Source organism: Lynx canadensis, chromosome C1 (genome assembly GCF_007474595.2).
Source record: "Lynx canadensis isolate LIC74 chromosome C1, mLynCan4.pri.v2, whole genome shotgun sequence".
Classification (NCBI taxonomy): Eukaryota; Metazoa; Chordata; class Mammalia; order Carnivora; family Felidae; genus Lynx; species Lynx canadensis.
In genome coordinates, this window is record NC_044310.1 from 7,090,380 (window position 1) to 7,338,129 (window position 247,750).

Genomic DNA, 247,750 nt, shown 5'->3' on the forward strand with positions numbered 1-247,750 from the left:
AAAAGGGGGTGCAGGAAACGTGGATGTGTCTGCTTGTAAAAACACACACAGACAAACACACCTACACGCGCACAGAAACACGAGACTTTTTGTATGACTGCTCCCGACTTAACATACTTGAATTCTTGAATTTCCTTTGGGGTAAAAAAAAGGATCTGAAACCATAAAGTGTTTTGAAGAAATTAAGCTACGGAAACATACTTTCTTTTTCTTTTCCTTTTTCCCCCCTCCCTCTCCCCCCCCCCCCACAGACCATGTCCTCTGTTCAATTCCTAACGCAAACTACAATAAATGGTGATACACATTCAGAAGGAACCTTCTTGGAGTCTCTTCTTTTTGTGCAAAGCAAAGGGGTGGGTGAGGAACGAGAGCCAAATGAGTCTGCATGTGGCGAAGTCTCTCGTCTGCCACCCGTTCGGAGTTGCTACTTTGAAAACAAAACCTTGGGCGTTCTGCGTCCGTCCCGAGGCTCCGTCCGGTCCTCGCTCGGTTCACCGTGCAGGTGTGCGTGGGGGTTGAGACTTCTCATGTGCAGTCTCCGCCATCCAGCCTCAAGTTTTTCCCCATCTCAAGTGCCTTTCCCTTGACTCTCACGGTCCTTACTCAAGGCCAACCCGTTTCACCGAGCTGTTCTCTGGCGCCACGGTTTCACATAACCCCGTCAGCCAGCGCGTATAATGATCAAAGCGAGCACTTAACATGGTACTTGCTGTGTGCCCGGCGCCGTGCAAGCACTTTCATATCTACGGCTTCGGCTTTTTTAAACAGGTCAGGGGGTGGGGTGAGGAGAGGCTAGGAAACTCGCCCAAGGTCACCTTGTCTCCCAAGGTCTCCCAAGCCCATGCCCCTAACCACCATGCCTACTGCTTCTCCTGAGCAAATCTGGACGGAATCACTTCCCTCCCCCAAAGTAGAATGCATTCATTGTAATAAAAATGTCATGGGGTGCTTGGGTGGCTCAGTCGGTTAAGCGTCCAACTTCGGCTCAGGTCATGATCTTGCAGTTCATGAGTTCGAGCCCCACATCGGGCTCTGTGCTGACGGCTCAGAGCCCGGCACCTGCTTCGGACTCCGTGTCTCCCTCTCGGCCCCTGCCTTGCTGATGCTCTGTCTCTCTCTGTCTCTCAAAAAATGAATAAATGTCAAGAAATTTTTTTCTTTGATTTCACACAATGTAGACAGATTTTTAAAGAGAAAATCACCCATAATCCCACAATGCAGATAATTCTGTTAATGTAGTTCACTTTTTACTAAGCTTAATATGCCCATAAAATTATGTTTTGGGGCTTCTATGCCTAATTGTTCATCCAGCTCATGAATATGTATTATTATCTCCTCTCCAACAGATTCTATTCTTCGCAGGCGCAGATTCTGTCATCGTCTGTATGACCCCCCGAATGTAGTAGGATGCTGCCTTATCCCTCCGTATGCTCTCAGCATTTTGAATATTCAGAATTCAGAGGTTTCAAGGATCTTCTGTTTGGTAGGACACGTCTTCTATCTGTACTGTCTCTAGGAGCAAGATAGTTGGTGTTTCTGTTCATGTTTTCAGGGTTATTGTTTTATAGAAACTTGGGTTTGCCTTCAGTCTGTTAATTATGGATGTTGAGATAAATTCCAGAATGTTTTTAATGTAGGTCTTGGCCACAAGAAAGCTGGTCAAATAAAAGAAGGATCGGAGTATCTGATGAACGAAGAGAAATAATCCTTGACAGAGATGATGAAAATAACTTCGTGCTCGTTTTGTGACTCACTATTGTGTGGGTTTTTTAAAGGAGTTGGTAAAATATCTTTCGAAAAGAGAGCTTGAGCACATTATTTTGTGCACATTTTGCAACCTTTGGATTTGATACAAAAAAATAGTGGATTCTATGGTGTTTGGGTTGGAGTGGGAAGAAGACGTAAATAGACCCGCTCTGACTAGGTAAGTTTTTTTTTTTTTTTTTTAAGTTTATTTACTTTGAGAGAGAGAATGAGAGAGAGAATCCCAAGCAGGCTCCACACTGTTGGCACAGAGCCGGATGTGGGGCTCAAACCCACGAACCGTGAGATCATGACCTGAGCTGAAATCAAGAGTCCGACGCTTAACCGACTAATCCACACAGGTCCCCCTGACTAGGTAAGTTTTTCATTGCAAGAAACCTCCCCGGTGTTGCACCGAAGGAAACCACCCTGAAGATACCTTGTACTTTACGAGCATATTCTACGTGTAAGCCGCTCTTGCATGCAATAATTCGCTTAATCCTCAACAACTGTCTGAAGGAGATCGTGTGGTGAACCAGGCATGCGAAGCTAAGCCATACGGGCGTCAGAGTCTGATCCCTCCAGCGCTCCTGTTGTATGGCAGAATTCCAGAATGGGCCAAGTCCAGAATGCCCAAAGACCTATGGAGAGGCGGCCTACCATTCTGGAAGGGGCTTTGGCCTCGGGGTCAGCTCCAGAACCAGCTCTCATGGGAGATGGTGAGATACTTGAACCTCAGGGCTTTACTTGCTGGCCACTCACTGTCAAGCCCCAGGTTTGTGTTCCGGCCCGGGCCCCTCTCCTGCCCGGCAGACACTCGTCCTCGCCGATGTCCGAGAGGCCCTCAGAGTTGACGTGTCCAAATTAAGTTGCTTCCGCTTCACCCCCAACCCGTTCCTCTTGGTCTCCCCATCACAGTAAATGGCGCCGACATCCTTCCAGGTCGCTCGGGCCAAGAACTTGGGAGTCATTCTCGACCTCTCTCTTGTGGGCTGCTTGCCAGTCTGTCCACAAATTTCTCAGCTCTACCTGTAAGATGTACCCAGCATCCAACCGCTTTCCCCAGGTCCACTGGCGTTACTGGCCCGAGTCATCAGCAGTGAGCTGGCTTATTGCAGTAGCCGCCTGACCGCTCTCCCTGTTTCTCCCTTGTTCTTTCTCGAAACGGCAGCTGAAGCGGCCTTGTTAAAACTTGCCTAAGTTCGGAGGACGCCCGGCTGGCTCGTCGGTAGAGCATGTGACTCTTGATCTCAGGGTCACAAGTTCGAGCCCCACATCGGGCATGAAGAGTACTAAAAACAAAACCAGAAAAACCTTCTTGGCTAAGATCACATTGCTTCCATGCTCCAAACCTTCCCCGGCTTCCCAATGCCCTAGGAGTAAAAAAGATTTTACAGGAGCCTAGAAGCAATGCACTCCCTCTCCACAATCTGTCTGAACTCACACCCTACAGCTCCCCTTCCCCCAAGCACCAGGCCACCCTGGCCTCCTCCTCCTGCAGGCATGCTCCCCCCCTGCTAGGGCCTTTTCCTGCTGCCCTGTCGGCAAGGAATCCCTTCCCACGGACATCCGCAGGGAGCCCAACTTGGTGAGTCCTTCCTTGTCCTCTCCATTTAAAATCACACTCATTCACCCACTATCTGCTGTCCTTTGTGATTCCCTTTCTTTGCGTGTTTCTCTTTAGCACGTATCATCATCTAACTTACTATATTATTTACTTATTTAAGAAGTCTATTTCCCCCCTAGAATGTGTCCCCCAGGAGGGCGGGGTTTTGGTCTGTTGTGTATCCCCTAGCACCTGGAAAGGTGCCTGGTGCAGGGGAAATGCTCAGTACAGTGGTGGCATGAATTATCTCTTCATATATTTGTCTGTCATTCCAGCTGTCTCATTTATCCATTGCTGCATAACCAGACCACCCCCAAAATTGAGTGGCTAGATACAATAACAGTTACTCTATCCCCCCACGGTTCTGGAGGTTCCAAGAGCAAGCATCCAAGAGGACCAGGCAGAAGCTCTATCACCTTTTAGGGGCGCCTGGGGGCTCAGTCAGTTAAGTGTCCAACTTCGGCTCAGGTCACGATGTCGAGGTTCGTGAGTTTGAGCCCTGCGTCGGGCCAAAACTTAAAGAAATACTGTAAAAAAAAAAAAAAAGAAAGGAAAGAAAGAAAAGATGTATCGCCTTTTTACCATCTAGGCTTGAAGTCCCATAGTGTCACTTCTGCCTTAGTCATAAGCCCACCTGGGTTTAAGGGGAAGGAGTGCAGAAGCCACTTTTCACGATGGGAAGGATGTTAGCATCGCACTGTAAGAGCAGCATCTGAGACGGCAGGTCCCGGTGATCCTGCAAAACAAGACCTGCCACACTCCCCCTTACAATCTCCCTACCTGCAAAATACATCCGTCTCTTCCCCCGAAGTCTCCCAAATTTCATCCCATTATGGCATCAGCTTGAAGCCCAAGGTCCCATCAGCCACGTCAGGTCTAGGTCCAGGTGGGCCTCCTCCGACGTGATTCTTTTAGGTACGATCCCTTGAGTGCCATTCCTCTTGATTTAAAGATCTGTGAACTAAAGACATGAGTTATCTACACACACACACACACACACACACCCCAGCACAGAGCCTGATGCGGGACTGGAACTCACGAACCACGAGATCGCGACCTGAGCCGAAACCGAGAGTCAGATGCTTAACAGACTGAGCCACCCGCGTGCCCCTTCCTTTTCCGTAACCAGACTGAACTGCCCTGAAGTACGCTTCTCCGTTTGCTTCCTGCTCCTAAAAAGAGGTGGGGTTCAGAAGTCTCTTTTCATGTTGTACTTTCTTGGTCCCTTTTCCTCGAAGCTGGAGGTACTTTCTTCGGAACAGTTCCCTTAACATTTTGTGGGTTGTCTGTGAATCGTCTCGGGCTTTACTCGATCAGACAAAAACTGCAGCCACAAATCTCTTCAGGATAAACTCCTATTTATTTTGGATTTCCTGTGCAATCCTTAAGTCTTTCTGAGAGCTTAAAGGGGTTTGTAGTCATGTTCTTTTTTTCTTTCTTTATTTTTGAGAGAGAGAGAGAGAGAAAGGAAGAAAGAAAGCAAGCAAGCACAAGCAGGAGAGGGGCAGAAAGAGAGAGGGAGAGAGAGAAGCCCAAGCAGGCTCCTTACCAGCAGCACAGAGTCCAACATGGGGCTCGATCCCATGAACCACGAGATCATGACCTGAGTCGAAATCAAGAGTCAGACGCTACGCCAGCTGAGCCACCGGGCACCCCTGTAGTCACATTCTTGGCCTCACATTTAGAAAGTTTTCTAAAGATCTAAATGGCTTCCGTGGGCGGCGAGAAGAAGCCAAGCGACCCTTTCACTGTTTTGCGTTGGAATCTCTTGACTTTGATCATGGAGTTCACTGGGTGCGTCTCCTGTCCTCCACACTTACTCTTCCTCTAACACAGATGACAGCATGGCCAAAACTTCCCCCATCCCATGACAAGGGTCCTCTTTCCTCCAGCTTCCAGTCACTTCTACACAGGTTCCTTTAAAGCTTCTTCCGCGCCCTCTACCCCTCTACGCTCACTAACAGTGTCCTCAAGGCATCACTGGGTTCCGCCCAAGTTTCAGTGCGAAAGCCAATGCCACGCGTTTTAGGTTTTGTTACAACCACGCCCACTTCCGGGACCTAAACCTTGCTGCTAGGATCACCCAAATTTAATGGCCTGAAACAGCAGCTATTTATTTATTTATTTATTTTAATTTTTGTTTTAATGTTTATTTATTTTTGAGACAGGGAGAGACAGAGCATGAACAGGGGAGGGTCAGAGAGAGAGGGAGACACAGAATCTGAAACAGGCTCCAGGCTCTGAGCTGTCAGCACAGAGCACGACGTGGGGCTCGAACTCACGGACAACGAGATCGAGACCTGAGCCGAAGTCGGACGCTCGACCGACTGAGCCACCCAGGCGCCCCACAGCAGCTATTTAAAAAAAAAAAAAAAAAAATTTTTTTTTTTGATGCTTATTTATTTTTGAGAGAGAAATAGAGCACAAGCAGGGGAGGCGTGGGGAGAGAGGGAGACCCAGAATCCGAAGCGGGCTCCGGGCTCCGAGCTGTCGGCCGGAGCCCGACGCGGGGCTGGAACCCAAGAACCGTGAGATCATGACCTAGGCCGAAGTCAGACGCTTAACACACTGAGCCCCCCAGGCGCCCAGCAGCTGTTATCTTATCATCTGTCATGGTCCTGGGGTGAACTGAGCTCAGCAAGCCAGGCAAGCCCATTCTCACTCCAGGACTCTGTACAGCTGCGATCGTATGCCAGCCGAGGATGAAGTCACCTTCAAGGTTTCCTTCCATCTGGCTGTTGGCTGGGACCTCCGCTGGGACTGTTGGCTGGGACACCTACATGTGGCCTCTCTGGGGCTTTTTGGCCTCCACACAGAGCGTGGCGACCAGCTTCTGAGAGCCAGCACTCCGGGAGGGCCGGGCAGAAACTGCTCTGTCCGACCTAAGAGCCTCGGGGGCCATCTAGCACCTCTTCTGCCGCAGGCCTGCCCGGGTTCAAGGGGAGGGAACGTAGACCCCGCCTCTCAGAGGGAGGAATGTCAGAGTCACATTTCAAGAATAGCCTGTGGATGAGGAGCCTGTCACAGCGAATCTTGGAAAATGTCACCAGCCGCACAGTTTCTCCTTTCTGTAAATTGCCACTTGTTACCTGTGTGTTTTCCTGCCCCTTTCCTTGCTGTTTGGCTGGTATTCTTGTGTATTTCTAGAACCTACCCCCCCCCGCCCCCAGTCCGTGTTAGATGTCGGGAACATCCTCTCCAAAGCTGGTATCTCTCTGATAGCTTTGTTGTGACCCCTTTTTTTGGGGAATAGAAATTCTGAGTTTTGGTACTGTTATATGTACATTTCAATTTATGCATTTCTTGAGGTAAAACTCATATAACATATAATTAACCATTTTAATTCCATTTCAGGGTACAATTCAGTGGTAATAGTCGATGTATTCACGGTGCTGCTCGGTGACCAGCTCTTGCTCGTTTCAAAACTATAGATGTGCTGTCAGGGCTTCAATTTTTTTTATTTAATATTTTTATAGGAAATACGTACACATGGTCCAAAACGCAAAAAAAAAAAAAAAAAAAAAGCCCGAGGAACATTGAGGAAAAAGACCGCCTCCTCTCTTCCCCCCTTGCCCTCCGGCCTCCGGCGACCCTTGCACCGTTACTGGTTTTCTATTTCAGCAAAAACGGCGGTCCTATGCCATGCTGCACCTTGCTTTGTTCTCATAAAATATACCTTGGAATCCATTCTTCCGGCAGCACGTAATGTTCTATTATTACCAAGTCGTCTATTGATAGCACGTTAGCTGACTGCAGTCTGGACTCCCTCAAACGCTCTGCAGTGAGCAACCTTACAAACACGTCATTTTGTACGTGTGCAAACATCATGTTAAGATAAACTCCTAGCGGTGGAATTGGACGATCAAAGAGTATATACGGTTTGCATTTTGCTCGATGTTGCCAAATTGCCCTCTGCTGGGTTGTACCATTTATTTTCTTACCAGCAATGTGCGAGAAGGTCTCTTGGGAGGAAGGCGGGAATGGTGTCTCTGAAAAAGTGTCCTTTAAACGGGGAGAAAGTCAGGATGAGAGCCTGCAAAGGCCTGTGGGAAGAGCGGTCCACAGACACGGGGAACAGCAAATGCAGGTGCTCCCGCAGGCGGTCTCCTGGTATGTTTAAGGAACAGCAAGGAGGGGCACCTGGGGACTCGGTTGGTTGAATGTTCAACTCTTGATTTCGGCTCAGGTCACGATCTCACACTTTGTGGGTTCGAGCCCTGCATCGGGCTCTGTGCGGACAGCATGGCACCTGCTTGGGATTCTCTTTCTCTCTCCCTCTCTCTCTGCCCCTCCCCTGCTTGTGCTCGCTCTCTCTCTCAAAATAAATGAATAAAACCTAAAAAAAAAAAAAAAAAAAAAAAGGAACAGCAAAAAGGCCAGTGTGCGGGAAGGAAGGGAGCAAGGCTGTCGATAGGCAGGGACGGGGATGGGGAAGGGACAGGGGTAGAGACAGGGTGGCTGCACGAGGCAGGTCGTCGTAAAGACCGTGATCTACCTGGAGTGAGAGCCATTGTCGTGGGAAGGTGGGGGCAGAGGAAGTGACGTGACCCGCCCCAGTCACCTAATGTTACCACACCGGTTGCCACGGAGGACAGATTGAGAGAGAGCAGGCGGGAGTGGAAGCACAGAAATGGGGAGACAGCCCAGAAGGCTAGCATGACAATTCAGGAAAGATCCACGGGAGCTCAGACCAGGGCAGTGGGAACGGCAGACGTGGTGAAGTGCACAGATTCTGGAAGTACGATGGACGTAGAGTCGGAAGGATTTGCCGATGGGCCGCACACGGAGGATGAGGGAAAGAAAGGGACTACGTTTGGTTCGAAGAGTTTTGGCTTGAACAACTTGGGGGGGTGGAATTGCCTTTAGCTGACATGAGGAAGACTGAGAGAAGAGTGATTCGGGGGAAGGGGAGTTCAGTGCTTCGCTTAGTTTATTCCGTACGGAAGGTGACTTTCATCGTCCAAGTGACCATGTCAAATAGGCAATGGCATGTTTGAGTCTGGAGTTTATGGCAGAGGTCCAGATTAGAGAGATTAACTCGGGGATTATCCCTGTACTTCACGGGTGCTAAATTGTCTCTTTATTTATTTATGTTGAGAGAAAGAGAAAGAGAGAGATTGAGCACGAGTAGGGGAGGGGCAGAGGGAGAGGGAGAATCTCAAGCAGGCTCTGCACTGTCATCGAAGAGCCCTGACTTGGGGCTCGATCCCATGGACTGGAACATCATGACCTGAGCTGAAATCGAGAATCGGATGTTCAACTGACTGAGCCACCCAGGCGCCCCGTGTCTTTTTTTTCCCCCCAAAATAAATCTTTTTTATTTTTTAAGTAAACTCTATGCCCAACGTGGAGCTCGAAATCATGACCCGAGATCAAGAGTCATATCCTCTTCCACCTGAGCAGCAGGCGTCCCCACTTGTATTTTATTTTTAATATTTAATAATACTTTCTATTATACATTCTACGTGGATATTATTGGTGTAGAAATTTGAAGGGTTTTTTCTTTTCCTTTTTTTATTATTATCCCTTACCCATTATCCCATCCCCCCTCCCACAACCCCTCCCGTAACCCTCAGTTTGTTCTCCATATTTATGAGTCTCTTCTGTTTGGTCCCCTCCCTGTTTTTATATTATTTTGTTTCCCTTCCCTTATGTTCATCTGTTCTGTCTCTTAAAGTCCTCATATGGGTGAAGTCATAGATATTGTCTACTCTGACTGACTCATTTCACTTAGCGTAATACCTTCCAGTTCCGTCCATGTAGTGGCAAATGGCAAGATGTCATTCTTTTTGATTGCCGAGTGATACTCCATTGTGTGTGTGTGTGTGTGTGTGTGTGTGTGTGTGTGTATTTCTTTCTCCCTTCATCCATCGATGGACATTTGGGCTCTTTCCATACTTTGGCTATTGTTGATAGTGTTGCTATAAACGTTGGGGTGCATGTGTCCCTTCGAAACAGCACAGCTGTATCCCGTGGATAAATGCCTAGTAGTGCAATTGCTGGGTCGTAGGGTAGTTCTGTTTTTAGTTTTTTGAGGAACCTCTGTACTGTTTTCCAGAGTGGCCGCACCAGCTTGTGTGGCCATGAAGGTTTTTTTTTTTTCAAGTGTATCTTGTACCCAGTCATCTTAGAAATCTTTCTTAAAGATTGTTTTAAATGTTGATTTATTTTTGAGAGGGGGAGGGGCAGAGCGAGAGGGGGACAGACGATCCAAAGTGGGCCCTGCACTGACAGCAGAGATCCTGACGTGGGACTCAAATTCACGAACCACAAGATCATGACCTGAGCTGAAGTCAGATGCTCAACTGACTGAGCCACCCAGGTGCCCCCTAGAAATATTATTATTTCTGTTAACCATGGGATTCTGGTGGGTTTCTATGTAGATAAATGGATCCTGTGCAAAAAAAAAAGACAGTTTTGCCACTTCCTTTCCAATTTTTGTAGCACTCCTCCTTCTCTGATGACACTAGCAAGGGTTTTCAGTACCCTCCTGAACAGAAAAGTCATTGTAGGTAGCCTTGCCTGGTTCCAGAACTCAATGGGAATGCATAGAAAGGTTTTCTAAGGCATGTTCCACTTGTAGGTTTGGGGGAGAGTCTTTATCAAGTCATGCCATTCCCTTCTATTTTTGATTTCAAGAACATTTCTATGTTAAATAGATATTGATAAGTACCAAGGGTTTTCTTTGACACATGTGATTTCACCCTTAGACTGTTGTTGCCAAGAATTACACCCAAACTTTTTTTTTATCTGAAACCACGTTCGCGTCCCTGCATTTGTTTCAGCTAATATTTTATTTCGATTTGTACTCTCGTGAGCAGAGGTAACGTGAACCCATGCTTTCCTTTTCTACATTTCACTCTCATCCAGTTTTGGAATTAAGGTTTTCCTAGCTTCAGGGGCGCCTGGCTGGCTCAGTCCATGGAGCGTATGACTCTTGATCTCAAGGTTGTGAGTTCAAGCCCCACGTTGGGTGTAGAGAGTACTTAAAAATAAAGAAACTTAAAAAGAAGAGATACTCCGTAAGTCAGTCAGAGAAAGACAGACACCATACGTTTTCACACATATGTGAAATTTGAGAAACTTAACAGAAGACCATGGAGGAAGGGAAGGGGAAAAATAGTTTCAAACAGAGAGGGAGGCAAACCATAAGAGACTTAAAAAATTTTTTAATGTTTATTTATTTTTGAAAGAGTATGAGAGGGGGGACACAGAGAGAGAAGAGGACAGAGGATCCGAAGCAGGCTCTGCACTGACACCACAGATCCTGATGTGGGGCTCGAACTCACAAACTGAGAGATCATAACCTGAACCAAAGTTGGATGCTCAGCCAACTGAGCCACCCAGGGGCCCATAAGAAACTCTTAAATACAGAGAACAAACTGAGGGCTGACGGGGAGGGGAGAAGTGGGGGGAAATGGGTAAATGGGCATTGAGGAGGGCACTTGGGATGAGCACCGTGAGTTGTACGTAAGCAATGCATCAAGGGAATCTACTCTCGAAACCAAGAGCACACTGTACACACTGTATGTTAGCTAACTTGACAATAAAGTATATTTAGAAAAAGAAATAAATAAAAAAAGAAAAAGATACTCCTCCCTAAAAAAAAAGATGTTAGAGGCACCTGGCTGGCTCAGTGGGTACAGCACGCAACTCTTGGTCTCAACGTTGTGAGTCAAGCCCCACATTGGGTGTACAGATTACTTAAAATAAAGTCTTAGGGGTGCCTGGGTGGCTCAGTCGATTAAGCATCTGACTTCGGCTCAGGTCGTGATCTCGCGGCATGTGAGTTCGAGCCCCGTGTTGGGCTCTGTGCTGACAGCTCAGAGCCCGGAGCCTGCTTTGGATTCTGTGTCTCCCTCTCTCTCTGCCCCGACCCGCTTGCACTCTGTCTCTCTGTCTCTCTCAAAATAAATAAACATTAAAAAAAAAAATCTTAGGGACACCTGGGTGGCTCAACTGGTTGAGCGTGCAACTTCAGCCCAGCTCATGGTCTCGCAGTTCGTAAGTTCGAGCCCCCCATCAGGCTCTGTGCTGAGTGCCTGAGTCTCCCTCTCTGACTGCCCCTCCCCGCTCACGCTCTGTCTCTCTCTCTCTTTCAAAAATAAATAAGAGTATTTTTAAAAATATTTTTTAAATTCTTAAAAGCAAAAAAGACTTTACTAGCTTCATAAAATCAGTTGAGGATATTTGATTCATTGAATAAATATTCAAAAGATATTAACGGAGAACCAGTACGTGCCAGCTACTGTTCCAAGTGCCGGAATACAAAAGTCCTGTCGCCATGGGATCCATATCCTAGCGAGAGAAGACAGAATAGACAAGATAAATAAGTAAAATATACAGTATGATGGGTGGTGGTAAATGCTAAGGGGAAAAATAAACAGGAAGAACCTGAGCAGGGTTCAGCTTTGTTTAGGGTGGACAGCCAACACCCGTGGGAAGACGTTTGGTCTTTCCACTTTTTTTTGGTTTTCTGGCACCAGGCGTAAATGATAGGGATCGTGTATATTTTGAAAGATTGATGCAACGCTCATAAAACAATCTCAACCTGGGGTTTTTTTTATTGTGGGATAGCTAGGGGCAGTAGGGAGGGGCATTTCTTTTTTTTTTTTTTTTAAGCTTATTTCTTTATTTTGAGAGATAGAGCACTATCAGGAAAGGAGCAGAGAGAGACAGAGAGAGAGAGAATCCCAAGCAGGCTCACTAACCCTGAGATCATGACCTGAGCCGAAATCAGGAGTCAGACTGAGGCACCCAGGCGCCCCTGGGTTTATTTTGTTCCGTTTCCTAGCCTCTTGAGTTGAACACATGTGTTTTCTGTCTTATTTTCTGGTAAATGTAACTTTCCCTGTAGTACTATTCTATGTTCCACCAATTTGACATGTGGGGTCTGTCTTACTGTTACTCACCTGTGTGCCTTTTGTAATCCACCTTACGGTTTTTTTACTAGTATTTATAAACTTCTATACACACATCCACATTTATATTGAAGTCAACTTGAAATGTATTTGTCCTTTTATTACGCTGTGCTCTGATGTGTTCCATCAAAATGGAACCCGTTAAGGTCTCCTTGTGACCTTGTACATGATTAAGTTTTGTGACCGTTCCCTGTATCTCAATGTGTAGTCTCTGTGTATCAGGTGCAAAATTTTAATTCCAGCTTCTTGATTGCATTATAATCCCGTTTTTGCTTACTTTTTTGTCTGGCTTCTGGTTGATCTATTTATTCCAAGACTATATGATAAATTCTCTATTCCAATTGTTGACTTATCTCTTTCTCTCTGTGGTTTTATCAGTAATTGCTGTATATCTTTTGAGCTTATGCTATAAGGGAGATATACACATAATTATATTTTCTTGATTATCTTTCTTTTTGCCATCTCTCTGTTATGAAGTCTTTCGTGTTAATTTCTATCTTATTTAGTATTAAATTTGCTACTCTGGTGTTGCTTTGGTTGATATTTGCCCTAGCGTATATTTCTTTTTCCTGGTTTCCCCCCGACCTGTTTGTTAGGAAATATTACGCCTATTTGGAAAAATGCAAAAAACATAGACATACAACTTAATGACTTATTATAAAGCTTATATACTGGTGTAACGACCACTCAGGCAAAGAAACAGAACATTTCCGGTATCCCAGAGGCTCAGCTACTTCTGTTCCCAGTCCCAACCCCATCCACAGGTAAGCGTTATCCTGATTTTTATGGTAATCATTTCCTTACCAGAAGTAAGGTTTTGTCACTTAGGTATATATTCCTAAACACCACAATTTAAGTTTGCCTTTTTTGAAATGTTATATTAATATGTCTAAAGGTGGGGCACCTGGCTGGCTCAGTTGGGAGCCTATGACTCTTGATCTTGGAGGCGTGAGTTTGAGCGCCACATCGGAGAGATGACTTAAATAAATAAAAACAATAAATATATATATGTATTTAAAAGTAATATTTTTAAATCTGACGTCTCTTGTTTTTTAAGGTTGATTTTTATTTTATTTTTTAATTAAACATTTTTTAAGTGTATTTTTATTTATTTTAGTTTTTTTGACGTTTATTTATTTTTGAGAGAGACAGAGTGCAAATGGGGGAGGGGCAGAGAGAGAGAGAGGGAGAGAGAGAGAATCCCAAGCAGGTTCCACACTGTCAGTGCAGAGCCCGATTGGGGGTTTGAACCCATGAACTGTGAGATCATGACCTGAGCCAAAGTCAGACGCTTGATGGACTGAGCGACCCAGGAGCCCCAGGTCTTCGATTCTTGATCTCAGGTCAGGACTTGATGTCAGGGTCCCGAGTTCAAGCCCCACATTCGGCTCCATGCTGGGTGTGGAGCCTACTAAAAAAAAAAAAAAAAAGAAAAAAGTGAGTATAGTCAGAATTGCTGTATTACCTGTGATTCATTTATTTTCATTGCTATATATATTTCATTGTTTTAAAAAAATTTTTTTAACATTTATTTATTTTTGAGACAGAGAGAGACAGAGCATGAATGGGGGAGGGTCAGAGAGAGGGAGACACAGAATCTGAAACAGGCTCCAGGCTCTGAGCTGTCAGCACAGAGCCCGATGAGGGGCTCGAACTCACGGACCGCAAGATCACGACCTGAGCCGAAGTCGGCCGCCCAACCGACTGAGCCACCCAGGCGCCCCTATATTTCATTGTTTAAGTATACCAAAAGATTTTTTTATCCCTTTAACTGCTGAGGGACACTTGGATTGTTACCAGTTTGGGACTATTAAAGATAATGTGGCCGTAAACATTCTTGAATATGTTTCAGAGTCCATTTGATGTTGGATTTGGGATTTTTGTCAAATGCATTTTCTGCATCTATTGAAGTGCTAATACAGTTAAAGAAATTTTTAGGCTAGGGGCACCTGGTGGCTCAGTTGTTTAGCATCTGACTTTGGCTCAGGTCATGATCTCGTGGTTTGTGAGTTTGAGCCCCACATCAGGCTCTGTGCAGTCAGTGCAGAACCCGCTTTCGATCCCCTTTCTCTGCCCCTCTCCCCACCTCAAAATACATAAACATTAAAAAAATAAAATCAAAAAATTTTAGGCTAATATGGTGAATTTATACCAATAAATTTTTTAAATAAGTGTATTTATTTTGAGAGACACAGAGACAGCACGAGTAGGGGAGGGACAGAGAGAGAGGGGAGACAAAATCCCAAGCAGCCTCCGTACTACCAGCTTGGAGCCCGACGCGGGGCTCAATCTCACGGAACCAGGAGATCATGACCTGAGCCGACACCAAGAGTTGGTCACTTAACTGACAGAGCCCTGATACCAATGTATTTTTAAAAGTTAAACAAACCTTGGCATCCTGGGAGAAATCCCACTAGGATATCATGTGTTTTTTCTTTTATATATTGTTTGATTCAATTTGCTAAAATTTTGTTAAGAATGTTTGCATCTATCTATATCTACCATTTGTGTCATAAGAGATATTGGTTTATAGTTGTCTTTTCTTGTAGTGTCTTTTTCTGGTTTTAGTAGCTTCCCCACCCACTTTTTCTCTGCATCAGAGATGCCAATTTTCAAATCACTACATTGCATAACGCAATGATTCAGCATTATAACCTAGGATGCCATTTCTACATCTGTATCGTTTCCCTTTTTGATGTCTTCTGGTGGAGTTTCTCAATCTGATTTTCTAATTCCTTCTTTGTATGCATTTCCTATTGAACCCTCTATCTCCAATTCGTTTTTGGTAGTTTTTTTTTTTTTTTTAATTTTTTTTTCAACGTTTTTTATTTATTTTTGGGACAGAGAGAGACAGAGCATGAACGGGGGGGGGGCAGAGAGAGAGGGAGACACAGCATCGGAAACAGGCTCCAGGCTCCGAGCCATCAGCCCAGAGCCTGACGCGGGGCTCGAACTCACGGAGCGCGAGATCGTGACCTGGCTGAAGTCGGACGCTTAACCGACTGCGCCACCGTGGGAACACCTTGTGGCTCAGTCTGTGGAGCATCTGACCCTTGATCTCAAATCTTGATCTCAAGGTCATGAGTTCAAGCCTTCCATTGGGTGTGGAGCCTACTTTAATAATAATAATAATAATAATAATAACTGCTTATTTCAGTACCTGTTACCAATAGCCTATCTCTTTGAAGATATTTATTATGCTTATTAGAAGTTTCTGTTGGATCTACTCCATTAACTCTGCTTCCTCAGATATAAGCTTTTCAGCTTATTGTCTCTGATTTGTAGTATGGCTGTTTTGCTCCTTAGATGTGTAGTTATTTTCTCATGAGCTCAGATTCCCCTGGGGGTCATAATGTGTAGTGAGCAAGACTAGAGGTCCGGCCCCAGTTTGAGCCCTCCTGATGAAGCATGTGTGTGTGTGTGTGTGTGTGTGTGTGCGCGCGCGCGCATGTTGGGGAGGCTGTCAGAGTTTAGAGTTGGTGGCATTAAATTATAGGCCTCGTAAGCCCCCATTGGCTTTCCCTACATGTCACTGTGCCTTTCAGGAAACCTTCTGGTACCTCATTTTTTTATGCTTATTTATTTTATTTGAGAGAGAGAGAAGAGGAGAGAGACTGTGCATGCACCCATGAGTTGGGGAGGGGCAGAGAGAAGATGAGAGGATCCCAAGCAGGCTCCACACTCAGGACAGAGCTAGACTTGGGGCTCGATCCCATGACCGTGAGATCATGACCTGAGCTGATATCAGGAGTCGGAAGCTTAACTGACTGAGCCCCCCAGGCGCCCCTTCTTGTACCTCTTTTGAACAGTTTGTTGTTGTTGTTGTTGTTGTTGTTAAGTAGGCTCCAAGCCCTGCAGGGGGCTTGAACTCATGACCGAGAGATTAAGAGTCTCATGCTTTGCCAACTGAGCCAGCCAGGTGCCCCGGTGAGCAGTTCTTTTCTAGGGGCCTCTTCACGTGGATGCAGTCGCCCGTTCCTTAGGGAATGGAGGAGGAGCAGGGAACAGTTGGGATGTGGCCGTCCTCCAACATGAGCTGTCTGCTCCTCCCCACAGTTAGGCATTTATATCTCCCCAAACTGCTCCTGCACCCCAAGGAGAGCCAGCAGAGACGACATGGGGAGGGGGAGGACTACAACAGCCCTTCCCAGATTCCCCTCTACTCAGACTGGCACCCCGATCTGCTCCGTGCTGCCATTACCTCCCCTCCTAGAGCCCAATCACCTTCTGTCGCCTCTTGGATTTCTCCGTTTTTATAGTTTCTCAGGCTCATCTGCCTCCCTCTCTACTCTGGCCTCTCCATGGCGGGGTTCAGTGGTGTACCTGTGAAGAACCCTTGTGGTGGATACTCTTATTCATGTCTTTCTCCAGATTGGAATGGAAACTCAGATGGGTTACATTATTTGCCGGGAACTACGTGACTGCTAAGTGGACATCTGAGGCTCATCGGTTTCTGTGTGCCCGCAAAGGCTATAACACACTCTTTGGAGTAGTGTGTCCCCAAAGATGAAGAAATATGGGCAAGAGCTTTGCTTCAGCCGTTTCCAAACCCCGTGGGATCCTGGGATGGATAAAGGAACAAACGGGGGTGGTGGTGCCGATTTCCAGGAGACCGTCCCCTTTAAATCGCCCGTCCTTTCGTCTCATGTATCACTTTTTATGGAGGTTTAAATTATTTATACTGTTCTGTTGAAAGCTAAGCACGTTGGAGGAATTGCCACGCGTTGGAAGGCAGAAAGTGGGCAGCCAGACTGGATGGGGATTTCAAAACAGAGCAAAACATGGTGTCTCCCACCCTGGTGCCTTGATGCCTTGAAGTTCTCTTGGTGCAGGCTCTGTGTGTGCGTGTGGTGTGTGTGTGGTGTGTGTGTGTGTGTTAGAGAGAGAAAGTGAGAGCGAGAGAGGAGAGACACGGCTGATTGTCATAACTGGGTTTGTAGCCTTTGGAGATTTATTTCTATACCTTTGAGTTTCTTTGTGAAATGAGTGTGTTAACCTGTCAACATGACATTGTTGGAAGGAAATTGCTGATGTAATGAATTTTTTTTTCCAAAGAGCAAAAAAAAAAAAAAAAATTGAACTCTTATAAAGAAAAGCACATTTATAAATAAATTTAATTTCTACCGAAAACCACAGAGTCAGCTGTTTATATAAATATTATAGATCTAAATGCTTAGCTTCCGCAGAGGCTCCTCGTCCTAGAAGGCTGTGCTTTATTGTCCTTTCAAACCACAACGTACTGGGGCCATCAGTGATGTGAAAACAGTTTTCTTTTCCAGTTGATTTCCTCAGGATGATTGAAAAATACTCTGGCAGCCAAGGGGGCCCCAACCTCAGTTCTCTCCATGCTCCTACTTTGTGCCCATAGAGGAGAACATTGAATTTAGAGCATTGCAGACCATCCTATGATGACCATGCATCTTAAAACTTTGTGCATATTCATTTAAATGTCCAAAGGTGCGGCGGGGGTGGATAAAATGAATAAAGTTGGTGGACTGAGGGACTATCAGTCATGCACTGATTGATGAGTATTACAGGCTCAGAGTATAAACTAGAAGGTTTAGAGAGTAGTAGGATTCTGAACTGAAGGTCCTGTTCCTACAGAGGAAAAAAATGCGGGCTCATTTGTAGATTAGGATTAAATTCAACCCCCAAATCCCAAATCTCCCATTCGTTGATTTGCTTGGGAACTCAAAGAGTCAGGAAAGTAGCAAGTGAGGGGAATAAAAATCAAGGTCTTAGTTCTTACTCACTTTCCTTTTGAGAAAATTGAAGACCGACTCCCAATTGAAGGGGAAGAGAAGGAAACAAACCTTTTAAAAAGATAAGTGGCTTCTGTTTCTCTGATTGCCCAGCGTGGACTGAGCCTGAAGTTACTGCCAAGTAACCTCTTCAGCCGTAAACTAAATGTATCTATCCTCTTTTCTCTTTTCACAGAGTGTATCTTCCCGCTGAAGTGCACACATTCTTGGCTGTGGTGCAGGTATGACCTAATTTCGATGTCAAGCGTGTGGGAGAGTAAACTTTCACAGCAGTGCTTCTAAAGCAGAGATGTTTGCAGCATGGAGAACTGAACTTGGTTGGATCCAACACTTAGATGACTACCTTGCTACGGACAGAATCCCAGTTCTTTGTCTTCCGCTTTCTTAGTTAACACTTAGTCCATTTCTGTTTGTGTGTGCGTGTGCGTGCGTGTGCGTGTGTGTGTCAAAGGGGCGTGCTGTGCTGAACGGCATGGGGTGTGGAGCCAGACGTTGACGGATTTGCATCCTGACTCCACCACCTTGAATAAATGAGTTGGTGTGAGTTTCCTGTGGCTTCAGTAACAGTCAACCAGGTGATTTACAGCGACAGAGTTTATTCTCTCACATTTCTAGAGGCCAGAAGTCCAGAATCAGTATCATGGGCTGAAAAATCTAAGGGTTGACCAGGCTGTGCTCCTTCCAGAGGCTCTAAGGGAAAATTTGTTCCTTGCTTCTTCTAGCTTCTGGAGGCTGCTGGTGTCCCTCGCTGGGCTTGTGGGTGTATCCCCTCCAGGCTCTGCCTCACGATCACACTGCTGTCGGCACGTCTGTGTGTGCAGTCGTATCTCTCTCTGCCTTCCTCTTATAAAGATACATATGATTGCCTTTAGGGTCCCGCTTGATAATTCAGGATAATCTCTGCATCTTAAAATCCTTAACACATCACAAAGACCCTGTTTCCTTACAAGGTAACGTTGACAGGTTCCAGGGATTAGGACCCAGCATTGTTGGGTGAACAATATGAACAGTATGTGAACGACAGGAGTGGTTTATTTCATAGGGCTGTTTCGAAGATTAGGTGAGACGATGAATATGGAATGTTTTGTGTAGTCCTTGGTTAGAGACCATGCTCAATAAATATCGGCTGCTGTCATCACTATCCCTACCAACATCAGCACCATCATCTGTTTAAATTCTTCCTCTTTCTTGGAGAGGATGAAAAAAAAATCCATGCTAAGATAGTTGAACCTAGACTTACTTTAGAATTCATCTGCTCTAATCGATCAAAAACCAAAGTCTAGAGGCATTGACTTGCCCATGATCCCACAGCCAGAATGAAGCAGATTTATTTCACTATAGCGTTTTAGCTGCTATGACTCTGTAATGTGTAGACAGGAGCCAAAGCAAAGGCATGATGGGGGATCATTCAGGGAGAGAGAGGAGAGAGAGAATAAAGATTCAATGAGGTCATTTCTTGACTTGATGAGACCATGGCTTCATTATCATTGTTGTTGTTAATCAAATTATTTAAAAAAATTTATTTTAAGTTTATTCATTTATTTGAGAGAGAGAACGAGAGAGAGGGCAAGCAAGTTGGGGAGGGGCAGAGAGAGAGGGAGAGAGCGAGAATCCCAGGCAGGCTCCGCATTGTCATTGCAGAGCCCCATGGGGGGCTCAAACTCAGGAACCATGAGATCATGACCTGAGCTGAAGTCAGATGCTTAGGTGACTGAGCCAGCCACACCCCCCTAAAGTCAGTATATTAGTAACATGATGGCGCCCCAGGCATCGTGCTTTACACTTACATCTCCTCTGGTTCTCACATCGTGAAGAGCGAATAAGGCATTATCTTCATTCCCATTTTAGAGATGAGAAAACCAAGGGTTATGTGCTCAAGGGCACAGAGCAAGTGACAGAATTAGAATCCAAACAGCCGGACTGAAAAGACCATGTGCCCTCAACCCCTCTCTACTCCCTCTTCCCAGGAGATGCGTTTTCAGCATGAATTAGATATTCATCTCAGGTGGTTATGCTATATGCGAGGGTAAGAAAATGCAATTTCCTAGAGACACTGTCCGAGAGCTGGAGCCTTGGGGAGGGCTATGTCTTGAGGGGAGTCTCCTTGGACTGGGGATTCAGGAAAGGTGGAGACGGTGGGGTCATTTGAGATATCCTACCTCTGCTGAGCACTGTTGAGCTGTGGGCATTGTGCTCCCAGCTCTCCATTTTGCCCAGACCGTCCCTAGTGTCGTGTCCCAGGCATCCCTCCTGTGGGCTGTACTCCCAGGAGCCGCAGGAAGCCCATTTCAAGCACCGTCTTCTGCCCATGTGCCGGGGCCATCTGTCACTGGCACAGCAACGCCCAGAAACGACGATTTGGTTTCTTTAATCATGGCTTTAAGACCAAAGTTAATTGATACAAGGTTGTCCCTAATTAGTAAAAAATGCCTGTTACAGAAGCACGATGCGTACATAAGCTGCAATTCAGAGGAGGGGAATCTATGCAGAGTATTCTTATCTGGCTGAAGTGATAGATTGCCCAGTCATGACCGGGGCAAACAGCCAGACATGCTGATTACAGCTGACTGTGTTCGCAAAGAGCCAGCAGCTGATTAAAACAAAACCTTGCACTAATCGTGGGGAAGTAAGGGAACACACCAAATTAAAATTTCCCATTCTCTTAGTCTTTGCAAAAATATCAGTGTTTGGTTCTTGATTCATTACTTCCGCATGGATTGTTTGGTATTTACTATGGGGTCCTCAGGGCCGGGGTGATCTTGGCAATTGTGGTAACTTACACTATGATGTAAACATTCCTTGTAAACGGACTCATTTCATTATAATTGAACAGTGGAGGAAAAGGAAAAAAAAAAAAAATGACCCCAATGGATTTTTCTCTTGCCTTTAGGAACTTCAGAAAACGTGCTCCCCAGGCAAAGACTTTTTTTTCCCTCTTTCTTCTTGTCTAGAAGACTAGGAACTGATTTTCAAAGGTGTAAGCTTTGTCCTACTCAATGTATTTTTGAAAGTACGTTTCTAGAATTGTGTTTGCATCCTGCAGCATGATTTTGACTATTCCAGGCAGTATCAGAGTTCACTTTTTTGCATTCACTTGGCTTTTAGAGATAGGCAAAATCCTTTGAATCCAAATGTTGTCAGGTAGCTACGTCTTCTGAGATCTTACACGTGACTTTTACATTAAAAAAAAATTTTTTTTTAAATCTTTATTTATTTTTGAGAGAGCGACAGAGCATGAGCTGGGGAGGGGCAGAGAGAGAGGGAGACACAGAATCGGAAACGGGCTCCAGGCTCTCAGCTGTCAGCACAGAGCCCGATGCGGGGCTCGAACTCGTAGACTGCGAGATCGTGACCTGAGCCAAAGTCAGACGCTTAACCGACTGAGCCACCCAGGCGCCCCTGTATTGTTGTTATTTCATACAGGGTTTAATACATCTGTACACCCATACTTATGCCAAATAGATGTTCATTAATATTTACAAGGACTTTGTATTAAAAACACAGATATTTTCTAGCTTCAACACAGTAGCCTCCTAAGTCTAAACATATAAGCAGTTCTATTTTTAAATGTGCAACATGATCCAAGACTTAAGTACATGTGTTACCTGACCTTGGTTAAAATAAACGGAAGATAATTCTCTTCATGGGCTTGGGTCGTCCTACAGAGGACTGCGGTCTTAATTCTCCCAGAGGTAAAAGCGGGCTCTTCCTGCATTTTCATCAGTGCAAGTGGCTGCATGTGGCAGTTTTGAACAAATATGGACTCTGAGTCAGGAAGGCCAACTGTTTGGCCAAGACGCAGTGACCTTTCACAGTACAGGCTGTTCGACCACGCGTCTTAAAACCAGGTCAGAGAGAGGATTATGGCTTATGGCCTCCCGCCCACTCGGCCCCTCTTGCTCGCCCAGCTGCCGCGGGGGAGTCCTGGCCCCTCGGATCCAGGTGCTGACCCAGCCCGCAGAGGATTACTGGTGGGGTCGCAGTTGGGATGCCTTTGGGCAAACGCCATTTTTAAACGCTGGAATAGTTTCTTTTCTTTTTTGAAGTTTATTTATTTATATTGACGGGGGGAGGGGCAGTGAGAGAAGGAGAGAGACAGAGAATCCCAAGCAGGCTCCGCACTGTCAGCATGGAGCCGGATGCAGGGCTTGAACTCACGAACCATGAGATCGTGACCTGAGCCGGAGTCAGATGTTTAACCAACTGAGCCACCCAGGTACCCCGATGATGAAATATCTTCTTTTTAAAAATAATTTTTTTAAATGTTTACCTATTTTTGAGAGAGACAGAGACAGGGTACGAGCAGGGGAGGGGCAGAGAGAGAGGGAGACACAGAATCCGAAGCAGGCCTCAGGCTCTGAGCTGTCAGCACAGAGCCCGATGCGGGGCCCGAACTCACAGACTGTGAGATCATGACCTGAGCCCAAGTCAGACGCTTAACCGACTGAGCCACCCAGGCGCCCCACCAATTCCTCTATTAAACCTCCTGCGTTTGGGGCGCCTGGGTGGCTCAGACGGTTGGGCGTGTGACTGTTGGCTTCAGCTCAGGTCATGATCTTGCAGTTCGTGGGTTCAAGCCCTGCTGTCAGTGTAGAGCCTGCTTGGGATTCTCTCTCCCTCTCCCTCTGCCCCTCTCGTTCTCTCTCCTCCCCTCTCTCAAAATAAATAAATAAACTAAAAAAAAAAAATCTCCTGTGTTTGTCACGGCTACCATGGTTTATATTTTCTAACTGGGCCGTGACTGCTGCAGATGCGTGGTTCAATGTAGGTCCGGACCATTGACTTTAGTTGCCGCATAGCATTCCATCATATGACTATATCACAATTTATTCATCCATCCTCTTGTTGATGGGCGTTTCGATTTTTCCCTATGGCAAACAACATTGCAAAGTCCACATCCTTGGACCTGTTTCCTTACCTACCTGTGCGAGACTTTCCCTAAAGTATCTACTGGGAAAAGAATTGGTGGGTTACGGGACTGTGCTCATCTACTGTTTGCCTGGCTGCTAACAGATTTTCCAAAATAGCCGTCCCGTTGCCTTCCCTTCCATTACTTGGTATTGTTACATTTTCCATGTCTGGCAATTTGCTGGATTTGGCGTGGTGTCTCATTTCCATGATTTAAGCGTCTTTCCATTCTTCTGTGAATTGCCTACTCATGTCCCTTTGCACGTTGTTTTTGTTAGGTTGTTTCTATTTTTCATATTGGTTTATATTATTGTAAATCGATTGGATTTCTTTTATATTCTGACCGCTTTGCAGGTTATGGTTGGTGAAAACATATTTGTCCAATCTATGGTTTGTTGTTTCCTTTGTTTTATGGTATCTTTTGTTGTATATAAGTGTTTTGTTTTTTAAAATTATAGCCAAATTAATCTGTCTTTTTTGTTTAGTGTTTTTCGTGTTTAAAATATTTTTCCTTATTGGGGGCGTCTGGGTGGCTCAGCTGGTGGAGCGTGTAACTCTTGATCTCAGGGTCATGAGTTTGAGCCCTACATTGGGTGTAGAGTTTATTTCAGATAAATAAGTAAAGATTCTTTTTTAATTAAAAATTTTTTTCCGTGTTTATTTACTTTTGAGAGATAGAGAGAGAACAAGCAGGGGAGGGGCATGGAGAGAGAGACACACACAGAATCCGAAGCAGGCTCCAGGCTCTGAGCTGTCAGCACAGAGCCTGACACAGGCCTGAAACTCATGAGCCATGAGATCATGACCCGAGACAAAGTCGGACGCTTAACCAACGGAGCCACCCAGGTACCCCTAAAGTTTTTATTTTTCTTTTTGTTTTGTTTTTAAGTAGGCGCCACACCCAACGTGCGACTTGAATTCATGACCCTGAGATTACAAGTCGCATGCTTTACAGACTGAGCCAGCCAGGCGCCCTATAAATAAAACAGATTTTTTAAAAAAAGGAATATTCTTTTTTTAAAATGTTTATTTATTTGTTTATTTTGCGTGCGAGAGAGTACACATGAACAGGGGTGGGGCGAAGAGAGAAAGAAGGAGAGAGAATCCCAAGCAGGCTTCATGCTGACAGCATGGAGCTGGACGCAGGGCTTGGTCTCACAAACCATGAGATCATGACCTGAGCTGAAATTAAGAGTCCTACGCTTAACCGACTAGCATGGACTCTTGATTTTGGTTCAGGTCATGATCTCACAGTTCGTGATTTGAGCCCCGCATTGGGCTCTGCGCTGACAGCTTAGAGCCCGGAGCCTGCTTCGGATTCTGTGTCTCCCTCTCTGTCTGCCCCTCCCCTCCCTCACTCTGTCTTTCTAGCTCTCTCAAAAATAAATAAACATTAAAAAAATTTTTTTTTCTTCATTCATCCATAAAATATTTTATTTCCTACTGAAATATTTAAAGCTTTGTTTTTCTGATTCAGGCTTGCATTCCACCTGAAATTTATTTTTTATATGGTGTGATATAAGCATCACATTTTTCACTGTATAGGTAAATGATTATTCCAGCATCATTTATTATCATGTATAGTTTACCATTCTCCCACTGATTTGTAATGCCAATGCTGTCACATGTTGTATTGCCATATGCATGTGGTCTGGACTTTATTCTGTTCCATTTCCGGACTTGTATATTCTTGTGCCAGTGCAACAGAATTCTAATTACGATGATGCTACAGAAAATCTTGCTAACTTATGGGCAAGTCCCCACATCTCGTTCTTAAAAATTGCCGTGGATAATCTTGTCTTCGTTCTAGCATATGAATTTTTTAAATGGACACGAAATAGATTTATTATTTGAATTTTATCATCACCTTGTCAAATTCCATGAAAAATCCTGTTGGAGCATTCACTGAAATTACATTAATTAAGTTTACAGATTAAACTTGGAGAGGATTGACAATCTGATAATATTTTTTCCTGTCCAAATGTAGGACTATCTCCCTCTATTTTTAGTGACTGGATGAATTTTTATTTTTTATTTTGATGTATTTAATTTTATTTTAATTCCAGTATCATAAACGTACCCTGTTACATTTCACTTCTGGTATACGGTGTAGGGATTCAGCGATCCTATATATCGCTCAGTTCTCATCACAAGAAGTGTACTCTTAATCCCATTCAACATTTCACCCATCTCCCACTCACCTCACCTCTGCTGGTCATCAGTTTGTTCTCTGTAGTTAAGACTTCCTCCCTTCCTTCCTTCCTTCCTTCTTCCTTCCTTCTTATTTATTTGAGAGAGAGAGAGAGAGAGAGAGAGAGAGAGCAAGGGTCAGAGAGAGAGGGAGAGAGAAAGAATCCCAAGCAGGCTCTGCACTGTCTGTATGGAGCCTGACTTGGGGCTCGAACCTACGAACCATGAGATCATGACCTGAGCTGAAATCAAGAGTCAGATGCTGAGCCAACCCTGCCCTCTTTCTTTTTTTAAAAAAAGTAAACTCTACCCCTAACATAGGGCTTGAACCCATGACTCTGAGATCAAGAGTTGCATAGTATACCACCTGAGCCATCCAGGTGCCCCTGTTTGTTTTGTTTCTTAAATTCTACATATGAGTAAAATTGTATTTGTCTTTCTCTGACTGACTTATTTCACTTAGCATTATACTCTCTAGATGCATCCATATTGTTGTAAATGGCTAGATTTCATTCTTTTTTATGGCTGAGTAATATTCCATCGTGTGTGTGTGTGTGTGGTGTTGTGTGTGTGTGTGTATGTACATACATTTTATTTATTCATTCATCAGCTGATGAACACTTGGGCTGCTGTTTTAGATTTGGCTGTTATAAATAGCACTGTAATAAACAAAGGGGTATATGTATCCTTTTGAATTAGTGTTTTTATATTCTTTGAGTAAATACCCAGCAGTGGATTTACTGGATCATATGGTAATTCTATTTTTAATTTTTGGGGAAACTCCATACTGTCTTCCACGGTGGCTGCACCAGTTTGCATTCCTACCAACAGTGCATGGGGATTCCTTTTTCTCTACATCCTCGCCAACACTTTTTGCTTCTTGTGTTTTTGATTTTAGCCATTCTGACAGGTGTGAGGTAATATCTAATTGTGGTGTTGATTTGTATTTCCCTGATGATGAATGATGTTGAGCATCTTTTCATGTGTCTGTTGGCTATCTTTATGTCTTTTTTTTTAAAGATTTTACTTTTTTATTAAAAATTTTTTTAGGGGCGCCTGGGTGGCTCAGTCAGTTAAGCGGCCGACTTTGGCTCGGGTCATGATCTCACAGTCTGTGAGTTCAAGCCCCGCGTCAGGCTCTGTGCTGACAGCTCAGAGCCTGGAGCCTGTTTCAGATTCTGTGTCTCCCTCTCTCTGACCCTCCCCCATTCATGCTCTGTCTCTCTCTGTCTCAAAAATAAATAAACGTTAAAAAAAATTAAAAAAAATTTATTTTTGAGAGAGACAGAGTATGAATGGGGAGGGGCAGAGAGAGAGGGAGACACAGAAGCCAAAGCAGGTTCTAGGCTCTGAACTATCAGCACAAAGCCCGACATAGGGCTTGAACCTGCCAACTGCAAGATCATGGCCTAAGCCGAAGTCAGACACTTAACCAACTAAGCCACCCAGGTGCCCCCCAAGAGATTTTATTTTTAAGCAATCTCTACACCCAAGGTGGGGCTTGAACTCACAAACCCCAGATCAAGAGTTGCAAGTTCCATCAACTGAGCCAGCTGGTGCCCGTGTATGTCCTTTGGAGAAATGTCTGTTCATGTGTTTTGCCCACTTTTTAATTGGATTATTTGGCTCTTTGGTATTGAGTTGTATAAAATCTTTATATATTTTGGATACTGACCCTTTATCAGATATGCCATTTGCAAATATCTTTCCCATTCAATAGGCTGTCTTTTAGTTTTGTTGATTGTTTGCTTTGCTGTGCAGAAGTTTTTTATTTTGATGTAGTTCCGATAGTTTATTTTTACTTTTGTTTCCCTTGCCTTATAAGACAGTTCCAGAAAAATGTTGCCATGATACTTAGGTATCCTTTAATGTGTTTCACCAATACATCTGTATAATTTTTTTTCCATATGGGTCTTGCTTATCTTTTGTCAACTTAACTTTATATATTTAATAGTTTTACTGTTATGTTTAATGGGATCTTTTGAAATCACATTTTCTAATTGGCTATTCCTAATGAAACAGAACACTTTGGCTTTTTGTATGTTTTTAATTTTTTTTATTTTTTAATGTTTATTTATTTCTGAGACAGAGAGAGACATGGCATGAACGGGGGAGGGTCAGAGAGAGGGAGACACAGAATCTGAAACAGGCTCCGGGCTCTGAGCTGTCAGCACAGAGCCCGACGCAGGGCTTGAATCCCTGGACCGTGAGATGATGACCTGAGCTGAAGTCGGACGCCTAACCGACTGAGCCACCCAGGCGTCCCTGTATGTTGATCTTGTTGATCCAGAAACCTTATTTATAGTTGTAGTAGTGGGGTATATGCATCACATTAATGTTTTTAAAGTTTAATTAATTAAATAATTAAACAAATTAATTAAATACATTTTTTTGAGTGAGAGAGAGCATGAGCAGGGGAGGGGCAGAGAGAGAGAGAGAGAGAGAGAGAATCCCAAGCAGCCTCCACACTGTCAGCCTGGAGTCCGATGTGGGGCCTGAACCTGTGAAACATGAGATCACGACTGGAGTAGAAATCAAGAATCAGATGCTGGGGGTGCCTGGGTGGCTCAGTCGGTTAAGTGGCCGACCTTGGCTCAGGTCGTGATCTCGCGGTCCGTGAGTTCGAGCCCCACATCGGGCTCTGTGCTGACAGCTCAGAGCCTGGAGCCTGTTTCAGATTCTGTGTCTTCCTCTCTCTGACCTTTCCCCTGTTCATGCTCTGTCTCTCTCTGTCTCAAAAATAAATAAACGTTAAAAAAAAAAAAGAATCAGATGCTGAACCAACTGAGTCATCCAGTACTCAGGCTTCCTTCCTTCCTTTTTCTCTTTCTTTCTTTCATTCATTCTTTTCTTCTTTCTTTTCTTTCTTCTTCCTTCCTTCCCTTCCTTCCTTCCTTCCTTCCTTCCTCCCTTCCTTCCTTCCTTTTCCTTCTCTTTTCTTTTCTTTTTTTAAGGCAAACTCTAGCCCTAACCCAGGGCTTGAACTCATAACCCCAAAATCAAGAGTTGCATACTCTACTGACTGAGCCACCCAGGCGCCCCATTAATAGATCTTTTGATGTTGTTCTTTTTACATTCTAGGGATAAACCCAATGGGGCCATGGCTAAATTCAATTTCTAGAACTTGACAGTTTATAAAAGGTACTTTGTACAAAATCTGTAATCTGAGAATTGAATGGCTCTGCAGAGTGACTTTCATCTATCAAAGGAGAAAAAGGCTGATGCAGCGCCCGGCTGTTTTGGCCTTGAAACCTAGAACAGCCTTACCTGCCTCTATTGACCCTTCTCAGTGTGTTTGCTTAATTTCAGTGCTGATGGCCACCACATTCCCTTCACCAGGTTTTAGATTCTTTTTAGATTGAGCTCCATTGAGAGCTCAGACAAGATTAACTACCGTCCAGGTATTTGTAACTCTCCATGGTACTTATCATAGTACTTACACAAAGAGCTCCAACAAGGAAAAAGTTGCTGTCTGCTGATGAACTGATGAACTTCTGTTCATTAGCCCATTGGAATTTCATTTTTCTTCTGGGCTTTCAGGAAGCTAAGAGCTGAGTTTTGTGCTCAGCAGTGGCACATTCCCTGACTCTTGCTTTTTAATATTACTTTTCTTTCTATGCACCCGGCTTATTCATACAGGCTTTTGTTGTTGTTGTTGTTTTTTTAAATTATTGACTTTACTCCTATGTTAATGTTATAAAGATTTATTTGCTTTTATACTTCCAGGGAAGTTATGTCAAATCCTTTTGCAGGTAGGTGGAGCTGAAATTCTAAATAAAATGAGAAACGTTCAATAAATGTTGACTGGATAGAGAGTATGAGGACTTTAGTGGGATGGGGATTTTCCAAAATCATTAGTGTAGGAAATTAATTCGGTGTTTAGTGTCTGCTTATAAGTAAGGCTTTGTACATCCAAAACGTGATTGAATTCAGGGTGAAATCGTATTTACTTCATTGTCTGTTAGTAAATAGGAAAGCATTTCACAACCTATAAAATAATAGTGCTTGGCATGATAATTGCACATATATGCTGTTGACTATTGTATTTCATTAAGTACTGAATTGGACCGCTCACGAACAGTTGTGGGCTTTGCCTTTTGAGCTGAATCTAAATCTGATTTTTTAAAAAAATCGCTACTAGACTGTTTGTGTTGTCCGGGTTGCTGAATTCCAACAACCCCCCTCTTCAAGGGCATCTCCCAGAGGGGAGTTCGGGTCATTAGCTCAGAGACGATACAAAGCATTTTGTTCCTTTACTCACGGCCCTTACGCGGTCTCCCAAGGAGACGAGTGGAATGCCCACTAAGTCCATGCTTTTCCATTACTCATTCCGGCCTTTCTCCCAAGGTGGCGTGTGGGAGGTGTTGTGATCGGGTTCGATAAGAATAGGCCCGAAAGCTTGCTGCGGGATAATACACTCATCCCTTTGCGTGTTTTCAATTCCGACTGCGCCGTGCTCGGCGGGCTTCAACGTGTGAGAAGCTGTTACCAAACGGACAATGACTGCACACTCGGCTGCCTCCCATATGCATCTCAGCCCCTCCGAAGGGCGTCAGGTCCCCACAGTCCCGCCCCGCCCCACTTGGCCAAGCTTTGTTCAAGGGGTGGATCATCAGGTGGGCCGGGCGCGACTGCTGGCCGACTAACGTCCTTCGCGGGTCAACCGGGAAGGGACTCTGGGCGCCGGCCTCCCCAACCCCGCAAGCCCAGTAGCCCCGCACCCCCCGCCGGCTCCTGGGCCACCAGGAGGCGCCCCGGCATCTCCGCAGCTCCTCGCCCCAATCTCTCTCCGGCTCACCCTGCGATTGGCCGGCAGCCTCGAGCTCTAAGCTCCGATTGGCTGTTCCCCGCGTCAATCGCGGACGTCGGGGCGGGCCGAGGTGACGAGCGGTGGCCGGGCTCGGGGCGGTGTCCGGCGCGGGCGGCCGCGGGCGGAGCTTCGCGAGGACCGACGCGGGTCAGTCAGACGGCGGCAGCCCTGGGAGGCGCCAGCGCGAGTCCGAGCCGCTCCCCGTCCGCTGCAGCCGCCACCGCCGGCTCCGTCGCCGCCGCGCCCCGGCGTCCCGTGTCCTCGCCCTCCCCGCGCCGCGGCCCTCGATGCGGCGCCGGGCCGCTGCGTGATGGGGCTGCGGAGCGGTGCCCTGCGGCTCGCGGCGGCCGCTGCTCGCGCTGAGGCGCTTCGGTGCCGGGCCCCCCGCGCCCCCGCGCGCCGTGTCGCCTGCTGACCCGGCCCGCCCGTCCGCCCGTCGGTCCGTAGCGCGGCTGAGGTAAGGCGGGGGGCGGGCAGCGGCCGGCTCGCCGCCGCCGGCTGGGGAGGGGCCGCCCGGGGGGGGCAGGCCGGGCCGGGACCGGGCGGGGTCTGAGCGGAGGAAGGGCCGGGCGGGGCGGGAGCCGCGCCGCCCCAGCGGGGCGCGGACTGGGGTGGGGTGGGGTGGGGTGTGGGCTGGGGACCCTCCCTGGGCCGGCGAGCCCCCGGGCTCGGGTCCAGCGGCCTGCTGGGTCCCCCGCAGTGACCCGCACCTTCCCTCCGCTTCCCCTGAGCTGCCGGGCCCCGGCTGTGCCCAGCGGTCAGCCTGCCCGCCGCCGTGGGTCTGTTTGCCTGCGCTCTCTGCGCACACTGCAGCTCCGCGGAGCGGGCGCTGCTCGGCCTGGAAGCCCCTCCGGTCTCGTTTCCCCCATCCCCTCTCCCCTCGCCCCCGTTGGGGTTGGCATCGGGGCTGACACTGGGACTGTGGTTGTGCCCCTTTGCCAGATGGAGGTAGGAAGGGGCTCGGCGAGGCGGAGGGTGGCGGGGGGTGGGGGCGCCGAGGGCGCGAGGACTGGAGAGGAGCGCGGTGGAAGGGAGGGGGCGTGCGGGATGCTGGCCAGGCCGCGACGAAGGCTGGTGTGGTCTCGGCGTCGAGCAGCAGCTCGGGATTACTCTGGCAGCCATATTGGGAGGATGATCTGACAAATCCTTCAGTAGCCAAGTCCGGTTGCTGGAAGGCACCGAGTGACAGCCCTGGCAGCTCTCAGGGTGACTGGCCGCACCAGAAGCCGAGCCGTGGGGGTTGGGAGCCTGCTCGAGCAAGCTAGTCATTGTTCGTGCAACACAGCGCGTTCCGGCCCTAAAACCGGACCTGAACTCCCCAGATCACTTTTTCTCCTTGGTGAATTGCTACATGAGCTTCTATGGTAAAGTGCCTTCAAGATGCCCTTCTTGTTTGGATGAAATACGGTGTCTGTGTATTCATCTTGTATGGCCCGTGCTGTGGCCATGGAGGCCTGATGATGATCCCTTACATGCCACGGGCACATCGGAGGATCGCTGAGGCCAGTTTTCCCGTCTGGAGGCTTCCAGATAGTGTTAATTGCATTGCAGGGATGGATTTCTCAGAGTAGCTCACCACGCAGAGGTTTAGTAAGCCGGAATATTCTCATAGTGAGAGAGGCGGCAGCAGTATTTCTGACGATGCACGTGTCACCTTTGTGGAATCTGGAGGTAGCTGAAATTAGATTGTCAACAGATCCCTTGCTCGCATATCTCTTACTGTTCTAGGCAGCTGTTGTGCGACACTATGTTGCTTTGTGTCCTAGATGGGTCTGTCTGAGGCCTAGGGAAGTATGGTGATTGGATTTGAATAGCTCTTAAGTGATATCATGGTGGATATTTTTATTTAAAGGCTGGCATTTTGTCGGCTTAGCTTAGTCATAATAAATCTGAGCTTGTGTTCTCGTAAGTGAGGTGGTGCTTCTAATTAACTTGGTGTGGCTGTTGGATTGTGAGCCAAGCGGAGTTAACTTGCTGTGTGAGGATAGAGTATAAGGATTGTACACACCTTGGGATTGTGAAACAGATCCGGAAATGATCAGTGATGGAACTTAGTGTGAGACTGTCAATCTGTCTTCTCCTACATGCTCAGTGTGGACAGGACTGGAGAGTGCCATGCCGGTCTTCTTTGTGCCCTTCGCTTTCAACTCTATTTCTTGTGGAACAAATTCCTGTAAACTTCTTAAGTTGAACTCTCTAAAATTTCAGATAGGGTTTTCTAAGAAAAGTCTTAATACTTTATTTTTCTGTTTTTTACTGTTAAGCTTTTCTTTTAGAACTTAGTTGAAATCAAAAATGGCGTCAATAGAAGCTAGTGCTTTTTGTATTACTTTAACTTGAGAGAAATACAGAATGTTTGTTTTAAAATTCCATGCCCCATTAAGAAACTGTTTCTAAGTTAAAAAATTTTTACAGTTTACAAAAGATCTGAAGAATTGTGGTTCAATATAATTCAGCATTTAATAAAATCAGACCTGATTGTGAATCTGATTTGGAGGCAGAATTTTATGAATCTGTGCAGCTCTGCTCTGATGAATGTTTTTTCCAAAATTTATCCAATTAAGTACAGCTTCGAAGGCTTTAAACAGACCACTTTTCTTTTCAAGACCAGATATGAATGCAGTTTTCCTTTTTTCTCTTTGCACTTTGATTTGTGCAGGGAATAAACTCTCAAGAAGAGTGCCACAGAGTCTCTCCAAGACCAGGGCTTTCTAGCCCAGTTCCCTGCTAAGGGCTTGTTCTGGGTACAAAGTAAAGGATGACAATAGGCCCCTGCTTCCTAGTTTGTAAACTCCTTCCCGGTGCTAATCACAGCAGGTCTTTTCCAGGAGTTAAGCATATCCTTTTGATCTTGTAAACTGATATGATATAATTTTACAAGGCTCTGAAGTGAAACTATAGCCTGTCTATTTCATGTAGTTTTCTCTTTGAAAGATGGCCTTGTTGAAACAGAAACTGGTGAATCTCTGGAGTTCATAAAAGTATGGATAAATACATACTTCCAGAACTTTTCTTTGTGCAGCTCCTTGGAATAGAAGATGAACGAAAGCAGATGTGACAGTGGCAGGAAAACCTTGCAAAAGAGTCCTTGGGCTTCTCTGAGGTGGACTTTTGGTTAATGGCCCATTGATTCATTTATGCTCACTTTTATGACATTCGTTACCAGTTATTGACAGTGCATGTAGAGATTTAGGTCTTTACCCTCAAGGAACTTCTGTTTGTATACAGGCATGGTAGGATAAAGTTAACTCCCAACTCTTTTAAACGTTTAGTACAATTTAATGTACCACTGCTCATACCATGATGGCTTCCATGGTTTTTATAGTCAGAGCCTTTTCCCTTTTGTATTGTCATATACTACTTTCTAGTACTCAATTGGTACTTTTATGATTGCTTTGTGTTTGTATATGTGTTTGAAGTCAAAAGATCGTAAACGAGGTATTAAAAAAATTTTTTTGATATTTAATACCACATTGTCTATGCCAAAGCATATCATTCAACTGTACCACCCTCTACCATTGCTCTGTTTGATATCATTGATACTTGGATTAGTTCTCCCTTCCATCCGAATTTCTGACATCATCCTGGCAGATTGTCAATGACTGTATAAACAGTAACAACAACAATGATTGACAAAATAGCTTACTCTCATTGAGCTCTTTCTAATGTGCCAGGCTCTTTTCCAAGCACTTTGCATTATTCACTAATCCTTGTTTTAAAAAAAATTTTTTTTGAGTTTATTTATTTTGAAAGAGACAGAGACAGCGTCAGTGGGGAGGGGCAGAGAGAGAGAGAAATCCCCAGCAGCTCCACATTGTCAGCACAGAGCCAGATTTGGGGCTGAAACTCACAAAAACCGTGAGATCATGAGCTTAACCCACTGAGCCGCTCAGACGCCCCTCTATTTTAATCCTTGTAACAACCATACGAAATAGATACTATGACTCCCATTTACAGATGAAGAAACAGGCTAAGTGGCTCCCCCACCCCGAGTCATTAGAAATACCCTAACAGCTATACTGAACTTCTGTAACTAACTACCTTTAACTGTAAATTCCTTGACTTCAGCTCAAGCAAACGTTGGCTTCATGCTCCCATGTTCCCGTAACTCACTGTTGTGGCCAACATCTTCTTCACTTATCGTAGCCTTCAGGTTTGCCTTCAGATCTCAGATTGGCCTGCAGCTCTGAATGAAGTTCTGATCACTTATAGCTCTCACTTCTATCGTCTTTTTCTGTGTGCTCTTGTACCTCAAGTCTCCTGGTGCAGCAGCCTCTTCCAGCTTTTCCTTCCGTGTGACTTGTGGGGTGCATTGCTCTAGCTATTTTCTGACTGGCACTTGCAGTTTTTAATTCATTATTCTGCAAGACCCATTATGCACATGCCAGCCTTGCATCATTCTTACCATCCATACCTTCTGTTTTTAGTCTGCCAGGGAGAAATCTCACAGTGCTAGGGGGTAGTGCCACATATAATGTGTAATCTTATGTCTCCTCCGAACACGTCTTTGGTGGGTCCGGAAGTAATTTCTGGCCAGTTTCCCTCCCCTGTCTTCTGCAGTGACTTTCTAACATTTTGACTGCTTTACTCAAGCCTCCACCACTGCCCCATGTTTGGCATAAAACCTTACCTACCCCTCATAGGGAAAGAAGGCATGAACTCCCCCACCCTTCTTCCCTTTCCTCTACTTACAGAATTTCTCTGCCTTCTTTCTTACCGTCTTCCTCAGTGTAGTGGAGGTTCTCTCCTGACTTAGCTAATCCCTCAGCCTGTATTCTGGATATCAAGCACTGCCTTGTATCTTAGGGACTTGCCGTATTGGTTACTCCTTTCCCCTTTTGCAGTTTCTCCACAGTCCAACCTTAGGGCCTTTGCTCTGACCTAGAATACTCTTCCTGAACGCTGCTTGGCTAACTCCTTCACCTCCTTCAAGTCTTTGCTTACACCTCATCGCCTCAACAGGCCCAACCTGACCTCATTTATGCACCTGCACAGCGTTCCTCCCCACCACACACCTGCCTCTGCTGTACTTTTCCCTCCCTGGTAATGCCTATGATCATGTAGCATTCTGTATAAATATTATTTTAGTGTCCACGCTTCCCCTCCTAGGGATGTAAGCTCCTCCATGGCAAGGATGTTTATCTGTTTCATTCATTGATTTATCCCAGACTCCTAGAAATGCCTGTCACAGGCACCTAGGCACCTAGTAAATAGCTGTTGAATAAAGTATAGAAACATGCAGATCTCTCCTAATAAAACAGGAAGCAGGGGAGAACAAATCCTTCCTTCATTCGTGTTTCCTCCTAGCTGTTACTCTCCTGTCGGAGTTCTGGAAGCAAGGAGGATACTTGTATCCACTTTCTGTCCTCCTAATTACTCCCCAGCCCACACAGACTGGCTTCAGTGGCCCTCGCTTTGCTGACACCTGCTCTTGCTCTGACTTCCAGCCTTTTACCGCCAAAACCGGGGGACACACTTCATGCCTTCACAGCACTGGAAGTTCGCACTCCCTCCTTAATTGAGCTTTTGTCTGCTTCTATTTGGTGGATCTGGTTTCAGATCTTGGCCTGCTTTTCTCGCCACTCAACACTGTTTTCAAAATTCATTCAACACAAATTTTTGTATAATTTTTAAAGGCTTCTGTTTTTAGGAACTAGAATATGACATAACATATTTCTGATGTAAATAGCAGAATAGGTTTATTGCCGGAATGTTTTATTTTGTTTACAGTTTGTACCACTTACCGCTTCTAAAAAGGATTTGAGCAGCCTACCACAAGTACCATAAATACAGAGGGGCTGTTAAAGTGTAGATAAAAAACAAAACTTTGTGTAACAGGAGGAAAAACTAAATAAACACATTACAGCAATTTATGTAATGTGGTTATTTAGTTTAGTTTTGAAACTTTTAGAAGTCAAGGTAAAAAAGGGAAAGGTAAATTATACACACATATAATGTCTATATATAATGGTTCATAAAGAGAACTTTTTTTCAATAAATTTGAATATTATTGTAAGAGGAAATGTGTTATAGACATACTGATATATATATATATATATGTTATATACATACACGAAGAGGTTTTTTTTTTTTAATTTTTTAATGTTATTTATTTTTGAAGGAGAGAGAGACAGAGTGTGAGTGGGGGGGTGCAGAGAGAGAGGGAGACACGAATCTGAAGCAGGCTCCAGGCTCTGAGCTGTCAGCACAGAGCCTGATGCGGGGGCTCGAACCCACAAACCACGAGATCATGACCTGAGCCAAAGTCGGACGCTCAACTGACTGAGCCACCCAGGCACCCCATTTTTATAATTTTTTAAAGTTTATGTTTTTATTTTGAGAGAGACAAAGACAGTGTGAGCAGGGGAAGGGCAGAGAGAGAGAGGGAGAGAGAGGGATCCCAAGTAGGCTCTGCACGGTCAGCACAGAGCCTGACACGCGGCTCAAACCCACGAAACTATGAGATCATGACCTGAGCTGAAACCGGGAGTCAGACGCTTAACTAACTGAGCCACCCAGACACCCCCACATCGGTGTTTTTTAACAGGTCTTTAAATAAAGGAAAAGATGTTTTTCAAGGACCTTTTTAAAAAAAGTAATCCAACTTGCTTTTCAAACTGCGAATACATCAAAATATAACCAGTCTTTTTTTATGAAGGCTATGACTAATATGGTTCAGAATATAACTTTATATAAAGATAAACTCAGAGCAGAAAAATCATTATTTAACCCTTGTGAGAGTTTGGAATACTTGTATCTGTGTTGTCATCTAAATGAAAACATATCTATTAACTTTCGGTGCTGGTTTATCAAGATTGGCATATTATCAAACATGGAAAAGTCTGACCTGCATTCTTGCACAGGTAGTAAGCTACCTCCCGGGCAGGTAGCTGCGAGGTTGTGGTCAGGGCAGATTTCAGAAGGAGGGAACCATGACTCCTACCAAATTTGAATTAACCTTGATTGAAACTTCCATTCTATACTATGACCGAGCTGAGTGACTTTAGCCTGGACATTGCCAGGAGGAGGTGTTGTCTGTCATTCACTTGACAATAGAAGAGCTTCAGTGGAATGTTGAAATTAAGTGGCAGAATTCCCAGCAGACTCTGCCAAATAAAATTATGAGATGTACGCTTCAGGTATTAGAACGAACTGACTTACTAGAGTTAATATTAACTGTCCTTTTAAGAAAAAAGAAAAACCTCACTGTCATTGGAATACTTTATTTTAAGCACAAGAGCTGTTGTCTGTTATTATTTTCTATTATTTATGAGAGTGCACATGTATGTGCAGAGTGGGGAGGGGCAGAGGAGAGAGAGAGAATTTAAGCAGGCTCTACGCCCCAATACAGAGCCCTAAAGGGGGCTCTATCTCACTACTGTGAGATCATGACCTGAGCCAAAATCAACAGTCAGACACTTAGCCAACTGAGCCACCCAGCCACTCCTATTTATTTTTATTTTTAGTAAGCTCTACTGCCAACCATGGGGCTCAAACTCCTGACCCCAAGATCAAGGTACATGCTCTACCGACTGAGCCAGCGCCTAGGAACTGTTGTCCTCTTGATGCACCTCTTGGTTTATGAATAAATCATGTTACGAGTGAAGGACACCTGGGTGGCTCAGTTGTTAGATGTCTGACTTTGGCTCAGGTCATGATCTCACGGTTTATGGGTTTGAGCCCCACGTTGGGCTCTGTGCTGACAGCTCAGAGCTGGAGCCTGCTTCAGATTCTATGTCTCCTGTCTCTCTCTGTCCCTCCCCTGCTCATGCTCTGTCTCTCTCTGTCCCTCAAAAATAAATGAAAACATTTTTAAAAAATCATGTTACGAGTGGAAAGGAGGATCCTAGATTTCTTAATTGCAGTGACAAATAATGAGTTTTCTGCTCAGATTTCTCTTTATATAAAGTTATATATCTGAACCATATTAGTCATATCCTTCATAAAAAAAGGACTGGTATATTTTAATGTTGTATTCTCAGTTTGAAAAGCGGGTTGGATTACTTTTTTTAAAAAATGTCCTTGAAAAAACATCTTTCCTTTTATTTAAAACTGCAGTGGACAGTTTTAAAACTGTATTTTAAAACTTACTTTAGATAGCGGTTAAAAGAAAACAGTTGGGGAGCCTGGGTGCGCTGGTTTAACCCCATTTGAGATTGAAAATCTGATCTGTCAGGAGACTTTCTGTGCAGTCTGATTCTTGGCACTGGGTTAGAGTGCAGAAAGCAGCTTTTCCAACATGTGATTCGTTTTGAGTTTTCACAGCTTGGCTCATGGCTGCTTTTTGTTTATAGAGTCAAAGACCAAGAATAGACAGGTAACTCATACACATACAAAAATTCTTACCTTTTGGTGGGCCATTTTATCAGTATAGCCATGATCAGGGACACAGAGTATTGGATCCTAAAATCTGTTTGGTTCTCATGGAAAGTATTGGATTGAGAGATGTGAAACTTATAATAATGAAGTTTTCATAGAGTCTCAAAATGGTCTCATTAGCTGCTGATGCTTACTTTTGGGTACCCACTCATTCTTCAAGTTTTAATTCGTTCTTGAAACCGTAATTCAGTGGAAAAGATGACTCTTTGAAAGAGTCCTTATTGCTGTTGTAAATCTGCTGCTATATAGCAAACTGTGTGAATATTGAATTTGAAAAACTAAATTTCTTATTTAAATGCTATTTTCAGTTTGTGACATATATGTATTGAATAACTGTGTCTGTGTAGGAGAGTTAGTGAACTACTGATTGCAACATCGGGCAGAATGGAATAAGTAGAAAAATGGAAGAATCAACACAACATTTCTAAGGGGCAAAGAGAAAGAAGGTATCACTTTTGGCTCAGAAAGGGGCACGTTAAGGAATATATGACTTAATGCTTTTTGGCTTATGGTGACATTTGACCTTCTCCTGGAAAGACGTGGATGTAACAGGTTGAGAAGGGGGGTTGGGCTTCCAGGAATTGCGTGTTTGGTGTAGTAAGAGGGTGCTTGGTGGGGAAGAAGGCTTGAAGCTGGGCAGTGAAAATGGTGACTGGGGAAGCAGGTGGATTGCGGAGGCCCTTGGATTTTTAGGGTGTGTTCTGAGGCCACGGAAACCAGTGGAAGGTTTTTAAAGAGAGGAAATGACATGAACTGACTTATATGTTGGGGATATGATCTTCGCTGTCTTCTATAGAAAAGGGATACTACAAAAACAGACCAACCAAACGCTAGTTGTATTTTGTTCCTGTTTACTCACTTTGCTGAATGGTTAGTTTGAAAATTAGTCTTCTTAGGCTCTTAATACTCCAGGGAACCTCTGAGGGCAAGTTCAGTTTGCACAAGATCAAAGTTAAGCAATTGGGCAAAATTCAGAAAAATTCAAATAACTTAGACCTAACTGTTTTATTTTCCCTTTATTGTTAGTGAATGCTTCTGGAATTTTTGCTCCATTCCGCTTTCCTGATGCTTCTAATTGTGTGTCATAGGAAGGAAAACAGGTCAGAGGCACAGTCTAGAGCTGAGGCTGTGTAAGTGATTTAGAGTATGTGATGGTCTTTCCTGTCTTTCTTCCTTTGGCTGTTCAAAGCTTGGAAATGTATTTTTATGCTAAATTAAGAAGTATTGTTTTCTTGTAACCTCCTAAAAGTATTCTGTAATAATTGTTTCTCATTGGAATTTAAACCTGATTTCAGATTTATGTAATTGGTAATATTTCTTTAACAGCCTGGGAATTTTGAAGCTGTGATTCTTTGATGTAATTCTACTATAAAAGAGATACTGTTTATAGTAGTAGGGAAGTAACAAAGTAACACTTTCTATAGTCCATTTAACTATAGTTTCCTATTATTATGTAAAATTTTGACTGCTTGTGAAGATGGTTGCAGTTTTACCTCAAGACAACTAAATCAGAAACAAAATACATATTTAGGTTCAAATTGTTTGGGAAAAGTAATTTTGTTATTTGTTTTTTTTTTTTTGAGAGCGAGGGCACAAGTGAGCGAGGGGCAGAGAGAGAGAGAGAATCCAGGAGGGGCAGAGAGACAGAGGGAGAGAGAAGCAGGGCTCACCCAACAGAGACTCAAACTCACGAACCCTGAGATCATGGCTTGAGCCAAAGTCAGATGCTTAATGATTGAGCCACCCAGGCACCCAGAGGGAAAAGCAATTTTAAAATGTACTTATCACTTCCAAAAAAGAATGACTTAACACTTCAATTAGGAAAGAATTTGAAATTAATTTATCCTTTTTCCTTCTGATCAATACCTGTTTCTATTTTGGAACAACTTATAGTTTTTATTAATGCCCTTCAAGCGTCAGTCCATTGATACAATAAGTAGGAATTCAACCAAATATTTTAACTACTGTATTCAAGCCCCTGTAGCTAGGGGATTAGAAACATGACTAAAATTCTGTTCTTGTCCACAACGAGCTTAAAATTTACAGTAGAGATAAGAAAAGTAAATAACTTACTTGCCCTAGGTAAGGCCAGTGACTTGAGTAGTATTAAATGGAGAAGCATTAGCATTTGGTTTGGGAGGTAGGGAGATTCTATGAAGGCTTTAGAGATAGGTGGCATAGAAGAAGATCCTAGAAGAATAAATTGGATTGGTAGAGGAAGAAGGTCACAGTGGGTAGAAGGAACGTTGGAGCAAAGGCACTGGCACAGAAAAACATGAGATACTTTCAGGAAGCCCTCTGGTGAGTGGTTGTTAAGGAATGTGGATGGAAGGCAGTGTTTTGTGGGTTTGTAAAAGTAGGTGGTTTATGTCGCAGAACACATTGAATGCAGTGTGGGAAGTTCAGCCATTGTTTGGTAGACAGTAGGGACACTTTGAGGATTTTTAAGTGGACACTGATATGAACAGACCTGTGCTTCAGGAAGGCCAGTTTGGCGGTGTTGCCTGGTTATGGATGGAGTAGATGAAAGTGACAGTATTGTGTAGTCGAATGGGGTGGAAGGAAGAAAGAGAGAAAGTGGTTAAAGTTAACCATCTTGGGTGAGAAATATTGAAAATCTAAAAGGGATGGTAGTGGTGGAAATGGAGAGATTTTCTAGGTAAAAGCTATGTGATTTGGCAGTTGATTCGATGGATGGAAGAAATAAGCAGATATTAGAGACGTTAGTATTTCGGTTCCTAGTGACAAATCCATAGCTCTTTATATCTCAATCCGCACAAGGAGATTCATTCTTTGTTGTCTGTAAATCAGTCGGCAGCATTCAGTACTTGGTAGGCTTTGGGTTAGAATACAAAAGAAGGAAGTTTTGTTTTTTTAATTGAAACATCGACAGTGTTCAGTAATGGTGGACATTTGGCAAACCTGTTTCTTGTATCTTCCCCTAATAAATTTCTTAATATCATCAGATACTGAGTCTATGTTCAGGCTATTATGGTTGTCTAAAAAATTTGTTTTTGCAGATTTTCTTGATTAAAAAATCATCGCACTTATCTTATAACTAACACAAGTTCCTTTTATTACTCTGCATGTTATTTATCTGAAGATACTGGGTGACTTGACGTGTAGATTTTTCTATGTTCTGTTTTCGCTGATTGTATCTTTTAGGTGTCATTTACATTTTTTATTTGCTCTCCTAGGTGGTTAGAACTGAGGCTTCATCTCTTGTTTTTTTTTTTTTTTTTTTTTGTTTTGTTTTGTTTTGTTTTTTTTAAAGGGGGTGGGATAAGAATACTTACTAGGTGGTGCTGTGTATAGCATGCATGGAAGCATAGACCACCCAGGTGTCCCCCCTTTAGTGACACTAGGACTGATTATTTGGTTCAGATATCGTCAGCCTAATCCAAGCAATACAGCGTGTCCACATTGGGGCGCCTGCAGGGCTCAGTTGGTTAAGCATCTGACTCTTGATTTTGGCTCAGGTCATGATCTCAGGGTTCGTGAGATTGAACCCCGTGTTGGGCTCTGCACTGATGGCACAGAGCCTGCTTGGGATTCTCTCTCTTCCTTCTCTCTCTCTCTCTCTTTTCCTCTCTCTTTCTTTCCCTCTCTCTCCCTCCCTCTCCCTCTGTCTGCCTCTCCCCTCTGCACACTCATGCTCTCTCCTTTAAAATAAATAAAAGAAAAATGTTCCCACATCAACCAACCTTTTTTCATCTATGGCTTTTTGCTTTTTTTTTTTTTTTTTTGTGGCTAGTGACTGTTGTTGCAGAGAGCTTTTATATCAGCAGGGTTGGAAACATGGTGACATTCCAATTCTGTCACCTCTTCTGCGTTTATTAGCTGGACTTTTTTGTGTGTGTGTGAGAAGAGCTAGCCCTCACCAACCATTTGGCTGTCGTGGACTATAGTTTATACAGGATATACAGGCTAGGTGTATGCTCAATTATTTTATTTGCCAGTTTTAAGAATGAGGTTTTTTTTTCTTTTTTAAGTATCATTATGAATTCATGAATTTGTTTATTTTTAAATGTTTTATTTTATTTTTGAGAGAGAGACAGAGACAGAGCATGAACGGAGACCCAGAATCCGAAGCAGGCTCCAGGCTGGGTGGTCAGCTCTGGGCTGTGAGATCATGACCTGAGCTGAAGCTGGACGCTTAACTGACTGACCGAGCCACCCAAGTGCCCCTCAACTCGTGAATTTATATATTTGATGTTTTTCAGTCCACTTGTGGTTTTCATGAATGCATTTTAATGCTTTAAGTATTCCATCTTGGGGAGTGCCTTTGAGTTGGCACTGGTGTGCTTTTGCCTTGACTCTGTTCATCTTTGGTAGGCTTCCTGCTTGTGATCACACCAAAATGTCCCAGGATCATCTTGAAATTTCTTGACCAGACTTGGAATTAGCCATTTTTTCAAGAAGCCCAAGTTCAAAGAATTTTTTTGAAGCAATAGGAGTTTCACTTTGGGAATCTATTAAAGAACAATACAAGATAGAATGCAGTCACATAGAATGATAGCAGGGTTCTCATAATGTGTTTGGGGCTGTAAGTGCTGTTGGAAATACCAGTGATTCCTGCAATGTTTGGATAGTCATTTTGGAAGAAGTAAGACAGGAGCTGGGCATCAAATAGGAGAAAAATTAAAATTGTAGGGGAGAAATTGTTCACAAGTGTGAAAGAGCATGTGTGTGGGATAGTAACGGAGCTTGACTAGAACACAGAGTACCTTGACTTTGGTCGTGATATTGTAAGCACTGGGAATAAGAGAAGATTCTTGAGTTTGGAAGTGAAATTGACAGTCATGCTTTAGAAAGGTTAATATTGCAGCAAGGTTAAGCAGTTGCGTACTGCAGGGTTCTCAGCTGGAGATTTGCAACATAATCTTTGAAAAATGAAAACAAAAACTCCGTACCTGGGGCCTTTTTCAAGACTGTTGAATACCAGGCTCATTTGTTTTTCAAAAGACCCCTGTGTGATTCAGTTTTGTGCAACGCTGTGGAAGGACTATTGGATTAAAATGAAAAGGTCTAAGATTAGTTCCACTATTACCGGTATGGAAGGCATGAGGTAGTGAGGACTAGGGTTAGGCAGTGGCAGTGGGTTAGGGGTGATGGCAATGAGAACGAGAGGAAGGAAGTGATAGAAAATTTATGTGTTTTTTTTTTTTTAATGTTTATTTTTGAGAGAGAGAGAGAGAGACAGAGCACAAGCAGAGGAGGGGCAGAGAGAGGGGGAGACACAGAATCAGAAGCAGGCTCCAGCCTCTGAGCTGTCAGCACAGAGCCCAACGCAGGGCTTGAACTCACGAACTGCGAGATAATGACCTGAACCAAAGTCGGACGCTTAGCCAACTGAGCCACACAGGTACCCTGCAAATTTATGTTTCAAAAGTTCATAGGGGCGCCTGGGTGGCACAGTCAGTTAGGTATCTGACTCTTGATCTCGGCTCAGGTCACGATCTCATGGTTGGTGAGTTCGAGCCCCACGTTGGGCTTCACACTGCCAGCACAGAGCCTGCTTGGGAGTCTCTCTCCCTCCTTCTCTCTCTGCCCTTCTTCCCCCTCAAAATAAATAAATAAACTTAAAAATTTTTATATAGCATATCATTAATAATTTTAATACTAATAAAAGGATTCAAAGAGAAAGAAACAAAGATGACTCCAAGATTTATGATATGGAGTCAGATAGAAACGGGAAGATGGGCAGAGATTGCGAGTTTGGGGGAGAAGATAATGGAGCATGTTGAGTGTTCAGACGATGGCTGTATATCACTGTGAACTCTTGTGTGGGGGTTAAAGTGTGTTCCATGTCTTTCTTTTTCTGAATGCTTCATTAACTCTCTTTTGGCAAAGTCCTCAGCTAGTGACTATAGGTGATGCTATATTGACTGGGAGGGCAAATAACTTTTAAGTTTTTATTTGATGTGATTACAATAAATGTTTGATATATTAAACAAGAACCATCTGTTGAATGTTAAATAAAATAGGAAACAGACTGGAAAAACATTCCAGCAAATATGAAAAAGATTAATATCAATAAATATTATAATTATGTGAAACAAAACCAGGCAGAGGACTTGAACAGATAATTCTCAGTTAACCCTTGAACAATGTGGGGGTTAGCAGTGCCCTCCCCCCACACGTAGTGGAAAATCCACACAGAACTTTTGACTCCCCCAAATTTAACTGCTAACAGCCCACTGTCAACCAGAAGCCTTACTGATAACATAAAGTCGATTAACACGTATATTGTATGTTACATGTGTTATATACTATATTCTTACAATAAAGAGAAAAAATGTTAAGAAAATTATGAGAAAAAATACATTAAACATTTTTTTAATGTTTATTTATTTATTTTGAGAGAGAGACAGAGAGAGAGACCAAGGGAGCACGAGCAGGGGAGGGCAGAGAGGGGGAGAGAGAGGATCCCAAGCAGGCTCTTTGCTGTCAGTGCTGAGCCTGATGCGGGACTCAAACTCAAAAACCATAGATGAGTTTGAGACCCACATTGGGCTTTGCACTGTGAGCATGGAGCCTGCTTGGGATTCTCTGTCTCACTCTTCCCCTCTGCTCACTCTGTCTCCCTCTCAAAAATAAATAAATAAACTTTAAAAAACTTAAAAAAAAAAAGCTCACAAACCGTGAGATCATGACCTGAGCCAAAATCAAGAGTCAGACACTTAACTGACTAAGCCACCCAGGTGCCCCATGAGAAAATATATTTACAATGCTCTACTGTATTTATGGAAAAAAATTCATGTGCAAGTGGGCCTGCACATTTCAAACCCATTTGTTCAAGGGTCAACTGCAATTCATTAATTCACTCCTTCAACAAACATTTACCGAGCTCTTTTATCAGGCAGTGGTCTAAGTGGTAGCAAATGAGATCTCTGAGCATTTGGACAGAGTTGAGAGAGACGGACAATAAGCATGTTTCAAAGCACAGGAATTTCACATAGTGCTGCTAAGAAAAGAAGATAGGGTAATGCTAGGGTAGAGAGTGGCTTTTTGGTTTTATTTTGTTTTGTTTTGATTAATTGATTTTTGCCTTTTCTTATTGGAAAGCCTTAGCAGTTGTAAAGCTGTAGTTTAGGATTCCTAATCTCTACTTAATTATGTGGGAAAAATTAGATTGAAGGCTTATTGGGGTTCCCCGATAATTGGACTTAAATGTGTTTTTCTTTATTTTAGTTTTTTCTTTTGTTTGGTTCTTCTCAAGGACATTTATATAATGGATAGAGTACAGATTGAGATCTGTTGTCTCTTGTGGAAATTACTTACGTGGGTTCTTTTCACAGAATAGTGTTTGTTTTGTTCTGTTGGGAGGGAAACTATGCCTCTGAAAAATGTCCACATTTTTTCCTATGGCTTCATTCAGTAGTGAAATGTAGTGATTTGATTTTACCATGAGTCACTAGCATATTAGAGGGTAGAACCTGGGTCTCTTGGAAACGTCTCTGCTTATTGTACAGGATGGTTGTAAGGGTCAAATGAGATACACGTGAAAATTAAAGGAATCCCGAGATACTTAGAAGTTGAAAGAGCTGGTCAGAGCTTATCGTTATCCTTTGCTGTTTAATTATATATCATGTAACTGAATGTTTCACAGTGTAATTAGTGTATAGGAAGTTCAGAGCGTTTCTTTAAAGGAAGATAATAAGTGGTTTTGCAGATGGGAAGTTACTTGTGTAAGGAACTCTCTTTAACAGATAAACATTTGTGTTTTTCATACATTACTGAAGATCCAGAAAAACAGAGAGCAAGAAAGAGGCCTGTTATTTTGTAGTTATGTATTTTTTATTATTAAGTTTAGGGACTTTTTAGGTATGAGAAAGAGGTAGTTGAATAGGAAAATAAACTTAGGTGTTTAATTTTCTATTTTGGAAAATTTTGAGCATATAAGATCTACAGGATGAAAAGGGATGAGGTTTTTAGAAAGGGAAATAGAAATAGTACAAAGATTGGGGCGCCTGGGTGACCCAGTCAGTTGAGCTTCCGACTTTGGCTCAGGCCATGATCTCACGGTCCATGAGTTTGAGCCCCACCTCAGGCTCTGTGCTAACAGCTCAGAGCCTGGAGCCTGCTTTGGGTTCTGTGACTCCCTCTCTCTGCCGCTCCCCACCTCAAATGTAAATAAACATAAATTAAAAAAAAAAAGTAGTACAAAGATGTACAAGAGTAGCCCTTAGGCTCACGTTAGCCCATGCTTCCTTTGATTCTGACTACCTGTGTGGAATTGTTTTCTTTTTGAAGGAAACTTGCACATAACTTCAAAAGAAGATTTGATACTTTATTTCTGGACTGCATATATATAACAAGACCATCAGAATGTCGGGAGCCTCAGTGAAGGTGGCTGTGCGGGTTCGGCCCTTCAATTCTCGAGAGACCAGCAAAGAGTCCAAGTGCATCATTCAGATGCAAGGCAACTCGACCAGTGAGTACATGTTGTGTTCTATCAATTATATCTCACCTTCCTATCCTTTCTCTTTTCCCTTCTTAATGTGAACAGAATAAATGAACATTTGGGTATTAACACTTTGGACTTTGCTATTCTGAATGATCCACTAAGTGCTTCGCCCTGTGATTTTTGCTTTCGTATATTTAAATATGGACTATTTCTTTTGTTCTTTACAATTGAGAAATCCCTGGAAAATGCAACTAATTTAGCTAGAGTTATTAAGTTAAAATATTTTTTTAATCTTTTTTTTGAGAGAGAGAGAGAGAGAGAGAGCGCAAGCAGGGGAGGGACAGAGAGAGAGGAAGACACAGAATTGGAAGCAGGCTCCAGGCTCCAAGCTGTCAGCACAGAGTCTGACATGGGGCTCGAACCCATGAACCATGAGATCGTGACCTGAGCTGAAGTCAATCGCTCAACCAACTGAGCCACTCAGGCGCCCATTAAGTTGAAATCTTAATGATAATAAAGGTGTTTGCAGTGATTTATACTTAACCATGATGTGAAATGTATCTATTGAGGCTCTAAGATTATTTTTCTTTCTTCATTTTAAATGGCACTTGACCTTGCCAAGATGGTCTTAAAACTTACTCTCCTTCCTTACAGTGATTCTTTGAGTTGAACAACAGATATAGCTACAGTTGGTAATAAACTCACAAATTTATTACTAAAATTTTCAGTAATCATTTGTTTATAATTTTTTTACAAATAAAATTATCTATTATTGAAATTGAAGTCATTACTTTTGAACTTCTTTATATATAATTGCTTAGGTGAAAAATGACTTAAGCTGGTTTATTTTGTACTTGGATTAATAATTAATTGATATGGATCTGTAGGCAAATTATTACTCAAAATACTGGTAGGTTCTACTGTCTTGAAACCTACAACTTTGTGATAAAGCAGAATCATAGGTCTTCCGGACACACAAGTTAATGCCTAGTTGTTGGGGAAACCATTCTGATCTCCTCTATGTGTGGGCCATTTGCCAGTGTTCTCTGTAGAGAATTCTACCAGTGGGGAATAAAATTATATATTTAAGGTGTACAACGTGATGTTTTGATATATGCATACATTGCAAAATGATTACCACAGTCCAAAGTAATTAATGTATCTATCACCTTTCATAATTACCTTTGTGTGTGTGTGTGGTGAAAACACTTGAGATCTATTTCTCAGCAAATTTTAAGTATACAGTACATTATTATGAACTATAGTCACTATGCTGCACATTAAGTCTCTAGAACTTATTCATTTCATGACTAAAAGTGTGTATTTTTTAATGAATATCTCACCTTTGACCCCATCCCTAGCCTCTGTTCTCTGTTACTATGAGTTTGCCTTTTTATTAGATATTTTTAAAAGATGCTAGAGTATGAATTATATCCTATGAGTAATTGTAAAAGAAAAAGATGCAAAATTTACTACTGAATTGTACACTTTAAATGGGTGAACTTTGTAGGGTATGTAAATTATATTTCAAGTTTTTTAAAAAAGGTCAATATTGATGATTTGCTCCTTTCTTAAAATTTGAGCTAGATTTATAACTGAACTAGAGAACAAGTGTTTGTGTTCTAAATGCCATTCATTTAAGCTATAGTATTATTCATGCTTCATTTTAAGAATTAAGTTCTACACAATATATAGGGGCACCTGGGTGGCTCAGTCGGTTAAGCGTCTGACTTCAGCTCAGGTCATGATCTTGCAGTCTGTGAGTTTGAGCCCCGCATCAGGCTCTGTGCTGACAGCTCAGAGCCTGGAGCCTGCTTCAGATTCTGTGTCTCCCTCTCTGTCTGCCCCTCCCCTGCTCATGCTCTGGGTCTCTCTGGCTCTCAAAAATAAATAAACATTGAAAAAAAAATTAAAAAAAAAGAATTAAGTTCTACACAATATATAAATCTTTGCACAGAGGCCATACTAATTTGTATCAGTTTAGTTTTAGTATATGTGCTGCTGAAGTGAACATACTGAATCCTGATTATTGAGCTCTTGTTTCTCCCTGAAAAATGTATTTAATTGTAACTTAGTTTAGAGGCATTTTTGGCTGTTGGTGTTGCCTCTGAAAATGCTGGTATAATCATTTAGTTCTTTTAGAAGGTGGGCTTTAGGAAGTCCTGGGTCAGGAGCCAGAATTGATCCTAAAAAGAACTACTTTTCTCTGTGATATGTTTTACATACTGAACTGTCCAGGAGAAATCCCCAGTGTCCCCAGTGTCTGTTGCTACTTTCTTTCTTTTTTTTTTTTTTAAAGAGTGTTAAATTTTTTTATTATTAACCATTTTTTTTTTTTACATTTATTTATTCTGAGAGAAAGTGTATGAGCAAAGGAATGGCAGAGAGAGAGAGGGAGAGAGAGAATCCCAAGCAGGCTTTGCACTGTTAGTGCAGAGCCCAAGGTGGGGCCCATCCCACCAACTATGAGATCACGTCCTGAGCTGAAATCAAGAGTCGGATGCTTAACTGACTGAGCCACCCAGGCACCCTAAAAATCTTACTACAAACTTTTAAGTAGAAAATTAGTATTGGGGACAGCTAGGTGGCTCAGTCAATTAAGCATCCAACTCTTGATTTCGGCTCAGGTCCTGCTCTCATGGTTCAAGAGAAAAAGGTCCTCCTTGGGCTCTGTGGTGATAGCTTGGAGCCTGCTTGGGAGTCTCTCTGCCCCTCCCCCTCTTGTGCACATGCTCAGTCTCTCTCCCTCCCCAAATAAATAAATAATAAACTTAAAAAAAAAGAAAGAACATGAGTATTAGAAGGCCATATTCATGAAATACAAAAATCAATTAATTATATAACAAAAATAAATGAAAATGTTTTCTTAGTATAAAGAATGATACTCGTGTTTTTTTTTTTCTTGATGACAACTCATTTTATAGATTGGTTGTAAGTTTATACAAAGTCAAATAGCATTGTATTAATTTCTCCTGAGTTTTTTCTTTTTGTGACTCCATAAAACATTCATTCACATGGTATAAAATTCACAAGGTACAAAGAATATACAAGTATAAACACTTCCTCTGACCCATCATGTAGTCAACCAGTTCCCCTCCCTAGAAGCAACTTGTGTTTCCTTTCCTTCCGGAGAGAGTGCAAACAGCATCTTTTTCTAAGATAGCTTTTTACCCTTTTAATTAGTGATAAGGTATAATAGTAGCTTATATTTCAGTCTTCACTGACTAGTGTTTTGTTTATTTTCTCACCCCTTCCCCCAGCAGTGTATGTTTTAAATACCTGAATAATATAGCTCATTTGTAAGAGTTGTTTCCTTTGAGATTTAAACATGAAAAAATGTCTGTATAAGTTAATAAAGTTTTATGTATTAGTAGGTATCTACTATATGTATAATGGGAATGCTGAGTACTAAATAGAATATCAAAAAAGTGCTCAATTGACTATCTAGGAGAATAAAACTATTAAGAGTATGTTGTAAAATGAAAAGGATTTTCTGTAGTTCTGGATAGTTTGAGAAGTAGATCTGGGTCTGCTAGATTTTTCAGACTTTGTTATTTTTTTGATCATAAGGATTAAAAGCTCACTAAGAAATTATTAACGGGTAATAAAATATGAGTGTTCGAGCTCATTGTTTCTAAGATATATAACTCTCTTTTTGACCTTTTTATTTTGATTGTGTAGAAAATACTGTCAGTTTAGGGGGAAAAATAAAATTGTCCGAATATGATATTCACTCTGGCTGGAGAATGTACCATGTTTTCACTTGTAGTAGGTAGCAAACTGAGGAGAAAATAAGATCTCTGGTGGTGCACCTTTTGAGGATAGGACCGTAAATTTTATAGTTTGTGAGGATCTAAGTTCTATTCACTCATTCTTGCTTATCTCCCACAAAAATCTCTCCAGAATTATTGAATATATTGAGGTATCTTTTGACAAAATAGTAATGAAGAAATGGTTCTTATTAAAAGTAATAATTTGGTTATGATAGGCCTGGGTACCTTGTACCAGTCACATGACAACCAGCCTATGGACCATGTTAAGCACAGTGCTGAACTACCAAAGGGTTTTCCATCATACTTGGTTCAAAACCGTTGTACACAGCAAACTGAGTGGCTCTGCTCTGCCTTACCCTTTCTTTTCCTTTCTCTTTTGAGAGTTTGCTGTAAGGTGAGTCTGCAGGAAGCAGAGTTGTATGTACCATACGTAGGATCTTGTCCCTAAAGAGTCTACAAAAGTTTGCGGTGGAAGACACAGACATACCGAAAGAAGCTCAGTACAAAGTCAAAGTGATCAAAGTGATAATTGCCACAAGTAGGGGTTTTAAAACGTGCAGATGTGAGTTTGGCAAAGGGCACGCGTAAGGTACGTAGATGATGGGGCGTTTCAACTGGACCTTGTGGAGTAAGTGAGATTTAAACTAAACACCCAGCATGTTCAGGGAAAATTTCAAACTTGCAGGGTATCAGAATTTAATAGTGTTATAACCACGTATGGTATTCCTGACCCTCTTCCGGCGATGACCCGTGCCTCTCTGCACACAGCAGGAGAAGTTTGTGACTTTGAAGTTAACATTAGTCTACCGAGGCAGAAATCCTCATTTGATGAATCAGCCTTGGTTTTCTAGCTAAATACTTACTTTGCTGTGGCTTAGCAGTTTTGGGGTGATTTTGGTTCCTTTGAAAGGTGTTTGTTCTTGGAAGACTAATTAATTGAGTGAGACTTTTCCTCCAGGATTTTTGGTGGTTTCAGTTTTCTGCCATTGTTTGATATTTCTGTTTTCAGTTTTCTATGGCAGTTTCTTAGCAGTTTGGCTAAAATGTGATCCACGTAATTTTTATGTGAGAGATTTTAAGCAAACTACTTGCTCCATTAGAAAGCATTAGTGGCTTATTTAAAAAAAAAAAGTTGGGCTTAAGAATGGGAGAAAGCTTGCATTTTGTTGAAAAAAATGAAATGAATTTGCTATAGCCGCATGTGTTAGCTGCATTAAAAGACTGCTGTGCTGGCAAGCTGGCCTGGACTGTTGCTCACAGGGATTATAGCTGATTGCACACGGAATGCAGTGGAACGTTCCTGCCATAAGGTCTCTTATGACAAAGTAGAAGAGGCTGAAGAGTACTTTAGGGAATGTGCCAGATCTGAAAGCTGAGCAGTAGCAGCTTTATTTAAGCACTTTCTGGTCTCAGAGGGAATATTTTCCATGGCACAGATAAATGTTACTGCCTTGACATTTTGGAGACCAAGTGCATACAAATGGCTTTGTTTAATAATATCCTGTTAAATTCCAAGTTTTCCCACTTTGGAAGCTGTGTGTGTGTGTGTGTGTGTGTGTGTGTATGTGTGTGTGTCTGTCTGTCTAATTGCTCCTAAAAAGGAAAGTGGGGGAAAATTAATAGTTGAACTGCTCACATTTATGGTAAATCTGAAGACTTTGAAACTGCATTAATTCCCTGCTGAAAAACAGGAGGGTAGGTAAAGCTGGTTCTCACATGGTCCTTTAGGTATTAAATTATAATACTTTTGCCTTGCTTTTAACCACAGGAATCTGTCTGTAGCTAGCCCTTTGGTCAGTCTCCTTTATGTATTTATCAGTCTTCGTTGCTTGGGGTCTTCTTTGTTTTTCAGTACCCAAATCTTAGTGGGTAGAAGGGACCCTGTCTCCCCCCGCCCCCCCCCGCGCCCCCCGCCATTAATTACTAACATGGTACATTTTTAAAGGCTTTTTCATTCACACATGTACATTTCAAAATGGAATACTGTACATCACAACTGGTACGAAGAATGACTTCATGTCCATTAATGGAAATTTGGGATGGAGCAGGGGACAAAGCGGAGGTTTAGAAAGGAAGACTTTTGAAAGGAATTCTTTTAAATCTGAATGTATTTTGTAACCTACAATCAGAGTGAATTCTCCTGAAGTCTTTTCTGGGATAAGTCATAAGCTCTGTAACACAGCATCCGGAGTGCTTCATAGTGTGGCTGGAGATGTAGGATGAGACCAGCTCTTCAGCAGCACTTCTCCTCCACACCATGTGCTCTAACCTTAGAGAGGGAATGCTCGATATTTTTAAACACACCCTTTGTCAGCATGCATTCTGTGAACTCCGTGGCTCACTCATGCCCAGTCCTGTATCTCTGTGGCCTGCTGCCAGTGTAGTGCATTTCATCGAGTCACTGAAACTGCTTTGAAGATTGGGGCATTTAAACTCTTAATGGCACTAGTTTTTCTTAGAGAAAAAAAACTGGAAACAACCCAATATCCATCAACAGGGGGATGGGTAAATAAATCATGGTACACTTACAGAAAATAGAACACAACAGAGAATTACTGTGCACACACACACAAATTATAAGCAAATGGTAGCTATACAAGCAAGTCGCGAAAGAAATGGGTGTATTTATGTAAATCTCAAAAACATACAAAGCTGTTCTCTATATTCTTTATGCCCTACAAACACATGGGTAAAACTGTGAAGAAAAGTAAGGCAATGGTGATAAAATTCAGCATGCCTCAGAGATGAGGTGGTGGGCAGAGAGATCTGGGAGGACACAGTGGCACTGCAGGGGTGAGAATCATGTTCTAGAGCTGTCTGGTGGCTACCTGGGGTTTTGTTCTGTTGTTGCAGCTTGTACCTTTGATACATTTATATATTTAATGACTCTCTCTACTATATGTATACTAAGTAATTGGAAGAGCATACAAACAAAGGGAGAAAACAGTCTTCACCTTGCACATAGAGCTACTGTATACCCATGCCTCTCAATATCAGTGACCAGGGTGTATCGTATGATGGGCACAAGCCCATGAAATTTGTCTCCCGCCCCCTCTTTCTGAAGTCCTCTAGACATTTGTCACTCTGTTCTTCCAAGGAGAGGAATGTTTCCTTTTTAAGTTACATGTCCATAGCTCGTTTAGTTACTGGACTGCGAGAAGGTCAGCAAGAAGATGAGACTTATGTGGTGCTGGAAGCAGAGTTCAGTAAAATATATTGAAATCAACTTGGGTGCCAGTGGCATGGAAACTTTTTTAAAGTTTTGAAATGAAACACTTTTCCTCTAGTTGGGAGTTGGAGCTACAGCTGGAGGGGGGTGCGGGTGTGTGTGTGTGTGTGTGTGTGTGTGTGTGTGTGTGTTGGGGCTGGGGGAGTAGGAGTGCCCGGAAGTAATACTATATTTACTCAGCTGCAGTTGGTGGAAACTGAGTGTGTCCTTTAGAACGACTTTTAGATGAATTTTGAGGCTAGCCTTCTAAATCTAGCTCTGTCTGCTGGCCCCTGACTTTGCTGTGCACCTGACCCCTCTTCTGCCCCCTTGTAGTTTTGAAGGCAGCTTTTGCTTTCCTTTCCCTCAGGCCCAAAACGTACTTTGTCTTTTCTTCTACATCTGACACAGTGACTTCCCATGTGGCAACTTACTAAACTGACATTCTGGAATGTATCCCTGGAATGTACCCTCTTTTAGATGAGTTGAGTGAATCTATCATGAATTTATTGAGCACATTCTTTTAAGTATTCTTCAAGAACATGATTGTAATGGCTGTTCAGTATTCTGGTATATTAGCTAATCCCCTGTTATCACACACTTGAGCTTTAAAACTGCTTCTTAGGCCTGCTGTAAGAAAAGTGTCAGCCCCACACAGGTGGGGAAGGACTTGTTTCTGAAGGCAGCGTATGCAGCCGTTTACCTGGCATCTCTCCTGCCTGATAAGCATTTCAAACTTGACGCGTCCAAAACTGAACTCCGAGTGTGTTCTCTTCAGTCCTGCTTCCCTGCACTCTCCTCCTTCCACTCAGTGGAAATTGTCTTTGTTGTTTGCTCAGGGCAAAAATCACGCAGCCATCCTTGATTTCTCTCCTGCACTGTCTCCATCAGAAAGGCCTGTGGGCTCTGTCTCAGAAGGTACCCAGACCACTCTTACCTCTAGAGCCGCTGCCGCGGTAACCTCCTGGCAAGTCTTGAGGCTTTAACCTCTGTCTTCTAGCCCTCTTTTCTCAATAGAGCAGCAAGTGCAATCCTTTTAGAATCGAAGTTGGATTTTTTTTTTTCCGTCAAAACTGTAAGGTATTTCCCATTTCATTCAGAATAAAAGCTAAAGTCTGTTCATTGACCTCCCTTCTCCCTTTGTCAAGCATCTGGTCTTTTACTTAGTAGCATATTGGGTACATTTCCCCACGTATTCTGCAAGAATGTGATCTTAGTGGCTACACGGATTTGATTGTGTTTGTAAATTGTACATTATTTAGCTCCTTCTCTGTGATCAGACACTTGAGCCTAAAGTTTTTCATTTAGTCGGTGGAAATGTTGCAAGTGCACCTAATATCCCAGGGTTGTTGGTGAGGATCCAGTGGAATCTGGTATGCTGCATAGGATCGTGTTTGAAAAGTTATTTCTTAAAAAAATTTTTTTGTAATTAGTTTTGGTACCTAAATTGTTATTTTCAACGGGAATATAAATTTAAAGGCGGAAACAATTGCACCTATCTCCAGGTTGGAGGAGGCCTTTGGTATTGTGTATTTGTGACTGCTTTTTATTACGTTTTACGATTTAAACATCTTCAATTACCTAAAAAATCTACCATCTGGATTCCAAACAGGGCAGAGAAGACCAGCTGAAGTCTTGTAGGAAATTTAGTCCTCATTCTTGGCTGCTTTGCATCTGATTGTTCTGGACTTTTGAGGTTGCCTTAATTAAATCTAAACTATTTCATGTGGCCCTTATAGATGCATTTGATGTTTTTTTCCAAAAGGGAGAGCAACCATGCCCAGGCTTTTCTCTTCTTTTATTTTCCTTTCTTTCCTTTTTAAACGCCTTCTTTGCAATTCTCCAGAGATGTTTTGGAGTTCATTTTTCAAAGTCCATGCTGATAACATGGTGCTGATTGCTTTTGGTGGTTGCCCAGTGAAGCGTGAAGTGCTGCGATGGGAGCTAGCAAAGTCTGGAGAGCTGTTAGCGAGACCGGGGAAGGGCCTGCCACCTCCGTCTGCTTGTATGGTAGGCAAGGTAGGTACTTAGATTTAATTTTTGGTAGTATGTTAACAGTTGCTTATCTTATCAAAATCATTTCCAGTAGGCCAAAGACAGTTCTTAGTTGTATTGCTTAGGGATGAATGCTCTGGACATCCCGGTGGTAGGAGTAGGAAACACGAAATTAGGTTTTTGAGAGCAACTATAGGAAATTAAGTTTTTGTTATTCAGCAGGCATAGGCTGGGAGGCCACCAGGCCACCAGGCTCTCAGAGCCTTAGAGATAAATATCACAGTACCCTGACGACTCTTATGAAAGCATCGAGAGACATGTGAATAATTGAGGAGTAGGGCCTGGAGAGGTAGGGAATGTCTGGGAAGCCTTTTTGTTTCGGCAGAACAGAAAACTATATGGCCAGAGTTAGCAGAAGCTATGTGAGTGGTTGAGCTCCATTTGCTGTTTCCTTGTGACGTTCTCCTGGTCTGATACCAAGAGTTCATTTTATAACTGTGGATAAACTTGAGGAGGCAAAATGGGTGAAGGGAAGAACAAAAGCAGCTTTTTAAATGCTTTTTATTGGGGAAAAAAACCAAACCATGATTAGTAATTAACAACAACAAAAGCAGTAATAAACACTTCAGCTGTGCCAGCCACAATCAGGCACTTACAGATTTTTACCTCATGCAGTGCTCACAATAATCCTAGGGGAGAGATTCCTATTTTCCCCGTTTCACAGATGACTTATCTGGGGTCGCACATCCAGAACTTGGGAGAACTAGGGAATGAAATTGAGTTGTTTGATTCCAGAACCTCATTCTTAACCTCTCTGCAGCACATACTGCCTCTCAAAATCCTCAGTTTTATTATTCTGTGTAGAAGTTCGGTTTATGTGTAATTTGACCTTAACTGTTACATGAAAGTTTATTTTGATGCCGTTCTTGCTGCAAGGTAGTTGTGAATAACAGGGCATTATAATTACTTCCGCCATCTTTGTGCCGTTTGGACTGAGGGAGAGCTAGGCCTTCCAGAGCATCTCCTTTCCCAGTCATTGAGCATTTGCTTAGAAGGGCAGAAGAGATGTCAGTCGGGGGCTTGTTTAATGTTTATTACTTGGGTGCCTGGCTGGCTCAGTCTTGGGAGCATGCAAGTCTTGATCTCGGGTTTGTGAGTTCGAGCCCCACTTTGGGTATAGAGAAATTACTTTAAAAAACATAAAATCTTAAAAAATGTTTATTATAGCTAGCATATTTATTTTATATCCAGTTGAGGATGGCACTGTGACATTACAGAGTTGGTAGAGTTTTTTTTTTCCCGTTTTATATTTATTTTTACTACTCTGGGATTGAATAGTGAACACATATAGTAAGTATGTTTATATTGTTTATAGGATTTGGAATCTAAGTTTGTTCTTTTAAATGATTAAGGAACTTTGTGATTATAGATCTTCTCAATTCTACTTTCTGGCAATATGCTTTTATACCATTTTAATATATTTTGGAAATATGTTATTCTGAGTAGAGGAGGGAGCTGCTTATGGGTTGTGGTTTTATGGTTTGGGAATATAAATGTTGTACCAAATGGCTTTATTTTGTGCAGTATTCCTCATATTTTGGGTATATTTTGGAAGAGGAAGTTTGTACTGAAGATGTCACTGGGATTTTTTTTTTTTTTTAACGTTTATTTATTTTTGAGACAGAGACAGAGCATGAACAGGGGAGGGGCAGAGAGAGAGGGAGACACAGAATCTGAAACAGGCTCCAGGCTCTGAGCAGTCAGCACAGAGCCCGACGCAGGGCTCGAACTCACGGACCGTGAAATGACCTGAGTCGAAGTCGGACGCTTAACCGACCGAGCCACCCAGGCGCCCCGTCACTGGGATTTTTAACAAGCCCGAAACATTGCTGTGTTCGAAAAGTTAATATAAAGTTACAGTGTTGCCACAATGATAAGTTAATTGTAGTTGCAGGCAAGATCTTTAATAGTTTGCCAACAACAGTATAATTGCTACATAGAGACTTTGAAATATTAGATAAACAAATTTATTCTGGAGAATATAAAGGCTTTTAAGTACCAATCTTGTTTTGACTGCCTTGTTTTCTAGGGCTTAGTAATTAAAACATTGTTCCTGTTTCTTAATGCTGCAGTAACAAAGTTGGGAAGAAAGCAAAGGAAAAAAGGGGTCAAGTTGGAGGACTTAACAGAAGACTTTGTGAGGCCAATTTCGACTGGAAGGGTCTCTAAGAAAGAGAAGATGGTCTTATGGTCCATCAACAAACTAAAACCTATAGGACATTTTGTGGTAATCATTTTAAAGGCATTTCCATGTATCTTGGATAAGGGTCATCAGGTAAGCCTTCCCATGAAAGAGGCTGTCCTGTTTCTCACTCTTCTCCGGCTCTCCGAAGGTAGCTGGGCTACAGCATGAGGAATAAAAAGTGTGAGGACAAAGGGGAAAGGCGTGCAAGGCCTAGGGAGAGAGAAATGCAAGATCCTGGGGGCGGGATCCACTCAGACTTTAGTGCTGAAGCTGCCTTTCTAACCTGTGAAGGGGACTTACAGAAGACAGCCTTGAAACCAGCTGAGATCTGGATGAAGGGGGCTCAGGCACAGAGGTGAGGGTGAGCAGAACGAGTTATTCGGGAGGTCAGGAGATCACCCGAACGGGGACTCATTCCTCCTGTGGGGCCAGAAATGGTTGTGGTAATAAAAGCATGGTAATAATGAATGGTGACGTAGCTTGACTTCCTCCTTGGATCATTTCTGTCTTGTCTCTTGGTCCCCAGGTTCTCTCTATTGCCTTCCTCCCTCACAGGCCATTCTGCCTTCTTCCTCACTTCCTGTGTTCAAAGCGCACCAGGATTCTGTCTCTTTTCTTTGATCTCTCCTCTGTCTCCAGAGAAGACGGACCCCTAAGTGATTTCATTCATTCAGGGTCAAGGCTTTAAGTTTTATGAGGTGATGATGACTCCCCAATTCATTTCTGCAGTCTGGACTGACCTCTGTGTAGATCTCTGGACTTGTCCACTCAGCTGCCAACCTAACCCTACTTGAAAGCCTAAGAAGTCTTAAACTTACCATGTCCTCAGCAGAACTGGTGTTTTCTCTTCCCTGTGCACCTCAAGTGGCTCTTTCTCACCTATTCTTTTCAGTTTGTCAGACCAAATGTCGGCGTCGCTCTGGCCCCCTCTCTCTTTCTTACAGACCACCTGCGGTCCGTCAGTAAGGCCTGTCTCTTCTGCCTTCACATCGTGTCCTGAACCCTGTTCTTCTGTAGTGAGAGCCAGTACTGCAGTAGCTTCTTGGTTCCATACAGTAGCCAGAGTCCTGTTTGGAAATGTAAATCAGAGCACGTCACCTCTGTGCTTCAGATCCTTCATTGGCTTCCTGTCACTTCTGGAATGTAATTAAACATCTTCGCCTTGGCCACAGGGCCACAGCATTTGGCCTCTGGCTGGCTATCTGATTTGGCGTCTCATTATTACTTCCTTTTTTCTGGCTACTCTGGTGGTCTTGCTTTTCCTTAAATGTCACTACAGTCCCTGCTCAAATATTACCTTCTCAGAGGTGGCAGTCTGCCCACTTTTACTGAAAGAGCCACCCCTGCCACCTCCACCGTCACCTTATATCTCCTCTCTTTTGTTTTACCCAGGTCATACTGTCTCTTTTAGTTTATTATCTGACTTCTGAATTAAAATGTAAGCTACTTGAAGATAAGGGACTGGTTTTCACTAGATGCTTCACGTCTGGGCATAGTAGGTACTCAAGTATTTGTTAAATGAAGGAGTATTTTGAACATTTGCTTTGTGTTAGAATTTTCAACATGGGCTAGTCATTAATCTTCACAACAGTTCTATAAAATAGGAAATATTGTACCCATTTACAGGTAAGAAAATTGAGGCATAAATAATTTGTTATATGCCCAAGTTATAGATGGATAATAATGGATACATAGAGGGGTATGTTAAAGCCTCTATACTATTCCATTTCCTTCATTGCTAAAATCCTTGAAAACGTCTTCTTTTTTTTTTTATTTTTATTTAAAAAAAAAATTTTTTTTTTTCAACGTTTTTTGGGACAGAGAGAGACAGAGCATGGACGGGGGAGGGGCAGAGAGAGAGGGAGACACAGAATCGGAAACAGGCTCCAGGCTCCGAGCCATCAGCCCAGAGCCTGACGCGGGGCTCGAACTCACGGACCGCGAGATCGTGACCTGGCTGAAGTCGGACGCTTAACCGACTGCGCCACCCAGGCGCCCCGAAAACATCTTCTAAAAATATTTTCTAGGTCAGCTTGTGTTTTGATCATTGACTGTTGGGTTATATGTATATACGTATATGTATATATATATGTATATGTATATACGTATATGTATATATGTATATATATGTATATATTTGTGTGTATATATATATATATGCACATATATTTAAGTTTATTCATTTTGAGAGAATGAGGGAGTGTGAGTGAGGGGAGGGGCAGAGAGAAAGAGAGAGAGAGAATCCCAAGTAGGCTGCTCGCTGTCAGCACAGAGCCTGATGTGGGGCTCAGTCTCATGAACTGTGAGAGTATGACCTGAGCCGAAACCAAGAGTCAGATCCTTAACCAACTGAGCCACCCAGGCACCCCAAACATTGGGTCATATTGTAAGATAAAATTCAGTTTTGGATCAAGAGACGTAATGTTTTTGATCTCAGAATGGACCCTTCTGTCTCCCTGCCCCCACAAATGCTACATCGTGGAACTTAGGGATTTCTGATGCCAAATGCAGTTCTCATGGGAGTTGTTATGTAAATGGCAAAATTTCCCAAACATCCTGCAGTGGTGGTTGTGTTCTGTGTAATTGGTCTCCATACTTCCACTCATGCCTTCCTCCAGTCCACTCTCCATGCTGTAGTCAAGTCAGTCCAGTGGCTTCTGATTGCTCAGGGGTTCACCAGCTCCTTGAGGTCCATCTGTGATTTGATTCTGAGATTTCAGTGCTTCTAACCCTTTGTTGTTCACTACACTTGAGCCATACCAGCCAAACTGGAATCCGGATGCCACATGTTTCTTTTTGTCCCAGGGTTTCCTTTTTTTTTTTTTTTTTTTTTTTTTTAATTTTTTTTTTTAACATTTATTTATTTTTGAGACAGAGACAGAGCATGAACAGGGGAGGGGCAGAGAGAGAGGGAGACACAGAATCTGAAACAGGCTCCAGGCTCTGAGCTGTCAGCACAGAGCCCGACGCGGGGCTCAAACTCACGGACCGTGAGATCATGACCTGAGCCGAAGTCGGACGCTTAACCGACCGAGCCACCCAGGCGCCCCTGTCCCAGGGTTTCCTAATGCAGTTCTCTCTGACTTGGGATGCATGTTGCCCAGTGGTTTGGAGCCTTGGAGCCAGATGTTCCAAACTTTAGTCTAGGCCCTGACCTGGGACAAGCGCCTTCTTCTCTGGTGCTCCAAATATAAAATGGAGATGATAATAGTATCTACTTCGTAAGGTTATCATGAGGATTAAATGAGTGAATACATGTAATGCTTTATTTAGCCCAGTGTTTGGAACATAGTAAGCATTTAGTAAGTGTTAGCTGTTGTTATCTCTGCACTTTCCTTAGTCATCTCCTTTATCCTTCAGCCCAGCCTTCTCTGTTTTATCACATCAGAGTTTACCTGTTTATGTGTTCTTATAGGACCCCATGCTTGTCTGGCGTGGCTCTTATTATAATTTGAGAGCATTTATTTTATGTGATTGTATGTCTTTCTTCTCCATTGGCTATTAGCCCTAGAAGGGCAGAAATAACTTGTTTGTTTGCCATTTTATCCCCAGCACAGTGCCTGGCACATAGTTTGTGCTTAATAAATGTTTTGTGCTCAGTAAATATGCCCAATGAATGAAAGTGCTGTTTAAGTTTTCTTTTCTTAAGGTAGGGTCTTGGGATCTTTTGCAATAATGCTTCTTTGGGGAAAGATTAACGTTAGCATGGAAACTAGCGTCATTTCTAGCCAACCTGGGAGATTTGGAAAGCTGAGCACAATGAGTAAAAGTGTAGAAGGCAAAGGGGCAGGGACTGTTCAAAGACAGGCAGAAAGATCAGGAAAATGAACTTGTTCAGGTGGATGCCATCTAACAGTGTTTTGTTGAAGATCTTTGATGCACCTAGATGTAGTTATGATCTATTCACCAGTGACTCAGCCAGTGTACCTCACCCTTCTGATGGAATGTATGTTTCAGAGGAAGTGCTTGGGAAGATGAGTACTGAGAATATTAGCATTTATTTATGTCTGTTGGTGTTTATCATATGGCACTGCCTCTTGGGTGTGTGTCTTGTGTGTGAGGTCAAGAATCTGTTTCACACCCACATAAGAATCCTTAGGCTGGGCAAGCCTTTTATATGTAGGACACTGGAGAAAATTTTACAGCAATAAAGTTGAATGGTAAGGTACCCTCTGTCTGATATGAAAGTCCATATTTCCTGTGACATGTATACTGTAAGACACAATTCTCAAGACCTGGAGAAGGAGAGGGATTTCCAACACCTACCCCACTCTTCCTGCCTCCGTTATATTTTCCTTTATCCTTGACCTTCCTGGTGACCTCCATCAACATATCTTCCTGTTTAAAACCTCGTCATCTTTTCTCCTGTCCCCTGTTTACCTATTACTGCTGTTTCCTGAAAGTTGTATTTCTACTCCTGAGATTGGAATTTAGATTCCTCCTCTCCCAGAGATTAATGTTTCTTGCCAGAAGGTGAGTAAGTTGGCTGCTCAGGAAGAAAAGACTCAGGAAGCAAGTTGTGTAGAGAGAGCTATGTACCAGTCCACATACAAGCATCAGCTACTTAGGAAGTCAGCACAGTGAGTGATACAGAAAGAGGAGTCATGGTTTCCAGCTACGAAGGAGTGACAATCTGTAAGGAAAGATAAAACTAACATAGTCATTGGGTCTTTGGGTATATATTGAGAATCTACTATGTGGCAGGTGCTCTCGGAACTGGAATATAGCGGTGGATGAAACAGAAGTTCTGGTGTCATGGAACCTGCATGCCAGTGACTCGTAATAAGTCAGGTAGTCAGGAGTGCAGTGAAGACAAGTAAGGCAGGGAAAGCAGATGGAGAGTGAAGGCACGCCCAGAAAAGGGCCATCTGATATGCCATGTGAGCAGAGACCTGTACGAAGTTAGGGGGTGGGCTGTTCACACACCTGGGTGAGTGGCACTCCTGGTAGAGCCAAAGTTCAGAGGCCCTGAAGTGAGGGTATATCTTCAGTAAGAAGGGCAGTGGGGCTGGAGTAGGGGGTGAATCACTCCAGTAGCTGGACAGGAGCTCAGAGGGAGAGTCGAGTTTTGTTCAGTGTATGCTGGGACCCCACCGGAATGCTCACCAGAGGCATGTCGTGGATGTGATCTGGGTTCGTCTGAGAAAAGGACCACCGTTTGCACTGTGGGGATAAGACTCTCCAGGGGCTCGGGGGGGAGGGGGAGGGGAAGCCGGGAGCCTTGTTAGGAATTACTGCTGTCTTCTGGTGAAGGAGGCAGTAGTTTGGACCAGGGTGGTAACGGCGGTGCTGGAGAAGCCATGGGATTCTGGATTCATTTTGAAAGTAGAGCTGACAGGATAGATCAGATGTAGGGTGTTAAGAGAAGAAAGTTGGAGATGATTCTTTTTTTTTTTTTTTTAAATGTTTCTTTATTTTTGAGAGAGTGACAGAGACAGAGCCTGAGTGGGGGAGGAGCAGAGAGAGGGAGACACAGAATCTGAAGCAGGCTCCAGGTTCTGAGCTGTCAGCACAGAGCCTGATGCAGGGCTGGAACCCATGAATAGCGAGATCATGACCTGAGCTGAAGTTGGATGCTCAACCGACTGAGCCACCCAGGCGCCCAGAGATGCTTCTTGAGGTCATCTGTGAAAAGTTGCTTGTGGAGGTAGGTCCAGGTCTGGAGTATACTGTGTGTCCGCAGAAGTCTTCATAGGAGGGGAGGCCTGAGGTGTGGAAGTTGCTTAAAAGGGGCCTTGAAAAGTGCCATGAAAGGTGATTTTATAGAAAATAAAACAATATGAGGTGTACAGCATTTAAAAGAGTTACGTTCTGACTCTAGCCCTCACAATATTCCTGGGATCCATTTCTTGTAAAAAAAAAAAAAAAAAAAAAAAAGATGATTTATCCTAAACAAAGCCTGCACACTGTTGACATGTGACCCTGGCAGGCATGCTGCGTTTGTAGCAGCGTTTACATTGGTGAAGATAGTTTATTTTTATTTACTTATTTATTTATTTTATTTATACACTAGACATTTGTTCATACATTACAGTTTTATTTTTGTGTACAAAGTTGTTTAACAATCACTGAATTTCTAGGCCAGGTTCAGGTAACTGAAGAGCCTTTATAACTAACTTATATCGTCTAGATCCAAGGTATGCGGCAAACATGGTCTGGAGCAAAATGGGAAATAACATCTTTCTCAAGACGAGCTTAGAAATTCTAGTCCAGGGGCGCCTGGGTGGCTCAGTCGGTCAAGGGTCCGACTTCGGCTCAGGTCACGATCTCGTGGTCCGGGAGTTCGAGCCCCGCGTCGGGCTCTGGGCTGATGGCTCGGAGCCTGGAGCCTGTTTCCGATTCTGTGTCTCCCTCTTTCTCTGCCCCTCCCCCGTCCATGCTCTGTCTCTCTCTGTCCCCAAAATAAATAAACGTTGAAAAAAAAAAAATTAAAAAAAAAAAAAAAAAAGAAATTCTAGTCCAGTAAGTTGTTTCCTTTTTCTGGTAGCAGGGCTGACTCATACCTGGCTGCTAGGCCACGATTCACGGGTATAGCCAAGAAAACAGGGCACAGACCACCAGAAACAAGACCAACCAGTCCACCCCGTGTTATGGTACAGGTTTCACAATTCAAATCACCTGTATTCAAAGGTAGATTTGCAGAACCTTTGTAAGACGCATGCGCAGTCAAAAATGGGATCACTGCCATCGGTAAGCCAGCAGCTGTACGAGCCTGTGTCACGTTGAAGGTGCGTCGAAAAAGACTATTTGCTATTAGACCACAGAGAGCAGCGTTAAGTCCGATATAAACTGATCCATGTTCAGATAGATTCCTTTCTGCTTCTGGGAGGTGGTTAATTTTTCTGGTTATGATACTGAAAATTAGATCTGCCTTGACAGTTATCATCTGGTCCACGATTTTTCATCTTGGGCCTTATGCTCTGCTCACAACCCTCCTCTGCATGCTGGGGTTCACTCCAGCCTTTGCTCAACTAGCCTGAACGCAGCCATCTTTGGCTGACCCGTGACTCGGGTCAGCAGTGAAAATAATTTATATGTTGAAGATATTATGAATTACTATTGGTAGCATTAATTAATTATTAATTATTCTTATTCCATTCTTACACTGTGTTAAATAGTGCCTAATCTCTTGGTAATACAATTCTGTGTTTTTTCTGTGAAAGTTGATAAAATGAACTGATAACTTTATGTGTAATCTGCACAGGTGTGTACTGTTCTTCTTTTTATGCTTCTAAAAATGGTATGGGATTTAATGAAATTAAAATTATACATGACAAATGGAGGGACTTTGGTGCAGAGGATCCACAAGACGCAGTCCATGTATTGAAGGGGATTTATAATGTGGTAGGAACACCTGAGGTTTGGTGGCACAGGTAAAGAACCCCAGCGTAGTTTTGATTCTTGGCGAGAAATAGAATTCTTATGTTCTGCTTTAGCTTATTTTATCAATTAGTGAATGAACTTTCCTAACTTTGGTGTAAGGACTATGGACTGTATCCACTAAAACACCAAGTGAAAAACATGATAAAATACCTATTTTTCAAAATTAGCATTTGCATATTGCTTTACTCATTTAATCCTGTGAACTAGGTATGATCTCAGTTTTAGGGAGGACTCAAAAGTGCAGCAATACCCAAGGTGACAAAAAATTCTAAATATTAAGGGTCTGTCATGTATTTAGAATATTAACATATTCTAAACCGTCTTTTGATCCAAATCCCATTCCCTTTCCATTATATGTACTGTGTTATCCCTCCCCCCTTTTATTAATGTTGAAACATCCTGTTTCTTAATTGGGCTAAAGGAAGTAAGTTAGATCTCAACTGTTACTAATTCAGAAAGAAAAAAACCTTTGGCACATTGAGAACATATTATTAGTTCATTGTGAAAGTAATGGTGGAGTTCATGAACCTCTGATGAGGTCAAGTGCTGTCATTGATACTTTATCTTTTTTTAAAAAAAACTTAAAAAATGTTTTTTAAGTTTATTTTGAGAGATAGAGAGCATGAGAGAGCGTGAGTGGGGGAGGTGTGGAGAGAGAGGGAGAGAGAATCCCAAGTAGGCTCCCTGCTGTCAGCACAGAGTTCAGCTCGGGGCTCAGTCTTCTTATGAGCTGTGAGATCATGACCTGAATGGAAATCAAGAGTCCAGTGCTTAAGTGACTGAGCCACCCAGGTACCCAAGTAGTTTCTTTTTTTAAATAATTTTTGAAGTCTGTTTTTTTTTTTTTTAATGTTTATTTATTTTTGAGAGGAGGGGAGGGACAGAGGTGGGGGACAGAGGGTCTGAAGCGGGCTCTGTGCTGACAGCAGAGAAGAGAGCCTGACGTTGGGCTCAAACTCACGAACTGTGAGATCATGACCTGAGCTGAAGTTGGATGTTTGACTGAGCCACCCATATGCCCCCCGATATTTTATCTTTTTTTTTTTAATGTTTATTTTTGAGAAAGACAGACAGAGCATGAGTGGCGGGGGTGGGGGACACACCAGAAAGAGAGGGAGACACAGAATCTGAAGCAGGCTCCAGGCTCTGAGCTGTCAGCACAGAGCCTGACGTGGAGCTTGAACTCACCAACTGCAAGATCATGACCTGAGCTGAAGTCGGATGCTCAACCAACTGAGCTACCCAGGTGCCCTCTGATATTTTATCTTTATAACAGTTTTTTCTTTTCATTTGTAGAGTTGGGAGCTCCAAAATTTTTTATTAGGAACACTTCCTATATTCAAGACGGTACAAAGCATATATAAATATAAGAATAATATAAAACACCCAATGTTTATAGCAGCACTCTCAACAATAGCCAAATTATGGAAAGAGCCTAAATGTCCATCAACTGATGAATGGATAAAGAAATTGTGGTTTAGGGGCGCCTGGGTGGCGCAGTCGGTTAAGCGTCCGACTTCAGCCAGGTCACGATCTCGCGGTCCGTGAGTTCGAGCCCCGCGTCAGGCTCTGGGCTGATGGCTCAGAGCCTGGAGCTTGCTTCCGATTCTGTGTCTCCCTCTCTCTCTGCCCCTCCCCCGTTCATGCTCTGTCTCTCTCTGTCCCAAAAATGGATAAACGTTGAAAAAAAAAATTAAAAAAAAAAAAAAAAAAAAAGAAATTGTGGTTTATATACACAATGGAGTACTACATGGCAACGAGAAAGAACGAAATATGGCCCTTTGTAGCAACGTGGATGGAACTGGAGAGTGTGATGCTAAGTGAAATAAGCCATACAGAGAAAGACAGATACCATATGGTTTCACTCTTATGTGGATCCTGAGAAACTTAACGGGAACCCATGGGGGAGGGGAAGGAGAAAAAAAAAAAAAAAAGAGGTTAGAGTGGGAGAGAGCCAAAGCATAAGAGACTCTTAAAAACTGAGAACAGGGGCGCCTGAGTGGCGCAGTCGGTTAAGCGTCCGACTTCAGCCAGGTCACGATCTCGCGGTCCATGAGTTCGAGCCCCGTGTCAGGCTCTGGGCTGATGGCTCAGAGCCTGGAGCCTGTTTCCGATTCTGTGTCTCCCTCTCTCTCTGCCCCTCCCCCGTTCATGCTCTGTCTCTCTCTGTCCCAAAAAGAAATAAACGTTGAAAAAAAAAATTAAAAAAAACAACAACTGAGAACAAACTGAGGGTTGATGGGGGGTGGGAGGGAGGGGAGGGTGTGTGATGGGTATTGAGGAGGGCACCTTTTGGGATGAGCACTGGGTGTTGTATGGAAACCAATTTGACAATAAATTTCATATATTGAAAAATAGAAAAAAATGCATTTTCTAAAAAAGAATAATATAAAACAAACTATCCTTTAACTACTACCCAGTTAACATAGAAATTATCCATGCCTTCTGGGGCTCTCTGCTTACACTACCCTCTCAAACAGGTAACAACAGCATTGAGTTTTACGTTGTTCTGAAGTGTCTTCTGTAAATATCTTTCATTTAGGAATTAAATATTTTAAAAAATATTGTGGATAATTTCATCTTGCTTAACATAACTGTAATGCAAATAGCCCTTTAAAATTATATTTTGATTTACTTATTTATGTTAAAAAGGGTTTTGTCTGCATACAAGCAGTTACTTAAAAGGCAGCATGGTTTCAAATCTGTAAGTTAGGAAACTTTATTAGTTTCAGGAGTTTCAAAGATCCGGAAGAAGGTAATCTTAAGGAAGAGGAAAAGGATTTCAAGTGAATCAAGGAAGTTACTCACTGGTGTACTGTTTCTTTTTCTTTACTAGGAAAAAGAGAACAAAGAGGTAGGATTGAAAACCAGCCCTTAAGTGTTCTTGGCAGAATCAGTACCACCAATGAGTAGCTAAAAGACTGAAGTATGGCTTAAAAGTTTTTATGACAGGGGTGCCTGGGTGGCTCAGTCAGTTAAGCGTCTGACTTCAGCTCAGGTCGTGATCTCATGGTTGGTGAGTTCAGGCCCCGCATCGGGCTCTGTGCTGACAGCTCGGAGCCTGGAACCTGCTTCGGATTTTGTGTTGCCCTCTCTCTCTCTCTCTCTCTGCCCCTCCGCCACTTGCTTTTGGTCTCTCTCTCTCTCAAATAAACATTAAAAAAAATATTTTTTTTAATGAAGTTTTATGACAGCACATTTCCTATAGGTTACAAAGTGTTTATTTTAACCATGTTTTTGAGTGGTGAAGACTGCTTCAGAGGTCATATCCTGTGTCTCGTCATTGTCTTTATTGCTGAGCCCCTGAAACCTGAATCTGGTTCACATGACACTGATTTCCGTTTTCTTGGTAGAGTTTGTGTGTAGTCTTTCATCTTTTAGGAACTGTAATCCTCATAATTCCTAGTTTTAAATGGGTAAGGAGAGTTTTGAGCAATGTCTGTGATGTAATTTGGGGGGGGTGATTATGTGCATACGCATACACGCACACATGAAGTATGCGTACGCATAAAAATGCCTGTGTCTACCTTGACAGTTGATACATGTAGGGAATAGCCTTTAGATGACGGGTGCTTGGCTAAGAGTGTGGGCTCTGGAGTTAAACTCTCCAAGTCCACATCCTGGATTGCCACTAGCTAGCTCTATATATAGCCTTGGGTAAGTTATTTAACCTCTTTGTGATAGTGTCTCTATCTATATGGTGGCAGTGATGAAACCTCTATGTGCTTTAGTGGCTGGGAGGATGAAATAGGTTAGTACACAGAAAGGTCTTAGAGCTTAGAGTAAGTGCTCCATGAGTGTTGGCTATTATTTAAATCTTGTCCCTAGTGCCTTTTGGTTAGAAGCACACTTCTTTGCTTAGGTTGCCATTTGTGTGTGGGGAGATGTTCTTTCTAGAACTATGTCTGCTTGTCACATGATTATGTGCAGTGTGAGCCTTATTAATACTCTGTCAGCATTTGAGGTTTGAACATAAGTTGTGTGGCCATACCCAGTGGAATCCAGCGCGAGAGAGAACTAAGCACCGTAGCAACTGTTGCTATTTATGTCCTGAGCAGCAGCTGCCCTGGACAGATTTATTTTTAATCCTGATCTCACTGATAGCCTGGGATGTGGCCATGCCTTCCAGAGAAGCAGATTGGTTGAGATGTCTGGTCTTTGAGGAGATTTCGTGACCACATGTTATAAAGATTCTATTCCATGTGAAATATGAGACGCTGAAGCTTTGTATGTAAGAGAAAGGAAGAGAGGCGAAACTTCAGCATTCAGTCAGTCCCCAAAGTAGAGTGTGACTGGATTAATCACTCGAGAAATATTTTCACTGTCGGCGGTAAGGCTTCGTGCTTTGCAGTCAAGAAGTAATTTTGCTTTCTGTAACGTTCTACAGAAGATTTGTGGTGTGTGGTTCTACTGTATACATACGTAATACACACATGTACACGTATACTTGGTTATCAACTGTGGATTTCAGCAAAAAGACTGTCTTTCATTATCAAATGCTTTTCTAAAGTAATAATAAGATCTTTAAAAAGAGTTTATTTCAGGTAGTAGTTGGATCGATTCAGTAATTTTCTAATTTTTATTTCTGATGTATTGACATATTTTAAGCTTTATGAAGTACCTTGAAATAGTAATGTGGCCCATTTCCAAATTGTGAATATTTCCTGAGCACCTACTGTATGCCAGGCTGTGCTCTAAATCCTGGTGGCACCCGGTGAATGTTGTTGGTCTGATTCTTTTAAGTTCTGTGGACAGATCCTACCTATTAAAGATGTGATTTTTTTAAAAATTTTTACATTTCCGTGTTCGGATTCAGTAGTATGAATTTCCTGATTTGGGTGTTTTGAATTTACAGCATAACATCATGTTGAACTAAAGAAAATGTAACTGAGTGACTTATCAAATCAAATCATTTTCATTCTCTAGGTATTATTAACCCAAAGAACCCAAAGGAAGCTCCAAAGTCCTTCAGTTTCGACTACTCCTACTGGTCGCACACCTCGGTGCGTATACTCGGGGTGCGGCGCAATAGAGCGGGGCAGGCCGGGAGCAGTTGTGAAAGCGCTCGAAGGTCCACAGGGAAAGCAAAGATGCCCAACACCCAGGAAACGGAGAGAGCGGGGCCCTTTGCAGTGCCCTTACTTGGTAAAGGACCCCCAGTCTTGCAGGCTCCTGGGGATTGTTCCTCAACTAGAGCTTGCTTCTGCAACTCTTCATTACATGTTTTTCCTGGTTTTTTTGGTTTTCCTCTTCTGTTTTGTGTTGGAGTAGGAAAGGTTTCAAACTCCTGACAAAGCCTGCTGGCCAAGGGAAGGGGCCTGTGAAGGGGGGTCGACGCTTGTCACTGGGAGCTGGGTTTATTGAGAAATAGCCACACCACCTGGAGTGAGTGCAGAGGAGTATTTCTATATATGGACTTGACCTTTGATCTTTCAGTCCCATTTTCCACTTAAGAAAATGTTCTTGCAGCTTCTATGAATGGAAGCGTAATACTTTTAAGATTATGGAAAGTGAAATGTCATCAAGTGAGGTAATTTCATGTAGGTATTTTTACGTGTGGCTGTGACCTGGATGACTGTGGTTGTGTGTGTGTTTAATAAGAGAAAAATAAACTGTGTGTTGGAGGAACTAAGAAATTTTATAATACATTTTAGGTGACCGTTGAGATTCCAGACACTTTTGATTTATTATAGACGTAATCAAATAAACATAGGAAAGTACACAAATAAAATGCCATTGATTTCTCCTTTTAATCTTTCCAGCCTGAAGATCCCTGTTTTGCATCTCAAAACCGCGTGTACAATGACATTGGAAAGGAAATGCTCTTACATGCCTTTGAGGGCTATAACGTCTGTATTTTTGCCTACGGGCAGACTGGTGCTGGGAAATCTTATACAATGATGGGTAAACAAGAAGAAAGCCAGGCTGGCATCATTCCACAGGTAAAGAAGCAAAAAATGACAAAAGACCTCTGTTTATTATTACTCTTAGTCTTCAGTTGCTATAATAGTTATTTTTACGTAGCAGATACTTATTCAGGGACTATTGTATGTGAGGCACAAAAATAAATCACTGGTCCCTTCTCTCAAAGTAACTAACAGTCTGGTGGAAAAGGACTGATGTGTATACATGTCCGTCTTTAAAGGCGGGGAGGTTGACGTTCTGTAAAGATTTTGCTGTACCCCCACGTCTGGTTATTGTACCTCCTGACCCGTGTTACCAGCTTCTTAAAAAAAAGTGGTAGTATGTGCCATGCTCTGTTCTGAGTCCTGGGGACACCAGTGTTGTTGCTGGTCTGATTCCCCCGCCCCCAAGTCCCATATATAGATCACCTCGTAAGCATGAGATTATTTTTGTTTTTTGATTGCCTTCTCAGAGATATTTTCCTTTTATCTTATTAATTTAATGCTAACACTTTAAGCTTGAACGGTCTGGGAATTCTTAAGAGCAGTGTCTTTGGCCTTGTATTGTTCGGAATGGAGAAGAGTTGTAACCCAGGTATTTAGAAGGAACTTCTTTTGGTAATAAGAAAAATATGGTTGGTTTGCATTTATTGGTGATATTTGGAATTAATTTTAAAGTGTTTTTTAAAATACAGGCCTAGTGTGACTCATCTCTGTATTCTGAGAACAAAATATCATAAGAGAGCAGTAGCTACTTTTTCTAATGGATTATTGGAGCATAATTTTAAATTCAGCTGTATAATTGAAATACTTCACTATCAGTAAACGTCAAGAATTTTTCAGAAAAAATTGAACATACTAGCATATTTTTTTCTGTGAAAAATACATGTCAATATGAAGACATACTTGGGAATTGTCCTTCTTTATATATAGGAATAGCAATTACAGTACTAATTGGAGAAGACATTAGGTAGCACTCATCATGTGCCAAGTACTGGTCCAAGTGTTTCACAGACATTAGCTTATCTAATCCTCCTCATTTGACCCTAAGAGGTAGATGATGTTGTTTCTTTTTTCATTTTTCTCTTCTCTTTCCTCCTTTCCTTTCCTTTCCTTTCCTTTCCTTTCCTTTCCTTTCCTTTCCTTTCCTTTCCTCTTCTCCTCTTCTTTCATTTAATTTCATTTCCCTAATTGCATTTTTCTTTCTTTTTTTTTTTTTTTTTTGAGAGAGAGGGGATGCAAGTGAGCGAGAGACTGAGAGAGAGAGAGAGAGAGAGAGAAAATCCAACAAGGGGCGGGTGGGGGAAGAGAGAAAGAGAAGGGGAGGGGACAAGCTCATGTTCACCCAATGTGGGGCTCAAGCACACCTGAAGTAGGGCTTGTGCTCACCCGAAGCGGGGCTGGAACACAACGATGCTGGGCTCGAACTCACAAACTGTGAGATCACGACCTGAGCGGAAGTCAAATGCTTAACCAACTGAACCACCCAGGTGCCCTTATTTTATTTTATTTTATTTTATTTTATTTTATTTTCCTCATTTTGTTTTATTTTTCTCATTTTATTTTATTTTTTTGTGATTTAACTTTATTTTTTATTTTTTAAAATTTACATCCAAATTAGTTAGTATATAGTGAAGCAATGATTTCAGTAGATTCCTTAATGCCCCTGACCCATTTAGCCCATCCCCCCTCCCACAACCCCTCCGGCAACCCTCCGTTTGTTCTCCATATTTATGAGTCTCTTTTGTTTTGTCCCCCTCCCTGTTTCTATATTATTTTTGTTTCCCTTCCCTTATGTTCATCTGTTTTGTCTCTTAAAGTCCTCATGTGAGTGAAGTCATATGATTTTTGTCTTCCTCTGAGTTTTTTTCCTCATTTTAAAGGCAAGGAAACTGAGGCATAGGGAGGTCACATCACTTGCCCAGGGAAGTGGCAGAGCCAGAATTCAAAAGCAGGCTTTGCTTTTTCTACAATGTGATACTTCTTTAGCAATAAAATATCTTTTTGTAGATTATAGCAAGTTACAGTAGACAGTCCTGTTTATCCCATCATCACACTTAGTTTCTCCTTCCCTCTCCTTTAACCTTAATTTGTTTGCTATTGGAATTTTTGTATAATTACATATATATCCCTTTTTTGGCAGAATTTTGGAATATTTTATTTTAACGAAAAGCATTAATTTTTTAAAACAGGATTATCGTTTAGAAACTGCCATTTTTATTTTATTTTATTTTTTTTTTAAATTTTTTTCAACGTTTATTTTTGGGACAGAGAGAGACAGAGCATGAACGGGGGAGGGGCAGAGAGAGAGGGAGACACAGAATCGGAAGCAGGCTCCAGGCTCCGAGCCATCAGCCCAGAGCCTGACGCGGGGCTCGAACCCACGGACCGCGAGATCGTGACCTGGCTGAAGTCGGACGCTTAACCGACTGCGCCACCCAGGCGCCCCAGAAACTGCCATTTTTAATACATTTTATTATTATTTTTTTTAATATTCATTTTGACAGGGAAAGTGTGCTCTCACTCGCGTGCGTTACACACTTGCAGAGAGGGAAAGAGAATCCCAAGCAGGCTCCACACTTAGCACAGAGCTGGATGTGGGGCTCAGTCTTACAACCATGAGATTGTGACCCTAGCTGAAATCAAGAGTCAGGTGCTTAACTGAGCCACCCAGACACCCCTGTAATAAATGTAATTCTTAAAAAAATTTTTTTAATGTTTAGTTTTGAGAGAGAGAGAGAGCATGTGTGTGGGGCAGGGAGGGGCAGGAAGACAGGGAGACAGAGGATCCAAAGCAGTCTCCCGGCTGACAGTGCAGAGCCCGATTTGGGGCCCGAACTCATACCCCATGAGATTTTTTTTTTTCCCATGAGATTATGATCTGAGCCGTAGTCAGATGCTTAACCAACTGAGCCACACAGGTGCCTCCCACAGTAAATTTTAAGTTGTATTTAGACTTCTAGAGAGTCACAAACATATAGTTCATTTTCCAAATGTATATTGATTGCCTTGACATTAAATGTATAGCAAATGGGGCTCCTGGGTGGCTCAGTTGGTTGAGTCTCTGACTCTCGATTTCATCTTGGGTCATGATCTCAGGGTCCTGAGATTGAGCCCCGCATGGGGCTCCTTGCTGAGTGTGGAGCCTCTTTAAGATTCTCTCTCTCTCTCTCTCTCTCTCTCTCTCTCTCTCTCTCCTCTCCCCCTCCCTCCCTCCCTGTCTACCCCACCCTTACTACCCCATGTGTGTGCCCTCTCTCTCTCAAAAATAGTAATCATTTAAAAAAATGTATAGCAAATGAAAATTCAATAAAATTTTATTAAGTACTCCTATTAAAGTATCACATATTTTGAGTAAATTCAAAGGATGGGGAGAGTGAAATTTTATGATTTTCCTGATCTAGAAAAATTAATGTTTTCTATTAGAAATGTCACCATGTAGTGGAGTGTCTTCTCATAAAGGGTTTGGAATCTTAAGACAGAGGTAAAGGGGAAATTTTTATACAGTTAAAATTATTCTTTTTTTAAAAGATTTTATTTTTAAGTACTCTGCATTGAATGTGGGGCTCGAACTTAACAACCCTGAGATTAGGAGTCACACACTCCACCAACTGAGCCAGCCAGGCACCCCTATACAGTCAAAATTATTCTTAAATACCTTCATTGACTCCGTCTAAATAGCATGCATTCTCTTCTTATACATACATATGTATGAACTTATAACGTATATGGTAACTGACAATGTGTAATGTATACAGCATGATAAATAAAATGCATGCAAAGTATAGTTTAATAGCAGTGACTGCTATGTAATAATGCTAATAGCAGAGTCACAGGTACTCGAGGATAGTGTGAAGAATTGAATTCACATAAACTAAATGTGCCAGGGACCTAACGCTGGAGAGCTCCTCCTCTTCCCTAAATGTGGCTTTCTTTCTAGGGAAACATTTTTGAGATGCTGTCATTGAGGGAGAATAGAGATGAGATTGGAGGAGACCATACTCCGAACTCTCCTTTTATTCCATTCAAAGCATTCACCTTTGATATTGTTGCTATTCATACTTTAAGAGAAAAGGGATCTCGCTAATTCGTTTAGCACTCATGAGTAACTTTATACCTCTCTCATCTATGTTGTTCCCGCCTCTCCTGCTTCTTCTGTAGTTGTGTGAAGAACTGTTCGAGAAAATCAACGACAACTGTAATGAAGAAATGTCTTACTCTGTAGAGGTGAGTACAACTGTGGGTTAAAGCAAGAGGCCTCCGGACTCCATTCCCTCCAGTGTTACTTTGCAAAGGCCCCATATTATGACTGAGCTAGATCACTTAACGATTCCCCCAGTTTTGTACTCGTAGGCTATTTCTAAGTTTGGGTCATAATGAATAGTGTCGCAATTAAATCCTTGTTCGTACGTCGTAAGCTTGTTCATAAGCTTTATTTTTAGCTATTTCCTTTATGTAGCCGCTTGTCAGACAATACGTTTGAACTGCCAAGTGGCTTTTTAGAAGGAAATGCTGTACCAATTTCCAGTCCTATCAGGAGGGTGTAAGCACCCATTGTGTCCTTGCCAACATTTAGTGTTTTCGTTTTTTACGCTGCCAATTTGAAAAGGGCACAATTTCTTGCTTACTTAAAGTAGAATTCTTTTGATTATTAGTGTAGTTGAACATCTGGTAAATTATGCACATGCCTGTTTACATTTTGGATTGCAGTGTTTATCTTGATATTCATTTGTGTGAATTCTTTCCCCCTTTAATATTATCAATAATGATTTCTGATAGGCATTGGTTTTTAAAATATTTATAATCAGATCTCTTCGCCCCTCCCTTCTTCATAATTGCTTATAAGCTTAGAAAGTTACTCTCCATCCAGTGAATACTCCAGCTCTTTGAAGAACAGGTCTATAGAATTGCATTCTATACATTAATTTATTTGATGAACATTTCCACTCATTTATACGTGCTTTATGAAGCTCTCGTTACCCCCATTTTTGGTACTCAGTTTCATAGAAACAAATGATTAAAGTCTTCCATTAACATGAGCCTGTTCTGAGACATGAAGCCGTTTTTAAGCAAACTACTTTCTTTTATCTGTGTGTTGTGATTTTCTATAGGACTTACACAATTCCTAGTTGACCCACTTAGCTGGCTTGGGTTTCTTCTTTACAGCGTTGCATTAATTTATAAGTTTTAAAGAATTCTGCTTTGTGAATATCCTATGCCAAAAGGGGAATGTGCTGCTCTGAAAAAATTTTTTGTAAAAATGAATTCTCTAAATAGCTTGTCTCATCCTATAACTGTTATTTTTTTGAATACTAAATGTATGACAAATGAAAATTCAGTAGATTTTTATTCTTACTAAAATAATCACATAGTTTACATTATTCAAAGGATAGAGGGTGTGACAGAATGTGACAGACTTTTTTGAGCTTATAGATAGATAATAAAAGAAGATGCCATTTCCTTTCGTATTGGAGTTCACAGGCTTACTTGGGGTGTGGTGTAGATCCCTAGTTGATACTCTGGTTCCTTATGTTTGTGGGACCTCTGCCTCTTCTCCTTTCTCTCTTGTATTTGCTCTGCTCTGGCCACACTGGCTTTTTTTTTTTTTTTTTTTTTTTTTTGCTGTTTCTGGAATACACAGGAACTTTCCTACCTCAGGGCTTTTTACTTTTTTTTTTCTTTTTTTTAGCCTGAAATTTTCTTCTCTTGGATATCTTTTTGTCTAAGCGTTGTAACTCCTTCGGGTCTTTTTTCAAATCTTATCCTCTCAACAAAGCTTACTTTGACCACCTTGTTTAGCACTGCAGCTTGCCCTCCACCCCTGCACTCCTGATCTCTCTTGCCCTGGTTGTTTCTTCCCCTCATAATACTCATCATATTCTAACCTACTTATAATCCTGTCTCTCTATTTATCTGCCTTTTGTTTATTTTCATTTAGAGTCATAAGTTCACCGGGACAGGAATTCTTGTCTGTTTCATTTACTGATATTTGCCAAGTGCCTTAGAAAGCGCCTGGAAGATAATGCTCCTCAGTGAATTGAATTTGCCAAGTGGGGTCTGTAATGGTTAGCTCAAAGAGAAAAGAAATAGTGATGACTTTAGGTGGATTTGCATATTAGAGAGTAAGTAACGGAGCATGACAGCTTTCACTTCGGTTACTTGGGTCCTCTTAGTCCCATACCTGTGTGGAAAGAGACAAGTTTTCTAAGAAGATATAATAGCTACCTGGGATTCTGGAGTGTATGGACAAGTTTAAGTACACGAGAATGATTACCATTTCACTTTCTAAGATGAGCTGCTTTTAAGAAGGAGTGTTTGGGGGCGCCTGGGTGGCGCAGTCGGTTAAGCGTCCGACTTCAGCCAGGTCACGATCTCGCGATCTTGCGGGATCTCGCGATCTTGCGGGATCTCGCGATCTCGCGGGATCTCGCGATCTCGCGGTCTGTGAGTTCGAGCCCCGCGTCGGGCTCTGGGCTGACGGCTCGGAGCCTGGAGCCTGTTTCCGGTTCTGTGTCTCCCTGTCTCTCTGCCCCTCCCCCGTTCATGCTCTGTCTCTCTGTCCCAAAAATAAATAAACGTTGAAAAAAAAAATTAAAAAAAAAAAAAAAAGAAGGAGTGTTTGTCGTCCTGTTGTTTTACTGTCAGAGTGGATCAGTTACTTCGAGGGTTCTCAATATTTAAAAAATTGATTCTAGATTATCGTATAAATATACAGTCAGCTCTGAGATGGAATGAAAGAGAAAAGCAATAGAAATGGAGATAAGCTTCTATTTCAGATTCTCTGAAAATGTGCCTATAGAATATTTAAAGTTGAAAAATGTTGAAGTTTGATGGTATGCTTGAGTAGCTTAGTGCTGCACAAGCTTCTCATTCCTCGGGAAGATTGTAGTGAGGCTTACTTACTGTGGTGAATTTACCCCAGTCCAGAGCCTACATTATTTGTTTACAAGTCTGATCTTATATAGAGATCAGGAGCAGAGGCATCCTTTAAAGCCAGACTCTTGAATGAAGCTCATTTAGCTTGTGTTACAAAACCACCATTTTTGTTTGTTACTTTCCCATGAGGAAAAACTCTTACTTAGACCAGAACACCCACATTAGCAAGACTGGCGTATTATCTTCTTGTGGACACGCTTCTGTTGGAACCCTTTAGGTTCTTTAGTGACCGTGGAATTCGAGAGGGAGGAGTTGACTAGACGACTCCTACGTTGAGTTGCCTCAGGTGGAGAAAGGCTAGTCTGCTACGTCCACCTCCAGGATGAGAACGGTCCCGCTGGTACGACAAGAGTTCCAGCAGTGTGTTAGCTGACGCTTCCTCTTCCCTCGTGAGTCTTGGGCAGGTCCTGCCATGCAGCCAGGCTCTATGCTGACCCGTCCTCACTCCTTGTGGTAGGTGGATTGCTTGTCCGTAATCAGTCACCGTGTGGTCAGTCTTACAGTAGTAGAGTTGCTGGTCTCTTTTGGTCTTCCCTGCTCTGGAATATTGTTTCTTGGTTTTAACACTAATAGAGTTTTTATTTCCAAGCTTTTAGAATAACCTCACTGTAATCCTCAATTATTGACAACAGGATACATTTTAAAAAGTGTATTAGTTACTGGTAAGTTGTTACTAAAAATAATATTTTTTTTCTGCTTTAGACAAGTAGCAGCTACTGACTGCTGAGATAATGTTTACCTCCTTTTCTTTCCTGAGACTGTGGGAAGGCTGGTTCTAAGTTAGTGATGTCTGTGCATACCATTAGTAGAATCAAAGGGACTGGACCTACAGTATTTTTCTTTGTAAAGATTGCTGATCTCTCATCGCACGACTTTTTTTTTTTTTAAGTAATCTCTATACCCAACATGGGACTTGAACTCATGACACGAGATCAAGAGTCACGCACTCTACTAACTGAGTCAGCCAGATGCCCCTAATTGTAGACCTTTTAATCAATGTTATACAACATTTAAAAAACATTTTAGGGGCGCCTGGGTGGCTCAGTCGGTTGAGCATCTGACTTCGGCTCAGGTCATGATCTCATGGCCTGTGAGTTGGAGCTCCACGTTGGGCTCTGTTCTGACAGCTCAGAGCCTTGAGCCTGCTTCGGATTCTGTGTCTCCCTCTCTCTCTGCCCCTCTGCTGCTCATGCTCTGTCTCTCCCTCTCTCAAAAATAGATAAACATTAAAAAAAAATTTTTTTTTAAATAAAAGTAGAAACATTTTAAGTCAGGGGAGGGGCAGAGAAAGAGGGAGAGAGAGAATCCCAAGCAGGCTCCATGCTGCCAGCACGGAGCCTGACGCGGGGCTAGAAACCACGAACCGTGAGATCATGACCTGAGCCAAAACCAAGAGTCAGATGGTCAACTGACTGAGACACCCAGGCGCCCCTATAAAACGTTTTTTTGTTTTTTTTTTTTTAATTTTTTTTTTTCAACGTTTATTTATTTTTGGGACAGAGAGAGACAGAGCATGAACGGGGGAGGGGCAGAGAGAGAGGGAGACACAGAATCGGAAACAGGCTCCAGGCTCCGAGCCATCAGCCCAGAGCCCGACGCGGGGCTCGAACTCACGGACCGCGAGATCGTGACCTGGCTGAAGTCGGACGCTTAACCGACTGTGCCACCCAGGCGCCCCTAAAACGTTTTTTTAATGTATAGAATTTCTTTTTCCAAGTCCTCCAGTTCAAATTAATAGTTTGTTTCTAGGTGAGCTACATGGAAATTTACTGTGAAAGAGTACGAGACCTGCTGAATCCAAAAAACAAGGGTCATTTGCGTGTGCGTGAACATCCGCTTCTTGGCCCATATGTGGAGGATCTGTCCAAGCTGGCAGTCACTTCCTACACAGACATTGCTGACCTCATGGATGCTGGGAACAAAGCCAGGTATGGTAGAAATAGACTCATGACTGAGGGTTTGGTACATTTTCGGGTCCTTTGCTCCCAGTTAAGGGTTTGAGATCACATAGCCATGAAAGTTGCTTTAATTGTGGATCCTCTGATCCTTTGGCCGTGCTGGAGAAAGAAGTGAGGGCTTCAGCGTATTGGGCATCTTTCTTCTCACCAAAACAGTGCGGTGCTGGAGTGCATCAGAACTTTGATTAAATTTTAGTATCTCGATTTTGATGAAGTCGTGGTAAAATGTTGGCTATCATGTGCCTATGGTAGTGATCGATTGTGGAATAAAGAATAAAAACAAATGCCTTGGTGGTTCCTAAAGGGACAACTGAAGTATGAGAAATGATTCTGATGTGGTACCTTTGGAGTTGGGGGTGGGTTGATAGGCTCACAAATAAGGTGCATTGAGAACAGTTTGTGTAAGTGACAATCTCACGATCTGTGAAGAGGTTTAAAGCTGTTGCTGTTTGTGCTTATGATGTGGAGCCTGCTGTCCGTTTTAACTTTCATCTAAGAATTCTACTGTCATGTGTCACCATTATGTTTATTTAGGACAGTGGCAGCTACCAACATGAATGAAACAAGTAGCCGTTCCCATGCTGTGTTTACCATTGTTTTCACCCAGAAGAAACATGATACTGAGACCAACCTTTCCACTGAGAAGGTAGGACAACTTCAGTGTCTAGGCTTGAGTTGTGTAGGACGGGAAACTTCAGGAGTCCTTGCTACCCTCTGCATCTTATGGAGGGCAGAAAGTTGCTGTTTTACTCAACGGAGAATATTTTATATCTTCTACTTGTCATTTCTATTCCTACTCTGAACCAATTTTGAGCATGGGTTTTGAATGAAATCGCAAGATAGAAAGTAGGGTTAAGAAAAAACAATTCAAGACTTTGGGTCTCAAAAACTACTTTGTGCAAGAGAGTTCAGCAGTTCTGTGGGGAGAAAATCCTTCCCTTTTTTCTTGACTAGAACCTCTTTATTACTTTATTAGCTTGTTTGGTATGTGTATTTTTTTTTTCTTTTTGAGCTCTGATAATGTGGTGTGGGATTAAATATTTAAGCAAACAGTTAAGCAGACAAGGTGTGTTTTTCCTTGGAAAATAAATAACTGCACAGCATTCCTGAGGTTTTTCAAATACCTTGCTTGTTAATGTCTTGTTTTCTACACCGTTCAATAGAGTAGACTCTGGAATTAAACGGCTTGCCTTAGATCCTGCCTCTACTACTTTGCAGCACTGTTACCTTGGGCAAGTTACTTAACCTCTTTGTACCTTAGTTTCCCAAACCTCATAGGTTTGTTAAGATGATTACATATTGGCACAGGTTAGTGCACATAGAGCCTGGATCAGAGCCCGGTGTATTCACTCAATAAATGTGGATTTTATTGTTATTATTGTTAGTAGTAGATTTATGTTAAATTCTTCTCTGCCTACATACCTAAGTAGCATGTGGCTGGCTTTTTAAACCTGAAGTTAGATTTAAAAAGACATTTTTTTATATATGTTTTCTAGTGTTTATTTTTGAGGGAGAGACAGAGTGCAAGCTGGGGAGGGGCAGAGAGAGAGAGAGAGAGGGAGACACAGAATCTGAGGCAGACTCCAGGCTCTGAGCTGTCAGCACAGAGCCTGACACGGGGCTCGAACTCACAGGACTGCAAGATCATGACCTGAGCTGACATCGGACACTTAACCGACTGAGCCACTCAGGCGCCCCTTAATGTTTATTTTTGAGAGAGAGAGAGAGCGAGCATGCGCATGCACTAGTGGGGAGAAGCAGAAAGAGAGGGAGACACAGAATCCGAAGCAGGCTCCAGGCTCTGAGCTGTCAGCACAGAGCCCAATACGGGGCTCGAACCCACGAATCAAGGGATAATGACCTAAACTGAAGTCAGACACTTAATTGACTGAGCCAGCCAGGTGCCGCTGAAGTGACATTTTATTATACTGGCAACAAAAAAAGATCCTTTGCCTTATTAACTGAGTACTTTATGCTAATTGGTATCACTAAAAACTAGAATCACTTTTTACTTGGTGACTTGTCTGTTTTTAGCTGAAAATTATTTTAGAAAACATGGTCTTCACATAGGTGGTCAAATAACTTGACACGGCTTAGCTAGTTATAGTATTAATGCGATTTAGTACATCCAGTGTGAAAGTAGTTTTTCCATGATGTCACATCTACAAAAATAATGATGTTAACATAACCAAAGCTTCTTTGATCATCCATTTTGGATACTTTTGTCTAACTTTCCTGAATGTTTTGTTTTTGTTTTTTTTTTACAACTTTACTGAGGTATTGTTGAAGTACAATGAACCACACCTATTTAAAGAGTAAAATTGGATTGCTGTATATGCACCTGTAAAACCAGTGTCATAATCCAAGTAACCACTTCTTTTACCCTGGAAAGTTGCCTCATGCTGCTTTATAATCTTACTGTACCACTCCTTCCGCCCTGATACTCGGGCAATTCTGATCTGCCTTTTGTCACGACAGATTAACTGACAGTTTCCAGAATTTTATATAAGTGGAGTTTTATAGTATGTACTGTTCTCTGGCCTCGCTTCTTTCACTCAGCATAATTTTGAAATTCATTTGTGTTGTTGTTACATCAGTAGTTCACTCCTTTTCATTGCTGGCTAGTATTCTGTTATAAAGATCTGTCACAGTTTGTGCATTAACTCATCTGTTGGTGGGCATTGAAATTGTGTCTAGTTTTTGATTGTTTGAATGAAGATGCTGTAACCATGTGCGTGTCACAGTTTGTGCATTAACTCATCTGTTGGTGGGCATTGAAATTGTGTCTAGTTTTTGATTGTTTGAATGAAGATGCTGTAACCATGTGCGTACAAGCCTTCGTGTAGATATTTGCTTTTGTTTCTCTTGGTAAATACCTAGGAGTGGGATGGTTGAGTCTTATGCTAAACTGTCTTCCAAAGTGATTATATCATTTTACATCCCACCAGCAGTGTGTGAGAGTTCTAGTTGCCGGAGGCTTCATATTTAATATGCCGTTTAATGGATTAACGGGTTTTATATATTTTTATGCCATGCCATTGTAAAATACGTGTATCCTAAAATTACTTGTTTTGAACCAAGATAATTGCTGCGAACTTTTGTGCATGCTCTGTGTCTTGGGCCATCTGTAAAAAAGCCCTAATATTTGTAGTCTTCATGCCTCATTTTTAATTTCCTGCCTCTTAATGTTTTCTGGTTCTACCTTGCTTATTTCTTCTGAATTGCCCCAATGTCTTGTTCTTTACCAGGTCAGTAAAATCAGCTTGGTGGATCTAGCAGGAAGTGAACGAGCTGATTCCACTGGTGCCAAAGGGACTCGATTAAAGGTATTTATTTTACCAAACAATTGTACCAGTCAATAAATGTTCTATAACATAGGTTAGCAAACTATGACCAGTAGGTCACATTTGGCCCACTGTCCGTTTTTGTAAATGAAATTTTATGGGGGCACAGCTGCGTCTCTTTGTTTATGTGTTGTCTACAATGGTAAGGTTGAAAAGTTGTGAAAGAGACCGCATGGCCCTCAAAACCTTTTGCTGATGTCTGATCTGTAATCCAATGAAAGATAAGTTACATAATGTAATAGTTAAGGAGGACTTGATGGTCAAGGTGAGAGCTGGAGTGTGTTTTGAGGAACAAACTAGATGTAAGCCACACTAATAGGACAGGGACACAGAAGATCCAAGTGTGAGAACAAACATGGGCCTCTCCAGAGAGATGCTTCATTAGCAAGAGCGGAAATTGCATGTTGGTGAGTTGGGGGAAGACGGCTGCATCTGTAAGCTTTTGGGGCAGGATATCCCGCAGCTACGTAGGCCTGTGAGTTAGGCATGTGGTCCTGACGTGGCATTAAGTGGAGAGGATTACAAGAGGTTTTTAGAACTTGTGGTCATAAATACACAATGCTAGCATTAAGACCTAATTGTGTCTTATGTATTATATATGATGTGGCAGTCGTAGAAATTCTGCATCATAATTCTTCACGTTTGGTATTGATTTCAGGAAGGAGCAAATATTAATAAGTCTCTTACAACTCTGGGCAAAGTCATTTCAGCCTTGGCAGAGGTGGTGAGTATTACATACCCGATTGTATGGGAAAATTTGTCTGTTCAGCAAAGGTACTTGATGATATTTTATGTGTTTATAAAGACTGACCTTTTTTGGCCCTTTTACGTAATCTTGCCTTCCTCCTTTTAGAACTTTTCAGATAAGATACTAGGCATAGTACATTTTAACTTTCTACTGAGAGTAAAAGAGATTAACGAGAATGAAAGTAAATACGTCTGTAAAGGCTAGGCTGAAACTGGTTCTTTACAAAGACCTAAGGTCTGACTACTTTTTTTGAGCCTTACTTCAGTCTCTCATCGAAACTAAGGTTTTTGTTTGTTTGTTTGTTTGTTTTGTGGGTTTGTTTGTTTGTTTGCATACCCTTTTCCTATAAAGTCTTTTCTAAGTAGGATGTAGTACCTCTTGGAGTATTTTGAGCATTTGCCTTGGTGAATGCTATTGATTTGGGGGCCAATAATACATTTTTAAAAGTTGTGTTACTCTTTCCTATTCTTAAACAGTAGGACACTAAATCTGAAACAGTTTGTATAAGGGGCTTCATGTTTTAGGTTAAAAGCCGAGGAAGTACCAGTTAGTCACTGTGTACTCTAGTTTAGTACGTCATTTGAATCCGTAAAAAGAATCCGCTGCTTTCTTGCTTGTTTCTGAAAAGTCATACTCAATTTATGACTTTAAAGTACTTTCTGTTTGAAGGCTTATCCTGTGTTTTCATTCTTTCTTTTAAATGCTTCGTCTGTAGGATAACTGCACCAGCAAGGTATGGTGGGATTTGCTAGAAATGAACTAGCTGTAGAATCAATTGTGATGATTTTAAATCCTCAGCAGGATGTATGGAGACATAAGACGGAATGGAACCTTGAAAAAAACCTTTTTGTTACTCACTTTCTGACTCTGGAATTCAGAGTTGCTGTTTAGAGTGACCATGAATCATAAGACTTCACACCACAATTCATTTGGGGAACATGCTGTGCTTTGGACAAGGAATTCAGAATAAAGGAACAAGAAAGGAATTGAGGAAGTGTCTACATTGTGTTATCTTATGATGCTTTTCCTAGTGATCTGTAGGACTGTCATTTGAAGAAGTCACCTATAAACCTCTTGAAAGGGCAATAAAAATATTTTTTACAGGTACCATTCTGAAACATAGCTACCTTTGTGAAGTTATTAGGACATGTTCCTTAGATTTCTTTGTGTAATCTTATTTCCTATCATGAGAAGTCATGGATTATTTAAATTGTTAGAAAAATTTTTTCTACTCTTTGGTTATATATAAAGTGAAGGCTGTAGAATCAAGTTAAACACTATAATTGTATCTAGAAAACATACTCTTTGCATCCTTTTAATCGAAATACAATAGACTTTTCCTTATATTCCTATACAAATACTCTAAAATTTCTCAGTACTATTTTGTATAAATAATGGAGCACTTAACAGTTTGTTCTGAATCACATGAGTAACATTGGAGATAGCAGGCAGTATCTGCCATGAAATATTTCATTCTATGTTTTAAGCATATGGGTTTGTTTATTTTCTACTTACACAAAAATCACTTCATAACAAGTAATGCTTTTTTTTTTTTTTTCTGTTTCTTTCTGCTTGTTGTAAAAAGCTGCCTTAAATTTAAAAATCTGTTATTTGATATGATGCATGTGTAGATACTCTTCAGATATCTAGTCTGGGTCCCAGAACCATGAAAGCTGTTAGAATTTAGTGGCTTTTCCAACTTGGCCTGTCCGTTTGCTCATTGTTAACATTCATATCAACCAAAGGAAAAGTTTACGAAGTATTTATCTGCATATTTCTCTCGCTTCTCTGTGCCACAATTAATTTGCAAATGAATTTTTTAGAATGATTTTGTCAAAACCCAGTTTAGTACTTGGCATCTATGCCATTACTAACAGATCAGAAGTAAGTTTTAGTTTGTCTGTAACAAGCATCATTTAGGGTGAATTAAAATGTACTGTTACTTCCACTGGGGAGAGAAACAGGATTATTATCACCCATACTTGATAGTTTTTCTTTTTAGAAAGGTTACTGATATAAATAAACATAAACCCTTTTAGGTAATTACTGAGGAACTTCTTTGTGAGAACAGATGAGATTAATTTGTAAGACAGCAACTAGAAAAGAAGTGGCTAAAATTCTGAGGTATTTTCAAATGGAAAAGATGGAAGTTCTCCTTATGCTTCTTTATTTAGCTACTCCTTCTTAATTTAGTCTAATTGACCGAAATGAAAATAGAACATTTTTGGCAAAGAGATACTGCTTATTTTTATAGTACTGTTTGGAGTCCTTATAACTGACGTACTTGAAATCTTGCAGCATTTTCAGTACGAACCAACGTCAGGCAAAGCGGAGTGGTTAGGTGTGGTGTGGGGCTAGCGAAAATAGACTGAGGTCGCAGGCCTCCAGAATTTTGTGGTGGGATGACAGTCCCACTAAACTATGAATGCCTGACGGGTTAATTCTCCCTAGAGGTCTGTGCTATAAGAGATGGAATTAAAGTGCTACTTGCCAATTCCCTTTCCTCCTTAACAGACTAGAGGTCAGCTACTTAGTACTCCTTTTCTGAATGCCCGTGCCTTTGCAAGAACTAGAGCATCCTTGGGGCACCTGGGTGGCTCAGTCGGTGAAGTGTCTGACTTCGGCTCCGGTCACGATCTCGCGGCTTGTGAGTTCTAGCCCTGCGACGGGCTCTGTGCTGACAGCTTGAAGCCTGGAACCTGCTTCAGATTCTGTGCCTCCCTCTCTGCCCCTCCCCCACTCGCACTCTGTGTGTGTCTCTCTCTCTCTCTCTCTCTCTCTCTCTCTCTCTCAAAAATGAATAGATACACTTTAAAAACTAGATCATCCTTAGTTTAACCTCAGATTGTACCAGGAATAGGGGGAGGTGTTTTTCAGTGAACACTGGCTTCCCCTTAGTGGCTTCTTAAATTGTCCTTACATAGTCGTCAGCTAGGAGGATGCTGCAGTAACTATTGTCTGTCTGCCAAGTGTTCACGTTAATTTTTACTTTCAAGGATATAATTTTCTCATTTTAGCACTGGCTTTGTGTTGGTGGCTTTTGCTCTATCCTGTGATAGTGAGAAAGGTCACAGCAGTATAAGTAAATGCTTGATACGTATATACAGAACATTCATCTTGCAGTCTTTGTAAGTCTTCAGAGTCAAGATCACATCACTGTCTTAGACCTTTTCACTTTGAGTCCTAACTCTGTCAGTTGGATTTTTGGGGGGCGTAATTTCCTTCCAAAGAAACCAAATGTCCATTACTTTATAAAAGTTATTAGAGATGGAACAGTCCACTTGTTGAATTGGTGTTTGGCCAAATAAATTCATTAACTAAATGACTTGCTCCTACACATCCAACCTGGAATGCCTAGGATTCATATTTGCCCTTCTGCAAAAGTAAAAAATAATTGCTTGAGGATTAGATATCAGTGATGTTGAGGAGTTACTATTAATTTTGTTAATGTGTGATAATGGTTTTTATAGTTACCTTTTTGATTTTGATTAAAAAAAATTTTTTTTAATGTTTTATTTATTTTTGAGACAGAGAGAGACAGAGCATGAGCAAGGGAGGGACAGAGAGAGAGGGAGACGCCCAGTCTGAAGCAGGCTTCAGGCTCTGAGCTGTCAGCACAGAGCCTGACGCGGGGCTCGAACTCACAAACCGTGAGATCACCTGAGCCAAAGTCGGACGCTTAACCGACTGAGCCACCCAGGCACCTCACCTTTTTTATTTTTAAAACATTTTTTTAATCTTTTTTTATTTTTGAGAGAGAGACAGTGTGTGAGTAGGGGAGGAGCAGAGAGAGAGGGAGATACAGAATCTGAAGCAGGCTCCAGGCTCTGAGCTGTCAGGACAGAGACTGACGTGGGGCTTGAACTCACAAAGCGTGAGATCATGACTTGAGCCAGTTGGATGCTCAACCGACTGAGCCACCCAGGCGCCCCTCTAGTTACCTTTTCTTAAAAAAAGTACTTCTCTGTTGGAGATACATACCTGAAATATTTATAGGTGAAATGTTGGATTTGCTTTAAAACACTAGCAGCTATGAAAGATATGATATGGACAGTATATTAGATAATGGTATTGTATGGATGTTAAATTTCCTAAATTTGGTCATTGGACTGTGACTGTGTAAGAGAATGGCCTTATCTGCTTAAGTATTTAGGGATGAAAGGGCATGGTATCTGCAGTTCATTCCAAAATGGTTCAGGAAGATAAAGCATTAAGTGTTTGAGGGATTGGCGAAATACTGATAAGGTGGATGATCGATACACGGTAGCTCATTATACTACTCTCTAAACTTGTGTATGTTGTAAATTTTTCAAAATAAAATATTAAAGAAAAAATTACTTCATTGCATGAACTTTGGGTATGGTGAAAAATTGAAGCCATGAGTGTTAAATTTCAGCAGTGATGGGGTTCTATGGTACTTTGCTTGGGAATTTTAGACTGGTTTGCCTTCCATGTGAATTTTTCCTCCCTAGCAATGCTAAGACCATTTCTTTCTGTTTAATAGAGTAAGAAGAAAAAGAAAACTGATTTTATTCCCTACAGGGATTCTGTACTTACTTGGCTCCTTCGGGAAAATCTAGGTACGTTGAACACTAGTGTGTGGTTATCTTTTTAAAGCTATTTACTGATTATCTTTTGTGGTTAATTGTCTTGTATATTTGTTTTGGAAAAGAATAATCTCTAGATACCCATGTTACTAACCTGACTCCTCCCTCCTTCTTTTCCTTTTTGCTCTTGAATTAAGCTGGTTGGATTTGCTCACCTTTAAATCAGAGTTTTCTCCCCTATCTTGTTGACCTTGGAACATGAACTGTGGTGTGGTTGTCTTCCTAACCACACCTACTTCAAACTTTTGCTCCTTCTTCAGACCTCTTTGAAAACTCCTTATTACCTTTTTGCTGATGTTTTTGGACCTTCAGGTCATTGCTCTTTATTCTCTGTTCTGTTAGCCTCCTTCCTGATGGAAAGAAGGGAATGATCAGTTGTGTCAAATGTTGGTGATGGATGGAAGAGGCTGAGAATAGCCTGTTGGACTGTCCACGTCACTGTGACTTTTCACTCACTAACAGCACTTTGGTGGAGCGGCTGAGGTCTTAGCTGGAGCGGGAGAGGGAAACTGGTCACAGTAGATTCAAACACCAAGATTAAGAGTATAACAGTGCCTGGCATAGGAACTTGAGACATTTGTCGACTCTTGGTTAAATCTTAGGATCTGAGATTGTGCTGTCTAAATTGACACATTTAATAAAGTTCTTCTTTCTAAAGTGAATATGATTTGAGATAACCATGATTCATCTTCTTAGGTGGTAATTCTCGGACTGCAATGGTTGCTGCTCTGAGCCCAGCAGATATCAACTATGATGAAACTTTGAGCACTTTGAGGTACTCCAATATGATCTCGGTAGCAAAATAGAACACTGTGCCACCATAAATCATTTTGTTATGCCATGGATTTTCTTATGATATATGGGTAATTTTTTGTGTAAGTAATGATCCAGCCCTCTCATAACAGGGAAAACATGTGTTGGGGGAGACTTCTATTGTAATAGAATTTACTTGTTAATGGCAAAGACAGGAACTTTTATATAGGAAAGATACTAAAATTGCTCAAATGAGATGTGAATAACTTTTAGATAATAGTGAAAGTTTCTTACCATTTTCATCCCTGTAAAAAGAAGTGTCCCCTTCTTGTGGTGTTTGTCATTATAGAGATGCTCAAGTCTTAACAAGTAATGCAATTGTATGTGTCGTGTTAAAAAAAATTACAGAATGTTCACTAATAGGACACGAGTGGCCCTTGAACAGCTCAGTGGTCATGGGTGCCTTCCCTCTGCACAGTCAAAAATCTGCATATAACTTGACTCCCCCAAAACTCGACTACTAATAGCATACTCTTGACCAGAAGCCTTAACACAAATAGTTGATTAACTCATATTTTTATGTTACATGTATTTTATACTGTATTCTTACAATAAAGTTAGTTGTAGGAAAGAAAATGTTATTAAGAAAATCATGAGAGAAAATACATATACAGTACTGGACTGTATTTATCAGAAAAAATCAGGGGCGCCTGGGTGGCTCAGTCGGTTAAGCGTCCAACTTCGGCTCAGGTCACGATCTTGCGGTCCGTGAGTTCGAGCCTCGCGTCGGGCTCTGTGTTGACTGCTCAGAGCCTGGAGCCTGTTTCAGATTCTGTGTCTCCCTCTCTCTCTGACCCTCCCCTGTTCATGCTCTGTCTCTCTCTGTCTCAAAAATAAATAAACGTTAAAAAAAAATTAAAAAAAAATTTTCTCTAAAAAAAAAAAAAAAAAAAAGAAAAGAAAAAATCAGATTGTAGGTCGACCTGCACAGTTCTGACCCATGTTGTCCTAGCATCAGCTGTATATCTGTATGTGCAGTAGATTTTATTACTTTAATCTGGAGCTTTCTACTCTTCTTCCGTTGAAGACACTTTTAATATAATGGAAAGAACACTATATAGTCTGACAGATTCGTTTTGAGTCCTCTTCTGGTATTTATTTCTTTTATGATTTTGGGTAAAGCATTAAATTCATCTGAGCCTTTTTCTTCATCTTTATAAGATACTGTAAAACATCCTATGCATGTGTTATTATTAAGGCTTATAAAATGTGTAAACACTCAAGCTGTTTGATTTAGAGATAGAAATAATGATATGTTATTTATGAGAAGTAGAGTATCTGAGGAATGGCAAAAATGAATGTTCCTTTTTTTGATATAGATATGCAGATCGTGCAAAGCAAATTAAATGCAATGCTGTTATCAACGAGGACCCCAATGCCAAACTGGTTCGTGAATTGAAGGAGGAGGTGACGCGGCTGAAGGACCTTCTTCGTGCTCAGGGACTGGGAGATATTATTGATAGTAAGTGAATTAAGGTCAACGCAAACTCTAATCTTTCCCTCTTCAGGGTTCTTAGATTTAAACTTAGATTAAAAGAGCTTATGAAGTTAGATAGTAGGAAAAAAAGGTGTTTTTTTTTTTTGTTTTTGCTTTTTCTTAAGTTTTAAAAAAATCCAATGAAAACGATCTCAGAATTTCTTTATGTAGTATGTACCAGGCTATCCAGTCGTGAAAGTTTTTAAAGTTTTTATTGAAGTCCTTAAATTAGTTTTTAAAATGTAAATATGTCACTGCTTATATTTTTTTAAATATATACTTTTAAGTTTATTTATCTTAAGAGAGAGAGAGAAAGTGTGCACGTGCACGAGACGGGGAGGGGCAGAGAGAGGGAGAGAGAGAATCCCAAGCAGGTTCTACACTGTCAGCACAGAGCCCAACGCAGGGCTCGATCTCATGAACTGTGAGATCATGACCTGAGCTGAAATCAAGAGTCGGATACTTAACTAAGACACCCAGGCACCCCTCATTGCTTGTATTTTTATTAGGTTTTCATTTTAGATCAGCAGTGAAGTTTATTTGGAATGAGCTTATTCTTACTGAGAAATTAATCACTTCATAAAAATGTTACTTGAAATTTTTGTTTTTGTATTTTGTGTTTCTCTGGATTAATGTAGTAGCAATAATATATGTGTAACAAACACACTATTTCAGTCCCCTTTCAGATAAGATTTACCTTTGAGTGGTATCTTTCCCTTCCTGCAAAATGACTGAGGAACACTCCCCACCTTGCTCCCTATGAACACACAAAGGGGAAATTATCCATTTCCTATCAAGTTTAAGAATGAGACTTCCAGAGAATATTATTTCACAGTATTGTCTTAAAATAAGTCTTTTTGGGGGGCACCTGGGTGACTCCATCGGTTAAGTATCCGACTCGATTTAGGCTCAGGTCATGATCTCGTGGTTTGTGAGATCAGGCCCCACGTTGGGCTCCACGCTGACAGTGCGGAGCCTGCTTGGGATTCTCCTTCTCTCTCTGCCCCTCCCCACTCACACTCACTTGCTCTCCCAAAATAAATAAACTCAAGAAAAATATATATTTTTTTAACCTCAGTATTCTGCCTGACTAATGTCTAATCAGAAGTTGAGTTAACTGGATGATTTGGGTAGAATATTATATGGGTTTATTTGATAAAGCATGTTTTTAGTTTTTAAGTAAAAAATTAATATTCTATTGTTTGGAATTCTAGTAAGATGTTAAAAGCCTCTGAGTTTAGTTCTTCTTACTGATTAGCACCTGAGTTTGAGTGAATACAGTGTGCAAAGTGATCATATATTCCGAGTGTTAATTTTTTCACCTTCCCAAATGCCAAATGCTGCTCTGTTCCCTCTCTGTGTCACTGCTGAACCTGAACTTTGACCCTTCTTGTATTTTCCCTCCTGCTTACCTTCAGTTGATCCATTGATCGATGATTACTCTGGAAGTGGAGGCAAATGTGTGTATTTCATGTATTGGTTATTTCCAGTACTCTGATTTGCTAATCTGCCTCTGCTGGATCAGCCTTAAAATGAGCTTTGCATGCCAGCAATCCTAACAGGGAAATCCCAGACAGAGCATATTATAGGTTCAGAAATGATCCTGGTTTAGCCCTTCTCCATTTGGCAAACACACTGCTGAATTTCAGTTTGTGGATTAAATAGTTAATAGGCTTGAGAATCTCTTCCTACTTCTACTCTTCAGTTTTTCCACTTCTGTGATTAAACTGAATCCAAAGTCATAGCGGATGATGGTGGTGACACCAGCAACTCACATATCCTGAGTGTTTATAAAGTGCTGGGCCCCATTCTAGGGACCTTGAATGTATTATCTCATTTAATCCTGTCACTGATTCTGGAAAAAGTCCCGTTATGCCCACTTTTACCCATGAGGACACCGCTTACCTGAGGTGGTTAATTTGCTACTGAGATCTCATGGTTTCTGTGTGATTGGATTGGATAGCGTAACTCAGCTCCAGCTTTTAATCATTAGTACGCCTTTTTGGCCTCTTGAGCTCGTTCAGGGTCTGATTAATAGAAAGATCCTTTTAAATTAGCTATATAACTCTGAAACGTAGTGTACGTATAATTAAAAACAACTGCTTGCGGTTGGCCAAACGATCCATGACTGAGTAGCTCTGTGAATGTTGGGTTAGCACTCACCTGTGCTTATGCTAAGTTAGTTTCCTCCATATCTTGGGCCTCAGCTTACATGGTGATTAGGAAAACTTTTTTGTTTTCCTTTTCTGGAATTACAAATTAAATTTAAAATGTGTGCTTGAAATGAGGATATTTTATGAAGGATCATAATACCTAGACACCTCATTGTCCTCTCCATGTATATCATTAAGTTGGTGAGGACGTGGTTTCTTACCCTTTCCATGAGGGGATCTTTATCTTAGAAGAAATGAAGAATCTTGACTTCTTGGTTAAGTTTAGATTTTAATTGATTTGCTTGTTCATTTAATGAGGCATATAATAGGGCTTGACTAGGAGGACACACACAGGAGAAAGCAAACGCAGCCCTGGCTGCTGTGATGAGGCTAGGCCTTGCGGACACAGTAAGACTCCAATACCCAGTGGCTCTTGGACCAGAACAGCTCTGTCTGAGATTTCCGAAGCTGACCGATACTGATGTGAGAAAGACGCCATCTCGCTCCTGCTTTTGTGCCCCAGGTGGTGCTGCTATCAGCTTGTTGCGTCACTCTTTTCTGAGCAGTGTGGCATCTCCCAAAAAGCTATGCATGACTAAGTTTTAATTTTGTATCCCTGCAGGAAAGCAGCCCTGACTACTTACGAATTTCCATTTCGGTCTACTACTCTTAATGTCTTTTAGGGCTTGCATGTGTCCATTGGACCTTCTAAACTCCATCCATCCTATTCTTTCCGACCTTGCCGCCGTCACCTGATGGCTGATTTTTTGCTCCAGTTCCCATCCCCCTTTTAAAACTTGCTTGTTTTCCTATGTTCTCTATTTGCAGATGGTGGTTTTCAAACTGTCTTGAAGCAACCACTGGTTTTAAGGGGTTTCAAGAACTGGCTTTGATTAAATAGAGATGAGTAGACCCAGAGAGAGCAAATAATACTGCTTTCTGACTCTTTGACTCATATCATTTAAGGAAAACTTAACTTAGTTTTGATACAAGTTTTAAGTAATGCCGACTTTCTCAAATTTAAATATGAGCTAATTTTAAAATAGAAACCCATCAGTACCCATGGGTTTTCTCTGGTGTCTGCGACAAGGATGACAAATGAATGAAAGTACGTAGAGCAAATTAATTTTGTTGTTTGTGGCTCTTTTTATCAAAACTAAATTTAAAAACAAAACTTAGAGTTCTGTTAAAGACTTTTTAGTAAGTGAAAGTATGTCCCTGAAACTTGCATTTCATACTGGCAACTCGGCCTACCAGTGACTCCTGGTAGTCCTGTTAGGCAAAGTAAGAGCTGTACTTTGCAATAGTTAGCAAATAATCAGCCTTGATTTGCTTGATCTAATAGATGAATGAAAAGCATACCAACTTCATCAATTTGCTGATTGTTCTTCCCTGTTGAGGCAATTGGCCCTGAGTTCTTAATCAGAACTTACACAAAATTCTTGTGATTTCTGCAGTTACCTCTCCTTTTTAAAAGCATATTTTAAAGGCCCTTTTTAGCATGTTGAAATGCTGCTATACGAAGGATACTACGGAGTGCTCAGATTTTTGTTTTAACTGTAGCATCTTCTTGGGAATTTTTGCTGAATGCCATAAAATACTGGGCCAGGTTAATATTATTGATAAATATGTGATCATCTTTTTTTTCCTTTACCATGATAAATTACTGAGATTTAAGAGTAGTGTAAATTTAAAACATTGTAGATTCGGAGCCGTAGAAGGAATAGAAGGAATGTAGCATGTTTTATTTACAGAGGGTGCCTGAACATTATCCTTTGAGGCTCTGGTTACCCTCTACCAAATACAATATTAACCCACACTGGAGTTTCTTAGTTTCTAAATTCAGAAGTGGTTCTTCACCTCTACGATACCAGTATTAAAGACAGACATGTTTTAGAACTGCCATCTAGAACAATTATAACTTGTCTTTGTATCATAACGTGTCTGTCTTGGCGCTTTAATGCTCTCCTTTCTTACGCTGGTGTTCCTTCCTGTCTTTTTTTTCCCTCTGCTCCTTTCCCCCCTCTCCACTTTTTCTGCCTTCCCTTCTTTCTGTCTCCCAGATCTGAAAGATTTTCAGAACAATAAGCATAGGTACTTGCTAGCCTCTGAGAATCAACGCCCTGGCAATTTTTCCACAGCGTCCATGGGGTCTCTTACTTCATCTCCATCTTCCTGCTCACTCAGTAGTCAGGTGGGCTTAACATCTGTGACCAGTATTCAGGAGAGGATCATGTCTACACCTGGAGGAGAGGAAGCCATTGAACGCCTAAAGGTAAGTAATACCTCAGACTGAATGAAAGGTGTTCTGTATAGTTCCATAAGGCAGAGTTAGGACTTAAAAACCACTGAGATTTTTGTTGAGGATATGGAAGAACTTTCTAACCCCTAGAGGTGTCCTGAAAATGGAATTTGCTGCTTCATGATATCATCAGTTGCTTTTCACCAGAATGCTTGAGTCTGACATGGCCAGACAGAGATGAGAGAGATGCATGGGGAGAGCAGAGGTTGGCCATGCAAGTAACTGATAAGTAGATATGTCCTTTAATTCTGAGGTAGTTTATAAGCCATAGGGAAATTGTTTAGTTAGAAATTTAGTGGGAAACTAATTTGTTAGAAGCACTTGGTTTCATTTGAAGATTGAATTCTGTATAGAGCCGTGTGTATGTTAGTAAAGTACGCAGTCAAAAGTTTGGACATGTGAGTAGCTGTACCAGGTTTATTCAGAACATGTGAAATGATAACTTCTGGAAGTTCATAGGAAGTCTTGGGCCCTACTCATACGGCTGTGGAAGGGCTGCCCGCCTCCTGGGCTGGTGCTCGTGGGGTCATGGGCCTCAGCGCCATGCTGTGCACCTGCATTGTGTGCTCACAGGTCCACCTGCAATGGCGCCCAGCTTTGCTTCCCCAGGCTGTGGTTGGCTCTGTTGGGTACTTTCTTGTCTTTCTCCATGAGTATAAAAGTGAGCAGTAGTGGTGCCTGCTGACTCCTGGCTCCCGGGTCCTTCCTGCCCCTCAGTGACTGCAGTGAGAACAGACCGTGCCATCTATCAGGTCACTGTGACAGCATCACAAATGCTTTTTCTTTACCTGCCCATTACCTCCAGGGTGATCGTTTGATCCACCACGCCTTTGGGACTTTGTATTCCCAAGTATGGGGGGGGGGGCGGGGATGGAGGTGTCGGGGGAGGAACAAGGAGGGCAGAGAAAGTTTTTCAGGGAGCTGGGAAGTTGCAGTTATGTTTGCAGCCAACAGGCTCTTTGCACTCGGTATTGTCCACAACTGCTGCTTGTTCAAGGACTGTTGGGGACAGTGACACACTTTGATAAATTAATGATGGGAAAGGTTTGCTGAGCCTTTTCACCGCTAAAAGGGGAGGAAGCTTGATAAGTTGAAGATGGCAGATGTTTTCATTTTCATTTTCAGGTGAGGCCAAAAAAGATCTTATTATTTTTTTTTTAATGTTTATTTGTTTATTGAGAGAGGGAGAGAGGGCGGGGAAAGAGAGAATCCCAAGTAGGCTTCATGCCCTCAGCACAGAGCCCAACATAGGGCTTGATCTCACAAACGAGGAAATCATGACTTGAGCCAAAATCAAGAGTCAGATGCTTAATTGACTGAGCCACCCAGGCGCCCCCAGAAAAAGATTTTATACGAAGAATAGGCTACTGTTTCTTAGTCTGCCTTTTCCCTTGGCATTTTACTCACTTCCAAGCTTAGGTGCTTCGGAAACCAGAGTGTTGATCTTGTCTCTTACTTCAGAGCATGTTAGCAGAAAGTGGATGAAGTCCTGAAATACCTAGCAAAGGGAAAAGGGTGAGAGATCTTTTCATCAATTGCTGTAACTTGAAGGGTGATTTCTGCTATTTTAAAATTGCCTTTGAAATTTTAATAGAGACATCAGCGGAGTCCGTGCAAGAACGCTTCCTGTGTGTGTTTTTTTCATGAATAGACATCAGTGACAGAGTTGCTGTGTGGGGTTCTTTCTGTTCAGGCCAGGGGTGGGGGGGGGTGCAGGGGTTCCATGGGAGGGAGGTGAGATCTCCCACTTACTATTTAATATGAAATGTTCTTTGTCTTTGAGGATTTTGAATCTCACCGTATGCCTGTTAAAGCCTTGGTGTACAAATGAGATTATACTTTCTGTTAACTTGCATCTTGGCTTAAAAGAAAAAAATTGTCCTAACTGCCAGGTGGGACCAACTGAAAAATATCATTGGATGTTAGGAGTCAAGGCATTAACCAGACTCTTTAGGAATTAGGTCACTCCATGTCTTCCAAATAGTTTCTTGGGAATAACACTGCCATTATTCAGGGAACCCTCCCCCCAATCTTTCTACTTCCCACCAAAACCAAAGCAAAATTGTTATTACTTTCATCAGAAAAGAAATTTTTCCGTTTTAATTTTCCTTTAAGCCAAAATAAGTGCGATCTTCCATTTTCCCTAGCTTTAGAAAATTGCTTCTTAATGGTTTTGCGTTGGATCTTGAGTGTTTAATGCAGCCCTGCAGTCTCTTGGGGCCTCAGCGCCTTAGCTCTGCTCCTGTTTTGTGAATGGTGAGAATTCCGTCCCAGCAGACCTGCATTTTAATGACTCAGGCGGAGAACATCTTGCGTGCACAGTGCAAAGCAGTGGTTATACAATAGAGATGCTTGAGAAGTTCTCATTTTGGGACCATTTCGTTATTGAATGTTTAGGAACTGTGTTCCTTAGACATGATACTGCAGAACAAAAATACTGTAATGGAAAACAGTAATAAAGGAGAGGAGGTTGATTCATTTTCCTAACACTTTCTTTTCCTTTGCTTCTCTGTATTTTTGACTTGAAAAATGTGATCAGTTGGTAGAAGACTTTTGCACAATGTGTTGCTACTGTTTCTTTTTTTTTGAATAGCTTCTTTCCGTATGGAAGAGACCCGTGTTAACCCCATCAATAAAGATTTTGATCCCTCCACAAACGTCTCTGGCAAAAGAGAGTGAAATGTAATTGCTCTCAGTTTTTAATCACAACTCAAACTGAGTTGGAATGAACATACCCCTGATTTGGATTCTTATTCAGTAAGGTTTTAAATATGTAACCATAGCTACCATGTGGTGGCTCTGGTGTTTATTAGTCTGGCGTCAAAGTCAGTACTAGGAGTGCCATTGCCGAGGCTTGGATTATAAATATCCACAAATATCCATTACAGAAGCATGCAAGGGCAGATGCTGGGGTAGGCGGCCCGAGGGCCCCACACTTGGAACTTACTTTATGGAGCATATGCTGTGTTCAGTACAGTAAAACCTTGGCTATCCGATGGCTTCAAGGAATGTTCCATGTAGTAAGCATTTAACCTTTTAAATATCACAATTTAACTGTCGTTTTTTTTTTCATGGAAATATTTCTGACTTGTTCTGTGGATTTTTCTGCCACTTTAACCGAATCATGACAAAGAAATTAAATCGTGTTTAGCTGTGTGAACACAATTACTAACCAGCGTTATACAGATAGTTAGACCTGCAGAATGTGAGGCCAAAGTTGAATGGCGCCTGAACCCAATGTTCCTTGGAGCTTAAAAAAAAAAGGTTGCTGATGTCATCGCTCTTTGGAATTTTTTGTGTTTGGGTACTACGTGCACGAAGGAAGGACCCTTAAAGATTGTCTCGACTCCTTATTTTTGAAGCATGAATCCCAGTTTCAGCGTAATCTGGAGTTGGGCTCCTAGGGTTATGGGCAGCACTGGGCACCGGTGTGCCAGTCCTGCCTGCAGAGCAGGTTGACAACTCAGAGACCGCAGTTGTCTCCTGTTGGCAGCTCAGTTTTATTTATGCTCAGTTTGCTATTCAGGCTTCAAGAAAGAATGTCCTTCACTCTTTCTTAATTGATGGCGAGCTGTTTTGTCAAATATTTTCTTGAAATCCCATTGATTCTGCCTTAATTGAAGAAAGAATGTCAAGAGTCAGGAATCTCAGCCCTAGGGTTTAGTGGCTCAGGAAGTAGTGTGTCCTCAGGTTAGTCCGTAGGTTCTCTGGCCCCCAGTCTCTTTCTTTCTAGAATGGTTCTGGAATAAATGGCTTTTTCTAGCACTGAAGTTTTGCTCAATATCATTTTCTCTGAGCTTTCTTCAGATTTTTAAAAAATAGCTTCTGAGACAACATAAAAATTGCAACTTGAAGCTGTAATGAAAAATAAAACTAGTATCATCCTCAGCTAACTCATTAAATCTTCTCCTTATAAAGAGATTGTGTCCTGATTTACCCTCCAGGTGGAAAGTAGAATTAGAGAGTTCGCATTAGAATTGGCAGCAAAAGACAAGAGGGTCCCTCCACAGCGATTTTGCTAGATGGGCTGAGTTTACAGTTGCCCCCGAATGGAATAGCTTTCATATAGCCAGATAAACCTCTTATCAGACACAGTCTGCTCCTGAAAATAACCAACCCGGGGGGAAGAAAAAATTTAAGTAGCTCCTGGGTCAGTTTGTATTCCGTATCCAACATCAGTGGCTTGTGGGCCACACTCTGCATAATGAGCACCAGTCTAGATGCTCCGGTTTGGGCAACCTCTTGTGCTTATCCTTTGTTTTCAGAGTTACCATTTCGAGACTGTCAAGGTTTCTCCCCAGCCGTCTTTAATCAGCCTTACTGTCACAGAGGATATGGTGCCCGCTTGTCTTGTATTTGCCCTTTCACAGTATATGCAAAAGCACTTAATGCTACTCTGCTAGAACTGTTGTGTGAAGAACTTCTGTGGTGCTTGCTGGCCACTTGGTTCCTGGTACGCTTCCTGTCCTGGCCATCTCACTCCTTGCCAAAATTGTATGGGTGTTTTGGTTGCTGGCCCTCTGGCACGGCATATGGGCTCCTCCCTGAACTTGGGAGTGGCAGGTGCACTGCATGCGAAGTCAGTCCTGGGAGGCATGTGCAGCGATGCCGTTCAGGTAGCCGTGGGGTCTGTTCACAGGGCTAATGTGGCCAGCTTGAGTGGTGTTGTCTCTTTGGCTCCACCCTCCCCGCTCCCGCTGCAGACTTGCTCTCACATCCCCCAGGTTGTGAGTGACCCTTCCCAAACGAGTACCTTGTCAGTGGCCCCCTTTGTGTGGACCGTACTGGTGCCCATGTGGTTTCTGACTTTTCTAACTCGGTTACCGGTTTTGCTCTTTGTCCCTCTTCACTAGCTGTTGCCGTCCTTCACCGTCATCATCGTTGTCATGCTGTCCCGTTTGTTTCTCCTGACGCTTGTACTCCTCTGCTTTTGCGCCCCCTCCCCCGCCCCGCCCCTGCTGCCTGGAATTTTCACTCGTGGCTTTTTTTACGTGCTCTCGTGTGTCATTCCAGAAAACGAAATCGCAGGTGTCTTAGGGTTGATCGTATTACGTGTTCACTGTTTCTTTCTGTGTAGAGAATTATGTTTTCAGATCCCAGCGGCTTCTTACAATAGCCTATTAAGTGAATCAGACAGTGAAATATTTTGCAAACTGTGCAGGGTTTTCGTCCCTAGTCATAACCACTGCTGTCCTCAGAGCTGTCATCCCATCATCGCTAGTCTCCTCATCCTCACCCTTTGACTTTCGGATTTCGTCTCCGTGACTAGATTTCTCCTGCTTTCTGCATGTGCTCGTCTCCCTTTCAGGTTTTCCTCCTCCTCCCTCCATTTTCCACCGAGTTGGTTCCCACTTGTCCTTCATTCATCAGTGTGAGCATCCTTCTCGTGCTCACCCATTCTCCTGCCACCTGTGAATGCTTCGCTTCTAGCACTTGGCCAACCGCTCCGTGGTCTTCTCCTGCCCTACCCGCGCATAGTCCGCAAGCACGCTGCCCTGGCCACACTGTTGTTCCTGGAAAATGCCAGCCATTTCTTCCCTCTTCCCTCACGTGTTTGTGTGGTGGCCCCTGCTCCTTGTCTCTGCTCACGCAGAACCTCGGCAGTGAGCCCTGTCCTGACAGCCCCACCCCAAACTGCTCCCGCACTTACCCCTTTCCCTTTCTTGCTTTTTTTCCAAGGTACTTACTGCTCTCTGACATACCGTATATTTGAATTATTGATTAAAATCGATTACTTCAGGCTCTTTACCAGAATGGAAGTCTTACGAAGACAGAGATTTTGTTCCTTGCCACATCTCTGGTTGCCTGAAACAGGGCTTGGCATGTAAGGAGGTGATGTAGAATTACTGAGTGAACGAGTCACCGGTTATTTCTCTCTCCCTAGTATATGGTAAATTCCTTGAGATCAAGAAATCTTATATTTCTGGCATTGATAAACACTGAGTGGGAGACGAGGAAACTGTCACTTCAGTGGCTACGTACCTTCAGATGAGATTAATACTAAACCTTTGTATGGCAGGTATTGGGTTGTGTTCAGGAGGGTATTGTGTTACAGGGGAGTTAAAATATCATTTATTTACCCTTCGGGTTCTTGGCTGGGGCTTCTACAACAAAAGATTAACAAGAGAAAAGCACACGAATTGATTTCATGTAAGTTTTATGTGACATGGGAGCCTTCATAAGAAAATAAAAGACCCAAAGAGGTGTTAAACCTGAGCATTTTTGTGCTAGGTTTGATGACGAGGGAAGAGTCATGGGAAATTGTGATAGGATGGGGCGGGGGAGGGGGGACGGGTGGGTACCTATTAAGGCCTATTTGTTCAGATTCCTCCTGGTGTTCCCCCATCTTTGGGGGTGAGGATGTGCCTTTTCTCCAGTTGGGGGTGGGGATCTTAAAGCTTGCTTGAGGAGATCAGAGTCCTTCCTGCAGATACCATTTCTCCGATTGCTTCAGCTGAAAATAGTCAGTATGCCAAGATGCCATATTGTAGGCAAATGTGTTCTGAGCCCCATCAGTGTTATGGTGAAATTACAGTATGGAACAAAAGCAATGAATACCTTTGGTGGCTTTATTCTTTTGTAGAAGTGGCTGTTGGGAATAATGTCTTGCATTTTTGGATGTTCGTGTTACTCTTCCTTCTGTAAACACACATATACACACTCGCTACTAGGGCATTTTTATTAGGACTTAGGAGGATTATATATCTAGGGCTGATTTAATGCCAGATCTAGTCTTTGTGATTTTTATTGTACGTAATATTAAGAAAGGCAAAAAATCTCACTGTACTAGATTCTGCCTCATACCCACAAAGGGCATCTTGCTGTCCTTCCCAGACCTAGCCTGTCACATCATAAGTGTCTTCACTTGAACTGTGGACTTCCTCCCTTAGGAATCGGAGAAGATCATTGCTGAGCTGAATGAAACCTGGGAAGAGAAGCTGCGTAAAACAGAGGCCATCAGAATGGAGAGGTCAGGATATTATTAAGCTCGGGGAGTGTCTGCACATTCTCAGGGGAGCTGGGATTCCTTTTATAGAAGGAGAAGATGAGCTGGAAGTAAAAGCGAAGCCCCCCCCCCGCCCCCGGCGTCCACTTCACCGACCACAGAACAGAACAGAGCCCAGCCTGCTCTGGGCCTTCCACCAGTGAGGCTTACATAGTCCCCCGTTCTCTGCGGGAGTCCTGTGTTCCTTACCGGACCGAGTGGTGCTCAGGGCCCATATAAAATGGAAGATGTTGAGGGATAGAGTTTTTACTCTGCAAAACAACTGCCTTTGATAAAGGCCCAAATAATAAAGCCCTTCGGATGATTGTCTTTGAGTTATGTTTTCTAGAACCTCTTAGGTTAAGCGGTGAAGTAGTTTGATTTGCAGACTTTTAAAATCCCTCTTCTACCTTAACCTATCAGTTCTCTACCCTGAAGGTGAATGTAACCTGAAATAATACTTTTCCTTTTGGGATGAATACACATTTAAAAAAGTTCACACCTGTCTTCCTCCTCCACGGAAGATGAGGAAGAAGTGAGTGTTGCTGTATGGATGCAGTGGGTGTATCAAACACTCAGAAGTTTCTTCTTACAAGGATTTTAAGCTAGAATTGTTGAGTCCATATGATGGTGGGCATGGGAGCATAACATTTGAGAAAATCACACTTCTAGACAATCTTAACATATCAAAGTTCCTTTCTGATCGCTTTCTTAGATTTTTTGTCAAAAGGGCTCTGTCAGGGTTTGTTTTTTTTTTTTTAATGTTTCTTATTAATTTTTGAGAGGGAGAGAGAGTGGGGGAGGAGCAAAGAGAGAGGGATGCCCAGAATCTGAAGCAGGCTCCAGGCTCCGAGCTGGCAGCACAGAGCCAGACGCGGGGCTCGAACCCACGAACTACGAGGTCAGCTGAAGTCGGATGCTTAACCGACTGAGCCACCCAGGTGTCTCGCTTTCTTAGATTTTGAAGAAACGGTTCTTTGAGTTAGATGTCTGGCCTTAAGGACTATCCCTTTCTTCCTTTTTTAAATATTAGTAGACATATTATTTATGAATTACTGTCTGCCTCTAAAGTCAGATGAGACAAAGTCCTTACTTGGGTGAATATAACTTTACCTAACATGGGAACAGAATTTATTTTGAATGTGCTGTTTTTCTTAAAAATAATTTCTCATTAATGACAGGATAGACAGGTTTTTCACATTTGTGTTACTAACAGGGACAGTAGTTTTTGCTTTGCATGCTTTATTTTCTAGTTCATATGAGACTGATTTAATTGACGTTTGGTGTTGGTATTCTGGTGTGCTTGTTGTTCTTCTAGAGAGGCCTTATTGGCGGAGATGGGAGTTGCCATTCGAGAAGACGGAGGAACCCTGGGAGTTTTCTCACCAAAGAAGGTAGGACACAGTGTTGTGAAACTCCACCCAAGAAAAGACAAACTTCCTGTCTGTCTGGGTCACTGAGGCACTTGCGGCCTTTTAGGGCTGTCCCCTCCTCCTTTCATTTCGTCTTGGGATTCGGCTTAATTTCAGAATTTCTAATTTCATCTTACAGTACAAAGGCAGCCTGTTTCTAAAATGCCTGTCATGTTTGCTGTTTAAAAAACAAAACGCAAGGCCATAAATCTAACTTTCGGTCGCGATTCCATACGTTTACTCATGTGCGTTGTTGCTTTCTTTTCAATTCCCAGCCTCTCATCTAGCATACCTTGCTTCAGTTTGGCTACTCTTTCTATGTAGATTTTCCCACAGATGCCCGCAGCCCTGATTTATAACTCTATGGAAGCAATTTCAGCCATTCAGGTTTGTTTAGAAAAATACCACTCAAGTTTGCTTCTTTAGTTTGTGTTACAGACGGTCATTGTACTGAGTAAAGCAGTTCCTGTCCTCACCCTTGTAGCCTCCTCTGCTTCCTTCTTAGTTTAAAAAAATAAATAAATGAAACTCCAGTAGTTACCATCCTACTTATGTTATCATAGTTGTTAGGTAGTAGATACCTTGTAGCTAATTACAATAGCGTGAGGTAGGTTTTGTTTTGGGTTTTGTTGTTGTTGTTTTGTTCTTTTACTGAGTTGCTTCCTAGTTATTGTTAGGTATTGGGAAACTATTATCAAATGATTATTTTTGTGTGCTTCTCATTTGACTGTAGTAATTAAACATAAATTGATTTATAAAGTAAATATATTCATGCCAGTAATAAGTGGTCCTTCATTTCAAATAACCCCAAATTGGCTATGAGAGATTCAAACATGTTCCGCAAGGCTCCGATGGTGATCTCTTTAGGTTGGCATTAGAGTGAGTGGGGACTTTTCCATTTTTGTTTTTAATATGATATGAAATATTCCTTGTTTTTGCCGGGATTCTTTTGGTTTGGTTTTTCTGTCAAGGTCACGTAATTTTTTAGAACTGGAACAATAATAACAGTATTTTGTCTGTCTGTATTGCCAGAGATCCCTGGTTTTCACAGTTTAGTAGTGTTTGCTTCGGTAAGACATTATTTATCAAGATATGACTTATGATTGTAGAGGTGTTATCAGTTCTACGTTTGATAGAATTTGTGCCTTTGTGTATCTTGAAAGATTTTACAACATCTTTCAGTGTAAAGAACTATATGGAAAAATTTGGTAACAACTTGTAAAAATATGGCATTTAACACAAGTTATAAATAACTTGAATTAGTGTTGTGATATAAACAGCCCAGAATTCCAACTGAGATCTCTGTTTCCAAAGCTTTTTCTTGCTTTAATTTTATTCATCTTGTTTTAACTTTCTAGACTTCCTCAGGAAAGGAAGGGATACACCACTGGCCACATCCAGATTCGGTTTTAGAACCTGTTTCTGATATGTTAACTTGATTGTGGTAATCATTGCACAATGTGTATGTGTATTAAATTGACACATTGGACACCTTTAAAAAAACACATTGTCCGACCTAAACATATACGATTTTGTCAGTCAGTCCTCAGTCCAATGGGGGATGGGGTGGGAGAATACTTTTAAGGCAAGGGAAAATGAAACCTATTTCTAGGATGCCCTTTTTCTGAGGCCAGTGTCACGATAGACTTTAAAGAACAGTACCCACAGAGGACTTTGACTCTCTCAAACCAGCAGAGCTCTTAACTCCAGAGGCAGATGCTAATGTAGAGCTTTTCCTAATTTCTTTTTAATCATCTTTCTCATTTCCTGTTCTTAACTCACTCATCTGACTCTTCTTTCATTTTTCCACGTTTGCTGGCACTGTCTTGAGTAGATTTTGACCCCAAGACCATGTGACTTATTTTTGGATTCCAATGGGGTATTTTCACCAAAGAAGGTTGGTTTTTCAAAGATTTTAGAAATATTAGAGTTAGATGAAGAGGACTTTTACAAGATGTGTATATTGTTGAATGCTGACAATTTTAATTTTTTCTTTAAAGTAGAGACTAATGAACTAAACAGAGTAATGGGGACCATGGAAGAAGTGATAAAAATTATAGAGGGAAGTGACAGGGGGTGTGGGGACATGTTTATAAAGTAAATGAAAAAATTAAGTATTTCTTGAGATTGTAGAAAGGGAAAATTGTTTTCCCTCCACCCTTCTGAATTCTTAGCTGAGAGCCCTGTAATAAGAGATTAATAAGAAAAAAACAAAAATAAGTTTATTAACATGTCTGCTTCATATGTGTGTGGGAGCTGCCCAGGGGGAAAGTGAGTGACTCCCCAAGAGGGCTTAGAGTTCAGACTTAAATGCCATGTTAGTAGGGAAAGGGGAGCAGGGACATAGGCCTCTCAGGAGGGAATGAATGATTTTTCAGGAAAGGTGAAGGGGCCCTTGGGAGAATAGATGGGAAGTGTGATCGTTTGCGACAAAGTCTGTCTGGTGTCGATTTCTGGTCTCCTCTCTTGGGACAAGAGTCTATCCTCCCTGGTTGATGGACTCCCGGAGGGGACACAACAGCTGAAGTCCTTTAGGAGGACCTGTCTTGGGGTGGAGGCCGAGGTGGGGGAGTGGGTGGGGGGGGTGGGGAGGGGGTTCGTTCAAAGGAAGCCTCTCCCTGTGGTTGCTGTTTTTGAAGTGCCTTTAGCTCAAAATAATCAATATGTCAAAGTGGCCTGTTTGGTTCCCTTCAAGAATTTCATCCAGATAGTTACAAAAATTGTGGTTAGCCCATCCAGAGAATCAACCTGTCTTTATTTTTCTTTTGTATTCTTTATGCTTTGACCTCAAGAATTGGATCTTGTTCTTTATCCCAGAACTCATGATTTTTGAATAGAATGTATTGGTGTAATTTGAGAAGGTTTAAAGAGAATGTTTTGTGTTTATAATGGAATTGCTACTAGGAATAAAAGATGTCCCTCACCTAGGGACTGTAGATAATCCAGGAAGCCATCAGCTTCCTGTAGGTCATTGTTCTTGTCACAGCCCATGCAGCGGTACTTGCTCCGGATTGATCATCTGTACCCTCTTTCAGACCCCACATCTGGTTAACCTCAATGAAGACCCACTCATGTCCGAGTGCCTGCTTTATTACATCAAAGATGGAATTACCAGGTATATTTGTGTCTTACAGCTACTTAATGTTTTCTGGTCTTTTCAATGATTGAATAACTAAAAGGAAGTTGTGTTTTGAAAAATTTGTTGTAATGATTTGCTTTTTCCTGTCTGAAATAGTTACAAACTATCTTGTCTTCCCAAATTATATACGTACTTTAGTCATCTGAACCAGTTAACATGTAGTTTTCCCTAAACACCCTAAGTAAAATTTTCTTCTAACTTCTTGTATGAATTCATTAGGGAGGTTAGTTCACTCGTGTCTTTTTATAAAGCTGAGTGAGTTACGTTGATGTATCCTTGCTCCTTGGTTTCTTATTCTCACGTGGGGAGCTTGATGATATGTGAAAATAAAATTTGCAGTTGAAAGACTCCGATAAAAAGAAGCGATACCTTTTTTGTACATACCAAAGACTAGTCTCTGGGAGAAAGAGGTTCATTGTTTCCAGTGCTTTTTGTGTCTGAATTTCCCTGGGAAACACTTTCCCTTGTGTTCAGGGTTGGCCAAGCAGATGCTGAGCGGCGCCAGGACATCGTGCTGAGTGGGGCTCACATTAAAGAAGAACATTGTATCTTCCGGAGCGAGAGAAACAACAGTGGGGACGGTGAGAGTTCCTGGCTTAGCTTTTCCAGCAGTCTTTTCATTCTAGGTTATTAGAAATCCCCAAGGCTTGGCATTCCCTGTCTCTTTCAGTGATATTTTCTCGTACGATCTAATATTTGGAAAATGGAGAAACCTGTGCTGCTTACAAATGCTGGGACGGACATAGCTATTTTACATGAAAATAGGCTGGACAAAAGGAGCCCTTTTGGGACTGCCAAGAACTGAGCAGGACAGAGGCAATTAGGCTTGGTCTTGAATGTTAATTAGTTAATAGACAAGTAAGAAAGGAACAAATATCCTGGGTAGTGGGAGATTTGAAGGACCTCTGATTTTGACCCAGTGGAACTTACTTTATCTAAAAGGGAAGAAAAAGTCAGTCTTGATTTTTGCCCAGGTTATTAACAAAACAATATTCTAATGGTATTTTTGTGCTATGTGATTCATTCCTTTAATCAGAATATTAGCTTTTGATCTTAAGTTTCTGGATAGTACCTGTATCTTAAGATTTCTGATAGTTTTCAGTTTTATGGACTGAACTCTCAGGTATTACCAAAACGAACATTTCCTGTCTTCTTCTGAAGCTTGTCAAATTCATTTAAATGTTTCTCTTAGCCGTATCCCTGGTTTGGGTCCCCCAGTGAGAGCTCCTGTGTAGATTCTCAGCCACTTGGTTACAGGAATCGATTCTGGTTACCCTGGAAGTCATCTGCTTTCCATTGTCTTACTCCAGTGGTTTGTGATGCTAATACTAGTTTGTGTTCTTCTTAGTTATCGTGACCCTAGAGCCCTGTGAACGCTCAGAGACCTATGTAAATGGCAAGAGGGTGGCCCAGCCCGTTCAGCTGCGCTCAGGTGAGACCAGGAAAGGTTTGAAGTCTTCAGTAAACAACATGTGGCTTGTGTGAGCAACTCTTTAATGTGTGACTCTTTGTTTGAAGAAGTGATAGCATTAGGATTTCTGGTCTTGTAAAACTCCAAAAGCTGTTTTTTTGCACTAGGGAAAGGGAGGGAGAGTGAGGTTACTAACCTAGGTAAGTACCCTTTTAAAAAATGGCTTCTTAACTCTGTTTCTGTTTTGTTCTAGGAAACCGTATCATCATGGGTAAAAATCATGTGTTTCGTTTCAACCACCCGGAGCAAGCACGGGCAGAGCGAGAGAAGACTCCTTCTGCGGAGACCCCCTCTGAGCCTGTGGACTGGACGTTTGCCCAGAGAGAACTTCTGGAAAAACAAGGGATTGATATGAAGCAGGAGATGGAGAAAAGGTGATGCACAAATATGACGTGGCCCACATGACCATCACTTCTTTTAAACCTACAGTATGTAGCACGCATGAAACAGTCCAGTGATTTCACAATTTATTTTTTCCTCTCTTGTTTTTCTTTTCCTTGTAGGCTACAGGAGATGGAGATCCTGTACAAAAAGGAGAAAGAAGAAGCAGATCTTCTTTTGGAGCAGCAGAGACTGGTAGGAGGCCATCCTCAATCCTCTGTTAGGAAATGGGCGGCTTGCTCTGGTCCCTCCCATCCACAGATGAGCACTCGCCCAAATGGCTTGTCCAGCTCTCACTGACACCATCTGCTATTCTCTCATTTCCTTAATGGAGAATGAACTTACATCTCCTCGTAGCCTTAGCCTGAGAAAGTGTCTATAAAGGTACGATGTTGTGCCTTTTATGTCTTAAAGTCAAATCGTTAGTTCTATCAAAACCAAGTGCTTTTTGAAGAACTATGGGAGCTTTTCTGGTAGCCTTTGCCTCCTGATAGTGGTTTTTGAGTATGCATCAGTGGTGGATCTTTTAATAATAATTATATTGAATATGGTGGGTGTTTGCCTTGGTTTTGTTTCTGATCACCTGATAGTACTAATTCTCTGCTCTTGGGCTGACTTGGGGATTGTTCTTATGCTGGGCAGACATTTTTTTTTTCTTTTTTTCTTTTTCTTTTTTTAGTTAAACTGTGTCTAAAAGTGTTGCTGCACAGTTGCATGTGTTAATCCTTTTCTGTTCCCCTGCATGGAGTCTGAATTCTCAATAAGGGTCTCCGTGGCATGTGGGATGACAGTGGAAGCAGGGGCTCACAACCAACTCAAATAGTAGAAGGAAGCCTGGTTCCTCCAGGTTGAGAAAGGGTTCGGGTGAGCAGTCGAAAAGTTGGTTTAAGGTTGCAGCTTATACTGCTAATAATGGCTTTAGCGTTTTATGATGTGAATTGATTCTCCAGGTTTGATAGAAACTGAATCGTATGGATAAATAAGTTGATCTAGTAGTTAGATTTTTGTTTTTAAGGTCATCCAGCTTTGGTTAACAAAGCCGTGATCATAAGAAGCTTCTTGGCATTCATTTGATATGTAAGGCAAAGGTATAATAAACCTTTGGGTACAGTGGATACAGTGTAGAATTTTTAAGATTCATGGACTTCTTTTAAAATAAGGGGAGATTAGGGAGAAAGCTGAGATACTGGTTTCTTCCCTTAGCGTAAAACACAGCATCTAAAATGCTGTGTGTAAACTGCAGCCTTATGGTGATGCTCTGCTTTGGAGAAGAGAGGCTGGTCGTTGTTGCTAACTGGGCCAGAAAAGCCAAGGGCTTGAGCTAAAGCGGCCTTTCCCAGGGCAACTCATTTCTTAGGCCTGGCAGTGGGTTAAATCAGTTAGTTTGTTATCTTGGAAACTGTAGTGAAGTCCAAGAAAGAATGGATTGTAGGAATAAATCACATGTTTGGGGCAAGATAATAGCAGTGTTTGAGTCCCTTCACGAAGCCTAGTCAACATTTAGTTTTTAATGAAAACAGAAGGAATTTGGCTACTGTATGATTAGGGGTTTGAAAGGTTTGTGACACATGAGGAGCCTTTTATCTTCATAATGTATGATTTAGTAACATGCCTCTGATGGTCTGTTACAGATCGCATGAGGACAGGTATCATTAAGCTGTGTGTGTTATTAACAGTAGTGCCTTGTATTTCTATAGTGCTTTGTAATTTACAGAGAGTTTTAACATCCATCAGTTTTTTTTGTTTTGTTTTGTTTTTTTGATTTCTGGAATAGCCCTCCCTGGTAGGCGTGTGTGTAAATAAAGTGAGTAATATTACTTCCCATTTATAGTTGAGTAAACCAAGGCTAAAAAAAGTCTGTCTTGCCCATTCTTAAACACCTGTTAAGTCACGGGTCTGACGCTTCACCTTGGGTCTTCTGAATTGCTTCCGTGTTCTGTTTTGTTTAGAAAGAGCAGTGCCTCTTCCCCAGCTGGGAGTCTTGTTGAAATGCAGATGCTGATTCAATAAGTCTGGGGTGGGACCTGAGGGTCTTCATTTCTAACAAGCTCCCAGGTGATGCCAGTGCTGCTGGGCCGGAGACCAGCCTTTGAGTAAAGCAGGTGAGAGAGATGATGATGGCTGGCGTTCTCCATAACCAAGAGCTGATAGTCCTTCTTTGCTCTGAAATAAAGATGCTGACCACTAAGTAAAGAGAAAGTAAATGTGTCTAAGACCTATTTCGTTTCCAGGGGACATACTTAGTCTGCAAGTAGTCAGGTCCTGGTTGTCATCTGTTCTGTGTATCTCAGAGCAGGTTAGGATCTCAAGAGCAGCTACTCAGAGCAGGGAGGCTGCTTTCCTCCCTTAAGTCCAGCTGTCTGTTCCACTCATGTTTCTTGTCCTCAAGAGGAACTGATTTCTAATGCCTTAGCCTAAAGAATATCTAGCAGTAACAATACTGAATGGAAAGTGTATTTTTATGACCCCATATTGGTCAACAAACAGATATATTTTGAATGCACCCTATGAATAAACATTGAGAGGATATAAAGGAATTCTTATGCAGTAAAATTGTATTTAATATTGTAATGTAATCATTTTGAATAATGACAGCCTTAAAAAATGGAGTTCAGGCTCATAAGTATCGTATTATGATAGTTCCCCAAATGCGTCACATTGTCACATTGCTGAACATTCTCTTATAGTTAGTGCTCTGTTACATACCTGGTCCTTTTTGTGCTTGCTTTTTTACACATGTGCTTTAGGTATCTTCTCTCTTAATTTGCATAGGCTTCTTGCAGAGTCTCTTACGGAGGCCTTTGCATTTGGGATTTAATGAAGGCAGAAGCAGCATTTAGTGACGTGAATTTGCCAGACCCGAGTAGTTTTTCCAACCCTGCAATAAGTCAATCTCAATATCTTTAAATCTTTTTTGACATGAGATAGGGTTTATACCTTGGCACATAAACTTTGCATACAGAATATTTAGTGTCATGGTCAGTACATGATAGGGGGGCTTTAAGAACATATCCTACAAGGTCAATACGACAGTATTTTAAGAAGAAGGAAAATTATGGCCACTTAGTTTAATTTGAGTTGTTTTGGATTTATGTAGACTTTCTTGTTTATTTGTTTTATTTATGATTTTTTATAACATGAATATATTTTATTTTTATTAGAGTTAACAGACCTAATCGTTGTCTCTCAAGCATGATACAAACGCAGATTAGAATATTTGTTATTTCATAGAGAGGTAGTATTCATTTTATCCTTAAGCAGTCTTAAAAGGAAAAGAGAAGAAGCCAGGGTGGGGGTGGAGTGATAGTTGTCAATTATGTGGGAACAATCAGAGTTGATGTTCTGTAAAATATAGTTTATACATATTGATAAGAAAACCTTTTTAAGAGTCAGACATACTTTATTCTCTAATGTTTGTTAATGTTCTCTTTTATCACTTAAGATTAGCCATTCTGAGGTTTACACTAAAAATGAAAAAAATAGCATAGAGTCTATAAATTTAGCTCTGCTTTTTTTTCTTTTTTAATGTTTTCAATGTTTATTCATTTTTGAGAGACAGAGAGAGCACATGGGGGGAGGTGCAGAGAGAGAGGGAGAGAGGGAGACACAGAATCCGAAGCAGGCTCTAGGCTCTGAGCTGTCCACACAGAGCCCGACATGGGCTCACGAACTGTGAGATCATGACCTGAGCCGAAGTCGGACGCTTAACCGACTGAGCCACCCGGGCGCCCCTGTGTTTTCTCTTGTTAAATTTTCAACCAGGTAGGATTTATAGATGGGTTTAGTACCCATTTATTGACCAACAGAAATAATAGATCACCAGCTCCAAATTCAGGGGCCAAATTGTTATCATTATTGTTAAAAGTTATTTTTTAGAAATAACTGTGCATATAAAGTAACTGCATAGAAGTCTTTGGCCTAGAAAGCAAGATACTATTTGCTAGAGATAATTGTGGTAATCACAGCCAAGTAAAAGAGAATGCTGAGATTCTTTTTTTTAACTAGACCATCCTGAACTACTCTTCTAAGTGAAAAGTTTCTTTTCCAAGGAATAGAAAGAATTCCCGAATAGAAATTCTTCCATAATCCTGTCCATCGTAGGGAATTCTAAATCCAACATTGCTTTCACTTGGATCCGTGTTATCAGGATGTGCTCTTGTTAGTTAAGAACAGTTGGTTAGTATCCAGATAGCCGTTGAAGACTAGTTAGTTGTTTTAGGCCCAAGTCCAAACAGCAGCCCGACTACCCAACTAAAGTTTTGGAAGAGGTAAAGTGCAAGCTAAGTATGAAAGAGTTAGAGACAGCATTTTAAAGTGGATCCATTTTTACATGAGCAGAATATAATCTTTCTGTGTCATGTCTTGATAGGAAGAGTTGTCATTTAAAGTGATATTCCTCAAATAGCTAGAAATGCCATGGGTTTTCCTAAGGAGAAAACATCTTTAGGTTGTAGTAAAATATTACTTGGGGAATTTTAAATGATGTGTAATGAAAAGTATATTTGCCTAGCTTAATTTATGTTCTGGAAATTTATTTCTTAAAAATTTGGAGGTGAAGTGTTTGTTGGTTTAAGTGTGTGAAAACAAAAAAAGCAGACCCACCATAAGGATCCTTTTCTTCTGCTTCCTGTTCTCTGGGTAACGAGTGTCACTTGCACAGACGTAGTGCATCAGTTTGGCATGACAAGAAAATAGCGACTCCAGGACGTGCTTGTGGAAGGACTCCTATCAAAACCCTCTTGTCTTCTAGAAAAACAGTTTGGTTGATAAGAACCTCACATGGTCTGCCAGTAGGGATTCATTTTTAACATCATCCCTGTTTGACTGCTTCTTTTTCTACCTTCTCATCTTCTAACTTTTTTCTAGGGCTGCTCTTTTTAGTAAAGCTAAACAAAACGTGGCATCCTACAGCCTTACTAACCTTTGTTAATCCGCCTGCTCGTCACATCTTGTATGGCATCTGTGCTCACTCGTGGGGGAGAGAGTTTCTGGAAGAAGCAACAGCAATAACCAAGGCAAATGTGGGGAAGTGGCTGCATGGGCGTTAGCATGTATGGGGCATAGGTTTTACTTCATTTTCCCAAGATGGTGGAGATGTCATTTCACGGCATTTTGTTAAATAAAAACTTCACATGACCTTAGAGGGAAAGGTCACTGTGTCAGTCCTCCTAAGAAATTGGATTGCAGATTTCATCACTTAAGCTAGAAAGTGGGAATTTGCATTAGTGTTACTAAACAGGCAAATCTTTATATTAATGATCTTTATATACATATGTCTTAATAAACGTACACACCATTTAGGGGTTTTTTTGTGTTTTTTTGTTTTTGTTTTTTTAGTTTTACTTATTTATTTTTGGTTTTGGTTTTAAATTTGGTTAAGGCTTTTTGGCTAGTTTTTTCTTCAATTTGATTTTCCTTTTTTACATTTTAATTTTGGTTATTTTGGGGCCATTTTTTGATTTTGTTTTTCCAAAGGACGCGGATTCTGATAGCGGGGACGATTCTGACAAGAGGTCCTGCGAAGAGAGCTGGAAACTGATTACTTCTCTGAGAGAAAAGCTACCTCCCAGCAAGCTGCAAACCATTGTTAAAAAATGTGGCCTCCCTAGCAGTGGGAAGAAACGAGAGCCAATTAAAATGTATCAGATCCCCCAGAGAAGGCGCCTGAGTAAAGATTCCAAGTGGGTCACCATCTCAGATCTTAAGATTCAGGCTGTAAAAGAGATATGCTATGAGGTTGCGCTCAACGATTTTAGGCACAGTCGGCAGGAGATTGAAGCCTTGGCCATTGTGAAGATGAAAGAGCTTTGTGCCATGTACGGGAAGAAGGATCCCAACGAGCGGGACTCCTGGAGGGCAGTGGCCAGGGATGTCTGGGACACTGTTGGTGTAGGGGATGAGAAGATCGAAGACATGATGGCCAGTGGTAAAGGTGGAACTGATGTAGATGACCTCAAGGTTCATATTGACAAACTGGAAGATATTTTGCAGGAAGTGAAAAAGCAAAACAACATGAAAGACGAGGAAATAAAAGTCTTAAGAAACAAAATGCTCAAAATGGAGAAAGTCTTGCCACTGATTGGATCTCAGGAACAGAAAAGCCAAGGAAACCACAGAGCAAAGGAACCCGTCGGCGCTGGTGTCAGTAGCAAGTCTGAGAATGACGGAAGCAGAGGGGACAGTGGAGAACTTGAGAAAGAGGAGCGTGTCTCCCAGCTGATGAACGGGGATCCGGCTTTTAGACGTGGACGTCTGCGCTGGATGAGGCAAGAACAAATCCGCTTTAAGAATCTGCAACAGCAGGAGATAGCAAAGCAGCTCCGTAGGCAGAACGTACCTCATAGGTTCATCCCTCCTGAGAACCGGAAGCCCCGGTTCCCCTTTAAGAGCAACCCTAAGCACAGAAACTCTTGGAGCCCTGGGACCCATATCATCATAACAGAAGATGAGGTAATAGAGCTGAGAATCCCAAAAGATGAAGACGGAAGGAGAGGAAATAAAGAGGAGAGCCAAGAAAAGGGGAGTAGAGCAGCTCCTAAGGATCCCCAGTTACCATGGGGCTCTCAGGGCACGCGAAGTCAAGATCACATCCAAGTCAGCAAGCAGCACATTAATGCCCAACAACAGCCACCTCAGTTACGCTGGAGAAGCAACTCTCTCAATAACGGCCAACCGAAAAGTACACGCTGCCAGGCATCTGCCTCCTCAGAATCGTTGAATTCCCACAGTGGTCACCCCACTGCCGATCTGCAGACTTTCCAGGCAAAGCGCCATATTCATCAGCACCGTCAGTCTTACTGTAATTATAACACTGGAGGTCAGTTAGAGGGCAGTGCAGCCAGTTCCGTTCAGAAGCAGACTGACAAACCCAACCACTGTAACCAGTTTGTGACACCTCCGAGGATGAGGCGCCAGTTTTCAGCACCCAATCTCAAAGCTGGTCGAGAAACCACAGTGTAAATTACTGGACAAACTTGAAATCTTGGTGGAGGAAACAGGCAATGTTGTTAGCTCACGATTTGAGTTGGTTCTAGCCTTGGCCTTGAGTTCCTGCTATTTACATGATGGTTTTAATGTTGCGTCCCTACAAATCTTAACTGATTTTAATATTGTTAAAACTTAAAACACTGGTAAACGTTTCGGCACCTCCCTTTTGTTTGCATGCCACATAAATGGGCAGTTTCTGGAATTTTGGACAAAACACTGAGACCTCCCTTATTTTTCCGAGACTTTCCTCCTTTCTTGGTGCCTAGATAATACACTTACTTACCCAGGCTGGTCTGGTTTTGGTGTAAGTTTGTTATGTTTTTATAATGCCTACAAACTGATCTGATATCCAGAAAGACCTGCCTCTCTGGGTTAATGCAGACATTCTAAAGGGGAACTTAACATACAGAATTCAATGTCTTTTATTTCCCCGTAGATGTTAGTTGTTAGTTTAATAACATGCTGGACACAGCTTTGGGTTTCCCATCCACGTCTGTTCCTGTCTTTAAATACAATTGGAATTTCATAAGCCAAAACTAAATGTCTTCGGACATGTTTTATAGTACACAGCTTTGCATCCTTCTGCAGAACTTCCCCCATCTTCTTCTTCTTCTACAGTATTTTACACAGAATTGCTTCAGTAGGTTTGTTTCGCTTTGGTTGTTTTTTCTTTTCTTTTCTTTTCTTTTTTTTTTTTTTGAAGTATCTCAGTATGTGTATGAAATTTATCGTAATACTGAAATCTTTAAATTGGCACCGTTTCTGGATTTGTTTGTAGTTTGCTTTTTGAAGTTTAACACATCATTTCTTACACGCACCCACACACACACACACACACACACACTCACACTCTGAACTGTTCACCAAAATCAGGCCAACAAAATACTTGTATGCGCTTTGAGCAGTATGTATAAGTTCACAGGGAGGTTATTTGGTGGAGAGAGAGAAGAAGTTGGACATGGGGAGAAGGCCACACAACATGTGACTCTGTGCCACTTATTTTCAGTAGATGATGATATCATGAAATAAGTTAACTTTGGTTGGATTGAGAATAAAGGAGATGATGTGTAATAAACTATTCTTTGCTTAACAGTAGTAATGCTCACAGATGCTCAAGCAAGGGAAGAGAAGTCCTCATGAACATTTATTGTATCAATACCTCATTTTACTGTGTTGTGGTCTCAGTTTGCCTCACTGGAGAATCCACTAAAAACGATGGATTTTAATGGGAAGAAAAGAATAGTTTTCTACATCCTTCCTCATCTCTTGAACTTATCGGCAACTTTTTTAAAGGCGGTGCAAAGAGCCAGAGATGTCTGTGATAACTGCCTGACTTCGCGCGCTGATGACTCCTAAGTCACGGGGGTCACCTGCCCAACACTCGTCTTCCAGATGGTGTGGAATTGCAGCCAACATAGCGATTAGCATTCATGGAAGCCTTTGAGATTGTGATTAGATGGTTTTCTTTTCCTTTGCGTGTGGGCACAATGCCTTATTAGAACACATTATTTTTAACCATAGTATTTTATTTTATTTTATTTTTTTGCTTCTAAGAAAATGCTTTCTTAATGCACAGAAAGTTGCTTCTGATTAACGTTGGGGACGTTTTTGCTTTCGTAGCTAGAACAGTTCTAGTCTTCAACTGAGGTTTGATGGCATATTAGACAGATTCAGGTGAATGATGTTTGTAACGGGTGGACTCCTTTGAGATGCCAATGTCCTGTGCCACGTGGCTTGAATGAACTCAGTAGGCTACTTCAAATCAGTCACTTCAGCGCATCTTGTGTAAGCCCTGCTTGTTATTCTTTATTATTCTTAGATACATTCTTAGATATATTAATTATTCCTTTCCCTTCTTGCAAAAAATTCATTTTCTACTACAGGTTCCTCCTGCTATCCGAAAGTAGAGTGTTTCTGTGAAACTTTTCCTAAGCTGAAATGGTGTAAAGTGAAGAAGCCATTACCATTGATTTATATGGGAAAAATTCTGAGGGTTCCCAGGCTCAAAAAAACAACCTCTCTCAGGCTTTTCTGATACTTACGACACATCTTGCTAACGGATGCACGGGATAGATCAAGATACAGCACAGGTGCTCACAGACACAGTTCAGAGTCTGGCAGCTTGACACCAAGCTTCTGTGTGTGTTTCCCCGGGAAGGAGCTCGGCGGGGCCGCTAGCTGCTTGGGATGTGGGTGCCACCTCTGATGGCTGGCTGCAAAACAAACGTACTGAATGTGGGTTTTCATAAAAGCGAAAATCCTCTTTGGATTTCTTTCAGTTAGCAAAAACAGGTATTAACATAGGTCTTCATAAAAGCAAGTGGCATAACACAGACTTTCGAAATGCGGGGGAAACCTGTGTTAATCACAGTAATAATTGACCGAGCTTTCATCCCTGTAGCAAAAGTGGGCTCTCATTTCCCTAACTCGAAATAGGATAGGATAGGCCCATATATTTTTTCACTTTTATGGTGGCCTTTTAATCTCGTTATGAGCAGTTGCCTCCCTTTCCCACTAAGTAACAGGAGTGACTTTCTACTGGTGATCAGGTGACACTATAGAATGAGAAGTAATACGGCATTTTCATTTACAAATGTGGGTTGTGGTAAGCACTGTACCCACACCAATATTCCAAAGAATTAGGTTTGTGTTTGTGCTTCATCTGCTGACCTAGAGGCCCTTGTATTGCTAAAATGTTTAGATACCTAAAGGAGCCCTTGATTTCAGATGACCAGAAAGAAATGAACCGAGGTTTGACTGATTGCCACACATGTCCCCTCCTGCGTTTCAGAGCAGATGTTTGTCTTAGAAAACAACTTTGGGCGAATAAAGCTATCTCCTTGACTTTTTAAATAAGCTATTGGTGTCATGCTTTTGTGAGCAATTGGCATAGCCCGTATTGTTTTGTTTTTAAATTTGGCAGTATCTCTGCCTAAGCTTAAATAGTACGTGAGCAAAGAGAAATGGTCATCATTAAACCATTATTGTATTACTGAAGTATTCATAGCTATTTTCATAGAAAAATGGGCGGAAATGTGCTACTGAAATTACATAATGGTCTGACAATTACGGGAATGTAAAGGAGTGCTAATTAGTATAATTTTACACACCACAATGATATTCCCTGGAGAGTTAAAGACATTCTGTTCATCTAATAAGTCTAAACCAAAGGGCTTTTCCTCTATTTTTGCCTCTTAATTCTTTCTAGCACTTCAAATTGTTTCTCCACTCACTGGAGACGCAGTGATTGGGGATCGTTTTTTCCATCGAAGTGACTTGAAGTGACCTCTCGTGCTTTAGGTGCAGGTTGATGCTGAAAAGAAACACAACACAGCAGAGTCTGCCACACTGATGTCTGCCTTAAAGGCTCTCAGACTACAGGAAGTTACATAGATTTCCTCTGGTCAGCTGCTGTAACCCCGTGCCTGACTGGTCCTTAATAGGCTTGCCTTAATGATTTGCGCACAGGACTGGGAGGAGGGGAAGACGCTGCGTCCTTGTGTGCCGTAGTGAAGACGCCTTGTTAGGTGCAGCGCAGAGCCAGCATCTGTCCTGTACTGGTAGAGCCAGAGTCTGCGTTACGAGCAGTTTTCATACTTGTCCAGTTTATGTCATCTTTCCAAGGTTTCAAAATCTGCTCTAGGATACTTAGTTTGAACCACTCTAGGTTGTGAAATGTATTGGTTTCCTGCCATCGTTACTGTAAAAAGAAGTTGTGAATCTTCTTGTTAATGAACTATGGATTTCTCCCCCAATTTCTAAAATAAAATGCTTGAAGGTTGTCTGTGAGTGTAAGACCTACCTTTTCAGAAAGGGAGAGTTTAGTTTGTAATGTTAAAAAAATAAAGTCCTCGTTCAATAAAAGCTGAAACCATCTTTTAAGAGTGTGATTCCTCTCTGATGTGGGAAGAAAGAAAAGTGAAACAGGGTGGTGCTAATTAAGTCTGGTCTTGACTTTTATTTATTCCAATTTCATACGAAGATGGTGGCAAACCACATCTTTTTAAAATATATTTCTGTACAAGCTTGATTCATCTAAAGCTTTTGCTTCTGTGGCCCTTTCCTGTTTATCTGAATTCTATCTTACATGGGATCTTTAACCCCTATTCTATGCCATATTTTATTTAAATAAAAACTTGTGTAGTGTAAGTCGAGTTTAACTGTAACAATGGTTTCAATCTTTTTGTCATATAAGCTGAAAGTCTTAAAAATGAAATAGTATAGTTCCTTTCACATGGGTAGACACTAAATTTCTGAAAAGCTTTCAATAGCTCCGTTTCGCTTTTCTTTCTCCCCTTAATCGCTGCTCTTCTCCACCCAGAGTATTTAGTAGTGTGCTAGAAAGGACACAGGACGAAGCGGAACAGTTTTCTGGAGTGGGCTGTCTTAATGATCGTGTGGACGTGATACTATTTTTTTATATTGAAGAATAGCACAATCGTGTATTATTATGGAGTAGAATACAAAACCCACACGAGGCTCTTTCTCCCCCGTAAGTTTTTAATATGAAGTTTGGAACTTGAGAAAAATACTATACTTGGATTGGTCTGCTTCTGGCCTCATACTCTGCCCCTTAAAGTACTTTGTATTTCTCTGCTCTTGGACAAACTGGTGGAAAAGTGGCCAAGACCTGATCATTTCTAGGGCGACACACCCGATCCCAGTGCAGTATGATGTGCTTAGTGATAGTCGTGTGCGCAAGGGTAGAGTGGGGAAAGGTGTTTGAAGGAGGCGGCCCTGAGTCCAGAGCAGCGTCCCAAAGCACAACTGGGAATTTCTCCCAAGTGAACAATGGCAGGGTGAGCGAGGAAGCCTGTCAGGTCCAGGGGAACTGCGAGCAGCTTGAGGCGGTCAGAAGAGCAGCTGTGCGTCAGGGAGGGGTAAGAGAGGAAGGGGGTTGGGGAGGGGGAAGGGCCAGGTCGTGGCATGCTCAGAGGTGGGCATTTTATCTTGAGTGTGATAGAAAGCTACCAAATGATTTTATACAGGGAGACTGCGTGAGTAGATCCGCCTTTTAGAAATGATTCAAGTTTGTGTTGGAAGGAGGCAAATTCAGAGCCCAGTGCTCCAGTTCGGAAGTTGCTGCACGGACTAAATGAGAAACGAAGCTTTCCAAACAAAGGCAGGGACGGTGGAGAGAGGGAAAGACTCTGATAGACTACTGGAGGTAGAATCAGCAAACAGATCAGTCTGTGGATGGGATAAACCTGCGTATACAACCTGAAAGGTGATGAATGCTCTCACTTGGATCGTGGTTGGAAAGTAAACGAGACCAAGAGGATACTGGGGGACTGGGAGAAAGTAGGAGCCACTCAGGCCTAAGAGTAGGTGTCGTGGGATCCCTGGAGGGGGAGGTCTGGGGCTGCGTCCTCATGGTGCTGCAGGTGGTGAGCAAATTTAGGGGTTGACACGGGATGTGGATCTCTCCCTTCCGGCTAGTGCTTGCTAATTATAATCTGCTATCAGAAGAGGAAGGTAATATTAGCAAAAGGAGCCGAGTCTGTAGTGTCAAAGACAGACCTAACCAGAACCCCCGGAATGGTGACCTTGTTTGCACCCTAAATGCTACCTCCTCAGAGATGCTCCAGTGTGGCACCGTCCTCTCTTCCTGGGAGTGCTGCAGCGGCCTCCTAACTTGTCTCTCTGCTTCCGTCCTGGACTCCCTAAGCCACCATCCACACAGCAACCAGCATCATCTTGTAGAAACAAACATCAGATCGTATCAGTAGTCTCTGGTGGCTTCCCCTTGTGCTTTAAAATCTGAACTTCTTACCATAGCCCACAAAGCTTTCCATGTTCTGGCCGCTTGCCTGCCTCTCTGACTTCATCTTGTAACATTCCCACACCACAAGCACTTTGGACCGTTTGTCCCCTGAACGTGCCGAGTTTGTTCCCCCCTTGGGCTCTTGTACTTCTTCAAGACTGAAATCCTTCCTCAACATGTTTAGCTCCTCTTCCAGATCTGCGCTCACATGTCCTTTCCCTGCCCCAGACCCTCCCCACCCCAGGCCGGCTCTCACAGTTTTGATAATGATGACCTATAGTCCTTTGTGCCTGTTTGGTTCTCGCGTGGGAGTATAAACTCACCTGGAATAAGTTCCTTATCTGTCTTGTGGGCTCCACCTTTCATCTGTACACCTCGTCCAGAAGAGCCATTCGGAAATGAGAGTGTGCATCAGAACTCCCTGGGGGCTTGGAAGAGCACAGATTCCTGGGCCCCACCTCCAGAGTTTCCAATTCAGGAGGTCTGGGGTGGGACCTGATAATCTGCATTTCTGATAAGTTCCCAGGCGGTGGTGATGCTGACGAGGCTGGACCGGCACCCACGTCTGAGAACCACTGATCTAGAACAGGGGTTGGCAGACTTACTGTGTAAAGGACCAGATAGTGAATATTTTAGGCTTTGTGGGCCCAACGGTCTCTGTTGCAACCACTCATCTCTACTGTTGTAGATGAATAGCAGCAAAGGAATGGACGTGGCTATGTTCCAGTAAAACTCTATGTACAAAACATAGGCAGTGGACCGGATTTGTCCCCTAGGCTGTAGTTTGCCAACCCTGATCTAGAAGATGGTCGTCTTGGGGGAACTTCCACTGGAAGCTTAGTGCGTGAGTCCGTAACTGATCTAGAAGACAGGTATATGCCAGATGCTGGTGATCCCACGGTCAATGACAGATTCCCCGCTCTCAGGAAGTTCACAGTTGTGGATGAGACAGCCGTTAGACGAACAGTCACACCAGTAGTTATACGGCACTCTCGTGACAAATGCTAGGAGGGAAAAATGTAAGATGCTCTGGAAGTTTACCACCAGGAGACTCTGGGAAGGAGAGGCAGCCTTTCCTTTGCTCTCGTCTGATGACCTCTGTGTTGCTACCCTAAGAAAAAGAAGTGATCTTAAGAAAACCTGCTTTTCTACCCACTTCTAGTTCTGCATGCATCCGTCGTGCATCCTTCCCTCCTGTTGGTGGATGAACTGGCCTGGCTCCTCCCCGAGCCCCGCCCATTTTCCCTGCACTCCATCTTCCGTCACCTTCTCAAGAACTAACTCCCTGTACGTTCAGCCCTTCTCTTGTACATCTTCATTCGAGCGTGGCTTCATTTCACCACTTTCAAAACACTCCATGTTGCCCGAGAGCCTCCACTCCATTTCTCTGCTGCCTGTTGTAGAAATGTGCCTGCAAAGAGTGCTCTGTAATGTCCCACTCGTCCACCCCTCCCCCCCGTTATTTCCTTTTATTGTTTCTTCTCCCCATTCTTGCTTGAACTCGCTCTGTAGTCAGACTCTTGTCCCATGTCACCCCACTGAAGCCACTCGTCTCAGGGCCACCAAAGATCTCCACAGTGATGGTGATAAATCCAGTGGTGTTCTCTCAGTCCTCTGCCCTGACCTGAAGATGCCACACACAGCTATGACCTGACGACCTCATAGCTGACTGGCATCTGACGGTTAACCTATCTAAACTGGAGCAGGCAGCTCAGGCCAAATCCCAAGCGCCGTCCTCAGTTTCTCCTTTTGTTCTCACACCCCGTGACCACATCATCAGTAGGTCATACTTCCTCTACCCGTGAAGCAGCCCCGTTCTCTGATAACCACCTTTACTGCTGACCCCCTGGACCTCCTACCACCATCTCCCTCAACATTGCCGGGACAGCGTCATGACTGCCGTCCCAGGCTGTTCTCCACAGAGAGTGACGTTAAAACATACGCTAGACCCCTGTTACTTCCCAGCTTCCAAACTGCCCAGTGGCTTCCCTCAGAATGAAATCCACAGTCCTTACCATGTCCTGTTAGGCCGTCCGTCCATCACCCAGTCCCTGTCTGCCTCCTTCACAATTGCTTTCTCACTCCTCCACTCCACCCACCCAGGTTTCCTTGTTTCTCCTTAAAACAAGAAAAGGTCCTCCTTCCCTTCTAGGACCATCGTACTTGCTGTTAGTTCTACTTTGATTGGAATCCACCCCCCCCCCCCCCACCACTCCCCTCAGAGATCTCAGCCTGCCTGCTTAGATCTCTGACTAAAGGTGGTCCCTACAGAGAGACGTCCCCTGACCACCTAATCTAAAAGTCTTCCTCCTGCCCTTCTCTCCTCCCTATCTGCCAGCCTTTATTTTCCTTCATAGTACTCTCCACCAAAACCAGGGTGTATCTTGTGTCTGTTTACTATTGATTGTCTGTCTCTCCCTCCCCAGGGAGACTTTTGTCTCATTGACCACTATATTCCTAGCACCTGCATGTAGCAGGAGAGGGTAGTGGCGAAAGGACCGTGCCCTGGAGTCCCGTTGCTTGAGTTCAAATCCCATATCCGTGCTTGCCGTCTCCGATCTTTATAAAATTACTTAACTTTTTTATGCCTTTTTCTTCTTTAACATGAGGGTGACAGTAGTACCATTCTCAGGGTTATTAGGAAGATTCAGATAATTTATGCAAAAACATTAAGAACAGTTGCTGGCACAAAGTAAGCTTAAAAAGAAGGACGGGCAGGAGAGGGGCGCCTGGGTGGCTCAGTCGGTTGAGCGGCCGACTTCGGCTCAGGTCATGATCTCACGGTCCGTGAGTTCGAGCCCCGCGTCGGGCTCTGTGCTGACAGCTCAGAGCCTGGAGCCTGTTTCGGATTCTGTGTCTCCCTCTCTCTCTGCCCCTCCCCTGTTCATGCTCTGTCTCTCTCTGTCTCAAAAATAAATAAACGTTAAAAAATTAAAAAAAAAAAAAAAAAAGAAGGACGGGCAGGAGAGAGAGAACATTCTCGTAGAGGGAATAGCCAGTGTGTAGTGCCTTGGATACATTTACATATACTGGGTATATTTAACCAGTTAGGAATTCTTACAAACACAAAAGGCTACTGCTAAAAGATATTATTTGGTGGGCTTTCCATAATTATCCTAGTTTTCACCCTGAAGTCAACAGAACAATAGCATCCCAATCTCTCTCTCCATTTGTTGGAGGAAAATCCAATACTTAGAGTTTTTCTGATGACTTGCGAACTGTCCTTGTTGGAAGCTCATATACAGCCTGGTTTGGGGAAGAGGAGGGCCAGTTCAGGAAATAGTACCGATACTTGGCCTATCTGCTGCTGATAGAGATTTTCCCGAGTCAAAATGCAATCAGAGTTCTAGGCCCATAGTGTTACAGGAGACCTTTTTATGTCCGCTTTACTGCCACTAGAGCCTTCAGGGGAGGTCTCCCTCATACCTTAACTGTCAGACTCTAAGGATTTTGTTTTTATCGGCAGTTTGGCCAGCTTGTAAACTGATTTTTGAAGGAAATCTCAAAAACAAGCCAGTCACTAACAGCCAGAATTGTGTGATTCCACAAGAAGGAACTATCTACATGGGATACTTGAAGTAGTTAAAATCATAGAAAGTGGAATGATCGCTGCCAGGGGAGGGGGACAGGGAGAGTGGGGAGTTAGTGTTTAGTGGGTGTGGAGTTTCAGTTGTGCGAGGTGGAAGGAGTTCTGGAGACGGATGGTGGTGGTAACACAACAGTGTGAATGTATTCCCTCCACAACACTGAACTGTTTGCTTAAAAATGGTTCAGATGGCAAATTTTATGTTCTGTGCATTTTACTATAATAAAAAGTTGCAGGGGGGAATGAAAAACAAGAAAAAAAGTCCGCAAGATAAAATAGTAACATGTTTTCCACCTGAGGATTTTTAGGTAAACTGGCCATCTTCCTCTTTTCACTGAAAGGGTCTTCACAGAACAGAGAGGTTTCCTAAGGGGGAAGAAAGTAGCCTTTTATTTTGAAATATTTCAAACATACCAAAAGGAAAGCTAGTGCAATGAATCTTCGTATACCCGTATTTGTGTATTCTCTTTTCTGAATCATTTGAAAATAAGTTGCAGGCACCATGGAGTTTACCCCCCAGATACTGCCACGTGTATCTCCTAAAATCAAGGACATTCTCTTGACACCATTAACCTAGCCAAGAAATTTAATACTGATTCACTACTGTGTAGTAGACTGCCCGGTTTCAGGTTTTCCTAATTGTCTCAAAAATATAAGTGTTGGAAGTATGTGTGTGTTTTAATCCCAGATCCAAGCGAAGCTTGTATATTACCTTTGGTTATGATATTTCTCTTCTCTTTCATTACATTGGTATTTTTCAGTAGTCTCGGCTACGTGTGGCGTTGTCTGATTATTTCCTCAAGATTAGATTTAAGTTAAGCATTTTTGATAAGAATGCTGTCAAGGTGACACTGTGTACTTCCCTCACATCGTATCGGTAGACAGAATGTCAAATTGTTCTATTATCAGTAATGTTAAAGTTTAATCAATTTAATGTGACATTTCCCAGCTCTTTCTCTTCCTTATTAACACATATGTATCTAGGGTAGTCCTTGGGATTCTGTGACGATTCTGTTCTCCATCCACCTTTCACTCCATTGTGTTAGCATTTCTTAATGATTCTTGCCTTGACTCAGTTACTACATCTGAGGTTGCGATGTAGTGATTTTCTAATTGTCGATCCCTTTGCATTTATTTATTAACTGGCTTTTTTCCCCCAAAAAAGGAGCTCCTTTCCCCCCTCCCCCTTTCAGTATCACTGTGGACTCATGGATTTCTTTTATATTCAGTGTGCTATATTGTGTTTCTGTTACTATTATTTACCTGCCAGTGGGATTCTGTGTCCTTTAGAAATGGCCCCATCAGTCTTTGAGTACTTCCATCCTTTCTCGCACAAGACACTCTGGGCTCACCTGTACGTTCCTTCAAACCTGGAATCTGTTGTTTTCCCAAGGAGCCCTGGTTCCTTTTAGTGGGGACTGGTATTTAGAACCAAGATCTGCGTACTAGATATACTTAGAAAATAAATTTTTTAAAGCATTACCTGTCATTTTGATTGTGTGTGTTATCAATTAAGAGGACTTTCACATTTGGTTTTAAATGGTTCATCATTTGGTCCTTCCTTCAGTCCTGTGTGGGAGGCAGATCATTTTACAAATGACAAAATGAGGTGTAGAGAGGATTTAGCTTGCCCAGAATTTTAAGACTAGTAAGAGCAGGTGCCAGGAGCCACACTTTTACCTGCAAGCTTAATTTTTTTTTTGCCACAGTATATAGGCTGCTAAAAAGTGTGCTTTGATATCTGTGATGCTGTGTCGCTGGCTCCTGCTCACTGCCAGCTCCACTAAAGAGACAACGCTTCCTTTGTGACTCTAGGTGATAAGTGATGAGCCTTGAGAATATTTACATCCTCCTTAGCATCGCCATTGGAAGCTCCTTTTGTAATAGACTTTGCTAGGAGGCTTTCAGTGGTCCTTCATACTGAATAGAATATTTGACTTGTGACTTGGAGAGCTCTGTTTGACAACAGTACATGGTCATACCTAAACCCTCTGTCTCATGACAGCCTGTAATTGGGTCACTCCAAGAAAGCAGGAAATCCAAGTAGTAGATCTTAAAATGCTATGCTTATGCTACGATACGGTATTTTATTATGTGAAGGTCTCTGCTTTTTCAAACAACACAAGCTTTTTAAATTTGTTTTTTGGTTGTTGTTTTTGGGTTTTTTTTTTTAGTTTATTTTTTGAGAGAGAGAGAACAGGGGAGGGGCAGAGAGAGAGAGAGAGTGAGAGAGAATCCCAAGCAAGCTCCACACTGTCAGCACAGAGCCCAGTGGGGCCTGAACCCACGAACCACGAGACCATGACCTGAGCCGAAATCAAGAATTGGACACTTAACTGACTGAGCCACCCAGGTGCCCCTGCAACACAAACTTTTTAAAGTTAACGCTCCAAGGAACCTTTTTAGACACTTTTTCCTTAATCTCTCCCCACCATGAAATTTTAATCTCAGATACCTAAGTACATCTGTTTACATGCCGTGTATACATTTGTGCTTTATATATAAAAAGTAAGATTTTTTTTGTATCCTTCAGAAGCCATTCTTTGCCCTCTTCAGGGTGATACCGCCCTCACCGAGAACGCATGGAGTAGATGGAGAAGTGAAGGATAAATCTGATGTGTATTACAATAATATGTTTTGTATCATAATAGTATATTTTAGAATATCTTTCTTGAATAAATACAATCTATAGATTATTTTGGTTCTAATAGCACTGTGATCCTTTGGTTACCTGAAGGCCACATCGTACAGCTGCAAAGACAATAATATTTCATCCACAGAGAGCTTCAGAGTCCATAGTTCCCATCCAAACAGCTAGATAATCAGAATTGTTGGTGATACTGGTGAATTTTCCAGTATTGTTTTTCCCTGGGATTCCTTGATGTGTGAAGGTACTACTTAAGTACTACTGTTGAATAAATTTAAGGGGCACCTGCGTTTCTCCCCCTCGAAATCCCCCCCATCTGGACCTGAGCCCCGCATAAAGAACTCTTGTGTCTGAGGGAATAGAGAGACTGCCATTAGCTTTCCTCAGCACTTACCCTTTACACACCATCTTGTGTGTTTTGTGGGTTTTTCCCATGTATTTCTGTGTCTGTCTTTTTATTGTCACTTCCTGCCTCTGTCTTCTTTTATCTTCTGCTCTCTCTGCTTTCACCAATACTGCGCTCATCTCTCCTGCCCTCCCTCCACTTCCCCCCTCTCCTACATGTCCTCTCCTCTGTTTTCATCCAGGACTATGAGAGTAAGTTGCAGGCCTTGCAGAAGCAAGTTGAGACCCGCTCCCTCGCTGCCGAGACGACGGAAGAGGAGGAAGAGGAGGAAGAAGGTGAAATCTAGAGATGGAAACTTCCTACTGTAGATCTTTTGGATCTGTACTATCAGATTAACCCTTTTTTGGGGTCAAAGCTGGATTTGATCATAGGTGACCCTACCGTTTATTGATATTTTGCCGAGCCGGTTTAAAGGTGATTCAAGAGACTCTCCATTCTACAGACTGTGCTCTCTGACGTGGGAGCGGGGCTGGCAGTGTTCCCCGGGGCACAAGATTTCTCAGCTTGGTCTTCACAAAAATCTCTTGGGCAGTTTACGTATATGTTTCGTATTACTGTATATATGAAGTTCATGTATATGTTGCAGATAAATTAACTTTGAAGGAACTCTATATACTAAATTCATTTTTTAATAGTGAAGTAAAATTTTGACCTTTTTGCTTCCTGTACTAGCAAGAAAAATAGATACACATGAAGTTTCACGGTATACTGGAGGACTTTTCTTTATTATAAGCCCTATAATAGATACGTGTATTTTTTTTAAAGGAAGTGTATTTCTTTTCTTTTTTAAAATTTTTTTTATTTTTTGTTTTTTATTTTTTTGAAGTATATTTCTTTAATACATTGCTTTATTTACTTTTTTGATGTTTGTTTATTTATTTTAAAAGAGTGCGGGCCTGAGCAGGGGAGGGGCAGAGAGAGAGAATCCCAAGCAGGCTCCACGCTCAGCACAGAGCCCGACGCGGGGCTCGATCTCACGGATTGTGAGATCATGACCTGAGCCGAAATCAAAAGAGTAGACGCTTAGCTGACTGGGCCACCCAGGCGCCCCTGTACTGTTTTAAATAGCAGGATTTTTTTAAGTTTTCTGAAATGTATATGCTACCTTCACAATATCAGCAGAATTTAGTAAGCGTTACTGACAAGAAGAAGACAAAAGCAAGTGAATGGAGAAAAACTGGACAATACTTTAACTTGAAAAGAGAGATGAGGTAGAGGAGAGATGTAATTGCTACATAGTTAGGAGATCACCATTAATCACGCTTCGTTTGCCCTTTCAGTCCCTTGGACACAACATGAATTTGAGCTGGCCCAGTGGGCCTTCCGGAAATGGAAGTCTCACCAGTTTACTTCATTAAGGGACTTACTCTGGGGCAATGCTGTTTACCTGAAGGAGGCCAACGCCATCAGTGTGGAACTGAAGAAGAAGGTACGGAGGGCGGGAGAACATGGGTTGTCTGGAGACACAGCTGAGTCCGAGGGGGTTCGTGGCTCCCAGTCTTGAGCTGACCTTTCCCTTGGGTGAACTCAGCTGCTTTTTGCTCTGAAACAGGTTTATATGTGCCTTTCTTTTACATATGTGCCTGGAACGTAGTAGATACTAATTAAATATTTCTTACATGACATTTTTAAAAGAACATGTTTTCTAGCTTGTTTACAGAGGAGACTATATTCCGACAAGAGCTAGGGAAACATGTTAGTAGGAGAAAGCTACTCTTGTGCTTCTGAAATTCTCAATTTGCTTTTAGTTCTCTGCCATTACATTTACAGCTGCAAGTCCTAAGTGCCCCTCCTCCTCTAGGGTGTGAGAGGCAGCTTTGTGCAGTGGACAAGCGCTCTGCCCTCAGCCGGCTGGATTCCAATTCCAGCTCTCCTGGTTGCGTTGACTCTGACGGCCCTTTGCCTCCATTTCCTCATCCATAAAATGGGCTTGGCAGCAGCCCCTGCCGTCTAGGGTTTTGTGAGGGATGAAACAGTGAGGACATGTAAAGAGCTGGAATAGCTCTTGGACGTGGTAAAAGACGATAAATGTTCCCGATCTTCCTCATTACCGAACCGTCACACCGCATCTCCGATTCACGTGCTGAATCCCACTGTACCTGCCACCGCCGAACGGCCTGGGGGCCTCAAGGTGATGGGGGGTGGGCAGTGTCACATGGTAGGAGAGAGCACAGACTGCCCGGCTTTGGGGAGATTCAGTCTCTTCCCCGAGGGCTATCGTCTAGTTCTGTAAAATAGGGATAAGATGTCTTCTTCATTCACAATCTCAGCAACCCATTTCATTTTGTAATTATTTATCTCCTCTCTTCAAGTAGACAAAAGGCACAGACTGTGTCTTAGATGTCATTAATATTTGTAGGCGAAAACGCGGGGCAGTAGCGAGAAATAAATGACATGGTGCTTGAAAAGCACTTACGTACAGTGAACACTTTTAAGAGTAGCGCTTGTGACCCTGGAATTTGAAACGGAAAGCCAGCTGTGACGCTTCCACCCCCTCTCTGTGAGGCGCTCGAGACAGACTCGCAGGTCCCCCCCCTTTGTTCTCTTGTGTACGTTCTCAAGAGTCTTCACTCAGTCGACAAAGGTACGTGCACTGAGGTTTTAGTTTGTGTGAACACACTGGGCCAGGGCAGGAAAACAGAGTCTGGAAATAGCTTCATTTGACATTAGGATGGTTCTCTACGACTAATGTACAAGCGGCCATATTTTCCCCCGTTAATCACAGGCTGTTTGTTGAGCACCTACTACTCATTTGACCTCTTCCCTGTGGGGCGTGATTCTGTCGCCTTGTTTCTGAAGCTGACTTGCTGAAAACACGGAGGCCACTTGCATGGTTTATTCCGTTCACGTAGGTGCAGTTCCAGTTCGTTCTGCTGACCGACACCTTGTACTCCCCTCTGCCTCCGGAGTTACTTCCCACTGAGGTGGAAAAAACTCACGACGACAGGCCTTTCCCGCGGACGGTGGTGGCGGTAGAAGTGCAGGATCTGAAGAATGGAGCGACACATTATTGGTCTTTGGAGAAACTCAAGTATGGAAACATTCCTCATGAAGGAAGTGTTGTTTTATTTAGGGAATAATAGTGATGTGCTCAGATGGGCTCCCTCAGACTCTCCGTTCTGTGAGGAGGTCACTGTTGCATCCTTTTCTGTGGTTCTGGATGGTTTGGAAGTATCTTCCATGCAAGATTTAAAATGTCATTGTGACATTTACTGTCCATCCATTTTCTTCTAAGTAAGTGGATCCCACTCTGACACCTTTGTCATTTGTAGATATGACCTAAATTGTCCCTCCGTAGACCCTCTTACATTTTTTCTTTTTTTTTTTATTGTTTAATGTTTATTTATTCTTAGAGAGAGAGAGAGCATGAGTAGGAGAGGGGCAAAGCTAGAGAGGAGCACAGAATCCGAAGCAGGCTCCAGGCTTTGAGCTGTCAGCACAAGAGTCTGACGTGGGGCTCGAACTCACAAGCCGTGAGATCATGACCTGAGCTGAAGTCAGACACTCAGCCGACTGAGCCACCCAGGTGCCCCTCTTACGTTTTCAATGCTCCAGTCTCATACCTATTTCTATCTTGGATGTAATAACTAGTCATCTTTTCTGTTCTGGAGGATGATGAGTAAAAAACAGGAAAGTTATAATGTAGTTTTCCTTTGCATTTAAGTTGATGACATATTTTCTACTGTTGTGTATATTGGAGGTGTCATCTACCATTGAACTATATTTCTCCTATAATTCAGCAGAGGTTAGGTAGCCATTTTTTTGCTTTTGGTGGCTTGTGTCTAGACTCAGACACTTTGGATACTGAGTGTTTGAGTTTCTGTACTTCTGGCCTTCATTCTTTTTTAATATCATTAAATGGTGGAAGCAGCTTTTGTTTTGTTTTGTTTTTAAATCTTGAATGGAAGATGCTTCCAAAGTGAAATTGTAATACAATCTCATGATATTAACCCGGTGCACTTTATGTTTGTGTGTATGCAGGCAGAGGCTGGATTTGATGCGAGAGATGTATGACAGAGCAGGTGAGGTGGCCTCTGGTGCCCAGGATGAAAGCGAAGCCACCGTGACTGGCAGCGATCCATTTTATGATCGATTCCATTGGTTCAAATTGGTAGGAAGGTACGTGATGATTTCATTGGTGTCTTCTTTTTAAATAGTGAATGGTTTTGTTTCAACCTCAGCAGATATTACAGAAAGTTAAAAGAAAGTGTATAAAAATGCTCTGTGTAAAAAAATTTAAAAATGTTCCATGTATAATCTTATCCATTCATACACAACCACTGTATTATTTGGTATATTTCCCTTCATTTTATTCAGCGTGCGGATTTAAGTCTCAACTTTCGGCTAGAGTAATTCACGATCTTCCTTGCCTCTTACAGTTGAACAAGATAGATTTATTTTTTAAAGTTTATATATTTTTTTTTAATTTTTTTTTTTCAACGTTTATTTATTTTGGGGACAGAGAGAGACAGAGCATGAACGGGGGAGGGGCAGAGAGAGAGGGAGACACAGAATCGGAAACAGGCTCCAGGCTCCGAGCCATCAGCCCAGAGCCCGACGCGGGGCTCGAACTCACGGAGCGCGAGATCGTGACCTGGCTGAAGTCGGACGCTTAACCGACTGAGCCACCCAGGCGCCCCTAAAGTTTATATATTTTTGAGAGGGAGGGAGGAAGGGAGAGAGAGAGAGAGAGAAAACGTGAGTGGGGGGGGCAGAGAGAGAGAGAGAGAGAGAGAGAGAGAACATGAGTGGGGGAGGGGCAAGGGTAGAGGGGGAGAGAGAATTCCAAGCAGGCTCCACACTGCCAGCCCAGAGCCCGACATGGGGCTTGAACCCATGCACCAACTGTGAGACCATGACCCGAGACAAAGTCAAGTGTCGGACTCCCAGTGAACCATTCAGGCACCCCTGAACGAGACAGATTTAAAAGAAGACCTGTGTCTGTATCCTGCCCAGTTTAAAATCAGTATGACTTACAGCTTACCAGCTTGCGACTTCTCCATGATCCGATATGTCCTCGCTTTTTTTTTTTTTAATTTTTTTTTTTTTCAACGTTTATTTATTTTTGGGACAGAGAGAGACAGAGCATGAACGGGGGAGGGGCAGAGAGAGAGGGAGACACAGAATCGGAAACAGGCTCCAGGCTCTGAGCCATCAGCCCAGAGCCCGACGCGGGGCTCGAACTCCCGGACCGCGAGATCGTGACCTGGCTGAAGTCGGACGCTTAACCGACTGCGCCACCCAGGCGCCCCCTCGCTTTTTTTTTTTTTTTTAAAGCAGTTTATCTCACGATAGTCTTTGTAAGGGTGAGCCAACCACATACCTTGGTCATCCTCTTGAGCCTCTTTTGTGTGTACATAAATTTCAACATGTAGTGAAAACAAATAATGTCTCTGTGAATCCATACTGAGTCTAAGTTCTTAGATGTTTAGAATTTTAAAAGCAGAGAGATGTTAAGTTTTAGCTTAATGATTTCAGAATTTCAATTGTTTTTTAATTGCAAAAATTTTCTGACAGTTTTAAAGGAACTGGGTATAAAGGAGGAGCAAAGTCATAGTATTTTGTAGAAATGAAGTTTAATTCCTTTCCGTTCTACTCCTCCAATAGTGGAGCGTTTTTCAAGAGTTGAGTTGGCCAAACACCTCTCACCCAAGCAAGGCACGAAACTTGCTTTGCTGTACGCCATTCCATCCATCTTGTTTTCTGCTCGGAGATGATGTGGGAATCGGGGTAAAGATCTAAACCATATTTTTGCACCAAATGTTGAGTAGCTCCTTTGAGGCCTGGCCGCCGATCTTTTGTGTGACCTGGAAAGTAGAAACATTTTTACAGCACACTATTCACCTGAGATCTTCTACCCGTGTGTTTCCTTTGCTTTTCTTATTCTAAGGATCAGTCCTTGTTGCCTTTCACCTGAACCAGAGGATTTATGCTGATTTTACCCTTTGCTTTTCCACTCGCTTGTACCGTGTTGGCTCCCCAGTGGGTTCTGTCCTTTTGGCACCTGTAGCTTCCTGTTTAACCAGCTGTTCCTCTCTCCTTGGCTGTGTCCGTCGGCGTCTTCCCTGGTGCCTAGCTCCCCCATTTTCCACGGCTGTGTGAACGAGCGCCTTGCGGACCGCACACCCTCCCCCACTTTTTCCACGGCCGACTCCGACGTCACTGAGCTGGCTGACGAGCAGCAAGACGACATGGAGGATTTTGAGGATGAGGCGCTCGTGGACGACACCGGCTCTGACGCAGGGACGGAGGAGGGATCAGAGCTCTTCAGTGACGGGCATGACCCGTTTTACGACCGATCCCCATGGTTCATTTTAGTGGGAAGGTTGGTGAGGTTATCGTCAGAAGGGCGAAAAGGGACCAGCTCTTGCGTTAACGAGGCTCCTTGTGCAATTTTGGATGGTCTCTCCTCAGCAGATCAGCCTGTGACAAGCAATTCTGGCGAGAGACGGGCCCTCAGGCAGTGTTTGTGAGGTGCGCAGCCTGCTTGGCAAAGCACACGGCGGTGTGTGAGGGCTCTAAGTGGAGGACCCCTGGTCTTCGAGTGCCCAGTAATTTCCTTCCAAAGGACGAAACCCCAGAGGAGAAAGGAACGAAAGCTAAGAGTCACAGGTTACAGGGTCGAAGAGTGTTGCTGTGTTCTGATGCTTCCGTTTTGTAGGAAGGGGAGTGAGGAAGCATGTGGGGGTGACTTGAGAGCAGAGCAAGTCCATGGTTAGGCACACCAGCCAGAATCAAGAGGACGAGAGTGGAATCGGGAGGAGTGTTAGTTTCTCTGAGTGCAAACAAGAATCAGGAACACGAAGTTTGCTTTTGTCTGAGATGGATGCCTTTCTTTGGCCAGTTTCACCGAGCCTCTTAGGTGTTTGGCTTCTGCTAAAACTTCACCTACAGGCTTTATGATGAATCTCATGAAGTGATCTGTTGACACCATCAACAATGGATATTTGTTCAGCACTGCATGAAACTGCTTTGTGTTTAGTTTGATTTTCCAAACTGAGGCCTTGTCTCTGACTCCATCTGTCAGTGATGCAGAGCTCTCACGCACACCCTCTTAATACTGGAGTCTTTGTCTGAACCCAGTCTTCATGCTCAAGTAAGTTTCATTACTAATTCCACAGTGCAGCACTCACTGGATTAATACAAAAGTCTGCCTAGGTTTTAAAGTATGAAATTTAATTTTAACGCTTCATTAGAGCCACACATTTTGAAAATAGGGAATTATGTCAGTGTTAAATGGGTAAGCGCCAGTTATCTAAAAATTGAAGGGCAGTGAGTGTCCTGACCCAGTGGGGATTTTAGGTTCTGAAACTGAGCTCCTCGTGTGGTGTCGGCATGTCCTTACCTGGCAAGGGCTACATAACTACTGAAGCAAATGATCGCTGTTTAGGGAAAGAGGGGAAAGAAGAGGTTTCTTGTAGACATGAAAGTCTCAAATATGACCGTGGGTCGTAATTTAATATTAGACAGTCTTGGGGTCTTATGACAGGGGAGGGGCATTTATTCAGTGTTCCCTTGAATAAACATGAAGGGATTATGCAGCCATGGCTGTTGTGTTTTATTAGTGTATTGCCAGGAATAGATGCTTAGTATTTTGGAGAAGATGATTTATATTAAATCTGAGAAAAGTAGTTCTACGTACAAATAATGGGACCACGCGCTCTTTGTATTTTATGGCTGTGTGCGTTCTAAAAAGGTCGGAAGTTAGAACCAAGTCTCTGTTCAAAAACGGCTTGGTCCCCGTGCCAGTTGCGCAGCTTCTAACGCCACCTGTTTGTGTCGTACTCTGTCAACACAGTGAGGAGTGTGGAGCTTCGCATCACGTGGCACTTTGGGAAGAGCACTGGCCCTACCTGTCTGAAGTCTGAGTCCTAGCTTAGGCTTAACTTAAAACGAGGCCTCTTGGGTTCTCAAGTGCACAATGATGAGTTAGGTGGGAAAACGAAGAGCCTTAAAGATCCTTTATATCTTTGAGATTCTGTCATCCACACTAGCGAAACGAGTATCTTGGTGAAGAGTTCTACTCCAAGGCATTTGTATTTTGAGTCACTTGTATGGAGAACTGAAGTCAGAATCCCACTTAATGTGGACATTCACTGGCTTTTTCTAAAATATGTGCGTTATTTTCTCTACGGTTTTATTCATTGTGATCATATCTGATACAAGTTAGGTAAACGCAATCAACTCTGCTCTGATTTTCAGTTGAAGTGTCTGGTTGACACTTTAAAGACACACTAAAGAGTCTTTCAGGAATTGATTTTTCCATGTGTTTGGTTTCCCCGGGTTCTAAGACTAACTACCTTGCAAGGAAGAGGTTGGGGGAGGAGGTGAGATCATGGCGATCAGAAGAGTGAAAGATAGCTCTTTACTTTTGCCCTCGACTACATTTCGCATCCACAACCAAAACTGATACCTGTCCAACATCACCCAGTTATGTAGTGGTCAACATCTGGGTAAGAGAAGTGACCTCTTTCCTGTTTTTGTGATTCACAAGATTGGATTTCCCCTATTGGCACGTTAATTGCAAATACAATTCCCTCATAAAATTTTCCAGTTTCTTGTGAAATTCCATTTGTAGGTTTTGTTTCTTGGCCTTGGCTGCCTCTGGTGAATTTTTATGTGAATGTTAAAAGAGCTTGTCCCTTTAGCTGTTCTCTTATGGCATGCTGGGATGTTATGAACCATCCATCATAATTTGGGATGAAATGTAAAATATTTAAGCTAGTCTCTGGGTTAAAAGGGAGTAAAGATGGTTATTCTAATACCTAAGTCTGAACTGACATTTTTTTTTTCTGTAACTAGAACCATAATTATACTGATTTGTCTTATCTTTATGTTGACAAAATTTGTTTCCCTTCTTGATGTAACTTCACAGAATTTATGCTAATATATCCTTTACATCTTACCCTGTCTCATCCCTGTTCTCCTTCAGTCTGCTAGCTCAAAGTAGAAGGACTCTCAAGAATGCAGAGTATTTATTAAAATTCCAGTTTAAAAAACTTCAGAGGAGAACTTAATACAGCATTGACTTTGGGCTGAGGACTCTGTTCTGATAATAGGACAGGGAGCTGTCTGGCGACTGTGCCCTTGTGTGGCCACAGTGCCCCTGCCACTGCCATAGGATTACAGAATTCTCTTCTAAAAAGGGAAATTTACAAGAATACTTTCTGTTTGTTCACCTTTGCAATAGCCATTGCCATGGGCAGAAAGGAGATTCTTGTCTTTAATGTGTGCTCAGACAGTGCTTTGTTGTAATGTGTGTGTGAACATGATATGTGGTGCCTTCAAGTGGTAAGCTTTTTGAAAATTAGAAACAGGGGTTCCTGTTCTAAGTATACAACCAGCTATGCAAATCAAGACAAGCGAGGAACCTAAACTTGTTCTATATAGTTAATGTCCATCTTGAGTATAGCTTAGAAAAATCAACCTGGTATGTAAGGTTGGATGGCTTTGCTTCTCTACCTCTGGTGTAACCCATTTTTCTGGGAAATGTTCCATTTCTACTTAAAGATAGAGAGCACATCATTTTTTCTTCACTTACGTACCTAGACGTTAAGTCGTACACCAGATATTTATTGAGTATGTTTACTCAGATATGCCAGACCCTCTGTAGGCAGGGGCAAGCAAAACCAGACATGATTTCTGCTCTCACAGGTTCACAGTCTGGTGGGCGAGACAGACAGATAATCACATAAATAAACAGAAATCATAGCAATGATGGAATCGTGTTCCCGAGATCATTTAACACCAGAGGCGGTGGGGCGGGGGGGGGGGGGGGGGGGGGAAGCGGGGGCTGTCGTGAGAACGGTGTTCAGACTAAGACCTGAAGGAGTGAAATCAGTGGTGTGAGGTGGGTCACAGCGTTCAGGGAGGACTCCAGGCAGGGGACAAGAATGTGCAGTGGCTCGGTGATGGCCAGGCGTCGAATGCCAGCAGGTGTGGCCGGAATGCCATGGAGAGACAGAGGTGGTCTGTGTGGTGCCGCCTTGGAAGTGAAACGATCCATTTGGTACCTTAAGCCAGATTCTCAGTCTTTAAACTCTGTCACAGCACTTTGATGTTTGAGAGTCTCGTTCGTAACCCTTTTTAGAAGACTTTTCGTTTTTTAATTTTTATACAACAAAGTCTTAATCCTCTGTTTCTTAGCATTTCCCTCCCCGCCTTTGGAGCAGACTGAAAGGGAAATAGACTTCATTTGATCTGATTCAGTGTTTTATTTACAGTTAGTTATTTTTGTTATACTTTTCATTCACATTTCATTTATGCTCTTAGAGTTTTATTAACATTTGTTTTTCTGTGGTGTATTTTGTCTATTTTCTGTGTGTGGTTTTTTTTGTCATTACATTGAGTTGAAACCCCACAGATCCCCTCCATCTTCTTTTCTCTTTGTTTTAAAGTAGATACAGAGCAGGAAAAGAAGCAGAAAGCCACATGTGTCACGTTCAGTTATGTTTGATTCCTTGGTGCAAATGTTTGCTCTTTGTTTTGCCTTGTGTTCAAAGATCAGCATATACCAAGTCGGAAGACAGGAGTAACAGTGGGAACTAGATTCTATATCCCATCCACTGATTGACATGAACACTCCTAAGCTTTGTGATCGCATTTTTATCATTTAAAAAAAACCCCTCAGTAGCTACAAAATAACGGAAGAAGTAAAAGAGTGCAAATGTGCCATAGGACTGCTAGTTTGTTTGAAATCGACCATGTGAGGTCTGTAACCTCCCTTCTGTGTTTGCATTTCTGAGTTAAGTTTTGGATCCAGGAGCAAAAGCAGCCCTTTAGAGATCAGCTGTCTTCTCCCTCAACATTTGTCTCAGTGCCCTGCCAGGGTCTCCTATATGCTTGCTACGCAGAAACTTCTAGCTACAGAGCCTCTCTGTTCACGTGTGTCAGTCAGTCACTGCCTGAAGATAACAGTCATTTCCTAGGGGAAAAATAAAGACCCATAATGCTGTGAATTGAAATCTGTTTTAGAGTAATTAACTATGTTTCATCACATTTCCCTGCCTTTTTTGTCTCCTGATTTCTGTTTTATCTGTTGGGAGAAACAAAACAAAACACCTTTATAATTGCTGATGTTGAAAGGTGAGGCTCTTCGGTGGGCTCCCTTTTCTCCACCCTTAGCAGCATCCATAGGGCAGTACCTCGAAAGTCTGCTTCCAATTGTTACTCTTCGACCTCCAACTAGTCTTTTTTTTTTTTTTTTTTAACTCATCATTTTTATAGGAAGTAATTTGGTATAAGTTGGTCTTTGTCAAGTGCTTTACCAAGCATTTGCATTTCTTTCTGTATCATCTGTGCTGAAAATGCAATGGGGGCGGGGGCGGGAGGGGGCAGTCTGGGAGTACAGAACAGAAAGGTGACCTTAAGACAGGGCCCAGAAGCCAGCTCACAGTTTCTTGAAGATATTCTCGGTAACTCTGAAAGCCAGCCTCTCTGTCTGTGGGATGCTCAGATGTTTGTCTGCCGGTTTCTGTCTCCAGGGCATTTGTTTACCTGAGCAACCTGCTGTATCCTGTGCCCCTGATTCACAGGGTGGCCATTGTCAGTGAGAAGGGTGAAGTGCGGGGATTTCTGCGTGTGGCTGTGCAGGCCATTGCAGGTAGGTGACCCTCTCCCGGACTGGGAGCTGGGGAGTCTTTGCCCAGAGACAGAGCAGTCCCATTGTGTGGGGGCCACGCTTCGGTTACGTGATTGACGGGCTGCCTTGGAGAAAGCCTTTACTGGTTCCTTTTAGTTATTATTCCCGAGTATCATAAACGGGTTCTATTTAATCTGGGCTACAGCTATTTTGGAGTAACGGATGAAGGGATCTCCTTTAACATGAAGAACAGCTCTCGGATTGACTTTATAAAAGACATTGGTAAAACTGCTTCAGAAGTAACAGATTTCCACGACTCTGTCTTGCTTAATTTTCTTGCAGGGTACTTCAGGTAGACAGCTCTGTCCTTTGCCTCTCTTTTGTTGGGCATGGATCAAGATTCCGATATTTTATACTTTTCCGTGATCCAGCCTACATTCTGAGGGAAGAATGTGGCCATTTCCTGTAGTTTTTGTCTTTTAATTTCCAAGTGCCACGTTGTGTTGAGCGACCTTTCAGCTTCTCCCCATGGAAATCTGTGGCATAGTCGCCAGGGTGGAGTTTATGAAAACCTCTGCAAATATTCCTTCTTCAAATATTTGTTGGGTGGTATTGAACATCATCTTGCCAAGCGAAGGATCGGTATTTCTAGGTATGACATTTGAACAATATCAAGGATAAAACTGGTTCTTTATTAACTAGCCTCATTTGAGCTAAGCAGGTTGGTAAATTTACCTGAGTAGAGCTGGAAGCAGCCCTTTGTGACTTTCCTGCTTCCAGCTTTTCTTCCTTTCTTATGCATAAGCCTTATTCTTTAATATGTCTTATTAAAGTTCTCGAACCGGAGGGCCCCACTACTTTCCTATTTATGATCCAACAGGAGCCATTCCCCCCTGCCCCATATGTAGTCTCACTTGATCCTTTTTTTTTCCCCCTACTTAGCGGATGAGGAAGCTCCTGATTATGGCTCCGGAATTCGACAATCAGGAACAGCTAAAATATCTTTTGATAACGAGTACTTTAATCAGGTGAGAAGCCTTCTGGAAGGAGAAAAACCTCATAAAAGGAGAAAGTGGAAGACGGGTTTATAAGGAGGGTGTTCACTGGAGAACCGTTCTTCTGACTAGAATCACAAAAGATGGGTAACCCCGGGGTTGTTCGTAGATCATGGGACACATCTAACGCTTACAGAGGTAAAGGGGTATTTATATTTTATTGTATCGCCTTTTCTCAGCTCTCAATGCACATAGCTTTCCAGTCACCGTTACTTGTTGGGCAAATAGACACAAGTAAGGAGATTGGGGAAAACACACTGCCGTGCAGCTTGATCATCCACCTGCTCCTGCCTGTTTTCAGAATGACTTTTCTTCCGTGGCAATGACTCGTTCTGGTCTGTCTCTGGAGGAACTGAGGATTGTGGAAGGGCAGGGTCAGAGTTCTGAGGTCATCACTCCTCCAGAAGAAATCAATCGAATGAATGACTTGGGTACGTAGACAGAGTTTACTATGACTGGGGACATTTTCAAAGAGGGGAAAATATTGAGCGCTGTCAAGGGGGACAGTTCTTTCATCCACTGGGAGTGGAAATGCTCTGCTCTCTCCTCTTTGAAAGGTGGTGTGCATTATTTGGATCACCTGTGTGCTAATTTGACCCTCTTTAGATTTGAAGTCAGGCACTTTGCTGGATGGTAAGATGGTCATGGAAGGGTTTTCTGAAGAGATCGGCAACCACCTGAAACTGGGCAGCGCCTTCACTTTCCGCGTGACAGTGCTACAGGCCAGTGGGATCCTTCCGGAGTACGCAGACATCTTCTGTCAGTTCAAGTAAGCCGCCCCCGGTTCCGCCATCCTGGCTGTTGACCCAGTCCTCTGTGAACCACAGGGTGCACCACATATGTGACGTAGTACCGCTCTCATCAGGTACACAACCAGCAGTTTCTGAAATAAAGGCTTTCTTCACCCCAGATGGGACTGCTACCAGGCACGTAAAATGGTATGAAAGAGAGTTGGCCGTGGGGAGGAGTGTGACCGTGCATCTGCCACAGGGTTCCGCTGTGGCCTGTCCCCTCTGCTGGCAGTACAGGATCTGATCTAGATAAGCCTGGTTATTAGTCATTCTAATGCTCTTCATGGAGCAGTATCTTACCAATAAACAAGCCTGAAGGCAGCGAATTGTCCATCCACCAATTATGCCTGTCGAATACTGACTTAAATAATATAAAGGAGAGTAAAATTCCACGTCAACTGAAAAATAGCTAGTATGTGGAGAAGATGTGACGGGTTTGGCTCCTCCTCTGCTACAAGCTCTCTCCAGCCTATAACCCTCTTGAGCCCTGGAATTCTTTTTAAGACCTCCCTCGGAAAACACTTTTTTTGTCAGTCTTCAGTTTTAATGCCTCCAGACATCAGTATATCTTTTCAGTACTTGTGAAGGGCCACAGAGAGTGACATCTGACCCGCCCTGTTCCATCAGTTGGCCCCTGGTGCCATCACGAGGCTGCTCTAGAAAGTTCTGCTGTCCCTCTCCCTCAGAATGTGCCTCGGCCTTCCCAGGCATCCTAATGCAGTTGACAAAGCACCGCCTTTCTAGAGATTTTAGCCAAGTCCTGAAGCAAATGTGATTACTGCATAGTAGACCACTAATGTCATTTGCTCTAACTCCTAGTTGTTGTTGAAGTATTGATTTTGCCCATTCAGTGTGTTTTCACTGGCAACCCTAAGTTAACATGGGTGGGGGGGGGGGGGGTGCAATGGAGTTTGCTAGATGAACCAGTTGCTTTGAGCTTTCATCGTTATTCTTGTGGGGCAACTGGAATGTTTTAGGAAACAGACCTCCTTGGTTAACTGGCACCTGAAATGTCAGTAATGTTAGGTTGATCTTTTGTCCTAACATCTCCAAAGAGAGAGCAGCATCTCTACCTGGGGTCAGCTCTGGAGAAGACGGCATGTTGACTCATGTTGAAAGAAGATTCAGATTCTTCTTGAGCTATTACGGACTCTTATCTGGCTTGTGTAGAGAAGACACAGCTGTCAAGCAGTATGGACGGTTTCATGCATCTATGAAACCCATGGATATTTGTACCCATGTGGAACCCCAGGATATTTGTACCTGCTGTAATAAGCAGAACATGGAGGAGTATAGATTGCAAATCAAGTAATGCCCCTGGAGCCTCTGGCATGTATGGGTGTATGGTCTGGATAGGAAGAAATTGGAAGGAAGAAAAGGAGTAAGATGTACAAGTAGGAGAGAAAGAGAGGGCTAAGGAGAAGAGTGAGAAGAAAACCAATAAGGTGCATGTAGTGCGGAACGCTTCAGTGCCGGCAGCAGGTGGCATCTGGGATGAGGAATGTGGGGCAAAAGTACACTGCTGCCCTCGGACTCCGTGAGCTGATTTGGAAGACAGGGAGTTCATAATCCTGGTTTCGGCACCCTATTCAAAGTATTCATTCCTTTCCCCGCCTTGTTTTCTTGTGGGATGTCCTTCCGATGGATATTTCTGTCTGGGAGTAAGTCTTTGTATTGAGTTTGCTTTAATTCTCTACCTCTTTTCATTTCAGGCTAATAGGGAGGAAGAGAGAACAATAAAAACTCACAGTCTGTGAGAATAAGCATAGTCTATCGCTTCACAAATATTTCAGGAGTATCTTCTGTATCTGGAGCACTGTAGGAGATACTCGCTGTCTCTCGGGGAGACAGGCATGTAAATACATTATTTTAAAGAGTGAAATTGCTGTCGAGGAGAAAATGGGTCCCTAGTGCTGTGGGAAGACAGAACTGTTTGGGTGAGCCAGGGAAGACTTCCTGGAGGAGCTGACGTTTAAATCTAATCTTTGCAGGTCTTTAGGGAGACTCCTAGGCAAGAATGCCAAACACAGGCTTTAGCACTACCTTATAGAAGCCTGAATATGCCACATCTTTTCTACACAGAATGATTTTATAATTTTTTTTTCTCAGTAAAATATGTTCCTACAAAGAAACAGTAATTCCCTGAATTCACTCTTGCTCTGCTATCTGAGGTCTTGCATATGCGTTCAGGTGGCTAAGTGGTCAGGGTCAGTTAATCTTTCGGTCATTTTTGAAATAAAATCTAAAATGCTATCTGAGTGATCATGGAAAACGTGCATTACAAGGAACTACAAATTACTTGGCTCAGTGAAAGCCTCTGCTGAAGTAGGCTGCTCCTTTCCATACGATCCAAGTCAGGTTCCTACGACATCGATGTTGATGAAACTGTTTAATGTGAAATTCATGTGTCTTATTTTTTTATTAAGCTTTTTGCATCGCCATGATGAAGCGTTCTCCACCGAACCCCTCAAAAACAACGGCAGAGGAAGTCCTCTGGGCTTTTATCACGTGCAGAATGTAAGTGGTTTTTGCCAAAGGCCTTGCAGGTTTGGGGGCCCCCATAGCGGCTGGTGTTAGGCCCTCGTCCTGTGTGGGCAGCCTCTGGCTTTCTCAGCCCAGGAGGAAGGATCGTCCAAACTGCTGTGCCTGGGGTTGGGGGGGGGGGGGGGGGGGGGGGTGGAGCTTCCTGGTGAGAATAGACAATGGAGGGAGTGGCTAGAGCGGTGAGGTCATCCTCAGCGGACCGTGCAGCCAGCCTTCCCTGTGTAACAATGTGGGGGTTGGTCTGCCAATAAAATCTTCCATCAGTTTGAATGTAGTGAGTTGTTTTTAGCGTTTCCTTCCTAGAAAAATACGCACATTTAGTACGAGTTTTGTTAAAGTTAACGTATTATTCTTTAAACTAGAAGATACTTAGACGTTGCTCAGTTGCAAATAAGGTTAAAAAAAAACACTACGTTACCTTTTGTAGCTAAATTAAGATTCAGTCTGTTTTCCTTGCAGCTGATACTATGATTAATCCGTTAGTGCCCCTTACAGCTCTCTCAGACGTGGAGTAAGACAACAGAGCTTCTGTCTCTTCCAGGAAGGGTCACCCAAACTCTATTCAGAAGTCATCATCCTCACAATAGCTAACATTCTTTGAGAGCTTATTTTGTGTCAGTCACTGTTCTGAGACACTTGTGTGTCTTAATTCGTTTAATCCTCACCTTTCTACCGCAGACCCTCATGACCCCCAAATGACAGCTGAGATAACTGAGGCGCAGAACAGTTAAAGTCACTCACCAAAGTTACAGAGCTCACAAGAGGCAGAGATGGGGTTTAAGCCCAGAGCAATGCGGCTGTGGTGTCTAGGATATTCACTACGACCTGAACCGCACTCCTTCTCTTGTTAACCGTATTCACTCTCTAAAGTCCGAGCGGAAAGGACAGCTCTGAAGACGGAACAGCAAACACGAAACCCACTTTCTTTATGTTTAATTGCATGAGTATGAGCATGCGTGTATCTGAGAAATACTCATGAGGATAGTGTGCACAAGGACTGTGCTGACGCCACCAGGGAAGAGTGATGAATCACAGAGGGTTGTGTCCCCGAAGAGCTTAGGATGATAGAGAAATAAAACGCGTATTGAAACAGTAGTATCACATGGCCTAGAGACCTTACTTATTAGCAAGGTATTTGTTAAATGCAAAGGAAGTAGAAAGAAGGGAAAGTTATTTCCATTAACAGAAAGATACTTTAGGTTACTTTTTCTGTGGGGGCAGGGGGCGGGCTTGGTAGTTGGGTGGGGAAAGGAGGTGGGAACTTTCTGAAGGATGTAGCGTGATAAGAAAAGGTGGGTCAGACTTGGTTATGTACCTGGTGCCTTGTCAACAGGCATGGTTTTCTCACTGTCGTTACTATTCAAGCCAGGCCTGGAAGTCTGCGAATGACTCACAGGCACAGAGACAGGAGCAGGCCTTACAGGCAGGGGAATAGCCTGCGCAGGTCCTCAGGCTCAACAGGGGAGAGAGGAGCGGCGGGTGAGTTTATGCCAAAACAGTAAGTGTGTAAAGGGCAGCAGGTGCAGACGACGGAGGGTCTTGAAGGCCTAAAGTTTATTACCAAAGTTGCTTTAGAATGAAAACCAGTGCGGAGCCCCTGTCTTGGTGTGGGAGACCCGCAGAGTCAAATCCCCAGCACACCCTGGCTACTCAGAAGTGCTAAAATTCTGACTGCAGCAAAAATGTGGGTTTGTTAGAGTAAATCATTCCCTAATCTAGCTTGGCTTTATTCCTCATTAGATTGCAGTGGAGGTCACTGAATCATTCGTGGACTATATCAAAACCAAGCCGATAGTATTTGAAGTCTTTGGGCATTATCAGCAGCACCCGCTTCATCTGCAAGGACAGGACCTTAACAGGTTTGGACCAGAGAAGCAAAGATTCTTGTTGCTGATATTATCGTTGGCTTGTTCTTACTGTCATTGCCACTTGACGGGAAGGAAAAAATCTGTTGCGGGACTAAGAGAACTGAAGAACAGTTTTCTGTGGTCCCTGAAAATTTCCTCTTTAGAAACGTCACCACCTTTTTTCTAAGCCACCGAACCACTAATTGTAGGTAGAGCGCATTGAATTTTGCCCAGCTGACCTGGGGTGCTATCTCTTTTGTAGGAAGAGACTTTGAATAGGATAGAGAGTTGAGGTGATGCGACATGAGAATTCTGTGTAATTGTTCCTAACTAGCCCAGAACTATATGAAGCATAAGCTGTAAGTAGAGACGTTGAAAGTGGTGAGGAGAGCAGCAATGGGGCCTTTTGGGAGATGGCAGAGTATCCGTGTTAACAGAAGACTTCTCCTGTTTATTAACTGGGACACCCAAGGGCACTGTTGTTAAAATGTCTTAGCCTCAGTTTCACTGTGTGGGGTTATATCTGGTATCTGATATTAGGCCTCATTTGCAAGTGCCAGGGATCCGTTTCTAGAGGGGATTTGAACACGCCATTGATGGGACCCTTTCTCAGTCTTGAACTTTGTCCCCTTCCTTTGCAGCCCGCCTCAGCCATCTCGACGCTTCTTCCCTCCGCCCATGCCGCTCTCCAAGCCAGGTGAGCCCTCCTTGGGGTGACACGGCTCTGATTCCGATGGCTTTTCAGATAGAAACCATTTGCACATTCCCGCTCCACTTGGTGCGTGCTTACATATTCCTGTGTCTAGCAGGAGCTAGGATTCTTGGTTCCTGATTTAAATGGGAAGTCAGAAACGATAGGGCTCTCTCTCCCTGCCAACTTTCTGGTCTTCTTATTACAGATTTTGATAAGCATCCTGTTCCTAAATCTCTCTGCTTTTTGTATGTAACTCCTCATAACTGATTGGCGACCGCGCGTTTCTTTGCATATCGAATGTATTCTGCATGTTCATTCATCTGTTTTGCTTTCTCTTCATTCTCATCCTCTCTCCTTGTTGCCCACTTGCCACCTTCCCACCCCGCCCACACTTGCTCTCCACCTCCGTACTGCTGCTCTCCATCCTGCCTTCAGACCATGAGAGAAAGATTGAACTGATTCGGTTTCTCGTAGCTGACTATGTGAATGTGCATGTGTTGGACGCGGTTTCTGAGCACGCCAACGCGCTTGCTTCCTCCGCTGTTGCCACCTTCCGGGATGGGGCAGACACATCGCCCCCTTTCCTCCCTCTGCCAGTTCCCAGCTGCCAGAGTGAGAGGGCACCTAAAAGAGATGGTTAGTAGCCGATTTAGCTCTGCCTTAGATGTAGAACCGTCCTCCGGGCTCATCCTAAAGCCTGGCTCTCTGCGTACGAAACGCTGGGGTTTCTCCTTGCTGCTTGACCCGAACGTAGAGTCTAGCATGTTGTCAGGACCACGTTTCCTTTGGAGATGTGTGAGGACACACCTTCTCTCCTTGTGCCTCTTTCACATCGCCACAGAAGGTGAGGGCCTCATTGTGTGCTCGTTTGGATTCTTTGTAATGGTATCTTTAGTTTTCAAGATTTTTATTAGCGAGTGGGTTTTGTTTTTGTTTTTTTAATGCTTCTGATTTCACTTTCTGACCATCAGGTGATCACCAGAATCAGTGACACTATTTTTTTCTCGACTAGCATCACCAACTAGTGTGGAATTCAGCTGGAGTGAATAGTGCAGACAGGCTAACATTTGACTGGTGCTGTATGTATTGGGCCCCTGTAGATACTTCCTGGGTATCTAAATACCCAGGTATCTATGAGTGGGTCCTCACGATACGTTTTCAAGATAGCAGGCTAAATATTAACGATCTACGTTTTGTAGATGAGGAGACAGACTCCCAGAGATTAAGCAACTCAACCCAAGTCACATAGATAGTTAGTGATTGAACGGTATTAGATCCCAAGCCACCGGACTCTCACTCCAGTGCTCCCAGGTTCTGAGCAGAGAGCGCTCTTTGTATTGCCAGATTTTAGAATTTCCGTGTAGTGTTTCAAAATACCCACCACGTAGAATTTGGAATTCTTGGAAATACTGTGTTTTCGGCTAACTTATTTCACCAGTACAGTTAATAATATGGAATTTAAATGTGAAGAAAATGTGTAACATAAGATCATTTATAGAATCCTGTATTTGCATCTTGGACCAGTGGTTCCTAAACTTACCCACACATTAGAGTCCCTAGACGGGGTTCGGTCTTCTTGGCGGACTGGGTCCCACCCCTGGAAATTATGATTTACTTGCCTGGGCTTTGCTTTAAGATCCCTGGGTGACTCCAATGCGCAGGGAGGTTTGGGCACCACTGGGTGGGAGCACGGGTTCTCCTTCACGCACTCCAGCTTTGAAGAGAGCCTGTGACGTACGAGGCTCTGTCCACACTGTCTCTCCCACAGTGTTACCATGCTACACATGCCAGAACATACGACAGTCTAAGGAAGGTTTTTGAATAGTTTTGTGAGCACGTTCACTCTGCACGAAACCCATTTTCTTGTCAGTGGATACTGTTTGTTGAGAGGCAGAAAGAAGCCGACTCTCCATCTTCCCAGTTCTCTGAATTTAGAGTCACTAATGCAGTAGATGGTGACATTTTTCCGAGTCTTCTGCATTGAAATGGAGCCCTGACTTTCGTTGCCTTTTTCCCAAGTGTGTCCTTGAAGAGAAGTTTATACTTTTACTAAGTAGACTTGGACCAGATTTTGACATTTTCTAAAAACTTTTGAAAGTTCCAGCTACCAAGTTAAACACCATGAGCAAAACCAGCCTTGGCCAGAGCATGAGCAAGTACGATCTTCTGGTTTGGTTTGAGATCAGTGAACTGGAGCCTACAGGAGAGTAAGTCTAACTTTCTAAATTTTTAAACAAGGGCAAAGTTTTTCAAAATTAAAAAATGCAATTTTGAGCCTCTCTGCTCATATTCAGGTTAATGAATCATCGTCACTGTTGACTTCCAGTTTTGAAGTGAATTTTTGGTGGTGTTATTCTTTTGAATTAGATGTTTGTCAAAGAAGGGACTGTCCAGAATACTAATTTGCCTTCTTGTTAGCAACAGCAAGAACGTGGAGACTGGCACCTTGTATGAGGGAAGAAAACTTACACAGTGGGTATTTTAATAGCAGCAGAGCAAAGGGAATCAGAAGCATTTTGTGCATAATATAGTCACAACTTATCTTAATAATCTCAGTGAGAGGATTTGGGGGCAGAATGTTTCTTTAGACCAGGGTTTCTCAGCCTTAGCACTGTTTTGGGCCAGATAAGTCTCCGTCATGGGGGGCGGTCCTGTGTATCGTAGGATATGTAGTTGCATCCCTGGCTTCTTCTCACAAGGGGCCAGTAGCACCTGCCTTCAGTGTGACAACCAAAAATGTCCTCAGACGTTACAAATCACCCCCGGTTGAGGTCTGTTGTCCTAGATGAAAAGAGTCAACATCAGCTTACTCTCTGTGAGCTGTGTTAGAGCGAGTGGTGAATATAATTCTTGTTCACAGTTGTCTCTAATTGCATTTGGAAAAACACAAATAAAGATCCCATTCCTGAAACAGAGGCAAGGGGCTTTATTGGTTAATGTAAAGGGTAAGGAAAAAATGTTATCCTAATGATCCTCTGTTTATAATGCTGAGTACCACCCTCACGATCATCTCCATGAAACATTTTTTGTGTTCCTACTGATAGGAGAGTCTGGCTGTATCAGTCCCATATTTCGTTGCCAGTAGTGACACGGCTTTAAGAAGCTGTACTTTCCGTACACAGATCTGTAATGTGATTATAACTTGCATCATGAGGGAGACATAGTCATAGTAGTAGTTTCTACTGAGTTAATTGCTTTCTGATCCTTAAAAACTACCTGAAATCTGAAATGACCCCTTTCCTACCTCCTGACACTTGCTGTTGCAGTTGTACATTATTTATGGAATATCTGTTATGCAGGAGGCTGGGAGGGAGCCAAAAATGTTCCTGTGCTTCGAGCACTTGGGTCTAGTAAGGGGGATGTGGCACGGATACGTGAGAAGGTTTATTAAATGCAAGTGACCGTGTGACTCACTGAATGCCCAAATGGTGAGGAAGACCAGGGAAACCGAGACCACTGGGGGATGTCGCAGCAGAGAAGACCTTGCGGGCGGAGCCCTCCGCGCAGGCGTCCCGTCTGACTGCTTTCTCTGCGTTTCTGTTCTTCTAGGTACATCCCAGCCGTGGTTGACCACACAGCAGGCTTGCCCTGCCAGGGGACATTTTTGCTTCACCAGGTACTAATGAGGGAGCCAGAGAGGGCCTAGGAGAGAACCAAAACAGAGCTCTTTCTGTGTCTCTGTTTTCCCTCTCCACTTTAAGCAGATTTGGGGATCAGGAGACATTGTACTTTTTTTTTCTTTTTTTTTATGTTTTTTAATGTTTCTTCCTCAGACCTTGGCTTGTATTATACGCTTGCTCATACGTAGAAATATATTTTGAGAGACCTATTTTGAAAAAGACTTTTATTCAACTACTATAATTTGTGCAGCTCGCATGTCATTTTATGCAATTTTATTTTCTTGTATATAGTTTCCATGTTTGGAGACCGTACGTTTATAGTTAAAAGTTCTTAATGGGGATAGAGGATGAAAGTTGCAATGGACTAAAATCTGGCCAGGAAATACAGGTGTCCTCCTTTGGTAAATCAAAAGTGGATTCGGTCAGTGCTCCAACATGCTTATGCCCGGGGCGCCTGGCTGGCTCCGTCAGCGGAGCCCGTGACTCTTGATCTCGGGGTTGTGAGTTTAAGCCCCACATTGGGTGTAGAGATTACTTAAAAGTAAAATCTTTAAGAAAAATGCTTATCACCCAGGTGGGCATAGGAGCTGAGGGTCTCATATTCTGGGTCTACCATCTAGTCACTTGTTCTTAAAGCCATACCAGAACCTGGCTCTTCCTCAGTCCCTGACCTATATCCCTTTGTTTAGAGTAACCGTGGAGGGGCGCCAAGGCGGCTCAGTCAGTAGAACGTGTGACTGATCTCAGGGTGTTGTGAGTTCAAGCCCCACATTGGGTGTGGAGCCTACTTTAAAAAAAAAAAAAAAGAGAGAGAGAGTGGGGACAGCATTTCCCCCTCTCCGTTCCTCTCGTCTTGCCCACCCCCACACCATGCAGTCCAGAAAACAGCACACAAGAGGAAATCCTCGATTGTCCCAGCTAAATTACAACCCTGCTCCGTTACCTAGGGCATCCAGCGAAGGATCACGGTGACCATTATCCATGAGAAGGGGAGTGAGCTCCATTGGAAGGATGTTCGTGAGCTGGTGGTAGGTGAGTACATTCCCTCAGCTGAGGACAGAGCCAGGCTTTTTAGAGGAACACAGGGAATGTGCAGAAAGAGTACTGGAGAATATGTGGCCTAGAGTTTGAAACTACTCTGTTTCTCAACTCCCATCATTAGGGATATGTTATTCAAGCAGCCATTAGTTTTTTAATGCTTATTTATTTATTTTTGAGAGAGGGAGAACAAGAGAGAGCGAGATTGGGGGAGGGGCAGAGCGGGAGGGGGAGAGAGAGAGAGAGGGAGAGAGGGAGAGAGGGAGAATCCCAAGCTGGCTCTGTGCTGTCAGCACAGAGCCCGACACAGGGCTCAATGTCATGAACCGTGAGATCATGACCTGAGCTGAAATCAGGAGTTGGATGCTTAACCGACTGAGCCACCCAGGTGCCCCGCAACCAACCGTTATTTTACTCAGCTACCATGGGAATGGCTCTGTTTTAAAGCTTCTGAGAGGGCATAAGAGAGGTGTCTGCTCATTGTAAGCCTGCGGTTTTGTTGAGGAGACAACATATGTATGTGCAGAGCAGTGAGGGGGTGCCTGGCTGGCTTAGTCAGTAGAGCATTCGACTCTTGATCTCAGAGTCATGAGTTCAAGCCCCATGTAGAGTGTAGAGATTACTTAAATTAATAAGTAAACTTAAAAAATAATAAATAAATAGAGCAGTTTGATGAGTAAGTGCCAAAATGAGGGCAAGTGAGAAAGACCCCGGGCTGAGAATTAACAATAGAAAGGATCCAGGAGGATCTTCACAGATGTGGGAAAAATTAGAAGGTTCTCATTTGTCTTGTTTTCCATACACAGAAACATCTTGAAAAGAGAGTCAGGAACATGTCTAACATGCAGATGGCTAGAAACCCCTGGCCAAGGTCTCCTGATGAGAAGAAAAAACTGGATAAACCGTATAAGCTTTAGAGTCCAAGGCAGGGTTCTGGATCCTGTGTTGCCATGGACCCCTTTGGCAGTGGGATAGCCTCAGAATTAATGTTTTTAAATGTAGAAAATAAAGTACGGTTGACCCCTGAACAGAGTAAGGGTTAGAAGTGCAGTTGGATAGGGGCATCTCGGTGGCTCAGTTGGTGAGGTATCCGACTTCGGCTCAGGTCATGATCTCACGGTTCGTGGGTTTGAGCCCCTTGTTGGGCTCTGTGCTGACAGCTCAGAGCCTGGAGCCTGCTTCAGATTCTGTGTCTCCCTCTCTCTCTGCCCCTCCCTCCCTCCCTCCCTCCTTCTCTCTTTCTATCTCTCAAAAATAAACATTAAAAAAAATTGTTTTGAAGTGCAGTTGAATATTTGCATATAATTTTGACTCCCCACAATTTAACTGCTAACAGCCTCTTGTTGACCAGAGCCTTCCTGATAACGTGAACAGTTGATTAACATGTATTTTGTATGTTTTATGTATTATATACTATATTCTTAAAGTAAGCTAGAGAAAAAAACGTTATTAAGAAAATTATAAGGGTGGGAGGGTGCTCCTGAGTGGCTCAGTTAGTCAAGCGTCCGACTCTTGATCTCAGCTCCGGTCTTGATCTCAGTGTCATGAGTTTAAGCCTTGCTTTGGGCTTCACACTGGGCATGAAGCCTACTTTAAAAAAAAAAAAAACAAAAAAAAACCATGGGGGAAGAAAATCATAAGAGAAAATATATTTACAATATTATCCTGTATTTACTGAAAAAACAACTGTGTGTAAGTGGACCCAGGCAGTTCAAACCCGTGTTGTTCAAGGGTCAGCTGTACATAGGGTTACAAAGGGAACTAGTGATACTGAGATTGCTCAACTAAATAAATTCATAGTATAAGCTTTTCTCCATATTAATGCATTAAATGCATCAAAGAAGCAGCAGGTCTAATTTCTATCACTCAGAGCAGTGATGAATGTTGAGATATTCTACCTTAGTATGACATGAAAACATCTGATTTCTACAGGGATAGAGTCACAGCTTCTGCTGATTTTCCTGTGGATTGTCTCCTCCCTTCATAATTGAAGGAAATGCCAAATTTTAGTCAGAGGCTCATGAAAATAAAGTTGTAATTTTTTTTCTCATTCAAGCTCATGGACCTCCTGAATTTTATACATAGACCCCTTGAGTATCTGTGGACCACATTAAGAACCCCTAGAAGGGAGATTGTACTCTCTTCTGTCTAGGGCAGTGGTTTTTCAAGCTTTTTTTTTTTATTATTGTTTTTTTATTTTAACAAACTCTTGTGTAGTCCTTACTCTATACCAGATACTTTTCTGAGTGCTCTAAAAATATTATTTAACATAACAAATATATAACATGGTTTTAACAATCATGTAAGGGAAGAATTGCTAATCACACTTCATAGAAGAGGAAACAAAGACTCAATATGCCTAAGCTTCACAGCCAGAAAGTGTTAAAGCTGAGATTTGAATCCAGACCGTCTAGCTCCAGAGGCTGTGCTCTTAGCCTCTCTGCAGTACGTCCCCTAGTGTTCACTGGAAAACAGAGTTGTAGGATTTTGAACAGGAAAGTGGTGGGGCGCCTCCATGGCTCAGTCGGTTAAGCATTCGATTTCAGCTCAGGTCAGGATCTTCTGTAAGTTCGAGCCCCATGTCGGGCATCTATGTTGATGGCTCAGAGCCTGGCACCTGCTTTGGATTCTGTGTCCTCTCTCTCTGTTCCTCCCCCACTCACGCTCTGTCTCTCTCAAAAATAAATAAACATTAAAAAAAATTTTTTTAAGTGGTATAATGAAGGCAGTGGCTTCAGAAGTCTCTGTAAGGTGAGTGTAGGGTGGATTGGAGAGGGGGATGAGGTGAGCAGCCAGGAGATCAGTGAAATGGCCATCGCAGTGTTCCAGACGGGAAGGGGGTGACCTTTGTGAACAGGAGGTGGTATGAGAACTAGAAGTTGAGATGAGTATGAGAAACTCCAAACAAAGAGTCAGTAAGGTTTCACAGTTGACCAAATGTGGGGAGGAAAGGGAAGACAACAGGGGGAAGAGTGGAGGACCCTTTGGTGGTTGGCTAAGTGACCCTTCCGGCACCCGAAGGTACACAGGTTTAAAAGTCTCTCTTTGGCTTAATGAGTTTCTGTTGTGTTGTTAAGTGTACCCCTGTCCTAGTTTCTTTATTCTTCCTCGTAGGCCGGATCAGGAACAAGGCTGAAGTGGATGAGGCTGCAGTCGATGCTATCCTCTCCCTAAATATTATCTCTGCCAAGTACCTGAAGTCCTCCCACAACTCCAGCAGGTAGGGCCCCTGAGCAGCGTGATGAGTCAGCCCCGTGCAGGTTGACGCCACACCGTTAGATTCCCCATTCACTGGTGACTCCTGTCCAGGGGCAGAAACGAATTCCTCTTTCACTTCAGACATCCCTTTCCTCCCTGCCACTCTGCTCTCCAAAAGTAAGTAATTGTGGAGCTACACGTATGTGGATCCGTTACCAACACTGAGTGAAAATACTCTCTCCGGGATAGAGTTTGAGTAGATGAAACACAGTCTTAGAGACGAGAACAGAAAAAGAAAATTCAGCATTCTTCCCAAGGGTTTAAAAGTACAAATTAATTATTGCTGAGACTAGGTGCTCTCCTATGAAGTGGTTGCTGTGGGAAAGGTCTGTCTGTCCTAAGTGTCATGGAAACGTGCCCTCCTGGGCTCAGCAAACCCTCCTGTATTTATCCTTTGCTGCTGCCAGCAGAGGCTCCAGGATTCTTAGTATTTGCTTTTCATTTTCGTTCACTCATAAAGGAGATAAATTCATATGTATAAACTCTTCTGACCAAGGTTATCTGCTGTAAATAATGAATTTTATTTTATTTTTAATTTTAAACTGGCTTCCCTTAAAATTCCATTTTATAATCAAGTGATGACAGACAATGCATAAAGTACATAGCCAGTCTACTTTCCCATGTCAGACTGGAGATAAATCTTCTGGGCCCCTCACGTCCCCAGGAAAGGAGTTCTGTCACTGTGCACAGAGACTCCATTCCTGTATGTAGCAATGGCTGGGAAACGGGTGGTTGTGTGTGCAGATGTGGGCTCAGAACACTGCCTTTGCATTACAGGAGGACTTCTGGATACTTCTGTGTATTCCTGAAAAACTTGCTCACATCTATGCTGGGAAGAGGCAGAGGAAAAATGAGACAAAAGGCAGAAATGGGATTAAACGTTTGGGCCAGAGTTAATTTTTTCCCACCGTTTCCTTGTGTTACAGTTTTGCATAGGAAAGAGGAAAAAAAGCAAATATCTGTTCGCTTTTTGCCTGTAGGAGGAGCTGCAGGCGCTGTGAGGGAGAGGGACTGAGTATGAGGGTGTACCTGTATGGGGGGCCGGGGCGGACAGAGGGACAGAAGCGTGCTCTGGTCCTCCCTGGTCCGTTCCTGGGCAGAATCGTGAGCAGTACCATTTCTCTGAAGTCCTCACTAACCCTGCATGGTATCCTCGCCTGCCGAGGCAGCCGGCACGCACCATGTTTTCTTTGCAGCTATGAGAAATAGATCCTAAATATTCCTAGGCTACTTAGCAAAACTCACAGGGGAGGATGATGTTTGGTTGAAACGCTGGTTGAGCTAAATGGCCTGTGTTAGAGTGACCTTCGGAAGTCCCGGGATTCATACCTGGCCGCGGGTCAGATGCAGCAGGAAATGAATTTGGCTTTTGTCAAAAGCAGCTTATCTTCCACAATAGAGGTGTAGAGTTAATTAATCAAAAAAGTCGGCCAAAGTCAAGGAAAATAGAAAGATATGCACTTTGAACGTTTTAATTTAAGCTCCATAAATGTACATTATCTTGTCAAGCTCTTGCTATAGGGCCAAGGCCTTGTCTTTAATTGTAGCCTTAGTTATTGGACTTGGGATGCTCTTTCTTGCAAAAGCACACCCATAATTCATCATCTGTGATTTTTAATTTTGTGGAGCAAGAAGTAGAAACCTCTGAAGAAAATCGAATGGCAAAATCCTGTCAGCTTTCTATCATCTGTCATTACAATTTTAATATTTCCCTTTTTTATATTGATCGCACCCAAACTTAGTTTGACAGCTGTTTTTTGACAGCTGAGTTGTTTGACAACTCAGCATTATCAAACCGTTTAAAAATATTCAACTCAGTTTTGTTTCACCCTGAACAAAAATTATTTTTGCCCTCACGTTACATTGTTTTGCCTAATACTTGATTAATTTAGATAATCATGGTAAGTACAACTGCATAAACAAGACCAGGTACTATTGACACTTGATAAGCACACCACTCAGTTCTGGGGAGCAGACTGTCTGGGTGGATGAGACACCCATCTAGTTTAGGATGTTCAGTGCGTGATGGACATCCATCTTTTCATTTTAGGAATACGGAGAGCCTAAGCTAATTTGGCAAGTTGCTAAATGGAATTTGGTTAAGAGCTTTTGTTCTTTTCGCCTAAGGTTTAATGTTTAAAGGTGAACTTGAACTCCATTGTGAGTGTGTTGTGCACGTGTGTCTAGGAGAGAGCACCTCTGGGTATTGATGGTGGCGTGTGACCAACAGGGGCCACTGCAGCTTTTCTTTCCAGTCCCACATCTGTGTTACCGAATCGCTTTGGTTTTCCCTTAACTCTGCAGCAACTTCCTACCCCTTCCAGTACTGAGTCATCTGCAGAGAGGGGGTGTTAATAGAGGTGGTCTCCACAGTCCCTTCTGTGCCCAGCATTTTCCTTAATTAAATGTTTCGGGAGAGAGGGACCCATGTCACTGTAAGCTGTCTATCAAATTGTGCCCCATGGAGTTCTGTGTCAATTGTCCACTTGAATTTACTTTGCTTAACAGCAAATGTGTCTTATGTATTTTTTTTTTCGCTTTTGCTTTCCTCTCCTCTTTCCTTTTTTGTTCCACTGCTGCACTAACAAAAGCCTTTTCTGTGTTTTTGCAGGCTCTTTCTTGATAAGGACATTCCTAGGTATTTTCTGTTTGCTTTTTTGCACATAAAGATTCTAGTCTATCAGAATGCTTTATGTCTTACATTGCTTGGACTACTATTTTAATTTAGTAGTTTTTCCCCGTGCAGACCTAGGATAGAGCAACACCTTCTCCGGCACCCTTTGTTCCCTGGGTTTTCCTGATGTGTATAGTTTCACACACAGCTTCTTAAATGATTGGCAGAGTTCGTATTCTCTCATTCCATTTACTAGACCTGTCCATTTAATTCTTGTGCGCCTTCGGGTTTTCCTCTGCTGCATTACCGATTAGAGCGTTACTCCCCTCCTTTCGTGGAATCTCAGGCTGGGTTTTCTGTTCTTTGTCTGTCCTGTCTCTGTCAGCAGCTTGAAAGGTTTGTTGCTCTGTAGCTTTGCATAATTACTCACTGTTTTCTTTGTTTTGTCCTGTGCCGTAGAAGAGACCAGTTTAGCTATTTGGGCAGCTGAGTCTGTGAAAAATAGGCTGTTTATTTTTAAACATTTCTCTTTCTCTGTCAGGACTGCTTGTCTTATCTATTTTCTTCTTTTGCAGTAGAAAAAAGTCCTGGTTCAATAGTGAAGGAAGTCTTTGCCATCTCTCTTCATCTGATTTAGGGAAGAAAAATGAAGGAAGTGATACATGACAACATAGCCTAAAATGTCTGTTTGGTTTTTAAAGATACACACACACACACACACACACACACACACATACACACACACACACTGCCATTGTTCAGAACATCTCGAGAAATCCATTTGGGATTATTTCTTAACCACCATAGGAGCCATACAGGGAAACATGTCTCAGGACTCAGCCCTGTTTCTAATTCTAAATTCTCTTGCTAGCTTGATTCAGTTGACATTTCTCACCAGTCTTGTTTCTTAACAACCATCTCTGAAGGATTGCCATCTTCAGTGGGTATTCCAAAAGAATGTGCTGCAGCACCCCCAAGTACCAAACGAAACAAAAAAGTCCCCTCCCCTGCAAATGCAGGAAGATTTTACTGGAGTCAAAAATTCCTTTTTGTTAGCCAAGGTTCTACCACTGAAATTTCCTCCTTAGGTTAAGTGAAAACCCAACCTGAAAACAGAAATGAAGAGGCTTTTCTTTGACAAATTCAAAACATTTGCCTCTGTTGAAAGAGAGCCGTGAACCCTAAATATTGGCACTGGGAGGTGCTAAGTCACGGTGTGAAAATTTAACGGGTCAGAGATATAGGCAGGAGGGACAGGGACTTCTGTCCGGCTTCTCCAGAGTAATAGATGCCCTCGCTCTAAGAAGGGGGTTCATTCCACTTCAGCACAGGTGTGTCCAGATCTTGTGGTGTGACAGGTAGGCCCCATTCCAGGTACCTCGACACACACAGGGACACAATAAAAGCAGAGTCTCAGGTGACAGAGCTCTCAGGGAGCTTCTGCCCAAGTAGTGCTTATCACCACCCAGGATTAGAATGTGTTTTAAACCAAAATGAACTATTTGATTGAAACAGGGCGCTGTGGATGCATGAAGTGTTCTCTGCTGAGCCCAGGAAGACTTCCGCCATCCTTTGTGGTTGCTTTTTGAGACCCTTGGTTGCTTTACCTGTCTCTGTCTTGTTAAATGTTTCTTTGTTCCTTTGGTGTCTTTGTATTTTCTTGACCCATCCACACTGCATCAAAAGCTAGGCGTTTGAGAGAGTGGCAGGTACTTGCGGAAGACTTCGATGTGGAAGCAGCTACAAAATGAACTGGTCAGGCTTCTAGAAGAGCTCCCTAGTCTGACACGTGGAGGATGAGGTGTGGCTAGGGAGTTCTTTTAGAAGTGAATTGTTTTCTCTCGACAGTTTCATGAGAAGGAAGCACGGGCATGTGTTTAGAGAGAAAATACGCCAGTTATTTGTCACAGGAAATCTAGAAAAGACAGCAATAGCAAGGTTACCATTTGGGAAGGAGTTAGGAGGAGTGTATTGGGCAGGAAGCACAGTGTGCACAAACGCTTGCCAGCTGAGTCGGGCGAGAGCCAGTAGTGATGGAACATGCGCTGTCGGAGGTAGACACCTGTTATGGAGCCTGCGGGGGGACTGCAGGCAGTCGGGGGCTGGTCTGTAACTCAGCACAGTGCTTCAGATGAGACTGCAGAATGGACAGAACCGATGTCAGGCCAGGTCAGCCCTGTGGGGTTTTACAAAGAAGATACGAGAACAACTTTAAAAAGTTTATAGGTACTCATTAAATCAAGCTTCTAGTTGTTATTTAAATGTAAGATTTGTTTTCGTGTGGATTTTTTTTTTTTGAAAAGTAACAAATAGTAGTTAGCCAGCTCTACTTTAAAATTATTCTTTTTCTGAAACATCAGCTAAGGATAACCACTTGTTTTTTTTATTTAAAATAAGACTCCCAGTACTTAAATTATCCTGCCTGTTTCCTCCATCAATCTTCTCAGGTATGTTTGTGACATTTCTGAGGCTCCAGAACCAGACTGTGATGTGAAGACAGGCTTACAAGCTACTGAGGATTTGTTTCCTGCTCTCTTTGTTGATTGATGGAGGAGCTCCTTTTGGCTTTCTTCCTTTAGTTTCTGTCTGTACCCACTTATCCTTTTCATCCTAATCTCTTTGATTGCTCTATTTTTATGTTTATAGGCAGAAAAGCAGGCTTGTGGGGGGGGGGGGGCATAGCTGAGTGCTCCTGGGTAGTGGGTGGGGTGAGAGACAGGGTACCTACCTCTTCCTCTGAGGGGATAAAGCCTCCACTGTGTTGTTAGATTTCGATATATTGCAGGTGTTTGTGGGTGTCGGTAGTGTTACTGACAGTGACAGTACCTCGACTAAGGTGACTTCACTTCTTTGGGTAATTGCCTCTCGCCTTTCTGACCTTAGGACCTTCTACCGTTTCGAGGCCGTGTGGGACAGCTCCCTCCATAACTCTCTCCTTCTGAACCGAGTGACACCCTATGGGGAAAAGATCTACATGACCTTGTCAGCATACCTAGAGGTGAGGAGACTCTGAACTTGAATGGCCACAAATGGCCAGCCCTGAGCAGTGGGCAGATGACCGTGGGAGATGAAGAGGAATGATTTGACAGATTTTTGTCAACCGTTTGCTGCCATTCTGGTTGTAGGAGATTCTGTTCCTAGTCTCTGTTTAATCGAAAAGTTACATGACGGGGTGTTCGGCTGGCTCAGAAGAGGTTGCGACTCCCGATCTTGGGGTCGGTCGTGAGTTCGAGCCCCATTTTGGGTGTTAGAGATGACTCAAAAAAATAGTAATAAACTTTAAAATAAAAAAGCCTTATGATTTCTACTATAGCTTCAGTTTTAGTGGCCTAATCACCATTCTTCAAAGAATGTATGAGTTTAAGAAAACTTTGCCTCGTGTTTTTGCAGTTGTGGGCAGAGCCCGGTCGTAGTTAACAGCACAGACCCTGGAACCAGCCCAACTGAGCGCAGGTCCCTGTGCTGCCGCTTACTGCCAGCATGTCCTTACACAGGGACTTCGTCTCTCTCTGCCTCAGTTCCCTCGTTTCTTAAACAAGGGTAAACATAATGGCATTTACCCAGAAAGGTGTTGAGAGATCACATATAAGCATTTAGGACAGTGATTGGCACATAAGAAGCAATAAATAGTAACCGTTATTACAGAAAAAGCTTTTAAAAATAGTTCAGAAAAGCAAAGCAGCTGTGAGGACCACCGCCTACTCTTGCACGTATCGTCTGCCGAGTTGCCGTTGAAGCGACTGGCAGAGCTGAAATCTCCCCGCCCCCCATCTGGGACCAGCTCTCCAACTGTGGTGGCGCACAGACTCCTGCCACAGTGCTCCGTCTGGGTTTCATCGGGGCCCACCCCTCTCTGCTTTCAGCTGGATCATTGCATCCAGCCGGCGGTCATCACCAAAGATGTGTGCATGGTCTTCTACTCCCGGGACGCCAAGATCTCGCCGCCACGCTCTCTGCGCAGCCTCTTTGGCAGCGGCTACTCGAAGTCACCGGACTCGTAAGTTTGAGACAAGTTTAGTTTCCATCTGGTCTGCCCGCTGCAGGGTCAGCAGAGCCCGCAGTGTGCCTGGCTTGCTGCTGCGGGCTTAGCTTACAACCGGATGCCTGAAGGGCAGTAACTTTTAAATGTTGGCATTTAAGGGAATACTGATGGATAGACGAGCGTATGAAGGAAGGAAGACTATTACATCGTGAACACTCAGCAGTTTTTCAGGGACTAAATGTTCTTTCAGATGTCATTATTTCTAACTGATTACCATTGGGACGTTCTTCTTCTAAAGACTTATTCATATTTAAGATCTGTAGAAATCCGCCAAGACTAATACAGGGAATGTTTGTGTGTCACCACTCAGCTTAAAAAATACATGTTACCGGGGCGCCTGGGTGGTTCAGTCGGTTAAGCGTCTGACTCTTGATTTCGGCTCAGGTCGTGATTTCACGGTTTGAAAGATCAAGCCCTGTGTCAGGCTCTGCTGACAGCGTGTGGAGCCTGCGTGGGATTCTTCTCTCTGCTCCTCCTCCACGCATGTGTGCACACACGTTCTCTCTCAAAATAAATATGCGTTACTAACACAGTGGAGGGTTCAGTAACCTTCCTCATGACATGCCCCCAAAGTCGATGTTTATCATTTCATTCTGGTCAGACCTTCCTCTGCCCCTGTCTTGTCTCTCGTGGTAAGGAAACACAGATTTTTGGGATGCCTGGGTGGTTCGGTCGGTTAAGCGTCCAACTTCGGCTCAGGTCACGATCTTGCAGTTTGTGAGTTCGAGCCCCGCATCGGGCTCTGCGCTGACAGTTCAGAGCCTGGAACCTGTTTTGGATTCTGTCTCCCTCTCTCTCTGCTCCTCCCCTGCTCACGCTCTGTCTCTGTCTCAAAAATAAATAAACATTAAACAAAATTTAAAAAAAAGAAAACACAGATTTTTAACTTTTATCTTTGTATTATAAACTTTTGGGCTCATCATTCATTTTTACTCATCCTTTGAAGTAATTCAAAAGATTGCATGAAAACAAACTCCTCCTAGGAAAAAGTATACTTCTTAAGTTCAGAATTAAAAAAGAAGTGAGAAATGTCTGTAATTATATTTAAGGGTGGGCTGCAGTCCCTCCAGAGGAGACAGTGTTTTAAGTAGAGAGAATTGAGATTTTCCTGTTTTTGTGCCATGAGAAGTTAAACAAGTGTTTGTTTTAATTCAAATAGCAATCGTGTCACTGGAATTTATGAACTCAGTCTATGCAAAATGGCAGACACGGGCAGTCCAGGTAAGCCCTTGTGGGTCAGGGAGGTGATGGTTATCTTTGCCTGTGTTTGGAGTATTTTATGTCAAAAATCTAACCTACACGAGTAGGAAAATTTTGTAGAAACCAAGTATATTTTATAAGCCAGTTTTTTGGTGGTGGTGGGAGTTACCTTTTTCTGAGTAACAACACTGTTTGGTTTATGACCTGCAGAACAGTTACAAAAACTGTACTGAACAAAATGTTAGGAGGTTGTTGCATATTATAAAAACTTTGAGTGTGTGAGAATGAATTTAGCTTTCCAGACCTCATAACCGTTTCCCTCTCCACGTTAGCCCCAAAGGTAACTTGGCATTGTGACCTTACAGGTGTTGTCAAGCTAGAATTTGAACTTCCTGTGCCCTAGGAAGACAAATTTTTAAGTTGAACTTGTTCGGTGCCCTTTCGGATGTCTCTCTGGGCTGCCATTACTTCTCTCTCTGGCTTGGTGGCCTTAAGCAGCCCTTTGCATTTCTAGATTTATAAACCGGAACATGGACAAAAATCAGTGGTTTTAAAAAACATTTGAGGGCGCCTGATGGCTCAGTCGGTTAAGCATCTGACTCTTGATTTCGGCTCAGGTCATGATCTCTCAGTCTCGTGAGTTCGAGCCCCACATCGGGCTCTGCGTTGGCAGCACGGAGCCTGCTTGGGATTCTCTTTCTCTCTCCCTCCCTGTCTGTCTGCCCCTCCCACACTCACACTGTCTCTGTCTCAAAATAAATAAGTAAACTTAAAAATGAACAAATAAATAACATTTGATTAAGGTGAGCTTGAATCATTTTAGAGAACATATACGGGAAAAGGTCAGGGCCCACAGTTAAGATGTAGATTAAAAAAAGACTTTGAGCGTGAATCCAAGTCCCAATAGTAGCTATTGACGGTGTCCAGATATTTCCTTGAGAAATTTTTTTAAGTAACGTAAGTTTGTATCTTCGATATGTAAAAACAGTATATTTTTAGAAATTAATGGGAAATGATGGGGCTCAAGCCATCTGCCATCTGCCATCCTAACTGAGCTCCTGTATGTGGGGTGTGTGGGGGGAGTACGGGGATGGTCCTTTCCTACTTTCTTCGTATGGATGTATTTGGAACCATAGGGTACAATTTGATCTTTCTATATTTTCATGTAACATAACAACTTGGGCATTTTCTCAGGTTGTATTACAGTCGCCCTAATTATTGAAGAATATAAAACTCAGTTTTAAAAGAGGTTCAGAGAATTGCTTTGGGGAAAAGGGGTGAATTATTATTAATAAAATCCCAGGTATCTTGACTAAGTGTCTTAGTTTGCCATGTATATGAGTTATTAGTGTGTTTTGAGCTAAAAATGGAATCAGATTTTTCTCTGAATAAAAGACTTTGTCCTCTTGCCCCAGGCATGCAGAGAAGGAGAAGAAAAATCTTGGACACGTCAGTGGCCTATGTGCGGGGAGAAGAGAACTTAGCAGGCTGGCGGCCCCGCGGGGACAGCCTCATCCTTGAGCACCAGTGGGAGTTGGAGAAGCTGGAGCTCCTTCACGAGGTATCCGAGGGCAGGAGCTGCTCAGATGAACTCTTGGGCACAACTCCCAAAGTGTGGGTCACATGCTCACCTTCTCTACGTGATCCTGGCTTTTCAGCTTTCGATCGTGGTAGAGGCACAATATTTCGCTTATGAAGATCTTAATGAGCTTTGCGTTCGCTGAGGCCATTGTGTTGATCTTCTTAGGTGGAGAAAACTCGCCACTTCCTGCTGCTGCGCGAGAGACTTGGTGACAGCATCCCCAAATCCCTGAGTGACTCACTGTCCCCCAGCCTCAGCAGTGGGACCCTCAGCACCTCCACCAGCATCTCCTCTCAGATCTCTACCACCACCTTTGAAAGTGCCATCACCCCCAGCGAGAGCAGCGGCTACGACTCCACGGACATCGAAAGCCTGGTGGATCGAGAGAAGGAGCTGGCTACCAAGGTGTGACTCCCTTTCTCTTTGCTGAGCATTTTCCCCCGTGAGCCAGCTGGAGTTTTCATTTTCCACCACCTTTGAGGGCCTCTGTTTCGAGGCCTGTGCTAGCTGGGAAGGTAGAATAAGACTCAGTTTCTACCCGTACTGAGCTCCCAGGGAACTGGGTGACAAGTATGTGATAGAGGTGTGTGTCTGGAACCTGGGGGAGCCAGAGGAGGGGCCTCCGCGGGCTGGCGCCCGTGCGCTGACCTTGAAAGTCTGAGCCAGAGGGAGCCTCGTATGCTGTACCGTCAGCGCTGGGGAATCATGCGGGCGATGTGGGCAGAGGCAGGAGATGGAGTCGGAGACATGGGACAGGACCAGACCTGGCAGGGTCTGTGGACTGGAATAGAGTTTAGAGGGTCCTGGGGTGATGCGGAAATATTTTAAGCAGGTATTCATGTTTTAGGAAGACTCCCGTGGCAGCAATAAAGAAGGTGGGTTTGGGGCGCCTGGGTGGCGCAGTCGGTTAAGCGTCCGATTTCAGCCAGGTCACGATCTCGCGGTCCGTGAGTTCGAGCCCCGCGTCAGGCTCCGGGCTGATGGCTCGGAGCCTGGAGCCTGTTTCCGATTCTGTGTCTCCCTCTCTCTCTGCCCCTCCCCCGTTCATGCTCTGTCTCTCTCTGTCCCAAAAATAAATAAACATTGAAAGAAGGTGGGTTTGTGGTGACAAGAGACTAGAGGCACAAAGAGCTCGTTAGCACGGTGATCCAGATAGAGACGGTGCAGGTCTCAGCTGAGGCCAGAGGCCGCAGGGTGAGGAGGAAGAGCAGTCACGGAAGAGACACCGGGGAGGTGGAATCAGCCCCCCTTGTCGCCTGGGTGGGGTGGGAGAGGGCAGAGGGGTCGTCGAGGATGACTCCCAGGCATATGGAGCCTGGGCAACTGGCCAACAGTGGAATGGAGAAATGGTGGGGGCCAGGGTGGGGGGTGTCTTGTTTCAATAACCGAATGGCCTTCTAGTTGGCTTAAGAAAATACTTCCATCCAGAGGTCTCCATGCCTTCTAGTACGGGGACAAGTCGGAAGGGGAGCTGTTGCTCTAAACTGTGGTGGTGGCAGCCATTCATTTTTGTGGTCCTGAGAATGGCTTTTTTAATCCACTGAATTTATCTTTGTTAGACGTATGCCAGGCTTCCCTTGCTGTATTCGTATTTAATTTCTGGAGCTGTTTGGTCAGCACCTGAGCCCCACTGTGTGTCTTAGGCCTGTTATTTTCTCTTCCTGCCTTGCATCCAGGGCTTCATTTAACCACTGAAACTTACACGTGCCTTTCTGTCCCCAGTGCCTGCAACTTCTCACGCACACTTTCAACCGGGAATTCAGCCAGCTGCATGGCAGCATCAGTGACTGTAAGGTGAGCTCAGATCTCCTCTCCGGGTCTCCCTGCTTTTAGGTGCCTTCAGATGGGGGTAGCATCGTGTTTGAGGATGTAGGACATATCTTCATTTTTTTAGAGTCAGAACACTGACTTTTGAAGATACGAGTACTCCCCGGTGTCTCTTAGGGTGTTAATCAGATGGGAAACGTTTTGGCTTTTCCCCAAATCCCTCAGGGAAGATCCTATAGGGGCTGGTACGTCACTGCAAGACAGGACACTAGAGGTCCTGAGGTTCTTGGCGGCATAATGTTGTTGCTTTTGACAAAGAGTGCGGTGAACACTTTAAAGAGCCTCTCCAGCATCCACTCTGTTCTAGTTACTTTGACCTTTTTTGCTGTTCCTTAGACATGCCAGCTTCATTCCTGCCTATAGCAGATCTTTACACCCTCGCTGTCCCTTCCCTTGGAATAGTCTTCTTCCAGATGTTCCCATGATAGGCTCCCTTATCTTTTTCATCTTTCTGCTCAGGTATCGACTCCTTAACCACCCTATGTAAAGCCAACAGCTCCCGAAACTTTCTGACCTCTTTCCTTGGTTTATTTTTTGCTGTAGCACTTACCGCTATCTGACATTTTCTTTATTGAAGTATAATTGACATACGGTGTTATATTAGCTTCAGGTGTACAACTTAGTGATTGAATAATTCTGTACATCACTCAGTGCTCACCATGATTATAATAAGTATAGTCCCCATCTGTCACTATAGGATATCATTACGGCATCATTGACTGTATTCTCTGTGCTGTACTTGTCATCTCTGTGACTTATTTATTTTACTTCTTAAAAAAATTTTTTTGGGGGACGCCTGGGTGGCTCAGTCGGTTAAGCATCCCACTTCAGCTCAGGTCATGATCTCACAGGCCGTGAGTTCGAGCCCCACGTCGGGCTCTGTGCTGACAGCTCAGAGCCTAGAGCCTGCTTCAGATTCTGTGTCTCCCTCTCTCTGCCCCTCCCCTGCTCATGCTCTGTCTCTGTCTCAAAAATAAATAAAAACATTAAAAAATAAAAATTAAAAAAAATTTTTTAATCTCTATTTTTTAAGAGAGAGGCAGAGTGCAAGCAGGGGAGGGGACACAGAGAGGGAAACACAGAATCCAAAGCAGCCTCCAGGCTCTGAGCCATCAGCACAGAGCCCAACGCAGGGCTCGAATCCATGAACCCTGACATCATGACCTGAGCTGAAGTTGCATGCTTAACCAACTAAGCCACCCAGGCGCCCCTGTTTATTTATTTTTTTAATGTTTATTTATTTTTGAGAGAGAGACAGAGAGTGTGCGCCCTGGGGAGGGGCAGAGAGAGAGGGAGACAAAAAATCCGAAGCAGGTTCCAGGCTCTGAGCTGTCAGCACAGAGCCCGATGTGGGGTCCCAACCTGTGAACCGCAGGATCATGACCCGAGCTGAAGTTGGATGCTCAACCGACTGAGCCACCCAGGCGCCCTTATTTATTTTATAACTGGAAGCCTGTACCTCTTAATCCCCGTCATCTGTTTCACCCATCCCCTCACCCACCTTCCCCCATTTTGTTCTCTGTATTTAAGAGTCCGTTTGTGGGGCGCCTGGGTGGCGCAGTCGGTTAAGCGTCCGACTTCAGCCAGGTCACGATCTCGCGGTCCGTGAGTTCGAGCCCCGCGTCGGGCTCTGGGCTGATGGCTCAGAGCTTGGAGCCTGTTTCCGATTCTGTGTCTCCCTCTCTCTCTGCCCCTCCCCTGTTCATGCTCTGTCTCTCCCTGTCCCAAAAATAAATAAACGTTGAATAAGAGTCCGTTTGTTTTGTTTTTTGTTTTTTAGGTCCACGTATAAGTCAAATTACATGGTATTTGTCTTTCTCTGTCGTATTTCCCTTAGCATAGTACCCTCCAGGTCCATCCTTCTTGTCACAAATGGCAAGATGTCATTCATTTTTATGGACTGCATTGTGTATATACTGCATTGTGTATACGTACAATGTCTTCTTTACCCATTCATCTACTGACAGACACTTGAGTTGCTTCCATATCTTGGCTAGTGTAGGTAATGCTACAGTGAGCAGAGGCGTGCATACATCTTTTTGAATTAGTGTTTTCTTTTTTTTTTTTTTTTTTTATATATATGAAATTTATTGACAAATTGGTTTCCATACAACACCCAGTGCTCATCCCAAAAGGTGCCCTCCTCAATACCCATCACCCACCCTCCCCTCCCTCCCACCCCCCATCAACCCTCAGTTTGTTCTCAGTTTTTAACAGTCTCTTATGCTTTGGCTCTCTCCCACTCTAACCTCTTTTTTTTTTTTTTTTTCCTTCCCCTCCCCCATGGGTTCCTGTTTAGTTTCTCAGGATCCACATAAGAGTGAAACCATGTGGTATCTGTCTTTCTCTGTATGGCTTATTTCACTTAGCATTAGTGTTTTCATTTTCTTTGGGCAAATAGTCAGTAGAAGAACCACTGGATCCTGGGACTACCTGACACTTCTCAGAGTGTTCGTGGGTTTGTTCTGCCTTCTCCACTTAGAATGGAAGCGCCAGCAGGGCGGGGCCTCTGCCATATTCTTAGAATAGTGCCTGTTGTTCTAAGTGCTGGGCTCCTAGAGACAGGGTCATTTACTGAATGCAGGAGGACAGTCACAAAATAAAAAGCCAGCCTTGCCTCTTTTGTAAATGATTCCTGTTATGACACTCAGGCCATACCGTATTTGTAAGTCTTAAAAAAGAATACGTACATATATATACATCTGTATCACAGCTCCTCGCTCCAGGGGCGTTCTGTTTTCCCAGCGGAATCTCACTCGCTGTCTTGTGTTTGCCTCCAGCTGTCTGATATCTCTCCTATCGGACGGGATCCGTCCGTGTCCAGCTTCAGCAGCGCCACCCTCACTCCCTCCTCCACCTGCCCGTCTCTGGTAGAAGCTCGGAGCAACTCTCAGGAGCAGAAGTAAGTACCCTCGTTTGCTTTTAAAAAAATAAATAAGGGGTTCCTGGGTGGCTCGGTTGATTAAGTATCTGACTTGGGCTCAGGTCATGATCTCACAGCTCATGAGTTCGAGCCCCGCATGGGGCTCTGTGCTGACAGCTCAGAGCCTAGAGCCTGCTTCAGATTCTGTGTCTCCCTCTCTCTCTGGCCCTACCCCATTCACACTCTGTCTCTCTCTCTCTCCCACTCTCTCCTCTCTCAAAAATAAATAAACATTAAAAAAAATTTTTTTAGGGGCGCCTGGGTGGCTCAGTCAGTTGCATATCCGACTTCGGCTCAGGTCATGATCTCGCAGTTCATGGGTTCGCGGCCCGCATCAGGCTCTGTGCTGACAACTCAGAGCCTGGAGCCTGTTTCAGATTCTGTGTCTCCTCCTCTCTCTGCCCCTGCAGAGAGAATAATTAAACATTTAGAAAATAAGTATATAAACGTTTAAAAAAATTTTTTTTGATAAAAAAAATGGAAGGGGTGCCTGGCTGGCTCAGTTGGTGGAGGATATAACTCTTGATCTTGGGGTCGTGAGTTTGAGCCCCACATTGGTAGTAGAGACTACTAAAAATAAATAAATATAAACCTAAAAAATAAATAAATAAAAAGCAAGCATCCAGACTTCACTGAGAGAAGCTAATTTAAGGACCAGGGGAAGTTCCAGCCTTCCTAGAGCTCAGTGGTGCTCAGCTGAGGGCAGGACCATCCCTCTCGGCAGTACTCAGAAAGATGTGGGAGCCTTTTCTGGATATCCCAGTCCTGGGGAGACACTCCTGCTCCTTCTCACATCATGCCCTGGCAGCTTTCTGCACAAAAACCTTTGGTTCCTCTTCTGAATCCCTCTCTGCTCATTTTGGCCTTCCATGCCCACCCTTGCCAGGCTCCCGAATCTTATCAGACAGAGGAAGCCTCATCATGGGGAAAAGCAGTTTGAAACTACTTTGGAAAAAGTATTTTGATGACACAGTGAAACGTGTTGATAACAACAATAGAGACAAATGTAGTCTAGATTCTGTGAATCATCACTGTAATCACTTGTTTACAACTCACCATAAAACTCCTATGCCCGTCTCCGTTCACTGTGCTCACCTGTCAGAGAGCCCTCCTGGTACCGTCCAGCTGCCTGTCCTGTCACACCAGCACTGCCACAGTTGACCATGGCAGAGAAAGTAACACAACCAGCCAATTTAATTAAATTGAGGATGTCATCAACTATAACACATTATTTCACGTGCCACTGAGAGAGAAAAAGCACTGCTACCTAAAATGTGACCCGTCGTCAGCTGTAAGGTGCATCCCGACTCGAGAAGTGGTGAAGTGTTCAGAAATTTTAGAATTGGTGGAATTCACGTCATTAGGCTAGGCTGCTCTGCGATGACAAGTCACAGTGCCGAGCACAGGAAGTCCTCCCGTAACTGTCCTGGACCGGGCCGGCTCGGCGCTGCAGCTCTGCTCTGCCGGGTCTTTCTTCCCGCTTGCGTGCTCTCTGCCAGCCCCTTAGAGCAGCGGTTCGCAGATGTTAGTGCACGTCAGCATCACTGGGGAAGCTTGTTAAAGTGCAGGTGGCTGAACTCCAACCCAGCATTTCTGATTCTGTACATCTGGCTCGGAACCCCGAGACAGAATTTCTACCAAGTTCCCAGGTGAGGTTGATGCCGCCTGTCAGGGACTGCACTTTGAGGACCACTGCCCTAGTTGTGACCTTGGGACTAAATAGAAACATGTAAGGGAATGGAGTTCATGCCCAAGAGGCTTCTGTTCAGAGGGCTTCAGAGTAGGAAGAGGGACTGTGTGATTTGGTGGTGGCTTTCGTAGCTTCTGAAGGATGACCCCAGTTGAATTTGGAATTAACTTCCTAACAGCAGCTTGTCTTCTCAGCCGAGCTCTCTGGAACCGATGTTTGCAAGGCCCCTGCTGTTGAGGGAGGTCTTGTTCCTCCTGGTGAGGGGGTTGTGCACATCATGGATTGACCTTGCTGAAGTTCCTTGTTACCCCTAACCCCTCTCTCTTTTAAAGGACCCCAGAAGCCAATTCCCGGGCCTCTAGTCCCTGCCCAGAATTTGAACAGTTTCAGATTGTCCCAACTGTGGAAACACCCTATTTGGCCCGTGCAGGAAAAAATGAATTTCTCAATCTTGTTCCAGATATTGAAGAAATTAGACCAGGGTGAGTACTGTATTGCCCAGGGTTGCCAGGTATAAGAAATCAATCAGCAGTAATTTACTCTCTGCTCTTGTACGTGAGGTGAATGTTACCGTCTAATGCCAATGGAATCTGGGAGGAGAGAGCTGGGCTGGGATCCTGCTCACCTGTGTCTTGCAAGGCATCTGCTATGGTGCTGCTTCGTGCTGTTTTGCAGTATTACTTCAGCCGAGAAGATTCTAGGCCAAAGCGATCTTTTGCCTATTTTGTTCATTATAGGGACTAGGTCCAGGTGAGATGTATTTTCATGGTCCTCAGGCCATGATTCCTTTCTTTTTGTGAGAAACTAACCTCTCTCGTACTGTCCTTTTTAGCTCAGTGGTCTCTAAGAAAGGATACCTGCATTTCAAGGAACCGCTTTATAGCAACTGGGCTAAACATTTCGTCGTGGTCCGTCGCCCTTATGTCTTCATCTATAACAGCGACAAAGACCCAGTGGAGCGTGGCATCATTAACCTGTCCACAGCACAGGTGGAATACAGTGAGGACCAGCAGGCCATGGTGAAGGTCAGTCCTGCTGTCTTGGCTTTTTATTGCCACCGTCTGCCCTTCCCTGCTGAGTTCCGAACTCTCTGTTGTGTGCTGTGGCATCTCTCCTATGTGTCCGGTCTCTCTGAACCCTCAATACGAAGTGCTGGGCACCTGTGAATATGGCAGGGTGGTCCCCATTGTCAGCAGCCATCGTAACTTTTCCACTTACCCATGTCTCTTTCAGACACCTAACATCTTTGCTGTATGCACGAAGCATCGTGGGGTCCTTCTACAGGCTCTCAATGACAAAGACATGAACGACTGGTTGTATGCCTTTAACCCACTGCTTGCTGGCACGATACGGTAAGAAGTCCTCATGTTTCCTTCTTCTCCTGGCTTTTGGCCCCAGTGACATCAATGTAAACTGAGAAGGAAGTCTTGTTCCCCAAAAGTAGGTTGAAAATAGAGGAAGGAGGGCAACGTTGAGTGTAGTTATAAGATGGTGGTGCCGGGGCGCCTGGGTGGCGCAGTCGGTTAAGCGTCCGACTTCAGCCAGGTCACGATCTCGCGGTCCGTGAGTTCGAGCCCCGCGTCAGGCTCTGGGCTGATGGCTCGGAGCCTGGAGCCTGTTTCCGATTCTGTGTCTCCCTCTCTCTCTGCCCCTCCCCTGTTCATGCTCTGTCTCTCTCTGTCCCAAAAATAAATAAACGTTGAAAAAAAAAAAAATTAAAAAAAAAAAAAAAAAAAAAGATGGTGGTGCCTCCTGGTGTCCTGAATGGCCAAGAGGACCTGGTCACATCTGTACCCAGTTAATGCCCTGCTTTGACTTTTTTTTTTAAGATTTATTTTTTTTTAATAATCTCTACACCTAGCGTGGGGCTTGAACTCACAGCACCGAGGTCAAGAGTTCCATGCTGCACCCACTGAGCCAGCCAGGCGCCCCTTGACTTTTCATTCTTAAGGGGTCTGCAGCTGGGGTCCATGGGACTGAGTCAAGGGAAGGTGGTGAGAACCTTCAAGGTGTCCCAGAATTCCGCCCTGTGATCAAGCCTCTGAGCTTGTGAGGGGCGTGTGTCCGGGGGCCCCAGAATGGGGAAGACCACAGCTTAGCCTGCTTATTTGGGGAGTCTGGAGACGTGGGTCTTGGCTGCCGGAGGGGAGGGCAGAAGCTCAAGGAGGGAACCGCAGAGGAAAGAGACCTGTACTCGAGTAGAAGGTCGTCTGCATCCAGCTTTCTAACCTCCTTTCCCTCTGTCACCTGTAGGTCGAAACTGTCCCGCAGGTGCCCAAGCGAACCGAAGTACTAAGTGACTCTGCCGAGCGCCCTCACTCGCCTTCGAGAGATAAAGTCAGTGTTGCCCCTCACTTCTCTCTGTGATTCTTGATGGTCCCTCTCGTGTGTAAGCCTGTGGCGTAACTGCTTTCCCTCCTGTCAACACTCTTTCTCGCTCTTCTGGTCCCCGTCTCCGTTGCTCTGTATCCTTCTTTTTTCCTGTGCTGAGAATCGTGGTAATAGCACGTGGCCTAACAAAAGGGAGAAAAACAAACGAACAAACACAAACGACCCAGAGGGGCTCCGGTGAATCTCCAAATTATTTTTTCGTGACTTTTGGCTTCCTTTTGTATGATGGGTCCCCATATGACCACCTGTGATGTCTGTACTGCTGTCTTTGGATATCTTGGTCTGTTTTTTAAGACAACATAATACCTTTTTTTCTTTTCTCTGTTTGTGATAATCACTTTAATTTTGGGGGGTGGCTTCAGAGACTAAGGGAGGAAACATCTGGCATTTTTTTAAACCTAAAAGGAAAAAACTTACCTTTCCCTCTTCCCTCTCCTTTTGCCGTTGCTAATCCCTGCATTTTCCATTCAGGGAAAAGGTTGTAGTGAGCTTGGAAATGGCACAGGTGTGTTCTCTGAAATTGGAGCTTCGTTAGAATGTAGCTGTGCGGTTTTCTTTTAGTGGAAGAGAGAAGGGAGGACTTTGTAGCAGGCCTGGAACAGCGGGAAGGGAAAAGCCAAGGATATTGCCAGCACGGTTGAGAGGACCGTGGGATCTGGCAACAGCTCATGAAGGCGGACGGACGATAGGATGAGAGCAGTTCCTCAGAGCAGGATTCCTGTGAACTGTTTTTCTCTCAGAATTTCTCATTTCTCTTCTTGGCATTAGTGCTGGTGGTACAGTTTGGAATTAGTGCAGCGTCATACACCAATGATCCGCAAGGGGGGAGCGACTCACCTTCTGGGGGTCACTGTTACCATCATAAGTATGGTGACGCCGAGCAGTGACCTTGTGATCCTTGTAGCTCCCTTTGATCGAACAAGCGTAACTTCAAGTGTAGACGCGAAGCCTCCCTCTGACTCCTGGACATTTTCAATGATCCTTGTCAAGTGGAAAATACTTTCAGTAATGCTTCTCCCCCCTGTAATCATAAATACGCAGACATGGCAGGCTTTGCCTTCTGGATCCCAGGATTAAAACCACTCCCTTCCCACCACTAAAACCAAACAAGAGGACATCCGGGGGCAGAGAGGAGGTGCGCCTGAGCCACGGCCCCAGTGGTTGGCTGCTGCATCCGCCTGGCCTCTCCTCCTTGGCCATCTTTGTCGGATGTGGAAATATTGCCAGAGGAGGGAGGAGGAAGCTCGCTGCTGCCCATCTCCTTCCCTGACGGATCAGGGTCGTCTGCATCCAGCAGCCATCATGGAAGAAGATAGGTACTCTTTCTCTTTCAGCTGCCAGTTAAAGTCACGTTTTCTGGGAACGAGCTGGGGAAGAGACGGCCTCCAGGTTACTCCAGCTGCTTTGCCAGTTGACCTGGGGTGTTCTGTACTATCCTTTTTACCTCCCTCACACAAAGCTCCGACCACCCCTCGAGCACTCAGGAAAGTAGCTGCCCTCTCCCACCTTGTGGAGACTGAGGGCCCCCAGCCGTGAAGTTGCCGACTCTGTGGGGTCCGGCCGACTGTCTGCGTCAGGCAGGACGGGGGCAGGGGCTGGTGCACGGTTGGTGCTGTGGACGAGAGCCGGGCAGCACGCCGGCCACAGACCCTTGCTTCTGACTTCCCGGTTGGGCTCGTCTCTGAGAACAGGTCTCCCGGCTTCGGTACAATTGCCTGGCCAAGGGGAGGAAAAGTGAATCGTGGTGAGCTTAAAAGAAAGGATAGAAATCACAGGCGGTGACCTTAGCTGAAAAGTGATCAATAAAAACTCTACAGTAGATTTTTAACTTTTTTCCTCTCCTTAAACATAGGTCATTAACTGTGATGTTACTTGTTTTCTAAGCGGTGTGTGAGATTTTTAATGTAGTTAGAGGTTCCTTCATCGTCTAATGGGCACGGTATGCCCTTCTGGTGTATACTCAAATCCAGGACCTGTCGGTGCTTAGAGACAGCTTCTGGACTGGAATGAAATCCAGTTGCAGGGAAATGAAGATGAAATTGGAAGATGGCTTTTAGTGAAGTCACAGGTGCCACTGCTGTTTGTCACAGAGTCTGACAGAGGGCCCTGGATCTGTGACAGAGGGAGGTGGGGAGGGCTGAGGGAGAGTAAAATCATGTGACAAACTGAAATGACGTTTGGTTTTTCTTCTAACTCAAACAAAACTGGCTTGGAAAGTCTTTGCTTTGGAGGTGTCGGGTATTAAGACAGGTAGGACCGGACCGTTCATAACACCCCCCGAGGAAGAGGGCCTCCTGAGGAGCAGGACATGTGAGGCCCGCAGGGTCTCAGGCAGGTGTGCTTCCCTCCATCTGAGGACAGCCCTTGTTGGTGGCCCCTCTTCTTCCAGCGGCCCATTTTCAGACTGGAGTTGCAACAGTTTCGGGATTAATGTTCTCTTTCTGGGTAGGTCCATCCCTACTGTGAAGCTGAGAGAGCATTTATGGCAGGAACTGCTTACGAGGCTTTAGCTGAAGCCACGGTGGCAGGAAAGTTGATACTTAAGATGATATTAATATTAGTATTTAAGGAAACTACCTTTTAAGTAAGGGGTTTCTTTTGTGGGTTTTTTTTTTCCTAAAGCATTCTTTTAAACAAGCCAAAAAAAAAAAAAAAAAAACCCAAAACAAAAACAGAAAGAAAAAGCTCTTATGCAAATTAAGGAGAAATGAGTTCCAGTTAGAAGTAATCCTCTCTTCCCCTCCTTCCCCACCCTCCTTTCTCCTGCCAAAGCAAAATTCGGCCTCACAGCCCACACCAAGCTGGGACCCACAGCCTCCTCCCCTCTGTGCCTGCCTGGGGGTCAGCCAGCTCTCGGGCCAGGCCGTGCAGGGCCAGCCAGCCGCGCACACAGCCAGGGGTGTGGGGAAGAGCCGCTGCTGGCAGCTTGGGTGGTGGGCGCCCAGATCCCAGCACGTCGTTACAGTGCTCGAGCGCTCACTGCGAGGGGAAGGGAAGCGATTCCCACCCCCTACCCCCCACTAAACGACCACTATTGTTTTACTTTTCTTTTCCCTTCAGCTGCATAGAACTTAAACAACTACTCATGTTTTTGATGGATTTCTTTTTTCAGCTCTTTTATGATGAAGGGATAAGGTAAGATCATTGTGCAAGGTCTTTAAGGCTCTAAAATGAAAATGACTTCCCCTGGCACATATTCCGAAGCAAAGACTTTGTTGCCTGCTGCTTGTTCTAATTTACAGGGATATTTAATTTTGTAAGGTATATGTATATTTATAGTGCTGTAATTAATTGCACATTGGACTGGAAAAGAGCGGGTGACCCAGGGTGTGGCAGCTATCGGTACTCTCCGTTTCCTCGTGCTGTGTTCCACACGGGTCTCCAGGACGGGATCAGGGCTCGCTCGTTTGTCTATTGGACTCGGGTCCTTCGTTTTTGCTTTGGGTTCCCTTATTAAAATGTGATTGTTAACCTGCTCCTTAAAAGGAAAACACTAATTCTGCTGCTGCTCGTGGAAGGTTTGCTGAATGTATTTTAAACGGGACTCTGGCCCGTACACACTGCAGCTGTCCACTGTGGCCAATGATGATACACCCACGTGTGTGGCCAGACCTTTACTGTATGTAGCAGGAACGTATTGATTTGTGCTTCCTTAGCAAATTGAAATGTCAGCTGAGAGATTATCTGCTGCTGTTGTTCAAAAGGCCATTTATGAAAGTCGTATTTGAACCCCATGAAACCTTAGGAAAGCTTGTGATCATTTAACGGAAAGAATGAGAATTGATCCAAATTTCATGTTAAAAGCTGTGCTCAGAAGGTCCGAGCTGAGGTTGGTCTCCTCCCAAACCCTGGCTGTTGTGTGTCGTCTCCGTGTGTCCGAGTTCCCTTTTTTCAGGCTGCACATTCTGGCATCTGTTCACCCGAGGAGTCCATCGGCCTGCTCGCGTGCAAGGCGCCACCTATCGGGGTCTCTCCTCGCCATCCTCGTGCGTTGCAACAGAACCCATGGAGCATACGTGGCCTTTTTGAACCAAGACTTTGCAAACTGATCTCTCCCCAGTAAGGAGTTGAGCACATTAGCAACAATGTACATTATTAATTTCAGATTTTCATTTTCATGTTTTATTATGTAAATATGATCTGATGTTTGGAGCTTGAGTATACAGAATGTAAATATAGTTCTTGTATTTGTACTAATTCTCGTTCTTTTGCTGTATAGCCTTAGATGTGCAATGCAGACATTATCTAACTGTGTATGGTAACCTTGCATCACGGAACTATTAGTGAACGAGGGAAAAATAATAAAGGTACAACCAGTGCATCGGAAGGCTCCTGACATGCATTTATTCTTGCATCCTTTGAAAGGTATTTACTTAAGATTTCTCTTCTGGACTTGCAGAGATCTGACCTTTCTAGGCCAAAAGTTACCACGGTGTGACCAACACGTTCTTTTCTGATCGTTCAAAGTAGAGTTATTAGAGAGCCCGGGGCTATTTTTTTGTGCCGTTTCCCTGAAAGTGCCTTCCTCCCGAGTGTCGTCTGGGTTCTCCCGAAGCCCCTGTTTGTATACCTACCAATGATTCTGCGGTGGCGGTGTGGTTTTTCTAGAGGGAGAAAGTGAATTGTTCACCCCGTGTGCTTAATTTAACAAATCCCCGTTGGGAGCAGAGCATGAGCAGGGACCCCTGTGCTGGTTGTTCGCGGACAGACAGACAGGGTGGGGAGAAGCAGCGTTCAGGCGGGAGGCAGTGATGCCGTGGTGGGAGGTGATGACTCAGCAGCAAACAGAACGTGCCCTGGCACTCCCGCACCCTTGAGGAAGGACCTTTGTGACGAGTGTGGAATGCGTAACGTCGAGCGCCCAGTGACAGAGCAAATGGCAGCTGAGGGAGGGTGAGGAGGGGTGAGAGGGAGGCGTCCTTTCAGACCACGTGGTCAGAGAAGGCCTGTGCTGACAGGCCGCTGGAGCGGACGCCTGAATGAGGGGACACACACGCGTGTGAGCCCTGGGGGCAGCGGTGTGTCCCCTGTAGGTTCCAAAGACGGCAGGGAGGCTGGTGTGGGCTAAGAGGGGGAGCACCCTGAACCCGCGGCACCAGCAAGCAGCCAGGGCCCAGCGAGTGAACTAGGAAGCCAGTGAAGGGCTGGGGGAGAGGAATCACGTGATCCTTTTTGTTTCCGGAAGACCATTCTAACTGCTGAGTGGGGAGCAGCCAGGGTGGCGTGCGGCTAGGGGGCCGGTGGAGGAAGGGAGGCCGAATAGGAAATTGTCACCCCGGTGCTCCCCGGGGGAGGTGGCGGCCTGGACCCAGGTAGGAGCGGCGAAGGCGGGAGATGTGGTCAGACCCTAACGGTTTGCTGAGGTGACTCGGGACGTGCGCCTGAGCCCAGCCGGCATGGCGACTGCCTGAGCTGAAGAAGACTGCGAGAACGGTGGGGGGGCGGGGCCGAATTAAGGATCTGGCTTCGGTCACGTTCACTTGGAGGTGCCCACGTTCCCACCTGACTGTCCAGTCGCTGAGGCCGTTGGGTCCAGGGCAGAGGAGGGGCCGCAGACGTACGCTTGGGGGTTGTCAGCGTGAGGATGACAGAGAAAGGCGAGAGGCCAGGAGACCCGGGACTGAGTGGCGGGGCCTGTGAACCAAGGGTTGGGTCCCGGAGCACCGCGACGAGGAGTCCGGGGCGGGGAAGAGGACGATTCGGCCAAGACGAGGGAAGCGGCCGCGGGGAGAGAGCGGCACGTGGTGACCAGGTTAAGGACGTGTTTGCAGAACCATGTCCGGTGCAGCTGCCAAGTTAAGGGCAGACGGAGCAGCGACCACAGGTTTCGGCAACAGGGAGGTCTAGGCAGTTTGAGGGAGCCAGAGAATACCGCCGCTGTTTCCCAATTTCAGAGCCAACCGAGAAACGAATAAGGCACGTGGCAGGTCAGTCTTGTTGACGATTAGAGGTGCGATTAGAGAATGTGAGGGTTAGAGGGTCGGCGAGCTTGGACTTAGCGTGCGCCAGACTCGCCTGCGATCGCACTAAAACATGGATCCTGGCTGAGTGGGCCTGGGGTGCAGCCTGAAATTCTGCATTTCTTTTCTTTACTTTTTGGTTTTAAATTTATTTACTTATTTTGAGAGAGAGTGCATGCATGTATGCACAAGCAGGAGAGGGGCAGAGAGAAGGAGAGACAGAATCCCAAGCAGGCTCCACGCCATCAACACAGCTCGATCTGGGGCTCGAACTCAGGAACTGTGAGATCATGACCTGAGCTGAGATCCAGAGTCAGACACTTGCGCCACCCAAGCGCCCCTGACATTCTGCATTCCCGGTCAGCTTCCAAGGGACAGCAGTGCCACTGTTGTGGGCCCACTGCAAGTCACGGAAGTATGAGGAACAACAGACTGTGTGCTCTGAGGGCAGGTGAGTCTTCTCAGGGGGGGAGGCAGCGGCCAGGCTGTCCATGCTTCCCAAACTCAACAATTATCATTTCTCTTCTGGGGGTCTGTGAGGGGCTGGCAGAAGCAGGAATGTTCCAGTAACGGTGCCCATTTCACATGGGAGAAGACGTTACAAGTGCCTCCTCCCTACAAAGGTCGTTGGCGAGGAGAGGGACGTCGTCTTGAGTGGTGCCAAGTAAGCCTACCTGGGGTGGGTTCAGGGGAAAGGTGGGGGAGAAGACGTTGAAATAGTACAGAAAATTCCTTTGGAGATTTGTACTATAGCGGGGAGAAGGGACAAGAATATGGAGTCCAGGAGAGGTTTGTGTTTTGAAGAAAGGAGAGAGCTTTTTTTTTTTAAGTTTATTTATTTTTGAGAGAGAGTATGCACGAGTGGGGGAGGGGCAGAGAGCGAGGGAGACAGAATCTAAAGCAGGCTCCAGGCTCCAAGCTGTCAGCACAGAGCCTGATGCAGGGCTCGAACCCACGAGCCACAAGATGTGACCTGAGCCAAAGTTGGCTGCTTAACCGACTGAGCCACCCGGATGCCCCAAAGAAAGGAGAAAGCTTTACAGGTGTGTGTGTGTGTGTGTGTGTGTGTGTGTGTGTGTGCGCGCGCGTGCACGCAGACTGGAATGAGCGAACAGGAAGGGAAACCTGGCAACAGGAAGAGACCAGCGTGGAGAGTTTTGCTAGAGCGATAGCCTCGTAGCCTGGCACACGGCAGAGAGCTGGGTCTCGAGTCTTACGGCAGTGCCACCACGTCACCACAGTTCCCGGAGGCCGCCAGGGACAGCAGACAGCAACAGCCACTGCCGGGGTCCTCTTCTGATGGCACCGGTCTGTCTCCGTGGGACTCATCCGTCAGAGAAGTTAGGTCAGCTCTCAGGGTTATGTCGGGCCCTGCCTTCCTGAACTCCGCTGGACTTTACAGCGAAACGGAATTTGTTTTACAGAGTTGGTTGTCCCCCACAACTAGACCTCATCCAGGGTCGTGTAGGCTCTCTTGAGGGTCACCGTGTCTCTTAGGAGGCCCCATGGAACTGTGCGCGTTGAATGCATTACTTTTCTACCTGATGTTCCTGGTCCCTCCACTTTTGGTCGGTTGTGGAGATTTTCTGTTTCCCTCAGGAACTCCTTGTCTCCGCATAGTCTGTTTTAATTTAGTTTTCCTGAGTATGTCACCTGCTTGCTCCTCTGGCTTTTGAATATGTGGTGTCCTGGTTTTTCCTAAAATTGCTCTTTCTACCTAGCAGGTGAACCAGTCCTTTGAGTTCATTCACAGGAATTAGAGCAAGTGAGTGCAGGGGGATTTTCAAATCTGCCCCAACTAGTGTGTTTGTTAACTTACACACCCCCGTACGTAAGTCTGTTTTTCTTCCCTGGGAGATTTGCGCAGAAGGGCTGTTTTTGTAGAATTCATGCCTCTGGTTTGATTGGGGATTTGGGGATTTAGGGCAAGGCTAAAAGTTAAGTGAGTTGACTTTCTTAAGCCTTATAAGCCAAGCATTTGAGGATTTTCTGCAAACTAAAGGTCAGCATTCTCTGGCCTTACTCTGTTCATCTCTGGGAGACACTTGCCTTCGTCTCAGTCCCACGGTTATTATGATTGCAAGAGTCCCTTCAGCAATAAGTCAGGAAACTGGAGAACCAAACACAGGGTTTATTATTTTTATAGGACCTGGAAATTGCAGGGTACACCTGGGGCCACCCGGCAAGATTACAGTTAGAGAGAGAGAGAGAGAACCAGGTCTGGGGTTCTGCTTTTTATTAGGGCGGGAGGGGATCCAGGGTTAGGCTGGGCTCACTCTTTATTGATGAATTTAAAACAAAAACAGGAATTTAAAGTCGGAAGAGAAAAAACAAGTAGCCCAAATGGTCAGTTATCTAACCCAACCAAGATCTCTAAAACAGAGGAGCCTGGGGAGCCAGGAGGGGAGAGAGGGGCTGGCGCTTTCTCTAGGGGTGGGGCCGGCAAAATGTTTATTTGAGAGAGCCATCTATGAAGCGGATGCCCCAGCCATCAAAGCGTAAGTGTCAGGCACTTACAAAAAAGAGAAAACCCGACTGGCAAGACACCTGTCTCTTCTAAACTAGTTTGTGGTAGTTTTCCAACAGTCCTGGGAACCAGCATTTTTTGCTGGTTCACACCTTAGCAAAGAAATGGGAAGGCCGCATAGCACGTAACATTAGTAACAGAAGAAAAAGAACGGGGGGCTGTTCCATTAGGTGTTTAAACATGTTTACCTAAAACGATGTCTATTCGGTGGTGACTTGGGTGTGTCCAGATGTTTAGTCACATTGACTCAGCATTTCTCTCGCTCGCCAAATCTCAGACTAGAGCAATCAATTTGTTCCTGCAACAAAACCTGATGGTAGGCTTTCCTTGCGACCAAGCCCCACAGAAAGACGAAATCCTTGCAACAAAGCTGAAAGGTGTAGAGGCGCTGAGGCTCTCTTGAACGGAGCCATTGTGGAAAGTTCAACCTGTACAATTTCCAGAAGTGTCATTTGTTCTCCAAAACTAGTCATAGAAAGTTAATGTGTATTTTTTTCTTCCTTCCTTCCTTCCTTCCTTCCTTCCTTCCTTCCTTCCTTCCTCCCTTTTCTTTGCTTTGCTTTGCTTTGCTTTGCTTTGCTTTCTCTTTTCTTTCAAGAGAGAGAGAGACGGAGTGCACAGGGGAGAAGGGCAGAGGGAGAGAGAGAGAAAACCTTAAGTGTGGAGCCTGACGCGGGGCTCAATCCCATGACCCTGGGATCATGACCTGAGCCGAAATCAAGAGTCAGACGTCTTCCGACTGAGCCACCCAGGGACCCCGAAAGTTAATTTCTATTGAACTTTCCTTTTAAGGTCAACTAAAGGTCTCTAATATGCAGCTAAACCCAATTTTGCTGGGGAAACATGTCTCTGTGAGTCTGCCTGATTATGGCCTGCTATTCCGATGAGGACAGAGTACTGGGCTCTTAGTAGACTTGGGTTTAAGTTCCGTTCTGCCACTGACTAGCTGAGAAAGCCACTTTCCCTGCACTGAGTCTCCTTGTCACGTTACATATAATGGCATCTTAAAACTGTGTAGCGATTTGAAGTTTGCAAGGAACTTTCCTAGGCATGAGCTCACTTTGCTCTGCCCACCCTGAGAAGGAGGCAAGACAGGCAGGAGGCAGTACCCCTGCAGTCAAGAACCCTGAAAACTTTTTAAAATAAACTCTGCCCAACATGGGGCTCAAACTCACAACCCAAAGATCAGTAGTCACGTGCTCTACTGACTGAGCCAGCCAGGCCCCCAAAGGACCCTGCAAATTCTAGTTAGCCCCTGGAGAAGAACAGGACTTGGGGGAGGTTCCTGATCCCTTCGTCCTTTTTGAAGCTTCTCCCTGCAATGTTCTGCTTCTTGGTGTCTCTCCCCTGTGCTCTGAGGCTGAGGTGCTGAACGCAGCCTGCGGAAGAGGAATGCCAGTGGAGGCAGCCTCGGCACAGGGTCTGTTTCACTTTGCCCCCAAATCAGTGTCTGGAAACCCTCAGGCCCCTGAGTGCCCCCTGGTGGACTCCAGATGAAGGCCCTCAGTGCAGACAAAAGGGCAGTGCTTTGGGGGGAGCTCCGGCCTCCCCCAGTGTGAAGAGGACAGGCAGTCTGCAAAACATAAAAAAGTCTGAAACTTGGAAAAAAGTATTAAAAACAAGACTCTGGAAATTGACCAAAGGCAGATGAATTAAAAAGCAATTACTCTTGGGAAAAACTACTATAACTTCTTCAAGTAAGAGCAGTGGAGGCCCGCAGCCCTCTCCCCTGGGGCTGTCCCCCATCCCCACTGTCTCTCTGTTGGTAAGGGAAGCCGTTTTACCAGATCAGGGCTCTGCTCTGAAGGGGGCATACTTGACCATCTTTGGTTTGGGGTGGAGGGGGAGAGCTGTAGGGTTTTTTGTCAGCTAAAAGTGGCAAACCTGGTGAGGAATGGGAAAAACCCGAGGCTTGCTAGCCTGAGGTCTCAGTTGGGCAGGAAGCAGACTAGCCAGAAACTTAATGGGGAGACTCTGAAAGTGAGAGTGCCATGGGAGGGAGGACAAGGTAAGTGCTCAGCATGTCCCTGGCTACCAGAAACCTGCAAATGTGCAGGGGAAATTCTGGAAGCCCAGCCGCAAGCAAAAGCCACAGCAAAGTTGAGGCCTGGGAGAGGTGTGAGCGCAGCTCCTGATGCATACAGAAACACCGAGGGTGGGGCCCGAGGGCCTCCAGTGGGTCTGGCATGACTTCCAAATCCTCAGCTGGCAGCTAAGTTAGGTAGACACAGGGTAACCATCAGGAAGCCAAACTAAAAATGTAAAAGTAAAAAAATCTGGACAGAGTGTACCAGCATATGTGAAATGGGGGTTCTAGGAGGAGAGGAAAGAAAAGGCAGAAAAAATATGTGAAAAATTAAGGGCTGAAAACTGCCTGAATGTGTTGAAAGACATTCATTTACAGTTCTAACCCTGTGGGCCTCTAGGATAACCACAGAGGGATCTGCGCTTAGATACATCATAGTTAACCTATTGAAAACCAGTTCAAAGGGATAGTTCTAAAAACAGCAAGAGCAAATCAGCTCACCATATATAGGGGAATGACAGTAACCAACTACTCAGCAGAAACTAAAAGTCCCAGCCACTGAAACGAGGTTCTTGAAGTGCTCAAAGAATTCTCAGCAAGCCAGGATTTTATACCCAGCAAAACTATCTTTCAAAAAACCAGGGGCAAGTTAGAGACATTCCCAGATTTAAAGGAAAAAAAAAAAAAAAAAAGAATTAGGGCTGGCAGAGTTGTCCTACAGGAAATACTACAAGAAGAAATACGCAAATACTAAAGGAAGGCCTTAGGCTAATGGAAGACAACGACAGACAGTAACTGAAGTTCACCAAAAGGAGTAATGATCTCTGGAATGATAAACACATAACAAAAAAGAAAACACTTTATATTTTCCTCTTTTCTTATTTTTTTAAAAAACAGTGTTTAAACTAGCAATTATAACATGTATTATTGGGGTTATGACATACTGATGCATATGACAGTAATAGTAAAAGGGATGAATAAGGAAATGGAGCTATATATAGTAAAGTTGCTATATTTTACCAGAATTTTCAGTACTAAGCTGAAGTACACTGTAATAAATTAGAGATACACATTGTAATCCCTAGACAACCACTAAGAAAATAACTCAAAAAAAGACACAGTTAAAAATCAACTTAGGGATTATAGTGGTATACACACGTGTACACACACACACACACACACACACACACAAAAGAAGCAGTAAAAGCTGACCAGAGGAACAAAGACATGAGACATAGAAAACAAATAGCTAAGTGGCATTCATATATCCACTTATATTAATAATTACATATGGGGGCACCTGGGTGGCGCAGTCGGTTAAGCGTCCGACTTCAGCCAGGTCACGATCTCGCGGTCCGTGAGTTCGAGCCCCGCGTCAGGCTCTGGGCTGATGGCTCGGAGCCTGGAGCCTGTTTCCGATTCTGTGTCTCCCTCTCTCTCTGCCCCTCCCCCGTTCATGCTCTGTCTCTCTCTGTCCCAAAAATAAATAAACGTTGAAAAAAAAAATTAAAAAAAAAAATAATTACATATGAATTAATTCCAATCAAAATGCAGAGATTGCCAAACTGGATTTTTAAAAGTAGGATCTAGGGCACCTGGGTGGCTCAGTTGTTTAAGCGTCTGACTTCAGCTCAGGTCATGATCTTGTGGTCTTGTGAGTTCAAGCCCTGCACTGGGCTCTGTGCTGACAGCTCAGAGCCTGGAGCCTGCTTTGGATTCTGTACCCCCCCATCCCTACCCCACTCGTGCTCTGTCTCACTCTGTCTCTCAAAAATAAATAAATGTTAAAAAAATTTTCAAAAAGCAGGATCCAACAACATGCTGTCCACTAGAGTTGCTTTAGTTTCAAAGACACAAACGGGTTGAAAGTAAAAGGTTGGAAATATTTGCCATGCAAATAGTAATCCACAAGAGGACTGGAATGGCTATAGCAACACCAGAAAAAACCAACTTTTTAAGACAAGAACTATTACTGGAAATGTTGAAAAGAAAACTACAGGCCCAAAATGGTGGCATTTAGATTAAGGCCCCAAGTCAGAAAACCAACACTCAATCCCTAACCTAACTGCATTTTCAACCCCCCAGGAATGTAACTTAACCAATCAACATGGGAATTTCCTGGTCAGCATTAGGAAATTTACTGATGGACCCTTCTGTTCCCTTGAGGAAGGCAACCTTGCCTAAAACAACAGATTCTTTGCTAACAATTTCCTTTTTTCCCCACTTCCTCTCTACCTTCACAAGCCTTTCCTTTTCTGTAACCTTTGGAGCTCTTCTCTACTTGCTAGCCAGGTACTGCCCTATTCATGAATCGATTAAGAAAGCCAATTAGATCTTTAAAATGTATTTTGTTGAATTTTTGCTATTTAACAGATTTGGCGGCAGTAGTGGGATCCAAGACGAACTTCCAGCAGCATTCGGAAGCCATGAGAAACACAGATGTGGTATCCGTGAACCGTTTGGGTTCACTGCCTTTCTCACTGCCTGTTGGTTGAGTTCCTCCTGGTTCTGAGCTCTGCTGTTTTTGTGTTGGGGCTCCTGATATAATCAGCTTTCCTTTACAGGGCAGATCAGCTTGGGCTGGCAGCCCAAGTTGCCTGCCATATTTGCCCAGAGCCCAACTGAGCTGGCAGAGGGTCTGCCCAGAGCAAGCCCCTAGCCTTTCAGATCGTAAGTCCCCTAATGGAAAACCTCAGCAAGTTTCCAAGGGAATTGGTGGTAGTACGTACGGGGCCGTCTTGTGGCCAGGATACTTGTAACATCTACTGGTTGCTGCCGATGCATTAAGATGCACGTTTGTTTGTCTTGTTTAATATAGATAAAGGCTTGTTAGCGGGGATCTCAGGCCAAAAAGCCACAAAAATCTGTGGGCACAGGTTGAGCATTTAAAGACTGTTAGAGCACTTGGCATCTCCGGAAGACTCCTGTGATAGGATAAGTTGGTCACGGAACAGGTCAGGTCACCCACCAACCTCAAGAGAACTTCATGTGACAAGGTAAACCGTAAAACACACACAGTCCTCAACGTCATGGCATGTCCTTTTTGGGTACCAGTTTGGCTCTGAGAAACCGAAAGTCTTAGCTAATGGGATTCTTCAAGTCTAAAGAGAAGCGTTCAACCTTTCAGCACACCTGATTATTTTATGTCTAAAAACGATAGTCCCAGAAGTGGTAGATATCTAGCAAAAACAGCAGAATCTTACTGTGCTTGTTTTGTGTCCTGAGGAATTTGGCTTGGTAACCTTCAGGCTGGAGGCCCCAAAATAAGACCAGAGAAAAGTGGGGTTGCCCCAATTTGTGGCTGGATATGGCTGTACAAAAATGGGAGAGTTAACTCCATTTGCAGCTAGGGTCCTACTGAGCCACTATTGAGGGCCACCTGAGTAGCTCAGTCAGTTAAGCATCCAACTCTTGATCTCAGCTCAGGTCTTGATCTCAGGGTCATGAGTTCAAGTCCCGCATTGGGCTCTGTGCTGGAGGTGAAGCCTACTTAACAAAAAAAAAAGAAGAAAGAGAAAGGAAGGAAGGAAGGAAGGAAGAAAAGAAAAAGAAAAAAGAAAGGAGTACCCTCAAAAGCAGAAATTCCCAAATTAAACCAAATAGGATACCTGTTTTAACTGGCAAACAAAGCCTCCAAAAGGTTTCAAGATTCCAAATTAGTTTCATTAACAGCTAATGAAAAATTATAAATGTAAGAGGCACCTAAAACAAAAGCCTGAAGACTGACATAACTTCCTGCTCAGGGCCCAGTGTAGTAACCCTCTGTCTGAATTGTTTCTCCACTTGGAAAGGACTACAGAACTGTAAACAAAAGTCATCCAAGTTAATGGCCTTACAGACACCCCCACATCTGCCTTCCAAGATGGGCTGCCATATGGGCCCCTCCCAGAGTTGATGAAACTGAAAGATTTTCTGGTAAACAGCCAAGGGGAAGCTATGGTGATAGCAGAGCCCGCAGAGGGGACCCTGGAAGAACTGGCAGAAGCCAACAGAGGGTGGAAATTCTTACCAGAATCACCTCTTCTGAATCTCTGTCTATAGTGCCTGGTTGTCACGTTGTCCCTTCCTTTCCAAATCCAGACCCACTGGTTATTGATCCTTCGTGTCCCAGCTGCCTTCCTGCTCCTCTCCTCTCCCCAGAGCTGGGCTTGGCTTTCTGCCTGCCTGAGACTTTGGGGTTGTGTTTCTGTGTTTTGGCTCTCATTGGGAGTAACTCTGCATCTTGGGCCATTAATATCCTTTGCACCCTCTTTGTGGACCGTCTTGCACCAAAAGGGGGATTATTTGGTATTGCCAGAAATATTTAAAATTAGAACTATGTACCCAGAGGGAAAAAAGCAAATTGAGAATAGTGTACTTGAGTTGGTGGATCAACGGTGGTATCATTTAAGTTACGACCCAGTTATTTGAGGAACGAAAGCAACTGTCCTTATCTTACAAATCTTTACAAAACTAGAGGCAATTCAAAGTTCACCTATTCCTTTCCCAGTCCCCAAACTTCCCCTCATTATCTTAAACAGGTTGTAAAACTATTGGCTTTAGGAAACCAAAGTCCTTCTGGAGGAACTTGCATTCTTTCTCTGTCCCTTAAAGGGACACATCTCATCAGGACTTTGAAATGTAAACACAGCCCACAATCACCTGAGACTGAAAAAAAAAAAAAAAAAAGAGGGTGGGGGAGGCTAAAAGGGCTCTTGTACCCAAACTTTAGCACCTCTTCCTTAAAATCAATTCCAGGAACAAATACAAATCTTAAAAATCTTCTCCACAAATATTAGTAACTATAGGGTCCTTGCATCTGCGTGTGTGTGCGTGTCTATACCTATTCATATTACAAATGTGAGATTTTTCTACCTCCGATAGTATTGCTAAAATGAATTTGTCAAAGAGCTCTATTTAGTTGGACGAGTGCCTGCAAGGATTCGGCATTCTAAAGCTCTCAGACAGATGGAAGTCAATCCAAATGTTTTTTCGAGTTCACGTAATCTGGGAAAATACTCAGTTGTTGGTTTAATTAAAACAGACCTGTCTCTAGTTATCAGCATTAAAATTAAAACTTTTATTCTGCCTGGGTTTACTTAAAGTCAAATAGGTTGATGTGACGTCTTAACACAAAATGTGTCTTCATTTTTTTAAATAGCTTGGGAGAATGAAGGACTTTTTGATGTCTCATAAAGTTAGAGCACTGTGTCGGGCTCTGTGCTGACAGTCAGAAGTCAGCTGGGATTCTCTTTCTCTGCTCCTCCCCTGCTCGTGTGCACTCGCTCGCTCTCTGTCTCTCTCTCTCTCTTGCTGTCTCTCTCAAAATAAACTTAAAAATAAAATAAAATGACTCAAATTATAGATAGACATTGGTGGAAAGACAAAAGCAGTCTGTGTTCCCAGAGGCCTCAGGCCTTCTCCCTCTGGACACTTTGAACACCTGCACCTGACCTTCATTCAGTTTCCACCTACTACGAGTTACCAATCTGCTCTGGTTTCCCAGATGGGTTAAAGCCTTTCCCTGCCGCATTGCCGATGCCCTCACAATGGCAAAGAAAATGTGCTCAAAATGTGTTCAAAAATGCGTTTTTCACTTGGGGTAGATCTTCTATAATCTCCAGTGATCAAGGCACCCAGTTCACTGGGCAGATCATATGAACCGTAAGGAAAACCTTGTAAACTTCTTGAAATCCTATCACTGTACAACCTTCTGCATACTAGTATCAGTCTCTACGGTCTTATACTCAAGCCTATCACCAAAGCCTTCCCAGATCCCAATTCAGAGGATCCTGTGCATCACAGTCTAGAGCCTGATGAGTGGGTATTCTGGAAACGTGAGCCGTGGAAGACAGCTCTCGAGCCCCATTGGAAGAGACCTCACCAAGTGCCCCGACCATGGACGCTGCTGCAAAACCAGAAGGTATTAAGCCTCGGGTACACCTCCCACGGCTGAAAAAAGGCATCCCCTGATACCTGGTCCTGCACAGACTCTGGACACCTCGAGTCAAAGGGCAAAGAAGACAAGTGGCTGATGCCACAGTAGACTCGTTCTGCCTAAGACGGCGGATCAAGGCTTCTCACTTTAAACGTGAGAACGTTCTCCTTCTTTTCCTTTCTTTTACTCTGACGTTGTCCTGGAAAGAGAATGCCCTCATCTCTACGTCTGGGATAACCTGGAAGTTCAGAGCAAGCTTTTATTTCAGGCTCAGAGAAAATCAAACCATGCTCCTAACTTATCACAAGCACAATAAGACGTCTCATTGGTCAACTCCCCTAAATTTACATCGTGTGTCAAAAAGGACCTACCAGGAGGCCCCTGTGATTCAGGATTCACTCCTTTTGGCCTGACCCTGCTTCCCTGGTTAGGGATACAGGTAACAGGCTACAGGAACTCCTCAACTCATTTTTTTTTTTTTTTAACGTTTATTTATTTTTGAGACAGAGAGAGGCAGAGCATGAACAGGGGAGGGGCAGAGAGAGAGGGAGACACAGAATCCGAAACAGGCCCCAGGCTCTGAGCTGTCAGCACAGAGCCCGACGCAGGGCTCGAACTCACAGTCCGTGAGATCATGACCTGAGCCGAAGTTGGACGCTCAACCGACCGAGCCACCCAGGCGCCCCTCAACTCTTAAAATTATTGCAAAATCTGCTGCTGAAGTTCAACAGCTACCCAACAGAAATCCTCTAGGACTTTCTGGTCAAAGTAATTCTTTTTTTTTTTTAAATACCATATTTATTTATTTTACTTAAATTCAAGTTAGTTAACATATACTGTAGTATTGGTTTCAGGAGTAGAACCCAGTGATTCGTGACTTACATACAATACCCAGTGCTCATCCCAACAAGTGACCTCCTTAATGCCCATCACCCATTTAGCCAATCCCAACCACCCAACACCCCCCCCCCCAACCCTCAGTTTATTCTCTGTATTAAAGAGTCTCTTATGGTTTCCCTGTCTCTCTGTTTTTATCTTTGGCCAAAGTAGTTCTTGATAATAAGATAGCCCTTGACTCTCTTCTAGCTGAGCAAGGAGGTATCTGGCCAACACCATCTTCTGCACCTGGATGAACACTTCTGGGGAAGTTGAATCTCGATTACATAATCACCGAGCAAGCCACTTGACTGAAAGAGCGGCTCCTTCAGCAGGGTCTTTCTTTGACTTATTTGGTTTTTGGTTTGGGTCTCGGGGACCATGGCTTCGAGGTGTCCTCCAAACATTGGAAATTACCCTATTTGTAGTAATATAAGAATCTCCCTGGTATGTTAAATGCTCTCAAAAGCTTTAAATGCATTTTTGCAGCTGCTAACCCACAGCAAATGATTTCCCTGAGACTTGGAGCGTCACGAAAGGAATAAAGAAGACAACCAATCTAAAAATTGTGAACCAATTTGACAATAAATCTCATATTTAAAAAATAAAAAAATAAAATAAAATCTTTTTTTTATTTAAAAAAAAAAATTGTGAACCCGAAGCTATAACCGGTGGTGATCACAGAGATTAAGGAAAACCGTCATGACCTGGGAATACCATGCAAAGGAGCAACAGAAGCTTTGAGAAATACAGAGCTGTAGCTAAGGATCCCATCTCTCAGCTGAGCTGAGAGTCTGATCAAAAGAGGGAATTGTTAGGGAGAAACCATGGGGCCAAAGTGGTGCCACTTGGGTTAAGGCCCCAAGTCTGTAAAACCAACGTTTAATACCTAATCTCACTGCAGTTTCAACCCACCAGATGTGTCACATTTAACATGGGAATTTCCTAGTCAGTATCAGGAAGTTTACTGATACACCCTTCTGTTCCTCTTAGGAGGGCAACCTTGCCTGAAACAATGGCTTCTTTGCTAATAAAATGCCCTCTTTTCCCCACTCCCTAATTTTAAAAGCCTTTTCTTTTCTCGCCTGGGTGGCTCAGTCGGTTGAGCGTCCGACTTCGGCTCAGGTCATGATCTCAGGGTTCATGAGTTCGAGCCCCACGTCAGGCTCTGTGCTGACAGCTCAGAGCCTGGGGCCTGCTTCGGATTCTGTGTCTCCCTCTCTCCCTGCCCCTCCCTCGCTCATGCTCGCTCTCTCCTTCAAAAATAAATAAACATTAAAAAAAAATTTTTTGGGGGCGCCTGGGTGGCGCAGTCAGTTAAGCGTCCGACTTCAGCCAGGTCACGATCTCGCGGTCCGTGAGTTCGAGCCCCACGTCGGGCTCTGGGCTGATGGCTCAGAGCCTGGAGCCTGTTTCCGATTCTGTCTCCCTCTCTCTCTGCCCCTCGCCCGTTCATGCTCTGTCTCTCTCTGTCCCAAAAATAAATAAACGTTGAAAAAAAAAATTTTTTTTTTAAATAAAAAAAAATAAAAAAAAATTTTTTTTTAATAAAATAAAAAGGCTTTCCTTTTCTGTAGGCCCTTTGGAGCTCCCTTCTACTTGCTAGACAGGATGCTGGCTGATTCATGTATAAATAAAGTAAAATAAATACAATACAATACAATACAATAAAGTCTTTAAAATGTCCTTAGTTGGGGGTGCCCTGGCCGGCTCAGTTGGTGGAGCATGAGACTCTTGATCTCAGGATTGTGAGTTCGAGCCCCACGTTAGGCACAGAGATTACTTTTTAAATAAATAAATAAATAAGTGGTTACACAAAATCTAAATAAAGAAATAGAATTACTTGATTGAATTTTTGTTATTTAACAGATCCAAAGAGGACCATTTCATGATGGTAAGAGATCAATACATCAGGAAGATATAACCATTATAAATGTATATGCATCTAGCATCAGGGTGGTAATGACATGAGTCAAAGGCATGAAAGGAGAAATAGGCAATTGAAAATTCATGATAAAAATACTCAACAAAGTGAAGCGAAATTTCTCAACATAACGAAAGGCATCTATGAACCCTAAAACGAGCGTCATACTCAGTAGTGAAAAACTGATGCTTTCCCCCTAAGGTTGGGAACAAGGCAAATAGATCTCCTCTTACCACTTCAACATCGCACTCTAGGTGGTCTTCAGTGCAAATGGCAACAAAAATAGAAGGTGTTCAGATTGGAAAGGAAGAATTAAAATTGTGTTTATTCGCAGATAACATGATCACAGATGGTAAGTTGTCAGGATGAAGATCAACAAAAAAAATTAGATGTGTTTCTATGCACCAACAATGAACAATCTGAAACTGAAAATAGGAAAATTCCGTTCAGAACAATACCCAAAGGAGTATTTGGAATTTAGTTAACAAAAATGCAAAGCCTGTACACTCAAACCACTGAACATTGCTGAAGATCTAAATAGATGGAAACATTATAACATGTTCATGGGTTGGAAGAAATATTATTTAAAAAAATTTTTTTTTCAACGTTTTTATTTATTTTTGGGACAGAGAGAGACAGAGCATGAATGGGGGAGGGGCAGAGAGAGAGGGAGACACAGAATCGGAAACAGGCTCCAGGCTCCAAGCCATCAGCCCAGAGCCTGACGCGGGGCTCGAACTCCCGGACCGCGAGATCGTGACCTGGCTGAAGTCGGACGCTTAACCGACTGCGCCACCCAGGCGCCCCATGAAGACTCAGTATTATTAAGATGACCATTCTCTGGGAATGCAAGCTGGTGCAGCCACTCTGGAAAACAGTATGGAGGTTCCTCAAAAAATTAAAAACAGAACTACCCTACGACCCAGCCATTGGACTAGGCATTTATCCACGGGATACAGGTGTGCTGTTTCGAAGGGACACATGCATGTTTATAGCAGCACTATCGACAATAGCCAAAGTATGGAAAGAGCCCAAATGTCCATCGATGGATGAATGGATAAAGAAGATGTGGTATATATATATACAATGGAATACTACTCAGCACTGAAAAAGAATGAAAGCTTGCCATTTATAACCATGTGGATGGAACTGGAGGGTATTATGCTAAGCGAAATTAGTCAGAGAACAACAAATATCATATGACTTCACTCATATAAGGACTTTAAGAGACAAAACAGATGAACATAAGGGAAGGGAAACAAAAACAATATAGAAACAGGGAGGGGGACACAACATAAGAGACTCTTAAATATGGAGAACTGAGGGTTACTGGAGGGGTTGTGGAAGGGGGGATGGGCTAAATAGGTAAGGGGCATTAAGGAATCTACTGAAATCACTGTTGCAGTATATGCTAATTTGGATGTAAATTAAAAAAAAAAAAAAAGATGTCCATTCTCCCCAAATTAATCTATAGACTCAGTGCACTCCCAATAAAATCCCAGGGTGCTTTTCTGTAGAAATTGACAAGCTTATCCTAAGATTTGTATGGAAATGGCAAAGGACCTACAATAGCCAAAAAAGAAAATTTTTGAAAAGAAAAACTAAGTTGAAGAATTTACCTGATTTTAAGACTTACTATAAAGCTACAGTAATCAAGAAGACAGTGTGGTACTAGCATAAAATCAATGGAACAAAATGGAAAATCCAGATACATAGTTCGTATTTGAGGTCGACTGATTTTTTACCAGGATGCCAAGGCAATTCAGTGGGGTCTTTCCAACAAATGTTGCTTGAACAATTGGATATCCATATGCAAAAATATGGACTTAGACCCCTACCTTACATGTTGTACAACAATTAACTCAAAATGGATCATGGATCTACATGTAAGAGCTAAAACCCTAAGGATTCTGGAAGAAAACATAGGAGAGTCTTTGCGATTTTGGGTTTGGCAAAGGTTTTTTAGATATGTTACCAGCTGGGGCGCCTGAGTGGCTCAGTCGGTTAAGCATCTGACTTTGGCTCAGGTCATGATCTCATGATCTGTGAGTTCGAGCCCCGCATCGGGCTCTGTGCTGACAGCCTGGAGCCTGCTTTGGATTCAGTGTCTCCCTCTCTCATGATGCCTCTCCCCTGCTTGTACTCTGTCTCTCTGTCTTTCAAAAATAAATATAAAAAAAAAAAATTAAAAGTTTCCTCTTCAGGAGACACCATTGAGAAAATGAAAAGACAAGCCCCAAACTGGGAGAAAATATTTGCTGGTTGTATATCTAATAACTTTTATTTAGGATACACAAAAACTTCTAAAACTCACTAAGACAAACAATGCTATTTAAAAAACAAACAGGCAAAAGTAGGCTGTACTTAGTGAATGGGTTCCAAAGAATAGAACATGGAAAGGAGTAAAGAAAGAACTTTATGGTGGTGAGGCTCGATAAACACTGCCTTGTCTAGTGATTGGGACTAATATCATCCCTGTTGATAGCGTGTCCCTCTGGTATGATGTCAAGAGAATGGCACTTTACTTCCATGGTATTTATTCTTCCACAAAATCCACAACCCCTGTATAACCAAGAGAAAAAAAAAATTTCAATCCAAATTGAAGGACATTCTATAAGATCCCCAACCAGCATTCCTCAAAATTGAAGGTCGTGAGGGGTGCCTGGCTGGCTAAATCAGCGGAACATGTGACTCTTGATCTCGGGGTTGTGAGTTCAAGCCTCACGATGGGTATAGAGATTGCTTAAGAATATAATCTTTAAAAAAAAAATCAAAGGTTATTAAAAATAAGACCAAGAAATTGCCACAGACCAGAGGAAACTAAGAAGATGTAATGACAAAATGTAATGTATTCTGGATAGGCCCCCAAACAGGAAAAGTATATTTGTGGAAAATGTAATTCTCTCTTTTTAAAAAAATTATTTTAATGTTTATTTTTGAGAGAAAGAGAGACAGAGTGCAAGCAGAGGAGGGGCAGAAAGAGAGGGAGGCACAGAATCCGAAGCAGGCTCCAGGCTCCAAGATGTCAGCCCAGAGCCCGACACGGGACTCGAACTCACCAACCGTGAGATCGTGACCGGAGCCGAAGTCTGACACTTAATGGACTGAGCCACCCAGGCGCCCCAGAAAATGCAACTCTAATGAAGTCTGGAGTTCAGGTCACAGTATTAATGCCAGTGTTGGTTTCTCAGTTGTGACAAATACGCCACGGTAATGTTAAGATGTTAGCCGTAGGGGGAAACTAAGCTTACTCTCTGAACTATCTGCAACTTTTTAAATAAATCTATTCTAGAACTTATTAAAAATGTACAAAGAAAAGATCTGAATGGATATCTCACCAGATAAAATATATATGACTAACTAATAAGCCCTTGAAAATATGCTCATCATTATTAGCCATTAGGGAGATGCACATTAAAACCACAATGAGATGATACCATTTCACACCCACTAGGATGGCCGTCATCACAAAGACAGAATCAAATGTTGGTGAGGATGTGGGGGAACTGGAACCCTCACACAGTGCTTGTGGGAATGCACAATGGTGCGGCCACTTTGGAAGTAACTTAGCAGCTCTTCAGCAGTTAAACATGCACCATATGAGCCAGCACTTTTTCTCCAACGTGTCTACCCAAGAAACATGAAACCATGCCCCCACACTTGGTACGTGAATGTTCAAAACAAGATTTGTTCTTTATGTATGGTCCAACTTAGAAATAATCCAAATGTTCACCACCAGATAAATTATGTGGATAAACAAATTACACGCAGAGGAATACCACTCAGCAGTAAAAAGGAGCACACCATTCATACATGCCGCAACATGGACAAGCCTCAAAAACATGCTAAGTGGGGTGCCTGGGTGGCTTAGTCGGTTGAGCGTCCAGTGTCGGCCCAGGTCATGATCTCACGGTTTGGGAGTTCAAGCCCCACAACGGGCTTGCTGCTGTCAGCATAGAGCCCGCTTCGAATCCTCTGTCCCCACTTACTCTGCCCCTCCCCACCTTGTGTTCTCTCAAAAATAAACATTTAGGGGCGCCTGGGTAGCTTAGTCGGCGCCACTTAAGCGTCCGACTTCAGCTCAGGTCATGATCTTGTGGTTTGTGAGTTCAAGCCCCGCGTCGGGCTCTGTGCTGACAGCTTGGAACCTGGAGCCTGCTGCGGGTTCTGTGTCTCCCTCTCTCTCTCTGCCCCTCCCCCGCTTGTGCTCTGTCTCTATCAAAAACGTATAAAAAATTTAAAAAAAACATTTAAAAAATAAATAAAAATTTAAAAACACAACTGTAAACCAGACATTTGACAGCAACAGTTGGTGGCCATCTATTAAGTATAAGGCACAGGAAGGTGATAGACACACTTGGGAGCAAGACTGACGTGGCATCTATGCTCGTGGACCTTGCTTAGGGCGCCCAGAAGGGATGTAGGACAGAGGTGGTGACTGTGGGGAGGAAGACAGGATGCTTGGGGTGACAAGCATTTGGATCAGGAAGACGGCGATTGTGAGAGTCATGGGCATGTCATTGTCAAAAGGGAAGTTTCATAGCAAGCAGTTCAAATAGCGGGGCATTTTATCGCCGGCTGAGTTAGAACTCTAGGAACCACTCAGAAGCTGCGCAGCAAGCTGCGAAGTTGCTTTTCTGCCTCTATTCCCAGAAGACTGCACCAGGAAGCCTGAAGAAATGTGGGTGTTTTTGGGTTTTGTTGGTTTATGTTTATTTATTTTTGAGAGCGAGAGAGACCGAGCACGAGCAGGGGGTGGCCAGAGAGAGAGGGAGGCACAGAATCGGAAGGCTCCAGGCTCTGAGCTGTCAGCACAGAGCCCGACGCGGGGCCCAAACTCGGGAATGGTGAGATCATGACCCGAGGTGAGTCAGACGCCCAACCGACTGAGCCACCCAAACACCCCGTGGGTTTTTTTTTAATGTTTATTTATTTACTTCCTTACTTACTTATCAAGAGAGAGACAGAATCCCAAACAGGCTCTGTGCTGTCAGTGCAGAGCCCCACGCAGGGCTGGAACTCACGAACCATGAGATCATGACCTGAGCTGAAGTCAAGAGTCTAGATGTTCACCTGAGTCACCCAGGCACCCCTGATATGTTCTCTTTCAGTCCTATTCTCCACTACAGTTTGTATCTCTCCTCTCTGTGTCCTTTCTGTAAAAAAAAGACAGAAGCTGGCATATGGGCACTCAGTCCAGACACAAGCCCTGGTTTGAGTCATTTCACCCTAGAGCTACCCTCTGTGGTTTTGTCGCTCCTTATATACACACGAGGAAACTCCTGAGACTTGACAACTTGCTCCATACTGCACAGCTAGAAAGAAGTGGAATCGGAGCAAGCTAAGGGCAGCGTGACCCCCAAACCCATTCCTCCCTGTCTCTGCCAAGCAGCTGCCGAGAAAGACGTTCCACGTCATTTGAGGAGCCATCTGATCTGACTTCTGTGATAACGTGCTGTCCTACCACTGGGTCTGTCTCTGGACCCCAGGTTCTATTGAGAGGGACCCTGGAGAGCATCTGATCTGTCCCCAGAGGGGCAATTCTAGTGTACGTCTCTGATTAAGCTTCCCTGAGCCCCAATTTCCTCATCTCTAAAACAGGGGTTGGTTTAGATGAGTGGTTCACAAACCACCGGTCTCAGACCCCTTTACATTCCTAAAAATGACCGATGATACAAAGAGCTTCTGTTTATGTGAGTTTTATCAATATTTACCAATTCATTGACTTTGAAGCTTACTTATTTTGAGAGAAGACAAGGGAGGGGCAGTGAGAGAGGGAGAGAGCGAGAATCCCACGTAGGCTCCACACTGTCAGCACAGAGCCCGACACGGGGCTCACAGCCATCAGACCATGACCTGAGCTGAAATCAAGAGTCAGACGCCTAACCGACTGAGCCACGTAGGCAGCCCAATATTTACCATTTTAAAAATTAATACCAGTTCTTAATAACAGGTTCCCAAAACAAAAGGAAACTCAGTGATCTGTGTTACTGCCTGGCAGTTCTGCAAATCTCTCTAATGTCAAGCTCGCTACAGTTTAAGACCGCCGGATACTCTCATTTGCTTCTACATGTAACCTCTTCCAGAGCACATGTCACAGAGCCTCTGGAAAACGCCACTAGACACTCGTAAGAGAATGAAGATGAAAAAGACAAATCCGATCCTACTGGTGCTATGGAGAAAGGTTTTGTCCCCACTTCTCCCTGAAAGGGTATGAGGGACCTCCAGGGGTCCTAGACCACCCTTTGAGAACTATTTCAAAAGGTGGCCCGTGCGCCACCTGCAGTCAGAACCCACTAGAGGGATAAAATGCACACTGCCCGGTGTCCCCCAGGTCTGTGATATCCGAATTCACATTTAACAAGCCGCCTCGCACACTGGAGGGCGGAGACACTCGGTTGGGAGAGCCCCACGATTCCTACCAGCCTGTTCCTCCAAAACTACTGTCACCTGTTTGGGCAGGGCCGGGGCTCAGGCCGCGCAGGGCTTTTGCCTCAACGATGACCAGTGACGGAAGGTCTGCCCTCCCTGGTTTTGCTCGGCTCCGCCATTTCCATAGTCACTTCCTTCCCCCTTTAGGGAAGTGTTGAGGGCAGCCAGGCACCTTGCTTGTAGCTTTAAGATAAATTCTGGGCTTTCTTGGCTGAAATTAAAAACACAAGAAACAACAGGTGTTGGTGAGGAAGTGGAGAAAGGGGAACCCTGGTGCCCTGTGGCGGGAATGCTAACCGGTGCGGTTGCAGTGGAAAACAGTATGGAGGTTCCTCAAAAAATTAAAAATAGAACTACCCTATCATCCAGTAATTCCACTTCTGGGTATTTACCCCAAGAATAAGAAAACGCTAATTCGGAAAGATAGAGGCACCTGTGTTTATTGCGGCGTGATCTACAATGGCCAAATTACAGAAGCCTCCCTAATGTCCGTCGACTGATGAATGGATAAAGGAGTGGTATATATACACTGGAATACTATTGAGCCATAAACAAGAATGAAATCTTCCCATTTGCAACATGGATGGAACTAGAGTGTATTATGCTAAGTGAAAGAAGTTAAGTCCGAGAAAGACAAATACCACAGGATTTTACTCGTACGTGGAATTCAACAAACAAAGAAAAACAGAGACTTAACCACAGAGAACAAACTGATGGTTAGCAGAGGGGAAGTGGGGGTGGGGATGGGTGAAATAGAAGACTAGGAGAGTAGTACGCTTACTGTGGGGCACCTGACTGGCTCAGTTGGTAGAACATGCGACTCTTGATCTTGGGGTCATGAATTTGAGCGTCACTTTGCAGGTAGAGATTTTCTTTTAATGTTTATTTTATTTTTGAGAGAGAGAGAGAGAGAGAGAGAGCGTGAGCAGGGGAGGGAAAGAGAGAGAAGGAGGCACAGAATCTGAAGCAGGCTCCAGGCTCCCAGCTGTCAGCACAGAGCCTGACGCAGGGCTCGAACCCACGAACTGTGAGATCATGACCTGAGTCGAAGTTGGACGCTTAACTGATTATTGTTTTTTTTTTAAAGGGTACATTTATTGTGATGAGCACTGAGTAATGTACAAAATTGTTGAATCACTACATTGTATACCTGAAACTATTAACAACAAAGTATGTTAACTGTACTGTAGGTTTTTTTTTTTTTAATTACTAATGTCGAACCAAAAAATAAAATAAACTCTGGGCTTGCCTACAGTTGTCTATTTCTGTACCCAGGAAAAGCAAGAAGGAATGAAGGAAAGGGCCTCACGGGACAGGGACTTCTCTTCCTCAGGAGGAAGTGCTGTTCTAACCTTGGCCCCACCTGGACATTGTACAGTGAGTCAACCTCAGAATCCATGAGCACCTTGCTCAAGGGAGAGTATACAAAAGAAAATTGGACTTTTCGGGCGTGTAAGCCCTGACTGGTACAAAACAGGCAAATATGGAAGCGACTCAAGAAAAAGAACAAATTCATAGAAAGAATGCCTTTAGTGAAGAAAACCATACAGATAAATATTTACATAGAAGATAAAGTAGATTGTGAGTTTTAAAATTTTCAGAGATTCCATTGCATTCAAAAATACTGCTACTGTGATTTATTCATACCCAACTTCCAACAGGAAAAAAACTACCATAGTGGGTGGGACACAAGCACGCATGGAAATTATTGTACCTGTCGAAATCTGTATTACAAAGTAACCTGTGCGCTTGGTGTGATGGAACTAGCCTTGGCCTTGAATCAGTCACAACTGGGTCACTAACTACCCACTAACCAGCTGTGTGACTTTTCTATCGGGTGAGCACTTACTATGTGCAAGGTACACGTGAGATGACATGAAGGATTCATGGAAACACAAAAAATCTTAAATGTGCTGGAGGCGCCAAGCCTGGTTCAGCAGCATCTGCTGTAGGAGGCGGGAGGGTTCAGTGCTGGGAGAGGAAGATGCCTGGAGCACCCGGGCACTTCTGAGAAGGCCTGCGGGGCACCTCCAGCTCTTCAGCGGGTTCGGGAAGTTCAACGACGCGACCTCCATCACCCCCGCAACAAGTTCTTTCCCAGCCTGCTCTGCGCCCGCTGCTTTTCCTGCAACTGGGGCTGCGCGCTCCCCGCGCAGGGTCGTGGGTGGGGTCCCACATTTCCTGGCACCCGTTACTCCCACAGGCCGCAACGAGCCTCGGTCCCCGACGGGGTTGAACCCCACAGTGCGCGGCCGCGATGGGAAGGGCGAGGGGCACTCGGACAACAGGCGTCCGAGTGCCTGGGACCCTGGAATGCACGGCCCGACGTGAGCCGCCACCCTTCCCACCGAGCGGAGCCCCGGCCCCGAGCGTCGCCCCGGCCCCGAGCGTCCTCTGCTCTGGGGTCCGGGTGGGGCCGCCCTCCGCCAGCCCCGGCGACCCCGCCGCGCGCCCGACACCCTCCTCGGTCCCGGGGCCTCCCGGCTTGCGGCCCCCCCCCCCCCCCAGTCGCTAGTGCCTGTCCCGGAGCCCCCGCCTCGCCCCACCCCCTGTGCCAGTCCCAGGCGTCCCCCGCCCTGCCAGCTCCGCTGTCCCTTGCGCCCGCCAGCTCGCGCCCCCCGCCGCCTTCACTTGTGCCCCCGCCCCCTGCCCCCAGTGCCTGTCTCAGGTGCCCCGCACCCCTCCACTCGTGCCTGCGCTCCTCCCGGCCCCTTGTGCTAGTCCCGGGCGCCCCCTGCCCGGTTCCCTGTGCCTGTCCCAGGCGCCCCCCCACCCCCCTCCCTCCCCTCCACTTATGCCCGCGCCGCGCCCAGCCTGCTGTCCCGGCGCCCAGAGCCTCTCGCCCAGCGCGCTTGTACCAGTCCCCGGCGACCCCGCCCCTTCTGCTTTGGCGTCGCCATCGATGTGCTCTGCGCTCTCCTGAGCCGGCCCCAGAAGTGGGCGGGCCTGTTTGCCTCAGGTGGTCTAACAGGCGCCGGGAAGGGCCAATGGCGTGGTGGCACAGCTCCGCCCCTTCCTCCCGATTGGTCGGCGCCGGAAGGCCGCGGCCAGAGCCTGGGGGCCGAAGCAGGAGCGGGGCTCCTCCTCTGTCGCCGCTCCGCGCGCTCTCAGCTCTCCGGTTCTGTCCGCTCCTGCCCGGTCCGTCGCCGCCGCCATGGCCCAGTGAGTGACGGCTCGCGGACCGCCGGGGAACTTTACGGGGGCCGGCGAGGAGGGCGGAACCTGTCTGAAGTCGCTTTGGCCCCGGGGGTCGCCGGAGCACGGCCTCGTGGCGCCCGGAGCCTCGGACCTTCAGGGTCTCAGCCCCCTCGGGCCCGGGCCCTCTACCCCTCGCGGCGGCGCCGGGCGGATCCCCCTTTCTAGAAAGGGCCGGGCGGGAGGGAACCCGCATGGCCGAGGGCAGCCAGGGCCCGAGCCAGGAGGGGAAGAGGCTGGACAGTGGGCGGCTGTGCCTGCAGGGGCTTCTCCCCCGTGTGGGAGCGGGGACACCGGCAGTGAGCACGGCAGAGATTGCATGCCCTCCTGCGTGCAGGTCTAGTTGATCTCAAGAGAACTTGAGGTCCTTTGAAGTGGCAGAGGGCAGGGTGGCCTGGAGGCGCATGCCTGGGTTCTCAGGGGTAGTAGAGGGGAGGGGGACAGAGGAAATGGTAAGGCAAGGTATTCATAGCAAAAGCTAGGACACTCTGGGCCCCTGAGTTGGAAGGGATTAAAGTGGAACCGACACATTTTTCTTTGTTCCTTTTCCCGGTCTTTTAGAGCTGATATTGCACTGATTGGACTGGCTGTCATGGGCCAGAACTTAATTTTGAACATGAATGACCATGGCTTCGTGGTAAGTCAGGAGGGCACACTCTTGTGGGTTCTTGGTGCACGGAGGCTGATTTCAAAGATCCTGTACAATCTGGAACTTAGGTCTCTTCGTGTATGCCCTGTTGCTGCTTAGGACGTTTATTGCAAAGGGAAAGAGAAGCACCAGGTCACATGCGGTGTGGGAGGGCCAGCTCTGCAATCCTCTGAAGGACAGTCTTGCAAAATAGATGTCAGTTCCGTAAGCCTGGATAAACTTACCGGATGTTAAGCAGGAGAAATCCGGCTGGGTGTATAGAACTCTACCTTTATTGCCTAATGAGAACCGGGGGAGAGAGAAAAGTTTAAATAGTTACAAACACTAAAGTGGTTTCGGTACAAAAGATAGCAGTTTGCAGCCGCCGGTTCCTAGACTTGATTGAGTCTCTATCAGCTAGTGACAGACTGTAGCCTGATTTGCCTCGGGCAGTCACCCTTTGCTTATATTCAGTTCCGTGCCTTGGGGTTCACTTAATCCAGGGTGTGAAGGTCTTCTGTGTCCTGAATCTCCTAATCAGACCTTTTCGGCCTTCTAGGTTTGTGCTTTCAATAGGACGGTCTCCAAAGTGGATGATTTCTTGGCCAACGAGGCAAAGGGAACCAAGGTGGTCGGTGCACGCTCCTTGGAGGAGATGGTCTCCAAGCTGAAGAAACCGCGGCGCATCATACTGCTGGTGAAGGCTGGCCAAGCCGTTGATGATTTCATTGAAAAACTGGTGAGGCCAGCCCTGCCCCCCAGCTGCTACTAGCGGGGCAACTTGTCTCTTCCCGTAGCTAGATCTCCCTTTTCTACTTAAGAGATTTTTTTTTTTTCTTTTTCAATTTCTGGATATGAACTGCTCAGTTCAAACAAAACTGCGTCCATGTCTCAGCATTCGTCAACTTGGCACTAATTTAAGTAACAGCACATCCTCAGGTGGTAATGATTCCTTAGGCATGAGATTCTGAGGCCACCGAGAGACGAGAGACGTTGCCATAAGAATTCATTAACAATGGGGACACAAACCCTAGTCTTGGTCTCTCTCTTTGGTATTCAGAAACACAGTTTTGGTCGTGGTGTTATGCGTGTTTAGTGCTATTCGCTAATAAACCTTAGTGTCTGAAATTTAGAAGTCGGTTTCCCATTTTTCTCGACACTTAATGTGTTGTATCGCTTCATATAAACGATGAGGTCCCCTTAGGGAATCCTGGGAACTACATACTGGGTACTTATTTCTCAATGATTTGTTGGCTCTAGCAAGTGTATCTTTTTTGCAAGAAAAAAAAAAATGTGTTAGGGCTGGAATGGCTGTGCTGGGGCAGATGGGTGACCCGATGCCAAGTGTCCCAGAGAGGGCCTCTGGGAGGCAGGCCTCTGTTACACTTCTGGCTCTGATTATCAGCCAAGGAGGGAGTGTTTTGTGTAGGTGCTAACCCTTGTTCTGTAACAATTATAGTCTGATCCCTTTAGACTTTCCCCTGCTGTGCGTCATCAGGGGATGGTGGGTCTGTCCCCTCACAGAAGGGCTGATGGCCACCCACCCACTGGGATGACTGTGGGAGAGGAGGAGCTGATGGGGACAACAGCCTTTTCCCCTGGGAGTGTGCCCAGCAGCATTTGGTTGAGGCACTGTAGCTGTGAGCTGTTTCTGGGGCACCTCTGGGGCCCCTTCCCTCAACATACCTCACCGACAATCCACGGAGACAAGCTCACGGCCAGTGCCCTGCAGCCTCGGGGTGCTATTTCCTCCAACAACGAAACGCAAAACCACACGCAACATATGGACGAAGGGGCACCCGTGGAAATAACTTATGAAGCTACTCCTAAACAATTCTACAGTAACAGGTTCTCGGGTTCTGGAAAAAACCCGAGGCATTAGCTGTCTGGAAGAAACGTTTCTCGGTGAGAAATGTAGTGCCAGGAAACAAAGGCAAGGGGTGAACGTTCCTTTTCTCCGGGAGCAGTGTTAACAGTGGGGGCGTCTCCACGGGGAGAGGGGTTTGTAACCAGCGTGCTACCACGAAAGACAAAAATGACCTAGAAAGGAAGAACACTGTGATAAGGGAAGGACATAGCAAGCTTTTTGTGTAGCAAGATGCTAGGCTGGTCACGATTAGCGACAGAACGGATTGGAAAGTGGTAGCTTATTCTTCAACGTAAGAAAATACGAAGTGAGGTTCACTGAAGCCCTGTGGGTGTGGGGGGGTGTGGACCAAATGATAAATGACCAAGCCAGCCCAGTTGTGTTCTGTAGGAAGATGTGCTAGTTCGAGGCCCGGTCTCCTCCCGCCGTCTCCAGACGGGGCTGATCATCTCACTCAGGCACCAAACCACCTGATGTCTGTTCACTGGACCCCTACTCTGCCCTGTGCAGAGATCTTATAGGACGTGATGTAATCCTTCAGAACGAGTCCTGTTCCCAGTGTTTGGGAATGTAAACGAGCCAAGGGCATGCACTGGAAATACAAAATCTTTCAAGTAGGTTTTGGTTGTTGTCAAATTAAAAAAATTTTTTTTAATGTTTATTTATTTTTGAGACAGAGAGAGACAGAGCATGAATGGGGGAGGGGCAGAGAGAGAGGGAGACACAGAAACAGAAGCAGGCTCCAGGCTCTGAGCTGTCAGCACAGAGCCCGACGTGGGGCTCGAATTCATGGACCGTGAGATCATGACCTGAGCCGAAGTCAGATGCCCAACCGACTGAGCCACCCAGGCGCCCCTATTTCTCTTTTTTTTTTTAATGTTTTTATTTCTTTTTGACACAGAGAGAGACAGAGCATGAGCAGGGGAGGGGCAGAGAGAGAGAGACACACACAGAATCCGCAGCAGGCCCCAGGTTCTGAGCCATCGGCCCAGAGCTCAACGTGGGGCTCGAACTCATGGACCGTGAGAGCGTGACCTGAGCTGAAGTCGGACGCTGAACTGACTGAGCCACCCAGGCGCTCCTGGTTGTTGTCAAATTTTAAAGAGAACCATCTTAGTTGTGGGGAGGTCTGACTGGGTTGCTAGCCCTAACCTTTCGTGTAGGCTCCAGCCGTAGCCACGGAGAGGATTTTTGAAAATGAAACAACATACGCTTTTAGGCTGGATTTATCTGGGATAAATTCTTGTTTGTATTAATTGCTCGAGGTACATTCTGTTTTTGTCTTTCATTTCTTTGGCTCACCTTAATGCTAGTGTCTGGTTACAGGTACCATTGTTGGACACTGGTGACATCATCATTGATGGAGGAAATTCTGAATATAGGGATACCACAGTAAGTATTCTCCAGTCTAAATTCTTCCTGGTTCTGGGAACATTCTAGAAAAAAGTATCAGCACTGTACATGTGATAAAAGCATGGACTGTCCTTCTGTAGTGCTGACTCTGGGGCTCGGTGCTGACGTTGCAGTTCTTGGCCTTTGTTTCTGCTAAGACATACCTGATGGAATGAGGCCTCCTCCGTCATACATATAACTCAAAAGGATGATTTTTGCTTGGATACAGCAGGCTGAGAGTTCGTGCTTAGCTCTTTCTACTGTGCCACCAGCCCATGGTATGTCAGTCGGTGTGCAATGTGGTTGAGAACCACGTCCTTTTTTTTTTAATGTTTTATTTGAGAGAGATAGCAGGGAAGGGGCAGGGAGAGAGGGGGACAAGAGGATCTGAAGCCGGCTTTGCACTGAGAGCGGTGAGCCCGATTCGGGACTTGAACCCATGAAACTCGAGATCATCACCTGAGTGGAAGTTGGATGCTCAACCAACCGAGTCACCCAGGTGCCCCGAGAACCACGTCTTTACTGGCCTCATATGCTAGAAGGAGTCTCTGGAGGATCTGAAGTGCTGAGTCGGGGAAGTCGTATTTGTATTAAACTCTTTTGTATCATTTTTTAAAGTGTTTTATTTGAGAGAGAGAGAGAGAGAGAGAGAGAGAGAGAGAGGCAGAGAGAGGGGGACAGAGAATCCCAAGCTGACAGCAGAGAGCTTGATGCCGGGCTTGAACTCACAAACTTTGAGATCATGACCTGAGCCGCAGTCAGATGCTTAACCGATTGAGCCACCCAGACGCCCTGTATTAAACTCCTGATTGAGTCTTACGGTAACTGGATCTTCTAGTAAAATGAGAATGTATGTTTGGCTTTATTATTTCCATTTGGGGGAAGGATAGCTATTTATTTTATTTTGTTTTGTTTTATTTATTTTATTTTATTTTATCTTATTTTATTGTTTTATTATTTTATTATTATTTTTTTTAATGTTTATTTATTTATTTTGAGGGGGGTACAGAGAGAGGGAGAGAATTCCAAGCAGGCTCCTTGCTGTCAGCACAGAGCCGGATGCGGGGCTTGATCCCACAGACTGTGAAATCATGACCTGAGCTGAAATCAAGAGTCGGGACACTTAACTGACTGAGCTACCCAGGCACCCAGATAGCTATTTTAAACTTCTGTGGAGGGGCGCCTGGGTGGCTCAGTTGGTTGGATGTCTGACTTCCGCTCAGATCATGGTCTCACTGTTTGTGGGTCAGCTGTGCTGACAGCTCAGAGCCTGGAACCTGCTTCAGATTCTGTGTCTCCCTCTCTCTGCCCTTCCCCCGCTTGCGTGCACGCACGCTCTCTCTCTCTCTCTCTCTCTGTCTCAAAAATAAATAAACATTAGACTTCTGTGGATTGTTTTTTTTTTTTAAGTAATCTCTGCACACGACATAGGGATCAAACTCACGATCCTGAGATCAAGAGTCACATGCTTTACTGAGCCAGCCAGGCACCCTGGATATTTTTTTTCTAACTCCCAAACTGAGGGGATTAAATTTCTTGAATGATCAGGTTATTCTTGGATCCTTGGGTCATTTCATGTCCCGTGTGGGCTCTCCATACGTGTCTGATACCTCGTCTCATTCACTGGGAGACAACTTTATGGAAGCATAATGAAATTAATTTTCTCCCCTGTAGAGACGATGTCGAACCCTCAAGGCCAAGGGAATCCTGTTTGTGGGGAGCGGAGTCAGTGGCGGAGAGGAAGGGGCCCGCTATGGCCCCTCACTTATGCCAGGAGGGGACAGAGAAGCCTGGTGAGTATCGAAGGTGCCCCACTTCGGCACGAGGGAGGCCTGAGCTGGGAGAAGGGCGAGCTGGGGACACTTCTGGCACCCTGACCTCCGTGGTGCCTGAGTGTCGGAGATGCCGGGAAGGTTTCTTTTGTCCACTCTGCTGCTTTGACATCACACATGTGCGTATTCTCCTTTGCCTGTTTTCTTCTGTTACTTCCTCCAGGACTGATAGAGAAATTCTAAATAGGCTTACAGAGTTCAGAGGCTTTAAGGAAGCTGTTCGCATAGCGTCCTGTGTACTGTCTGGACTTAGAAGTAAGGTCTGCCTCTATAAGTGATGTACAGTCCTAAGATAGCTGTGCATTTAATAATTGTGGGTATTGGAAAAATCTGACCGAGCCTATTTCGTCCCTGGGAAAGCGAGGTAGACGTTTTTTATCTGATTTGGGGCAAAAACACATTTTACACTGTTTGCTGTGCTGCATATAAGAGGAGGTGTTGGCCATAGAAGGGGAGGTGTGTTGGAGATGTGAAAGAAGGGGTGCATGAGGCGTAAGGGTGGGGGGTGAGCGGAGAGAGAACCAACACAAACAGATGGAAGGGATAATCCCACCTGCTGTTGACTGAGGGCAACTCCCCCTGCTGTTCAGACCGCAGAGAGAGAGAGCCAGACAGAGGGAGATAGCTGAGCAGAACAGAAGCACACAGAAAAGGAGGATCCTTTTCAGGGAGGCCTGACAAGGTACCATTCTTTTCTGAATGAATTTGACTTCCAAATATGCTACAGTTATGTCAGGTGTTAAAGAAAACATGTTCAAACCTAATTCCCAGAGGTGAAGGGTTTTCCTGGGGAAAGTTATTCTTTCTGTTACCTCTCTGAGGAGTAAGTTTGGAGATTCTTTTTTTAATTAAAACAAAAATTTGTTTTGGCAATGTTTTCTTTATTTTTTTGAGAGAGAGACAGAGTGCAAGTTGGGGAGGGGCAGAGAGAGAGGGAGACACAGAATCTGAAGCAGGCTCCAGGCTCCAGGCTCCGAGCCGTCAGCACAGAGCCCATTTCGGGGCTTGAACCCACGAACCATGAGATCATGACCTGAGCTGGAGTTGGTCATTTAAGTGACTGAGCCACTCAGGCGCCCCAGGTTCGGGGATTCTTTTAAGTAAGTTACATCTGGAAGTAGATAGAAGTCTTCCTGCTTCTGAGAAGCTTATGGACATTCACGTGGGGGTAACAGCCCGGCAGGCTAGACGCGCAGACATGACGCAGGAAAGTATTTGATATGCACAGGTGCCCTGCATTTCCTTGCACCGGTCTGGCAGAGGTGCAAGTGACGCTGTGACCTGACGTGCTCCCATGAGATCAGGAGAGTTCCCAAGCTCCGCATGTCACTGTCTTAGCCCTAATCCTGAGCGTTAGCTTTGCGACCCCGTCAGTTCTGTGTCTTTGCCAAACACTTCTTGTGAAGGAGCCTTTAGTGGTCAATAGTGAGGAGAACATAGGCGAGAAGCCCCGTGAGGTAACCTGTCCTCGTACAGGAGCAGCAGAAGGAATGAAGAACACCCGGTTTTTCTCTGAATAGTAGTGGGCGCAGCCCCGGGAGGTCCTGCGAGGTTCCACCAGGCAGAGCCGGGCTGTATCTGACCACACGCGCCCGGGCTGGGAGAAGGGCTCTCTACAGGAACATCCCTGTGGCCCGCTGTTTGGAACCACAGCTTCTTTTGATTGTGCAGAAGAAATTTCTCCCGATGCTTCGATGCTTCCTCTGGCCTTTCTGTCTGTCCGTCTGTCTGCTCTAGTCACAGAGCCCGCAGCCTCTGACAGGTTTCCCTCGGCACTTCTGGCACATTCGTTACTTTTTTCCACTTCCCGTTCAGCCTCCCCATTTGAACAAAATTGGGGGTGGGGGGATAGTCCTTGAGTATCTTGAGCTCTCAACCCCTCTCTTTTCAGTAGCTAAACTACACGGTTCCTTTCCACAGGCCCCACATCAAGACCATCTTCCAAGGCATCGCTGCAAAAGTAGGAACTGGGGAACCGTGCTGTGACTGGGCAAGTTCTGGCTACTCTTTCAAGCCTGCTGGTAACATGGGCACAGGTGTCGCAAAGTGCACAGAGCCAGGACGCCCGTGGTGGCAACAAGCGGCTCAGATGTGAGGTCGCGAAGTCGCTAGCACAGCTGAGGCCTAAGATGCTTGCCTGTGTTACATGTCCTTGCATCTTAACTGAACATTCAGGGCCTTGAGGCTGATGTTACAAACGGCCCTCCTCGATTCATCTGAAAGCTGGGTTCTTTAAGAAGGCACAGCAAGGATGAGGGGGAGTGAGGTTTGTTTTAGCTGTGTGGCTTCAGGAAAATGACGAAGATGTCAGAATCCAAAGGGGGCCTTGTCTGCCCACGTGGGAGAGGACTGACTGGCTGGTGCTGTCAGATATCCTGGCCCCGGCCGTGGAAAATCTCGTACCTGTAGCTTGGCATGCAGGTGCCCTGTGCTTGAACAGAGCACACTATGGCCTCTTGCCTTCACGAAATGGGAGGAGGCCCAGGCTCGTTCATACAGACCTCTCTTCCGGCGTTTTGTGTTGCTACTAGAATAAGTTTTATCCCTACCGCAGCCTCAGTCCATACCGCGAGGCTGGGAGACCTGAGCTGTAATTCTGGCTCTCCATTAACTGGGTGATCATGAGCGAGTCAGAAAATTCCGTGGGCTTCAGTGTTCTTGTCTGTAAAACGTGGGGGGTGGGCTGGATGGTCGCTAAGGTCTCTTTAGCTCCTAATCCCCTTTGTTAGTTTTATTTCATCCCAGGGAGGTAAAGGGTGGAGATGAACCGAGGACTGAGGCATATGAAGAATGGGGGGGCCTGACCACGCCCGGTGACTTCAACTGTAGCACCCACGCTGGTCTGTACACTTTCACCAGTGGTCACTGTCTGCTTAGGGTAGAGAGAGGCTGGGCTGGATTTGGAGGGCTGATGATTTTCTCCTTAGTATGAAGGACTGGGAAGGGACCTCTTAACGCCTTGACAGTCAGTTACTACAGTAAAAGTGCAGCGACAGTCACTTCTTTGTAGATACGCTTAGGATAGAAGCGTCAAGAATTCTGTCCTAAGCGTATCTACAGATACAGATACTGGCCCTGAGGTGTCTTGATTGAGTCTTTCCGTAGCCTCAAGGCTTTGTCTCGGGATACTGAAAGAACTGGGATAGATCCTAAAAGCAGGCACTCCTTAGTTCACTTGTGAAGTCACAGCCAGGATGGGGTGAAGTTATGATGTTACTCATCACGCTCCTTAGCAGCCACAGAAAGTGTCACAGTCAGCGGGAGGCAGGTCACCAGTGGAGACTCAGACTGTGGAGGTCTCTCTAAACGTCAGCAGTACGGATCCGGCGGTGACAGCCAGGATAGAGCGTGCTCAGGTCCAGCAAACACTGGGTCCAGCCGCAGGTAGGTGCCTGTCGTGGAGACGGATGCACCTGACCTCAGAGCCCGATGCCCCTGAGTACTGACCCCGACACTCCCTTTGTTCTGAGTCCCCGCCCACTACACCATTTGCAGATTATTTGGCTTCCCCCGTAGCTTGTCTGCAGGGACAGAGTGTGCCGGCCGGACTCACACTTGTAGCTACTAAGATCCATAGTTAAGTTTCTCACCCTCAATTCATAAACTGGGACTCTGACTATATACATCTTGCCAGCTTTGTTAGAAATCAGTGTCTTTTTGTCAACTGTGAGACCCTGGTGAGGACACATTTCTGGGCTTACGAGGTGGAGGGCCAGACCTGGGATCTAAGGTCACTTTACCCCTTGGTAGCCACTGGAAACACCTACAACACACTTATGTATTTTTAAAAGTACAAGGGATTTAATTAGCTGACTTACTGTAACCCCCGGTCACCAGGAGCATGGTGACCTCAGGAGGAGGAGGAGGTCTTTGACTCGTGGCCAGGGCTGGGGGCGAGGGGCCCTGAGTAACAAGGGAAGGTGGGAAATGCAGGTAAAGGGCTGGGGGTGCCGGCAGTGAGTTGAAAGGTGTGGAAGAACCTAGAATGAATTTAGAGTGAGTTTGAAGTAACACGGGGCTGGATTGAAGCTTGTATCGAGTTGCTCCATAGTGATTCTTAATTTTAAAAATACTACAGATATTTGCTTCATCGCTGTCGTTCCTTGTCTGGGGAGGGAGCCTGGCGAAAGAATTTGATGTGGGCTTTTCTGGGCCATTCCTCCGGGGCCGTCTCTGAGGCCTCCTGGTGCCCCTCCCTCTAACAGGTGGGGGATGAAGGAGCGGGACACTTCGTGAAGATGGTGCACAACGGGATAGAGTACGGGGACATGCAGCTCATCTGTGAGGCCTACCACCTGATGAAAGATGTGCTGGACATGGGGCATGACGAGATGGCGAAGGTGAGCCCCGGGCCCTGCTGCGGGTGCGGCAGGCGGGCCTGCTCAGAGAAGGGACTTCTGGCTCCAGTAAAGCCTTCCTCCTCCTCCTTCCCGCGGTTGTGCCGCTGGCAGGATGGACGCAGCCTGGTCGGAGGGAAGCTATAAGATGGGAGAGCTCGTCACTGAGCCGAACGTCCCCAGGGGATCTTGGTGGTAACCATTCCCACCGTTTACTGACCCCTTTTTTTTTTAAGTTTATTTTTAGAGAGAGAGAGCAAGAGAGCAAGTGCATGGGGCCAGATGCAGGGCTCGATCTCGCAAACCATGAGATCATAACCTGAGCTGATATCGAGTCGGATGCTTAACCGACTGAGTCACCCAGGTGCCCCTCTTTTTTTTTTTGTTTTTTTAAAGATTTTATTTTGAAAGTAATCTCTACACCCAAGGTGGGGCTTAAACTCAAAACCGCAAGATCAAGAGTCGCACACTCCACTGACGAAGCCAGCCGGGCACCCCGAGAAGCTTGCTTTTCTGGTCAGGTTGGGACTGGCTGTCTGGCAGTTAGTCAAAAAAGTTAGCCAGAGTGGGGAAACATAACACCCCCCGCCCCCACACCGATATTTTATTATGAAGATGTGCAAACATACAGCAAAGCTGAAAGAATTCGGTGGTGAGCACTTGTGGGCACACCACCCTGATTCTTTGCTTAGCGTTACACGACGCTTGCCGTGTCGATTATCCGGCCAGCCCTCCGTCGGTTTGATCGTTTACAAATACGTTTCAAGGTAAGCCTCAGTACTCTGTTCTCTTCAGCATCGTTGACGAGGCAAACCCTTCTTTTAACTGAAAATACAGGAGAGCACACTCATCGCCATTCCCGCCCTTTTCTCTAAATGTGGCTCTCCCGGCTCGCATCGTAGCCCTTTCTCATCCAGAATTTCTAGTTCCAGTCACTTCGAGTGGAGCGTGATTTAGAGACACTTGTGAGGTACGCACTGCAGAGTCCTTCCAGATTTTGTACGGTTTTTCCTCTTGATGTTTAACGGTGTCATCCCCACTTTGCTTTACTGACTGAGCCACCCAGGCACCCCAAAACAATCTTAGTTTTCATAGAAATAGTGCTTTTTTTGTTGTGTTCATATTTAATTGGTTTACTTCAAACTTAATACATGTGTTCAACAAATACATAGAAGTGCTTCTGTCCGCGCTAGGAACTGTTCTCAACACTGGGGATGTGACAGTGAAAAAAACCCACAAAGGCGCTATCCTGCATGGAGCTGGGAAGACACAATAATAATTGCATAGACAATAGAAAACTCAGGGGTGTGGCACCTGGGTGGTCAGTTAAGTGGCCCACTTTGACTCAGGTCATGATCTCACGGTTCACGGGATCGAGCCCCACATCAGGCTCTGTGCTGGCAACATGGGGCCTGCTTGGGATTCTCCGTCTCTTTCTCTGCCCCTTCCCTGCTCACGCATGTGTGCTCTCTCTTTCCCTCTCTCTCTCCCTCCCTCTCTCTCAAAAACATGAAAATAAATAGATGAAGCCCGCTGGTGGTACCTGTTACAAAGAGGAGGAAACTGTTGTAAGGGGTAGATATAGATCAGGGGAGCGGGGAAGGCCTCTGAGGAGGCGATGGTGTGGGGCGAGGGGCACTTGCCTCGGGGGAAAGAGCTGTGCTGGCAATTGGAAGTCAGCATAACTGGGTGGAAATAGATACAACTGCCTCCTGGGGAGCAGAGAGCTCAGCTCGGGGAGCAGCGTTCAGGCACATACTTAGAGCCTGTTGGCCTCACGTGCTGAGCAAATCGTGAGCGTCGGTGAGCATTCGCAGAGGAAAGCAGTGAGCCGGTTAAGGGGGCTTCTCCCATGTGGCCCTGGTTTCTCTCACAGTGTTTCCTCTCACGTCCTGCACTAGGCATTTGAAGAATGGAATAAGACCGAGCTCGACTCGTTCCTGATTGAAATCACGGCCAACATCCTCAAGTTCCAAGACAGCGACGGCAAACACCTGCTGCCGAAGATCAGGGACAGCGCGGGGCAGAAGGGCACAGGGAAGTGGACTGCCATCTCAGCCCTGGAGTACGGCGTTCCTGTCACCCTCATCGGTAAGGTGCCGCTTCCCCCTGGAGCCTTTTATCTCATTGTTTTGCTCTTGACGTCCTCCTGGAAAATTGGTGTAGACTGGCAGCTAAGGAGCGGGTCTTTGGAGAATGTGTGCAGCCCTCGTCAGCCTCCAGAGTGCTTTCTGCTCTTCTGGTGTGCGAGGCTGACATTGTTCAGTCTCTTCCCGGTAACCTCCTCTCAGTCATACGGACTTTGAGATACATTTGGAAATTCTTGGCTTTCTTCTCCAGTTTGACCTTTGGGATAGCTTTTTTTTTTTTTTTTTTTAAGTTTATTTATTTATTTTGAGAGAGAGAGAAAGAGAGCATGAGTAGGGGAGGGACAGAGAGAATCCGAAGCAGGCTCACACTCTCAGCGCAGAGCCTGACGTGAGGCTCGAACCCATGAACCATGAGATCATGACCTGAGCCGAAATCAAGAGCCAGAGGCTTAACCGACTGAGCCACCCAGGTGCCCCTGGGATAGTTTTTGTCTTCGTGATTGAACTGTAGTCGGTGACCTCCATGACTTTCTAATGGGTCAGATCACCGTAATGAAGTTTTTCATACAAAAGTTCACAGAATAACATAAGCTTATGTACTCAGCATTTATTAATATTTTGCTGAGGTTCCCCCCCCCAATATTTTAAAAATAAAATACTGCCTACACATTTCAAGTCCTTTAACATTCTTGTCCTAAGTTCCTTGCCCTTCTTGTAGAAGAAAGCCACTGTCCTGACCATTGGTGTGTATCCTTTTCGTGCATGTTGTTTGTCTTATAGCCGTGAGCTAAGCCTCAAACTCAAAAAGATACAGGGCGAAGGAAATCATAGAAAGCAGAAATAGAAAACAAATAATGAGGATTAATAAAACCACAAGTTGGTCCTTTCAGAATAAAATAGCTACATTTCTGGCAAGAGTGAAAAAGGAGAACGGGGTGCCTAGACAGCACCTTTTAAAAGGTGTCCTTTTAAAAACCCAACAAATTAATTTAAAAAAAGAAAAGAAAAGAATAAAACAAGGGGTCTAGTGTGTGTAATGAAAGGCTGATCTTTGCTGATGGCAGAACGGCTCCCTTTCCAATAAAACACAGTTTCCTCCTCACCCTTCCGGTTAAAGGTTGTCTTTCCCTCCCTGGCCTCCTCCCTCCTTCTGATTTCCTGATTAATTGTGGCTCCTTGGTGACAGTGAGCTGGGGCTGTGAGACACCGTAAGGAGAAGCAGGCCAAGCAGAAGGAAGTGGCCGAGGTTTAGCAAATCTGAGTGTTGCCTGGGCCGGGGACCGAGGGGACAATAGCTGGGAACAGTGTAGTCATCACTGACCCAAATGGGAGAGTATTGCGGGCTCAGAAAGGATCCCACTCTCTTGTTTGAGAGACGGTGTACCCCTTCTATCCGGCAGAGGCAGGCCAGGCTTAATCCCCGGATGGGCACCGTGTGTGTTTGCTGAACTATCGGGGAAGTAAGTCTTCGGGCTGAGCCTTGAGTAACGCCGAGGGCTTGCGCCACACTGGCCTCCTGGTGCCAGCGGCCTTGCACAGATACTTCCTCCTGCTTGTGCCGAGTCATTGGGTGTGTGCAGGCCAGGGGGCTGCCCGGGGACAGAAGGACTACCCAGCGTTCTCGGCAGCGTTCTCGAGTGTGTGGCTGGCACCCTTTCCTCAAAAACAAAGCCCTTCGTTGGTCCCCAGAGAGTTTACTTCATTTTTGTCTGCGGGGAAAGGAATGGCTAGAGGAATTCTTCTAATTAGAGAACTTGTCAGTTGAGGGGCGCCCGGTTGGCTCAATCGGTAAAGCGTCTGACTTACACTCAGGTCAGGATCTCGTGGGGTTTGAGCCCCGCGTCGGGCTCTGTGCTGACAGCTCGGAGCTTGGAGCTGCTTCCGATTCTGTATCTCTCTCTCTCTCCCTCTCTCTCTCTCTCTCTCTCTCTGCCCCTTCGCCCCCTCTCAAAAATGAATAAACATTAAAAAAAAAAAAAAAGACCTTGTCAGTTGAGCAAGTAGTCTTTTATAAGGGTTAGTTCTTGAAGATACTAAATGTCTTGATATGAAAATACCTTTCTAAAATGTTTTTTAGTCCAGTGAAACAAAGTTGTGGTGATTATAGATGTACTGGAAACTACATTTTCACAAATTGAAAATGGAGTGTTTTGAGGGGTGAGTCTAGGTTACCTCTCAGTGTTCTAGTGGTTTCACACCACCCCCCGTGTGCAGGCAGTGCCGCCATAGTTGAGCCTCCCACCAAATGCTGAGGCTGCCTGTTATTCACTAGTTTTTGAGGGGTAGCGAGTGCTTTTAGAGTAGAGTCTTTGATGAGCATTTAAAAATTAAAGTCCTCTCAATTGAAATTGAAATCTGACTTGGGGACCAACAGAGTAATTGTGAATCATGGTGGCTTTACCTTCTTGCTTTTTCTGCAAAGCTCCCCATTGAGTTGCATGTTGATTTTTGTGGTTGATGCCTACATTATGTTGTTTGTGGAGTTTTAGTTTCCAAGTCAGTTTTGTATAAACGTTCTTCCTGGGGCATCTGGGTAGCTCAGTTGGTCAAGCATCCGAGTCTTGGTTTTGGCTCAGGTCATGATCTCACGGTTCCTGGAATCAAGCCCTGAGTTGGGCTCTTTGCTGACAGGGCAGAGCCTGCTTGGGATTCTCCCTCTCTCTCTCTCTCTCTCTCTCTCTCTCTCTCTCTCTCCCCCTCTGCCCCTCCTCTGTGCACGCTCCCTCTCTCTCTCTCTCTCTCAGTAAATAAATAAACTTAAAAAAAAAGTTCTTTCTGAGCCATGTTAGATTTTTGCGGCCCAAGACTGAGGCTTCCGGCTCTTTGTACAGTTGGAGATCCGGCTCCATTTCTATTTTTTCCTCAACTTCTCGGGCTTACGTGCACTCTTTTCTGTCCAGTTTCACGTGTGAACTTCGGTAACGTTCTCCTGTCTCCCACGTAGGAGAGGCAGTTTTTGCTCGGTGCTTATCATCTCTGAAGGACGAGAGGGTTCAAGCCAGCCAAAAGCTGAGGGGTCCCCAAAAGATCCAGTTTGAAGGTGATAAGAAATCATTCCTGGAGGACATTCAGAAGGTGGGGCCCACTCCCTGGCAGTGGTCGTGGTTGGCGCCTTGGGCGGCAGCGGGGGTGGGAGCGGCCCGTGGAGACGTGGGAGGCCCCGGGTGGGGGCGGCAGAGTCCAGCCCCGTCCTGACACCGCTGTCCGCGCCAGGCCCGGCCCTGCCCGCGGGGTGGACGTGGCTAACCGTAGCTCTGACGGGTCCGTCGTTCCGTAGGCCCTGTATGCTTCCAAGATCATCTCGTACGCGCAAGGCTTTATGCTGCTGAGACAAGCCGCCACGGAATTCGGCTGGACCCTCAACTACGGTGGCATCGCCCTGATGTGGAGGGGGGGCTGCATCATCAGGAGGTAAGTGCGGGGACGCGCCGCGGCGCCGTGCTGGGAGTCGCGGCCTCGCACCTGGGGACGGTTTCCCTAGGATGTGCGCGGCCAGTCCCCTCGCTGGCGACAGGACGGGGTCGGCTGTTCTAACTAGACTGTCTACCCTACTCCCTTTAAACTGGTTCTGGGAGGACGGTCGTGCCCTCTGGCCTTGCCTCGTGGGATGTGGGCTCTGTTTTCACTGAGCAAACAGTCGGCTTGAAGGGATAAGGAGAGTAACTCTGTACCTCGCGGGCGGATGTACCAGCTTCCGGCTTCCTTCCCCGCCTTCTGGCAGGCATTGAGCGCGCGGAGGTGAAGTTTCATTGGTTTCTCCCCTCTTGCTTGTTTCAGCGTGTTCCTAGGAAAGATAAAAGACGCATTCGATCGGAACCCACACCTTCAGAATCTACTACTGGATGACTTTTTTAAGTCTGCTGTTGAAAACTGCCAGGTAGGTAGCCCAGAGCTGGGCGGTGTGGGAATTCTGCCTCATCGGGCTTTGTGTTTCCCTCACCAGCGTCGATGCCCGTGAGCGTTGTCATTTCAAACGCAGACCGTTCTCCTCTCTGGGGGCTGACCCCGAGTCTTTGGCTCTTTCTGGCTCAGGACTCCTGGCGGCGGACGGTGAGCACCGGTGTCCGGGCGGGCATCCCCATGCCCTGCTTCACCACCGCCCTCTCCTTCTACGACGGCTACAGACACGAGACGCTGCCCGCCAACCTTATCCAGGTAAGCTTTCGGAGCACGTGGTAAACACTGACACGGCCCGAGGGTCCGTGTCCCCGTGTTATCCCAACCCGTCCAATTCCTTGTTTTCCAGGCTCAGCGGGATTACTTCGGGGCTCACACTTACGAACTCTTAGCCAACCCCGGACGGTTTGTCCACACCAACTGGACAGGCCACGGTGGCAGCGTGTCGTCCTCTTCCTACAATGCCTGACCGGACTGGTCACCCGCCACGATTCCACAGATTGGGACATTCCACTTGGCCACACGACACCGCTTACGCAGCCCTCTGCCCCACAGCCCACTGCGCAGACCTTTTAAAATAAAGTCTCACAAGGGACTCCTGAAAAAGTCGGCATGAGTTTACTTGTAACGTAGCTCTTTGAGACCCGCCATGCCCTCGGCCCCCGCCCCTTGGGGCGACCCGGAGGGGACCATGTGCGCGGTAGCGTGAATCAGCTCCACGTGGCACCTGTGGTCGGGGCGGGAGGCAGCGCAATCTTCCCGGCTAGAGGCGCACGTAGATGGGAAGGGTTTCTGTGGAGTCCGCTCAAACTGGAACCTTTGTATCACGTAGTAGAATTCCCAGCTTTCTCTACTTAATAAAAGATACATTCTATCTGTGCTTCATCTCCAGACTCTCCAGTAGCCTCACCTGCCACACGGAGCCATTATCCCCCTTGGCAGAAAGATCTGCAGTCGGTTTCCTCACAATTGACTCCGTTTGTTTCCTTCCAGCCTCGTTTACGGTTTCCTCTCCGTTTCCTTTAAAGAAAGACTGTAATATAAGAAACAGACCAAAGTTAGGGTAATGGTTAACTCGGGGAAGGACCAGGAGGCGATCGGGGGCTGAGTGTGCAGGGGGTGCGAACGTTTCCTCGGGTTGGGCGCTGGGCCCTGGCCGCTCACGGGTACAGTCTTCATGGCTTTTGTCACTTCATCCCAGATGTTTTAGGAAACTCCACTTAAATGACAGGGTGGGCTCAGTGTGCCCCACCTCTTTCTGTTTGTCCCTAAGCAGGCCCTGGGTTTGGGGTGGGACTTCTGGCGACCCAAGCCTGCCCCTTGAATCAGACCTTTTTACTTGATCTTCTTTACTCAAGAAAAAAAATCCTGCCAGCAAATTCTTACTGATAGTTCTGTGGCCTGGGGCCAGTGTAATTGTTTTATTCCAGCAGCTTAACTCCAGAAAGAATTCTGTGGAATGCTTCAGAAAGTCCTGAGAGGATCCTAGAATAGAGCCAGAGTTTCCCTGTTTTGACAGCTGGTGTCTATAATCTCAGCTCTGACCTCTTCCAGAAAAGTGCGGGGACAGGCAGGGGATGACACGGGAGGCGGTCCTTTTCATGAAATGTTCCACTTTTGAGACTCAGCCTGGATGTGAGTACGCAGCGAGACTGTCCCCCCTCCCCGATCACACCTTTAAATATGAGAGGTGCTGAGTCACTGCCCATGACAGGGTTCTTTTTTAAGGGACGTGAATCACTCAGTGCAGCTTTTCTCACAGGTGAACTATGGCCACTTGTGCTTCTAGAATGGAGAGCGAGTGCCTTCAGAGAGAAGCACTAGCGAGGCGTGGGAGGTTTAGGGCCAGAAGGAAAGGAAAGGAAAGCTGGACTGTCCAGAGGAGTGCTTGAAATCCTAGTGACGCCATCTGACAACACAAGCCCCTGCTCACCGTCTGGAAGCGGAAGCCTCAGCTCCAGGCCCCTTCACCGGCTAGCTGTGGAACTCTAGGCCAACTATTTTCTGTCTCTGCCCTCAGTTTTGTCATCTGTAAAACAGGATGGTAGTATCTGTCTCCTTAAGGCTATTTTGAGCATTTGCAGAGCAAGAACAGACCAAGATTATATGCTTGGCACATGATCACCTATATGTGGCATTATTACCACTTCCGGGTGTGTCTGTCCCTGAAGCAGAGGGATTTCTGAGTGTTAGAAACCAGATTTCTCAGCACCCAGCGGTGAGTTCACTCTGCAAACTAGTCCTCAGAAGGTTCCTGGGGGGGCTTCTCTGTGTGCTGCATGGCGAGGGGGGGGGGGTGTAGGTCACGACAAACATCTTCCAGACCAGTGGAGCTTCTCACACTGTGAGCCCCCACCCCCGGGGGTGGATCTTGAAAAAAAGGGCAGCTTCTGATTCAGCAGGAGAGGGGTGCTGGGGGGCGGCCCCATGCTGTGCATTTCTTTTATTTTTTAATGTCTAGTTTTGAGAGAGGGAGAAAGCAAGCACAAGCAGAGAGGGAGCAGAGAGAAAGAGAATCCCAAGCAGGCTCTGCACTGCCAGCACAGAGCCTGATGTGGGGCTTGAACTCATGAACCATGAGGTCATCACCTAAGCTGAAATCAAGAGTCGGACGCTTAACCGACTGAGCCACCCAGGCGCCCCTCCATGCTGTGCGTTTCTCACTACCTCCCAGGTGAGGCCACCCTGGCCACTCGACCACGGAGCCGTGCTGGAGCGCGGCAGGAGGGGCGTCAGTGCAGTCAGGATACCTGAGCACATACGCCCTCGCTCTACTAACTGGCGCTGTCCCCGCAGGTAAGTTCTTTAAACTCTCTGACTTGACATTTCTTCATAGTTAAAAACTACTTCCCGGGGTGCCTGGGTAACTCGGTTGCGCGTCCAACTCTTGATTTAGGCTCAGGTCATGATCCCAGGGTCGTGGGATCGAGCCCTGTGTCGTGCTCGATGCTCAGCTGCGTAAGATTCTCTCTCTCTCTCCCTCTACCCCTCTCCCTCACTTGCACGCTAAAACAAACAATAATAATAATAAAGATGCAACTACTCCCCTAGGTTAGTGGGATGATAAATGAGATTATACAAAGTCCTTGGCACGGTACCTGGCACACAAGGCATAACAAAAGGAAGTTTTCACTGTCAAAGAATACAACAGTCCTTTGCCTAGGTCCTCGGGGGGGGGGGGGCTTTTTACTATATATGCTTTCATGCTTTTTGAATTTTACATCCCATGACCTACTTGAAAAACGTATCAGTAAAAACTCTTAGCTCTAGGAAGGGCAGCCCAACTTACTGGGTGGGAGTCCGGGCCCAAATCCCAGCCCCACCACGAACTCGCTGTTGCCCCACACGTGTCTCAACCTCTGTACCCACGCAGTTTTCCATTCACACAAAAGAGGTGATGACAATACCTACCTCACCGAGCTCTTCTGAGGATGAAATCAGTGCCCGCCGCATAGGGAAATACTGTTTGTGGGTTCACTATTACCCAGCTCCCGTGGAAGGTGAGGCAGTCCACAATTCCGAAAGTGATGGAGCTGGTCGCACAGGGGTTCTGTCCCCGGACCACGCAGGGACAGTCTGGTGGCTATTCTAGCAAAGGGCCTCCCTGGGCAGAGATTGTAGGCCTATTAATGACTTCAGCCACAACTTCTGCTTTACTTGGGACACAAAGGGGTTGGGTGGCTAGAAAGGTGTATGGATCAGATAAGGGAGGGGACAGGGTTTCTCAGCAAAGAGACTTTAGGCAGGCGATTGACAAGTGTCGCGCATTCTTTGAGGTAGATGTGGAGCCCATCCCTTTAGGAGGCATAGAGAAGTCGCCAGGGTGGGTGTAGATGTGTGTACCGTGTTTAGTATGGATGCTGGCACATATGTGTTCACTGTCTAGGAATCCTATATGTTGTTCCAGTTACTACTGGAACTACCCTAAACTCAGTGGGAGTAATATAACCATCGTTACTACCCTAATCCTGCGGGCTAGGTTAGGCACTGGAAGGGCACGGGGTATAGCTCATCTCTCCTCCACAACATCTGGACCTCAGCAAAAAGACAGCCGGTGGCCAGGGCTGGGATCCCTTGGAGGTGACCGTCCTCTCCATGCATCCGGTGGCCGATGCTGGCTGCTGGCTGGGACCTCAGCTAGGGCTGAAAAAGCTACTTGTGGCCTCACCACATGGCCGTCGGCTGCCCCGCTTCACGGCAGCCTCGGGCTGGGCTAACTTCTCACGTGGGAGCGCAGGGCTCCAGAGGTGAGGAATGTTCCCGCTAACAAAGCAGACGCTGGATTGCCTTGTAAGACCTAGCCATGGATGCCACAGGGTGTTATTTCAGCCCCATTGTATCAGTTACAAGCAAGTCATAAACACCCCAAATTCAATGGGTGGAGGGCTAGACTCTACCTTCTTTTTTTTTTTTTTATGTTTACTTTGAGAGAGAAAGAGAGTGCACATGAGCAGGGGAGGAGCAGAGAGAGAGGGAGGGAGAGAATCCCAAGCAGGTTCCGTGCTGACACCATGGAACCCGACGTGGGGCTCGAACCCACGAACCCTTAGCTTGTGACCTGACACCGAAACCAAGAGTTGGACACTTGAATGACTGAGCCACGCAGGTGCCCCTAGAGTCAGCTCTTAATGGCGGAGTGGCAGTGTTCTGGAGGAACACAAGGGTCAGGAGATACTGGCTCTATGTTTTGAGCGAATATAATCTGCCAGATACGCTTCTTTTGAAAAAGACACTTGGTTATACGAAGTTAGGAACTCTGGCCCTACTTGCTAGTGTTCCTGAGTTCTCACGCCGTATATGTGGCACATACTGGAAAGTAACAACTGAGTGTGTGCCAGGCAGTTTTATAATACAACACCCCCTGAAGCAGGTACTACCGTCAGCCCCAATTCACAAATGAAGTTCCTGGATGGTTAAGTAACTTGTCCAAGGTCGCATAACTCCTGAAGCACTGGAACTGGAACAATGGCAAGCTGCTGCCGGAATCCGGGCAATTAACCATTAAGCTCTTAAGGCTCGAGGCGTACCATTCACTTATTCACTCGGCCACTGGCATACTTACAGTATACCCGCTATGTGCCAAGCACTGTGACGGGACCGTGTGTCAGTGGTGAGAGAAGATGAAAAGTCCTGACCTCATGAGCTTATAGAATCTATACTACAGCTAATGGAAATTGATTTTTTTTTCCTTGAGAGAGAGAGAGAGAGAGTGGGGGAAGGGGAAGAGGGAAAGAGAATTTTTTAAATGTTTATTTATTTTTGAGAGAGAGTGTTAGTGAGGGAAGGGCAGAGAGAGAGAGGGAGACAGAATCCGAAGCGGGCTCCAGGCTCTGAGCTGTCAGGACAGAGCCCGACGCGGGGCTCGAACTCACGAGCCGTGAGGTCATGACCTGAACTGAAGTCGGATGCTTAACCACCCAGACGTCCCGAGGGAGAGAATTTTAAGCAGGCTCCACGCTCGGCGCAGAGCCTGACGCGTGGCTCAATCCCACGACCCTGGGATCATAACCTGAGCTTAAGTCAAGAGTCGGATGCTCAACCGACTGAGCCACCCAGGCGCCCCGGAGACTGATTTTTGAACCAGCAATTTGTAGCGCATTTATAGGGGGAATAAATGAGGACTGTTATTGAGCTAAGTATTCCTTGTACCCTATTTGATGCAGCTGAAAAGGATCCAGGGACAAATGTCCCTGTCTTATTTCTGGTGAGGGCGCAGACTCCGACGCCAGCCTGCAGACACCGGACTCTTACCACTTCCTGGCAGGCTAACCTCAGGCAAAGTTCTCTCCCCTCCGCGACCTTGTTCCCTCACGTAGGAGATGGCGGAACCGCACCTACCTCTGAGCGCAGCTGAGACCTAACCCAAGCGGGGTGCCTAGAACCCAGAGGCTAGTAACACCAGGGTTAAGGTGACGGGGGCGGATCACCGGCAGTAAGGCCCGCCTTGTTCCACAACGTGGCACAATGCTGACATCTAGTGGCCAGTTGGCGTGGCTGGTTCTTTCCCGGGCAAATTTGTTCCAAAGGAACATAGCCATTTTCTGTGACGTAATGCCTCAGCTCCAGGCCTTCCTCTTCAGACTCTAAAGTGCCCAGGTATTCCAGAAGCTGCTAGAATAATGCATTTTTGGCCCTGGGAAGCAACTGCTTTAAAATGAGACATCATGCAAGGTACAAAGCACAGAAACTGCCCAGGAGAAAACTGTTACTATTTCTTGTGCCCTTTGGTGAGGCAACTTAGGCCTTGAGACCACTCTCTGAAGTTAGTCCCATGCTTCTCACTTTATAAATGCAGGAACTGGGGCTTGGAGAGGTTCTGTGACTCACCCAGGGTCACAAAGCTTGTGAAAGGGGCCAGGCCCCAAACCCAAGGTCTGGGCCTAGGCTGGAGCTCCCCACCTGCTCCCACACCCCCAACCCTTTTCTTTCCTGCTGGAGACCAGAGAGCTGCAGCAGCGGGGAGCAGGGCGACAACCGATGGGCAGAGCTCGGCCTGCTAAGACACAGCTGCAGATCAGGGACATCCCGTGAGAGGCCTGCCCTGCATGACATCGGGGACCATCCCAGGGGACTGGAAACTGGAATTCTCTCCGGGAGCAATGGGGAGAAGAGGCCAGAGGCACCTGTCATCTCAGATGCAGTAGAAATTGACCAGGAGCGCCTGGGTGGGTCAGTCAGTTAAGTGTCGGACTCTTGATTTTGGCTCAGGTCATGATCTCACGGTTTGTGGGATCGGGCCCGAGTCGGGCTCTGTGTTGACAGCACGGAACTTGCTTGGGATTTTCTCTCTCTCTCTCTCTCTCTGCACCATCCCCACTCCTTTTCTCTCTAAATAAATAAATCTTTAAAAAAATAAACAGGGGTGCCTGGGTGGCTCAGCTGGTTGAGCGTCCGACTTCGGCTCAGGTCATGATCTCACAGGTGCGTCAGGCTCTGTGCCAACAGCTCAGAGCCTGGAGCCTGCTTCAGATTCTGTGTCTCCCTCTCTCTCTGACCCTCCCCCGTTCATGCTCTGTCTCTGTCTCAAAAATAAATAAACATTAAAAAAAAATTAAAAAAAATAAAAATAAATCAATCTTAAAAAAAAAATAAACACAACCTTAACCCTTACAAAAAGTGTGAGGAGGTCCAAGAAGATGCTTTTCTCCCTGATGATTGCACCAAGACATTAGAAAATATATAACCAAATTAATTTCCTTTAAAAAAATTAGGGGCCCTGGGGCGACTGGGTGGCTCAGTTGGTTAAGCGTCCCACTCTTGATTTTGGTTCAGGTCATGAGCTCACGGTTCAAGCCCTGCACTGGACTCCGCCCTGATGGTGCAGAGCCTGCTTGGGATTCTCGCTCTTTCTCTTTGCCCTTCTCTCTCCCTCTCTCTCTCATAAAGAAGTAAATACATACATACATACATACATACATAAAAATTGGGGGCCCTGGGGCACCTGGCTGGCTCAGTCGTGGAGCACGCAACTCTTGACCCTTGCGGCAGCCTGAGTTAGAGCCCCATGCTGGGTATATATAGACATTACTCAAGGAAAAAAAAAAAACAATTTTTTTTTTTTTAATTGGGGACACTTGCACTGCTGATGAGTGCCTTAGCCTCGGCTGTGTCACCTACTCACTGCGATGCTGAATGGACAGCAATCCAGCATTTGCCTGCGTCTGACTCGGTGACACTACTGTTGGTGACACAATTACAGAACGTTGGTGGATTCTGCAAGGTCTACGGACCTTACGGCCCCACGTAACTCACAGTAAAGAGTGCCGCCCGACAACGCTGTCCCTACACACAAGCGTTCTTTCCAAGGGTTCGTGTGAGCCGCAAGCCAGGCGCAGAGCCGAGCGGAGCCAGGGGACCTGGACCGCCAGGTCCCCCCGCGCCTCGAGGCGGGAGCTCGGACCGCTGCGGACCGTCCCCAGAGCGGCCGCCAGGGGGCGCGCACACACACGGCGGCGTGGAACTTCGCGCTTTGTCCCCTCGCGCGGTCCGTCTCCGGGCGCCGCGGCGGGAAATCCGACGGGCTCCTCCCGGCCGCCGCCTCCTACTGCCCTGGCGCGCCTGCCTGGGTCGGCCCGCTGAGATGGAGGAGGACGAGGCGGCCGAGGAGCAGCAGCGATTCTCCTACCAACAGGTACAGGAAAGCCGGGTCCCGGCCAGGCTGCGGGAGGACGGCGTCGAGCTCCTGGAGAGGGAAAGGCCCCGAGGCCTGGCGCTTCTCGGGGCGCGTCCCCCGGGGCGGAGGGCGCGCTCGGGCCGCGTGCGCCTGCGCCAGCTGGGCTGCCGCGGGGGGTGCTGGGAGGCGGTATCCTCGGTAACGCGGGTCCGAGTCGCGCGGCAGCCTTCTTGCCCAGGACAGCCGCAGTCTCCCTTCTCAGGGGTGTTGTGAAGATGGGGTGTGAGCGTTTGGAGGGGATTCAGGCCAAGCACGTAGCCCGATGCCCGGCACGTGGCCGCCGTGACTTGCGCGCTCCGTCCTGCAGACGCAGAGACGGCCTGCGAACCTGGGTGCGATGCGGGCCGTGCGGTCCCGGAGCCCATCCTTCCCGGGTGGGTTCCGGTCCCGCCTCCGCAGCCCGAGGGTCGCTTTGGCGCTGCGCGAGCCCAGCTTTCCTGTTTGCAGAATAACAGAGTAACAGTAACCCTCTCCCAGGGGCGGCCCTTCGTCTAATCGCCCTGGGAGTTAGTACAATGGGGCAGGGTCGCGGGAACCAACCGTAAAGCCCCAAAGAGATAAAAAGCCAGAACCAGGGCGGTATCCTCAAAGAGGGGGCACTCAAGAGACGCGAAGGAGCTCAGGGCGCGGGAGTTCCCTCCTGCCAGTGTAACACTTCAGCTGTTTTACCCACCGCCTGCCTTTATTTTGAGAAGTGTAAGATTTCAGGAAAAGTTGGCGAGAATAGCCCACTCTGCAGCCGTATGCTCCCCACCTGGATTCACCAGTTGTTAGCACTTGGCTGTGTTTGCTCCTTTGCTCTCTTTTTTTCTGACTCATTTGAGATATGATCACAGATACCTTGACCCTTTCCCTGTAAGTTGTAATACTTTATAGTATGCTCTCCCGACCACAGGGGTATTCTGCATAATCTCAATGATCACACTCAGCAAATTTAATACGGATAAAATCCTATTATGTAATGTTCGGTCCACCTTTATGTTCCCGGTGTTCCAAAGCAGTTTTTGTTTGTTTGTTTTTTTTTTTTTCTAGTGGTCTTTTTTTATTTCACCCAGGATCCAGTCAAGGAACATAAAGTGCATTTAGTAATCCTGGCTCTGATCTTCCCTGGACCGGTTGGTTCTCCATCCTCTTTTTCCTGACATTGATGGTTTTGAAGAGTCCATTGATGGCAAAGGTGTAGCAGGAGATAAAGTCTTTGAGAAGGGAGCTGGCCTTTCCATTTTTGTATTCTCAGCCCCGAGTACAGAGGCTGGTTCTCAGTGCCCAATAAAGAACCAGAGGCTGGTTCTGCGTGCTGACGAGATGAGTAAGGCTGCAGAGCTGGGCTGAGAAATTGGTGAGCAGGTTGAAGATCCCACCATTCATTGAACCAGCTGTTCTTGGCACTAGGTAGGTGGACGGTAGTGAACAAAACAGGGTTGTGCCCTTGAGGAATTTAGGGTCTGGTGGGTTAGCGTGTGCAGCATTGCAGAAGGCAGTTGGCCCCATCCAAGAGGCGTACAGAAGGAGGAGAGACATTAAAAAACTTCCTGGAATGTTCGGAAGGCTTCCTGTCCTGTTCCCCGAACCTCCCCCTGCCCCACGCATACCTAAAAAAGATGACCTGGGAAGGTCTTTATCCCTCCCCGGGTGATGGTCCCTTTGTCTCCTGCCAAAGGCCTCAACTTCCTACTCTTGTGACCTCTGAAACTAAGGAAGGTAGTTGCCCTTGCTTATCTGCCTGGCCTCTACCCGGGTCCCGGGTCCTCGGTCCTCGGTCCTCGACCTGTGTTTCTGCGGTTCCTCCTCATCTTGTCTCAACTGTGAACACTTGCTGGTAGGGTTGATGCTGTCTTGGCTTCAGCTGTCCCCATGTCCAGTTCAGTTCTGTCTCCACCATAGAGGAGCACACCTAGGGGCTCAAGAAGTTTGCTGACATGAGACTGAGATCTTGGCTTAACTTTGTTTTGCTTCTTTGCTCCTCTGCATGGGAAAGATATGTTACTCAGTATCTAAAAGGGTTGCTAAGGAGCAGTGAGGGTCCTGGCGAGGTGGGCTAGCAAGCCAACAAATCAAGGGAGGCTCAGCCGCGCCCGCACAGACCTTTCCCAGCCAGTCCTGAGCGTTTGTCTTTTGTCACACGCAGGCCCGGGGCTGGCAGAGACTGGCCGCAGGGGGATGGCATCGCCTCCTTTTTCGCTTGATTAACCCCTGTCTGGTTTTTCGTTGTTCCTCAAACACCTGGCATGGGCCTTTACTCAGTAGGAACGTGGTCCCTGTTCGTGGACTACCCGAGTAAAGTCATGCAGATACTTTACAAGTGCGAGTCCGACTTTTCTCCCCACTGACCTGCCATTGTAATTCCTTATCTTTACTTGACCTAAATCGTAACCATTAACTAGGAAGTAATGTTTCTACAAGCCACACTCCAGAGGGCCTCATTAATTTATTAGTACACTTGAAAAGTCACTCAGCCATTATGGAAAGTGCTGAAGGAAGGAAGCGCAGCAGAGCCTCTCCTTGGTCTTAATTTTCCAAGATGTGCAGAGCTCTTCTTTGCAACCTTACCCATGAAGTATTTTGATTTTCGCTTCAGAGGCTAAAAGCAGCCGTTCACTACACTGTTGGGTGTCTTTGCGAGGAAGTGGCATCGGACAGAGAGATTCGGTTCAGCAAACAAACCATTGCGGCCATCTCGGAGCTGACTTTCCGGCAGTGCGGTAGGAAGCCATGGCCTTCCCGTAGGTGTATAGGCATCCCAGAAGTTGCTTTTGCCTGGGAGAAACGTGTGGGTGGGTGCCCCGGCTTGTCATCCCAACAGATGGAGAACGTGATCATCAGGCATTGTTCGTGAGACAGTTCTTTGCCGTAAAATTCAGATATTTTATGAAAAGAACTTTTTTTTTTTCCTGTTACCTAACACTGGGTATTAACACTTTTGTTTTATTTTTTAAACTGCCTGGAACATTAGACATTCAATTTTTCACCTCATTGCTTTATAACATTTTTATGTCCACCATGCCATGGTTTATTTGACAGCTGGGCTTATGACATTGGTATCTGCTTGACGTTAGAGAAAATTAATGTCCTCTCAAGCTCTAACTTGTAGCCAAATTTAAGATTAAGGGCCAGTTTCACAGAAGGAAGGGTGTAGCCACAATACCCCAATTATGACAAGGAGGCCATAACGAATAAAACTGCTAAAGGCTCCGGAAATGCCTCCTCTCGCCTTTTTTTTTTTTTTTTTAAGTTTATTTATTTTTGAGACAGAGAGAGACAGAGCATGAATGGGGGAGGGTCAGAGAGAGAGAGGGAGACACAGAATCGGAAGCAGGCTCCAGGCTCTGAGTCATCAGCCCAGAGCCCGGCGCGGGGCTCGAACCCACAGACCGCGAGATCGTGACCTGAGCCGAAGTCGGACGCTTAACCGACTGAGCCACCCAGGCGCCCCTCCTCTTGCCTTTTAAAGGGCTTGTTGCATTAGTCACTATGCTAAACGTTCCGAAGTTCCACTTTCCCTCCTTCTGAAATAAGGTTGAGATCAGGGTAGCTAAAGCACATCTTTTTCTCTTTCAGAAAATTTCGCCAAAGACCTCGAAATGTTTGCAAGGTGGGTAAAGAGGCTGGTTCTCTGATGCTGTGTGCATTCACATCCCATTTGTACTCTCCACCTGCTGCTGTGTTCCAGGCGAGCTGTATGCAGTCTGTGTGTGCGTGTGGATTTTCTGGAGGCTCATCTCTAATCGTGATTCTGCAAGAATATCACATCCGCTTTAATCACGTCCATTCAGACTTGATTTGGCTTTTTTTTTTGTTATGTCTTCCAAGCACTTTTTGTGCAAGAGCCAGAGCCGTTCACTTGGCGGCTACAAAGATGTGCAGGGCAGCCCCGGACGGTGAATGTGCAGGGTGCGTGTGCTTTGCAGAATGTTTCCGCGGGACGGTGCGCGGGGGGACCATGGCGCCCGACACCCACCCCGTCCGCCTGGCATTCACCGCCTTTGTCACCAGTGAGACATACGCTCCCTGAAAAGTGGGTGATTTGCTCTCAGCTGGTAAGCTTTAGCTTTTACAGGTGATTTACGCTCATCTCTTCAATTAGGACCTCAGGTAATTGAAAACAATTGGCAAGGAATTGCTTTTATGAAGCAGTTTGAATGACTGAGGCCGGAAAGGGCTAGAGCTTTCTAATTTGCTAGCACTTCTGAGTTGGTGCCAGCCTCTTCCGTACCCGGCGCTTTTCACCTTGCTCCCGTTAGCTCTGTGTTGCTCGGGTGAATATTTTGAATGAATTAAAGCAGTAGGTTCTTGGAGGGCAGACTCTAAATCTTTCCCATCCCTACGTGTAGGAGTCCCTAAAAACCGCTTAGCATCTTCGGCTTGGCCAACAGGGCTAAGATCATATTATGGAATAGTCATAGCTCATGTGGTTTATTCTTTGTTAATACGGGTGGTGGCCCCTTTCATGGCGCCCATTATCTCCTGTCCCCCGCCCGCAGCCCCCTCGTCTCCTGTGACACCCATTTATCACCTTTCCTTGCCATTTCTTTCCTTTTTTTTTTTTTAAATACAACTTCTTTTTATTACAAAGGGTGGCACAAAAATGTAAATAAGTAAGCAAATGAGTATTTAATTTGAACATGAAGATTATCGATAGAGAGTAGGGTTTCTCTGCCTCAGCACCGTTGACAATTTGCACCAGATCATTCTGGGTTGTGCTGGGGACTGTCCTATGCATAGTAGGGTGTTTATTGGCTCCTCTGACCTCTCCCTGGTAGATGCCCATAGCGCGGCCCCCCGTTGTGACTTTTCTTGCCATTTCTGTGTTAGGTGTGGGAAAAGACCACGAACGTTTTTAGATGCTTCTATTTTTTTTTTTTTTAATTTTTTTTTTCAACGTTTATTTATTTTTGGGACAGAGAGAGACAGAGCATGAACGGGGGAGGGTCAGAGAGAGAGAGGGAGACACAGAATCGGAAACAGGCTCCAGGCTCTGAGCCATCAGCCCAGAGCCTGACGCGGGGCTCGAACTCACGGACCGCGAGATCGTGACCTGGCTGAAGCTGGACGCTTAACCGACTGCGCCACCCAGGCGCCCCTAGATGTTTCTATAAAAATACTAGGCATAAAAACGAAATTGGAAATATTTAGCATTGTAGTACATTGAGCTTTCAGGCACTCTGTGTTTTTATCACTACATCAAGGGGTTGATTTTTGGGGCGCCTGGCTGGCTCCCTGTTGGAGAGGGTGACTCTTGATCTCGGGGTTGTAAGCTCAAAGCCCCATGCTGGGGGCTCTTAATAATAAGCTTAAAAATAAGCTCTTAATAAAAAAACGTCAGGGGAAGGACTCCCTAACTCTAACCATGCTTTAAAAAAAAAAAAAAAAAAAGGTTGATTTTCTTTTGCTGGGTACTTGCTGAAGGGGGGGAGAGTGTTGTGTTTGTCACTTAGACCGTGAGCTCCCCAGGGAAGGACATCATGTAAGTCGAGGGGTCTGGGTAAAGGCTCTCACGCTGTTCTTGTTTAAGTGAGCGCGGCAGAGACGTACTGACCAGGAGATGCCTCACCTTCCACATGTCTGAGAGTGTCCCACGGCACCCTGCACGCTCCCGCCACCCTCTGAACCCTGAGCCGACGCAAGTGCAGATTTTCTTTGAAGACTCGGCCTTTGTCTTAATTTCACACTGATCTTCATAATATTTCAGTTTGCCGTCATATAAAAAAAAATCCTGTTTTAAAGTTTATCATGGGGTGAAATTGATATTCCCAGAAGGTTAGCTTCGTTTATCCTGTGGCTTTGTATTTTCCCTGTGGCCACTGTCTTCTAGAACTGTGAGCACCACAAAGAGTCAAAGGGTCTGTTTCAGGCCAGCCTAAGTAGTCTAAATAGGCTGGCTGGGAACTTAAGCGGTATTTGTAACATTGTTTCTCTGAGAAAATAGTGCCTACATTTGAAATAGTTTGCCTGTAAACTTTGGCAAGTTATCTCACAATTTAAGTTGTGAGTTTCCTTTATTTAGCTTTGCAATCTCTAGTCACCTCATATTGTCAATGTGTTGAAGATGTAACATCTTGAAGAAGATAGATACTGGACAGTGAATAAATTCTAGGAAGACTTTGGGAATAGTCTTTACAACCTGTGTCGCTAAAAGTGTCATATGAAAGGTCGCTTTGTAATCTTCTCTGGAGTAATTTTCTGGAGTCAGAGGTTTGATTTAGGAGAGTCTCTGATGTGCAGTGGCCGCCATCGGATATACCTGCCCCCACCCCCCAACCCATTTAGGGAAGTGGTAACTTTCAGGTGGTGCCAGCTAACTGGTGGAGTAGTGGGGGGGTTGGCGTCCTGGTGCTTGCGGCCCGCTAACTAGAGGTCGTCTTCTGGAGTGACACCGTCGGCAGAGGCGGCCGTGATGAGATGACGCTTGATGTCTGCACATTTAGCAGGATGGGGGGGTTCGGCCAAATACAGAGTAGAATTTCCGTGTGAGTTTATCGGTAGCGGCGCGGGTACCCAGTGAGGACGCTGTGTGTGCTGGTTGTTCGGGACACACGCCTACTTGTTCCTGTGTACACACTTTCTCCTTATTTTTGGAGGAAGTTAGAAACGGCAAGAAGGGGTGTAACCAGAGCAGTAGGTTATTGACTAGAGCTTATCAGACCTATCAGCTTTACCTATTGGAGCCAAGATACGAGGACTGGAATGAGAATTGGAGTCCCAAGTCGTGAGCAAGACACAGACCCCAGTTGACAGGATGTTCTTTGTTCTAGCCAGGCTATTGTGGGGGGAGCGCGGTACCTCCCTGGTGGGGGTGGGGTATTAGGGGACATCCGTGTGAGCTTTTCCTGTGATTTCACCCTTGGAGAAGAGCCTCGGGAACTTGTATGTTTTCTTTGTTCTTCTCCTTAGTGTCTATTTAGGCGTAGGCAATCTTTGTGTTGTGAGGCTGTGCCGTTTTCTCTTTCCACTGAAAGTGTGCACATATGTGCTGCTTGCTGTTTCTGTGGTGTTCACTGTGACCGTCGTGCTCAAGCAAGTCCCTGCTCAGGCACCCGGGGCCTCAGGCGGAGGTGGACAGATGGGCTTCTGTTTTCCTTAGTCTCTTTATTTAATTGGTATCTTGGCTAAGTCACTTCACTCATTTTTATGTCATGGTTGCTTAATGCATTTAATTTAAAAAGATGGGCTACTTAGAGATCCTTGCCGATTTGGACTCTGACCATGAACTTTTGGGTTTCATCAAAACTTGAAATGATACTAAACATTTTGGTGAATTGTTCCTGCCCTTTCTACAGACACGCAAAAAGAAGCACAATTAACACGGAAGATGTGAAGCTCTTAGCCAGGAGGAGTAATTCACTGGTGAGAGATGGATTTCTTTCCTCACTCCCCTTTCCCATCAGAATACATTATTCCCAATTAATCACTTGCAGCCATGAAGCGATTCCCCAGGGCACCTTGCATTAAAAACGAGAGATGGTTGAACCATTCAGGCCTGCCCGTAATTTATAGTCTCTCTTTCATCATGATGGATCTCGCTAAGCCAATTTGGAATTTTCTAATCAGCACTCTCTGGGTTTCATAATTTGCCTTTTTCGTAACATCTCAAAACTTTGGCCCTGCCTTTCATTTACAGCCTGATGTCAGAGACAGACCCCAGGCTAGAGTGTATGGAGACAGTTCCATTATGGTGCCCGCAAGTCTGATGGGCCAGGTATGGAAGGAGTGTCCGTACGGCTGGGACGGGCAGAAAACTGAGCACGTTGTCTGTCTTTTCAAAGAAATCTAGAAGTCATCTCGACCAGGCCCTCCTTTTACAGGTGATGCTGTGATCATCCCAGGCCAGTGGCCCAGGGCAGATCCAGGGCATCTGTGAGGTTTTATGACCTAGTTTAATTCCCGCAGTAAAAATACTTTACTGTGAGCTCCACCAGGGCGGGGGTTTTTATCTCTGCTTCATCTGCCGTGCCTAGAATAGAGCCTGGCGCACAGCAGGTGCTCAGCAAGTAGTTGTTGAATGAGTTTGTATAGCAGTTGACAGTTTACAGGGGACTTTTATAGATGTTATTTTACATGTATTATTTAAACCTCACAACCACCCTCTGAGGGTCTTTAAGAACAGGATTTATTAGCCCGGTTTTACAGGGGAGGCAGCTGGAGTTCAGTAACTTCCCAGAGCTGAAAACGAAGCTCTCTGGTTGATAGCTGAGCCCTAACCTTCTGGCCCAGGATCTAGCGCTGTTTCTACCGGGCTCTCTTTTCCCCCTCTGCTCTTCTAATATTCTCTCTTTAAAGTTTAAGTCAAGGTTAAAGATGATGCGATCCCTAAGGAAAATAGCTAAGGTGACTGGCGGTGCTGTGTGTCAGTGGGAAAGATGCTCCTCTCTGTCCGTAAATTCGGTGCGGGTCAGAGCTGTTCGTGGTCTGTTTCAGTGGGCAGTTTCTACCTTTTGCAAAGGACTGGTCAGTGCCAGTCACCTTAGAATATTAATTGGGACGTTATCTGTTTATTGCACATTTGTTTACCTGCAAATATTATTTTTATTTTGGACTCTTAATTTTTTATTTCATCTGACAGGGTTGCAGCTAAATTTAGGCATTTGACGAAATGCTCCCGGAGGCAGGGACCCCGTGTTCTGTACCTTCTGCCCCTACTATCTGGTGCATAGTAGCACTCAGTAATGTCAGTTGGCTACATTTAGGGGGGTGTTGGCTGTACTGGAGTTGGTGTAGAGTATATTTAGGACTGGCGTGCCTTCTGCAAGTTACACTTTTTTTTTTTTAATGTTTATTTATTTTGGGGTGGGGAGGGGCAGAAGGGGAGAGAGAAGGAGAATCCGAAGCAGGCTCTGGGCTGAGTGGAGGGGCTCAATCCCATAACCGTGAGATCATGACCTGAGCCGAAATCAAGCGTTGGACACTCAACTGACTGAGCTACTCAGGCGCCCCAAGTTCCACATTTTAACTCTTCTGATTATTCAAGGAGCTCCTTCCTACCTGTTTGGTAGGAGTGTGGGCAGCAATCGGTTGATTTTTGTAGTTGATTACTTCTTCCAGAAAAAATGGAAGGAATGTAACCTAGGCTTGTTTCACTCTAGGAATGTAACCCAGGCTTTCACTCTAAGGAATGTAACCGGGCTTTTCCACCCAGATTCTTAGGGTGGGAGTGGTTGGGAGGGATGTAGATTCCCACTGCCTCCCCCAGACTTATAAAATGGCACAACCAGATAATGTATTTCTTCCTCCCTCCCCCCTTCCTCCTTCTTTCCTTCCCCTTCCCCCCTTCCCTCCTTCCTTCCTTCCTTCCTTCCTTCCTTCCTTCCTTCCAGCTAAAATACATCACAGAGAAAAGCGAAGAGCTTGCACAGTTTAACTCAGAACAAAGAGCAAAAAAGAAGAAGAAATTAGAGGAAGAAAACCAAAAACCAGTGGAGCCAGCAGAGGCTGCAGCAGCGAAAAAGGACAGTTCGAGTCTGTAGCGCTCACTGGCAAAGGCAGCCTTCAGCAGGGAGGGTTGCCAAGAGTTTGCGTTGCCACAAAGGGATTTTCCAAGGGATCAGTAGAGATTAAAATAAAAAGGCTAAGAGGCTTGCTGGGCTGCTTTCTCAGAGTCGTTGGCTGCCAAAGCTGGTGTCAAAGAGACCGGAAACTCTCCAGCAAAATACTCCTGTCTCTCACCCTCCACTAACACGGGAGGGTTTGAGTGGCAAAGATTGGAAGTTGTATCTATTGCTAATAAAATTGTGTCAGCAGCTTAAATGTAGTCAGTTTTTTCAAGCAAAAATGTTATTCTTCTGTGTAATTTTTCAGGCTGACAGTCCCTGAAAGATGAATACAGCTCTATTTATTTAGTCCTTTTGACCACCAATATAGCTTTCAAACCTGGGTCACTTGTGACCACAAGGTAAATGTGATATTTGGAAATTGTGTTACTTTTTACGGATGATTTTCTCCAGAACACACTTGATGCAACTTTTCTCTGGGTTATTTTGTAATTTAACTATGGTTCTGTGGGCCGGCAGTTTTGCTGGAGAGGAAAACCTGGGCTCTTCCCAAACACTTCCGTGTGTCGTGCTCTGGGTCAGTCTGTGAGGGCTGGTCCTCCCAGGGGCCCAGTTCCGCTGTCTTCTCTCCGGGGTGTCTGGGAGGCCCAGGGTGCGCATTTCCCCCCATGGGGCAAGAGGGGGAAGAGGAGGGGCAGCGTTTGCAGAGGCCGTTCTGTGCGCCAGGCTGCCCTGGAGGCTTCCCATAGGACGTCACCGCATTTTCACGGCCTTATCAGTGTGGATCTCATTATCCCCATTTTACTGACATGCAGACCGACGCTCGAAGAGGTCAGCCAGCTGCCCTGCTCTACGGATCAGAGGCAGTGTTCACACTGGGGGTGCTGACTAAAGAGGGGGCAAGAGAGATCAGGACACGCGTTCTGGATAGAATTTATACCACCCGTACTAAATACGAGCAAAAGACACCCCAAAGTTTAGCTCTCAAGGGGTGGTGACGGGCTGTGGTCACAGCAAAGCACTGAAATCAAGCTTCTCGGCATCAGGCTCTGCAAAGGACGAATTATTTCATTTCTGGAAACGACTGTGTGTCACGTCGGAGAAAAGGGAATCCTAAAGCGTTCCATCCTTAGGTCGCATTCCCTCCCAGATCCGCGTGTGAGCAGCTTCATTTCCAGAGAAGCTCTCTGGAACTGTGCGTCAGGAGAGGTCAGACACCGGACGCCATGGACTTTCCAGAAGTCCGCAGACTTGGATTTGCATCCTGGGTTTGCAACTCTAGTGGCCGTGTGACATTCTGTGGCTTTGTGTTCAAGTGCAGTAGGGTCCCCTGTACCTTGCAGCGAGGTTGTAGGTGACAGGAAGAGGAAGGGGGCAGCACTGTTACTATGGGTCTCGTGTTTATGGATTTCTGTAGCTCTCGAAACCTGGGACGCTCACGATTGGAAGTGGTGAACTCTGTGTGCCACGGGCGTCCTGTCTCTGGTTACATACAGGCTTGGAGAGGGCACCTTGGGGCTGGCGTGGGTGTTTTGATGGGAAATTTTCTAGCCAGATTGTAAAATTGACTTGATGTTCACGTAATCTTTTGGTTTATTTCGCATCTTTCACATGTGACCTGCTTATACTGCAGGTGAGTACATTTTTCAGGGCTCGCAACACAGGAGTCGACAGACTTTGTAAAGAAGAGCTGACTCCATTTCCTGTGTTCTCTTGAGCCGTCTCTTCTCCACTGCATGTTAGATGGGGTCTTGTTGACTCTGGAATGTCCAAAGTGATGCCAGTCATCTTGTGTGAGTCCATCTTTGGGGACACGTGGCGGAAAGGAGTTGCAGAGGGCCCTGTTTTTGTGAGCTGGCTTCCTCAAGTGTCCTGGAACCTCATCTGAACTTTAACCTATGAGCCATTTACCAGATGATGAACCGTGTAAAGAGGCTCGTGTCTTTAGAAGGAACGCGTCCTGGAAACACAGGCAACTTAACGTTTATAGTATCTGTTGTCTTCCTTGTTAACACCAGTTCCTCGAAGAGCTCGAAATGAAAGGTCTTGTGTTGATTTGTTATTACTGAAATTAACTGGAGCCAGCGAACTTGGAAAGCATCCCTTTCTGCACACAGCAGCCCCTGGAATGCGCCAAGGGTCGGCCCTGGCTGGTACACAGCTGAGACCTTAAAGCCTGGATGTCCCAGGAGGGTTACATCGGGACACGCTTCTTTCCCTTTACTGAATTGTGGAATTTATAAAGAGGCGCTAGGGGTCATTTAGTCCAATCTCCTCACCAACAAGGAACTACACAGGAACTCCAGAGACAGCCCTTCTGGTTATGGGACACTCACTATTACAAGGTTCTTCTGTGTACAGAGAAAAGTCTTTTCTAACTTCTTTAAAATCTTTTTTAATCTTTCTATTCATTTTTGAGAGACAGAGACAGAGTGTGAGCGGGGATGGGGCAGAGAGAGAGAGGGCGACAGAATCCAAAGCAGGCTCCAGGCTCTGAGCTGTCAGCACAGAGCTCGATGTGGGGCTTGAACGCATGAACTGAGATCGTGACCTGAGCCGAAGATGGACGCTAAACCGACTGAGTCACCCAGGTGCCCCTATTCTAACTTCTATCTGGGTCCTGTTCTGCCCTTTAGAATGAGCTGTCTTTGTTTTTCAAGTTTTTCAAAATAATTCAGTACTGAGTTCCTTTTTTTTTTTTTTTTTTTAACTTGTTTGTTTATGTTTAAGTAGACTCCATCCCCAACGTGGGGCTTGAACTCAGGACCCTGAGATCAAGAGTCCCATGCTTTACCGACTGAGCCAGCCAGGAGCCCCAGTCCTGAGTTCCTCTTACTCAAAGTTCCCATTCTACATCTTTTCCGAAACACATACTTGCAGAAGACCTTAGATTATCAGCTCCCTGCGGACAGGCTTTGGGCTGGAGAAGGGTGATCACACGGTAGGCACCCTGAGATATTTGGACTCGAGCGTAAGGCGTGCCAGTGGAGTAGGACTGAGGAGATCTCAATAGCGGTTCTTTTTTTTTTAAAAAATTTTTTTTTTCAACGTTTATTTATTTTTGGGACAGAGAGAGACAGAGCATGAACGGGGGAGGGGCAGAGAGAGAGGGAGACACAGAATCGGAAACAGGCTCCAGGCTCTGAGCCATCAGCCCAGAGCCTGACGCGGGGCTCGAACTCCCGGACCGCGAGATCGTGACCTGGCTGAAGTCGGACGCTTAACCGACTGCGCCACCCAGGCGCCCCTCAATAGCGGTTCTGAACACCAGTGTCTGCTGTGCCTTCCACTTGTGCTTGGTGGGTTATTTGCTCACCACGACGCTGTGATGCGGGCGGTAGGCGCTATTTTTCATCCCCATGTCACAGATGAGGAAACTGGGGCCACAGAGGGGCTAATTGAATAGCAAAGCCAGGATTTTAGTCTTCAGCTGTCACCTTGAAGACACGCTGCCACCTCCTTGGAAACAGCCAGTACTGAGATGACACATGGCCTTCCTCCAGCCGCCCCACGCGGCCCTCCCTGGTGCACTTGCCGTTGCCCCGAATGTGCTTTCATTTGTCGTCTGTGTGTCCTGCCACCCGGCTGGGCTCTAACAGCGCTGCTGGGGTGGGTGTGGGCTGGGTCCTTTGTCGTTCTGCGTACATGCTAGGTGCTCGGAGTGTTTCATGAATCCATCGAGTAAAGGCTGCAAAATAGGGGCGCCTGGGTGGCTCCGTCTGTTGAGTGCCTGACCGGCTCGGGTCATGATCTCGCGGTCTGTGAGTTCGAGCCCTGCAGTGGGTTCTCTGCTGTCAGTGCAGAACCTGCTCGGGATTCTTTCTCTCTCCCTGTCTCTCTGCCTCTCCCCTGCTCGTGCTTTCTCTCTCTCTCTCTCTCAAAACTGAATAAACATTAAAAAAAAAAATCTGCAAAATATACTCAGGGTATAAGAAATTGGCCGAGCTGCTGTGAATTTCTCATCTCTAAGACTCAATTTTTTAATCCATTTGTGGGAATTAGGCAAAGAAATTAGTATGGAAAAAATATGAGCCAGGACTCCTCGGGTCATGGCGGTTTTACCCAGACCCTTTCAAATCCTGTGATGAAAGGGAACTTCACACGGAGACTTCCCCCGTGAGGGGGTGGGAACCAGGGCTGTGGACACAGAAAACCTCAGTGGAGGACACAGAAAAGCTCTCTCCTAGTGGAGAGAGCAGTGGAGTCCGTGGTCCCACTGCATTACTTCTCCTCGGGACCTTGCCGTGGCTGCTGGCCGCGTTTAGCAGCTTTGCGGCCCGGGTCTCAGTTTACCGGTCGTCTCCGGTGGGTAGAGGATCTGTGCCTTTCTTTGCTCGTGTGAGTCTGAAACTGGGACCAGTGAAGGGAGGTGGTTGGTGGGGGTGGGGGGGGGAGGTGGGGCACGGAGGAGGATTCCCCGCAGTGGTGCAGTCGAAGGAAAGCGGGTCAAGCGCAGTAGGAAGTGCGTTTTACATCCGACACACCTGCCACGTAGCTCTGGCTCCACGTGGTGCCCTGATTTCTATGTCCTTCAGAGAAAAGTGCGAGTTTGTGACCACGAGTGGGGGGACGCCAGCGGTCTGAGCCCCAGCGGGCCTGGGCAGGGCCCCTGCAGCATCCCCCCAGGGCGCTCCGTGGGATCTTGGCCCCTCCAGGAACCTGTTGCATCAGAATCTGCACTTTGGGGAAGGGAAGCAAAAATAAGATGAAAACAGAGAGGGAGGCAAACCATAAGAGACTCTTAACTACAGAGAACGAACTGAGGGTTGCTGGAGGGGAGGTGGGTGGGGCGATGGGCATTCAGGAGGGCACTTGTTGGGATGAGCACTGGGTGTCATACGTAAGTGATGAATCACTGAATTCTACTCCTGAAACCATTACCACATTGTATGTTAACTAAGATTTAAATTTTTAAAAATTCTAAAAAAAAAAAAAAAAAAGAATGCGCTTTTGTGTCCGTCACCAGGCGATTCAGGTGCGGGGCAGTTTGAGGAGTCCTCGGCAGAAGGACCCCTCTCTGGACTACGGGGCTGGGGGCCTCCTTGCCTGCCATCTGAGTGCCTCCCTGCGCCCTCTGCACCCCCTTGTCTCCAGCCTGGAACAGATTCCGACCCGCCTTACATGGACTGAATTTCAGATTTTAAGCTCCTTACCCACGGCCAATTTTGTTACATTTCTTTATTTTTGAGAGGCAGAGAGAGACAGAGCATGAGCCGGGGAGGGGCAGAGAGAGAGAGAGGGAGACACAGAATCCGAAGCAGGCTCCAGGCTCTGAGCTGTCAGCCCAGAGCACGGCCAATTTTACATGGTGTTGAATCACTTGGCTTTGTTCTCATGGCCTCCTGCTTGCTTTCGGCAGGATTCTGGGGAAGTAGAGCTTCTTCGGAAGCGAGTGCACGTGTCCTCCAAAGTAAGCGACTCTACTCGGAACCTGGAAGGGGTTAACTTTGATCCCAAGGCCCTTTTGTGAGCTCTGATGGCTTAGGCCTGTGCATCACTGCCTGGGTGTGGGGGAAGGGGAGGGGGGCTGGTGCAGGCTTTTGACAGGTAGGTACACAAAAGAACAGCTGCAGGTCGAGCTTAAAATAGCCCCCTCTCCGCTCCCCCAAAGAAGAGACCCGAGGGCACAAAACACTGATTTCGGGCCTGCCGAGGACGCGCAGCCACGGAGCTGGAGAGGAGTGCCAGTCAGGCTGCAGGATGCCGCGGCCCCTCTGCCTGCTCCTGCTGTTCCTCCTGGGGGGGTGGGGGGAGGCACGGCCGCCTCCGTCCTGCCCCCGGAGGGTCGCCTCGCCCGACACGACAGGACATGACAGCAGGGTGAGTGGTCTCCGAGCAGGCCGCGCGCTAGCCGGCCTTCTGGCCGTTTCGTTGGCATCTTCGCCCGTGCCTGTGGACCCCCAGCACGGCCAAGTGTACTCCTCGGCCGAGTGTGCACGGGACAGACGGCAGGACTGCCCTTTGTGACGTGATGTCCCGGCACCGGGATGAAAGCTCTCCAACTCCAGGGGAACCTCTCCATGCCGGCGATCTCTGTCCGCCAAACTTTGGAACGTTAAGTGAGTGTCCCAGTCTATTACAGCGCAATCCTGGAGCCGTCGCTGCCCGCATTAGTCACACTAGCTTCTGGAATCTTAATTTATATATGCACGGGACTCTTCTTCCTGGCTCCGATTAACTGACATCGTTACGTTTTCCACTGTGAGAATTTATAACTTTGTGAGGTGATTTATTTTTCTTTTTTTTTTTTCCATTTTGAAAAAGTTCCAAGAAAGAGTACATAAAGTTGGCCATTAAAAATGGATTTTTCTCTAAAATTGCCGGATGAGTTTCAGACAAGTCATTTATCATCGGGTTATTCCTAGAAGCTTCCTAAAGAATCTGAAAGAGCAGAATGTCTCCATCTGCTCTGTCTCCATCAATGTCTCCATCTGATCTGTCTCAGTAATTTGTGGACATCCAGGAGTCAGACCAGTGACTGGTCGGCAGGGAAAATGAGAGATCTCCCCAACTCTTCTAATGAAGATTAGAAGATTATGGGCAAAACAAGCCATTTTTTCCCCCCAGACTGAAAATCCTTCCTTAACTTTTCCTTTTCTAATGAGGGCAATTTTGTGAGGGTGTTCTCTTAATTTTTTATCCTTTAAACGGAAAGGTGATTTATTCTTCTGAAGCATCTTTTGTTTTGTTTTGCTTTTTGTTCTTTTTTTTTAAAGGAAGCAGTTATGTACCTTTTACTGCTGGCTGAGCCAGATGGTTGATTTTTCTTTCCTTTGTCCTCTGCTTTTTAAAAACATTTGCAGGAAGCAATAGAAATGAAGGAAAAAAAGCAGCCTCTTGACTTTCCTGGCCTGGGGTCATCCAGGCTGGTGCCTTACGGGGGACACAGGGACACAGGACGGGAAGCCAGAGAGGCAGCCAAAAGGCAGGAAGTCCCGCCCCCTCAACAGTCCCTGCAGGAGAAGACACCTTGCAAGGATTTCTTCCGGAAGACCTTCTCCTCCTGCAAATAAGACTCCACCCCTGATTACTCATGCAAAGGAATTATAACGATGGATCTGAATAAAATGTATTAACAGTTGTGGTCTTCTCATTCCCATGTAATTCAGAAGTTTACGTACTTACTTTATTTTTAAAAGATTTTATTTTTCAGTAATTTCTACACCCCACATGGGGCCCGAACTCATGACCCCGAGATCAAGAATTGCATGCTCGACTGACTGAGTGAGCCATCCAGGTGCCTGAAAAGTCTTTTTTATTTAAACTCTAATAAAGCCCAATACTGAGTGTCTTAAGTGATTTGGAACCCAAAGTAAACACAGGATGTTTAAAACTGTAATTGACATACAACATTGTATTAGTTTCAGGTGTACAACATACTGATTCAACAATGATATACTTTATGAAGTGCTCACCATGATGAGTGGGGTTACCATCTGTCTTCATACAATATATATATATATTTATTTTTCCAAGTTTATTCATTTATTTTGAGAGAGAGAGAGAGAGAGAGCAGGGGAGGGGCAGAGAGAGAGGGAGAGAAAGAATCCCAAGCAGGCTCTGTGCTATCAGCGTGGAGCCTGACAGGGCTCGAACCCACAAACCGTGAGATCATGACCTGAGCCGAAACCCAGAGTCGGACACTCAACCGACTGAGTCACCCAGGTGCCTCAAGGTTTTAAGTAATCAATACCCCCAGTAGGGGGCTCGAACCCACGACGCTGAAATCAAGAGTCACGTGCTCCACTGACAGCCAGCCAGGTGCCAAGGTGAGAATTTTTGATGAAGATTTTTGTTTCTTGCTGTACCATACTGTGGACCCATTGGCTTTTCCTTTCATCTTCGTTATGTGCTTGGAAGTTCTGTTCTTGTCTTCCTTTGATTTAAAATAGCCAAAGGCGACATATTTAAGAGTCCAGAATAACATTCTCTTTCAGTTTATCTTCACAGAAACCGTCTAATTTAAAAAATATTTCCCTCATGTTCAAAGCAAATTTTTAACATTGTGCTCAAAGAGCAAAACAATTATTTTTTGTGCTTTAGAGAAAATGAATTTAAAAACAAATATGCTATTAAACAGATGATATGTTCATTTACTCATAAGAAGAGTTCCATTCAGACCTGCTGCTATAAAATACCCATATTAGTTTCCATTAGTAAGTCAATTTTGATTTGTTACAGTTCTTTCATGGATGAGCTTTAGGTTTGCTTTGTGAAGAATGAAATCTATTTTTTAAAAGATCTTTAAATTTTTTTATTTTTGAGAGAGAGTGCACCTGACTGGGGGACAGGGGCAGAGGGAGAGAGAATCTAAGTTGTTAATTTTTTTTAATGTTTCTTTTCTGAGAGAGAGAGAGAGAGAGAGACAGAGTGTGAGCAGGGGAGGGGCAGAGAGAGAGAGAGAGGGAGACACAGAATCCGAAGCAGGCTCCAGGCTCCCGAGCTGTCAGCACAGAGCCCGATGCGGGGCTCGAACTCACAAGCTGTGAGATCATGACCTGAGCTGAAGTCGGACGCTCAACCGACTGAGCCACCCAGGTGTCCCAGAGAGAGAATCTTAAGCAGGTTCCATTCTCAGCGCAGAACCTGACGTGGGGCTCGGTGCCCCCACCCTGGGATCATGACCGGAACCGAAATCAAAAGCCGGCCGGATGCTTGGAGCGCCTGGGTGGCTCAGTCAGTTGAGTGTCTGACTTCAGCTCAGGTCATGATCTCACGGTTTTTGAGTTGGAGCCCCGCGTCGGGCTTACTGCTGTCATCTCGGAGCCCTCTTCGAATCCTCTGTCCCCGTCTCTCTGCCCCTCCCCCACTCATGCTGTCTCTCAGAAATAATTAAAAAAAAAAAAAAAAAAAAAGAGTTGGATGCTCAACCCACCGAGCCACTGAGGTGCCTATGAAGTCTGTTTCAACAGACTTCTTGAAGGTCTTGTTTCAACCTAATACAGAGTGGTGCTGCTGAGGAGCCTGGAGCCTGCTTGCCTTAACTCCTAATTCAAGGAACTTCAGGACTGCAGGATCCAGACTTTGTTCTGTGACGGATGCCTATACGTTGATACATATGTGTGTAACTGCGACCTTTTCCCATTTAAGAATTTCCACAGAAGTGACAATGAGTGACGGCTAAACAGGAGAGGGACTTGTGTTCCTGTGATACAGTGCAGAACGGCTCTCAAGGCCCCATGTGGACCAGGATTCCGGGCTGCTCAAATGAGATTAGGAGTGAACAAATCACTCAATTTCAAAACCCTAATCAAATGTGAATTCTCTCCCATAGCACCAAAATCCTTGATTACGCATATTGTTTATGGCTCTTGGATGACAGACTCTAAGGAAAACTTCCAGGGTAAAGGTTAAAAAAAATTTTTTTAATATGTATATTTTTAATATTTTTTATAGCTTATTTATTTTGAGAGAGTGAGCATGTGTGTGGGAGGCACGGAGTGAGGGAGAGAGAGACTCCCAAGCAGGTTCCACTTTGTCAGCATGGAGCCCGACGTGGGGCTCAAACTCACAAACCATGAGATCACGACCTGAGCCAAAGTCAGACACTTAACTGAGCCACCCCGGCGCCCCTTAAATATATTTTTCAAACGTGTATTTATTTTTGAGAGACACACACACGCACACACGCACACACGCACACACACACACAGAATCGGAAGCAGGCTCCGGGCTCTGAGCTGTCAGCACAGAGCCTGACATGGGCTTGAACCCACAGACCGTGAGATCATGACCTGAGCTGAAACCAAGAATCACACTCAACTGAGCCACCCAGGTGCCCCGGGGTGGAGGTTTTTAGATGCTAAACTTTAAAGCTTCGAGATTCATACCTTGAGTCACAGGAAGTTTCTGAGAGTCAGGCCTAATATGAGGAAAATCGGCAAAAGCTGGCTGGAGAAGCATTGTAATCTTCTCTGGACACCAGGGGAGCAGACACGGAGCATGACTGCTGACCGTTCCGTTCTGTTTTCTGCAGAGCTGAGCTCATATTCATAATTACTAGCTGAGTAAAGTACAATGTGACGGAGGAGCTGTAATAGCATCCACATTTCCGAACACAGCAGCTTTAAGAGACCAGTAATTGGGTCAGCACACTGGTGCAAGATGCCAGCCTGAAAGGCCAGCTAACCTTCAGAACGTTGTCTTTTAAGATTTTTCGAGAAGGAAAGCGTGCTCATTGTTTTTCAGTTTCGATCGGGGTCATACCTCCACAGTCCTTAAGACCGGGGACTTATAACTTTGCACTAAGTAATATCCGAAGGATAATGAGGCCATACAAATGAGACTAGCAGGGAATCCGTCAAGTCGAAGCTTACTTTAGTGCAGGGGATTGAATGTTAACTGGCATCCACTGCATGTTAGACTAGATTAATATGCTCATGATGGATACATTAGAGTAAAATGGGTAAGTTAGGATAATTTTCTACCATCAGGTTTTGGGTAGACTTTTCTCAAAGTATACGTTCTTGTAGTTCACTATAGACAAGTTCAGTGTCTAGATGGGGTCACCAGCACCGGGACAAGTTGTAATTCATTCTCTTGCATTTATTTTTTTAATATTTGGCACTAGAACGGATCCTCAACTGTTGAGGAAGACTTGAGTGTGACATAGCATCTGAAACAAATCCTTTATAGTGTTCGTATTTAGGGCTGATGGCAAACCATTCCCAGCTTTAGGAAACTCAGACCAGTAAGCTCATGGGAGACACTTAAACAACTTGATTTAACAGCACCCGCGGAAGGGATCACCCACATCTTCATAGCAGCTTCTTCAGTAGATGTGGATTCCAGGTTTTAAAAAATTATTTATTAGGTACTCTTTTTTTTTTCTTTTCAACATTTATTTATTTTTGGGACAGAGAGAGACAGAGCATGAACGGGGGAGGGGCAGAGAGAGAGGGAGACACAGAATCGGAAACAGGCTCCAGGCTCTGAGCCATCAGCCCAGAGCCTGACGCGGGGCTCGAACTCATGGACTGCGAGATCGTGACCTGGCTGAAGTCGGACGCTTAACCGACTGCGCCACCCAGGCGCCCCTATTAGGTACTCTTTATGCCCAACGTGGGGCCTGAACTCATGACCCTGAGATCAAGAGTCGCATGCTCTTCTGACTGAGCCAGCCAGGCACCCCCACATTCCATTTTGAACAAACCAGAGGAAAAGTCATGTAGGTATTAAAAAGAAAATTTTGGGGGCACCTGGGTGGCTCAGTCAGTTAAGTGCCTGACTTCAGCTCAGGTCATGATCTCAGTCCATGGGTTTGAGCCCCACGTTGGGCTGTGCGCTGACGGCTCAGAGCCTGGAGCCTGCTTTGGATTCTGTCGCCCTCTCTGCCCCCCCCTCTGCTCACACACACACACACACTCTCTCTCTCAAAAATAAATAAACATTTAAAACAATTTTTTAATAAAAGAAGAAAATTTTCGGTTTCTAGACTAGAGAGGTAGAGGCAAAGGACATCTGGGCTACCCACCACTTCTAGCTTGTTATAACCCTGATAAAATTAACGCTAATTTATCTTTTCCACTTACAATTAGTTAAGTGATCAAAAAACACATGTGCTTGTCTTATTAAAATAATTATAAACTGGAGGAAAAGCTAGATTTGGTGTGTGTGTGTGTGTGTGTTTGCTTGCTGATAGTTCTTAGAACGTGGTATTGGGAAGTGCTGAGGAAAATCCAGTATCCATGCATTAACCTGTTGGCTCGCTTCCTTGTAATTACAAAGTGTGTTCTGATTTAGTTTGAGCAAATGGTGAACTTGAATGTTCTGCAATCTGAAAATTCGGTGCACTTCCCAAGAGTGAGTCTGTCCCCCTCACTAGAGGCCTTCGAGTAGGACAGAAGACCCCGGGGTCAGAGGACTCAGGCAATAGTGGCTGGGTGTTCAGACTAGGTCGATTACGAGGTCCTTAAAAACTTCAAGGAATACAAGACACAGCCAAGACAATTTAAGGCGAAACCGTACAAACGAAATATGGAGAAAAACCCTGAAGGCAAAAAAGAAAAAAAAAAAAAAAGAAAGAATTGAGCGGATGACGAGGAAATGAAACCGCTAAGCAATTTGGTTAGTAAAGGCATGTTAATCATTTTTGCAATTAATGCAGGTTTTCCTTTCCCCGACTACTATTATTTTATCCCTTT

At 44.7% G+C, this 247,750-nt stretch overlaps 4 protein-coding genes and 2 long non-coding RNA genes across 16 annotated transcripts; 4 read left to right on the forward strand and 2 right to left on the reverse strand.

Annotated features, from left to right (window-relative positions):
* The first annotated feature begins 30,324 nt into the window (after window positions 1–30,324).
* KIF1B (kinesin family member 1B) lies at window positions 30,325–177,376 on the forward strand. 10 transcript variants are annotated; one of them, XM_030327929.1, is made up of 49 exons: window positions 30,327–30,397; window positions 46,576–46,756; window positions 70,260–70,336; window positions 71,096–71,275; window positions 75,398–75,463; window positions 79,922–80,100; window positions 80,665–80,776; window positions 83,379–83,456; window positions 84,133–84,198; window positions 84,938–84,955; window positions 88,727–88,802; window positions 89,526–89,604; window positions 90,962–91,104; window positions 92,538–92,579; window positions 95,336–95,547; window positions 102,465–102,544; window positions 103,878–103,953; window positions 107,007–107,086; window positions 107,585–107,691; window positions 108,459–108,542; window positions 108,775–108,955; window positions 109,085–109,157; window positions 128,534–128,627; window positions 129,633–129,781; window positions 131,205–131,383; window positions 132,334–132,471; window positions 134,429–134,677; window positions 139,836–139,954; window positions 140,876–140,961; window positions 141,290–141,419; window positions 141,595–141,757; window positions 144,206–144,296; window positions 146,064–146,182; window positions 146,812–146,867; window positions 148,963–149,071; window positions 150,414–150,480; window positions 151,432–151,516; window positions 154,637–154,742; window positions 160,278–160,392; window positions 161,258–161,391; window positions 162,596–162,657; window positions 164,052–164,197; window positions 164,384–164,623; window positions 165,941–166,012; window positions 168,826–168,947; window positions 170,991–171,140; window positions 171,491–171,683; window positions 171,892–172,010; window positions 172,912–177,376. In XM_030327929.1, exons 2-49 carry the CDS (start codon window positions 46,651–46,653, stop codon window positions 172,952–172,954), a joined length of 5,451 nt encoding a protein of 1,816 aa, XP_030183789.1. In that variant the 5' UTR covers window positions 30,327–30,397; window positions 46,576–46,650; the 3' UTR covers window positions 172,955–177,376. The 10 variants fall into 10 exon arrangements, with proteins under 10 accessions (XP_030183799.1, XP_030183789.1, XP_030183792.1 ...); XM_030327932.1 differs by having other exon boundaries at window positions 95,414–95,547; XM_030327930.1 differs by lacking the exon at window positions 30,327–30,397 and adding an exon at window positions 30,817–30,888.
* LOC115522251 (transmembrane protein 126A-like) lies at window positions 63,971–64,910 on the reverse strand. Its single transcript, XM_030327943.1, is given in 3 exon segments — window positions 63,971–64,163; window positions 64,406–64,830; window positions 64,832–64,910. Coding segments are annotated over 3 exon segments (597 nt in total). The 5' UTR covers window positions 64,856–64,910; the 3' UTR covers window positions 63,971–64,015.
* Window positions 177,377–188,817: 11,441 nt separating the features above from the next.
* Window positions 188,818–190,967, forward strand: LOC115522252. The gene is made up of 2 exons (XR_003971301.1): window positions 188,818–189,918; window positions 190,566–190,967. It is a non-coding gene; the product is annotated as an uncharacterized LOC115522252 (long non-coding RNA).
* A 3,577-nt stretch (window positions 190,968–194,544) lies between these two features.
* On the reverse strand, window positions 194,545–201,199 carry LOC115522253. The gene is made up of 3 exons (XR_003971303.1): window positions 200,561–201,199; window positions 198,730–198,922; window positions 194,545–194,841 (listed from the first exon to the last, which is right to left on the reverse strand). It is a non-coding gene; the product is annotated as an uncharacterized LOC115522253 (long non-coding RNA).
* A 551-nt stretch (window positions 201,200–201,750) lies between these two features.
* Window positions 201,751–218,832, forward strand: PGD (phosphogluconate dehydrogenase). The gene is made up of 13 exons (XM_030327940.2): window positions 201,751–201,873; window positions 202,468–202,543; window positions 203,094–203,273; window positions 205,728–205,793; window positions 207,468–207,586; window positions 209,546–209,615; window positions 211,831–211,965; window positions 213,864–214,053; window positions 216,997–217,127; window positions 217,330–217,463; window positions 217,830–217,929; window positions 218,085–218,207; window positions 218,299–218,832. Exons 1-13 carry the CDS (start codon window positions 201,866–201,868, stop codon window positions 218,416–218,418), a joined length of 1,452 nt encoding a protein of 483 aa, XP_030183800.1. The 5' UTR covers window positions 201,751–201,865; the 3' UTR covers window positions 218,419–218,832.
* A 6,647-nt stretch (window positions 218,833–225,479) lies between these two features.
* On the forward strand, window positions 225,480–235,863 carry LOC115522250 (centromere protein S-like). Of its 2 annotated transcripts, none has more exons than XM_030327941.1 (5): window positions 225,480–226,080; window positions 228,701–228,845; window positions 229,681–229,714; window positions 233,400–233,466; window positions 235,434–235,863. In XM_030327941.1, the coding sequence occupies exons 1-5, from the start codon at window positions 226,030–226,032 to the stop codon at window positions 235,581–235,583; spliced, it is 447 nt and encodes a 148-aa protein (XP_030183801.1). In that variant the 5' UTR covers window positions 225,480–226,029; the 3' UTR covers window positions 235,584–235,863. The 2 variants fall into 2 exon arrangements, with proteins under 2 accessions (XP_030183801.1, XP_030183802.1); XM_030327942.1 differs by having other exon boundaries at window positions 228,701–228,824.
* Window positions 235,864–247,750: the final 11,887 nt, after the last annotated feature.

What these genes read in the sequence shown, in the direction of transcription:
- PGD (XM_030327940.2), top strand. An exon ending in GGGGGCTGCATCATCAGGAG is followed by an intron (nt 217,464 to 217,829) that starts GTAAGTGCGGGG and finishes TGCTTGTTTCAG; the next exon opens with CGTGTTCCTAGGAAAGATAA. An exon ending in TGCCCGCCAACCTTATCCAG is followed by an intron (nt 218,208 to 218,298) that starts GTAAGCTTTCGG and finishes CTTGTTTTCCAG; the next exon opens with GCTCAGCGGGATTACTTCGG.
- LOC115522250 (XM_030327941.1), top strand. Translation starts at nt 226,030, where the DNA reads ATGGAGGAGGACGAGGCGGCCGAGGAGCAGCAGCGATTCTCCTACCAA. An exon ending in GACCTCGAAATGTTTGCAAG is followed by an intron (nt 229,715 to 233,399) that starts GTGGGTAAAGAG and finishes CCCTTTCTACAG; the next exon opens with ACACGCAAAAAGAAGCACAA. An exon ending in CCAGGAGGAGTAATTCACTG is followed by an intron (nt 233,467 to 235,433) that starts GTGAGAGATGGA and finishes CCTTCCTTCCAG; the next exon opens with CTAAAATACATCACAGAGAA.
- KIF1B (XM_030327929.1), top strand. Translation starts at nt 46,651, where the DNA reads ATGTCGGGAGCCTCAGTGAAGGTGGCTGTGCGGGTTCGGCCCTTCAAT. An exon ending in AGGCTGGCATCATTCCACAG is followed by an intron (nt 71,276 to 75,397) that starts GTAAAGAAGCAA and finishes CTTCTTCTGTAG; the next exon opens with TTGTGTGAAGAACTGTTCGA. An exon ending in GGCTGTGCAGGCCATTGCAG is followed by an intron (nt 139,955 to 140,875) that starts GTAGGTGACCCT and finishes CCCCCTACTTAG; the next exon opens with CGGATGAGGAAGCTCCTGAT.